This window comes from Dermochelys coriacea, chromosome 4 (assembly GCF_009764565.3).
Source record: "Dermochelys coriacea isolate rDerCor1 chromosome 4, rDerCor1.pri.v4, whole genome shotgun sequence".
NCBI classification, from domain to species: Eukaryota; Metazoa; Chordata; order Testudines; family Dermochelyidae; genus Dermochelys; species Dermochelys coriacea.
In genome coordinates, this window is record NC_050071.1 from 10,661,467 (window position 1) to 10,883,881 (window position 222,415).

Here is a 222,415-nt window from a genome sequence, read left to right on the forward strand (position 1 = left end):
TGGTGCACCACGTTTAACAATCGTGTACAGCGCTCAGACCTTGTCATTCATTTCCTGATATCAGGGCCTTGTGATATTCATTCTAGAGACGGTAGGCCAATGTCAGAGCTTCTTGCAGGACTCAGACCCCAGCCTCAGTCACATGTGAGGGTCCCAGATGCGCGTGGATTGGTCACCCTGCCATAAGCAAATCAGCACCCCAGGCTGTGGTATAAGTTATAATAATCATTGTTTTATTTTTTAAAAATTACAATAGAAAAGTACCTTTAAACATATTTCAAAAAAGCAGAGTAGACAATGTGGAAGTTTTTCTTTCCTCTATTTCCCAAAACAAATACAGAAAATCTGTTTTCTAAAGAACTAGTCTATTGGTTAGAATGCTTATACATTTCTGTTTAGATTTATTTCAACATTTGCCTTAGAATTTAATTTGTTCTCAAGTTCTCCTTGTCACTTTGTTTAAACAAAAGTAGAAGTGATGTTTTTCTGTCTTATGCTTTCAACTACCATTGTGGTCTTCGGACTGAAGAATTCTCAACATCTGCATTTCCACAAAGAACAATTGTGTTGTCATCATAAAAACACTGACATCACTACGTGTTCAGCACAATGTGAACAAAACTAGGGGGAAACTTGTGAGCACACTTTCACCACACTTGTCAACAATCAGGGCCTTGACCCAATCAGTGCAGTCTGCAGCAGAGCATTCCTTACGGGGGAGTGGGTGGAGAGAGAGAGTCGTCTGTAGGGGTAAGGAGTTGTCAATCCTTTTACAAGAAAACAAAGACTCATTTTTATATTCTATTCCTGTGCAGAGTGAAAAGCAATCAGGGAAAAGGAATGTACTGTTAAAATAAGCTTCTTGTTGCTGGTACAGTATTCTCAGTAAACATTACAAATATTGCTTCAAGACAATGACTGGAGTAAAGAACAGGGTTTAGCAGAAAATGCCAACGCTTCCCTTTTTGGCTTCATTTTTGCATTGAAAATACCAGTAAATTACATAGCAAGGAGCTGGACAGGCATCAACTATTCATTAAGGCCCAAATTCAACAAAGCACTTAAGTGTAACTGTAAGCATGTGTTTAAGTCCCATGAACTTCAACTAGACTTAAGCATGTTCTTGAGTGTGTTGCTGAATTGGGGTCAATTTTTCCCCATTACAGCAGTTTACATTGCCAATAAAAATTTCAAGCAGTTACTGGAACCAGCCCTTCCTGCCCCTGGAAAGATACCATGTGACAGAGCAAATGTAAGTGTACATGAAGAGAGCACAGGGAGAGCTCTCATTAATAACAGTCTCAACTTGCTCCATACATGGCTTTTCCCTGCACAGCTCTCTGCTAGACTAAAGCCTCACACTGCAAGCTGTAACTGTAGCCCGAAGGTAGACAAATTATACTAAGTTGTTTTCTGATTGTCCTGCCTGATAGAATATGGTACACTGGGGAATAAAACCCTAATACTGTAAATATACTCAGATCTGTAGTTTAGCACATTTTAACTTCGCCAAGGCTGAGCACAATACCTATAAACCTAACAATACAATTATTTAATTCTGACAAGATTTAAAAACGTCTTGAACATGCAGCTTACAAAAAAGAAAAATGAGAGAATCTTAATTGCACGCATTCAAAAGTCAAGCACAAAACTGGTGATCTAACCCGGTGTAAGATCATTATACGCATAATGTTTGGTATAAAAATACTTGCTCTCTTTTTGCTTTTATAGTTTGCTTTTTTATGTTTTTTGTTTGAAAATACTTTTCAAACTATACAGCAATGACTGTCCGACCGTGCTTTCACAAGTAACACTCTTCCTTACAATAATACAGTGTAAAAAAGGAAAACATTAGTTTGTATGCTTTTTTTTTCTTCTACGAGAGCAGATGTGTGATAGAGGCTGTGGCAAAGTCTTGAAGGAATCAAAACTTGTGTGAGGTTTTTCAAGCCTGCAACAATGGAGAGGAACAGGTGTTAGAAAGGCATTTGAGATCTTGGAATGGGGGAGATTAAAAGTAACTGGATTTGAAGGAAGCTTTAGATGCATTCGCATGCAGAAGTATGTGTCTGGAGAATTGTCAAACACATCTAATAAATGAGCTCTCTGGGCACCTACAACAGGGATAGTTTTTTTTAAATAAGGCATGGGTGTATGTGTGTATCTACAGGGGCTAGAAGGGTGGTGGAGAGGGAAATCATTACCACATAATAGACACATAGATTTTAAGTCCAGAAGGAGCCATCAGAACAATATAGTGGCCACATGGGGTCAGCCCAATGGTCCACCTAGCCCAGTATCCTGTCTTCCAATAGTGGCCAGGTGCTTCCAAGGGAATGAACAGAACAGGGCAATTACTGAGTGATTCATCCCCTGCCATCCAGAGCATGGGGTTGTGCCCCACACCATCTTATGGACCAATCCTCCATGAATTTATGTAATTCTTTTTTTTAACCCAGTTATACTTTTGGCTTTCACAACATCCCTTGGCAATGAGTTCCACAGGTTGGCTGTGAATTGTGTGAAGAAGTACTTCCTTTTGTTTGTTTTAAACTAGCTGTCTATTAAATTCATTGTGTGGCCCCTGGTTCTTGTTCCTTTCCTAATGGTTCCTCACATTATGTTAGCTTTTTTGACTGCCTCTGCAAATTGAGCAGATGTTTTCAGAGAACTAGCCAAAGTGACTCCAGTATCTCTTTCTTGAGTGATAACAGCTAGTTTAGACCCCATCATTCTATATGTATAGTTTAGATTATACTTTCCAATGTGCGTTATGTTGCAGTTATCCACATTGCATTTCATCTGGCGTTTTGTTGCCCAGTCACCCAGTTTTGTAAGATGCTTTTTTAACTGTTCGCAGTCCTGGCTTTGGACTTAAATATCTTGAGTAGTTTTATATCATCTGCAAATTTTGCCACCTCATTGTTTACCCCCTTTTCCAGATCATTTATGAGTATGTTGAACAGCACAGGTCCCAGTACAGATCCTTTTGGGATCCCACTCATTACCCCTCTCCACAGTGAGAACTGACCATTTCTTCCTACCCTTTTTTCCTGTCTTTTAACCAGTTACTGATCCATGAGAGGACCTTCCCTCTTATCCCATGACTCCTTATTTTGCTTAAGAGCCTTTGGTGAGGAACATTGGCAAAGGCTTTCTGAAAGTCCAAGTTCAATATATCCACTGGATCCCCCTTGTCCATGTGCTTGTTGGTCCCCTCAAAGAATTCTAATAGATTGGTGATGCATGATTTCCCTTTACAAAAGCTATATTGACTCTTCCCCAACAAACTGTTTTCATCTATGTGTCTGATAAGCCTGTTCTTTACTATAATTTCAACCAATTTGCTAGGTACTGAAGTTAGGCTTATGAGACTATTATTGCCAGGATCTTCTCCTGGAGCCTTTTTAAAAAACTGGCATTATGTTACATACCCTCCAGTTATCTGATACAGAGGCAGATTTAAGCGATAGGTTACATACCACACTTAGGAGTTCTGCAGTCTCACATTTGTGTTCCTTCAGAACTCGTGGGTGAACGCCATCCGGTGCTGGTGACCTATTACTGTTTAATGTATTGATTTGTTCCAAAACTTCCTCTACTGTCACCTTAGTGTGGGACAGTTTCTCAGAATTGTCACCTAAGCAGAATGGCTCAGGTGTGGGAATCTCCTTCACATCCTCTGCAGTATTCATTTAGCTTCTTAGCAATGGACTTGTCTTCCTTGAGTGCTTCTTTAGCACCTTGTTTGTCCAGTGGTCCCTTCTAGTTGTTTGGCAGGCTTCCTGCTCCTCATGTGCTTTAAAAAAATTGCTGGTAGTTTTTGTGTCTTTTGCTAGTTGCTCTTCAAATTCTTTTTTGCCCTGCCTAATTACACTTTTATACTTGATTTACCAGAGTTTCTGTTCCTGCTATTTTTCTCAAGATGCCTTTCTATTTTAAAGGATGCCTTTTTGCCTGTAACTGCCTCTTTTAGTCTATTGTTTAGCCAGGGTGGCATTTTTTTTGGTCCTCTCACTGGGTTTTTTAATTTGGGGTAGACATTTAGTGTGTGCCACTATTGTGGTATTTTAAAAAAGTTTCCATGCAGGTTGCAGGCATCTCACTCTTGTGACTGTTCCTTTTAATTTCCATTTAACTAGCTTTCTCATTTTTGTGTAGTTCCCCTTTTTGAAGTTAAATGCTGCTGCAATGGCCTTCTTTGGTATTTTCTCTCCTACAAAGATGTTAAACTTAATTACATTATGGTTACTAATAATAAGCGGTTCAGCCATATTCACCCTTCTGGGGGAGGTCTAGGTTGGATATTAGGAAAAACTTTTTCACTAGGAGAGTGGTGAAGCCCTGGAATGGGTTACCTAGGGAGGTGGTGGAATCTCCATCCTTAGAGGTTTTTAAGGTCAGGCTTGACAAAGCCCTGGCTGGGATGATTTAGTTGGGGATTGGTCCTGCTTTGAGTAGGGATTTGGACTAGATGACCTCCTGAAGTCCCTTCCAACCCTGATATTCTATGAGTCTATGATTCAACTCTTGGACCAGACCCTGTGTGCCACTTAGGACCAAATCAAGAACTGCCTCTCCCCTTTTGGGTTCCAAGACTAGCTGCTTCAAGACACAGTCATTACTGGTGTCTAGAAAATTTATTTCTGCATCCTGTCCTGCAGCGACACATACCCAGTCAATATGGGAATAGTTGAAATCACCCAGTGTTACTGAGTTTTCTATTTTTTTAGACTCTCTAATCTCCCTGATCATTTCAGATTCTGTCACCATCCTGGTCCAGTGGTCAGTAGTCTGTTCCTACTGCTGTATTCTTATTATTCAAACGTGGAATTTCTATCCATAGAGATTCCTTGGTACAGTTTAATCCATTTAAGATATTTACTATATTAGACACTATTCTTTCTTTCCCATATAGTACAACTCCCCCACCTGCATGACCTACTCTCATTGCTGAGTATTTTGTACTCTGGTATTACTCTGTTCCCACTGATTATCCTCATTACACCAAGTTTCTGTGATGCCTATAATAATAATAATAATTAATAATAATCTCATTTAGTACCAGGCACTCAAGTTCACCCATCTTAGTATATAGACTTCTAGCATGTATATACAAGCACTTATAAAATGTGTCACTGTTTAGTTGTCATGTGATGTGATTGAATAGGATTTCTGTTTCAAATGACTGCTTCTCTTCAGTGGCTTCTGGGACTTTATCAGCTTCTATCCTCTCTGCTTTACTAGGCTATAGAGAATCCCCATTAATAGATCCTCCCCTAAGGGATCTTTCTTTCTGAATTTTGTGCTCCTCTCCCCCAGGCCCTAGCTTAAAATGTCCTGTACCACTTTTTAAATTTTACATGCCAGCAGTTTGGTTCTATTTTGGTTTTGGTGATGCCCATCCTTCCTGTACAGCTGCAAAGTGCTTTGCATGGCAGACAGGTGACTGTCCAGCTCGGTACCCAGCATGTGGGCTAATGAATGTATTCTTCTCTATGTGCCCCTGCGACTGCATCTGTGCCATTTGCCTCACAGACGCAGGAGCAGGGTGAAGTGCCAGTCCCGTGATTCACTTAGCTGGACACTGCATCCTCACTGCAGGTCTGAGACAATAATTCTCCCACATTATGACTGTAAGCCCCACTGCAGCTTAGGGGGTGAAAAAGCTGATCCCGCTCATTTGCTGCCAGGAGAGTTTCATCCTGAAAGCAGTGTGCGGTTTAACGATTGCCTCTAACTTACCAGCACACTGTAGTTTTGCAGGAGGGCATGAGAAACCAGTAGCCACCTTCAAAGGCTCCATTAATACCCACAAGACTGATTGTAGCCACCATCACACACCTGATACCTGTGACAGAAAAAAGACAGGTACAGTCAGAAACTCCACAGGAACCATGTGTGTTTCTGAACTGACACTGAGGTCTGGAAATCCAAGAGGAGGAGCACCAAATAACAGAGAACTTGTTGCCATTCATGCAACACTGACTGTTTCCAAGTTGTCAGTAATGGAGGTGATAACAGCTGTTTCAGAAGAGCAAGGGGCTGGGTGCAGAGCCTCAGAAAAGGGTGAAGTTGCTGGAAGTGGCCTCATGCCTTCATGGGTGACCTGGGAGGTTGCTGTGATAGCAATGTCAGGCTATCATATCCTGCTGAAGAGGTTTGCGGGGGACTGAGGACTGTGCGTGAAAGTAGCTAGAACTACAATTCTCTTTGCTGTTTGTGCAGTTACAGCTGCATTACTTTTATGCTTCATAAACTCACTGTTCAGTTCCTAACTCTCCAGTGGATTTCCTTAACTGGTGGATTAAACACAGCAAACAGCTGCATTGGGGAAGGTTGGGAGATAGGAGGTAGGGGTGTCCATCTCCGTGTCTGGCCTTTGGATGCTACAGGCCTGGTTGGGATTACTGGAGATTGCTCATTCCAAAGTACAAGAGACAGGTGTTCAAAATAACACTGGCACATTGACTTTTTAACAAAAACTGACTAATGTAATAAAAAAAATCAAGTTTTAAGTAGAGCATCTTTAACGAGAATGTCCAGTGTTACAACCCTCATGATTTTCTGTCCCCTGCCACTATTTTTAAGAGTCTCTTCAGCAGGGAGTGTGGGTGGGCCTGACAGACACCCCAAATGTGCTCAGGCTTGCTCATAGATTTGCAGATTCCAAGGCTAGAAGGGCCATTGTGATCATCTAGTCTGACCTCCTGGAAAACATGGATCACAGAACGTCCTAGAGCAGATCCAAATAATTCCTAGAGCAGATCTGTTAGAAAAACATCCCATCTTCGTTTAAAATTGCCAGTGATGGAGAATCCACCACAACCTTAGTAAACTGTTAAAATGGTTAATTGCCCTTGCTATTAAAAATTTACACTTTATTTCCAGTCTAAATTTGTCTAGCTTCAACTTCCAGCCACTGGATCATGTTATATCTTTCTCTGATATACTTGAGGAGCCCATTATTAAATATTTGTTCCTCATGTAAATACTTATAGACTGTGATCAAGTCACCCCTTCATCTTCTCTTTGTTGAAATAAATATATTGAGCTCTGTGAATCAAGATATGTTTTCTGATCCTTTAATCATTCTTGCAACTCTTCTCTGACCCCTCTCCAATTTATCAACATCCTTCTTGAACTGTGGGCACCAGAATTTTACACAGTATCCAGCAGCGGTCAGACTAGTGCCAAATACAGAGGTAAAATAATCTCTCTACCTCTACTTGAGATTCCTTTGTATACGCATCCCAAGATCACATGAGCTTTTTTGGCCACAGTGTCACACTGAGAGCTGATGTTTAGCTGATTGTCCACTATGCTCCTCACGTCTTTGTACGAGTCCCTGCTCCCCAGCATAGAGTCCCCCATCCTGTAAGTATGGCCCCCATTCTTTGTTCCTAGATGTGCACATTTAGATTTAGCCATATAAAATGCATATTATTTGCTTGCACCCAGTTTACCAATCGATCTAGATTGTTCTGATTCCGTGACCTGTCCTCTTTGTTTTTAACCAATCCTACGATTTATGTGTTGATTTTATGTTTTCTTCCAGGTCATTGATAAAAATGTTAAAAAGTATAGGGCCAAGAACTGATCCCCGCAGCACCTCAGAAGAAACACACCCACTTGATGATGATTCACTGTTTACAATTACATTTTGAGGCCTATCAGCCAGGTTTTAATCCCTTTAATGTGAACCACATTAAGTTTATATTCTAGCTTTTTAATCAAAATGTCCTGCTGTATCAAGTGAAACACCTTATTTCTGTCTAAGAAGATTAATCAACACTATTACTTTAATCAAATTTGTAATCTCATCAAAAAAAGATATCAATCAGTTTGACAGGATCTATTTTCCTTAAATCCTTATTGATTGGTATTAATTTATATTACCCTCCTTTAATTCTTTATTAATGATAATAGTAATTATCACATGATTTGACTGTCTGTTTTTCCCAAATACAAAACTAAACAAATACAAAAATACAAAAATAAATAGAAATATTTATTGAACTTCTGCTTTTTATGCATTTTTATTGATAATTCTACTGTTTTGATCTAGTAATAGACTAGAATTCTTTTTGTTCCTAATATACTTAAAAACCTCCTCCTTATTGTCCTTAATTTGGCTGGCCATGATTCCTTTTTGTGTCCCTTTGCTTCCCTTATCATTTTTTTTTACAATTCCTAGTTTCTGCTTTATATTCATTACTATCAACGTCCCCTTCCTTCCATTGTTATGTATTTTTATTTTTTACAGCTGCCTTCACTTCCCCTCTAAACCAGGTCAGTTCTTTAACCAATATCATTTTCTTCCTCTACTGTGGGATTGTGACTTTTTGGGCATGTAGTCTGGGCTTGTCTCCGCATTTCCCCTTTCCCTTCCTTTCTGTGCACACGCAGGCCGGCCACTCCTGCAGTTTTAACTCTACTGCTGCGCAGTGTAGGGGAGTGATGCCAGCGTGCTAGTGCGTGAGACAGGAAGGGCAACTGGCCCTCAACACAACAGGGAAACGGTGGTTTAATCAACCACAGCAGCAACACGCTGCCCAAATTAGAGCATTAGAGGAGTTAGCACTAAACCCAGTGGACTCCCAGCATCACCAGTCCTGGGTTTACCAATCCCAACACTCTGACCCCAGGAGCAAATGATCACATACTAGATCTGCAACATACTAGACCAGTAACTAAAATGAGTCACTGGGCAGAACAAATCAAATGGAGCAGTAAGCCCAGCTGCCACAGATCCCTGCCCAGAACTGTCACAGTCCCAGGACCTTACCACAGTGACGGGCAAAGCTCAGGCATCCTCTCCCCAGAAACAGTCAGTGACCACACAATTGAGGTGCAAATCAGGAGGCACCCGGCGCAGTCTGAACCAGGGAGAAGCGACAGTGACCCTGTGTGACTGGGCACAGGGAAGTGGGATGTGCCTCTGTGTCCCAGTCACACAGTGTGGCACACAGCGACTTGGGCCATTCCACTTGTCTCTCGCTGTCTCGCTGCCGGGCTGCTCTTGGGGCAGTGCAGCAAGAAGCATGAGACAGACTGCACTAGGCCTGAAGAGCCCTGACTCTCGACTGGGCAGCCTGAACATTTACTGCTATTGCTCACTTTGAACTGTAAGTGTCGCCCCTGTACCTAGGGCATCTGCAGCCTTCCCCTTTTCTGCCAGCCCTAATAAACACCCTCTCCCCTAGCCATATGAGTGGTCGGTGGGATCCACCAGGGCTAGCGCCTACAAGGCCCAGCTGCAGAAGCACCTACAAGGCTGGCCTCTGAGTTGCAGTACACCCAGCATGCTACTGGCACCGTAGAGGTTTGGCGTGCCTGGCTCTGAGCAGCCCCAATAATGACAGCATGATTGAGCCCGTAATGCATTAAGCTGTCTCTGCTGCAGGGGGAACATTTCCCCGCCTCGCAGACTTTCAGGGATTCACACAGGGTCGCACAGAAAGTCTGGAAAAGAGCTGGGAGCAGAACTCTGATGGAGACAGAACCCCGTCCTGCCGAGAACCTCGCGGGGGGAGCCAGTCTCCTGCCCGAGTGCCGCCACCACTCTGTTCTGGATAGAAATGTGGGTGTCTCGTTTCAAACGGCAAGCTGCGCTGACCCCCACGTGCTGGGGGGTTCCTTACAGCGAGGTGCAGGGGCTGCTCTTTTCTGGGCCAGGTTGTGTTGCTGCAGCAGCCAGAGCGCTGCAAAGGACTTAATATGGAATTGTGTACATTTCCACTAGTGATGTTGGAGCAATCCTTATTTTGGAAAAAAAAGCTGCTCCCCAAACATTCAAAACAGATTCTTCATGCATCACTTTCTAATGCGCAGGCATGGAAATAGCCACTGGACATCATGTCCTTTCCTAAAAAGACAGTACCAAGATGTGGAGGCTTAAACGCAACAGCCATAAATTAAGGTATTGGCTAAGAGACATAGTCCTTTTCCAAGCGTGGCTATTTCCAGCAAGGCCGGTTTTGATCTGTTCTGGGGGCGTGTGTGGGATTGGTGGCTTGGAGTGGGGAGCACTCCCTCAAACAGTAAGCAACCCTCTTTCGCAGCACCTCCCCAGCCAGCTGTTCTGCAGTCTGTCCAGCTGGAGAGCTTTGATTTCTCACTGGTGGGAATTTTTCTTGTCGTCATCTTATAAGGTGTTAGTGTGGTGGGAGGCAGGGGAGTGGGACTCTGACCTGGTTACTATTAGCAAGTGGGTGAGACCGGGACAGAGGAACAGGCTCCTCCCGCTTGGCTCTTGTTTCTATGGGGTGGGTTGGGAGGGTTTTTTGGAAGGAGCAGATGGACGATGGGGCGGAGTAAACGGGTCTGGAGCAATTTGGTTAAAAAGCACCTCGCAGGATGCGCCGTTGGGATTTTGGCTGTCTGTCCGTCTGTCCCCACTATGGCTGTCTAGGCTGGCTGGCTTGTAAGTGCTTCGGGGCACAGACTGCTTCTTAGTCTGTGTTGTGCAGGGCCTGGCACAAAGGGAGGGGTGCGATGCTGTGTTGTGGTCACGCTGGGGTTGAGTCAGGAGGAAACTCTTGAGTCCATTGTATTGTAACTGCCTTGGATTGCTCCTGCCTTGTACGCTGCTGGGAGGGGAATGAAATCTACGTTCTCTTTCCCCAGGGTCTGGGGGATTAGCACCCAGGAACAAAAGGCCAACCTGAAATGGTGCTGACGGCTCTAAATACTGAACTGAATGGGCAAGAGGTGGCTTGTTGCCCATTGCAAGAGGGCTGTCTGCTCCTTTAATAGACCAAAGGGAGAGGGCTGGAGAGAGCTGACCCTGCCCTATCATGAAGCCCAGCAGACAGATGCTGGGAAGCAGCTGACACAGCTGACCAGCACCTCATGATTGGTCCACACTCTCAGCTGGCCAATATAAAGGGGGAAAACCAGGAGAGAGGAGCTGGTAACCACTGCAGGCAGACCAACCAAATCTGTGCAGCTGCCCTGCAGCGTCAGAGAGGGCCCCACCTGGTAGCTGCCAGAAGACCCCAGTCTGAAAACCCCCCCCCAACCAGATGGTTGTTTGTGTTGCTTTTTGCACACTTGTCTGTTTTGTTTGTGAAGACGATAAACAGAGCCCCGAAGACAGGGACAAAAAATGAACCTGGGCCTGTCTGATTGTCTGTTTCCAGCCGGTGACTAGAGCCACCAGGGTACGCATAATGGAGAATGCAGGCGTGGCTTTCCAGGGCCCCGGGAAAAGCACAGGTCTTGCCGCTTCTGTGAGATGGAAAGGAAAGCAGTGGCTGCCACAGTGCCTGACAGCCACAGGTGCAGCAGCAGCCATAGTTCCCGCAGAAGCATCAAGAGGATCATCAGCAATTCGTGCTCAGGACATTGGCTTGGGACCCCCACATTCTACAGGTTGGTGCAGGTTGCCAGTGTGGGAAGAGGAGCCCTCACACTAAGATGGGACCAGAGGGAGACCTGGAGTCCTTCCTAGAGACTTTTGAGCAGGTGGCTAAGGCCTACCGACCCCCAGTTTTGTATTGACTTCCACAAAGTAAATGAAGTTCTAAACTTGATGCGTATCATATGCTTAGGATTGATGAGATGCTAGATGAACTGGAGCGGGTCTAATATATAACACTGGCCCTTACTAGGGGTTATTGGCAAAGCCCCGGCACCCCAGAGCTGACTGCACTTGCCACACCTTATGACCTCTACCAATTCCAAACCCTTCCGTTTGGTCTCCATGGGGGCCCAGTGAAGTTTCCAAGACTTATAGATAAGCTTACTTCTACCTCGCTGGGTATATGCTGTGGCGAACCTGGATGATGAAGTGATTTATACAAGTATCTGGGCAGAACATCTCCAGTGGGTCAGAGCAGTGCTCTAGTCCTTCAGGGAAGTGGGCCTCACTGCCAACCCCATGAAATATTGGATTGGATGTGCAGATACAAAATACCTTAGATACCCTGGGGGAATGGGAGAATCAAGCTGCTGGTACATAAGGTAAAGGCTCTTATAGACCCGCCAATCCCTGCCACTAAGTGACAAGTAAAATCTTTTCTGGGGCTAGCTGGATACTATTGTCAATTTATACCACAGTCCCTTTAACGAACCTTCTGCACAACAAGGCACCACAGAAGGTTCCTTGGGCTCCTGCATGTGCAGATGCATTTGGGGATATCAAGTGAATCCTTTGGAGCACGCCAGTGCCACGTAGCCCAGACTTTACTAGGGACTTCATCCTGCAGACTGATACCTCTGAATGTGGGTTGGGGCTATCCTTGAGGATGGGGAACACCCCCATGTTACATCTGAGGAGAAAGTTCCTGCCCTGGGACCAAAACTATGCAGTGATTTGAAAAGGAGTGCCTGGTGATAGAGTGGACTATTGAGGCCCTGAGATACCATTTGCTTGGAGCAAATTTCATCCTTATCACGGACCATGCTATGTGCGAGAGAAACCCCGAGACGGACACAATGGTACCTAGCCCTGCAACTGTACACATTTACAGTGCACTACCAGTCCAGAGCCAGACACATGAATGCAGACATTTTTTCATGGGAAGGAGGCACTGCGGGCACCACTCTTGGAGGTTGGGTGGGGGTGGTGAGAAGGGCATGTAATAGCACAACCTGCCCCTTTAAGTCCTGGGGAGGGGAGGGGGGGGGGACAGGGAGCAGCTGACCCTGCCCCAGACAGAAGCCCAGCAGACAGGTGCAGAGAATCAGCTAATGCATCTGATCAGCACTGCATGATTAGTTCACGCTCTCTGCTGGACAATATAAAGGGGGGGAACCAGGAGAGAGGAGACGGTAACCAGAGTAAGAGGCCGCAGGCTAGTGCACAAGACCCTGTGGCACCCCTGTGTGGAGCCAGAGAGGACCCTATCTGGTAGCTGCCAGAGGACTAGTCTGAAACCCCTAGCCAAACTGTTGTTTGTGTTGCTTTTTGCACACTTTCCTTTCTGGTTTGCAAAGACAATAAGCAGAGCACTGAAGAAAGGGACAGAAATCTAACCTGGGCCTGGATGTTGGTTTCTTTCCAGCTGGTGGGGAGGAACACCAGTGCACACCCATATGTATGGGAGGCTGGGCAAAGGGGAGTCCAACTGAACAGGTTTGACAAGACCATGTGATCAGGATCTGAGCGCTTGTTGCCAGGGTACCAAGAGCACCTGGTGTCCTATAAAGAACAGAGACATGGGGGCCAGCCAGGCCCTGAACATGTGCCATTTGCAAGCAGAGAAGCAAGTTAAGGAGGGCACGACAGCCTCTGAGCTATCAGTACCTCCTTGGGGAACAAATATTTAACAGGCTCTTCAGTCTAGCAGAGAAAGGGATAACATGATCCAATGACTGGAAGTTGCAGCTAGACCAGTTCAGACTGGACACAAGGTGTAAGTGTGAGTAATTAGCCACAGGAACAATTTACCAGGGATCGTGGTGGATTCTCCATCAGTGACCATTTTAAAATCAGGATGGGATACTTTTCTGAAAGATCTGCCCTAGGAGTTATTGTGGGGAAGTTCTCTGGCTTGTGTTACACAGGAGGTCAGACTAGATGATCACAGTGGTCTCAGAATCTATGAATCCCTGGGGATGCAGGCTTTCTCCCTGCCAGCCAGTGCTTCCCGATTAGCTAATAGATGGAGCAGCACTTCGCCAACATCAGTCTGAGGCACGTCTGTATTTTTAGTCCAGGACACTTCTGTTTTCTCTAATCATTTTGGCTTTCTATAGAATCACTGACTGTAGGGTCAGAGTGGCCCATTGTGCTCATCTAGTCTGACCTACATAGCACAGGCCAGAGTCTGTCACCCCGTGACTCCTGCCTCAAGCCCATAACCTGTGGCTGAGCGAGAGTGGAACAATCCAGCACATCTTTTAGTAATGACAGGTTTCAGAGTAGCAGCCGTGTTAGTCTGTATTCGCAAAAAGAAAAGGAGTACTTGTGGCACCTTAGAGACTAAGGTACACAAGTACTCCTTATTTTTTAGTAAGTATCAGTTGCCGTGGTTAATATTATTACTGGTACAATTCTGCATCAGATTTCCAATTTGAAGCTTGCTGACTGCACCTTCAGCCATTGGTTGTGGCTGTGAGGCACAGGGCTCTCTCCGAGACGGTGCGCCGGGCTGGCAGCGGGGGCTGTACGAGGCGCCGGGCTCTCTCCGAGACGGTGCGCCGGGCTGGCAGCGGGGGCTGTACGAGGCGCCGGGCTCTCTCCGAGACGGTGCGCCGGGCTGGCAGCGGGGGCTGTACGAGGCGCCGGGCTCTCTTGGAGGTGCTGGGGTCTTTTCAAGGTGGAATGCCTGGCTGGTGCTAGGGTCTCTCTGAGGCAGTGCACCTTGCTGGTGCTGAGGTCTTTCTTAGGTGCTAGGGTCTCTCCAAAGCACTATGATCTCTCTGAGGCAGCATGCCTGGCTGGCACTCAGGACTCTCCAAGGCACTGGGGTCTCTCTGGGGTGGCACGCCTAGTTGGTGCTGGGGTCTTGCTGATGTGGAGGTCTTTCTTAGGTGCCAGGGTCTCTCAGATGGTACACCTGCCTGGCACTGGGGCCTCTCCAAAGCTGCAAGGTATCTCTAAGGCAGCAAATCTGGTTGTTGCTGGGATCTTTCCACGGTACCATGTGTCTCTATGAGGTTGCATACCTGGCTGGCACTGAGGTCTCTCCAAAGTGCCAGGGTCTCTCAGAGATGGCACACCTGACTGGCACTGGGGTTTCTCTGAGGTGCTGGGATATCTCTGAGGTGGCACACCTGGCTGAGACTGGGACCTCCCCAAGGCGCCAGGGTCTCTCTGAGGTGGCACACCTGGCTGATGCTGGGGTCTCTATGAGGCAGTGTATCTTGCTGGCACGGAGGTCTTTCTTAGGCACCTGGGTCTCTCTGAGGTGGCACCTGGCTGGCACTCAGGTCCCTCTGAGGCACTGGAGTCTCTTTGAGGTGGCACACCTGGCTGGTGCTGGGGTCTCTTCTATGTATTTGTTTATCTTAGTCTTAGGGTATGTCTACGCAGCCACTGTGAGGGTGTTTCCCAGTGTGGATGGACTGACTTGTGTTAACTCTGCTGGAGGTAGTGCACGAAAAATAGCAGTGTGGCTGGGGCATCACAGTTAGCAGCCTGGGTTAGCCTCCCGAGCACAATCCCACCTGACCCATGGGCACATACTCAGGGTGGCTAGCCCGAACTGTGACCTGTCGTTTTAAACGCACTGGCTTGAGCAGAGCTAGCTCATGTTGGTCTTCCTGTGCTGGGACGACTACTCCCAGCTGCCGTGAAAACATACCCTTAGGTTTAGAAATTAAAGCCAAGATTTTTCTAACGCGACTCGTGATTCTGGGGTTCAATTTGTGACAGCTTGTGGTGTTTGTTTTTCAGATGCCCGGGCACAAGTTTGCAGCACTGCCAGTCAGACCTAGCCTTGGAGATCAGGCCCTTCTGAGGGCTCTCAAGTTGGGCACTGAAAGGCACTAGCTGCTTGCAAAAATCTTGCCCTAAATGGCCCAAGCCTATCTGTGTCAGGATGACTTCCCTTTGCTGCTGCTCCCCTAAGCCTCAGAGCAGAGGTCTGCTCAGGTCTAATTTCTAAGCCTGATGTGAACCCAACCCAGACCCAAGCCCCAGCCTGAGAGGCTTGAATCATTTTCTGACCCGACACTTCCCCCTGAACCTGAGTGAGTGCCAGCACCACCTCCTGCCCATGCGGCTGGCATGGTGGTGGCTGCAGCTGCGTGCCCTGCTCCTGACAGCTGCTGCCCCGTGCTGACTCTGTGTGCTGTGGAGCGAGCTGTGCTGTGACTTGTTGGCACACTCACTGCACAGCATAGTGAGGTTGTGGCAGCCGGCAGGAGTGGGGCAAGCAGCCACCGCCCCATCAACACCCAGGCAGGACGAGGAGAGCCAACCTGAGCCCAAGAGGATCCAGTTGTTTTCCCACCTGCCCCAACGCAGGCCCAACACTCGTAGTCAGATCTTCCTGCTGGGTTCAGGTCAGACGGCACAGCTTGAGTGCACAGGGGCTAGGCTCTGGCCTGCTTGCACAGATCGGAGTGGGAGAGCAGGGCCTGAGAAGAGGCTTGGAGCCCAGTGATGGGGCCGAATGTGCTTGCCGCTAGTGAAGAGCTTTGGCTGAGTGGAGGATGTAGAGCCTAGCCCTGCCAACCTGGCCCCTTTGCTAGGCACTAATCTCTCACTGAGGACATGTAAAGGTGCTCAGTGGAACATTACATACAACATCAGAGCTAGCCAGATGTGGTAGCATTTGCTGATCTCCTTTAAGAAATGTATCCCCTGGGTTTTATTTGTGACAGTCACGTTTATTGAGCTTTACATGTAAAATGCACAGCTAGCGGGGAGTGTGAGGGAAAGGGGGAGGCTGTCTGGCCATAGACAGTATCACTGGGAGGGACAGTATGCCCAGACTCCAGGAGCTAGCAGTGGTGGGTGACCTCGGCGTGTGTATGGTGGGAAGCCTGCTGAACCCTTTTATCTGAGCTGCATGTCAAGAATCACAAGGAGCTTAGACTGATGTGCTGTGAAAGTGGGCAACGCCTGGGAACAGTCTGGTAGATGCATTAGGGCTTAGCGCTGCTACTGGCCTAGTGGTTTTACTTTTTGTTTTAATATCCACAGTTTATTTATCCACAAATGGCTGCAATATTTACAGACTGTATCTTCTCTAACTTCTCTTCCAACACTGATAGCATCAAAAGAGTACATTTGTAGAATAAAATAAATTCTCCCCTCTGCTGTGGTAATCTGTGCTCAGTAACTACATGTGTTTTTCATTTATGGACCCTGACCTGATCTGTTGCCAAGGGAGTTTTCATTAACTTTTAATAAGACATTTTTGTAGTATTTGGACGTGCATGTTATAAAGAGTAAGGAAGGATCTATGCATTTCAGGGAGAATGGAGCCTCCTTGCTTTCTTCTTTGTGGAGAATCTGTGCAAGCTGTATTCTGTATGCACTTTTGGATTCAGAGATTCTAAAGCCTGAAGGGGACGATTGTGATCATCTAGTCTGACCTCCCCATCTAACACAGGACAGAGAACCTCACACAGCGATCTCTGCATCCAGCCCATAACTTAGTTTGAGCCAGAGCATATATTTTAGAAAGAGAGAGTCCAGAGAGACAGATGTCAAGTGATGGAGAATCCACCCCATCCCTTGGTAGTTTGTTACAGCAGTTAATCACCATTCCTGTTAAACATTTGCACCTTATTTCCAGTCCGAACTGTCGAGCTTCAACTTCCAGCTGCTGGATCTCGCTCTGCCTTGGTCTGTAGGTTAGAGTCCGCTGTGCTCAGAAAGCCCCTCACTATACAGGGGCTTGCAGACTGTCATTGTCACTTCTCAATGTTCTCTTGAATGAACTAAAAAGCGTGAGCTACTTTAGTATTTCTCTGAAGGCAGGTTTTCCAAACTGCAAATCATCCCTGTAGCTCTTTTCTGAACCCTCTCCAATTGGTCAGCATCCTTTTTGCTGTGTGAGACATCAGCGTGGGACACAGTAACCAGTAAAAAGAAAAGGAGTACTTGTGGCACCTTGTGGAAATTTTTTCCACCGAATGCATCCGATGAAGTAAGCTGTAGCTCACGAAAGCTTATGCTCAAATAAATTTGTTAGTCTCTAAGGTGCCACAAGGACTCCTTTTCTTTTTGCGAATACAGACTAACGCGGCTGCTACTCTGAAACCCGTAACCAGTAATAGTCTCACTAATGTCATAAGCAGAAGTGATCCCACCTCTCTGTGTATGCACACAAGGATCTTCAGACATGTGGTGAATGTTGTCTACGTGTGACTTGAGGCCGTGCTTCTGGAAGATTTACTGAGTAGTTTAGTACCATTCTGAATGAGTCTGGGTTACAGCTTTGACTATATCCCTGCACAACATTCAGTGGCAGGGTGACTGAGCCATTCTTTCAGCTGAGAAAATATCCGCTTATTAGGGTTGTCTCTCTCTAAATGAAGTCTATCCCATGGTTTCTTAGCAGAGATGGTTTTGAGAGGGGGCGCAGACTACAGGCACTTTCAAGTCTAGTAAGAAGCAGTATTGCTGAGATGGTAATCAGCTGGACAACGAGAATGTGCTGAGGATTGGCACAGTCACTGTGAGGGCATCAGTCAGACCACAGCATGTCCCACCAGCGGGCACCAGGATACCCCAACGTGACGAAGCTGATAAAAGGCAGTTTCCTCGTGCCATTTACTCCCTGTGCACACTGGTGAGTAGCTAGAAGCTCCACAGGCACTGACAGACCTGCCGTCTGGAGCGGGGCAAGCTTGGTATCCTAGCAGTTTCAGACAGACTGCTCTGGCTTTTCACTGCCAGAGGTGCCATTGGCCAGTGCTGGGCCACTAGCAGGAGAATCTCCCCCACATACACCTGCAGGAGGGACCACCCACAAATATCAGCAATAGACAAGGGCAGCAGCACGAGAGGCACCCCCCATCGTGCCAGGGCCTGCCGTGGGCACAAGGACCCCACAACAAGAGAGACAACTCAGGCCAGAAGCACCGAGTGCTGCAAGACCCCTGCCCTGCACGCATACAGGCCTCTCTATGACCTCAGTTGTGGGCTCTCGCAGTGCTGAGGTAGACAGCTCTCAACAAGGAATGTGACGTGGCGACCCCGGCTTTGTGTGGCATATAGGGAATGTGGTGCCTACAATGAGCCACGTCCTCTGAATGAGGAACGCTTGGGGATGAGTGCACAAGCCGGAGCCATTGCACTGAGCCACCCAGACACTGTGTCATGTTCTCCAGCCTTCTCTGGCAGCCCTTGCTAGTCACCTCCGGGCCACACTCCGCGAAGCTGACAGCCAGTGTGAGACATACGATAACGTCATATCTCTTTGAAGGTGCATGCCCACTGCTGCCAGCTATGAGAGAGTGCTCCCAATACAGCCTTGCCAGCATGGCACTGTGGGGCACAGGGCCGAGGAGATGAGCAGTGGTGTCTTGGCATGATCCTGAATCCATGCTGACTCTCCAGCACAAACATGCTGGTGTGGCCAGAGTTGTGGGCAGTGTCTGCAATCCTCTCCCCTCCCTGCTCCAGGGGGCCCCAGTACAGCTGGGCCTGGATCAGCTTGTGCCAACAGGCCAGGCCCCAGCTCTGTGTGTCTGCTCTGCCACCACAGCCTGTGTCCTGACCCCGTGGGCTGCAGGGAGAGGTGCAAAGGGAGAGAGTGGAGAGAAAACAAGGGACAGGAGAGAGCATGGCCAGGCCAGACATAGGGAGAGGCAGGGTAAGTCTGCCAGGGGATGATAGAGGGGCTCTAGGCATGGAGCACAAGGGCTGTGGGGTCAGGGTACCCAGCCACCCAGCTATTGCCCTGGGGCTCTGACAAAGCCAGGCTGGGAATGACGGAGCTAAAACCTGCCTGTTGGGTTTGGTTTAGTTCAGCTGTAATCATCTGGGGCCCTGTTCTCCGGGGTGTGTAATAGAAACACAAAGCAACAGTGAACGAAAATGTTCGCCATCTCTGCCTGACGGAGGCTAAACCACTCACTCCAGCAGCAGAGCCCGCTAGCGCTCTGTTTGGCTAAACATGCACCCGAAGGAGAGAGATTCACAGTCAATGTTTAGAAAACACACACGTGTTCGTTGAGCATGCATGAGCGCTCTGAACGATCTGCTCTAGGGCACCCACAGGGAGGCGCCTCTGAGTGAAGGGTACAGCCTAGGCCATGCAGGTCGGACATGACCTGCAGCCTCCTCCTGGCCTTTCACGCTACAGAGCTAGGCATTTTCTCCCTGTCTGGCCCTTTGATGTGGTTCTGCTTCGTGGGCTCCCCGTGTCCCACAGAACAGAATGCTCGCCCTTTTGCCTTCTCTCTCTCTCTCTCTCTCACTCACACATACACCCCCCTCCCCCATCTTTCCATGTGTTGCACCCTCCTTGCAGCCAGCAGTGTCCCCTCCTGGCTCCGCTCCGGAGGGGCAGCCTCGTATCAAATGAATGGCATCACCACCACTCCAACAGCACTGTCCAGTGACTTCCTTCGAAGGCAGTTTCGGTGCCCTGGGCTCCGTCACTCACTCCTAATGCCATCTGCGGGCACTGAATCACTTTATCAGACAGTGGCAGCAAGGGAGAGGAACGAAGGGACTGGGGATGCATTAGGAGACACCGCCATTCGTCCCAGGCCTACAAACTCCGACCAAAGCCAGGGGCAGCGACGTGAATTCTGCAATGGCAGGACACCCCCTTCCTCGCCTGCCTGCAGTGACGGTTGGAAGGCGCCATTGCCTCCAGCTGATGCCGGGGAAGCAAAGCCCACGCCGAGCCGTACACTTACACAGTATTCAGCAGAACTGACGGGACTTCCAGCCCTGAGAAGCAGCCTCTGAGGGAGGGAGCCAGCGCATCTGAAAAGACAAGAGCGGCGGAAGTGAAACATGAGCTAGGGTGCATCACACGCCTTCAACTCCTGCACAAACCACATCCTGGGTCTCTGCGAAGAGGGGACAAGAGCTGGGCCCTGTTCTGGGCTCACTCTAAATGCCAGACAGGCCTGGCTCAAACCCCTGCTTCAAACACCACCCCCTCCTCAGTTCTGGGAGGTTCAGAGCTGCAGACCCAACATTATGTCGCCCATTAATTTCCACTTGTAACACTGTGGCGGTGCACAACGGATTCAACGGGAGGGCCAAGGCAGCACTCGTGGCCCCCTGCCAGAGCACACCTGTGGGGCTGGATTTGGGGCAGATCTGTGTCTGAGCTGCACACCCAAAGTTGGAGCTGTGGCTTAGAGTTGGGGTTCTCAGTTCTTGCCCCACCCCAACATGCTGTAACAGCTCCATGGCCCATCTGTGCCACAACAACTATTTTTTCTGCCTATAAAAGCCAGGGCCGGCATGAGGGGGTAGCAAGCCGAGCAATTGCCTGGCGCCCTACACCGCAGGGGGCCCTGTGATGCTAACTTGCTCAGGCTTTGGCTTCAGCCCCGGGTGGCGGGACGTGGGAGCCCTGCGCTTCCGCCCCAGGCGGTGGGGCTTCGGCTTTCTGCCCTGGGCCCCGGCAGGTCTAATGGCAGCCCAGCTTGGCGGACACCCTGAAACCTGCTCGCGCCCCCACAGTGGACTCCGGACCCTTGGTTGAGGACCACTGGCTTAGAGTTCATCTTCGTGCTCACTATCCTCTTCCTGCTGCCGCTGTGTGCCATGTGGTCTTCCCTGCAGAGACGGTATTGCCTGAAGGCAGCTCTGACCCAAACACCAAACTCAAGGAATCAAAACCCAAGCCAGGGATCGGGGGTGTGTGTGTGTGTGTGAGTTTAGTGTCCCATTCTCCCTTTCCTTCAGACATGTCTCTCTCCCTGCCGTGCCAGCAGATGAAAGGAGAATAGCAGTGCCTATGTTGGCTCTACATCTTCAGCGGACCCCTTTGCACCGGCTGATCCTCCTGGCGCCAGCCACACCAACTCTAGGTATGAATGAGCGCATAGCAGGAGGATCCTGCATTGATTTCCAGAGATGCTGCACCACGCTGTCTGAAAATGCTGTTCTGATCTGACACGTGACTCTGGAAATATGCTCTGTTTACAAGCAAAAAGGTGGCTCCTCTAAGTGCCCGCTCTGCAATCTCAACCTAAGCTCAGACAGAAGGCAGGGCCCAATTTTTCTCATGCATTATCATCAGTAGTCTACATTTTGCAGGCCAAAGCTGCCCTTGTTGACACTTGCCAGCCCCCTGGCATTGGGCAGGTTTGCAGAGCAGTAACTCGCTGGAGCTCCATGAACAGCGCCTTTCCTGCTGCACAAAGAGGCGCTCATTCGCTCTTGGCTGTTAGTTCTGCAGGGCAAGAGGGACTAAAAGCAGTGAACGTTTCTCTCAGTGGCTGGAGCTAGCAGCTGGGACCCTGGCTCTGCAGAGTGGGCAGATCTGCTGAGAAAGGAGGAGGTGACATTTTTACTCAGCTCAGAACTGCGTTCTAATGCACACACATGACAGCAAGCTTGAGGGCCTGTTAAGCAACAGAGAAGTTACTAAGATCGTAGCGTATCCGCCACTGCTGAAAGGATGGCTTCTCCTTCCTTCACTGCATCAGTAGATGGGTTTAGGAAAGCAATGATGCCTGCGTTCTGAGGGGATATAGCTTCTTTCCAGCGGCACATGTAATACCCAACACTATTAAAGTTACAGATGCAGAAGGAGGGAACGCACCCTGAGAACTCTGCTCTGGGGAAGGCACTCTGTCAGGGTTGGCCTGAAAAGTTGCTTTTCCTCTCACAAATATGGTGTGAAATGCAAGGTCTGCATTCGGGCCTGACTCTGCCGTGTGACTCCCCTTGACAGGGGAGGAGCTGCTCTGATGTCACTGGTCCTGCCGTTGTATAAGGTGCTAATCAGCATGGGGGTGGCAGAAGCAGGCCTTGAAACCCTTTCTTTCTGTCCTGCATGTGCTTCATTGTGTACCAGCTCTCTCTGTCCCAGGCCAGGGTGTATGGAACATGTCCAACCGCAACCATCAGAGTGAAATTGGGACCATTTTCACTTGGCCACTGAGCGGCCTTGTCCAGCTCTATGGAAACGTACCATTTCCCGCTGATGCCTTTTGTGCAGGCAGCACAAGTGCCTGAATGTGAGCAAGGCAGAAAGGGAAGGCAAGAAAAGAGCCCACTCCTACTGCCAATGGGGACGAGGCTCAGGAAGGGAAGAGTGGGGCAGGACTGGTGAGGGGAGAAGGGAGAAGGGGAGGAGTAAAAGCAAGAGACAAAATCCAAGTCTCCTTCCACATCTTGCACAATTTACCTCTATTTAAATGTTCCACAAGTCTGGGGCCGAATTCTAGAGGCCAAGGCTGATTTTTTTTTTTTTATACATCTTCACCCTCAAATTATGAAGCTTGAAACCAACCCCAGCTCTCCTGGCTCTGGGTTTCATTCCAGGTTAGTTGGGCCCTTTGACATGCAAAACTTGGAAGATTCTCATTGTATCCATTTGAAGTTGGGTGAAACCTGATGATTTTGACTAAATTTTGGGTTCATTTGAAGCCAGAACAAGTGGGAGTTTCATGGACCCTTGCACATGGAGATCATTGTTCGATGCATCCGTTATGATGTCATCAGCTTATTTCATTAATAACCAGTGAGGATACTTGTTAATAAGTCCTGAAATTTCAGACCTGAAAGCACAATTGTGCACGAATAATTTGTATGTGCAACTAGGCAGTTAGATGTCTAACTGATCATTTGGATATGCAATCGCAGTAATTACGTGGACAAATTATGTGCCACACTTTTGCACACTCATTTTTAAATATACCTTTTGATATTTCATTTTTCAGGTACTGCTGCTGCTCCCTTGGCACTCTCAGGGGGGAGGGAGCTGTTATCAGATTTTGGTTTGTATCCACAGCATGTCAGTGGAGCCAGAAGGGAAGGAGACATTGAGGGAAAACGAGACAGAAGCTGGTAACCAAATGCAGCATCTGACACTACCTCCCCTCTGCAGTGTTTGGTGGAGGGATGTAGAGATGTCAGGAGGCTGCTCTCCTCATGGGATGCATTGACTATTTCTGTATAGGTGAAAGCCATGGATCTTGCTGAGTAAGCTCTGAGCTTGTTCTCCTGATGAAGATGGCCTGGAAAAACTACTTTGGGTAAGAACTGTGGAGTATCCTAATGACCACTGGTCTGAAAAATAAGGAGGGAAAGTTTTTCTGCAAGACAAAGTATTTTATTCCTAATCCCTGTGGCTGGCAACTTTGATAGAGAGGAAAGTATCAGATTCATAGGTTATAAGGCCAGATGGGACAGACCATCATGACCATCTAGTCTGACCTCCTGCATGGCACAGACTAGAGCAGCGTTTTTCAAAGTTCAGGTCGTGACGGCATTTCAGGCACTGGGTCACTCTGGTCAGCACTGCCGACTGGAACGTTAAAAGTCCCGTCGGCGGTGCTGCCCAGCTAAGACAGGCTAGTGCTGTGGCCAGCAGTGGGTCTGGCCTCTAGGCGGGGGGCCATGGGGCTCTGCGCGCTGCCCCCACCCTGAGCACATTTGGCTGTATTGAAACTCATGTTGTTTTAAGTATGTTATGTCAATACAGTTACTTTTCTCAGCTGACCTTGTTATCTCATCCAATATCAATTTTGCTTCACAATACCCGTTTTCCATAAAACCATGTTGGTTATTAATTATGCTGCAAGCCTTTAATTATTTACTGATTGATGTCAGGCTAACTGGCCTGTAGTTACCTTTCTGAAATACTGGCACAACATTAGCTATTTTCCAGTCCCCTGGAACTTTCCCAGGGTTCTGAGGTTTGTTAAACATGAATAGCGATGTTTCAGAGATCATCTCAGCCAATACTTTTTAAACTAATCTATTGGATGCAAGCTACGTGGTCCCACTGACGTCAAAATATTTAACTCTAGCGGTTACTGTTTGTAGTTGCTTTTGTATGTAGCAGGGGGTGAGGCTCACGGGGCAGCAACTGCGTGTAGCAGCTGTCCAAAGGCCGGCGGGGCAGCATCTGCGCGTAGCCAGCAGACAGAGGTGTCTGTGTAGCAGGCGGATTGCTCTCCAGATGGTAGGCTGCTAACTGTGGATCAGAGAGATTGTGAAGCCCTTGATTTAAGGGACTAGCCGGATGTGGCCCACTGCGCAGACTAGTGTAGAGTCTGTCCCTGGTGCTGGAGATGTGAGAAGGAGCAAGAGCTCTTTTGCCGACAGTTCTGCCAGGCTGGGCTTATCCTGTAGCAGGCCCGGATGCCGTTGTGTTGACACGGGAACCAAATGAGCAGGATGTCCCGGTAGCAGGAACTGTGAAAGCCCTCATGCACAAAGCAGACAATGAGCATCACTGCTGGCTGGAAGAGCCTCGTCAGCAATACCCTTGGCTATTTGAAGTGCGACCCAGTCTGGACCCAAGGCACTGGGATCAGCCACACCTTAGCCCCTTGGCCACAGTCCAGGTCTGGATCCAGACTGCTGGTGTGGAGAAAGAGAGGAGGAGAACTGGTGCCATACTCAAGAGCCTGCCGCCTAAATCAACCCCACTGAGAGCAGAGCGGCTGAGAGAAGCTGCTTGCTGTGGCAGGCACAGTGCCCGGGCCCATGCCTGTATGGGTGGAGCCTGGAGGGCACCAAGAATTCTACCGGTGGCTGCTTCCGTGCCATGAATGTGCCTTGGAGCCCTCGCAGCCAGCCCCCAGGCCACAGGCCACAGGGCACAGTGGAGGAGATCAGCCCTGAATACAAGCACTGAAGAATTAATTCTACTTGCTTAAGTAAAACTACGTGAACAGAGACAATTGCCAACGCTTTGGCCTGCGTACGGGCCGCGCCTCGCCTGGTATCCCCCAGTCACTCCAGCACAGACACAGTATTGCCAAAATCATAAGTCAAATTCCTATAAATCATGATTGGCCCCCACACAGCAGGAGATTTTAAAACCATCAGCATCACCATACTTCTTAGTCCATCTTTTGACTGTTTAACTCCCCTCACCCTCTCCTCACCCCTAACATAGGGGAATTGCCAGCCGTTTCCTATTACTGCCTTCACTCCCCTCCCTCAGACCCAGCAGCACCACCTCCCTGACTCCCTCCCTCCCACTACCCCGGCACCCTCTCTCTGCTCTAGCATCATAAATGTAGGCAGGGCTTAGTGGCAGGGCCGCTCTGTGTCCTCAGCCCCGAGGCTCTCACACAGAGCTCTGCCAGCCTCAAAAAACCCGGGATCAGAGGCGGTTCTTGTGTCACAGCAACAGCTCTTCCTGCAGGTGCTGAAATCCTGTGACAGAATCCTACAATGCCTTTGCCAGTTGGCAGTCCTTCCCCTGGCTGCTACCCGTACCCAACACTCGCCCTGGGCTGTGGGCACTGCCACTGGATCCCCTCCATCTCCCACTCCATCACTGTCCTCTGCCTCTCCCTGCACCATACCGAAATAGCCCCAATTTGTAATAGAAATGCGTGGGGGGGGGGGAAATAAAAAGAAACACGTACCCCTTACTTATGGTTTGCTGCCTCTGAGTCCATGAATTCACTAGTCAAATAGCAGCGTTGGCGTTGCCTTCCTGGGATAGGTGTTAAGGGCGACGGGGGGGTTGGGGCTGGGAGGGGGGAGGAAGCGCATTGCTACCACTGTGGGTTGGGGCAGAGCTTAGGACAGCATATGATAGAATGGGGGGAAGAGTAAATGTGTGTAACTACTGTCAGTGTCAGGGTGCAGCAGGTGAAGATTGGTGCATCCTGTGGGTTGGATAAAGGTGCCCAGGGGGATCCAAAATGATTGAGAGCTGGTGTTTTCCAGAGAGGAAGAAAGGAAAGAATGAAGAGGGGAAGGAAGGGAGGCAGAAGACAGTCTGATTCACACGGCTGTGCCCAGGATTGGCAGCTCGCTCCGCTCCTGGAGCGGTGCTGTAGCATGGCTCCCGGCTACACCTCTGCACACTCACTTCCATGCACTCACCACACTCACTATGTTACCTGTCTGCTGTAACTCTTCATACTAATACAGGAAGCTAGAACAGGTCAGCTGGCTCTGCTTAAGACTGGGCTAGCCCAGCTCTGGGCAACCAGGAGCTACATCGCATGGCCACAGCGGGGCAGATGAGCCACCATGGAAACAGAAGATAATGCCATTCTCCCCATCTGTGGCTACCTACAACACATCCTGTCATCCCTGAAAGCCAGGGACCTTCAGCACCAGAGCCAGGGGCCTCTGGTGCATGAGCTAAAGAAGAACTTGGTTAGCTGGGAGAGTGCTGGGAGCTCTGAAATAATCCCTGGGTACAGCGGCTCCAGAGAATGGTCTCTCGCTCTAGGCTCATGTGTTAAAGGCTGATGCCAGACCTGGGTGAGTAGCTCTGTAGTTCCTAATACAGCTAGAACCCAGCTGTTCTTGCAGAGGTACCCGCTGGTGCTATATTGCTTTTTAAATGCACTGCAGTGTCATTGCACTGGCTAGGCCATTGTTTCTCTCTTACCTTGGCGGGCGAGATGTACCTAGAGATGCATCACAGAACTCCTAGCCCCCGGAGAGGGGGGTTAAGCAACCTCTGCACATCCTGAGCATGGGTTGCTCTGGGGCCTGGAGAGGCCCCTGGCATCACTCAGACAGCCCTGGGGGGGCCTGGCTAATTGTGGCAGTCTCCCCAGGCTGTGCTGTGGGCTGCAGCACTGCCGGGATGCCACACAGTGCTGTATGCCGGGGCCCTGCTCCTGGCATACCTTTTCTGCCCTCAGCATGCCCACTGCAGCAGGGCCTGTATGGGTTTCCCTGCAGTGGGGAAATCCTCTTCTCCCTGCCCCCCAGATTTGGGGCTGTTAGGGACCCTTTATGCCACTCTGGCCCTTTCAACCAGCATACGGGTGGGTGTGAGGCACTCACCCTGAAAGTGTGGCCAGGATCTGTGGTATAGGAAATAACCCATCCACAGCTCTAGTATCATGACAATCTCTTGCTTGGTACAATACAAATGAGGGAATTAACTGTCTGGGAGCATGGGCCGCGTTCGGCCCTCAGATGTGTACCGCACATCTCCTGACCTCACTAGAGACTGAAATCTGTCACTTCACTTCTATTCCTGTTTGCCTGAACTTTGCCACGGGCCAAGCCACACTCATTATCTGAGCTACCTTCTCAGTGACTCTTCAGAAATAGGAACATTTTTACCCCACATGTGTGAATTTAGTGAAAACTGTCCCATTCTTCTGCTATTAGCATCTCTCTCTGGAGGGCTCACAGCTGGCTTTTATGTTGCTAACCTATACCTTTGAAACTCCTCAGCTGGTAGCCACTAGGAAATCGTGTGGCTACCTGTGTTTTTAAAAATCTCTTGACCATTATCCCTGAAAACCTATAAGTCTGCAGTTGCATTTTCATTAAGCCAAATAGGAACTTATCTCTGGTATCTCTTCATATACCAGCTAAAGTTCTGGCACTTTCCGGTATATAATAATGATCGCTTATATTAATGTAAGTGCCTTTCATCTTTAAGAATTCCAAACGTTTGCACAAATTAAAATGCAGCCGCAGCGGGGCTGGAACATGGAAGATTTTTAACAGCACATGGCAACTCTATACAACAGTTAAAGATAGATGGAGGCAAAGGACTTCACACCTAAATTACACTCTGCAGAGCATGTTAAGTAGGGGGAATGCCTAATTACGCAAATTAAAATATGCCCAGAGACAACTGATAGTGGGACAAGGGCCATGAGATCAAATGGGAAGAAATGCCCCAGTGTCTCAGGCTCACGTCTTGTTGGAAAGACAATGCCTCCAGCCACAGCATGCCCTCTAGCACCAGGCTGGCTCACGACGGACAGAGGCAGCATCTGCATTCAGTCACTAGTGCCATGACCAGCAGCACGTAGGTGAGCGTAGTCAGGCTCCTATTCCAGCAATGGCTTGGCCTAGCCATGCTTATCTGGGAAGAGCTCACTCAATTACAGCCCAGAACACTTGTGTGGAGAGCATGCTGACTTAAATTCTGTACATTCATCTGTGCCAGATCTAATCCTGCTTCTGTTTGCTCCATTTCCCAGATCTCTGCAATAATAAAAGCGGTGAGCAAAATCATCAGATTTAGAGTGGCTGATAAAGTAGCAATAAAAATCTGTCGGACACATGGTTTATTACTCAAGTTAGACGTGACTAAGATGCACATTAAATGATTCTGTATCTTGCGTTTGCAATCTTGTTAGAGAAGGGAGGATCATACTGCTAAGTACATTTCCTTGTAATTCACCAACACAGTGAGCTTTCTGCATCTCAGATACATGGCAGGTGCTGCCTGTCAAATGCTATTTGATAAGACAAGTATATATCTGCAGTAATATTTATCAGCTTTCTTCCCGTAAATACCAGTAACTGAAAATCTAGCCTTTCACCCAACTCTGAAGTTGTTTTTTGAAGTAAAGCAGTTTGCCCAACCCTAATTGCAAGTACTGGTGGATTCAGCTCTCCTCCACAAAAGGTTCGTTTCCATCTCTATTATATGGCCTCCAGAGCTTAACTGTTGTGTTGTCTCCTAGCCAGAGCAGGGGACTGCAAACCAGGGTTTTACTGTGTGCCACAGCAATGCTGGGCTCTGAGTCATTGACCAAGCCGCTAACTCACTCTGACACGTCTTCCCGGTCTGCGAAAGGGGTAGAATACTAATCTACCTCATTGGGATTAATTAATGTTTAGAAAGTGCTTTCAGATCCCCAGGTGGCATACTACAAAGCTCTCAACTGCTCTCCCAATTAGCTTTAATTAGAAAGTTAAATAAGGTAATTAAAAGCTGGCTGAATATTCCTGAGACAGCTTTACCCATTGGCTAGATTCCACTGGCGAGCTCTACTTTAGGGCAGGATTCTGATCATTCAGACGCTGCGGATTGCACTGTGAACTGTTACTTGTAAATAAATGGACGGAGCCTGCTCTCATTGACCTCCAGGGGGGTTTTGCCTCAGTGAAACTGATGGGATTGGGCCAGAAGTCTTTAAAGGTACTGTGGAACTTATCTAGAAAACCCTTGTCTATTTGCAGCCACCTTCAGTGCATTTCTGAACAAAAGGCGATGAGCAAACCCCAGCTTCTCTAGTTGCCCAAGCTGAAAAAGAAGAAAACCTCTCACCAGTGGTTTTTGTAAGTCCACTTTCATTGTGGAAACACAATGATGTTATAAAATAACCCAAAGCTCCAGCCAGTGGGTGCCATGGCCCAACGTTTGCAGTATGGGTCAGACATGGCTGGGGGCCGTGGGCAAACATTCTTAGTGTAGCTCAGGCATCGCCTGGTGCTCTAGGCAAACACATTCTGAATGTGGGTCCAGAAGCAGCCAGGTGTCCCAGGCAAATATGTTCTCAGTATGGGTCAGATGTGACCTGGTGCCCTAGACAAATGGGTTCTCAGTAGGTCAGAGTTGGCCATTCATGCAGGAAAACTCCTGTCTGTGGCAAATCTGGAAACCTTTCACCTACTTGCTAACTCCTTTTCCCCCAAAGTAGGGCCAGCAATGTAAGTATTTTGTGCAGAGCTCTCTGGAGTCTCAGCTCCTCTCTGGCGTACTGCTTTTAAACTCTGATCTGGTCACTAGTGGCAAGCTGTTGGATTCCATGAGCCATGGATTGCCATTTGCACATTTTACCAAACCACCAGCTGACGTGGGCTGACTGGCAGCCTCCACTAAGAGAGGCCCCCTACACTGGAGTCGTGAAGGTGTTTCAGGGCAGAGACGCATTAGCATAGCTGGCCTCAGGGAATCCCCAGCCAGCACTAGGCAAATGCCAGTGCTGTTAGCCCTTCATTTTCATCGTTACAAAGTTAATGCACATCTTTTATGTGCATTAAAAATAAGTTATAATCCACTCCCCTTGAAAAGTCATTGGCACATATTACTAATAGTCCTCTACGTATATCTCACAGCAAATACTCTGAGCACTAACTGGCACTGTAACAATTTAATTTTCAGTTTGTTTGCCCGTCACTAGATCCCAACGCTGCTAGATCAGAATAGGGACCAAAACCTGCAAGCTTAGTACGAGCCGCAGAAGCACAAAAAAGCATCTGAACCTACCAGTTTCTGTGCTGCTTCAGTTTCATAACTTACGTGGCCCGGTTTCATTTATGGTTTTGTAAATGCAGCCACCTGTGGGGCTGAGCCCTTGAATGCTACTGTCACAGCTGAGTAATTACCCTCTGCAAACAGCTGTACAGTGGAAATGCTGGCTAGCTTGGCGGTGTTCACATCTGGTGCTTGGGGCAAGCCCAGCTAGTCCTAGACAAGTAGACATACCTAACATGAGAGAAGCCAGAAGCAATAGTTTGGCCCCAGGAATGGAACAGAAGGATGGAAGGCTATAGAAGGTAGAATGCATTGCATAGATTCATAGATAGAGTATAAGGCTAGCAGGGACCATTGTGATCATTTAGTCTGACCCCCAGCATAGCACAAGCCCTATGACCTCATCCAGGGATTCCTGCATCCAGCCCAGTTAGTGTGTGGTTAAACTAGAGTGGCTCTATTAGAAAGCAAAAAGAACAGGAGGACTTGTGGCACCTTAGAGACTAACAAATTTATTTGAGCATAAGATACACCCAATGTTCATTCTAATTAATGGAGAATCCGCCACATGCCAATGGTTAATTTTCCTTCATTCACCAAAGGATGTATACTCCCATTTCTACCTGAACCACCCAATGCTCCCTTCCATAACAAGCCTGGACTCTCACCGGGGTTGGAAAACACTACATGCCACCTCCTCCCTGCCCTAGCCATGCTCAGAGAGTGGAAGCATGAGGCCAGGTCTGAGACCTGGCCAGACACATGACTTTTATACCCACAGTGTAACAATTGGGTGTAATTCTGCCACATGTACTCCCAATAAGCAGGACATTATTCTGCCAGCATGTCCATGGAAATCAGTGGGGCTGGGCCCAGAGACGGGATTGCTCCATGTGAGTACGGGTGGCAGAACTGGGTAACGAGAGCTGTGCAGCTGAGATTTTGCTCCCATGTTTCCGGGAAGCTCTGATCCGGGTTCTGGTGGCCCAGTTGCAAGGCCTTTGTCTGCATCCCTGCTGGTTTGCTCTGGTTTGGTGAACCCCAGCAGACTGATCACCCCCAGGAGCCGCTGGTCAGCTAGACCATCTATCGGCCAGATGAGCACATACATCCAAGGGACACTCCCCACCAACCAAATCACATGTTGCCACCATGGCTCTTCCCCTGCACTAGTCCTTGGCTCATCACCCCCACTGAATCAGTCTCTCTTCTCACCCCATGCCATGCCGCAGATGGCAAGGCTATGGGCCGCTCAGCCCCCCTGAGCCTACAGCTTCTGCTGGGAGGAAGGGGGAGAGCATGGAACGAAGGATGGGGAGGGGAAGCATAAAACCCCAAAGAAAGGAATGTCTGAGACTAGAAAGGCCAGGAGGAGGAGCAAGTGCAGAGAAGAAGGGGATGAGGAAGAAATAAGGCAGGATTCTGAGCAGGGGGCTTTACAGGATCTGAGAGGAGCTGGGCCTGCAGCTGTGGGTAGATGCTACAGTGAAGGGGTTGGGGCTTGGGGAGCCACAGGGTGACACCTGCCATGTCCTGGGCCAGGGTCTGGCACCATGCTGCCCAGTGGGGACAAGAGGGGCGGGCGGACAGGGAAGGTTGTTGCTTGGGCGAGGAGGTTGACAAGCAGGTGTGGCCTGCCGCCCTTCTCTCTGCCCCCAGCCCTGGCATGGACAGCCTTCCTTGGGCCCATTTCTCCTAGCAACAGGGCTGCCTCCCACCAGCGCTAACTGGGCATTGCTTTCAGGAACGCCCTCGAGCGGACCGAGATGTTCAAGCATCGCCTGCCGCGCCGAGCTGTTCGGGAGCAGCCAGGCGTGCTCAGCCTGCTGGCAGGCCAAGTCCACAGTGAGTGCTCGTCATCCATATTTAATTATTCCTCTTGCTCGTTAATTTTTAACTACAGCACTCCTGCTATCAAGGGCCATTAGGGGTCCCAACTTCAGGGTTCAACAAGCAGAAAAGTGCTTGTGACAGAGCGTACATTACTTGGTGTTTCTGCCTTCCACTTTGCTGGGCTGGCTGGGTTGCATTAGCCAGCAGGCTGCTCCACCACTGGTTGTGAATAAAACATGGCCCTCCATTTGGAGTTCATTTTCCTTTTCATCCCTGTCACAGTCACTTTGCTTCAAGCTGAAGTTCATGAGCTCACTTGAGTTCCTCCGTTTCCATGAATTATCTGAATTGCTAGGGAACGTCCCTGCATTACCAGCTGGAAGTGCTGGTTGCAGCGGGTCTCTCTAAGGGTAGGCCTGGCGCGGGCAAGCCAGCTGCATGGATGTCCATTGCCAAGGGAGAGGAAACCCAGGGTCAAGTGTTTCTGCCCCTCCAGGGCCCAGGTCTGCTAAGTTACTGAGTCAGCAAGCGGTTGGGCAGCCCCAACTGGCAGCTTGTGCTTATGCTCAGCCCTGGCTTATGCCCCTGGATCCTGGGCAATTGGTCCAGTCCAGGCCCCTCTCTTGAGAATCTATGGGCTAAGTTTAGGCCACCCTTTCCAAAAGCAGTCCCTACCCATGATGGCAAACACTGGGAGCTGCTGGGTGTCGGGGTCTTTTGAAAAACTGGCCCATAACTAATCAACTCATGTATTTAGAGCCTTTCTCCCCAACTGCCATGCTTTAAGCACTGACCCTGGCCCTTCCTGGGCAGAGGAAACAAGGAAAGGTCTTGGGTTTTATACCGAGCCTGCAGCATTGCTACCCTACATGATAGCCTGGCATGGCTATTTGTCCGCCAGTCTGGCCCTTTAACGCACAGCGTGGGAAAAGAACTTTTACAGCCCAGAATAGAAACACTATTGGTTTGGTTCCTATTGGTCCCTTCAGGCCCTAAAATCTCTGAATCTAGCAGTGAGTTTTGTTCTCACTGTCTGGTGGCTTTTCATCCTGGACACCCCACTCAACACTTTCAGTCACAGACAGATCCGCAGCAGCAGCGTGAACGGGAATTCTCCCACGTTTACCCTTGAACTAGGTCAGCCTTTCTACATTTTCAGCCTCCCTCGCTAGTCGCTAGTTGGGCTCAGCTCCAGTGGAAATGCATTCAGCATTAATAGTGGAAGGAGGAAAATTACCCGCAGACTGGGGAGCAGATACAGTCAGGAGTGGATTTACTAGGCATTGCAGAAAATAGTTTGAGACCCGCTCTTCACTCATGCGAGTGGCTGACAGTGTAAAGGGAACAGCTCGAAGGGGCTGTGCTACCACAGTTGAGTGTGACAGTTCTAAAGGCGAGTGGCTGGCTCTAAAATGGCCTCTCTCGGCAGGCAGTGCTTGCTTGCGCACTTTCCAAAGGTGGCCGAGTCTGTCTAATTCCGGCGTCACTTGCCGATGAAGACGGAGGAACGATGTGCTCAGGTGCAGAAAAGAATCTGCAGTGACCAGAGCTAGCGATGAAATCTCAAAACTGAACTCACCGCGGGCCCAAACTGCATGGCAGCAAAGTGAACCCTGGCCTAGCTCAGCGGATCAACTTGCAGGTTGGCTTGGTCGTAGGGCACCTCAGTGGCCACAGCTTGCAGCCATGTAACACCCAGCTGTTTGGTTTGTATAGGCATTTCCTTGTGCTGCTACCTATCTCTGACGCTCATCTTGGGAGGTGCTGTTCATGGGATCATATGGATGAACAGCTCTTCCTTGGCTGCCTGGTGCTGCCTCAAGAGTTCTGCTCTCTGTGTTGTGTTGGGACATGGAGGAGAAGGGAATCACAAACAGCAGTAAGACTTGCCTCTCTCCTGCTGCTTATCTCAGTGTGAATGCTCCTGGGCTGCTGTGCATTCTGCCCTAGGAACATACACTGCTCCATAACATGTTGGACTAGAGTTTCTGTCTGTCCCTTGATGGAATGCACGCTGCTTTGGCTGTCTCTTGGGCTACGGATTGCTCATGGCGTAATGTCGTGGAAATCACGGGCGTCTCCTCCAGCTTAGCTACTCAGATACTCCATTCATGACTACATGCATTTGTATGTATGATCAGAAGAGCATCAAAGTGTCTGGATTGTTAATGCAGGAAAAGTCTCTCCAGACAAGCCAGGTGTACTGAGACAAGTGCAGTTGCTATCAAGGAGAGATAAAACGAGTCTCTGATGGAAGGAGCTCCCCACCTTTGGTAATACTGCGCTGCAGACTCAGCCCCTCAGGGGGGTAGAAACGTGATTTGCTTGGTGGTGGTTGCTACTTGCATGTAGCTGTCGTCACATGCGGCCAGCTCACAGAAGGGATTCACCTGGGCCCTGGCCTGCAGGAGTCAGCGTGGGAAGGCCTCAAGGACTAAGACTGCTGTCTCTAAGGTCTCTAAGGCAAATAATTGTTCAGGGCCTGATCAAAAGTGAGTTCTTCTGTTCTCTCTTCCATCGTATCATTTAAGAAGCTGGAACCCAGCTTATTCAACCCATAATGCCCAGGAGCCAGACTAAGCCCTTGCCTGCACCGTGCCTGGAGTCCTACCTTTCATTCGGCTGGGATCACCTGAACCCAGAAGGTTTCTGGGGCTGTTGCAAATCTTCATCTCCTTGCTCACACTAATCCCCCCTCCTTGGAGCATAGCTGGGCAGCAGCTGCAAAAATGTACCCCAAGCAGACCCTGGGCACTCCAGACCTAAGCTTCCCCTCACACTTTTGTCTGCAGCCTAGCAGACCTGCCAGGGATGACCAGCTAAGGAGCCTGAACTCCTCTTTCAGCAGTGGTGGTGGCTTCTGGCCTGAAAACACCGGTGCATGAGGTGGAGGGAGCATTATTAATTAGGCATCGTTCACCAGCAAACACCATCCCAGTAACCAACTGCAGCTGCAGTACGTTGATCTGTCCACGTTAGTGCGACCGACACGCAGCAGCAGTTGCTCTTGTAGCTCAGCACTGGAGCACCTACCTTGGGATCGGGAGCCCTGACATCTAGGCTACAGCACCAAACTCCTGACCTTACAGATTGCCAACTCCAAACACACCCAGCCACACAAACACACGCCATACTGATTGCCTTCCAGATAATTAGCTGCAAGTGCCAGTCTGGGCTGCACAGTACATATATCCAGAGGTACATATGTACGGGGTTCTTCAATACCTGGTAGATTCTAGAACTGCCTCCCGTGTCCTTTGTGTGAATGAAAGTGAAAGTATTAAGGAAGAGAGAGGTGTCTGGGATACATCAGGCAGTGTGCGCTATCATCTCGGTAAGTCTGTCCCCACCCGTCCCCGGAGGATGTGTCAGCTTGATTGAGGTGAGATCATTAATCTTCTGGAGGAGTGTCTGTTAGCCGGACAGGGGTTAGTTGTACAGTGTGCGCTGGGGGACCAGCTTCGAAAGGACCGGTGGTAGAGTGAGCAAAGTTGTGGCTGGTTGGTATAAATTACCTGGGCATGCAGTGAAGCGGGATAGGTGAAAGCAGGAGGAGGTAGAGCAGGTGCTAACTCCGCTGGGTACAGAGGGTACGGCGCCCACACTTCAGGGCTACTGGGATAAAGTGCAGGCACTGTGAGCTCATCTGCAAGAAAAGAATAAGGAGAGTTCATGATTACAAAACAGCAATGTTCAAAACAACCGCACAAGAGAGCTCGCTTCACATCAATCAGCTCCTCCGGCAACTGTTACCTAAGCTCAAAGGGAAAAGCCAAAAGACCAGGGGGAAAAACACTGCTCTGGAGGAGGGTCTCAGAGCCACTGTGATCAAAGCAGGACTGTGTGCTAACTCGACAGGGTAGCGGTGGGAGAGTAGGCGACTGGGATGACAGGATGACAGCTGGCAGAAGAGCCTCCCCATCGGACGGACTTGTCTCTGAACGGGCTACTGCATGGGGACCAGGGTTCCCGCAAGGGGGACCATTTACCTACCAGAACACTTAGCCCTTTCAAAACTGATGGGAGGTGTTTCGCTGCCACTGTGTCGCAAGGGGGGGAAGCTCCGAGTACTAATCACGGGGGAGTATTTTCCCTGGGTGGAGACTGTTAGCCACAGTTACAGGCTGAGCCACAGACCTGATTTTCTGGGCCAGGACACTGCACTGTTTGGTGATGCAAGGTAGCAAGCAGTAAAAGAGACACATAAGCATTGTAACCAAACAGAGTGAGAGCTGATTCTGTCCGGGGTGTGTGTGACAAAGGTAGTACAGTGATTGGAAAGCACCGCAGGCCAGATCGTTCCTCCAGGTGCAGGGAGAGAGGGCCTGGGTCATGCCTCCCGGCTCAGAGTCTGGGGCCACTGCACCCTCTACCACAGGCTGGGACACCACTCTGGCCTGCCCTAAGGTGCATCCAGCCTTGCCCCTTCCTGCCCCACGGCGTCCCTCCACTCCACCATGAGGCTCCTGCGGAGGTGGCACAGAACTAGTTCTGTGCATAGTGTGCAGGCCCCTTGAGCCAGGGGCATTCCTGCCCGCTGGGCCCTTTGTGCCAGCCTGACAGGGGAAAAGGGGCCACAGAGCAATGATGGATTGAGCCCCACTGGTCTAGAAGAACTCAAACCATTACAACCACTGGCATTTGCAGAGAGGCCAAGCATGAGTTCTGCTGGCTAGTGGGAAAGAGAAGCCGATGGTGTCGTCGCTTTGGGAGTTAGGAACATCAGCCTGGCTGCGGACACTGAGTACCCAAACTATGTCCTGATGGTCTGGTCAGAGCCATTTACCAGCTGCCAAAGATGCACAGCTGGGGCCTGATCACCAAGAGAAATCCTCTCCCCATTATGCCATATGGGGAAAAAGGAGAGGCGCAGAAGAAGGCAGATGGGGGACAAGGAGGAGGATGGCTGGGGAGAAATGGCAGCTAGTGGCCATCTAGCCATCTCTCTGTCTCATCCGTCAATGGGGTCTCTACATGCAACACTCTCAGTGGGAAGTGTCTACGGGGCACATGTTAGTGCAGCCAGGGAACAAAGGGCAGCAGAGCAGACCCAGATGGTTGGCAGTGTTGCTGTGGCAGAGTTACAAAGGGATCTCACTAAACTGGGTGACTGGGCAACAGAATGGCAGATGAAATTCAGTGTTGATAAAGGCAAAGGAATGTGCATTGGAAAACATAATCCCACTGAACATGCAAAATGATGGACTCAAAATGAGCTGTTACCGCTCAAGAAAGAGATCTTGGCGTTATTGTGGATAATTCTCTGAGAACATCTGTTCCATGTGCAGTGACAGTCAAATGTTAGGCGCCATTAGCAAAGGGATAGATAATAAAACAGAAAATAATAATAAAACAGCTGCATAAACCCATAGTACGCCCACACCTCGAATATTATGTACAGTTCTGGTCACCCTGTCTCCAAAAAGATATATTAGAATAGGAACAGGTACAGAGAAGGGACACAAAAATGATTGGGGGGAACAGCTTCCACATGAGAGATTAATAAGACTGGAACTCTTCAGTTTAGAAGAGAGGCAGCTAAGGGGAGAGACGATAGAGGTCTATACAAGCATGACTGGTGTGGAGAAAGTGATAAGGAAGTGCTATTTACTCCTGCTCACAACAGAAAAACCAGGAGTCACCCGATGCACTTAACAGGCAGCAGATTTAAAACAAACATAAGGCATGTACAGTCACACAATGCACACTCAACCTGTGGCACTTGTTGCCAGGGGATGTTGTGAAGGCCAAAACTATAATGAGGTTCAAAAAAGAACTAGATAAATTCATGGAGGATAGGAGGAAATGTCTATTAGCCAGGATGGGCAGAGACGCAACCCCATTCTCTGGATGGCCCTAAACCTCTGACTGCCAGAAGCTGGACTAGACAACAGCGGATAGATCACTTGATAAGTGCCCGGGTCAGTTCCATTCCCTCTGAAGCACCTGGCACTGGCCAGTCAGAAGACAGGACACTGGGCTAGATGGCCCATTGGTCTGACCCAGTCTGGCTGTTCTTATGTGCCTGTGAGAACCCTACGGGTCTGGGTAGGGCATTTCAGTGTTTGTGGTCCCAGATTGGATTGCATTTCTTTGTAAAAATGCATTCTTTTTTTCCCATATTTTTCCCTGTGGCTGGGCAGAGTTAAGGTGCCCTCACTGTGCGTTTCTTATCTTATCAAGTTCGGATTTCTTTTAAGTGTACTCTTAGCTGTGAATTACCTGGGTTTATAACACTTGCGTTGGGGGTAATTATAGAATCCCTGGAATTTTTTTACCCTTAAATTACTGATACATAATCTCAACATAACTCCATTTTAAGGTTGCTTTTTAGTGAGTTTCCTTCGTTCGGTAAAAATTATTTAAAATATCATATGCGAATACTACATGAGAGACCCAAAGAGCATGCTGCCATGTGATATTTCTAATTATCTGAAGATAGATAGACGCCCTTAAACCAGAGTTTAAATGTTAACTTCAAAGGACAGATTCACCAGTACACCAGATCAGCACAAAGAAGCTGGAGTGCACCAGTCACGTAGGGTGAGTTTATACTGCTTTGCATCACTGAAGCAGTCAAGGCACATGGGAGAATCCAGCCCTAATTTTCAACTGACCTATTGTTTCAAGGGCTGTGTTAGTGAGATGGCACCACGTGAAGGGGGCAGGGGCAGCCCAGTGCCTGAGTCCCATTGTTTGTGCTTTAAAGGGTCCCGCTTTGCTTGTGTCTCAGCGCACCGGGGAGCCAAGGCAGCAGTGCTATGAAAAACCTTTCAGGAACTGATATCTGGGCCAGCAGATAGCCACAGAAAAGCAGTTGGGCCAAATAATCTCCCAATGAAGCTTCTGGACATACGTCCAGTCTCCATCCTATCCCTGAGTCATTACAGACAACAGCGATGCTGAATGCAGATTAGCTGCAGAGGAAGAATGGTGACTGGTTGAGTCACCTGGGATGTCAAAATGGCCTCACAGAAGAGTTACCTGATAGTAACCTACCAGATAGTGCCTATCTGTAGCCTGTAGAAGAATAGTAATTAGAGACAACTACCATTAATGACTTAGCCAATTTTTTCCAATATAGCCTATGTGCAAGATCATCATTAACTTTACCTATACAGAGAGTCTGAAGACTATATGTGCTAGTCTGCTGTTAAGATCATTTGGGAAAAAGAAAAGTATGACAGATGCTAAATTTCTTTAAGGGCCCAGTTTTTAATTAATTTTAACTCACATTTGATCCTCCTCAGCTGCATGATTCTCACCAGCCCTAGACCCTTCCGAACATGGGGGTCTTGACTTTCCCCAGCCACAAGGACCTTGCCAGCCTAAGAACCTCCCCAGCCACAAGGGTCTCACCAACCTTAGGCCAGTCACAGGGGCCTTGTCAGCCTCAGACCTTCCCCAGATGCTTGAGCCTTGCCAGCCCTAAATCCTCCCAGCGACGGAGGCCTGGCCCCCCCTCGACCTTCCCCAGCCATGTGGATCTCGCCAACTCAAGACTGTCCCCAGCGGCAAGAACCTTGCCAGCCCTAGCCCCTCCTCAGCTACATGGGCCTCGCCAGCCCTACGGAGGTGATAAGCTTAGGGTTTTTCTTAGCACTCACAGGGTATTTCAGCTGAGATGTGGCATGGGCAGAGCCTGGGTCCCAAGCCCTCATTGTCCAGTGTGTGCTGGCCTGGCAGCTTCCATCACATTTTATGCTCTGCAGGAAGATGGATCTCTCCAAGGAGTCACAGGAGCTGTCTTCCTCCTGGTCCCATCCCAGACCATTTCCAACACAGGCTCTCTTGGGAGAGAAGCCCTAGGGAACTGCTGGCATGCAGTATTCAGACATAGCAGGTACTGTCAGGGATGAGAGGGCCAGATCCTCAGCTGGTGTAAATCAGACAACTAATTGACATCAGTGGAGCTATGGTGATTTACGCCCGCTGAGGTTCTGGGGGACAGTGTAGGAGCATGCTAGGAAGGCTCAATACAAGCCCCTTTAAGGCTGTTCTGCCCTGTTGCATATCTGACAGGAACACTAGCCTTGCAAAACTGCTGCAATGGCTAGATAATTCCCTTGTTTTAGAAGCTGCCTGTTTTAATTTACTGTTTTCCTAGGGTTAGTTGTGAGCCTTCAGGTTACTGATCTGTGTAGATGCCACAGGAACTACACAGCTGTGAATGATTTAACAGCATCATAAATTATTTGTGAGGTAACAACCATGGAAAAAGCTGCTTACCCAAAAAGATAAATAACAGTAGGGAAGCTGATCCCAGGTTTAAGCTTCTGATTAAATTGTGGGATTTATTACTCCCAGGGCTTGCATTACTTACACATATTGAACTTTATTGGAGGTTTATTTACAGCTAATGCTTAGGACCTGATTCATTCATAAGGTTTTTTCCATCAAAAGAAGCCTATTCAATTTTTCTGCCAGTGGCAGCCGATCAGAAACAGCAAGAAAGTGTGGTCCCACTCAGAACATGGTGCTGTTCACTTACTAGTGAATGCCCCCTGGTCAGAAACCATGATAATCTTTCAACATGAAAAAAAAAAAAAAAGCTTGAAAAAATTACTTCACTGTTAGCTGCTTTTTTGTGATACCAGTGCGGTTTAACATGCAGGAACTGATGCCTATAGTCCCAACATGCGATGCTGCCCACACTTTGTCCGGTTCCTGGATGGACGGAGCACTTTCCTCTCCAGAACTGTCAGTGTGGCACTTTTTTTGGATACCAATGGCAGAGTTTCACGGGCTTAGCAGCCACACTGGGACCAAGTTTTCCAAAGCGCTCAGCACCCAGAAGCTCCCATGGTGGTAGGCAGGGACAAATTCGCAGAAGAGCTCTGCATCTCGGGAGCCAAGCTCTTTGGAGAATCTGGCCCTGACTGTGGATGCTGAATACTTCTGAAAGTCTGGTCCTAAGTGCAAATAAAGACTTGATTGCTTGTGCTCCCCATCTGTCTGTATCCACCTGCTGCCTCTGGTCTTATACTTTGATTGTAAACTCCTTTTTGTTCTGTGTTGTACAGCACCTAGCCTGATCTGCGCCTGAAGCTTCTAGGTGCTACCACAAGGCCACTAAATAAGTGACACAACTGTATCATAAAAAGAAAAGGAGTACTTGTGGCACCTTAGAGACTAACAAATTTATTAGAGCATAAGCTTTCGTGAGCTACAGCTCACTTCATCGGATGCATTTGAAGTGAGCTGTAGCTCACGAAAGCTTATGCTCTAATAAATTTGTTAGTCTCTAAGGTGCCACAAGTACTCCTTTTCTTTTTGCGAATACAGACTAACACGGCTGCTACTCTGAAAACTGTATCATAGTGTCTACATACAAGGAGGCAGAGTGGACATTGTGCAGGCAGCCTTAATGTTGGCATTTCCAGATTCTCATGTGTTTCTTTTACTAGCCTTGTGTAGGGTGACCAGATGTCCCCATTTTATAGTGACAGTCCCAATTTTTGGGTCTTTTTCTTATAGAGGCTCCTATTACCCCCCACCCCTGTCCCGATTTTTCACATTTGCTGTCTGCTCACCCTAGCCTTGTGTAGGCTGCTCTACTGAACGTTTCCTACACGCACACATGTATATGCACACGTAGACTGAATTCCATCTAATTAGAAGGATACTGTTGGAGCGTATTCTGAGCAAGAGGGAGAAGAACATCTCGCATACCTGGGCTGAGTCAGAAACAACAAATCTGAACCATCAAAGGCAGAAAGTGATGAGAAATTCCAGTCTCGTTTCTTTAAATTAAAAAAATAACAAAAATGAACCACAAAATAGGATAAACAAACAAGTGTCTGAGTTCAGGGAGATGCACCGACACTTTGCAGCGAGCCGCCTGCTTCCCTGCATTTAACACCAGCACAGCCGGAACGGGATGATTACTTTTGGAAGCTCTGCTATTCAGCCAATGCTGATTTTCTGGGTGACAATACTCCCCTTGGTAGCACTTTACGCTTGCACACCCAAAGCAGCCCCCGCACTCAGCTCTCAGAAGAGAACATGCACAGTGAGCGGCTCACTTCCTCGGGTATCAGTACTGTGCGTTGGATGTGCATTTACAGCCTGGCAGTGAGGTCAGTGCAGCCCTCCCGAGGTGGGTGTTGCAGGGTAAGCTGTAGGAGCACTCTGTGGCTGGTAACGGCTTTGGTTGGCCTTTATTTCTGGGTGAGCCGAACATCCCTTTGAAAGACGAGCTGAAGAAAATCCTGATGGGTCAGGTCGTTGTCAGACTGATTGGCTTGACAATGGCATTATAGCAACCAACAAGGTTTGAAAATGCTGTAGAGAGAGCCCCTTTGTTCAAAGCCTTCTAGCTTTCCCCATGCCGCCACCCTGCTCTCCAACTCACCCCTCCCACCAGCTTGTGCTAGCTGAACAGTGGTGCGAGCAAGCTGCAGTCCAGAGCTGTTTCAACCTCATTCCTCCAATAGAAGTCATCGATACCCTGTGATCCTTCATCATCACCACTGCCAAGCCTTGCGCAGCTCCCTGTCTGACACTGTATGCAAATTAGTTGATGAGTTAATTTGCAAATACTTTGCATATTACAATAAACTTCAGCTTAATGTTTTTTGGAAGTTATGTGGATTTATTGTTGGTTAAAGGTATTGCTTTGCCAGCTCGGGTCTGTTTAACTAGAGGGCTGTTCCCCCACCTGCTGCCCTGCCAACCTTCCCAGCTCTGACCTGTTGGGGTGAAAGGGGCCATTCATCCTCCATGGCCCAGACAGTTCTTGGCCTCTCTCATAGCCTTCCTATGCTGAGCGCTGAGTTTGTGACGTGAGAGCTGGAATTGGGGCCCACCAGCCATCCATCAGATAGGAATGACTTTTAATCACTGCTGAGCTGGGCTGGTTTCAAACTGTGGAGCCACAGGTGAAAGGGTTTATTATTTGAGTAATTCAGTATGAAGGGTGAGCAGGAAATAAGGTAAGGGACCACTGACTGAATGGTGCAGATAAAAAGTGAGCGCCATCCATCCTGTGCACCGAATGACGTGGGGAAAAAACAGCGTGTGCTAATGTCATTACAGACAGTATCATAATGCATAAGTACTCAGGAACCGGGCTGAGGTTACCCGGGTTGCCTTGATTCAGGCACTTCCTAACTCTGGAGTGTCAACTTTGCAAACTTAATGGTCTTTTTTTGGATGCAACATATAGACAATGAACAAGCAGACAGTTCCTGCTGCTTGGGTTCCATCATACCACATGATAACTGCTATGAAAATGCCATTGACAAGTGGATAGCTACTGCCAGCAAAATGTTCACATGCCTGAATAAAAATGGTTTGACCCGTACATCAAAGGACATGACAGCTAAATCCAGGTTATTCCCCATTACCTTACGGTTGTGAAACATTGATACTGACAAAGTATGTGGAGCAAAAGCTGCAGACATTTGAACTGCATCATGTCCTAGTTGTAACAAGTCTAGATAGACTAAGAAAGGACAACACCACTAGAAGACTGAAAGTGCAGTGTGTGACTAGAGTCACCAAAAGATACCAATTACAATTGTTTGCCCATGTTGTTAGAATGACCCCTACCAACTGTCTTAAATTGTTCTCTATGGAAGAATGCATGGAGAGAGAGAGGCTGCAGGTATCCACAGAGACAGTGGGATAACTGTATCTAAAACCATCCAGGCAAGTCCCCAAGAGGCGCAATGGTGGTTCACAACAGACATGGATGGAATCTGCCCATAACCTCAACCCTACCCAAACCTGGCTTGAAGGCTATCTTCTTCTATATGTGGACTGCCTCTGGAGGAAGGCACAATGTGGTCTAAAGTCAAGAAATCCACTTTCCCGAGAGACGGGAGCTATGTTGGTGGGAGAAGCTCTTCCAACGACATAGCTCTGTCTACACGCAGGGTTAGGTCAGTGTAATATGTTGCTCAGGGCTGTGAATTTTTCACACCTATGAGTAATGTAGTTATAGCAATATAAGTCTGTAGTGTAGTGTATTCAATGGCAAAAAACGATATTAATGCAGAGTTCAGGTTGCTTGGTGGTAGGTCATTCCCTTGCAGAACTTATACTTAGTGTTCTGTAAAAATTCCACACCGGTGAGCGACCTAACCCTGAGTGCAGACAGCGCTGTGTCAATGGTCCTATGGCATCAGGACAGTTCTTGCCCGTCGGCTTAGCGCGTCTTCATTAAAGCGCTACAGCAGTGCAGCTGCACTGTTTTAAGGGCAGCCTTGCCCTGAGCTGAGCAAAATACAAACTTCTGGACACCAGGAAATGCAAAGGTAAGGTTGCCCTTCCTACCCTAACTCTGCCCTCTTTCCGCACTGCCCCACTACGCCCCGTTAACACAGACATCTTTACCCTGCCAGCCCCACAGCTCAATGGCCAGTTAGCAACTCTGGCAGTGCACATATCACTTTCCCCTCAGCAGTCAACGTACCTGTGCTGTGAGTTCCCAACCTGCACCCTATGTATCTTTGGAAACACCACAGCTGCCCGAAGATCAGGGAGTAGCCACTCTCCCCACTCCCACCCCAACTTCCCCAGGGGCTAGTAAAATATAAAAGGCCCCATACAACCAATCCAATGCTTGCCTACTACCCATCCACATTGCCCACCCCTTCACAGCCACAGCACCTCTCCCTGTCTGCCTCCCACAAAGTCCTCTGTCTCCAAGAATGTTGGTTGGACAGGCTGTTGACTGTTCTGCGGTGTCCACAGTCAATATACTGTATTGTAACAGAGACAACTTGCAGCAAGCAAACATGAATTATTTCATGTTTATTGCACAGATGAACAACTGACACCATTTTGGCTTATATCACAGCTACAGTTTGCTCTCTAGGTCTCAGCAAAAAACACTTAGCTGCTTTTCAGAAAAGTTTCTATGTTTTCAGGGCTTAGCTATCTGGAGCCCTGGCTCAAATGATATCAGATGTGGCTTGCTAACCTTACCCTGCACTCCCACAAGCTACAGCAAATTCCAAGAAAATCAGTGCAAGCGTGCACATTTTAGAGCATTGTCCTTTAAACAGGAAGGAGGGAAAGGGCTTCTCGCCACACCTATTGCAGCAGGAATGAGAACACCCCCATGGAGGCAAATACATCCTGAAACAAAAGCAGGAGACATGTGAACTACTCCATTCAGCTCAGTGGGTGTTCCCATCCCCCTTCTGAGTGTTTTAGAGCCTCTGCTATGCACAGGTCATGCCGGTTCTCAGCTCCACACCCAAAAGGGCAGGATTTCCCCAGATCCTGGCTCACGCGGAGAGTCCAACTCCTGGCATGCGTGGGGACAGTGAGAGGAGTCAGACACCTGCATGGGGCATATCCCAGCTCATACGAGGGAGCATGGATACCCCAAGAAGAGCAAGAGACCTCCCTCCAGATCTGGGCACCCACATGGGAGGGGCGGTTGAGGGGCTAACAGTTGCCCCTGCCCCATATTTTCCCCCGACCATTCACCCTCACATTTCTCTTCCCACTGTCCCGCCCACTGCACTTTCCCTAACCCTAAGCCTTCCTCACCTGAGCCCCAAACCCTATCTCCCCTCCCAAGCCCCCTCCTTTTGCTACAGCCCTGAACCCCTCTCCCTCTATTCCCCCCCCCCACACACACACACTCATCTGCCACCTAATTATACCTCCTCTACCAGGAACCATTCACACATCTAATCTCCCCCCCACCCTCCGAAAGACTCTGAATACATTCCTTCAAAACAAAATTGCCACCCATGACTCAGGTCCACATTACAGACCTACATCGGTAGAACTACATTGCTCCGGGGGGCGTGGATTTTTCACCCCCCTGCATAACGGAGTTATACTGACCTAACCCCCCATGTAGACAGCGCTATGTGAGAGGGGAAGCGGATTAATTATGCTGACGGGAGAGCGTGCTCCTGTGAGTGGAGGGCATCGCCATTAAAGTGCTACGGCAGCACGAATGCGGCGTTGTAAGTGTAGACCTGCCCTCACAGGTCTGTACACTTAAACCGCTGCAGCAGCACCCCTGTAGCACTGCAGGGTAGACACTACCTATGCTGATGAGGAGTTCTCCCATCGGCACAGGTAATCCACCTCCCCGCAAGGCGGTCGCTAGGTCAACGGAAGGATTCTTCCGGCCACCTAGTGCTGTCTACACGGGGACGTTTTCATACACCTGACCAACGCAGTTAAACTGACCTAATTTTCTAGTGTAAACCGGGCTACAAATTGTAGCAATCTCCAGCCACTTAATCCAAAACTCCTTTTGTCTAAGGTGTAGGTTTATGATGAATGTGTCCTTAGTTATGTTAACTGAAGGGTGAGTTCGCAGTCATCAAATGCAATACAAGCTGTGATGCATCCAGTCATTAGCACTGCCCAGTTTAACAGTGCCAGGCAGCAGAAGGAAACTTTTTTGGGGGGGGACCTATAACTCAGGAACCCCTAACTCAAATGACCCCAAATTTAGATGACTAACTCTGCAATCTACCCCCCCAAGGCATACTAAATTTCAAAGCAATATGAGTAACCAATTTGCATTTTAGAGCACTTACAAGCGTTGAGTTTTAAAGCCTGTAAAATGGCCGGAATGGAACACTCTCATCATTTTTCGGTAGTGGCGCACGCACAGTGTAAAAATGTCCGTTTTCTGACATGTTGTTCACCATTTCGGGCACACAAAAATGTAATAGATGCCAGGCACTACTGTGGGTAAAACGCAACAGACTGAGCCCATTTTTACCTGCATCGCAGCAATAGTTTGACCGTGAACGCTGGACAAGAAAAATCCCCAGCTAGAAATGTGTTTTTAAAAATGGGTGTTATTTCTGGGCTTATGTCTCTGGAATCCCTGGCTCAAATAACTCCAAATTTGGGTCACTAGCCCAATCCCATACCCACCTGATTTCAAAGGAATCCAACTAAGCATGTCGATTTTAGATGGTATAGAAAGACCGAGCTTTAAACAGATGTTTTGATGCCGCCTTAATTATAGAGGGGCTGGTGCACCAATATAATGTTGTACGGTAGTGTCTCTTTCACGCTGTAGATCTGTAGACTCCACAGCAGAGAGTTCACACTTCGCAGGGCTGCATCATGTGTACAGCTTTAAGAGAAGCCTGTGTTTTAATTGCCTTGATTCAGGCAAGTGAATATGTGAGAGCAGTTTGGCCTCGTTCCCTTACGCCAGGTAATGTGAAAACACACCAGGATTTCTAGCAGACAGTGAATACTGTGATTACTGCAAGTAGCATTATGCCATAATAGCAGCCCTGTCTATCTGGAATCCGAATCTCCATGAACAACTTTCTCCAATGAACAGTCTCGTTTATGCTTTGGATCCACGTGAACGGTGCTGAGCCAGTTGGCCTGTGGTTACCCTTCCGTACAAATGCACTGTGATAATCAAAGCGTGCCTGACTGCAACCTTCAGCCACTCCTCTAACGAGTAAAAAGCATATGTCTGTGTGTGTGTGTGGGGGGGGGGTGTGTGGATTGACGGGGCCAAGGCCTGACTGGTAGTTGGAAAAGAGACATGGGTGAGGTCACACTAAAGCAGGATCCAGGAAGCAGCTGCAGCGTGGAGGAAGCAGGTGGGCCAGTGAGCAGTAAGTCGGCAGCCAGCTGCCTAGGGGAAGCAAGAGCATACACGAGAGGGGGCACCTCTGGGGGATGTGGATCAGGATCCGCCGTTGGGAAACTCTGCACTACTACCAGAACAAATGTTCCCTGGATCCTTTAGGGCTGCAGTGTGTGAGCTGCTCTTTGGGATTGGCAGGAAAGCCACGTTGTTTCAATCAGAGTGACCGCCACCTTCTCTCTTCACCTCTCCACTTCTGCTGCCCTTTCCTTCCTGGGGGCTCTTAGGCACAGCTGCTCACCTGCATAAATATCTCGAGCTGCTAAAAAGGAAGCAGCTGACAATTTATGTCTCACCCCAAGGTGACTAGGTCCTCCGTAGACAGAGTGTAGCTCTTCATGTATGGAGGAACAGCCCCCCTCAGTTGGTGTACCAGAGAGCGCCTGCTTTAATGCATGTTTTTATCTCCTCCACGCTCCCCATTGGCAGCGTGACCTGATTTCATTTCCCCTACCACTTACAAGGCTGCTGTGTGCACTCACGGCCATTGCACTGGCATTTATAAAACGTCTCTTGCATTTTTCATGCACACCTCACTTATAAGAACGCTCCAGTTCTATGAACAACTCCCCAGTGTAGCAGCCTCGGCCTCGAGTTTTCAGGAGTCGTGGTTTTCATGTATTTAATTAGGGCTGGATTTTCCCACGCCCTAATGAAGCCACACAAGCCAGCCATGCCTGGTCACACTGCAGCTCAGGAGAGCATAGTCTGCTGTGGGCTCCATAACTCCACTGCCTGTGAGCAAGTGGGCAGGGAAATGCATGAGTGGGCGGATACATAGCTCTGCATCCCCTGTCACCACGTGCTAGCTGGCAGAACTTGCTGGGTGTGCCAGGGAAATAAAGTGTACCCCATGAAAGAATGAGGAATCTTTCTCCCTGTCCTCTAACTAGAGGGGTTCAGGGATAGAATTGCTCTATGGCCCAGGGGCTTTTTGGAGCCCCCCTGGGGCAGCGCAGCTACACTGAAAGCTCAGTCCAGCCCTTTAAGAACATAGGTCTTGGCTCATAAAGAAGTGATGAAAATTGATGCTGCCCAATATTTTAGGGGCGGCTTCTGGGTGCCCACAAACATCTTCCTCCTCGAGCCATGCCAGGGAGGGAGATCACAGAAAAGCGCCCCACTGACATGACCCAAGTGAGCTCTGGGCACCACCCCTGTGCTAGGATGTGGCTGCAGGGCTGTCGTTATCGTTGAGAAGAGTTTCCCAGGCACGCAGGGTGGCTAGGTGCCCGGCTGCCTTTGGATGTCACTGGGTGTTGGGTCCCATTGGTGCCTTTGATTCTCACAAGGCCTGGGAGAGAGCATGAAGAGAAGTGCTGACTGGGCCATCGAGCTGCCACTGGTGGTGGCGTAAAGGGCAGAGTCCACCTTGGGAGCAGGTTGGGTAGAACGGGGGACAGCTGTGGAGGGCTTTGTCAGGCAGGGCAGGAAGTGAGGTTTGATGTGGTGGAGGAGGGGAGCTAATGGAGGGATTCAAAAGGTATGATGTAGTCAGAAAGCAGGTTAGGCGACGGTGAGACAGCCAGAGAGGAGTCCAGCAGCAAGATGATCAGAGCTTGGACCGGAGTGTTGGCCAGGAGGGCAGGGGGGAAGGTCCAATCTCAGAGAGGCTGTGCCAGGAGAAGCAGCAGGACCTAGCATGGCCTGGCTGTGCTGGTCAAAGGAGGGGGCTGAGTCAGAGATAACGCTAAGGTTGTGGGTTATCTCTGGGTGCGGTTGATGCTACTGACATCAGGATCAGACAGGAAGTGTGACGGGAGGCTTCAAGGGAAGGATCCGGAGGTTGGTTTGACCATTTTAAGTTTCGGTGACGACTGTACACCCCAGAGGAGATGTCAGAGAGACAGGCCCAGGGTTTGGTTGGGATGGAAGGTCCCACACAGAGAGGCAGATCTGTGAGCTGTCGGCATAGAGCCGGTCATGCGAGCCATGGCTGAGGCTGAGATCACCCACAGAAAGGCATAGAGAGAAGAGGTGAGGGCTGAGGATGGGGCTCAGAGGGACCCCCGACAAGAGAGGAGGGGAGGATGAGGAGGAGGGCCCATCAAACCAGCCCCTGAATGAGCAACATGAGAGGCAGGAAGAGAACCAGAAAGTTGCTTATTTCTCTAAAACTGCTGTATGCCTAGAGGGTTTTGAGGGGTTCTCTGTATCTGAGCAGGCTATTAGAGAAGGTGGTAGTGGTGGGGGTATCAGACCTGCCAGGCTGTCCTGTGTAACCCACACACAATGAGCTAGCCAGGAAACATGAGAGATCGCCCAGGCTGGCACAGGCTATCAGAGATAGGTGATGGTGGGCTCTGGGACTTGACAAGGACAGGTTAGTAGAGATGGGGGTGGTATCAGACCAGCAGAGCTCTCCTGCATGTCTCACGCATTTTGACCTAGCCAGTAAACGTATGTGTGGGAGACACATACAAAACCGGATGTATGAAAAGCATGGGCTTAAAATAAAATCTTAGATAACTAGGAAAGCATGGTTTCTTTCACAGATAGATAGTGCTACCCCCCAGCCCCCCACCCCATCAGCATGACCTACTCAATCATTCTGATGTATTTTGATAACTGGCATTATCATGTCTCACTGATGATCATCATTCCACCAAGTTCTGATATCAATATATCCTCATTTAATACCGGGCACTCACAATCTTTAATGTACTTAATGCATAACTGCTTTGGTTAGGAGTATGCAGTGTTGTGGTAGCCGGGTCAGTCCCAGGATATTAGAGAGACAAAGTGGGTGAGGTAATATCTTTTATTGGACCAACTTCTGCTGGTGAGAGAGAGAAGCTTTCGTGCTTACACAGAGCTCTTCTTCAGGTCTGGGATTTGTGCTCGGAGTGTCACAGCTAAATACAGGCCCGGTCTACACTATGTGGCTATGTCGATGCAAGGCAGCTTATGTCCACCTAGCAGTGCATGTGTCTTCACTTAAATTTGGTTCCTGCCGACATAAGTGTCCCATTGTGCTGATTTAATAACACCACCCCCCTTGAGCAGTGCAGAGACAGAGTCAATGTAGTTAGGTCGACGCAGTATCAGGGTAGACACTGCTTTACTTACAGCGACTGTTGCTGGCCTCCACGAGCTGTCCCACAATGTCACAACCGTTGTGAACTCTGCTACCGAGGGAGAGGTCAGGTAGACAGGTAGTCCCTCCCCTTTAAAGCCCCACAAATTTTTGAAATTCCCTTTCCTGGTTTCCCTTCTTGGCGAGCGCACCTAGCAGCTCTCCATTACTAACTGACCCAACTGACCATGCCGGCTACGCGCTCCAGCCATGCTCCTGCCTGGAGTACAAAGGAGGTACTGGATCTCCTGGACTTGTGGGAAGAAGAGGCAGTGCAGGTGTAGAAACGTGGACATCTATGAGCAGATTGCTTGGGGCATACAAGAAAAGGGCGATAACAGGGACCAGCAGCAATGCCACATGGAAGCCAAGGAGCTGCAGCAAGCATACCAGAGGGCCAACAATTGATCCAGTGGAGAGCCACAGACCTGCCGATTTTACAAAGCTGCATGCCATCATCAGTGGAGACCCCATCCCCACCCCCAAGAGCACATGGATACCTCCAAGGAGCCTGAGTCACAAGCCCCTGCCATGAACAGCAAGGAAGAGAAGGTGGATGAGGAAGAGGAAGAGGAGTATGGGGGGCAGATGATCGGGGGATCCAGCTGTGCAGCGACCCAGGACCTGATGTTGACTCCACCCGCGGTCCAGCCTTTCCCAACAGTCGAGCACAGACAAGCATGATGCAGGAATGCTTTGAAATTACAGGAATAAAACCCCCAAAGTAGCAGGACACATCTGTTGATTTGCTCTTTTTTATTTCTGCTAGAAGAGGTAGTGGAACAACCAACAGAGGGAGAGTTTCTATCTGCTGCTCATTCCCCTGTAGACTTAGGAAGAGGGGGTCATGCAGAGCACTTTGTTTATGTGCACCAGGATGTCTTGTGAATCCTCTGTAAAGATCTCAGTGAAACTTTCATGGAAGTAGTCTGCAATCCTTTGCTGAAGGTTCCTGGGGAAGGGCTGCCTTATTTCTTCCACCACAGTCAGACATTTTCCCACACCACTCAGTGATTACTTCAGCCGGCACCATTGCAATACATAGGCTAGCAGCATACGGGCCCAGGGGGCATCAGGATGCCAGCAGCAGCTGTGCTGTCTCTGCCTCTGTTACCCTCAAGAGTGAGATATACCCCCACCTGTAGAAAATGGTGCCAGTATTCAGTGCCATTGCCCTACACTCCTATAATCATGCCAGCGAGCGAGTCCCTCCTCACCATACTCACCATGTCTGGCGCCATGCTCTATCACTCCCAAGCAGAAGTGAGAGCCTAGTGCTTTGGGGGATTAAGGGGAGTGAGTTCAGCCTCGTAAGTTTCGATTTCCATTGTGAATACACTGACAATGGAACCACTGGGTGTTGTATCTGCAGCGGCTGCCATTGTAGCGTATAGGGTCTCTCCTTCCACACCCACAGAACGCTTGAGCCAGATAAGGAGGAGAAAGAAGAGGACTTGTCATGACATGTTCAGTGAGAGCCTTCAAGCCAATGCTGCATGAGAGATTGAGCCCAGGGCCTGGAGGATCACCCTTGCAGACAGCTTGGACAAGGATAGAGTGGAGAGGAGAAAGGTGCAAGAAAAAGAGAGTGGCATGCAGCAAGAGGTGCTTGCGCTTCTCAGAGAGCAAACAGAGATGCTGCAAACTCTGGTAGAGCTGCAGCCCACAGAGAACGCTATATCCGGACCTCCCTATGCCCCGCTCAGCATTCCACATGGCAACAGGGGTCGGTGCACTACCCTTACCACTCCATCTGGGGGGCCATTAAAGAAAATAAACCCTTGACGTATACTGACTTGTGAAAGCCATGGTTGGTGTAAGTGTACGTGAAGTGGAGCGTTCTTTCCTCTTCATAAGCTCTGTTCCATTAATTTATTACATTTTAAATGGTTGTTTTAATTGCCTGAGTTCATGTTACAGAATAAAATTCTATATTTTGGAAATGATTAATCTTGGTTAGTTAACAACATATGTTGGCTGGTGCTGAGCACCCACCAGCAGCCCCCATCAGCTCCCTCCCAACCCCCCTGTGCTTCCTGCCCGCTGGCAGTCCCCGCAGATCAGCGCCTCCCCCTCCCTTCCCGCACCTTCCAGCTTTTTCGTGGCATTCAGGAGGCGAGGCTCGGGGGGGGGGGGGAGTGATGACACAGAACTGGGTGGGAAGAGGCGGGGTGGGGGTGGAGCAGGGGCCGGAAGAGGCAGGGCAGGGGTGGGGCCTTGGGGGAAGGGATGGAGTGGGGGCAGGGCCTGGGGCAGAGCTGGGGGTCAAGCACCCCCCGGCCCTTTGGAAAATTGGCACTGGTGGTTAACACACATTTCAAGGGACCATTCAAGGTGAAGTGGCCTGCTAACACCCCTCCAGTCACAGGGAGGAAAGGAAGGTAGGAGGGGGAGGAAGCAGCTGGAGAGAAGGTTGTTAGTGGCTTACAGGTTGTTGTAATAAGCCATAAATTCAGTATCTCTATTCCGTCCATGATTTTCAGTGTCTAGCAAAGTTATGAATAGGAGTGTGATTCGTTATCGATACTGTTATACCGGTGCAACCCCTTGTGCACTATCCTGGTACATCTCATTCCCTTCCCAAACTGGAATAAACTGTACTGGTATAAGTGCCTGTAATGCAGCAGCAGTGCACCCATGCTAGGGATTTTTGGTCACTTCAACTATACCCCTACAATTTAATGTTGCAAAACTTTCTTTCCTTGAGGGGGCTGAGGGGGGCCATACAGAAATTTACAGCCTCCCAAGGTCCTGCCCCTCTCAGTGACTTGCTCCTTTGGTAAGTACTGGCCCCACCTTCTCCTCTCCCCTCCCCCCCTCGAGGCCCCGGCCCCCCGGCCAGGTTGGAGGCCAGAAGCCGGAGCTGGCCAGTGACAGGCATTGGTTGCTCACAGCTGGTAAGAGTTGTCTGGGTGGGGGGACCCGGGGCCCTCAGGGAGCAGCGACTGCAGAGGGGAGGGCTCAGGAGCCCAGGTCAGAGCAGATCAGTCCAGTGGAGAGCCCCAGACCATCCACTTGTCCTGGGCCATGCACTCCAGCAAGTGGGGTCATGGGCCAGGGGCTGCTCTCGGGCCTCCCCAGCCTCCTACCACAAGCTTACTTCTCTGATGCTGCTGGAGCTGGGCACCCGGCCAGGAGCCGCCACTTTCTGCGCTCTGCCTTCAGAGCTGGGCAGCCGGAGAGCAGCAGCTGCTATGGGTTGGCTATGGGGTGTGTGTGGCTAAGGCAAATTTTGGGGTGACGATAGCCCCCACAAGCCCTCTTTCCCCCCCAGTGCTGCCCCTGGCTGCAGATCTCTGAGTACTGCAGCAGCCTGCAAAATATGAGTCATTTGTCTTAATTACCCAGGAATTGGAACAACTGGATGTAGATTTTATTAGCTTCCCTTGCTTCCCGCTTCCTGCCAGAATCCTTCAGCAGCTCCCCCAGCCTGGTGGGGGCTGCCTGCTGCCCATCCCCCCTCCCATCTTTGGCAATGGCCCTGAAATTTTCACTGCACCTTTGTCCCTTGTCTTGTTCCAAACTATTTTCCCGCTCCCACTCCAAGCCAAAACAGCAGAACCAGTCAACAGCAATAACACCCCCCACCCCCACCCCCAGAAACCAAGGAGGAGCAAAGCCTACCGGGGAAGCCTTTGAATGACACAGGAGATTAAGAGTTTACACTGTTGACTTTAAAGTAAGATAAACAGTGAAAACTTGGCAAGTGCTAACATAAACAACTCCCTCTCCCGCCACTCATTCCTAAGGCCAGAGCTCATTGCTAGGGAAAAGCACACGCCAAATAGGGCACTCTAACCTTTCCCAAAGGGGCTTTAGCTTGACTCAGAGCCGAGGGACTCCAGCTATACAGTGGGATGGAAGGAATACAGAATGGGCCGCACAGCACGGTCCAGCGTCAGTGGGAGCTGAAAATACTTGGAAAGTGTTGTCTCTTCTGGTGCTTTCTTCCCTTTCCATCAAAATCATAGAATGGGGAGAAAACAAAGGGTTGGGTGTTTCCACCATAGGATGAAAACGTTTCGGGTTAAACTGTGCCCTGTGCAGTGCCAGCATGAGGCCCAGGTGCCATCTAGGCCCCACTTATGTCCTCCCTGCAGGGCTTGCACTGCTTTCCGCACAGAGGGAAGTTCACTATAAATGAGCTACAAACGAACCTGTCTGTCCAGGTGAAAATGCCTTCCTTGCATCTGTGCTGGCAGTTACACTGTTCTTCACACTGATTCAGAACAGTAGCAGGTCATTTCCTACATTAGGGCTACATGAGAGGCACTGGGCTGTGTCTAACATCGACACAGTTTGGACCAATTGATTTTTGACTGGAGCCAGGATATAGGGCCTACAAGATGCTCTGTTGTAATCTCTTGCTAGCTCACACGTGACTGAGTCGATTATGATGAATTGCATCACTACTGGGACTTGTTCACACGATTTGTGGAAATGAAAATGAGTGATTACAATTCTGCACATGCTCTTGATAAAATGTGGATTAAAAACATGCATCAAAATGTCACTGAAACTTTTGTGAAAAAGGACAGATGGTTCTATTCTGAAATCTTACTGAAACCAGGTTTGGAACATGGAAATTCCTTGCCGAACTGCCTTTCCTTTTACCAGCCAGCTCTCCGGACAGCACCACTCACTGCTGCTGATGTTTGGTTACACTTGGACGCAGTTAGTGTTCCAACCTGTGGATTTTACATGGTGAAATGGGGCCCTTTCACGCTTACATGCTGTGGAGCAGGGGGCAGAAAAGGGAAAAGAATCTGCTCCAACTAATTCCCGGATGCAGGTGAGGTTCTCCAGACTGTGCTATACAGGTGCTCACATTCGATGGGCGTAATGATCCCTCCTGGCCTTTACATCTACGGCTATTCCAGGATCACTGCACCACTGCGTGCTGTTCACAACGCTGACTTTCATGTTAACCCCAACATTTATCTAACTCATTTCCCCCCCAAACGCTGGCTTTTAGAGCATCACAGGTGAAACGCCTCCTGCCATCGTTCTTTAGGCCTCGCTGAGTTGCACTCTTCAGGCCCAAACTAAAACCTGGGGTTCACATGTCCTTCAACTTTAGGGATAGAGAGTGAGGGAGACAGGAACTGAATCCAACCCCTGGCTGGGCAGAGCCTGAGCCCTGGATTCCAAACCTCACCCTTCCTGAATGTTTGCTCTTTACAAAAGGGTTGTTTGGGAGAGGAGAATGGGAAAATTTGAACGCTTTGGTTCCATCTGCTCAGCACACTGTATTCACCAGGGATTTGTAATGCCTTTTAAAAATTAGGTTTTATTCATTAATCTAGCAGCATAACACATTTTCTGTCCCCGTCCCTAAAGTAATTTGTAGGTATTTTTGTTGCACCAACAAAGTCCAATCAGCTGACAGATCCTTTGGGAAAAACCTAACGGGTTACATAAAAATCATTCCTGGGGGATTCACCTTTTGTTTTTCATTCAGTTGGTCTCTTCCTAATGTAGCCCCAACTCTGGGAACTTCTTCGTTGTTTCAAGCAAATTCCATTTGTTTTCCACATAAGCTGCTCCTTAAAATATGATCTACTTGAGAGGAGGGGATGAAGCTTATACTTGGATTTCTTTTTACATAATTTAATATTCCTTTTAGTGAATTTTAATTCCCTTTTAAAAGATTTTGCTTCACTGCACTTGTAAAAAGTAACCAAAGTACTTCGAGACAGTAGGAATTTGCAGTCATAGTAGGTTTAAAATTATTGCTTGCTTGATCGCAAAAATACTGCAGAGCTGGCAGTTGTCTCTAGTAAACAAGTTGCTGTTTTTTCAGAAAAAGTAAGTTTGTTAAACCCCTTTTCCCACTCTGAGTACCAGCTGCATGGAACTCTGGGGAAAATGCCCCCAAAAGTCTCATGCACATGCTATGAGGGTAAAATTACCGCAGAAGACAAGCACAAGACCTTGGCATAGTGGGCACTGTTAGATTGTTTATTATTTGCTCTGCACTAATAACAGGACTTCTATCCCCCAAACAGTGGTGGCTCTCAGCCCAGACGCTATGTCACCTCTGCGATTCTGTCCATGCAGTCTGAGGGACACACTTTCTTAGCCTGACTGTGTCTGCCCCTTGATCTTCCTTAACTGTTTTCCGCCTTCTCCTTTGTCTGTAACTGAGTTCAGCTGTCAGTGAAGAAGCCAAGAGACAGCGCTCCTCATTCTCTAGTGTCAGAGATTTCTGAGTCTGCAGAGAGCCTGGAACAGTAGCTCTGAGCTGTGAACTGTCCCATTCAACTTGATGAGTGTTAATTCAGATGCCACTACAAATGCGAATAGTGGTAACAATTTCCCTGATCATTGCAGCATGTGAGAAAGGAGACGGTCATGTTATGCAGCTATGCACAATCTATTTGGAGTGAGCGCTCATTCTGGGGCCAGAACTGGTTGGCCTGGGAGAAACCCTCATTTTTTTGTTTCCTCAATCAAGAAGAAGCCAGGCCCAAGGGCCACCTGTGTCCCTACAGTGGAGTGGCCAGGCCCAAGCATGTCACAGGACATCTGAGCCCCAGGAGGGGTGGCCTGACCCGAGGAGAACAGTGGACATCAGAGAGCACACATGATCGTAATTTGAACATCTGCACAATCTACTGACAGCAGCTTCTCATGCTGGCATCTAGAGAGGGTGGAACTTGGTTTGTGGGTGGACTTGGAAGAGTTCCATTTCCTGCTTCCCCCAATTTGACCCCTGGATTCATCTAACATAAAGAAAGAAGCAAAATACACAAACCCAACTGACTTCAGATATTGTTTGTGAAAAAAACCCAGAGGCCAGATCTTTCCATGGTAAAGGGGCAACGAGGGCGTCAGCTGTGGGTGTTTGGTTTTTGCTTTGCATGTCACCATTAACCACTTGCAAAGTGCATGAAAAATAATGTCATGGTGTCTACATTCAGTTTGCAATATTTGTATTTTGCTGAGGGAGTACGTGTGAATAACAGCCAGTGCAGAATCATGGAATCATAGAATTGTAGGGCTAGACGGAAACTTGAGAGGTGATCTAGTCCAGCCCCCTGCACCAAGGCAGAATCAAGTACATCTAAATAGTCCCTGACAGGTGTTTATCGAACCTGTTGTTAAAAACCTTCAATGAGGGGAATTCCACAACCTCCCTTGGAAGCCTGTTCCAACATTTAACTAGCCTTATAGTCAGAAAGTTTTTCCTAATATCTAACCTCAATCTGCCTTGCTGCAGATTATGCTTGTTACTTCTTCTCCTGCCTTCAGTGGACATGGCGACCAATTGATCACCATCCTCTTTATAGCAGCCCTTAGCATATTTGAAGACTGTTATCAGGTTCCCCTTCAGTCTCCTTTTCTCAAGATTAAACATGCCCAGTTTTTTAATCTTTCCTCACAAGTCAGGTTTTCTAACCCTTTTATCATTTTTGTTGCTCTCCTCTGGACTTTCTCCAGTTTGTCCACATCTTTCCTTAGGTGTGGCACCCTGAATTGGACACAACACTCCAGCCGAGGCCTCACCAGCACCGAGTAGAGTGGGACAATTACCTCCTGTGCTTTACATACAACATTCCTCTTTATATGCTTCAGAATGATATCAGCCTTTTTCACAACTGCATCACATTGTTGGCTCATATTCAATCTGTGATCCACTATAAACCCCAGATCCTTTTCAGCAGTACTATTGTCTCGCTAACTATTCCCTACTTTGTAATTGTGCATTTGATTCTTCCTTCCTAAGTTTAATACTTTGCACTTGTCTTTATTGAATTTCATCTTGTTGAATTCAGACCAATTCTCTTGGCCTCCAAAGTGCTAGCAACCCAGCTTGGTGTCATCTGCAAAGACTCTCCACTCCATTACTCAAGTCATTAATGAAAATGTTGAACCAGACCCCGGCCAGGTCCTACTAGATATGCACCCTCCAATTTGAGAGCAAACCATTGATAACTACTTGCTGAGTATGGTTTTTCAACCAGTTGTGCATCCGCCTTATAATAATTTCATCTGCACCACATTTCTCTATTAGGAGAGTGTCATGTGGGACTATCTCAAAAGACTTACTAAAATAAAGATATAGCACATCTACTGCTTCCACCCCTCCATAAACCAGTAAACCCTGTCAAAGAAGGTAATTAGGTTGGTCTGACATGATTTCCTCTTGACAAATCCATGCTGGCTATTCCTTATAACCCTATTATCCTCTAGATGTGTGAAATGATTGTTTAATAATTTGTTCCAGTATCTTTCCAGGTGCAAGGGAACTGTTGTCACCTTACTAAAACTCAGTGGGGGTGTTTTGGTTGGCTAGCTCCCAGTACCAAAGGAAAGGGGATGGGTCGATGGGAAATCAGGACCCTGAGACTGGCAGTCCCCAGGGGTAATGGGGAGAGGCCAGTGCTCCAGGTCAGCCTGATTGACAGTGCGGGCAGCTAATCAGGGAGTCAGGAGGCCAGGATGGGTCCTGTCCTCTGTGTGAGCTGGAATTGCCTGGGTCAGCCAGAGTGGGGCTGAGCTTGGGAGCAGAGCTGTGCCAGCCAGAGGGGCCAGAAAAGCAGCCCAGGAAACACGTCAGAGCTGTGAGCAGAGTCACAGAAGCAGCTCACAGAGCAGACCCTGTGCTGAGAGCAGGGCTGCAGCCTCTGACCAGAGACACAGCCCAGGGAGAGCAGATCCTGTGCTGGGAGCAGGGCTGCAGCCACAGAGCCAGAGGGGCCAGAGAAGCAGCCCAGGGGGCTGGAGGCAGAGCAGCAGCATCAGTGCTGAGGCAGAGTGGAGCAGGAGCTGGAGCTGGAGCCGGAGCTGGAGCAGTCTGGAGCCAGGTGTGGTGAGCAACTGGGGCAAGCTAAGGGGGGAACCTGGGCAAAGGGCCCAGCGCAGAGAGACACCCCCAGCTGAGGGTCCTTGCTGGCCAGACTGGGAAGGGGATCTTAACCCGACAGGGGGTTGACGCTGGGAAGAAGGATCCCACCACCCAAAGCCCGGAGATGTGTGGCCACCACCAGAGCAAGTGTCCAACCCACAGCATCCCTGCAGCACAGCCAGGGCCGGGGAAGGGGCCTGGGACCTACAAGGAACAGACTGTGAACTGCCCGGACATTGTAGAGACACGGTTTGTGATGTTCCCTGCCACAGAGTGGGATGATATGTTTCCTTTAACCTTTCCCATTTTCCCTTATTCTTTTTTAAATTAATTGTTGATTAAAAAAACTTGCATTTGCTTCAAATTGTATGTAATGATCAGTGGGTCAGGGAAGTGTCCAGTGCAGAGAGAGCATCCTGGAGTGGGGACACCCTAGCCCCTGTCCTAGGTGACCACAGCAGGGTTGGGGGTCGAGCCCCCCAGGAATCATGGGCCCAGCCTGGTTGGGGTTACAAGGACTCTGCCAGACAGGAGTGTGGAAGGGGAGTCCTCAAGGGCAGAGAGGCCTCTGGGTAAAGGAAGTGGGAGTGAGGACTCAGATCCTTTCACTAGCCCATCTCACCAAGGTCATGCAGAAGCCAGGAAAGTTCCCCACTATAACGGGAGCATTCTCCGCTTACACAGGTATCAAAGTTAGGCTGACTGGTTTATAAATCACTGGGTCTGCTTTGGCCCCCTTTTTAAAGACAGCTACAGTAAAAGCTGTTTTATCTGGCATGTTGGGGGAATGGGGGGTGCTGGTAAGTAAAAAATGCCAGTTAACTAAGAGGGAGGGAGTTTGGGTGCGGGAGGGGGTGCAGGGCACAGGCTCTGGGAGAGAGTTTGGGTGCAGGAGGGAGTGCGGGGTTGGGGGTTAGAGTGCGGGAGGGGGGTGCCGGATACAGGGGGCTTCACCTTGGGCGGCTCCACGCAAGCAGCAACCTGTCCCAGCTGCTCCTAGGCAGAGGTGCGGCAGGCAGCTCTGTGCGCTGCCTCCACCCGCAGGTGCCGCCCCCCACAGCTCCCATTGGCCACTGTTCCCAACCAATGGGAGCTGCGGAGCTAGCGCTCTGGATGGGGTGGGGGCAGCATGCGAAGCCGCTTGCTGCACCTCCACCTAGGAGCAGTCAGGACAGGTGGCCACTTGCGGGGAGCTGCCCAAGGTGAGCGCCCCCCAGATCCGGTACCCCCATGCCATGCCCCAACCCACTGCCCCGAGCCCCCTCCCGCACCCAAACTCCCTCCCAGAGCCTGCACCCCCACCCCAAACCCCTGCTGGCCCCATGCCAACCAGACTATAAACCAGAATTTCAATGAAGATCAGAAATACCCATTTATAGAGCTTTCCAATTGGTGAAGTGGCAGACTTGAATACATCTAACTTATCTAAATATTCTTTCACCTGTTCTTTCTTTATTCTACCTTCTGTTCCTTCCCCCTTGTTGTTAATATGAAGTGTGTTAAGTATCTGGACACAATTAACCTTTTTTTAGTGAAGACTGAAGCAAAATTGACATTAAACGCCTCAGCCTTTTTGATGTTGTCTGTTATTAGCTCTCCTTCCCCACTAAGTAGAGGACCTAGGCTTTTCTTTGTCTTTCTCTTGCTCCTAAACTATTGAAAGAACCTCTTCTCATTGCCTTTTTTGTCCTTTGCTAGCTATTACTCATTTTGCACTTTAGTCTTTCTGAATTTGCCCCTGCATACTTGTGCCATTCTTTTGTACTCATCCTTACAATTTGGCCATGTTTCCACTTTTTGTAGGATTCCTTTTTGATTTTCAGGCCAGAAAAGAACTCTTGATTGAGCCATATTGGCCTTTCACTATTCTTTCTATCTTTCCTTTGCATCGGGAGTGTTTGCTGTTGTGCCTTTAATGTTGTCCCTTTGAGAAACTGCGAGCTCTCCTGAATTTCTTTTTCCCTTGGATTTTTTTCCCATGGGACCTTACCTACCGGTTTTCTGAGTTTGTCAAAGTCTGCTTTTCTGAAATCCATTGTCCTCATTCTGCTGCTCTCACTCCTTCCTTTCCTTAGAATCATAAAATCTTCCATTTCCTGATCACTTTCACCCAAATTGCCTTCTACCTTCAGCTTTCTTACCAATTCCGCCGTTAGTCAGAATCAATTCTAAAAGGAAAAGGAGTACTTGTGGCACCTTAGCGACTAACAAATTTATTTGAGCATAAGCTTTCGTGAGCTACAGCTCACTTCATCGGATGCTCAAGAAAGCTTATGCTCAAATAAATTTGTTAGTCTCTAAGGTGCCACAAGTCCTCCTTTTCTTTTTTGCGAATACAGACTAACACGGCTGCTACTCTGAAACCTGTTCATTCTAAAAGGGTCCCCCTGGTTATTTGCTCCATTTTCTTCAACAAGAAGCTGTCCCTAAGATGTTCCAAGAACTTTCTGGACATTTTGTGGTTTGCTGAATGCCTTTTCCAACAGACGCCTGGGAAGTTAAAGTCCCCCATCACTACCACGTCTTGTGTTTTTGTTATTTCTGTTGTTTGTTCTAGGAATGCCTCATCTATCTCCTCCTCCTGACTGGGTGGTCTGAAGTAGACCCTCTACCATGATGTGGTAGGTATTTGTCTGTGGTGACTTGTATTGGCTGAGTTAGGATTTAATTTCGCTATTAAGGATGAAGATTTACAAATGAAAGAGAACTAATATTCCCTGGCAACCTTGACTGAGAATATCCAAACAGGGTGTTTTTAGCTTTGCTGTTCTTTCACAGTTGTATTTGCAGAGGAGAAATGGTTTGTTGAGATGCAGAACTTAATACAATGTGAACTCTAGCCTATTTACAGAAATTCAGACAATCTATATTTATGATGGTAACGTGTACAATTGTAAAAAGACATCCATCATCTAGAAACGATGCTATTTACACTATAGAGTTAGTCTCAGTGCAGCACGGTGATTAAGAAATACATTTATCGACATTTCTAGCTCCCTAATGGCACTATCCTCCCACTAACAAAATGGTGTGATAAGAATGTGCAGGGCCACCAAATAATGCCACTAAACCCAAATTATTTTTCATTCAGACTGTAACTGCAGGATAAACTGGTGTGTGATCCAGGCCTCTATCACAAAGGAGCCTCGCTGCAGAGTGACTGCAAGGTAGTTCACATGCCTGTTTCAGAGTTGAGAATTTGAGCACGTTCTGGGAGCTGTTTTGAACTCCCAACCCTCCAAATTAAAAAAAAACCCAGCTTGGCCCCGCTGTAACTGCAAGGCACCAGGGCAAATTGGAACAGGGCACCCAAACACAAGGAGCCCAGCTGAGCTCACGGGCATGCTCATCTGCATCAATGTGACTCCCTGGTGTGCCCCATCCAGGTGGCACAGAGGGCACATGCTGTCACCACATCAGAGCATGTGACACTCAATTTGCACAAGGCTACCTGACTGCACAAGATGCTGGGGAAAGCCACACTTACACGTGAAAAGCCAGCAGGAGTGAGGAAGGGACTGCCCCCATGAAGGGGTAGGGATGGAGTTACAATCCCCTCTGAAACATCCGCTGTTGGCTACTCTTGAAGACATGGTACCGAACTGGATGGTCTGTTCCAGTGCCCTGCTACCAGAATCAGAGCAGACGTGGTTTTCAACACAGATTCATAGATTCCAAGGCCAGAAGGAACCACTGTGATCATCTAGTCTGGTCTCCTGTATAGCACAGGCCGGAGAACTGCCCCAAAATAATTCCCAGGTCATATCTTTTAGAAAAATATCCCATCTTGATTTAAAAATTGTCAGTGATGGAGAATCCACCATTAACCTTGGTAAATTGTTCCAATAGCTAATTACTCTCACTGTTAAAATATTAGGTTTCAGAGTAGCAGCCGTGTTAGTCTGTATTCGCAAAAAGAAAAGGAGTACTTGTGGCACCTTAGAGACTAACAAATTTGTTAGTCTCTAAAGTGCCACAAGTACTCCTTTTCTTTTTGTTAAAATATTATCGTATTTCCAGTCTGAATTTGTTTGGCTCCAACTTCAAGCCATTGGATCATGCTATGCCTTTTTCTGAGCCTATTATTAAATACTTGTTCTCCATATAGGTACTTACAGACTATGATCAAGTCACCCCTTAACTTTCACTTTGTAAACAGATTGAGCTCCCTGAATCTATTGCTATAAGGCAGGTTTTCTAATCCTTTAATGATTTGCGTGGCCTTTCTTTCTTTTCTCCAATTTATCAATATCCTTCTTGAAGTGTGGACACCAGAGCTGGACACAGTATGCCAGCAACGGTCACACTGGTGCCAAATACAGAGGTAAAATAACCTCTCTACTCTTACTTGAGATTCTGCTGTTTCTGCATCTAAGGACTGCAATAGCCCTTTTGACCACAGCGTCACACTGGGAGCTCATGGTTCAGCTGATTATCCACCATGTCCCCCAAATCTTTGCCAGAGTTACTGTCAGGTTATAGAGTCCCCAATCCTGTGAATACGGCCTGCTCTCTTTGTTCTTAGATGTATACATTAACATTTACATCATCCAGTGTTCACTGTCATGTGTAAACATTCAATCTCTGCTTCCAGATGTGACTGTGCATCAGGGGTGTAGCTATGGGTGGCCTTAGGTGGGCCACGGCCCACCCACTTGGCATCCAAGCCCACCCCCCCACCATAGCTCTGCTCCTGCTCCAGCCGCAGCCCTGCCCAGATGTGGAGGACACCACACGCTGGGTGCACACCCCCCTGGCCCTACGGGAGGGGGTTGGGACAGCAGCGGGGCACTTGACAAGCCCGCCACGCATGCTGCAGCAGGAGGAGGGCAGCTGGCCCGCCCAGTGGCGGCGATCATTAAAAAACGTAGGCCTGCCACCTCGGGGAGCCGGGCCTGGCTTTGGTCAGTGTGACGGGGATGGGAGCCATGCGCGCTGGAGAGCGGCGTTTCCTCCCAGAGCTGAGTGTGCATGCAGGGCCCCGGGAGACTCCTGGCCAGAACATCCATTGCCCCCCACAAGGCCGGCTGCATTGGAGGGGGTGGGCGGAAGCGGGCCCCCCCGATGCCTCCTTTTCCCCCCGTGCCCCACTCCCATCATTGCCCGTCCACCCAAATGTCCCATGCTAGCTACACCACTGCTGTGCATGGAAGATCCAGAGAGTACCAGTATCAACTATATTGCCAGAAAATAATAGCACCAACAATAAAAGAGGCCACTCTGTTGTACCTGCTGCCTAAACAGCCTGCCAGAGGCAGAAAGTCACCTCCAGATCCTGGTCTACAAACAAAGGACTTGGTCATAGACAAAACCACCTCATCTTCCAGCAAGCACGAGGGAGGCGCACTTCGTTCACGTCTAACATTGCTTTGCAGAGACAGCAAACTAACGCAGTCGTTTCTCCTCTTTTGGGTTGTCTAAGTCACAGAGCGCCACAGGATCCAGCTTCTTGGCTGTCTCTACCCGCTGTTCAATTAAGAAGACCATAAAACCAAACACTTACATTGCTCCCTGGTAATGAACTGAGGTACAGTGCTGGGGAGAGGAGTGCTCGGGTTCGGGGTTCCCACTAGCTTGCTCTTGGCCATCTTGGTGTTTGCCTTGGCGAATTCTAGTCGCAGCGTTTGTGGAATTTCGGGGTCAAAGCGAATTCCCTTTGTGAAAGCAAGAGAACAGAGCGTGTCAATTATCTGTACAGCCAACATGGAAAACTACTGAATGAAATCAGCACTATGGGCGAGTGCCCCGAACACCAGGCGGAGAGGCCGCTGTGGCCCAGGTCGCCAGCACCTCAAGCGCATTGCTCGACAAGCCAAACAAAGCAAACTCAGATCACATTGGGATGGACACAGTTCTCCACACTTCTGACTCTGTGATCCCACAGTGAGATCCTTGCTGGCAGGCCCCAGCACCTGTGTAAGGCTCCAGGGGCCCACTAGGGTCTTGGTGCATGGATCTGATTGCAGGATAAGGGCCTCCACCACTTTGTACACAGAAAAACGTACCAAAATTCCAGTTTTAAAGCTGAATCCGATGACTTGCTTTTAAAGCAAATTCTTATTTTTATTGAATCGGCCGAGAAAACATGCACCAATAAGGGCTTTGTTTTCCTTAATTTGTTCACAAATAACAGAACTTGCCCTCATCTGGCTCATAGACCACTACGGAATTGGAACTGCAATCGCTGTGACCATAACGTAGTTCACACGGCAGACAACATCTCACATGCCCCAGCCTTCGAAGGCTGGAGCCCTCAGGCCGTGGGATGGCCAAACTCAGAGAGCATTATTCAGTTACATGGCAGTGTTCATGACACATGGTTGTGAGTTGATCTCTGGACTCCAGTTATCATTAACTCCACTGCAAAGTGATAATGGAGTCTCCCAGAGGCTTGGGGAAGAAAGGGCTGGATGGCCACACATGAGCTAGAGGGCAGCAATCCTAAAATCAGGGGAAGGGAGAGCAGCTGAAAGGCTCAGAGTCTACATGGAGGAAGGGATTGTTTGGGATTTGTATTTTCAGAAGGCTGGGGCGGGGGATGAGGAAACTTACAGGAATATTTTCTAAATTAAAAATAGGGAGAAATGTTCACATTTAACTCAGGCTGGGCTCCCAAGCTCCAGAATTAAACCCAATCAGGGTCCAAAAAGGCAAGGAGGAGGGGACAAATAAAGGAAAAGAGAAACACCTGCCCCACGGGACTGGCCAGTCTCAATAATGTCCTGGCTTTGAACTGTTACACTTCTTAGAGTCAGGGCAGATGGCTCGGGGAGCTGGAAATGACTTTCCCCTGAAGGCAGTGAAGAGCACAGCCCAAAACTGGAATTAGAACCACGCCAAAGTAGCTAAGAACTAGGTCTGGACTTGGGGGCTCAGGGCACATCTAGCTGAAATGTTCTTTAGAGACAATGATGGTGCACAGCTACAAAATGGCTCTGTTATATAGGACCCAATTGATGAGAAGCTTCTCTGAACCTCCAGCTAAACAGAAGTGAACATCTCATTAGAACAGGCTTGCTTGTGAGATCTCCAAAACTTCCTGCTTTTATGCATGGGCCAAAAATACCCACCACAACAGCCTTTCCACTGGAATTTTGGCACTTTCACTTCTAGGTCCACCCAGGAGATGAAGGAGGGGCTTGTGGTCAAGGCATGGGAGTGGGGCTCAGGAGATGTGTGTTCGGTTGGCAGTTCCCAGCTATGCCACAGAGGTGGTCTGATCCCAGGCAAGTCGCTTCCTGTAACGTTTTCAGAAGGAATGTACAGAGTGGAGACTTGTGATGAGACTTGGAGTCACTCTTACAAGTCACTGAGGCCCTTTGGGACCTTTTGCATATAGTGTCTCCACACCTCAGTTCCCATCTGTAAAAATGGGGAAAATGAGCCTCCCTTTCTCACCCATCTGACTTGTCTGTCTAGATGGTAAGTTCTTTGCTCAGGGACATGATACAGCCCCTTGCACAATGGGGCCCTACCCTTGGTAGAGAGCACTAAATATTACAATGAATAACTGAGGTGTAGAAAGAACGAGGAGTACCTGTGGCACCTTAGAGACTAACAAATTTATTTGAGCATAAGCTTTCGTGGGCTAAAACGACTTCATTGGATGCATGCAGTGGAAAATACAGTCGGAATATATATATATACACAGAGAACATGAAACAATGGGGGTTGCCATACACACTATAATGATCAATTAAGGTGAGCTAGTATCAGCAGGAGAAAAAAACCTTTTGTAGTGATAATCAAGATGAGGTGTAGAAGTATGTGGAACCAATCAACCACAATGGTAGTTTCGTTTAATTGCCAGCTTGCGTGTGGGGGAGGAATGAGGGGTTCTGGCCCTGCCCAGGCTGTCATGTCCATTGCTAGCAGTGACCAAAAGCTGTGACCTCCAACAGCTCTTTGATGTCCTGTGTCAGGAGAGCCGATCCTCTCTCCACTGCTCAACAGACGTGTCCACAGCCCAGGTCTCCCAGACAACTGGCATTAACTGGCTCTCATGTCATCACTGCAGAGAAACCGAGGACAGAGCAGGCTTGGAGGTGGAACTGCCCTGAGAGGGAGATGGAGGGGGAGAAAAGCTTCCACTGCTGGCCTGCCCTGGATAAATAAAACCCTATAGTCTCCAGAGCTACGATTCTGGCATCGTCTACAAGCACTGCAATTCTTCAGCAAGAGGACAGCGTGCAATCTGGAGGACATTTCAGTTGATTAGTGTTTATTCTTACTTTTACTGCTATTAGAGGGTAATGACCAGTATGTCCAGCAGGAGAGAGGGCAGGCAAAAGCCGCTCCTTAGACACTGTGACACAGGCACTGGGACGCTCATGACTCTCACAATGCTTGGTGTTTTTCTTACAGCCCCAGCCGCGGTGGTCAGGTTGTTAGTCGAGACTCGCCCCTTTCATGAAGAAAAGGGACTTTCTGGGGCAAGCTGGAGAGTGTGACACCCCCTCCCCCAATGCTCCCACATGAGAAAGCAAACAAAGAGAACTTCAACTTTAGTACTTTGTAAAATCGCATGGTTTTTAAGCCAGTCTCAGGATCGTTTGGCACCTTGCTCGTGAGTTTTGAACACTTGGGGTTGGCAATATTGCAGAGTAGGAGCTAGCTGATAAGGGCCAAATCTGGTTTCAAATCATGGCAGCAGATCTTCCACTGGTGTAAATGATCAGGACTCCATTGAAGAAGGATCTGCCTGGGGGTGTGTATGGTCTCCATTCCTATGCGGTCTCCAGTAGCAGACCTGTGCTTATGTGGGATAGAAACAGGTCCTTGTTTTGATGACCTGACTCCACCCGGCTGCGGTGGGGGCACGGTCTCATCAGAGCACTGCGGCCTCTCCAATCTGTAACTCGCAGGATCAGCGAGGACGTCTCAAAGCGCCTTCTCTTCTCAGACTGTCTGACAGACTGAGGAAGAAGGGGCTTTTCCACACAAACCCACACTTTTTTAATTGCCTTCCAAAGGAATCTGCCGCCCCCGCAAGTCCATGCGGCTTTGGCAGAGTGAGAAACTTTCAATAAAACGCCAAGTCGCAGCCCCACAGCAAAGCAAAGCTCTCTCTTTAGAGGAGAAAAGAACAAATGGGGGGTGGGGGGGAACAGTCAGCTGGGTGAGCGGCTAATTCTGCTACAGCTGGATGGAAAGATGCTCCTAGGGGTACAGAACTGTCATGACAACTAGCCAGCTGGGCCAGTACTGCATGCCAGTCCCAGGAAGGGCACGGGGAGAGCAGAAGGAGCAATACTGATGCAGTGATGGTGCAGTGCAGATGACAGCTGCTTTGCTTTAGCAAAACTCACAGGAGTAACCTCTAGGATTTGGCAGTCTTAGGGCGATGCTGACATTGGAGGCCCTCACCCAGAGAAGGTGTATGCACCGTGCGTCCCTATTATCTTCCAAACCAACCCAATTCTTCCTACTATGGAACTCTTGAACATCTGTCTCTGAAGTAGAATGGCAGCCCCAGGCTCTTCTTGCACATAAACTGCTGGGGAGTCACTACATCCACTACATTAGGAGTGGGGGGAGGGACACACATGGTAAAACTGGGGGCACACTAAGTTGCCAGAAGCTCGAGGCCCTACCCAAGTTTGCATAAATGAAACAATTTACATGTATGAAAGAGCAGCTGCTGAGACAACTCCTGCAAAACTCCATCTTGCTGCTACTGGCTGGGCTTCTCCGAACAAGACAGAGCACTGCATGCAGGACTTGTGTTTCTGTGGACCATTTCTTTATTAAAGGGGAAGGTGGCAAGGGCTCACATTGCAGAATCTATGGGTCACATTGCCTCTAGGCTGCTGCTGGGTCACCTCCTGCTATTGTCAACCATCGTTTTCATCTAAACACTCCACAGCAGGATATAATGGGCCTCACCTTCAAAAAGTTAGATATGAAATTGTGCATGCAAATCACCTTGTTGTTTGTGTGAATAGTCAGCTATGCAGCTGGTTGGCGACATCCACACACGAACAAACGTGCCATAATGGTGAGCATCCACACAGATTACACATAAAATCTTTGTGTGCACAATGGTGCATCTAAATTATGGCGGAAGTCAATCCAGATCTTACTAAAGCTGGGACTGACCGTCACACAGAGAAAGTGCCAAACTAAATTCCCCAGGACACTGAGCCATTTAGCAAAAACACCATCAGATTTTTCATTCCAAATTAAAGTTCCAACATCCTTTAAAGCCTGCAAAGTTTAAATGACCTAATTTGTTTGGCAGCAAATTCTGAGTCCATAGGCTTAAAGCAAGTCACATTCCTCTAACATCTTTAGCATCAGCACCATATTTGGCAGTCAGTATCCCGCTGCACTGAGCCTTTATCCTCAGGGATTAGCAGAGCCAAAAATATTTTAAATTTAAAAAGACGACAAGGAAAAATAGGAAAAGAAATTAGAGAACGGACTGTTTGCTGTTATCCCTGCCTGATGAGATTACTCAGGGGGCTCAATGATTTCACCCAGAATGGCATTGTAATGAGATTAACTCTGTACAGACAGCGGGGAGCTGGGCTTGTTGAAAAAATCAACTTTTTTTCATGGGAAAAAGCAGACTGTAAATGAGTAATTTGCAACTGTGAGGTCAGAAAATGGCTTCCTTCTGGGCAAGGCCACTGCTTCTTGAGTCCCGAGGGGACTAGGGACTGCAATCATCAGGTCCAGATTGTCATAACGAGATCTGTGCGAAACTTTTGTCACAAAGCACAAAACGAAGCAAAACTCCCCTGTTCTAAAGTTTCACTACAAGGTTTAAGGAAAGAGTCACGTAAGTGCACAAACCTGGACCCATTTTGGTTTGGTTCTGATGCAAATCCACATGAAACTCAGCTGCTTCATCTGGTTTGGGTTTGAGTTTTTGGGCCTTGTTGTCAAACCTGGAATTTAAAGGGTTAGACTCTGGGTGCAGACCCAAATGAATCAAAGTAGAGGCAAAAGCAAACTCTGCAAAGGGGAGCTGCTGAGTTTTCGATCAAGTTCAAATCACATGAAATCAAGGGGGTAGGGTTCCTAACAATTGGTGTCATACTGGAGTGTGAGGGAAAGGCAGGCAGCTGATTGCAGGGGACCGGAGACCACACTGAGCCTGGCTGTAAAAGGGCAGAGCTGTGCTTAGGCCAGTGGGCTGAATCACAGCCCAGTTTTAGAGGGACTCTGTCCGCATGCCTTTGCCCCTCTCCCTGCCAGGGAGAATGGCCAGTACAGTTTAAAGAACAGGAGGACTTGTGGCACCTTAGAGACTAACAAATTTATTTGAGCATAAGCTTTCGTAAGCTTTCGTGGGCTACAGCCCACTTCATCGGATGCATAGAATGGAACATATAGTAAGAAGATACATATATACATACAGAGAAGGTGGAAGTTGCCATACAAACTGTAAGAGGCTAATTAATTAAGATGAGCTATTATCAGCAGGAGAAAAAAACTTTTGTAGTGATAATCAAGATGGCCCATTTAGACAGTTGACAAGAAGGTGTGAGGATACTTAACATGGGGAAATAGATTCAATATGTGTAATGACCCAGACACTCCCAGTCTCTATTCAAACCCAAGTTAATGGTATCTAGTTTGCATATTAATTCAAGCTCAGCAGTTTCTTGCTGGAGTCTGTTTTTGAAGCTTTTCTGTTGCAAAATTGCCATCCTTAAATCTTTTACTGTAGCCCACAAATACTTATGCTCTAATAAATGTGTTAGTCTCTAAGGTGCCACAAGTACTCCTGTTCTTTTTGTGGATACAGACTAACACGGCTGCTACTCTGAAACCTTTCAGAGTAGCAGCCGTGTGTATCTGTAGGAGTTTTTCAAAAAAACTCGTACAGATACAGACAGACATCATCTTCCTCTCCAAATGCAAACAGATGGACATCATACCAAAAGGACTGAAGGTAAAAAATCCATTACAATCTACATACCACACAGACTATGCTGACAGCTTGTGTCACACACTCTGAAACCTGTAACAATACAGTTTAGGCACACTGTGGTGTTGAGGTTGGGTTTTCCATTTGGGATGGCATTTCAATGGGTTTATTCAGGGATTTTTCACATCATTCAGAGAGCTATAATCTGTGGAGGTGCAAGGTGAGCTATAACCCATGGGACAGTGCAGACTTTGCAAAAAGACAGCACTGGAACTCAGATTATTTACCTGAAATGTATGTGTAGTGTACCCAGCGAATCAATTTATGGCCCATCCCATTCTATGCAGGAACAAGGGGCCTCATGACTGACTGGAAAGATATCAAATTAACATGGCCCACATTAAAGGGATTAAAAACTATCTAACGAACAGGTCTCAAAATGTGATTGTAAACAGAGAATCGTTACCAAGTGGGTGTGTTTCCAGTGGGGTCCTGCAGGGATTGGTTCTTGGCCCTACGCTATTCAACATTTTTATCAGTGACCTGGAAGAAAACATAAAATCATCACTGATCAAGTTTGCAGGTGACACAAAAAATTGGGGGAGTGGTAAATAATGAAAAGAACAGGTCACTGGTTTGCTTGGTAAACTGGGCACATGCAAACAATATGTGATTTAATATGGCTAAACGTCAATAGGAACAAAGAATGAAGGCCGTCCTTACATGATGGGGGACTCTATCCTGGGAAGCAGTGACTCTGACAAAGATTTGGGGGAGGTAGCGGATAATCAGCTGAACGCTAACTCCTGACGTGATGCTGTGGCCAAAAGGGCGAATGCGATCCTGGGATGCATAAACAGGGGACTCTTGAATAGGAGCAGAGAGGTTATTTTACGTCTGTATTTGGCATTGATGCGACTGCTGCTGGATACTATGTGACCCCCTTGGTGGTTAGCGAGCACGGCTAGACTCAGTACTGAGCATCTTGGAACCACTGGACCCATAGGTCCTCATGTTGGATGTAAGCCTGTTTTACTGCTCCCCCATCTTCCCCCCGGTGCTTTGCTCCATCCCTCTGTAAATACATATTTCCCTTTCTATTTTCACTGTACTGTTCTGGTGGGGGTGTGGGGGAGTGTTTACTCCAGGGGGGTTGGAACAGGTGCCCCTGGTGGGGTAGAGGGGGAGTTTCCCTGCTTCGTTCCTGCACATGTCTTTTCTTGGCCAGAGCCACCCTCAGAGCAGACTCATCTTGGCCACAAGTGTGCTTTAGTTACACCTGTGTCCAGCTCTGACACCCACAATTCAAGAAGGATGTTGATAAATTGGAGAGGGGTCAGAGAGGAGCCACGAGAAAGATTGAAGGATTAGAAAACAGCAAGAGATTCACGGAGTTCCATCTACTTAGCTTCACAAAGGGAAGGTTAAGGGGGAGACTTGGTTTCAGTCTATAAGTATCTACATGGGGAAAATATTTACTAATGGGCTCTTCTTCAGTCTAGCAGAGAAAGGTCTAACATGATCCAAAGGCTGGAAGTAGAAGCTAGACAAGTTCAGACTGGAAATCCAGCATAAATGTTTATGGTGAGAGTAATTAACCTTTGGAACAACTTACCAAAGATCGAGGTGGATTCTCCAGCACTGACCATTTATAAATCGAGATGGGATGTGTTTCTAACAGATCTGCTCTAGGAACTATTTTGCTGAAGTTTTCTGGTCTGTGTTATACCCAGGGTCAGACTAGATGATTGCAATGGTTCCTTCTGGCCTCGGCATGTTTAGAGCAAATAAAAGGGATAGTGGTGGCTGCATAGAATGCACTGCTATAGGATCCAGCAGCCAATCCTGGTGTTGGATTTTAAAAGGGGCTAGATAAATCCTTCCCCACTTATAACATTTGTATGTATGTTAAAGGCTGAGGCAGGCAAACCCTGCTGGTTTGGGTGTCTGCTGAGCCTTGCCTGTACCGCATCTGTTGTACAAATGCTCTGAAACCTGTCAATGCATTATGGGTTACCGAGGTGTTTGCTCCTTCCTTTGAAGCATCAGGCATAGGCCACTGATAGACAAGATTAGGGTGCATAGCCAGCCTTTTAAAGTGAAAGGCCAGGATCTCTGGGAAGGGAAATGTAAAGAGTAATTTTGGTGATGTGGGGAAAGAGGTGCATGAAGGGAATTGTTTTGTTAGCTGCCCAGCACCCCCAGCACTGCCTGGGGTCAGTGTCCCTGGCTCCCCAGGGATCTGGTTCTGTGTGCTGGGACCCGGCTGGTTCAGATCCCACAGGGATGGGTGTGGCTAGACTAGAGAGATGGGGTGGCAGAGGCACCTTATGAGTCACTGGATGCTTTGCAGGAGATGGGACGGGGTGGAACCATGTGACAGTTCTTACCGGGCATGAGCAGTGATGGTGAGCAGGTTATAACACATACACTCGGCCAATCAGCTATCCACTCCACCGACCCAGCTGGCTGGAGACTCTGTCAGGTGGCAGAGGCGGCTGGGTAAGTGCCAGTGATGTCCAGGACAGGACAGACCAACGATCCCATTTGCTAGGACAGAGGAGTTGAGACTCTGGTAGGGTGACCAGATCACAAGAGTAAAATATCGGTACACAATGTGGGGGGGAGGAGAGGGGAGCCCCCACCGCAACCATGGGGGAGGGAGGTGCACAGCCCGAGGAAGCTGCAAGGGGAGCACACGGCCCTGGCTACAGTCCCAGCTGCAAGTTGGGGGTGCATGCCCCCAGTCCCAAACACATGCCATGGGTCGGGGCTGCATGGCCCCGGCTCCAGCCCCTGCTGCATGCTGTGGGTTGGGTGCCCCATGGCCCCAGCTCCAGCCCCAGCCACAAGTCGGGGGCGCATGGCCCTGGCCCCCATTGCAAGGGGGGTCTCAGAGCTGGGGCAGTGAATTGGGGCACAGGAATGGGGGTTCAAGGTGCTGTCTCTGGGAGGGAGTTTGGGTGCAGGAGGAGGTTCAGGGCTGGGGCAGAGGCTTGGAGTGTGGGGAGGGGATTCTGGGTGGCTCCCTGGATGTAGCAACATTTCCCTCTGGATCCTAGGCGGAGGCGCGGCTAGGCAGCCCTGTGCATTGCCTCACTGGCAGGCGCCGTCTCCACAGCTCCCATTGGTCAGGAGCTGCAGAGCTGGTGCTCAAGGCGGGGGTAGCATGCAGAGCCCCCTGGCAGTCCCTGTGCATAGGACCCAGAAGGAGATGTCGCCACTTCCGGGGAGCTGTGCGGAGAAGGCCAGGTAGGGAGCCTGCCAGCCCCACACCAACTGGAGGCCTGGCAACCCTACAATATTGGGAGAAATGGCACCGAATTGTACGTCGGTCGGGACGCAGGACAGAGAGTTCAATATCGGGACATCTGGTCACCCTAGATTGTGGCAGACATGGCATCTCACCCTCTCCCTGTCAGGCTGTAATGCATGGTACCAAAGCAAATGGTGGAAGGAGACAAAACTTCACGTTTCAGGGTTGAAGCCAATCTCTGATATGTCGGAGTTTGGATAAGACCCTCACGAAAGAGCAGACCACTCACCACACCACACCACCCCCCACCTGCCCACTGCAGGGTTTTTTGCACCTTCCTCGGAAGTATCTGGTGCTACCACTGTCTAAGGATACTGGGCTAGATGGGGTCTCAAGTGTGATCCCGAGTGGCAATTCCCACCGCCCTATGTTCTCTTTCAGTGAAAGAGCCCCGGAGCGCTGGATGGGATGGGACACTTACCGGAATAATCTCCCGTCCCCACTTTCTGCTGCAATGTTACAAAGTTACCCAGTTACAAACACCCCAAAGCACGGAACGGCTAACCCTGCATTCCAAGGGGGTTTTGCTTACCTACGAGGACAAGCCTTGGCATCGTCTACTTTTACCTCATCTCATATGGCACAGTGCCCGTGAAGGCCGGCAGGAAGTGCAGAGCTCCACTGACATTTTTCACACATTTTTTCATACCTCTAAAGCTCTCCCACAGCTTTAACCCCTGTTCTGCCAATAGAAGAAGTGTGTGAAATGAGCCCCTCGCTCACTAATGCACAAGACTAATCCTAATTGAGATGACGCTTTAAGTAGTTTAAGAGGAGAAGGGTCTATGAGATGGTTGGATAATTTTATGACCAATAATATTTGTACTTAAACATGCTAAGGTGGGAGCCATCTAATCTCATGCTTCAGGGCAAATGCATGAATCTCATGTTTCAGGGCATCATTTTATACTATGCATCAGGGCATCGGCTGATCACTATAAGGGTCAGGAAGGAAACTCTACCCCCAGCTCCCTTTATCCAGCACTGTAAGTATGTGCAAATATGGCTTTCGGAGGCTAGAACTCTTTCAGTGTGAGAGAGAAGACTGTTTTCTGAATATCTTCTCTACATATAGAAAGGGACCACGGTCACCAGAAACACTTTGAGAGAAAAGAAAACAGAGATTAAAAAAAAGCCCCAGGGGTGAGCTGTCGAGCTAACAGTTTAGGCTGCCAAGTCTCATTCATCTCCAGGACTTTTAGGGCAGTTCTAAAAGCTTCCCTCTCTCCCGAAGAAGGACTTGATGTTTGCTTCAGGGAGATCAGCCTCCCTCAGCCTGTCCCAGCCTGAGAGACAGAAGTGGTTTATGAATCCCATTGCATTTTTAAAAAGGCAAGCCACCACTTTCAGAGACAAGCCACAGAAATACACAGTCTGAATAACAGCAGCAGTGCACGCTCTCCTGGGGTCCAGAACCCGGCTCCCATTTCCTGAGACCCACTAGCCTCTCCCTGACACACTGCTGTGTTCAGGGGCTGGGCGCAGCTCAGCCTCCACCAAGAGGTATGCAAACAGGCTTCCGGCTTCCCATGAGCCCTTGCAACCATTCTCAAATCTTTCTGTAGAAACTCAAGACCTTTTCTCCATAGCCCCAGATATCTACCCCCAGGAGAGAGTGGGTCTTACACTCTGCTGGGTAGAAGTTAATCTTTCAGCAGCCGGTGAAACAAAGCAGTGAAGCCTCTCTGAGAAAAAGAGCGGAAGAGGGTTAAAAAGGAAACGCCCCAGTGTCTAGCTGAGGTGGGAGCTGGGATGATGGTGGGCTTGCTGTGTGATGCTCAGAGAGGACAAAGGTTATGGTGGAAGCCTTGGGGGAATAATAGAGTGAGGCAGTAGACACCAGTCTCCACCAAGAGGCCTTCCTTGCCTTTCATTATTCAAGCTTGCAACAGGGAGGGCATCCTCCTGGCTCCCCAGCTGCTCCTGGATATTGTGGATCTTGCCTGAGCTCTCCTGGCCTTTCCTGCACTCAGCTAATGCAGAGCAGGGCATGCTTAGTGTGTGGCTCACAGGGCGTGTGTTACCTGTGCTCCACCACCGCACTGGCCTCGGGGCTTGTTTCAAGGCACTGCCTGAGTTGAGCCTGTTGGGCTCTGGGGTTCTGGCTAACCTGCCACCTCTTCCTCTCCGAGCAGGACATGGGACCATCTGTCTCGTGAGAGACATTCCCAGCACTGCCAAATATCATCCTCCTGTTGTAAATCTCACGATACAGTACGACCCAGGGACATCTAAACCCTTCGGCTAACTGAGCACTCAGGTAACCGAAAGTGCTAGTTTGAGCTGTAGTTTTACTGGGATAGAAATACAGGGAACGAAGGGAATAATTCTTATGTTTGTTAAATACTTTGTACTTTATTAAAGAGTAAAAGAATCAAATTACTGAGTTTATTAAAACACAAATGTTGTATTAAAACCACTGCGGGCATACTTTCTTTTGGAAGTATTTATCTTTTAAAATAAACAAATGAATGACAGTCTGTAATTTGTGAGCATTTCTTTAGGTCTCTGTAACTGTAGGTGACCTCTCAGAATCTCTATAACAGTAGTTCTCAACCAACGGTCCAGGACGCCCTGGGGGGCCATGAGGTTTCAGGGGATCCGCCAAGCAGGGCCAGTACACTCACTGGGGCCCAGGGCAGAAAGCCAATGCCCCATCACATGAGGCTGAAGCCCGGGGCCCTGAGCCCCACCACATAGGGCTGAAGACGAAGCCTGAGCAACTTAGCTTCATGGGGGCCCCTGTGTCATGGGGCCCCAGGCAACTGCCTTGCTTGCTACCCCTTAACGCCGGCCCTGGCTTTTATATGCAGAAAACCAGTTGTTGTGGTACAGGTGGGCCATGGAGATTTTATAGCATATTGGGGTGGGCCTCAGCAAGAAAAAGGTTGAGAACCCCTGCTCTATACAACTAGAAACCCATTGATTAGTATGCCAAGAGACTAACTGGGAAGTTATTAGTGGTGATTAACTTACATAAGGCTACATGGGGGATGCACTGTAGATACGGATAACTAGGATTTGGGGATAAAGGGAATTTGGGTAACAAAATTATACCATATTTGGTGTTATTTTTAAAGCTCCTGCTCCTGAAGTCAGGTGATTCGGTGAGAATCTCAGTTTCTATTTGTAAAAAGGTACGTTTTCAGCCCTCATAGATGCAGAGAAAAACTAGAAAATCTGACCACCTAAAGGCTCAAATGCCAGAAGGTCAATAAAAAGAACTTCATATCGATTCTTTTTAAAAATCTCATTTTTTAAAGTCAATCTCATAATTTTGGGGCGGGTCTGACTCAGGATTTTGGAACCACACACAGTATCCAGATGAGTCCATACCACTGATTTCTATCATGGCATTATAATATTATCTGTATTATTCTCCTTCCCATCCAAACATCTTGTTTGCTCTTTTGACTGCAGCTGCTCATTGAGCAGAGGTCTCCATTGACCGGTCTCCCCTTCCCTGAGTTGATATAGTTAATTGAGACCCCTGTAAGATCTCTGAGCAACACAGCACCTTTCCCCGCACTATGCTTTACTTTGCATGTATCAGCAGTGAGCTGCATCTCCCATCATGATGCCCTCACTCCCTAAGCATGATTCAATCCCTCTCAAGTTCCCCACACTCCTCTCTGAACTCAACTAACCACAACGACTGAGGGTGATAGGGCGTGAAGGGCGGTGACTGTGAACCACAATTCATGGACAAGAGGTTTGTGTAAACCTCTAAAGCCAAAGCTACTGTGTTCTGCACCTGGGACTGAAATCCCTTTAGAAATGGTGACCTTAGCTAGAGAAGGGCGGGGGGGGGGGGGTTTCTTTGTTTGGTCTGTATGTTTTTGGGGTGTGAAAAGTTTATAAGCCTTTTAGAAAGTTCAAGTGTTGGTTTATACCCCTGATGCTGGGTTTCCTCTCCTGGAGAGATGCCCACGTACCTCCCGTTAGCACAGCGGGGTAGCACAATCTCTGCAGAGGAGAAAGGACCCATTTTGAAGCACTTAGAGGAGAGGAAGGTGATCAGGAACAGTCAGCATGGATTCACCAAGGGCAAGTCATGCCTGACCAACCTGATTGCCTTCTATGATGAGATACCTGGCTCTGTGGATATGGGGAAAGCGGTGGACGTGATATTCCTTGACTTTAGCAAAGCTTTTGATATGGTCTCCCACAGTATTCTTGCCACAAGTTATGGATTAGATAAATGGACTATAAGGTGGATAGAAAGCTGGCTAGATCGTCGGGCTCAACGGGTAGTGATCAACAGCTTGATGTCTAGTTGGCAGCCGGGTATCAAGCAGAGTGCCCCAGTCCTGGGGCTGGTTTTGTTCAACATCTTCATTAATGATCTGAATGATGGGATTAGTTGCACCCTCAGCAAGCTCGTAGATGACACTAAGCTGGGGGGAGAGGTAGATATGCTGGAGGGTAGGGATAGGGTCCAGAGTGACCTAGACAAATTGGAGGATTGGGCCAAAAGAAATCTGATGAGGCTCAACAAGGACAAGTGCAGAGTCCTGCACTTAGGAAGGAAGAATCCCATGCACCGCTACAGGCTGGGAACCGACTGGCTAAGCAGCAGTTCTGTAGAAAAGGACCTGGGGATTACAGTGGACGAGAAGTTGGATATGAGCCAACAGCGTGCTCTTGTTGCCAAGAAGGCTAACAGCATTTTGGGCTGCATTAGTAGGAGCATTGCCAGCAGATCAAGGGACGTGATCGTTCCCCTCTATTCGGCACTGATGAGGCCACATCTGGAGTATTGCGTCCAATTTTGGGCCCCCTACTACAGAAAGGATGTGGACAAATTGGACAGAGTCCAGCAGAGGGCAACGAAAATGATCAGGGGGCTGGGGCACATGACTTATGAGGAGAGGCTGAGGGAACTGGGCTTATTTAGTCTGCAGAAGAGAAGAGTGAGGGGGGATTTGATAGCAGCCTTCAACTACCTGAAGGGGGGTTCCCCAGAGGATGGAGCTTGGTTGTTCTCATAGGTGGCAGATGACAGAACAAGGAGCAATGGTCTCAAGTTGCAGTGGGGGAGGTTTAGGTTGGATATTAGGAAAAACTATTTCACTAAGAGAGTGGTGAAGCACTGGAATGGGTTACCTAGAGAGGTGGTGGAATCTCCATCCTTAGAGGTTTTTTAAGGTCAGGCTTGACAAAGCCCTGGCTGGGATGATATAGTTGGGGGTTGGTCCTGCTTTGAGCAGGGGGTTGGACTAGATGACCTCCTGAGGTCCCTTCCAACCCTGATCTTCTATGATTCTGTAGCCCTTAGGCAGTTCAGCTGCTCATCTCAGAGGAGCCAGTAAAATGCCAACTGTCCCTCTAGGCTATCCCTATAGGTGGAGATCCAGATAATGTCCAAACTAGATCAGCGTCACCTTTGCGTAACCTAAATGTGCTTATGGGCCTCTGCCTTCTCCCCCCTCTCCCGCCCGCCACATTCTGGGGCTCACTCACCCTGTGCCCTCAGAACCACACACACCCAGTCATGGTAGCACCACACACTCTGGCAGGCATCGTCACCCAAATAAAAGGCGCCTGGAAAACTGCCGCGATCGCAGCGTTTAGCCCTGGGCCGATCCAGAGAGAAGATTCAGAAAGTACAAGGCTTGATCCTTGAGCTTTGGCCCCATCTCCTATCCGAGGCTGTGACCTGGCTCTCCCCATCTAGGCGAGAATGGGGACATCCCAGCCCAAGCCAGCATCATTTCTATGCTACCGCACTGCTCCTCCACCGCGCTGTGTGCGGAGACTCAGTGGGCAGGGCTCAGACTTGCTGCCTGTACCGCCGGACATGTGACACAGCTGCCCAGATGCGTCAGCCAGCTACATGCTCCTCTGCTAAGCAGCAGGAATTGCCTGGTATTCAGCGTTTGGGGGACGCTCACCTACACCTGGAGAGTGCTCTGCCCCTCGGGCCAGCTCCTTCCACTCAGGCCGGCACAGCATATGCTGCATGTGCAGCCATTCACACCTTTCCACGGCCTCCTGGGAAAATCACAGGCCGTGCCCTCTGCATGTTCCTCTTCATCGTGAGGGAGATGGAGGATCAGGATGCGGCAAAACAAACTGTTATAACCATACAGCTAAGGGTAGCCTAGAATTCCTCCTTACCTGCAAGGGGTTAAGAAGCTCAAATAACTTGGTTGGCACCTGACCAAAAGGAGAAGTGGGGAAAGAAGATACTTTCAAATCTGGGGGAGGCTTTGTTGTGTATGTCCTCTTCGGAAGCAGAGAAGCATCAGGTCAGAAAACTCCTTCTCCTATAAACCATCCTAAAAGTCTCTCATATTACAAAAATTGGAAGTAAAAGCCAGGCAAGGCGTGTTAAATTATCTTCTGTTCTGCTTGTGAATTTTTCCTTTGCTGGAGAGAGGTTTATTCCTGTTTTCTGTAACTTTGAAACTAAGCCTAGAGGAAGTTCTGCTGTGTTTTTGAATCTTTTGTTACCCTGTAAAGTTATTTTCCATCCTGATTTTACAGAGGTGATTTTTACCTTTTTAAAATAAAAAAATAAAAAAATTAAATCCTTCTTTTAAGAACCTGACTGATTTCTCTATTGTCCTAAGACCCAGGGGTTTGGGTTTGTGATCACTTTGTAACCAATTGGTTAGGATATTATTCTCAAGCGTCCCCAGGAAAGGGGGTGTAAGAGCTTGGGGGGATATTTTGGGGGAATAGGAACTCCAATTGGTCCTTTCCCTGATTCTTTGTTAAATCACTTGGTGGTGGTAGAGTACCCTCCAAGGGCAAAGAATTTGTGCCTTGGGGAAGTTTTAACCTAAGCTGGTAGAAATAAGCTTAGGGGGTCTTTCATACAGGTCTCCACATCTGTACCCAAGAGATCAGAGTGGGGAGGGAACCCTGACACAAAACAAACAAACAAACATCCTCCCTCCTAATCCTCCTGACATGACCCACTGAGGGCCAGATCCAGCCCGGCTTAAGGTGGTTACAATTTCCACCCCCATCCGCTTTAACTCTCCTCAGTCTCCACTGACATCTGTCTTCCTTTCCGGTGTCACAGCTGACTGCAGTGCCGCACTGGATGACTAGCAACTTCCAGAGGTAAATAACAACCCCATACAATGCAGCAGCAATGCCTTAATGCACAACAAGATGGCTTGTCCAAACAGACCCTGGGACAGGGCAAGGGACTGAGAGCAAGGTCCCAGGGGTACCTTTGGTCACCACCCCGTACAACGACACTCATCATGCTCCCAGGCTAAAAAGGGCTAGGCTGAGCTAGCCACAGGGGAAGAGACCTCAAGAAACTCCTAGGCAGGTGGCACTCCTTCCTCTGAGTCTACGCTGACCCAACCCCTCAATGGTGGGTCAAAGTACCTCTCGGCCTCCCTGGCAGCCATACCAAAATCACTGGGCAGACTGCAACCCTTCCGGTGACAGCCTTCAGGGAAGAAAATAAAGTGCTTGGTACCACACTTTCCAATTTCTCAGAGAGGGAAGAATAAATCCATCTACTCCTGCAGGGTCCTGTAGATGTGAAACAACACTTCCTGGCCAGTGATATCAAAGGGTGCTCCTAGAGATAACCGGTTCATCGGGGCCTGTTGCTAGGGAGGGATTGTCAGCCATAGGTAATACATCACTGGTCCAAAATTAGGTCTAAAAGCTGCCTGGCAAAGGGGATGGCTATCTGGGGTCAAGATGAAATGGCAGTTCCTCCAGCAGCACCTACTCAATAACCCCCACCCCCAAACGGGAGGTCAGAGGCTGGAGAGCTGGCTAATGTCAAGCGAGGGGCCCGAGACAGGGCTCCCTGTTGTCTATGGGTGGCAGACATTCCTGAAGGGAAACTTTCACCACCCCCTAAATAATGTTCCCCCCAAACACTCTTCACACTGTTCTCTTCTCTAGCCAGGAAGAGCAGGATCCAGCTCACAAGTGATGGGGAGCGCACACAAGATCTCACAGAGCAAAAGAAGATGCAATTTGGCTGAAGAAGACTGTATTTATAGCTGTCTGCCTAGCACTTTGAGGGTTTGACAAAATTAGATTTATCTTTTCAGCAAAGCAGGTGCGCAATTATTGTTTATATAGACTGATATACGTGCACACACAGTATCCCAGGCCAGTGGCTCTTAACTTTTCCAGACTACTGTACCCCTTTAGGAGTCTGATTTGTCTTGCGTCCCCCAAGTTTCCCCTCACATCAAAACTACTTGCTTACAAAATCAGACATAAAAATACAAACATGTGACACTGCACTATTACTGACCCATTGCTGACTTTCTCATTGTTACCATAGAATTATCAAATACAACAATTGCAATGTAAATATTGTATTGACATGTCAGTATGTCGTATAGAGGGCAGAATAAAAAAGTCGTTGTCTGGATGAAATTTTAGTTTGTACTGATTTCAATGGTGCTTTGTATGTAGCCCGTAGTAAAACTAGGCAAATATCTAGTGAGTTGACGTATCTCCAGAAAACCTCTGTGTACCTCTGGTTGAGAACCACTGGTCTAGGCAGAGCTAGGAGTGATGCCCATAGCTAAGATTACCCAACACTTCCCATTATAACTCCCTTTTTAAAGCTTTTACAATTTCCCACAACACAGTCAGGGAGTTGGATAGGAGCTGCGGTGTGTGTATCTCTGAGACATGGTGTTGGATAGGAGCAATGTGGGTGGAGGAGGAGACAGGGTGTTAGAGCTGGCAGTTGGAGAAGGGGGTAGGAGGCAGGAGCTGGAGGTTGGAGGTGGCAGGAGGGGTTGGGAGGCGGGAGCTGGAGGTGGCAGGAGCTGGTGGGAGCTGGCAGTGGGAGGGGGCAGGAAGGGGTGGGAGGTAGGAGCTGGCTTTGGTCGGATTGGAGTAGAGAGGATAGGGGATAGGAGGAGGAGGTTGGAGGGGTTGGGAGGGGGCGGGAGGGGGTGGGAGGCAGGAGCTGGCGGTGGGAAGGGGTAGGAGGGGGTGGGAGGTAGGAGCTGGCACTGGTCGGATAGGAGCAGAGAGGGTAGGGGATAGGAGTGGGAGGTTGGAGGGGTCAGGTGCTGAAGAAGGGGGAGGTTGCATAGGCATTTTATAACTTGGGAGTTTTTGACTTTGCACCTTCCTCTGGAGTCAGCCTCCCATTTGGGACGCACTTGTGGGTACGCTGTCTATTGACCATGTGCTCACAGTATGGGCCAGATCTGCACCCACATGAGTTTACAGTCAGTGAAGCTGAGGAGAACTGGGGGCAACATCAGCCTTCCTGCTCGCCTGATCCTGGGCTAGTGGGAGCCAAAAAAGCACCGGGTGCAGCTCCCCTGGGCCATGCCCTTCACAGGCAGGGGAGGAGCAGGTGCTTCGAGCTAGCTTTAAACCGGTTGGGGATTTCCCTCTATCAGGGCGCTCCTCGCTGCCCCAGAGCTGCCTTCCAGCACAAACACCTGGACGGGGCTGCGTGTCTGGCCTAGCTATTAAAAATCCCTGACAAAATCAGGTTGACATGAAGTGCACGATAGGACAAGTAGTAATGGGGTTAATCTTTAGAAAGGGCAAGTTAGGTTTGATACTAGGGAACTCTTTCTAACTACAAGGCTAGTTAAGCTCTAGAACAGGCTTCCAAGGGAGATTGTGGAAGCCCATCATTGGAGTCTTTAAATCATGGACAAACACCTGTCAGGGATGTTCTGGGTTTACTTGGTCCCACCTCAGGGTAGGGGGCTGAACTAGATGACTCGAGGTCCCTTCCAGCCCGACATTACTACGATTCTAATTAAAGTAAATTACATTACAGGGATGTTGTAATTATCCCCAAACTAAGGGTTCTGAACCCCGGAAATTTGCAGAGAAAGTTAAACTTAAAACACATTCAAACATGTGGCGGTAAGAAATGCAGCCAAACAACATTTACTTTGCCCTGTGGTGGTTTATGGTCATTTTTTGCCACTGTACTGTTGGAAATAGAGAGTTGTGCTAAGAGGCGAATGCAAGCAGTGGCCATCTTTGCTAAGGCAGCCTGTGCCCTCAGCCCCACTTTGATGCTAGCCCTTTTGAAAGAGGGAAGATCATTGTGGAATTCTCACTTTATCCATCAGCCTCTGTTGAAGAAGAAACTTTCAACTTTGAAGAATAGTAGCAAAAAAGACCAAGAATCCTAAAAATAATCCTATAAATATAGGCCATGCACCAGATTTCACTGAGTTTGAATAGTCTGTGTTATTCTGTTACTAAAACCATTAAGAACAAAAATAGGTTTGACAGACTTTTCTTAACGGAGTCATTTAAAATTCATTTTTAACGGATTATCTAATTACAGCTTTCATAGCTTCATAGAGTCCAAGGCCAGAAGGGACCATTGTGATCATCTAGTCTGACCGCCTGTAAAGCACAGGCCAGAGAACTTCCCAAAATAACTCCTAGAGCAGATCTTTTAGAAAAACAACCCATCTTGATTTAAAACTTGCTAGTGATGGAGAATCCACCATGATCCTTGGTAAATTGTTATGATAGTTAATTATCCTCACTGTCAAAAATGTACACCTTGTTTCCACTCCGAATTGGTCTAGCTTCAACTTCCAGCCTTTGAATCGTGTTATCCCTTTCTCTGCTAGATTGAAGAGCCTATTAGTAACTACTTGTTCCCCAAGCAGAGTTGTACCGTGCAAGAGAATGAAAACCAATAATAAACAGCTCCAGAGCCATCTAAAGAAGAAGAAAACAAGGGAAGAATAAATGGGACATCTGAGCATTGAGGACGGGGTGGAGATTAAAGATTATCTAGGTATGGCCCAACTCCTAAACAAATACTTTGCCTCAGTTTTAAATAAGGGTAATGAGGTGCTATGGGGTAGTGGCAGGGTGGCTAATGGAAATGAGGATGTGGAGGTAGAAATTACCATGTCCGTGGTGGAAGTCAAATTCAAACATCTTAATGCAGAGGTACCCAATCTGCGGAGAGCCACCCAGCTCCACTCCTGGCTCCGGCTGCAGGTCTGTGCCTGGGGATCCAGCTGTCAGCCCCACTCCCAGGGGTCCCCTCCCAGCCCCAGCTATGGCCTCAGCCTCCTGACTTCTGTCCGCATCCCTCCCTCCCAGAGCCATGGCCCCGCTCCTGGCCCTGGCTCCGGGGGGAGCGCAGACAAGGGTAAGAGGGGGCATGAGGTAAAACGTTTGGGGACCAATGTCTTAATGGGACTAAATCAGGGGGCCCAGATAATCTCCATCCAAGAATATTAAAGGAACTGGCACATGAAATTGCAAGACCAATAGCAAGGATTTTTAATGAATCTAAACTTGGGTGTCTTACTCTATGACTGGAGAATCGCTGATATAATTCCTATTTTTAAGAAAGAAAAAAAAGTGATTTGGGAAACTACAGGCCTGTTCATTTGACCTCAATCGTATGCAAGATCTTGGAACAAATTTTGAAAAAGAAAGTAGTTAAGAACAGAGGTGAACGGTAATTGGGATAAAATACAACATGGGTTTACAAAAGGTAGATCATGCCGGACCAACCTGATCTTCTTTGAGGAGATAACCGATTTTTCAGACAAAGGAAATGCAGTAGATATAATCTGCTTGGATGTCAGTAAGGCATTTGATATAGTTCCATATGAGAAATTATTAGTTAAATTGGAGAAGATGGGGATTAATGAGAGAATTGAATAGTAGATAAGGAACTTAAAGGGGAGACTACAACCTGTCATACTGAAAGGTGAACTGTCAAGCTAGAGGGAGGTTACTAGCAGACTTTGTCAGGGTTCAGACTTGGGACCAATCTTATTTAACACTTTTATTACTGATCTTAGCACAAAAAGTGGGAGTGAGCTAATAAAATTTGCAGATGACACAAAGTTGGGAGGTATTGCCAATATGGAGGAGGACCAGAGTATTATACAAGAAGATCTGGACAACCTTACAAACAGGAGTAATAGAAATGGGCTGAAATTTAATAGTGCAAAATCATGCATTTGGGGACTAACAAGAAGAATTTTTGCTATAAGCTGGGGCTGTATCAGCTGGAAGGCACAGAGCAGGAGAAAGACCTGGGTGTATTGGTTGTTCACAGAATGACTAAGAGCTGCCAATGTGAAGCAGCCATGCAAAAGGCTAATGTGATCCTAGCATGCATCAGGCAAGGTATTTCCAGTGGAGAAGGGAAGTGTTAAAACCAGTATACAAGGCACTGGTGAGACCTCATCTGTGTGCAGTTCTGGACTCCCATGTTTAAGAAAGATGAATTCAAACTGGAACAGGTGCACAGAAGGGCTACTAGGGTGATCAAAGAAATGGAAAACCTACCCTATGAGAGGAGACTCAATGAGCTTGGCTTGTTTAGCCTAACCAAAGAAAGCTATGGGGAGATATGACTGCTCTCTATAAATACATCAGAGGGATAAATACCAGGGAGGGAGAGGAGTTATTTAAGTTAAGGGCCAATGTGGACACAAGAACAAAGGGATATAAACTGGCCATCAACAAGTTTAGGCTTGAAATTAGGCAAAGGTTTCTAACCATCAGGGTGAAATTCCAGAACAGCCTTCCAAGGGGAGCTGTGGGAACAAAAAGCATAACTGGCTTCAAAACTGAGCTTGATTCGTTTATGGAGGGGATGATATGATGACACTGCCTACAATGGCATGTGGCCCATCTATGACTTCTAGCAGCAAATATCTCCAATGGCCAGTGGTGGGACACTAGATGGGGAGGGCTCTGAGCTACTACAGAGAATTCTTTCCCAAGTATCTAGCAGCTGGGTCTTGCCCACATGCTCAGGGTCTAACTGATCACCATATTTGGGGTCAGGAAGGAATTTCCCCCTGGGTCAGATTGGAAGAGACCCCTGGGGATTTTTCACCTTCCTCTGCAGCATGGGGCACGGGTCACTTGCAGGCTTAAACTAGTGCAACCAGCGGATTCTCTGTAACTTGAAGTCTTTAAATCATGATTTGAGGACTTCAGTAACTCAGCCAGAGGCTAGGGGTCTATCACAGGAGTGGGTGGGTGAGGTTTTGTGGCCTACAATGTGCAGGAGGTTAGACTAGATGATCATGATGGTCCCTTCTGACCTTAAAGTCTATGAGTCTAGATACTTCTTAACCTTTTCTTTATGAAGCTCAATAGATTGAACTCCTCGAGTCTATCACTATAAGGCATATTTTCTAATCCTTTAAAAAGTCTCATGGCTGTTCTCTGGCCCCTCTTCAATTTATCAACATCCTTCTTCAGTTGTGGGCACCAGAACTGGACACAGTATTCCAGCAGTGGTCACACCAGTTCCAAATATAGTGGTAAAATAACCTCTCTACTCCTACTCGAGATTCCCCTGTTTATACAGCCCAGAACTGCATTAGCTCTTTTGGCCACAGCATCACACTGGGAGCTCATGTTCAGCTGATTATCCAGCCCCACCTCCAATCTTTCTCAAAGTCACTGCTTCTCAGGATACAGTCCCCTATCCTATAAGTATGGCCTACATTCAGGATCTGTCCCCTATACTGTGTTTGCAGGTATATTAACTATGCAAAATGTTCTCATTTGGATTCACACACTGGCTGTTTTATGTGAGTACCTGCGTCAGTCACGTGCATCGACTTCAGAGATGACTGTTAGCTTTCAATAGACCATACCGGTTGGAATGAGTCAGGGGACAAGGCTGAACAATGTTAATGTTAACACAGGTTCCTTGTGAATAAAGCCAGGTATATACAGAGTCCAAAAGCATTTCAGAGAGGAGTTATGTGCAGATCAGATATATAAAAGGCAGCAAAGTATAGCGTTGACGTGATAAGACTACTGTATGCTACTGTCATCAGCTGCACTGATCTATTATCCACCGCCCTGAAACATCACCCCAGTTCTGAATAGATTGAATGCCTCTGTTTATTTCAGGTGGATTTTCCGGAAGTGCTCAGCATTGGCCTAACTCTGCTGCTGCCCTGGAAATTCATATGGCATGTACTGCCTGCCACAAGCCTACAGCAATCTTTCTTTGACTGTCAGTTTCCCAGATACAGTAGCCATTCCCCAGCTAATATCTCTGGTGTTCGTTCCCTGTCCATCCGCGTGTGACTGTACAAGTATTTATACTGAAGCTCATCTTGTTGCATATGCTGCACTGTTCTAATCCCTCCCAGGCACTTCAGACTTTTCTCTCACGTTGGTTACTTTTCCAGTTTTGGGTTCATCCGGGAACTGATTACAGGTAAAGCGTATACCCTCCTTTGGGCAGTTCATGGATATATTAAATGACATGACCCTCTGGTATCCCACTAGGAGCAGTTTAGGACCCCAGTCCCCAAATGATTGCTTGTTCAAGTGACGCTATCTTCAATCTGTTTATCATGTGGCCTGGCATTGAAGGAGATTGGCTTTGGTGATCCTTACTCTATCCATGGTCTTCCTGTTCTCTACTGCAGATCCTGCAATCTGATTGCGAGGAGCAAACCATACACCTGAATGAAGCCTCTGAGGTCAGAGAGGTGCAGCATGGTGTAGGGCCCTGGCCCTCCCCTCCAGACTACAGGTTCAGGAATGCTTGCTCAGTATTAATAGCAAAGGCAGCAGACTTGCTTGCCATGGCCTATTTGATACACCTGTTCATCGCTGCTGAAAAGACACCTTTTCCCCAATGATAAACCCCTCCATTGGAGCAGAGTGAGCCCAAGACCAAGTGCTTTGGAAATCCCTGCTCTCTTGCATGCAGAAAAAAAATATACATCACAATGCTGTGTCTTCTATAACCTTAGATACCCAGTAGTGTAAGATCCCCCACCCCCCACTCTTTTCTCCTTACCCTAACTTCCCTGTCCGTGTCCAGCATGTGTCTCCATTGCCTTGGACTCTGTATGGAATAAATCTGAAAGCTTGCAGCAGCTCTGTCCTTCTCTGGGCACCTCACAAACTTCAGCTCCAAGTGTACTCAGGATGATGGAGCTCAGTGCACATTTAAATTACTTGCACAAGTATCCTCAGCCATTCTGCTGAGCACACCAGGTGCTGAAGGGTTCTCCCAGTGGTGAGTTGGAGCCGGTTGTTAAATTTAGAAGCCCTTTTAGAACCAGTTGTTCCGCGAGAGAGAACCAATTCTAAAAGGGTTTCTAAATTTAATCAGCCAAAAGTGGCACCTTAGGCTCTGACTCTGTGGGTGCTCTGGGGCTGGAGCCCCCACAGGGAAAATCTGATGGGTGCAGAGCCCCCCCCGGCAGCTCCCTGCCCCGCGCCTGGCCCTAGCTCACCTCCGCTCTGCCCCTGAATGCGCCGCCCCACTCTGCTTCTACGCCCCTCCGGCTTCCTGCCAATCAGCTGTTGGCACGGGAAGCCGGGGAGGGCTGAGAAGCAGGCAGCAGCTTCCCGCTCAGGCCCAGGGAGGTGGAGGCGGAGCAGAGGGGAGCTGGGGCCAGGCGCGGAGCTGCCGGGTGGGTGCTCTGCAGCCACCAAATTTTCCCTGTGGGGGCTCCAGCCCCAGAGCACCCACAGAGTCGGAGCTTAAGGCACCACTTTTGATGTGATCGGTGGGGGGAGCAGCTGCTCCCCCTAGCTACGCTCCCCCACCCCTGGGAGCCAGAGGGACCTGCCGGATGCTTCCCGGGAGCTACCCCAGGTAAGCCCCGCCAGGACTCCCAACCTCACCCCGGCAGGTCCCTCTGGCTCTTAGGGGTGGGGTGGACACCCTCCTGCCTGGTTCTGGGGGCAGTCAGGGGACAAAGGAGGGGGGTAGATGAGGCAGGGGTCCTGGGGGGCATCAAGGAATGTGGGGGGTTGGATTGGGCAGGAGTGGGCCACGAACCCCTCGTGGGGTAAGGAGGGAACTGGTTGTTAAGATTTTGGCAACTCATGACTGGGTTCTCCCCTCTCCCACGCACGGAGCCCAGCCCCCTTCATTCAGCCCCCCACCAACCTCACAAGGTGTGTGTGCCAGACCAATGGCACCATGACACCCTCACAAGCTGCACACTGCTTAGGCCAGGCTGCTACCTACACACCTCCAGACTGCAGGAGCCATTAGTTCAGCCCCGACCCTAGCACGAGTCAGCTCATGGCAAAGCTGGCTTAGCCGAGCACACACACAGCATGCTGGGCTTGAGGTGAGCACTGAGGATGCTCCCCAGGGACTCAGTCGCACAGAGCGATGCGAATAACCGACCACGTGAATAACCGACTTTTCAGTTCAGGGGCCAAACTGAAAAGAAAAACAAAAAAGTTTCCGGAGAACCCAAATTGAAATCTTTTTTTATTACATTTGTTCGAACCAAAATGAAACGTCTCGTTTTGGGAGGAATTTTTAACCTTTTTTTAAAAAATAAAATACAATTGCAGTAAAATTCAAAACAAATGGGGCATCTTGAATCAAAAAACCTAAATGTTTCTTTAGAAAATGTAAAAATAGTTTGGGAGGGGGAGAGGGAAGGGAATGGGGTCTATATAAGAAAAAAAGACCCAAAAAATTGGGACATCTGGTCACCCTAGAAGGGAAGGTGGTTTGAAACAGTTTGACAAATATAACCTCAATTCAGTAAATGTTTTGGTTGACCTGAATCTTCATTTTTTGGCCAAAAATGCATAGAAGATTTCCAAGCATGGAAAACTTCAGCTCCCAGAATGAAAGCTTCAGAAAGTTAGAGCAAATGACACTGGGGTGGAATGAAAACAGCTACTCTGCTGTAATCACGGTTTAGATCCACTGTTTTCTATTAATGTTTTGAAAATAGTGTAGGCTCTGGGAGGGAGTTTGGGTGCAGGAGGGGATTCTGGGCTGGGGCGGGGATTGGGGTGTGGGAGGGGTCCCGGTGGTGCTTACTGTGGCTCCCAGGAAGCAGCCACCAGGTCCCTGCAGCCCCTAGATGCATGGGCACCAGGGAGGCTCTTCACGCTGCCCCTGCGCCCACAAGTGCCGCCCCTGCAGCTCCCATTGGTCACGGTTCCTGGACAATGGGAGCTGCGGAGCCGGCCCTTGGGGTGGGGGCAGCTTGTGGAGCCTCCCTGGCCACCCACGCATGTAGGAGCTGTAGGGACCTAGCGGCTGATTCCAGGAGCCACGCAGAGCTAGGGCAGGCAGGGAGCCTGCCTTAGCCCTGGGCCCCAGGTGCGCTGCCGACCGGACTTTTAACAGCCCAGTCGGTGGTGCGGACCAGAGCCTCCGGGGTCCCTTTTCGATTGGAACGCCTGGTCACCCTAAACCAGGCAAAGATTTAACAGATTAACTCCAGATTACAAACACGATCTCATATGACAGCACTGTGCCTCTCTCTTCCCTGCCAGCCAAAACCCACAGCTGGGACTGTGTCAGCCAGGTCTAAAACAAAGCCTAACACAGCATTTCACTTTGAATTTCCCTCCTCCACAACACTCTTCACGTAGGGGGGAGAAAGGAGCACTTGTAACACAAATGTGCAGCTGTCTACACAAGTATTCCAGGGTAACCTTCATTCGGTCCCCTTGTGCATGTGCATTATGGTGCAGTCTTGTCTAACGCCACAGAGGAAGTCTGTGATGCTCAGAGCCAGAAATAGAACCCAACTCCCTTAGACCCCACTCCGTGCCTTAAGTAGAAGAAAATATTGTCCCTCTTCTTACAACGTTTTGCCTCATTCACTCCCAATCCTAGGCACTAAATGAAGCAGGGATCTTGCAGTACAAATTCTATGCTTGTGTAATTACAGATAGTATTACCATGCATATGCACTACAGTACTGATAAAGGTTGCTCAGGCAATCTGAATTCCCTAACATTGAGTGCTTGATCTTGCAGTTTTAATGTAGTCTTTGGGTATGTGATTGCCTAGGTTTTTTGGCACCATATTGACCCATGCGCCCCCCACCCCCACGAATTACCAGCAGGACTGGAAGCCAGGACCTTTAGATCCATAGCACAAACCACTACCACTTGAGATAAAGGATGAACTTGTAGGAACCGTGAGCTGTTTTCTTCTACATAGACCAACCACTAGAAGGGGACACAAGGCAGTCAGTACCTTGTACAACTATTTTCTATACAGCATAGAATACATAAAACTTTGGCACCAGGATGCCACAGTTTTGTTCCTGGTTCTGGAGGCATGTGTGGTACAGGAGGTCACAAAGACAGCATAGCCAAGCACATAGATCTGGCACATTCATTCTGAAAGGCAGTACGTCTGCATGGATGAGACATGAGTCTGCTCTATTATAGGCATTCCTAGCTGTGCTAGTAGTGACCTTGTGCAAACACTCAGTTACCCCCTCTGTAAAATGAGGGGGAATATTTACCCAGCTTGGAATACGGGGAGCGAGGTCTTGCGCTATCATGAGGGCTATGAAGTGCACAAATTATTAACCTCAATCAGGAGGAGATCTGCTGGGCATGGGGAGCGGGTGCTGCTGCTATGTCTGTGTGGCCCTTTAGTTCAGAGCCTAGTACACAGAAGGCTGTGTGGGGCTCAGTGCAGTTGGCATGCTTGGAGATCCTTGCATCAAGCCTTCAAAAACCTCAGCTAAACATGTGCAAATGGCTGTTTTCAGAGTCTTATAATCTGACCAGGTCTGGAGAGAGTGACACAGGAGCAAGAGTGCAAAAGGCACGTTCCTGACCCCAGGACTATCCCGTGACAAATGTCAAGCTCCTGCTACGAAGCATGTTGTTTTCAGAAACACCCACATTCTCAGAACTGGCTGAATCATTTTTGCAGGGACTTAACAAAAAAGAATTCATCAGGGTCAGAGAGCAAACGAAAATAATTTCAAACCGAACTAAAAATAAAGTATGATGGAAAATGTTAGGCAACATTAAGTTCAGATATCACAACTAGCCCCACCCGTAAGAAACCGCATGTGGGGTCAAATCCTCAGCTGGCAGAAATTGGCTTCAATGGAGCTGCTCTGATTTATAGCAGCCGAGGATCCGATTTGGTATGCCTCAGTAGTAGCATTGCTACGTCTCTCAGGTGAGCTCCTTGAGTCAGCAGACAAAGCGTACTCCTGAGAACTCTGCAGAGTACAAATTCAACTCACAGGGCTTAGTTTTGATTGTAGCCTTTGTTTGCAAGAGCTGGACCTTGATCATACTGTGAGATTCCTGGAGTAAATCTGATTCATCTCTCTGAAGTAGGGTGCTCGGACTTTGAGGTCCTGGTTTCAAGGGTCTCCTTGCAAGTTGCCCCCTGATTTGCAGAAAACTGAGAAGATTGCAGAAGCCCTTGTCTTTCTGAAAAGAGACTGATCGAGCGTATGCCAATAAAGTGAGAAAAGTGGCCAGCAAAGGGAGGCTAGTATAAAAATGGGAAAGAGATGGACACTCAAGAAGTTGTGAGGAATGTCCAGTTAACAGCTGATAAACAGCAGAGCAGGAAACACTTGGGAAAAATGGGATATTTACAAACCAGCAGGTGCAGAAGATATACATCCCACGGGGAAGGCATTTAGAGAACTACTGGCAATCATTTCAGGAAAGTCCTGGAGAACGGGGGGGAAGTAGAAAAGGATGGAGAAAAAAAATGTTGATCTTCTCCAGCACCCAAAACCCATGTAAATCAGTAAATCTAACTAACATAAAAGAATATAAATCTGTAACCCTTCACACCAGAGGAAAATGAAAGCATGGGCAATAAGCAGTATGTTTATGAAGAGCAACCTGTGTACAGTCAATCTTTGCTATTTTGGATACAGATATAAAATGGAAGAAGAGAATGCAATTAATATCTGCACTCTGCTAGATGTTGGCTACAGCATCTCTGTGCATTGTACAGGAGGAATTCCATGTTTTGTATGCACAACTCAGGAGCAGCTTTCAGAGGGTTTAGCCACTAGTCTGCTATCAAGGTGATATCTCACCCCATGTATGTATAGAAGGTATGCACAGCTGCCGTTCATTCCCTTGCCCATGCTTCCCCCCAGCCCTCCTCCACACACAGCCAAAGGGAACTGTTGCTTATAGCATCAGGTACTTACATTCAGCGCATTCTTAGCAGCTTCTGCTTCTGAGCGACTGTCAAAGCTGACAAACCCTACAGGCTGAGGGGAAAAGAGAAGAGGAGAGGGTCAGGGGATGACTCAGAGAATGAGCAGCACCCTCACTTCACAGATACAGGGACCCTGCTCACTACCACCCACCAAGGGTACTTGGGACCTGTTGTCCCCAACAGCCATCTCCCTGTTTCAGAGCTTAGGGGAGCCGAGAGCCACTCTGCAGATCTCCAAGGGCCATGTCTGCTCAATGGGCTTCACTTTGGCCACCTCTGCTATAAAAATCACTGCCTCTGCTGCCTTTCTCCCCTTCCAGTGGAAGGTCTAAGTGTGCAATGGCTGGGATGAGTGTTGGGAGACATGCGGTGCACTGGGTACCCATAGGCCTACTACAGCATAACTGAAACAGCATTGGCTTCAACTATGTTCTTAAAGTGGAGCCTTCAGGGACCCTCCATCCTTCATCTAACTCTAGTGTGGACAGACACATACTGGATGGGGACTCCCGACCCCTTAGGCAAGGCCTAGAAGGGCTGTGCTGTGACTGAGCAGGAAACCTGTGTACGGGGGCGACCACAGGACTCCTGCTCTCTTCCAGGTGCTTGGGGGAGAAGATGTGTCTTGAGTCTTCAGGTTACTCCTGCATCCTTTCTCCCCTCCATTTTCCCTCTGAGTAATCCCAGAGGAGCTGTGGCAGAGAACTATGTTCTCTGCCCAGAGGATGCCGTTGCTGGGGCTGCTGCTACATGTAGGGGGAAAGAGCTGAAGAACGGGCTGAGCCACACTGGGCCGGACGCCAGGCTGAGCGCCCAGTGGCTCTCCCTGCACTAGGCCGGGCTGAGCGGCTCTCCCTGCGCTGGGCCGGACGCCAGGCCCAGCGCCAAGCGGCTCTCTCTGTGCTGGGCCGGGCCAAGCGGCTCTCCCCGTGCCAGGCTGGATGCCAGGCTGAGCACCGAGTGGCTCTCCCTGCGCCGGACTGGGCTGAGCGGCTTTCCCTGTGCCAGTCTGGGCTGAGCGGCTCTCCCTATGCTGGGCCGGATGCCAGGCTGAGTGCCGAGTGGCTTTCCATGTGCCAGTCCGGCTGAGCGGCTCTCCCTATGCTGGGCCAGATGCCAAGCCCAGCGCCAAGCGGCTCTCCCCACGCCGGGCCAGGTTGAGCAGCTCTCCCTATGCTGGGCCGGATGCCAGGCTGAGCGCCGAGTGGCTCTCCATGCGCTGGGCCGGGTGCCGGGCTGAGCAAAACTCTCCCCACACCAGGCAGTCTTCCCCACATGAAAGGAAAAAAATCCCTTAACCGTGAGGCTCAACTTGAGCTCTTTTCTAGAAGGCTTGATTCCAACTAGGAATGCTAATAAAAGTACAGGTACTGACTGCCCGGAGCTCCTCACCCCAGCTGGCCTGCACACCTTCCATTACAGGGTAAAGACACTGCAATGAAACAGGACGGGGCTGCTTGTCATGCCACTCCTGAGTGTTTTCAATTTGATTCACAGTTCTGCTTGTCCACAGAAAGCGCAGACTCAGCTGCATCTTCACAGAGAGCTCACAGGTCTGGGGCCCTAACACTGTGCTACCTTCGCAGTACACACCCCATTGGGGGCACTTCATTACCTTGCTGGTCATTCCTAGATTACCTCCCCCTCCCCACCGCCCCCCAAGAATACAGGCTTCTGCTCCTTGCATTGAGCACAGCCAGCAGCTAGCCTGCAGGGAGGGTGGGGGCAAGGGAACATTCTGCGCCTGGGTGTGCGGTGAGGCTACTAGGTGTGTTTCTGATCAGTTTACAGCTAGTGATTGTGATACTGAGCACTGGTCAGGCTTTTACCTGTTTAGAGGTGAGTTTTATAAGAGAGCCTTCATAACCCTGCAAGAAGAGAGAAAAACATTGTTTAGTCAAAGCACTCACCGGGTCATGGCGAACAGTCAGCACTTGGAGCCAAGATGGCAAAAAGTGTAGAGTTCTGAGTTGTTTTTCACCATTTTACAGGGCATGGCTACTGGCAGAGTGCCACTAGCGGTGCCAGCCTAGAACAGAGCCATATGGAAGCAGAGGCCACAGCAAGGCCTGCTGGGAAGGGAAGTTATACAGAGGCAGCTTTCTGTACCCTCAGCCAGGGAGAGGCCAGGGGAATGGGCAGAGAAAGCCAGAGGCTGGGAGAGGCGCTCTGGATCTCACCATGGAGGCCTAGGAGGACAGTTCCGGTGCGGTGCCCGCAGAACCCTGAAGAAAGGTCCTTGGAGTGGGGCGGAGAAGTGGGCATACTATGGGGACAGATCAGACAGCTAATAATCCTTCCCAGGATCGGAGCTCCCACGGTAGGGAGGGTGTGAGCTCCCCAACAGCTGTGCGGGACACGGCACAGAGAACACCCCTTTGCTGGGCATACAGCAGGAGTCAGGCACTAGCCCATGCTACAGCCCTTGGTGTTGCCAAAGGCAGTGCAAAGGGGCTGTACAGCTCCCCAAAACAAGGATTCCTCTGGCTCTGTCTGCTTCACTCCCCCTGGCCTAGGGGATGTGTTGGGGGCTGCCTGGAGGAGGGGGTTGTGACAGAATGTACCCCTGAGTTCACACCCTACAGGTGATCGTAATCATCTTTGTACAAAGTATGCCTTGTGAAATATCTGAAAACTCATAATTTGCTCGCCTATATTGTCTTGGTAAAATGTGTAGCAACATTATATGTGAAGTTATAAGATTCCACTGTATTGTGTTAACACGTGTTCCAACTGAGGCTGGCAAATAGGGTTTGCCTCCAGACCGGAGGCTACAGCAGCAAAGCCTAGTAAAGGACACCCCAGATCACAGAGCAGAGGTGACACAGCCAGTGGTGGATTAGCCACTGGGCCAACGGGGCCTGTGCCCAGGATCCCTGGCCAACTGGGAGCCCCCAGAAAAATGGGCACCTCTGTGCCCTGACCTGCTCCGTCCACCCGGCCTTCCTGTCGGGGTATGGGTTCAGGGTAGAGGCTTGTCCTACTCTGCCCTCCTGGTGCTCCTGCTGGGGAGTGGGTCAGGGCACAGGGGCTTGCCCCACTCTGCCTGGGGGCTCCTGCCAGGGAGAGGGGTTGGGGCACAGGAGCTTGCCCCACTCCACCAGGTGTTCCTGCTGGGGAACAGGGGCGGGGCGTGGGTGCTTGCCCAGCTCCGCCCATGGCAGGAGCACCAGGTGGGTGGAGCTGGGCAAGCCCCCATGCCCCAACCCTGCTCCCCGGCACGAGCACTGGGCAGGCAGAGCAGGGAAAGCCCCCTCGCTCCAGCCCCATTTCCCCTGCAGGAGCGTGGGAGGGGACAGATGACTGCAGATGAAAAGTGTGGGAAGGGGCCCCCCACTTGCTCTGGCCCAGGGCCCCACAAAATCATAATCCACCTCTGGACAGAGCTACTCATTAGTCTGGATTGTCCCCTTGTATGTCACAGGGGTGTTGCTTTAAATTATTGCAGGGGCTGAACTGGTGTATAGCCACCTTTGTCCGCCACCTCAGGGCCTGTGCCAAGCACAGCTTCGCCAAGCCCAAAGAGCCTAAGCTATAAGATAGAAGTGCTTACAACTCTTCTAATTGCACAAGCTGGGGCCAACTTCCTGTGCCCAATTATTCCTTATACCTGGAAATGCTCATTTTGTATAGTTCTAATTTAAGACCAAAGTTAAATAAGAAACAGAAAGCTTGTTAGGATTATCCCAGCGTCTGGAATTCCACAGTATTCCATAGTATTGCTGTGTGGATATTTGAAGTGTGATCCTCAAGTGGATAATAGGGTCCCGTATTTTAAAAGAGACAATATCCCAGATTCAGTTCTTCTGGGGTTAGGAGACTCTGTGAATCTGGAGAGGGTTAAAGGTGACATGGTCATGCAGTTAAATGTAAATCAGTGCAGCATTTGGACTGCCCATGTAATCTAGCAGACTGAAATAGCTTCTCAATCTTCTGCCAGGAAAAAAATACTGCAACATCGTCTGTCATCATGTCTATGGGCAATGAATGAAATGATCAATGAAGCAGCCTTTTTTGGGGAAATGGATGATGAAACAGGCAAAACATGAGCTGATAAATTCCATAGCACTGCGGAGCGACAGAGCAGCTCTCATTGTGCCTCCTAACAGAGCTCAGCTCTTCGGGGAGCATTCGGATACGCCCCAGCTCTGCTAAAGACTGACTCATACTTCGTCATTTATTTACATTTCACCACTTTCTTTTCCTGCATTCCCAAGGGATTTGATTGTATGCACTCATTATATGCAATGGTTCATCAAATAGATTCTGGTGAGATTCTCAAGAGCCCCTGAATGAGTTAGGAGCACAAGTTCCACTGCAAGTCAGTGGGTCTTGCACACCCAGCACCCTGAGGTGCTTTCGAAAATCCAACTCTGTGTGAATAAGTTTTCACCTGTCACCTCCCCTACAGTGTACATCTGGTCCCTGAGCAGAGGAATGCAGCTGTTAGAATCAGGGACCCAGTGAAAGTACTCAGGATTATAAAGCCAAAAGAGGCTATTTCTGTGAACATTCCTGCCAATCAACGTGTTTGCTGGCATAGCTGCGAAAGGGGAGCACAGAGGAAGGGCAAACACAGCTGAAGCTCGTTTGTTTAAAAATTCAGTCCAGTGTTTGCAGACATTGTTTTGTGGAATTCCCCCAGCTCAGCAAAGCATATGAGTTTGGATGGGGCTACTAGGTTCCACAGTCTGGCAAAGTATTTTAATATTAGCATTGTTATTAATTAGGGGCATTAAAGTAACACCCAAGAGCCCTACTCCTGGACCAGGACCCCGTTGCACTAGGTGCTGCACAAACACATTAATGGACTTTCCTCAGCTTCACAATGAAGCTTCAGCCGTTTTGTCTAAAGCCATATGCAATTCTGAATATTGAGTTTAAAATGTCAGTAAACAACAAGAGAGAGGTTTTTAACACTGTATGGGCTATTTTCTAGTTTAATAAGTCGCAAACAGGAAACACTAACTCAGAATTTGGGATTCAGGAGAAACTGTGTCCATGGGCTCCAATATACAAGGTGTGTCCTCCACATTACTTCAAGGAATTTAAGACTCCAGGAGTCTCCCACTTAGAGTGACCAGATGTCACGATTTTAATAGGGACAGTCCCAATTTTTGGAGCTTTTTCTTACATAGGCACTTATTACTCCCCACCCCCGTCCCGATTTTTCACACTTGCAGTCTGGTCACCCTACTCCCACTTAACAAAATTCCCTCAGGCAGTGGAAAGTGAACGAAGGGCAATTCAAACAGGGATTCACTGGTTATACCATCAGTACAGGAAATGCTGTAAATAACGCACACAATTAGTGTGCATTAAAAGATAGAGGGTCTGTCACAAATCTGTCCTTTGCAGAGTACCCCCTTTAGGAGCTGAGTGGTAGCCCTCATCTACATTCATGGGGGTAATGTTGTACCCCACAAACATACATTTTGTGATAAATCATGAACTAGTGACCCTCCACCTATGCTGTTTTAGGACGTTATCACCTAGGCACGTGTACACAATTCAGAAAAAAGCAAGTTAACATGAGAGTTTTTTTTCCTGTATCAAAAAAGGGGGTACAAAGGTACCCCAAATGTGTTGCACTGTTATTCTCTATTTTTAGTAGTTCTATGTACACATTTGCTTCTAGTGAGAGCATCTTATATTTTAACGGCAGCGACAATGGTTGCTGTATACAGACATCCTAATATAGAAGGTACACAGGGAGGTTAGTCCCTTCAAATCCAGGCTTGTCAGGTATCTTCCACACAGAGCAGACTGATGCTGGCTCCCTTTTCATAATACTCTTCAGGGGATTTTCTGCCTAGGTATTGTGCTCTGAACAATCCAGACTCAGGAGACTCTTGAGTTGCACGATTCAAGATTACAAACACATCAGCTCAGTATTCTGCTTCTGACCTTATCAAAATGATTTGCAATTCTGAAAGCAAGTTACTGTATGATGACAATGTATTATATGATAGTGACTTTGTGCCAGATCACGTTGAGAGTTGCTCAAAAAAAAAAAGGAAGACCTTGTTTCCATTGATTGAAGACAAATTTGATGAACAGACAATGAGGAGCTTGTGGGTCAGCCCTGGTATAAGACTGAAAGAAATATAGATGGGGATAATTTCTTCAGCTAGCTGAATACTGGTGGAGCTCTACTCAACAAAAATGTGACCTGAGTTAGAACAATCTGATGGAACAAGCCAGACTATAACCAATAAGATGCATCCACATGACAGCACAGAATAACGGTCGTTAGGATTTGGGTTTGCTGAGCCACTCAGCCTGGTTTCCAAGGTTCCAAAGAAGGGCAAGTTGATAATAATGCTGTCGACAATGCATCATGACTAGGTTGTAGAAGGAGACCAAAAAAAGAAATAGTTCTCCCACATAATTCTCTGCTACACTGACACTAAAAGTGGTGCTGCTAACATGGACCATCTTGCAAGAATGCACTCCTGCAGGCACAAGATAAATAAGTGGTCAATGGTTCTTTTCTTCAAAATGCTTGATGTTGTTGGCATTGCAAATTTCATTGTTTGGATCAGTGACCATCTTATTTGGCACCACACTTGACTAAGACAAAGACGACGCCTTGTTTCTTATTAGTTTAGGAGACCAACTTGTAGATGCACTTATAAAAAGAGAAGAATCTTCTATACCTATCATCTCACCATGCCCATCAAAGCAGCACTCGTCCCCTGGCTACCATTGAAAACCAGCCACCACTGGAGCATTTGGCAAACTGGCTGCCATACTTGCCCAAGGACTGCTGACCAGAAGAAGTGCAAACGATGTGGAGAACACAATGACTTTGCATGCACTGACCACTCCACATCAATGCTGGTGTGTGAAAACTGCATATAGGCTTATGCTGAATGGGACTCCTGCTAGTTCTTTCAATTTGCTCGTGAAATAAAGTGTTTTCACCTAAAACACTGAAGGATCGTTCTTGGTTTCTGAATGCCTTTGGGGTACAAATTTCCCCATGACACCATTGATGTAACTTTTATCTCAACACTGGATGAAGGTTTAATAACGATGGAAAGGAAGAGAAAGAAAACCTGAAGGCAGCTTCCATCAGGATACTAGCTTCTCTTAATCCCAAGGGCCTTGGTACCATCACAGTCCACCCCAGAGTCCACTGGGTCCCCAATGCAAGTCAGTCCCTTTCCCCCCCTCTTATCCCAGGGGATTCTTGTCCTACTTTGACAAGGCACCACACTTTGACAAGGCACACACTGCTGGCTGCCAGCCTTCTGTCTGGTTGCTGGGGCGCTCAACAGCCAGTTGCCCCCATCCCAGTGTGGTTCCATCCTTTTAACTCCTCCTCCAGCTCTGGCTTGGTTGCAGGTGTGGAGGGCTGGGACTTTCCAGCCTGAAGCAGCTCCTTAACTCCCTCCCATGCTGGTGCAGGGTTTGATACCCCTTCACAGGGATCAGTGCAGGCACGAGGTACAGCTCAGACGAAGTCAGTAGCTGCTCCTTCTTATACAAACCACGCATAGAAGGCAAGGATGGGCAGCGGATGGGACCTTCTCACAATTTGGCAGGTTAGTTTCTAAACTCCTCCAACTAGAGTGAGATGGAGTGTTTCCCTATGGGGTCAGGGTAGGTAGACTGAGGGGACTTGGGGTGAATAAGGGTAGTGAAGGTCATTGACTGGCAGCTGGACAGAGGGTAGGTGGGGAAAGGAGTTGTTATAGACCTGGCATGGAAATAGATTTCTCATTGCATGAAACTTGGCAAGATTTCAAAATGTTCCCCCCTTTTGCATGGGGATGAAACAGAGCCTGAACCCAGAGTGGCCAATAGCCCCTGTTCTGGGCGCTTCCCTGAAATGTGGCAAACCCTGGTTCAAATCCCTGCTCTTCCTGATTGGAAGCAGGGACTTGAATCAGGGTCGCCCATATACTAGCCAAGTAGCCTGACCACCGGGCTATTCAAGGGTGGGCTTCTTGACCTCTCCTACTGGAGCTATTATACAACATGGTATTGATATTTCATATTCATTGGGCAGAGAGAGAGAGAGAGAGAGACACACTGACTACAGGCTGATGGTCAGGCTGCTCACCTGGAATGTGAGAAACATGGAGAATTGACTCTCCGTCTACCACATGAGCACCCTAATCAGCCTATGGAGCCAATCACTGTCTTGCTTTCTCTGGCCCAATGACAATTTAATTATGCCTCCAGCAGGGGAGATTGGAGAGACCTGCCCCAAAACGGCCAACAGCCTGGTGGCCAGCTCACTCACCTGGCATGAGGGAGAATGGCAGAGTAGGGACTTACCCAGTATCTCTTACATCCCAGATGAATGCCACTGGGTTACTGGCTGTTCTGGGGGCTCTTTCACACAGACCAGAAATTCCATCCTGTACCTGAGAAACTTCATGAGCAAAGTTTTATAAACCTGGTACATTCCTGCTAAAAGTTTTAGTTTCAAGAAATAGGCATCTCTGACTAAAAAACATTCTGACAAAAAAATTCCTGGCCAGTTCTGGTTGTTACATCCAACATTATACTGGGGCTTTGACAAATTGCTTGATAGCTCTCCGTCTGTCTTGTCTTTTAAACTGTGGGGTTTTGGGGGCAGAGATTGTTCTGTTCTGTCCAGAGCTCAGCACAATGGAGCCACCACCTTGGCTAGGCCTATAGGGCTACTGCAATATAAAGAAATCAGCATGGATTTTACAGGGAAGCTGCTCAGGTGCCATGGTGATGGGCCACAGGATAAGCCCTGCCCTAGATACTTTTAGCCTACATGTTTCTGTGCTTCATGTTATGTCAAAAGCTTGTCTCTTTCATCAACATAAATTGATCCAATAAAAGATCAACTGTAACAATGTGGCATCCACCTCTCACGAGCGCCCCTTCTGGTCAGTGCATTTGCAATCTTTAAATAGTCCCAGCCCTGGCAATTGGGTCAGGTCATATCTCCAGGGCTTCCTCCCTGGAAGCAATGTTTTTTGCCTCTCTGGAACCTTCGGATCCCAACTGGGCCATTGAATAGTTCAGATCCCCTTCTGGGAGTTGTATCATTGTCTAATCGTGGGCTACTTCCCCAGTGGCCTATGAGGAGACCCAGGCCTGCCCTCTACTCTGGGTCCCAGCCCAGGGACCCTAAGTATAGCAGCCACGCACCATTGTGTACCTATAAATAAATTAAAAAAACCCACAAACCACAACCTACTTTCAGTTCCCTGGGCCACTTCCCCTCAGCCCCAGTCCTCACCAATGCTTCACCCTTACCACAGGGCAAGGGTACGTTCAGGCCTAGCAGCCAGCCAGGAGCTTGGGCTCAGTCCCAAGGTCCCTGCCAGCACTGAGCTGTCCATGGTGCTGCAGTTCCTTTTGGCCAGCCAGGAGCACCACCTGCCTTCCTCTGGCTCCAGCAAGGAACTGAGTACGGTCTGCACTGCAGCTTCTTTTTATATTGCCCTCCTGGGTCCTGATTGGCTGCCCTCTGCAGCCACTCTAGGCTGCTTGGAGGACTCCTCTACTGCTCCTTTCCTGGAACTGGTGTGGCAAGACCCTGAGGCTTTCAGCAGGGAGCCTCTGGGCCTACTGCACCCCATCACACTCACCCTTAATATTATCTATTTACTTTCAGTTTGACCTTCCTGGACCATCTTAAATAATTCCTCTCTCACTGGTATTTACACCTTACAAGTATGAATACAAACTATATAGAGTTAGCTTTTATCTTTTATTTTAATCAGTCTCTCTAGACCCTTAGTCATTTATTTACTGCCTGAATTATTCCTGCTTCCTGGCATATTTAGTATCATGATACCTAGCACCAAATATAGTAGAGAAATCTTACACCCATAGCTTGCCTTTATGTTAGTACAGTATGATGAGCTCCAAACACCACTCAATTATGCTACACCACATGCATTCCAAGTTCAAATATATGTTGCCCACTTCTATCTCAGGCCAAGATTTAAAAACCCCAGAAATCTAAAGTTAGCCAGACTTTCTAAAGTTCTGAGCAGTGTCCACTGATGTCAATAGTGGGTGCTAGATGCTCAGCATGCCTGAAAATCAGGTTCCTTAGTTAGATGTCTGAACATCGATTTAGGAGCCCGACCTTTGAAATTCTTGGCCAGGCTGTGTTTCATCTGAAAAGCAGAGGATGAACTCTCGTTTTAAGTGTAAAGTAGAGTCTGGTTTGAACTAGGCATCACTGCCACTAATTACCCCATAATAGGCATTTCTGTGGCTCCAAAGAGCTCGGTATCTGAGCGCATCATAACATTCATGGATTTAGGCTCTCAACATTCCTGTGACATGAGGGAACGATACCCCCATTTTACAGGTGGGGAAATGAGGCACACATTAATGAAGGGCTGATTGTCAGATGTGCTGAGCATCCCCAACTCAAGTCAATGGGATTTGCAGCTCCACAGAACATCAGGCCCCAATCACTGATCCAATGGCGCACAGAGTCCATGGCAAGACCTCGACTGAACCCAGACCTCCTGAGCCCCATCCCACAAGCCCACCTTTGGCCAATTGGTAGTTGTCTAATGAACATGTTAACTGAGACCAAATCTATTCCTGACCCCTGGCTCACACCTTGAGACACCTCTCGCCACTCTATACTCAGCCATTCGTTGGTGTTACTCACATCTCTAGCACCCCCTTTTGACACCAACTATATAATGATGTGGTCACGTTAGTGGAGAAGTGTGTCAGATACAGCAATATGCTCCTCTGAGGAGTACATGTGTTTTCAGATCCCAGCGCTCCTGAAGGGCAGACAAACAGTACCTTGAAGGGTCTGAAGAGCAGGTAGAGCTCCCGCGGTTTGATGTCCAGGGGAAGACCGCTCACAAAGAGAGTCCGGACCTAGAAATCAACAAAGACAAACATGCAATTGAGATACGCATCCAAAATCTACTGCAGGCTTTGAAATAATCCAGACAATCCATACGAAGAACCTAATTAAAGATCGCTTCAGGTGTAAACACAGATGCCTCCTATAGCCTGGTGGGAAAGGAGAGAAATGCACTATTAAAGATTCTTTTGACCTTTTTCTGAAGAGTTTTAACACTCACACAGTTTGCAGGAGCTCTTTGAAATTTGGCAGGGGACTGTTCCTTGGGTCATGGAGGTGCCTTTTGCTGGCCCCGGGAAATTCTGTCCAGATGTGGCTGTTACAAGTGGTTGACTATGGCCATTGCCTGTCTGAGGTTCACACGGTCTAGCTTGTTTTTGGCAGCACATGAAAATCACTCAGCATTATGAAGATTCCTGGCTGGCGACTCCATAGTTAAGGCTGAGTTTTAAATTGGGCTTGAAATGGGTCATGAATTCCTGGTTTCCCCTAAAAGTAGGTGGCCAATTGGTGTTAAATGCCACACCGGATTAGATTTTTATGGTCCTTTCATTTTCTATACAGTTTGTTTGGTTCTTCTATATAGATTTCAATGGGAAATCTTTGAGCAGCACAGATATTGCTTTAAACACATTGTTTCTCCACACAGCACTTTGCAGAGAAGTGGGTCCTGAGTAGATCTTGCGCAACAGCTATTTAAAAAACAGAATTTGGATTGATGGTCACTTTTAACTATGATTCATGCTAGAACTGAAAATGTATGTACTGTGCACCTAACCCTGATTGAGCACAGCTGGGCACACAGAAATTTGATTGACTGACTGGGGCCAGGCGCATACAAAACCTTCTCCATCAGGAGCTACACTTTTCTTTCAGACTTTATCCTACAATGGAGAAGTTTTCACCTGCAGCTGCTGATGGATAAAATCTTTTCCGCCAGCAGCGGCACTTCTCTCCCACTCCCCTAGAGGTGTAGCCCCCCCCCCCGTCCAACCCCTCTCCAATTCAAGCATTAAAAAAAAACCTAGGAAGTTAATAGACAAAAAATCTGCACCCTTAACTCTGCCCATAGAGATACCAGCTTTTGATCAGACCTCTTCACTGCCATTCTGTAACACCCCTTTGCCAGGCTACCATCTCCCAGCAGAATCAGCTACTACACCAACCCACCCACAACCCTGTAACGTAATCTGGGAATGGGGTGTGCATGACGAATGGACAACGGGAGGCAGAATCATGGCGACAGGACGTCTGTGGTGGAGGGTATTTGTGGTAATGGTAAGATATGTGCTTGTACTATTATGTTTATGTTCTGTATTACAGAGAGAGTCTGTACTGTTGGATTTCCTCGCTTTTGTGTATTTCAGGCAGGTTTGCTGGGTGTGTGATCTCTCCAACTGGTTCACGATGGCATTTCCTGTGTATTCAGTCCATGCATTGCCCCGTTCAGTGTTCCACACACAGCAGGCAACGGTCAGGCAGGACACAAACCCGGATCCTCCTCTTCCAAGGCAGCTGCTTTCCCCCATCACAGCGCTCACTGGCCATGGGGAAGTGCACTGTGCTGGGGACAATGGCCGTATTCCCAAAGGAATTCGGGCACCTCAGAATGCAGACAGCTGCCGAGTGGGACTTTCAATGGCACCTAAGCAGATTAAGGCACCTAACTCATGTGCTTTTGGAAACCCTACTGCTGCTGCTGTTGATCCTGTTCCCTGCACAACCCTCAGTGCTGGGCAAGGCCTCCTGGGCTACCCAACCTGGGACGAGAAACCCACTCGCTCATATGGCAGATCCAAGTCTCAGCCTGTTAACCACACTGCACTCGGCAAGAGTGGGAAGTGCTCTTGCAGGGAACATGGAAGGGTGCTTGCCAAGCCCTAAGGCTACACATGGGGTGTCTTCAAAGGGCTTGGTTCTCTTCTTCTGCTCCAGCAGCTTTCCCCTAAGGTGCTCAGCCACTATGGGGGTGAGGTCGGTATAAGAATCGCTATGGAATGGAATAAAATAAAATAGGGGTACACCCTGGCTGGGATCTGGATCCAACTGGCCAGCTAAGAATGCCCCAGTATCGGGAATTCTCAGTGGATGCAATGCTGGCATAGCTGGCTCCTGTACCAACTTCCCCTGCCAGCACCAGCATATGAGTGGCATGCTCCTGTGTTGCACCAATCTGTAACCCAGTACAGTTCCTTGGGGGCCACAGCTGGCTGTCACAAGTGAAAACAGCCTTTAGGCTGCTATCACTTATGCCCGGACCCAGGATCCTGCACCAAGCAACTCTTGGCATAGAAGAGAGTCTGAGCTATAGAATAATTCCTGAATGTGAACTGGAGCACACGGACAACACCAAGATGCCCCTTCTGAAACGCTGTCATTCAAAAGTAGGGCCCTACCAAATTCATGGTCCATTTTGGTCAATTTCACAGTCATAGGATTTTAAAAATTGTTGATTTCATGATTTCCGCTATTTAAATCTGAAATGTCATGGTGTTGTCATTGTAGGGGTCCTGACCCAAAAAGCAGTTGTGTGGGGTGGGGAGGTTGCAAGGTTATTGTGGGGGGGTGGGTTGCGGTACGGCTACCCTTACTTCTGTGCTGCTGCTGGCAGCGGCGCTGCCTTCAGAGCTGGGCAGCGGGAGAGTGGCAGCGGCTGGCCAGGATCCCAGCTCTGAAGGCAGAGCCTCCGCTAGCAGCAGTGCAGAAATAAGGATGGTATTGTATGGTATTACCAACTTTACTTCTGAGCTGCTGCCTGCAGACCTAGGCCCTCAGTCAGTAGCTGCCACTGTCCGGCTGCCCAGCTCTGAAGGCAGCCTCACAGAAGTACGGGTGGCATGGTACGGTATCGCCAGTCTTACCTCTGTGCTGCTGCTGGCAGGGCACCACCTTCAGAGCTGGGCATCTGGCCAAGAGTCACCACTCTCTGGCCGCCCAGCTGTGAAGCCAGTGCAGAAGTAATGGTGGCAATACCGCAACCCCCCTGCAACTCCCTTTTGGGTCACGACCCCCAATTTGAGAAACACTGGTTTCCCCTGTGAAATCTGTATAGTATAGGGTAAAAGCACACAAAAGATCAGATTTCATGGGGGGAGACCAGATTTCACTGTCTGTGATGCGCTTTTCATGGCCGTGAATTTGGTAGGGTCCTATTCATAAGCTAGCTGCACCGTAGCTACTGTGAGTCATTCATTGAAAACTCCGTACTGCTAAAAAATCATCTTCTGAAGAGGTGCTACTCTACAGAGTGCAGACTTCCATTTCAGGATAGCTTCTTCCCACGCTGTCTGCAAAACAAGATGTGCCGGAGAATCTACAAGAACCACCACTGTTCTGAAAACAATGTCCACTGGCTCTTTGAAGCTTAGCCCCTGAACAAGTTAATTTTAGTTCACATCCACAGTGTCCACACAAGGGAGACACAGAGCAGCACTTTGGTGCACACTGCTATTCACATCTCCATAGTCCAAACTGCGGGACAGTGTAGACATGCCCTGAGAAAGGCAAACCAAAACCACTTCGTGCTCCAAGAATGTGGAAGGGATCACAGTCAGTTTCAATGTTTTGAATGCGAATGGTTTAAAAACCTCACTTCTCTGATAGAGCAGCACCCTTTAAATTGCACGTCCTGATTTACTACAATTTCCTTTTAAAAATATTCCCAGGGTTTTTCTGCACCACTGTTTATGCTTAAAGAGGCCTGAGAGAAGGGACACAGCCTTAGCCAGGGTGCCCCCTCGTAAAGATGAGGGCAGCTCGAATGAATCTTGCTTCCAGAATACACTATTAATTAGGAAATTAGAACCTACCCAATGAACACATCGGAAGTCTTCAGCTCCCATCAACACAGCAAGTCAGACCGTTAGTAGATCATATTACTCTAAAATAATGCCCTGACAGTGATCTGCCTAAGTCACCACTTCTGTGGACAGGACCACACCATGTTATAACCTCATTACCATCCTGGAGAGATTAGGTGCACGTGATCTCCCTGGCAGTGAAATTGGGTAAATAAGCCCTGAAAGCCCACTTTTTGTTCTCACAATGGGATGTGATAGTCGCCAAATCCTCTCCTTAGCCTGACTGACAATCAGGCTATGTCTACACTTAAACCACTGCAGCTGCACATTGTAAGCACTTCAGTATAGACACTACCTATGCTGATGGGAGGTAATGCACCTCCCTGAAAGGTGGCACCTAGGTGGATGGAAGAATTCCTCCATCGACCTAGCACTGTCTACTCTGGGAGTTGGGTTGGCATCACTACATTTCTCAGGGATGTAATTACTATGCAGGTGTAAGTTCCCAGTGTAGTCCAGCCCTTGGCAAATGTGGTACGGTCCTTGTCCTTAATTCAAGGTACATCCTGACATTTAATCATGGAAAGATGCATTTTCAGCTATACGTTTCTTTCTTCTCTAGGTGGGGAATCTCATCATAATCTGCTTCCTTACTGAGGAGTAACTTGCATCTTCCTTGAAGTCATATCTCAAATGTCTGTGTGAAACACTCCTCTCTGAGGCTAGTTTGAAAGACATGAATGCTTGTTCAGAACACCAACTCTTCCCCAACCCTGAATTCACTCACTCCCCCTGCAGCACTCCAAAGAGATTTGCTATCAGTGCCTTTCCTTCAGGCCAGGAACACACTCAAATACACGCTCAGAGGATGGAAAAGCCAATAGGGACAGTCAGAAGAGGGGGAATTGCACTTGAGATGCCCACCTTTTAAAGGGGAACCTTTGGTCTTTACATTCTCCTGGTCAAACAGGACAGGGCTATACTGCAACAGACTTCCCTGCCAGTCAGGGAACAGGTAGGCCACTGGCTTGGGGACAGATTGGGGCTTCTATTCTTAGGTCTCCCAGGTCAGCTCTATTGTAGTCAATGGGCCAGATCCCCAGCTGATGTAAATCAGTTGCAGCTCCACCAGGATAAATGAGGCAGATCCACAGCTGGTGTAAAACAGGTCATCTGCACTGGAGTCAGTGGGCCAGATTCACCGCTGGTGTAAATTGACATAGCTCCACTGGAGTCAATAGGTCAAATCCACAAATGATGTCAATCAGCCAGAGTTCCACTGACACCTGGGCTGATTTACTCCAGCGGAGGGTCTGGTCCATGAGTCACAGTCCATATACTGATCTGCAGGCTATTACAATGTTGCTCCCAAGAGATCTTTCAGCCCTTACTCCTCCTTGACCATAGGCCACAGCCCACAAGTCTGCCTATAGAAACACATCTGCATTACCACTCAGCCGCTGGCATGTCGCGGCGGAAGCTGGAACAGGAATGTGACAAACTCACCTAGCTGTTTGCCAGCACTTAAAATAGCCCCATGTTTACATTTCCACAGGGAGGCTGGTAGCCTTACCGAGAATATCTTGGAGAGAGATGGTGAGACTGGGTGGGGAGACTGACTCAGAGGCCTTGCCGCTGGGACTGGGAAAGAGTGTCAGAGGGTGAGCGGCCTTGAAATGCACACGCACCCCACCAGTCTGTTGTCAGTTTCACCAGCTCCCCTGGACAGAGGCTCCTTCATGCAGCAACTCTGCAGGGGTCACAGAGAAAGGATCCCCAGACATGCCCTGGAACAGGGAAGTTTCCAGTTTCCAGGGACACATGGCTGCTGTGCACAAGAGGAGGATCGGAGTTCATCTCAGCTGTGTGACCCATGGCAGCTTGCCAAAGAGTTTTATCCAGCCTAAAAAGTACCGCAAAAGTTTTTAGATCCCTGTGTTATTGCTCGATGAAGGGAAGGGTCAGCACTGAGGCAAGCTGACCTCAACACAAGGAAACTGTTGCTCTCTCTGCAAGCGTATTGTGTGGAAACAGGATTCAGGCTTCTCCATTCATGTGCAAGCCAAATATCAGCAAACTCAGCCCCCAGGAAAAATCTTACTCCACCCCACATCTGAATCTGAGGTGGACTATCTATAAATTGTGGAGGGAACAGGGAATGATGAAGGAACATACAAGTTATCTAACAAAGATGTGGCTTTTTAATCAATTTCCAGCCAGGGGAATAGGTGAGCATGTTCTGTTCTCTGCTACTTCTAGATATGAAAGGTCACAGTGATGCCCGCTCCTCATCGGCTTCTCCAGCAATTTAGCTCCACACCACTGTGAAATTGATTGGCCTCTCCCATGCTTGTCCACCCAGTAAACACCAAATCTCAGTTAGTATTACCTTGACGATTGAAACTTGGGGGTAAGGAACTGATACCATCCCAGCCTGTCAAGCCTAGGTGTCTGTCTGACTGGGTACAAACGTCAGTGTGCCCTGACAGACAACAGGAAAGCTAGACAGGTAAAGAGGCTAGGGAGGGATCTCTTTCTCTGAGCACCTTGCCATATTTAATGTGTTTATCCCAGAGATAGGCAAACTACGGCCAGCGGGTCACATCTGGCCCCTGGGACCGTCCTGCCCGGCCCTTGAGCTCCCGACCGGGAAGGCCAGCCCCTGGCCCCTCCCTTGCCCTGCAGACTCAGCTCACCGTGCTGCCGGTGCTCTGAGCAGTGGGGCTGCGAGCTCCTGTCAGGCAGTGCATGGGCATGGCTGGCTCCGGCTGGGCCGCGTGGCTGCCAGTCCTGATGCTCTGAGCGGCACGGTAAGTGGGTGGGGAGCGGGAGGGTTGGACAAGGGGCAGGAGGTTCCGGGGGCCAGTCAGGGGACAGGGGATGGAGAACAGGGGGGGGATTGGATAGGCATGGGAGTCCCGGGGGGCCTGTCAGGGGGCAGAGGTGTGGATATGGGGCGGGGAAGTCAGGGGACAAGAGGGGGAGTTGGATAGAGGGTGGGGTCCCAGGGGGGCAGTTAGGAATGGAGGGTCCTGGGAGGGGTCGGTCAGGGGACAAAGAGTAGGGGGAGTTGGATGGGTCGGGAGTTCTGAGGGGGGCAGTAAGTGGGAGGGGCAGATAGGGGGCGAGGGCCAGGCTGTTTGGGGAGGCACAGCCTTCCATCCCTGGTTTATCCTCACACACCCGGCAGGCAGGGCTGACCTGTTATCTCCATGGCATAGATGGGATCTGAGGCACAGAGGGAGGAAGGCCCAGATCCACAAAGGCTCCCAACTCTCACTGATTTCAGTGGAAGTCAGGAGCCTACAGACCTTAGTGGAAGCGGGCCAAGGTGACACAGGGAGTCAGCAGGGGGCTGCACTGGCGTGAAGGCTATCTAGGGTGGAGGAGAGGAATGTCTGCTTTTAGCAAAACGCTCAGCCAGCCCAGCCCCCATCCCAGCTCGTGTGCTCAGATGCCCATAAAACTGCCAAGTCAGGACAATTTCTCCTCTTTACATTTGCTTCTTCCCATGCAGATAACCGATATCTATCAAAATCTCTGGCTAGTTCTGGAGTGTGAGCAGACCTGGTTTGTGTGACAAATAACCCCTGGCTGACCTACAGGCAGACAGCTATTAAACGATGAAGGGTATCCTGGTCTGGCTATACAACACTGGCCTGGTGCCTACAGCTCTTGTGTTAACGGTGGGGATAATGCTTGGGGTAGCTCATTTAATATCTGGCAGTGAGACATAACAGTGCACAATCCAGGTCTATTAGCCCATCGAGGAAAGACCTGAGAGCCCAGAGCAAGTCCAATAGCTGTGGTGAAACCTGGAAGAGACAAGCCTGGCACAGGACAGAGAAGCATGGCTGCTGCCCTCTGTGCCAACATGACAGACACAGGGAATCTTTCTGTCTGTGCTTTATGGCATTCTCCATTTTTTAGTCCATTAATGGGCTTTTATCAGTCATAAAACTGCCTTTAATCAGGAAGCTTCATAAAAGCGCACACAGAAGATGCCACAGCAAGACCAGGCTGATGCAAACGGAGGTCTTTTCTTCTTTTCAATATATATATATATATATATATTATAGCTTTTGTACACAAGGGGGATGATTCTCAAAACCAGGTGCCTACATTTCTGTTTAGGTACCTAAATCATATGGCCTCACTTTTCAAAGCACTGAGCTCCCAATTGCTCGACTCGGGGTAAAATGCAGGTTTCTAGCCCACAAATTGTTTTTGTGGCTCTTGTCTGAACAGTCTCCAAGTTTTCACTGTCTGCATCAGAGGGTAGACCCCAAAACTGGACCCAGACTCCAGTAATGGTCTAACCAACCACTGTATGCTATGGTAATGCCACCTCATTTCTTTTGCTTTTATGTCAGTCATCTCCCTTCCAGATGTGCCAAGCTCCTACTGAAACCAATGGGAACTGCTGGTTTCTCAGTTCTTTTCACAATCAGGCACTGACTTCAAAGTTAGACTCTTATTTTGGAACCTCTCGGCCTCCAGTTGCAGTTTGAGCCAGGAAATGCCCAAGTTAAGGTTGCTCACACTTCTTCACACCCAAGACACTGACTTTGGGCTTGTCCACACAGAGACTTGGTGCATGGCAAGCCCAGGTGTGCATCTTCAGCACCTCCAGCCTGCCACACACTCCCTGTCCGCGTGGAGCCTGCTGCCACTTACTCACAGTTCCCAGGCGTGCACAGACTTACTGCTGCTTGAAATGTGAATACAGCCATGTGCACCACTGTTGGCACGCACTAGCAGGGTCCACATGGATGCTTAGTGCGCTGCAGAGTTACACCCCAGCTTGCCACACCCGAAGTCTCCATGCATACTCTCCCAGACAGTGCGCCAGTAGCTGGAAAGAGCAGGGCATGGCCACAGGTGACCAGCAGCAGTCACGAGGAAGGAGGACGCCCTACCTCATTCACAACAGAAACTAGCGGGCATGACGGAGTGAGCATTAAAATGCATGAGGAATGAGCCAGGCGAGGAGAAGCAAGGGGGGGGGGGGAAAAAGGGCAGAGTTAAGCTGATCTTGGCTTTTACGGTATCCAACTAATGTACAAAGAGAGCAAAGCACTGAGAGGTTTATGAGTCCAAGCCATCCCCCTGAAATGCCCCTCGGAGCAACCACAGGTTCTCAAGCCTAGGCTGCGTGGAGAATGGAAACATCACATCTAGTGTGGACAAGCCACAAGGGGAATTCTGCCCCCTCGGAAGCGGATGGGAGCTTTGCCAGTTATATCACGGTGGTCCAGATCCCATCCAGGATGTCCAGGGCCAATGTTGGATTTTGGAGGGATGCCTTCAGGTGACATGGTAGAGTCACCAACCGCACTTCACCTATGATCTCAACCAGGTCTGGGGTGAACACCCAGGATCCAAACCCAGTCAGTCCCCACTTGCCCACTGCAACACTTCCTGCAGGGCCTTGAGCATATTTGTTGTCTTGTGAAATTATCTCCAGTGCAGTGGGGAACCATCCATACCCTGGGACCTATCGCTGAGGGAAACTCATTCCTTCCACAGACAGGCCTCGCCGGATTCTTTTTTTAATCACTCCTACCTCGGTGACCCCAAAATGAAGTCATCAGGAACTAAGTCAAAGGAGCAAGATTGAGTCCTTTGTCCCCTGACATTATGCTGCTCAGGAATGCTGGGCTTCACCTCACACCCTATTAGTCCTCATTGGCTCGGCTGGGCCCGGCCTGCTCCTCCATCCTTTGATGTCGAATGGTTTCAACTTGCAGCGCACAAACAAGAGAGACTCCAGTTAATATTAGACCCAGATCTTCCCTGCAATCAGCAGCCAGAGTTACTGACCCCCGACGACCCCTTCCCCTTGTAATTACAATTGTACTGCCAGCCAGAGCCCAAAGCACTTCACCCCGTCCTCCAGCTCTGTAATATGTAAGCTAGCTCTGTCATTAATAACCTAACTCGGAGACATCGGCTCCGCTCAGAGATTTGTCCTGATGCTTTATAACAAGGTCATTTAGGCCTAACCGCCCCCCAGCCCAAGGTACTGATGCTACAGTTTATCTCACGCTGTGCATTACACGGGTTACAGAATAACTGATACAGAGCCGAGCAACAGGAAAAGAACAGCTGTATTGGGTCTGACCAAAGGTCCATCTAGCCCGGTATCCTCTCTTCCAACAGTGGTCAATGCCAGGTGCCCCAGAGGGAATGAACAGAACAGGTCATCATCAAGTGATCCACCCCATCACCCATTCCCAGCTTCTGGCAAACAGAGACTAGGAACACCATCCCTGCCCATCCTGGCTAATAGCCATTGATAGACCTATCCTCCAAGAACTTATCTAGTTCCTTTTTGAACCCTGTTATAGTCTTGGCCTTCACAACATCCTCTGGCAAAGAGTTCCACAGGTTCACTGTGTGTTGTGTGAAGAAATACTTCCTTTTGTTTGTTTTAAACCTGCTGCCTGTTAATTTCACTGGGTGACCCCTGGTTCTTGTGTTATGAGAAGAAGTAAACACTTCCTTATCTACTTTCTCCACATGACTCATGATTTTATTGACCTCTATCATGCCCCCCCTTAGTCATCCCAGTCTTATTAAGCTCCCTCACAGATGCCACAAACACAGGAGACCCAGCCCCTTAGGGAATCGTCACTGGGCCAGACAGCCCCCAGTGCTGGAGCCGAGCCGAGCCCAGAGGCGTGTAGCCACTCGGCACCTCCCCTATCTCTGGCCTTTCGCACCTGAAGCAGGGCGGCCTTTGCCAGGGAAGTCCCTAATACTGAAGGAATTCCTTGGCAGGCAGGTTCAGGGCCCCTCTCTGTGAGTATAAAGGGGCCTTATGATGAGCATGAGCTGGGCCATTCTCAGTGCGGGAGCGAAGGCGATGGAAACCTGGCGTGGAGCCCCAGCACCACAGACAATTGAGGCTTTCCTGACTGGTGTAGGCTACGCTCCTGCCTCGGATGTTAGGGCCAGATTCTGCCACCCTCCCTTACTCTGAGCAGCACCTTTCTCAGACAGGGGGCAGAACTGGGCCCTTCCTGGGCCTCTCTTCTGGATCCCCGCCCCAACTCTGTGGGCGCTCGAACTGGGGTTGAGAGCAGCCTGAACAGCATGCCCAGGGCTGGAGGACAGTGGCACGAGCAGCCTGAGAGGGGGATGTTAGTCTGATAACTGGCAGCACTGTCCAAGAGGGGAGACGTGTGGTTCTAGACACCACGCCGCCGGCTTTTCCACTACAGCTACCAACTCTGCTGGCTATTGACACACGCATCCAGTAACCTCATCACCTCACTCTGCTACTTCCCTTCCAAAGAGACCCCTGCTTTGTGTCCTCTTTGCAGTGGGAACCGGAGAGCGGGGATGCCCTCCTGGGGCAGGGCTGGGCTGGCCCATGCCCACACAGAAAGTATTTGGGCAAGGAATGCAGCAGCTTTGGGCGGCAGTACAGGAAACGTTCGAGTGAGTGTTGGCAGCCCCTTGAAGAAGGAAGAGTTCCAAAGTAGTGTGTGGGTTGAGAGTCGACAATGAAATTAATTTGAATTTTATCTTTGTTGCAAGCTTATTTTCATTTCTTATTCCTTCCTTTCTGGATAACTATCCAGCGTATTGGGACAGAAGATTAATGGCTTCAATAAAATGCAACAAGACGTTCAGTTTGTTCCAGGAAATCAAGAAAAACAAAACTAAGCAGTACAGAAAACATTTCTGGCCCTCCAACCTGACATCACTTACACAGCCGTTCAGTCGTTCCAGAATAATTAGGGAGGCCTCATTAAACAGCTCCATCATTATTGGGCAGTTGAGATTTTCGGTTAAGCAGAGTTTAAAACCATTTATTGTTATTCACATGTTTATCAAATGAATTTGCACCACTTAGGCTCAGGGTACAGATTTTGCTCCCTTTGAAGTTGCAAGCAAGTGCAGTCTGTATTTAGGAGTATGAAGGAGTTGAAATGACTCCTTTGGGGAACGTTACACCTTCTGCTGGATGTCCCTTTCTACCCTGCTAATCTGCAAATGGTTTTAACACTTGAAACTTGGTGTGGCTGTAGCCGTAAATAAAGTGCATACAGAGGCTAGGTAAAGACACCGAATGCACAACAGTAAGCCCCAAACATTTAAAGTCAGGTGGCAGGCCCCAAATCATGAGATTGTTAACCCAATCATGAGATTTAAAAATAACAAACGTTGATTCTTTGTAGCTGCTTTCGGGCTTCTGAGTGTTTAGGGAGCAGCATTTGAGTCACGTTTTCAAGCTTTTCTCACAAGGCCTGGCAGAAATTTTTCTCTGAAATGAAAGTTGAGATTCTCACCAAATCCCAAGGCTCTAGAAGCTGGGGTTTGAGCAATGCACCCAAAATCACAAGACTTGCAATAAAAATCACACAGCAAGGCTATTAGCCTTCTTGTCACCAGTCTATTCATGCCAAGGAAGCAAATAGATACAAAACTGTCTAGCAACTGTTGCTATCTCCAATTAAACAAATTGTCCCACCCCCTCCAGGAGCCAGTGCAAGCTTTTTTCCCCTGCTGCTGGGCCCTGCCTGGGAGCTGAGTGGCACTAGGGAAGAGAGGGCAACTGTGCCAGCAGAAGGATCCTACAGGGATCCAGGAAGTGGGTGGGCAGAAGCCCACCCACTACAAAAGGACCCCCCCCCCCACTTCCAGCCTAAGTATGGGATCCACAGGACCTGGAAGCCAAGTGATTTTGGATAGTAGGCAGGGAGAAAAATCCCTGGGAAGCTCCTTTCCATTGGCCATGGGGATGGTGGCCAGATGCTCCAGCTTCCGTGTCTGCAGCTTATCCCCAGCAACACCAACCCCATGTGTGCAAATCCCCTCCCAGCACCAGGGGACTTTAGGAAACAGTCAGGTAAGGTCTGGGGGATTTGCCATCTGGTGCTAGAGCCTCAGTTTCCCTGCTTTGATTCATCACCAGGAGAGCCAGAAACTTACTATTTTTAAACGGAAGCTAAGAATCTAATGTACTCACATGACTCCAGGACCTGGGGCTTTAGGAAAATGCCCCCTGGCACAGGACTAGTGAGAATCATAGAATATCAGGGTTGGAAGGGACCTCAGGAGGTCATCTAGTCCAACCCCCTGCTCAAAGCAGGACCAATCTCCAATTTTTGCGCCAGATCCCTAAATGGCCCCCTCAAGGATTGAACTCACAACCCTAGGTTTAGCAAGCCAATGCTCAAACCACTGAGCTATCCCTCCCCCCAACTTGTCGGCACTTCTTCCCACAGGCACTGCAAGGTGGAGAGCGGGCAGGGGAAGCAGCAGTGTCTGCTTGGGCCATTGGAAAACTGCACCCCAAAGCCACATGTTCAGGCTCCCCAGAGTGCCCTGTGGTGACTGCTGCTCGGCCTGAAAGCTGGAGCTGAGAGCTGCTGGCTGCGAGATCATGAGCAGCATTTTAAAACACTGCAAAATCCAGGAGATGAGAAACGGGCAGTGAATGGGCACCCCAGGCCCCAATTCCTCTGTGCTATGTAAATGAGGGATCCAGGCTAGCTTGGCCTGTCACAGATCAGGGCCTGCAGCAGAGCCAGTCTCTGGCCAGCCCAACAAGCACGGCTGGCCTTAGCAGGCGGCCTGATTACGGCACTGCCCAACTGGTGGGAAGAGTCAGCAAACTGGCTCTTAAGCCCAGCAGCAGCTCGGTGGCTGTTCAAAGCATTTGCCCATGGTTCCTGTGCCTGCTTGTTCCCAGCCCTGCCCCTGCCTTGGACCCAGCCTGCCTCACTCTGACCCTCAGCTCAGATTCCTCACTTCTGACTTTGGCTCTGGCAGCTGGCCTCTGCCCTGATTCCTGGCCACTGACTCCTGCTCTGACCACTAGGCACAGCTGCCCATGTCCTGCTCTCTGACACACGCAAAGGGCAATGCCAAAGCCGGCAGGCCCTTGGGTAGCACAGCACTGCCTCTGTTATCACAGAAGGATGCCCATATGGTAACGTGGCCCTGGCTTCTGGCTGCTAAACAGGGAGTTCCTGGGCCAGATATTCAGAAAGGCCCGGCCCCCACATTCTGCCACCAACTTCCCCAAAAGCTCAGCTGGCACCTACCTAGAGCGGCTGTTTGTCAGAAGTGTGGGCAGCCGGGGTCTCTTGTTGAGAAGAAAGGGGGATTCCCCCCTCCCATAGCACTGAGTGCCCTAGTTGCTGCCAAGGTCTGTCGACACTCTGGCCTGGCCTGCCTACAGCAAGTCCAGACAAGCAAGACATTGGTGGCTCTCAAGATCTTTACAGAAGTTCGTCAGGGGACATCTGGACAAAGCCCCGGGAAAGATGGCTAGCTCGCCAAGAAGCTGGCGTGCTGTAATCTCATCTATAATCTCCCTGGCCTGGGGCCAGAAATGTCATGGGAGATGTCAAAATCACCATAAAAGGAGAAAGAGCCAATCCCAATGTGTCTGTCAGCATTTACGTGGGATATTAATCTGCAAAGGTCATATACATGCCTGTAGCGCAGTTTAACCTGACTTTCATTCACTTGCCACAAGAGCCATAGCTTTATCTGCATTTATACACGACCGATCCCCAGCGCTGAATGCAGGTTCATGCATGTGTCCAAAGCAGCAGCTGTAATGACCTGCATATACATCGGAATGAGCATGATGCACGCAGGCTCTCGGGCTGAAAAGCGGACGGCCTGGTTCAGGGCAAAGCCGTCCCAGCCATAGCAGACGGGTATCTGTCGCGGAGGGACTTCGGACTCAATGCGCCCGTGCCCCCTCCAAAGACGCTGCCCCTGGAGGCGGCTCACACAGGACTAAAAGGCAGCAGCCCTCTCCTGCAGTGACTCCTGAAGGGGGAAGGATAATCTGCACAAAGGGGCATGGGGAGGGCTGTTTCCGTGTCTGAGCATGTACATCTGGCTCCATGCCCTGCCCACTATGTGTTGTCAGGGGCTGGAGGAGAAAGAGCTTTATCTCGTGTGCTGAGAGGCCAGGGATACATGCAAGGGCCGCACAGCAAGTGAGCCAGCAGACTGGACTTTGCATGCCTGGACCCTAGTGCCCCAGCCTCATGAACCGCAGCCCTCTTTCTCCAGGTCCGCTCCCCATGCTGGGTGAAGGGGCACAGCACCTGGGCAACATTTGGACTCCCCCAGCTGAATGGAATAAAACAAGCCAGTAGGCATTTGAAATGCCATGTAGCATTCCAGTGACCTGGGCAAGGCCAGACTGCCTGGGAGCTGCCCTTGTTAGAATTACTGGTGCCCCAGTCACGGCCCATCCTAGGAGCCACGGTGTCAGGAAGTGGATGGGAGTGGAGAACATTCTGCTCCTTTTGGCCGCTATTAGAAATCGGAGTTGGACAGTTGTTAAAAGGTAAATTTGTAAAAAAAAAAATTCCCCCCCCAAAATATTTAAAAAGCAGCATATCTTGTACAAGAACTTTGACTCCCCCCGCCCCAACCCACTTTCTAATTGGCCCTGAATTCTTTCATTCCTCATCTACCCAGGAGATAGTGATCTATCAAACAGGAAGCAGCTGGCCTATTTCTCTCTTTTTTTAAAAAAAGAAAATAATAATACAAACCAGCACTTATTCACTCATCCTGGGTGCTTTGTTTTCGTGATTTTGTCTTCTTTGCAATGATGTAAAGTGGCTAAAATATCTTCTATCACACCAGAGTTTTCTTTTAAAGTCACATTTACCAATGAACCCCTTGCTGTAAAGCGAGGATTGCCAACTCCAGACATTCAAAAATCACGAGCCTGCCCTCAAAAACTTAAGGGATTGGCTAAAATATCACAACATGTTTTTATAAAAATAATGCATTTGGATTCTTTTTCTTCTCTCTGGTGCTTGGATGTTTAAGCCAGGCTCAGGTCAGATTTTCAAGCTTTTCTCTGCATCCACAAGGGCTAGAAGCTTTTTTTTTTTTTTTTTTTTTAAGTGGAAGCTGAGATTTTCACATAATCCCAGGACTCCGGGAGCCAGGACTTCAGGAAAATCACCACATATTATGAGACATACAAATGGGCAATGCTGAAAACAGTATGAAAAAAATACAGCTGGGACCTGACACCCCAAAATGACATTCTGGTCACTCTTTCTTCACTCCAGTCCACGCTTCAGCTCAGTGCTTCTGCTAGTTAAAAGCACAATGGACAGGTAGCACTCTAGGATCAGACTCTACCAGGCCTACTCATGCGAGTAGAACCTCACTCTTATTCATGGAGTACCTGTAGGAGAATCAGGCCCAAATCCGAGGGAGTGGCACACAAAAATAACCAAAATTCCCCCAGAAAATCCAACTGATGCTTGGTTCTCTCCTGCAGTTGTGGCACTGGAGAAAACAGAATGGGTTTTCACCCAAAAACGATCAAATATTAAGACTCTATCATCCTAAGAAAGAATCCCAGAGACTCAAAGAAATCCTGAAATTCAGATCCTCTGCAGCTCAACATAGATTTTATAATTTTGACTTACAACTTGTTTGAAAGAAAAAGTTCTGAGAAGTCCTTTAAAATTAGGCCTCAGAAAACCATGGCATCTCTTTAATAATGCCTTGTTTTCTTTGAGAGTTCAAATTCAGGTCAGCCAAGTTTTAAACTACAAAATTATACTGCAGTGTTAGTCAAGGAGGGGAGATGGGGGAGTGCCGGTTAGGAGTGATCTTTAAAGGATCTCTTATCTGGTGTCTATACCAAAAAGAACCTCTCTTCTGAGCCCATCAGATCAACAGCATTTGGGGCAGGAGGGGACAGGTATTTCTATGGCCTAATTTAATCAAAGCACCACATTTCCCTTCTGCAGACTCCCACATAGCCTGCACATACAGACATGAAGGTTAGATTTTGGGCTTGTCTGGCTTTGCTCAGGCTTCCATGGTGCAGAAGATTAGGAAAGTTTAACAGAACCTGCAGACATGACCACCCACATCTAATCCTCTCCATCAAGAAGCTACAAGAGGAAGAGCCCCTAGGGTGACCAGATGTCCTGATTTTATAGGGACTGTCCCGATATTTGGAGCTTTTTTTTTTTAAAATATGGGCTCCTATTATCCCTCACCCCCGTCCCGATTTTTCACACTTGATATCCGGTCACCCCAAGAGCCCCAGAGGAGCAGCGCTGGAAGTGAGACAACAGTTGTCAGTGCACTATATTTCACTCTCGCTCAGTTCCCATTGCATGCGTCTGGGACCTTCAAACTCTGGGGCAAGCCGGAGAAACTCTTGTGGAATTTGCCCATGTTCCCTAAATCCAGCAGGCGGTAACTGTAAGGTACGTGACCATGTGCAGCGAATCACCTGTTACTGCTACTAAAATGAACTACCTTTCCACAAAGTCTTAAAGAAATGTCACGATTAGTAACATCTCGACAGAGTGCAAACATTTTCTCAGAAACAGTTGCAACTTTATGGGTCTGCTTCTCCGCTTCCTTCCCCTGGAGTAGAGGCTTAAGCTGTATGGCGTGGCTGTGAAATGCGACCAGATTGGAGTGGCAGTGACCTATCCCCGCTTCGTACTGCGGGGAGTAAGCAATGGCACTTGGGACCTGGCGTGGCAGATGGGGTCTGTGCATTTGGTTTGAAGTGTCTTCAACTGAAATCAGACCTAACTGGTGAGGTTAGTGAAATGTGAAAATTAGACTTGTTTTGATTTCAGCAATAAAAAGACACCTGGCCAAGCCAGTAGATGACCAGATGTGTATCAGCAATGTAAGGCAGCATAGCAATACATGACGGTGGTGGAGAAGTAAGGAGAACACCCTTTCTGATCTAAAAGGGAAATACTCAGATCATCTAGCCCACAAATTGTATGGAAGATTTACATACAGACCACAGGAAATTTGTTCTTTATTGCATTGTTAAATTACACAGCACTCTCCTGCATGGATTCAATCAGCAATTAGTGTAGGTCCTACATAAAAAATACTCCGTAAACCTGCTATGTTAAGGTACCAATAGGAGTGGGGAGTTGGCACCTATAAAAATGATAGAGACGATACACAAATGTAGTTTCTCCACAATAATTCTTGACACACTGTGCAGATGGTTTTGTTAAACATTGAAAAAGACAAAGATTTTACATGGAAATTAGGATGGTTTTGCCTTATCTGCAGAGAGCATCCAGGGGTCTCACAGTCCATAGGAAAGGAGTGAAAAAAGCTCCAGAGATAAATCTTTTTTAAAAGCCTGATAAAATAAATGACTCAAGTCTGACAGCCCCTGTCCTCAGAGCGGTGTTAATTTACCCTGGGAACCTCTCACAGGCCAGAAAGAGAGTGACCAATCATGGCTCCCTCCCCAGACAGCGGCTGAGCCCCAGAAATAAAGCAGGACCACAGAAACCACAGCTGACAGAGCACAGGCTTGCAATGGCATTAACTAGGGGGAAATTCTACAATTCATAGTTCTTTTCAGGAACCTGAAGAAGGGATTGCTAAGGGGCCTAATGCAAGAAGAACAGAGGGGTGGATCATCCTGTCGCAGCATTTCAAACCAACAGCAGATGCTGCGCTGTTACTGTAACAGTGGAAGAGCAAAAACTGCAAGAATCAAAAACCAGGCAACACTCTGGGTTTTCACAGATTCATCGATTCCAAGAAGAGATCTTTATGCCCATCTAGGCTGACCTCCTGCATAACAACCTTCCCCAGTGATTCCTGCACCCAGCTGTGGCAAGATGGCCAATTTTAGTCTGGTGGGTCCTGTGCTTTTCTTGGTGGGGAGCCAAGATGCCACCCTTTGCCCCTGCTCTTGGGTGCTAAGGGCCCCGCTACTAGCCCAGGAAGGTGGTAGAGGAGGGAAGCGGGGAAGGGGTCTGGGTTTGCTCCTCGCTCTGAGTCCCAGCTCCTCTCAATCCCTATGGGTTTCTTACCCTTGGTCCTTAGATGCTGGGGGGAAGGGTCTCCCTGACTTCAATTCTCAGGTCTTCCAAATCTCTCAACACACCTCCAAACTCCAGTCATCCTCATCTGTCTGCCTGATGCAGGGGGGTTTATTAGGTTCCTCACAGGGCCTTAATTGACTGCAGGTGCTCCAATTAACCTGCAGCCACCTTCTCTAGTCTACAGGAAACCACGCCGTAATTAGCCTTGAGCTTATATACTTCCCCTCTAGCACTCTCCCACTGCTCCCTGGCTTTTCTATATCACACAGCCTGTAACTTGTGGTGGAGCTAGAGTCACCTGCATGGACTCCTTGGCAAGATAAGTGCTTTAGCAGGGTTGGAGTGATGACCATAAATATCAGCTCCCATTGCAAATGTATAAGCAGAGGGAATTGGTGTCTTAAGCTTATCACAAGGTGGAGGAAAAGTACAGAAACCCAACTGCCTGATGATGCCTCTGAGTTTGTATGCTTGGTTATGGTGATGCCATGTAGCCGACTAAACATACCATGGCAGCTGCAGGCCTTGCTCCACAGGCATAAGCAAAATGAGCGTGCCGCTATTATACCTGCCATATGTAAAATGTACTACTTGGAGCCCCTGGGAAAGCATCACGCAGCCGTGTGTGTTGTGGTTACATGGTCAGTGAGCATTTGCATGTAGACTACACGCCGTGGGATTTGCATCAAGGTGCAGTTAATCCTGGAGGCCTAGTTGCCAACTTGAATAAAAATTCTTCACTCCTTAGATGACTGAAAATGAAACAATCTCTGAGTGTGTCTGGCTAGAACTGAAAGACCAGGAACTGTAACTGGCAGAGAGAGGAGGTGAGCAAAGACTTTGGATTATTCACCCCAGCAAAGTATGGCCAACGGTGTTGTTTCCATTTGTGAATCCCAGGCCTCGCTGTGAGGCGTGCACACACACACACACAGCTGCCTCTGCAGCAACCTCTAGCTACAAACTAGTAGCAGGAGTTGGTGCAGTGGCTAAGAGGTGACACTTTTTTTTCAGCCCCACTTCTAGGGACACAAAAAGGCAACTTGAGATTTTGAAATATGGAAAATTCTTAAACTTCCTAAAACTCAATTGACTTTACTGATTCAATTCAAAATCAGCCAGAGCCTCTTCTCTGGCCTTAGGTCAAATTTTATGGAGCCTGGCGGCAAACTTGGGACAGTGGGTTGATATGGGGCCTAGAAGAGAACTGCAAACTCAACTCCTGCGCTGCCCTGTCCTCGTCCAACCCACAAGGAGGCTCCAGCCATGCTTTAAACCAGGTCAGGCTAATGCATTGTAACCCGAGCTTGACCAGCCGGAATGGTGGAGGGCAAAATGTTTTAAACTGAGTTTGCAAACTATGGTCACTCCAATAGAATATTGCTTTCAAACGCTGCCTAAGCCTGGCTGGGTCACTCCCATGCTGTGCTTGCACCGAGGCAGCTGGCGCTAACCCCTTAGGCCCCAGTTGTGCCATGCAATCAGCTAGTGCCACCCCCATGCCAGTAGATTGCAGCGCAGGACTGGGGCCCGGACCCAGATCCTCCAGGCTTCTCTCTACACTTCACTCCTACCCTGGCTACCCCAGTACCCTACTGCATCTCTGGCTGAGACAAAGTCATCCTGGACCCGACTGCAGACTACATTGCACCTGGGATGTTCTGGGTGTTAAACAGCAGCAACAAAATATTTGCATTCATATTCTCTACTTCCTTCTTAGCACAGCCTCGTACCTTATTAGCTCTTCAGAAAGCCTCTTGTGTGCATGGTCCCTTCTCCAAGAGGCCGAGATCTCTTGCTGCTCATTCAGCAATTGTCAGTGTAAAATGTTTCCTTCCCATATGCGGGACGGACCTTGTATTTTTCTGCACAGAATTTCATCTACGATGCATCACCCAGTTCCTGAATTCAGCTAGGTCCTCCTGGCCCTCCCCACAATACCCGCCCCACCAGTTCTTCTCCTAGCTCTGACTGCTCTGGGAAAGTCCCACAAGTCTCTGGCCTCCCCCTTCACACCATTTCTCTGGGTGTTCTTGCCCTTCCAATACCCTCTGGACACTGATGCCTTTCCAGACCTGGCCCATCTCCCTCTACCTATTCCCTGGCCTCAGCTGTCTCTTTGACGTCTCCTCCCAGATGCCTCGCTGCAGGGGGGCGGGAACAATTTGTATAATGGGGGTGCTGAGAGTCATTGAACCAAACTGTAAACTCTGTATATAATGGAAACCCCTTCAAGCCAGGGGGTGCGGCAGCACCCCATGCAACCCTAGTGCCAGCACCTATGCCTCACTTAACTTCAACGGCCATAACGGAATGGATCACCCCTGCCAGCCGTCTCCACCCTCCTGTCCATTCGATAGTCTCTTCTACCCGTCGTATCTGTGAACCTATGAAAAATGCCACCGTCTCACTCAGATGTGCTCTCTGTGTGCTCGGACACAGGGCTGCTGACCTTGATCACCAGCACCACGGTTTTATTGCCGTTTTACTCCTGCAACCCCTGCAGAGTCAACACAGCTCAGAGAGAGGGAGTAGATTCTGTTCTCACACCGCCCCAGGATTGCTGACTATGTCACTGCTGGGCTAGACCCTGCCCTGATTGCATGTGCAGGGAAATAACCGAGAGCGGGCGCAATGCGCCCAAAGTATCATGACTGCTGGGGGTGATATGAGAGCCAGAAAGAGCCCAGCCTGGCTCTCCGAGCACAGATACTGCCTCGCTGGGAGGTAGAACACGCACCTTTTGCCTTGTAACCTGAGCGTGTTTGATCTAGTGTCACTGAGAGTCTATAGGCTGAAATTCCAAGGTGCCATTTTACAGAACTGCACGTTGGGGGCCACTTGAAAGGGACACCTCAGCTAAACACCTTCTGAAAGTCACCCATTGCAGCCACCAGTCCATTAACCCCTTCAACCAGCTCTCAATGAGGTCAAGGGGCAGGATTTACTCTCCTGTTTATCCGTCACATTATACTCCTCTAGGAGCTTTATACCATCTTCATTGCTGTTTTCAGTGATTTCCTGGGCAGCCCTTCTCTGGCCCTGACGTGGACTCTGGAGTAACTGAAAGAGAGACAGCCGGGAGTGAAGGATGGGATCAGAGGCACCGGCAGACTGGATCAGACCCGGGGGCTGGACATTTACTGACACAAGTTCAAACCCATATAACTGACCACACAGGGTTTGGCACAAATAAAATTCAAGTTTTTAATGAATTTCAGGTAAACTGGAGCAACTTCAGTACAGGCGAGTCGTCATTAAACAACATGCCCAAGGTTCCACTTGGGTCAGAGTAACAGTCGTGGGGGATAGCGATGTAACAGTGAAAGCTCAACTAGAGAGTTCAGTCTGTACCGAGGGATGGATCCCACGACAGATTCCCTGGCTGCAAAATGGGGGAATCTTCAATGTTCTGTTTGGAAATGCCTTGCTGTTTTGAAGTTTGTTTTATTGTAATGAATTATAATGCAATATAAAATAAGAAAAACACTCAAAACATTTTGATTTTTTCATGTTTCCATTGACCAAAAACAATTCCGCCCCCCTCCCCCCCAGAATTTTCATTCCATGGGAAATTTCACAATGTTTTATTTTCATTCCCTTTTGGAATAAATGCCAATTTCCGAATGTTGGAATTTCCCATGGAACAGAATTTCTGCGTGTCGCTAGCTCTCGCCATTACTCTGCACTGTATGTTTCCATGTGTTTGACACTACAGGACCTGACATTACTGACATTCAAAGTGTTCGTGTCTTTGTTTCTATCTCTGTCCCCAGCTTTGCCTCATTTCTCTGTATTGATCTCAGCCCGGTGGGGAAGGCTGGCTGCTCCCAGGTGACCTCAGAGACCAGTTTGCACACATAGACCTCAGACATGAGATTCCTCCCTATTTCTTTCACATGCTGAGGCTGGTTCTCTCCTGCTCCGCACCTTGTTTGGTCACTTATACCCGTATGTGAGTGCAAAGGCAGTGAAAAATGCTACCACATCAGAACAGAAGCTTTTGCCAGCCCTGTGCACAGGCATCTGTGGGACACAAGAGACACAGGCAGTGGGGAAATCAGGCCCCCCCTATGCACACCCTCATCAGGGTTCCCACAGCACATGCTATGTAGCTAGATGGTGATGACAACAGACCATGGCAAATGCAGCCAGAAGGCCCTTGTGATCAGTGGTTTCCATAGCAGTTGACACCTGATTGACCCCATCACTTGGAAAGCCTCTCCTCCCATCTCCCCTGCATTTCCCAACACTGGGAACAATCTGTCACCTGCAAACAGCTCCAGAGACATTGGGATGCAATAAACTTGTTTGTCTAGCCCAGCTCAGGTCACATTATGCGACCCTGCCACCTCAAGAGGACTCCAGACACAAGGGATTTACAGATAAAAGACAGCCAAGGCTGCCTGGCTGGGTATAACACGCTCCCAAGCAAACTTTAACTTCAAAGGGTGAAAGGTGAGTGGCAAGACAGTGAGTATGAGTCACTTGCAAGGCACTTAATTAGCTACTCCTAACTAAACTAATACTTAAACCAAACCTTCCAATCACCACACTTCAGCAGAGCTAACTTTAATTTTCTACTAGTGGTTTAACAGGTTGACTGCCCACTGCCCAGGAATAATCACTTAAAAGTCAGAAGATTGGAATCCTGGTTACAGAATAAAATGACGGCAGTGGAATATTTTACCAGAACTGCCCTATAGTCATACGGCCTGACGTTCGTATTTGTCAACACCAAACCAATTTTGCAACGGGATTACTTTGCTTCCAGTTACTCTACAGCTCCTGCTGACGGTGAACTAAGCCGAAGCTTCCTTGGAGAAATGATTTTTGGAATATAGTCAAAGGGTGACAATAGAGGTCGCGTCATTAAAAGTTTCTGCAATTCTAAGGGCTGCATAATCACACATACAATGTGTGTATGGGGTGGGATAGCTCAGTGGTTTGAGCATTGGCCTGCTAAACCCAGGATTGTGAGTTCAATCCTTGAGGGGACCATTTAGGGATCTGGGGAAAAAATTGGGGATTGGTCCTGCTTTGAGCAGGGGGTTGGACTAGATGACCTCCTGAGGTCCCTTCCAAGCCTGATATTCTATGATTCTATGTCTCCTCCCACCTGCATCATCTAGCTCCCTATGGAAAGGCCATTTCTGAGTGACTGATGATCCAAAGTCTCAGGTTAATTTATTAGCCCTGACTGGCCATCCTTCCTCACAATGAGTAGCACTCTACTGTGTGAGTAGTCCCTTGGCAATCAATGCGGCATAAGGTAGGGAAAATCTGGCCTGCATGTCCGATAGGGAGGGAGGCACATTGCACTCAGTGGATTTCTATAGCTCACAAGAGGCTGGGATAAATATAAGAAAAGGAAAATGTAAGTGAAAATCAAGAAGCAGTTCCTGATAGTGAGATCTGGGACCTACATCCTGCCCCCACAGTTCACCTGCCTGTGGGATTCTCTGTCTTTGCTAGTCGCCGGCAACGCAACTGAAACTGACATCTGGTCTCAGTGAGCACTGGATAAGTCTGAAGTGTCTCTAAGCACCAGGCTGTTTAGTGCTGGTTGCCGTTACAAGCCACAGTGCTAGCAGAAGAACAATATTCCTCAAGGAAAGGATTTTAAAGGGGTGAATGTGTGCGGCGGCGGAGATGGGAAAGAAAGTGGGAGAGGAGCTGTGACAGAAGAGACAGAAAACCATCATTTAAGACCTCAAAAGCTGCTGGATCCAAAATGTGCTGGCAGGCTTCTCTCCTGTTGGCACTGAACTGTGTTCCTGAAATTGACTTGTAAAACACGCCTGTCCTTTAGGAAAGTGGAATTTCACAACATCCCCAGCGCGGGACGAAGGTACGCCCAGCGCTCTCCACCGGCCTGGGACATTCCATCCCCCGGGATTAGTCCTTACATAAATACTCTCTCCATTAACGGACTTGCTCTCCTTTTGGTTTAGATTACCAGGGTCTGTTTAAGCATGTTGCAAACCCTCAGATTCACTGACATAAACAAGACTGTCTTCGCTGGGGCCCAACTGGGATTTGCAGCTTGGGGTTGCGCATGCCTTGTTGCTGGCCTCAAGACTCATCCCTGTCACGCAGGGCCTGATGCTCACCTGTGTTTAGAACCAAGTTGAAAGCCACATGGCCCTGGGGGGGCAGCAAAAAGGGGGGGAGGAACGTTTCTGCCCCGGCATGAGGCAGTGCAGGAGAGCAGGAGCAGTGCTTCTGTAGGCAGCAGGGCTTGGGGCTTTGCCACATTGCTCCCCCTGTTCCCACCAAGCACAGCTGCGTGAGCTGATGCAGGATGCAGCCCTGCTCCCCAAGGGCACCTGCCTGCCGGCTCCCTGGCGGTCATTGAGCCATTTGAGGGAGACATTTGCTGACTGCCGTGACGGGAGGGGCTGACTGTTCTAGTGGCACTGCCAGGGGGAAGGGACATGACCACAATGAACAGCAGCCATCCAAGTCCTGCAAAAGGCAAGCAGAGGGCAAGAGACATTTTATCCTCGGCTGGGCTGAGTGCTCAGCTGGTGTCATCCACTCAGGGCACACCATGATACAGACCCAGCTGGGGAGAGCGAGACGGGGGCCCCCCCTCCTCCCAGAGAGGCAGGCCTTGCAGCACAGGGCCCCTCCTCCCTGCCAGGAGGGACAGTAGGGGCTTTCCCTACCCTTCAGAGAGGCAGGGGTGACAGCTGGTGTGCCCCCAGTACTTCCCCCAACAGGGTGTCTCTGCTTGGGAGGGGCATTTGGGCCCACTGCGCTGTTGCTCCTCCTACAGCACACAGCCCCCTGCTTGGCTGGCAGGTCGCCCAGAGCAGAGGGGCTTGGAATTAACACCCCAGCAAGACGCATGGAGCAGCTCCCCACCCCTCCCCAGAGTGATGGGCTCAGGCTCTCTGCAGAGTCAGGCACATTTTAAAGCTTTTCTTCACAGCTGAGAGCTAGACACACTTTTCTTTTATAATGCAAGCTGAGGTTCTCATGCAATCCTGTGACTCCAGGGGGGCTGAACCCTAGGTGTGAGTCTATACTGTCTGGGCCTTCATCCAGCCCTGCCTACAAGAGCTCAGCATGAACCCTATCAGCACTGCACAATAACGCAAACAGAAGACTTGTCATGAAATCCCAGAGACCCTGGCAAACCGCAGCAGGGGAGAGGCAGAGGGGAGAGAAGTGGCGGGTAAAGTGAGGGACAAGGATGAAGGGTGGGGAGCTAGGCCAGAGCAGGAACGCGTAAATGAGCACAAGAAAGCAAGAGGCCAAGCGCTCAGGCAGGAGATCACTATAGAGGTGAAGGGGGAGCCCAGGGCAAGGACAAGGGCAGACAACTGAGGCAGCATTACCACCGGGTTATTTTATGTCTCTGAGTATTCTCTAGGGCACTTACGCAGTAAAGGAAGCTGGGTATCTGGGAAACAGCCTAAAAGCCAGACAGTTTCTAAGAGGGGAAGGACGGCTCAGGGGATGGGGCACTAGCTGGAGATTCAAAGACCTGCGTTCAGTCCCAGCTCTGCCACAGACTCCCTGCATGCCCTTGGCCAAGTCACTCAGCCTCAGTTCCCATGTGCACAATGGCAGGAACAGCCCTGTCCTACCTTCCAGGGTGCAAGGGTAAGTACATGAAAGCTGGGGAGGGGTTCAGATGGCACAGGGATGGGCTCCGTGGACGTACATTATTAAAATCGTGCAATATTTTCAGCTGCCTCCCGACTTAGGATTCCTGAGCAGCAATCGCTGGCCTCCTGCAGGACACCTCCACGTGCATTCAAGGGCCAACACACGCTCTCTAATCCTGGGGTGAGTGTGGGGGTCCCCCATTCCTGTCTGGAACCCTGCAGGCCTGTGGCTGTAGGGAGAGCAGCCAGGCCTGACAAACCCCTCAGCCAGACTTGGGGAAAGTGAGCTATGGCCACCTAGAGCTCAGCCACCTTAGAGTTGGCAGGTGTCCGGTTTTCGACCAGAAGGCCCGGTCAAAAAGGAACCCTGGTGGCCCTGGTCGGTGGTGCTGCAGGACTAAGGCAGGCTAGTTCCTACCTGTCCTGTCAATGTGCTGTACCCTGGAAGCAGCCAGCAAGTCCAGCTCCTAGGCGGGGGCGCAGACACAGGGCTCCATGCGCTGCCCCCGCCGTGAGCACCGGCTCCGCACTCCCATTGGCCGAGAACTGGGAGCCTGCCTTAGCCCCACTGTGCCGCTGACCAGGAGCTGCCCGAGAGCACCCCACCCGCTGCCCGAGCCCTGAGCCTCCCCAAACCCAGAGCCCCCTCCTGTACCCCAAGCTCCTCATCCCTGGCCTCACCCCAGAACCTGCACCCCCAGCCAGAGCCCAACCCCCCCCCCGGATCCGAACCCCCTACCCCAGCCCTGATCCTCCTCCCGCCCTCCGAACTTCTTGATTCCAGCCCGGAGCACTCTCCTGAACCCCAAATCCCTCATCCCCAGACCCACCCCAGAGCCCACACATGCAGCTGGAGCCCTCACCCCCCAATCCAACACTCCAACCCCCTGCCACAGCCCAGAGCCCCCTCCCACACTCCAAACCTCTCATTTCTGGCCCATTCCAGAACCCGCACCCCAGCCCGTACCTTCTCCCACACCCCAATCCCCTGCCTCTGCCCAAAGCCCCCTCCCATACTCTGAACCCCTTGGCTCCACCCCCCCAGCCCAGAGCCCCCTTCTGCACCCCAAACCCCTCATCTCTGGCCCCACCCTGGAGCCTGCATTCCCTCCCACCCACCCCCCATGCCCTGAGCGAGCCCGGTGAAAATGAGCAAATGAGCAAGAGCAAGCGAGCAAGAGCAAGCATCAGGGTGGGGGGGGATGGAGTGAGCTGATCAAGGGATGGCATAGAAATGGCCCCTTCTCACTCAGCAGGGCTGCCTCCCGCTGTGAATTCCCGCTCAGAGCTGCCGGTCCCGCTCTTTACTGACGTGAACTCCGCAGAACCAACTCCAGGGCTGCTCCCTGGGAAAGCCCTGCACCCCGGCCCCTCTCGCTCCTCAGCCACAGCCTTGTGAATCAACAGCCAGGTGCCGAGCCCAGCACTGCGCCCGCAGGTAGTGCAAAACCTCTAAACAGCCAGTTAGTGGGGCAGCAGGGGATGGAGCGCAAGAACCTCTGTCCTTGTGGTCCCTGGGTCCAGTGGAGCTCTCGTCCACCTGCTCCGCACCCTGAACGTAGAATGCAGAGATTCCAGCAGGAGTCCTCCCAGCTCCTGCCCACGACGGATCAGGGATTTGGGTCTGAGCATCTGGCTGCAAGGAGGCAGTTGCTGGGGTTTCCACTCCACTCCACTACCAAATAAGGCATCTGCCAAGTTACATGCCATTCTCAGGCTACAGTTCGACAGTCTCATTTACAAAAGCCAAAAGATCTTCTGAGTGCCACATTCCCTACCAACCGCCTGGCGGTCTCAGCCTCAGACACACGGCCCTCCCGAAGAGCCAGTGTCACTAAGTGCTATTGAGGTGTAGGAAACAGAGCTAGCACCTCCCATCAGCGAACACAGTCCCTTGCTATTAGCAAAGACTTGTCAGGCAAGGCCTCTCGCAGCGCTCCCCATGCATCTACCGTGTTACAGCACGTGCCGGGAGAGGCTTGCTGAGCCCCTAATGACCTCGCCGTCCCAGGAAGGCTGCTGGAGGATCGTACAGGATTGCACGTGCCAGTCCTGCAGCTGATCACGTGGGCCGACCCAGGCCCTCACTCACACCAGAGGCCAAGCAGTTGAGCACTGGGGGAAGGGCTGAGGGCTATGCAGATCTGATTGCAGGGACAGGGCTGACGGTGCGCCAGGTCCCACGGCACTGGCTCTGGAGATGGGGATTTAGGTGTTGTCTGGGACACGCTGCCTGGATGGAACCCCACAGATGGTAGCCATGAGGAACACAGCCCTTTTACTAACAGCTGGGGGCAATTTGCCGTACCCAGCAGTCCAGTCCTCCTAACCTGGGGAACAAGCGCGAGGCTCCGTGGGGCTCAGCAGGAGGGGGCTCAGGCCCATGGGGTATGAGCAGGCTAGCTCCGTGGGGATACAAAGCCAAAGAAAAGGGTCTGGGTTCCTGTCTGTGTGGTGCTCAGGTCCCTGCCCTTGGGGGTATAGCAAGGTGAAGGGGTTTGCTTCTACAAACCCAAAAGCACTTCTTCATCTAGCTGTGGTGGCACCCACTCATTATCTGCCTGGTTTGCATGGTATGAAAACAGCTGAGGGAAGGGTTTGGCCAAACCAGCCCCATGCCGGGCAGGTCAAGGCCTGTGCTGGAAGCCAGCACACAGATGCAGATGGCTCCCAAAAGGGGAGATGTGTATGTTACAGGGTGATACCAGCATAGCTGAAATACGGTGCAAAGGCCACTCCCTGGCCCTCAAAGGTATAAAGACAACCAATTTCCAAGCCTGGAGCCTAGAGTACACTAGAGAAACCCAGCCTGCTCACCACCATCCTCCACACACCCAGCAGAACAACCGCCCTTCTCCTGATTGTCCCAAAATGGGCCCTGGCCGGAAGGAGGCTCCCTGTCGTGTCAGAGAGACCCACCTCTGTCTCCCCACATTGACCCTACAAACGCCACACATGTATATCAGCAGGCAGATTCTGCCAAAAATTGTGTGTTTAAAAACAAACAGTGGCAAGGCAAGGGTGCAGCCAGCCCCAGCTGGCTCTCCCATGCGGACATGAAGCTGTTTGACACAGTGTTCATCCCAGGATAGCTGTGCTGGGGAGGAGGTGAGTTTGTACAAGTCATTGTACTGGGACCACCCCTAGTGTGGGTGCAGTTAGATGGATATAAAGGTGTCTATACCACTATAGCCTGTTCCTCTTCCCAAATGGGGCTAGCTGTACTGGTGTAAGTACCTTTATGCCGGTATAACCACATCCACACTAGGAGGGTGGAATGACATTAGCAATCCTGGGCTTGTTAAGACACACTGTGTAGACAAGTCAAGAGACAGGCAAAGGCCATGGGCAGAAGCATGTTTCCGACTTGTGATTGCTTGACTGATGGCTAAACTGATGCGGCCGACCCCGCATGCCCCTTCCAGCCAGCCCGGGCGCTTACCCGCCAGTGCCTCTCACAGCCACATCTCCCATGGCAGAGCCTGGCTTTTAGGAGGATGCTGGGTAATCAAGTCACATGGCTTATCATCTCCATGGCAGTCCATTGGGAGTGCCGGGAATTGATGCCATGGGAGGGAGGCTGTGCCCCTGCAGAAGATCATGCTAACATTCGAGGGGATGTCACAGACTGGGGGGGAGGGGAAGGAAGAGTCACAGAATAGAGAGAGTGTCACAAAGCAGGGTGATGGGGGGAGGGAGAAAACATGGGTGACCCATGCTGTAAAACGAAGCTTTGATTTTATGGAAATTTGCCACATCTCCCCCTTCATTATGCCAAGATCTGATGTGCCAGCCCCCACAGATGGAGTGAGTGACCATCTCACCAACGCTGCTCCAGTCACACCTATCCTGCAGATGGAGAAAGATCTGGGGGGATGTTCACTGAAATCTTCTCTGTGAGGGACACTGCTGCTGACTTTCACCATTTTATTGTGTCTCATGACATTTAGTGTTCTCTTTAAAGCCCCAGCTCCTGGAGTCAGGTGATTCCCTTTCATTGTAAAAGGAAGCTTCTAGCCCTCCTGGTTAGAGAGAGCAGCTTGAAAATGTGACCTGGCTGCAATCTGAAGGCTCACAGACCAGAGAGCAAAGGAAAATACCCTAACATTTATTATGTCTGACAATCCAATGAGTCCGGGGGGGGTTGAACCCTGAGGTTGGAGGCTTGGAGTTGGTGATACTGGAACTATGACTGAATTTCACTGACTGAAGTGCTTTGTGACCAAAGGAAGGAAGCCTACGGTACTAACCACGGCAAGGCCCAGCTAGCTGTTCTCACTGTCAGCGGCAAAATCTCGAGCCTCCATATCAGAAAAGAATCCAGCGCTATTAACTCCCCCTGCCCCAAGTCACGTTAGTATCAGAGTTATAGAGATTTATCTGGAGCATTCCACTCTTGGTATGGTGCTCCAAACGCTCCCGGTCACGGGCTCTTTCTACAACGTGGTCTGCACGCTCCATAGCACACCGGCACCATTCCAAACACAACGACTTCCCCCTCAGTCTTCTGCCGGACATGACTCTATTTCATTTTCTATCCAGCCAAGTCTTGGGTCTGCTCTGCCTCCTACTCAATGTTTTGTTTGTTGACTTTACTGGAAGCAGGGTTAAGCTCTCAGTGAGTAAAAAACAATCTATATCCCACTTAAATACAATGAAAGCCAGGTATAGTGACAACCTGCCAGAGTGACCGTCTATGCCGAGAAGATACACAATGGAGTGATGCAATCAAGAGAAAAGTACTTTGTCACAGCCTTACAAAGTTCCACTTGCCTGCTCAGCTGGGAAGAGCACTGGTTTTATGGACAAAAATAAATATTTATTTGTTATCATTATTATCCATGCAAAGGGCGGGCAAGTAGTTTTAGTACCTGGTACATTTTCAAGCCAGTTTTACAATCCATGTCAGAAATAATGCATTTGCCCATTTAACGGACGTTTGTATTCTGTGGTGAGTTCCAACTGAAAACAGAAAAGGTTTAGGTCTGAAATTACCCTCCCAAGGTTTGGCAAGTTTGATGCATACACTGAATTTGAATATAAATTATGATAGTCAGGTACCCACTGAAAAACACAAATCATTTAAGAATGCTGCCGTTATCATGTTAGATTGACCTGATACCTTGATGCCAATCTGGGATAGTATCTGATATATATTTGATAATGGGCTCTTCTGTCTAGCAAAGAAAGGTACAACATGAGCCAATGGCTGGAAGTTGAACCTTATCAAATTCAGACTGAAAACTAAGCATACATTTTTAAGGGTAAGAGTTTTAACCTTTGGAACAATTTACCATGGTGGATTCTCCATCATGGACAATTTTCAAATCAAGATGGGATGTTTTTCTAAAAGATCTGCTCTAGGAATTATTTTGGGGCAGTTCTCTGGCCTTTGCTATGCAGAAGGTCAGACTAGATGATCACAGTGGCCTTGGAATCTACGAATCTGTCCAATAAGATATTCCTCTGCTAACAGGTTTGGAGGAGCTCATATTTGGCTGTTATCACACTCAGAATAGCTAGATCAGCGGTTCTCAAACTGTGGGTCGCGACCCCATTTTAATGGGGTCGCCAGGGCTGGCATTAGACTTGCTGGGGCCTGGGGCCAAAGCCCAAGCCCAAAGCCAAAGCCCTCAGGCTTTAGCCCTGGGTGGCAGGATTCAAGTTACAGGCCTCCACACCTGGGACTGAGCCCTTGGGCTTGAGCTTTGTCTCCCCCGCCCCGCCCCCCAGCTTCTGGGGCAGCCAGGCTTGAGTGGGCTCAGGCTTTGGACCTGTGTAGTAATATTTGTTGTCAGAAGAGGGGCGCGGTGCAATGAAGTTTGAGAACCCCTGACCTAGATTATCCTGACTTCCACTCACAGGTAAAACCCAAAAGCTTATTAAACATCTAGAAAATATTCTTTTTAGTGACATGCAAACGGTCTGAACTTCACCTTCCATCAGTCTAGGAGCAGTTTGTGAATCTCCACATTATACGATTGAGTTTAATATTTAAGTATTTAGCAAAGATTATATCTGAACCAGACACAAATAGCATGTGGAGGCAGTGGGGGGGGGAGGTAAGGGGGGGTTGCACATGCATGCTTACAGACATCTATGCCATTAACTCAGTGAGCCAGTCCCAAAATAAACCTAGGTATTTTCCTTTAAGTGGGTGAGCCCAACCCAGGGACAGGAGCCCCCCTCCCAAGCATGATAACAAAGTACCTACTTCAATACCTTGCAGAAAGCCGCAGCCCTCCAGACAGGCAAACCTTCTCTATGATCCCCCCCTGCAGAGCTGGGGGAAGTACCACTCAGTGCAGGCAGCCCAGAGCTGAGATTTAAATCACTCCAAATATCTATACTCCTATTAGGTGACCAGATAGCAAGTGTGAAAAATTGGGACAGAGGCGGGGTAATAGGCACCCCTACAAGACAAAGCCCCCAAGATCAGGAATGTCCCCATAAAATCAGGACATCTGGTCACCCTAACTCCTATGTGCTATAAAATACCACTCGCCCTGTGGGTGGCCCTGCAGAATACATTGATGGGCACTTGTTCAGGAAAACCTAGCAGTTTGCGGGACAGGAGAGTTACTTCATTATCTGAAAAAAAGAAAAGGAGGACTTGTGGCACCTTAGAGCCTAACAAATTTATTTGAGCATAAGCTTTCCTGAGCATTTTCCACTGCATGCAGCCGATGAAGTGAGCTGTAGCTCACGAAAGCTTATGCTCAAATACATTTGTTAGGCTCTAAGGTGCCACAAGTCCTCCTTTTCTTTTTTGCGAATACAGACTAACACGGCTGCTACTCTGAAACCATTCATTATCTGAAACTCCTATAAACACACCATTCCACTTCTTTCACTGTGTCTGTATATGAACTGTACATAGACTGAATATGTACCAAATGGTGGTGAGAAAAGAGACAGGAGAGATTTGACTGGCCAACAGGTATCCCATCTGACACAGATCTCTCTGGGTCACTGCACTACACCATCCCCAAGGTAAGAAGTCACAGAAGTGTGTTCTGTTGACTGGGAGCTACCGATTACCTGCTCGCAACTCCCTCTGTGGGTCTGCGGTAGGCAAGCCGCAAAGATGAACATTTTTTTCTTAATCACAGGTTTCAGAGTAGCAGCCGTGTTAGTCTGTATTCGCAAAAAGAAAAGGAGTACTTGTGGCACCTTAGAGACTAACAAATTTATTAGAGCATAAGCTTTCGTGAGCTACAGCTCACTTCATCGGATGCATTTGGTGGAAAATACAGAGCGGAGATTTATATACACACACAGAGAACATGAAACAATGGGTTTTATCATACACACTGTAAGGAGAAAGAAAAGGAGTACTTGTGGCACCTTAGAGACTAACAAATTTATTAGAGCATAAGCTTTCGTGAGCTACAGCTCACTTCATCGATGCATCCGATGAAGTGAGCTGTAGCTCACGAAAGCTTATGCTCTAATAAATTTGTTAGTCTCTAAGGTGCCACAAGTACATTTTTTTCTTAACTGGACAAAGGTAGGTAGATGCCACAAGAGCCTGCCCTGGAGAAGCGTCTTTCACACCAGGAGAAGAGTAGGATCCCCAGGGGGACAGATGTCTTTTTTCCAGTCCGTTTGCCAAAAAGGACAGTTTTTAAAGAGCAGGAGGAAAGCATTACAACGGAGCAGTACCAGCAGATGGGATGGTTTGCTGGGCTTAAAAATGAGGTAGGGCCCATGGGTCTGACCTGGCTGGCCCTTCCAATACAGACTAAACCAAGCGAAGCGGAGTCTTACTAAAAGGCGTGGAAAGTGTCCAAGCACTAGGTGCCAGGTGTTCTTTGGGAGACGCCTCCCCTCTCGGGCGTGCAAGCCGAGCCCCCCGGCCTGGTGCCGCCGCGCTCCAGACTTGCCTGCAGACCCGTGCAACCCACCGCCCCGGCAACGCTCAACGGCCCGGTGACTGCCCTGGCTCACCCCGCCATAGGGCACTTTACGGCATGAGCATATTAACTCTCCTCCCGCCCCCGCTGCCAACCGGGTGCTGCCTGGGATCGCCCAGCCATGCGGGGACAGGGGAGCGCCAGCCGGGCACGCAGCCCCAGCAGGGCCCGGGGGCAGAGCAGGGGGGCTCGGCCGGGCACGCAGCCCCCAGCAGGGCCCGGGGGCAGAGCAGGGGGGCTCGGCCGGGCACGCAGCCCCCAGCAGGGCCCGGGGGCAGAGCAGGGGGGCGAACCCCTCGCGGTGCCTTCCGCGGGGGCCGGGGGCTCTGGCTGGAGCCCAGCGCAGCGCTCCGCGGGGCGACGGGAACAGGGGGCTCCATGGCCCTGCGAGTCCCGGCAGCTGCCCCGGGCCGGGCGGCGGCGAGTGCGGTGAAAGCACGGTCCGGCCTCCGGAGGAGACTCTGGGGCCCGGGCTCTGTCCCCGCAGGGGCGAGGGGCGGTGCCCGGCCGGCGCGGAGCGAACACCTGAGCGACCCCCGCTGCAGTGCCCGGGCTGGGCGGCCCTGGGGCCCGGGACAGACCGGTCAGGGGGAGAGCGAGATCGGGCACTAGGGTCCTCAGACCTGGCCGCTCCCTTCGGGAACCCCCTTGCCCCTGCCCCGCTCCCCTCCGGGCCGCTCCTCTCCCGTGCCCGGCTCCTCCCGGCATCTCTACCCCGCTCCCCTCCGGGCCGCTCCTCTCCCGTGCCCGGCTCCTCCCGGCATCTCTACCCCGCTCCCCTCCGGGCCGCTCCTCTCCCGTGCCCGGCTCCTCCCGGCATCTCTACCCCGCTCCCCTCCGGGCCGCTCCTCTCCCGTGCCCGGCTCCTCCCGACCTCTCTACCCCGCTCCCCTCCGGGCCGCCCCGCTCACCCCGGCGCCGCTCCCCCCTGCCCCGCTCCTCTCCAAGCTCCACTCCGCTCCGTCCGGGCCGCCCCGGTCCCCTCCGGGCTCCGCTCCCCTCTACCGCGCTCCTCTTCGGGGTCCCCGACCCCCTCTGCCCCGACCCCTCCTTACCCTCCTGCCCGCTCCCCTTCGGCTCCTCCTACCCCGCTTCCCCTCCGCCCCCCTACCGCCCTGTCCTGCTCCCCCCGGGTCCCACTTCCCCCTTTGCCCCGCTTCCCTCCGGGTCCCCGGCCCCGCGCTGGGACCCCGGCCGGTACCTCCTCCTCGGGCAGGCTGGGCTCGGCCGGGCTGCTCTCCTTGTCGGCAGGGAGGCTGTTCATGGTGCCGTCCCGGGGCGCACGGAGCCGGCTGCGGAGAGGCTGGTCCCTGCCGCTGGCAGCAGCATCAGGGGCTGGCGGCGCTGCACTGAGCCCCCGGCAGCCCGGCCCGGCAGGGAACTGCGGCAAGGGGGGAGGGACGGGGGCGGGGGAGCCCGTGCTGCCGCCACTGGCCCAGGGGTGCCCGGTCCGTGCGCCCTACGCGCTCCGGGCAGCTCCCTCCCGGGCACCCCGGGGGTGGGGGGATCGGGGCGGGCAGGGCAGGGCAGGGCAGGGCTGGCTGGGGAAGTTGGGCGGCATGAGGGTCAGAGAGGGACGGGGAGCTGGGCTGGGTGCGGGGCACAGAGGGGGAAAAACCCTAAACTCCCTGTCCCCAACCCATGGTCCCAGCACTAGCTCCCTCCCCCGAGCACCCTGTGATGTTCAGGAGCCATCAATGATCAGGGCGCAGCCCTAGCTGTGGGTTCACCGTTTTCAGGCTTCCCAGAAAGCCAAGGGCTAGAAACTTGGCTTTTACCATGAAGGCTGAGCTTGTCCTTTACCTGACTGGGTTCTGGCAGGGAGGGGTTCCCATGGCTGTGGGCTTGCGGGGGGTCACAGACCAGCCACGCCAACCAGCTGTACTTCTGCTGGGACACTTTGTACCTCCTTTTTGTTAGCACCTGCTTCTCCCGCTCCCCCTCACATGGGACTGGGCGGGGGGGCACAGAGCACTGGGGCTGGAAGTTTTTGTTGTTTTTGCCACTAATTCAGACCCTAATCCTGCTCAGCTTTTGGTATCAACAGCCAAACTGGCATCACCCCCCTGAGGCCCTGGCAATGCAAACTCCTGGGGCTGCCACCACCCCTTTATTTTTTAAGGGGTCTCCTTCTAACAGACACAGTCTAGTCAACCACCAGTTGCTGGGCAGGATGCGGGAATCCCTGAGTGAGATTCTGGGGCCTGCAAAATGCAGGTCAGACTATATGATCAGAGTCGTTCCTTTTGGCCTTACCGCCCCGGGAATCTCTGAAATCAGCGCTGGAAAAGGCAACAGCCCAGGAGGGCTCCCTTCAGTAGCGGGTAGCCAGAGAACTTGTGGGGATTTGTGGATTACATTAAGGAGGAACATTACATTGAGCCAACTTTGTGTTTGCTCTGGGTTTCTCCAAATACACTGAGAGCAGAAGAGGAGTAAGAGAGCATACTCTGGAATCAGCCTCACTCACCAAGGGTGCTTTCAGACTGGCAGCTTTTTGCATTTCATGGTGCCAGCTTAGGCTCAGATAGAGCCACACCGAGCCCCACTGAAGCAGGGCACTCCCCTGGCAGCTGGCTCCACTCGGGCAGGTCCCGTTGCAAGATCTAGCTGTAGTCACACACTTCTCCCACCCCCCGGACCTTGCACACTGCCTACTGCAGGCCCTCCTGCCCTCCTCTCACCCCACTGAGTGCAGCCTGAGTCCAGAGAAGAGTGGCTATGCTGCAGGCAGGGCAGAGGAGAGACTGGACTTTCCCTCCACAAACCAAATCCCCAACACTGAGTGCAAGCAAGAGATTCCCCTCAATTGTCAGGGCCCAGAAGAGGTACCTTATTGAAACGAGCCTGCCCCTGTGCGGGGGGGGGGGGAGAGATGTCACACCATGCAATCCCCTATCACTGGGGCGGGAAAGGATAGGAATAACAAAGGGACCCACGGGCTCCGCCCCTACGTACAGCATGTGCCCCAGTCCCTGGAGGGTTCCTACCCACTCTGACAGACCTTTCTCCTCCCCCCACCCCAGGGCCCAGCTTTCCTGGCACACTGGCAGTACTGGCACAGCTCACCAGGCCCCCACAGCCCCATTGTGCTGAACAAAGCATACACAGGGAAGCACACTGTCAGTGTCCATAGGCCAGAGCCCCTTGCAGGAGATGCTTGGAGGAGGGTCCAAAATGAAGCATCTTCCCTGACCGGTGGGAGTTGCTTCATTCCCTTGGAGGTAACCGTTGTGTGTGGCCTGCACTGGGCCCCCGCTAACATGCTGCTCCATGTTAACATTCAGATTATGTGTACACACTGCTGGGACCACCTCTATTATTACTACCCTGAACAAATGGATGAATGAAGAATTTGCATCTCATCCAAAATATTTTCCCAGGCCTAGTTGAATTTCAGGCCAAAGCACGTGGCAGGGTGCTGCTGTACTGAAGTGGGAAGTTTCTGTAACATTGTCATGAATGATACTCTTGACCATAACTTACTTGACCAGGAGTTGCAACCCAGTGGGTACAGAAGGGTTAAGCAGCTGCAGTGGGGCAGAGCAGGAGACAGGAGGTGTGTGTCTCACCTAACTGTATGGGCAGAGATGGGATGAATGAGTGGATTGTTAGAGCACTGGCTGAAAGGACCCCTATCAATGTAGGATCTGCAAAGACAATGGGAATACCATGGCCAGGACATTTGCACCTAGCAACCAACCAAGATGAAGGAGGTTTTCCCCCCACCTCTCTGCAGGGAAGCAGAGCAAAGGCCCTGAGCTGGAGAACAAAGGGGGCAGCTGGCTGGGTTAAGAGCTGGCCTTTGGACAGACACAGCAGCTCTCACCTGGGACCCAGAGACAAAGGGACAGAGATGGTTCCTGTAGCAGCATGGCTCAAGGGTGCTGGCTTGGCCAGTACGGACTATGCTGTACCTTTGCTTCCCCGTGCTAGCCTAAGGACAACCCGATGCTGTGTTCCACCTGGCTAATACACCCAGCTCTGTTTTGGAAAGGCTACCTGGGGTTATTGCAAATGCTTCATAGATTCCATGGCCAGAAGGGATCATTATGATCATCTAGTACAGAGATTTTCAACCTTTTTTTCAGGTGACCCAATCGAAGAAAAATTGTTGATGACCCAACGGAGCTGGGGATAAGGGGTTTGGGAGGGGCGAGGGTTGTGGGGTGGGGCCAGCAATGGGAGTGCGGAGCCGGTGCTTGGGGTGGGGGCAGCGCGTGGTGTCGGAACAGGTAGGGACTAGCCTGCCTTAGCTGGGCAGCACCACTGATGGGACTTTTAATGGCCCAGTTGGTGGTGCTGACCAGAGCCAGCGCGACCCAGTTCCTTCTATTCCGTGACCCAGTTCTGAGTTTTGACCCACGGTTGAAAACCACTGATCTAGTCTGACCTTCTGTCTGCATCAGGCCAGAGACCTTCCGTACTTGCTGAGATGCAATGATCCCTGAAGTGGTGAAAGGAGTCTCTCTCAGTTGGACTCACTGAGCAGATCTCATGGGGAGCCACAGGAAAGATGGAGCCCGGAAGCTGTCTAAGAAGTTCTGAGGCCACATGGCCTAACCTCAAGGAAGTGTTGGACCTCTAGGGGGTCTGGCACAACAAGGGGCTGTTGTCTGTTTAAAAGCTGGAGTGTAGCTCTGAGACAGCTGCACGAGTGAGACACAAGCCCATGAATGATGTCATAATGGTCTTCCTCTCCAAGGATCTCCCTATCTTAAAGTAGGGGTCACTGACAGGCCAGCCCCCAGGAAGCCGTCATAATCTGCTCGCTCTGTGCATGGCCAGGAAGGCTGCTGCTTGATTTTTGTTTTTTGCCATTTTTGATAATAGCTAGTGGTCAGTTCCCAAATTAAGCCACTTGGATGTTTCCATTTTAACTTTAAACACAGCACAAGCAACCTGCCACTTTATGGACCTACCAGCTGCAAACATGCTTGTCGGGGGTTTTGCTCATCAGAACTAGTGGCCCTGCATCATTCTCTGACATTCCACATTTGGGAATTTACATGGGAAAAGCACCTTCAAGAAGCAGCGGGTGAAGCAGATGTGACCTAATAAAAGCAGAGAGGAGTGAGCTTAGTAGCATGGTGGGTGGTTACAGAAGATAACTCACAAGTCACTTGCAAAATAGATGCCCTGGGCCATGCCTTACCCTGCTCGAAACCACACACGTTTGTAGCTCTCTGCACATCACAAGAGGAAAAAAGCAAGAGCAGTTGGCCTTGCAGCTGGTGATGCCTGAGTCGGGGAAGCATCCAGCTCCCCTCCCTGGGCTGGCTCTGCAGTATGGACAGGAGCTCAAAGCAAGAAAAACTCATTTTCTGCACTGAAGTGAGCACAAGGGACCCCTTGGGAGCAGGTCACTCACTGAGTAACAGCAGCTGTTTTCACCTCGAGATGTTCCAGAGGAACGTTGTGACACTGCAGTGAAGATCCCAGCATTGTGTGGTACATGCAGGTTGATGAACAACACATGTACTGGCAATGGCAAGATGTAGGATGCTTCATGCTCTTAATGCACAATCTCACTGTGGGGCCATCGTTAAGGATACAGGGAAGGCAAAAGACATCTGCAGTTGTTTTGCAGTGAGCTGCTCTGTATGTTAAACATGTCCTGCCTTCACATGGCTTAACACAACCCATAGCTGGATCAGTCCCACACGGCTTCCTAGTGAATTTAGAAAGCTTCTCCCGCATCGTTCACTGGCTGAGCAGAACTCCTCTCCCCAGGAACTTTGTCTGCAGACTGGCCTTGAGTGACAACTCACCGAGAGCCACCTGAGCCAGCCCCAGTGACAGACACCAAGTGCAGCGCTGTACAGTGTTCCTGGAGCAGCAGGGACCACCTTCTCTTGGGCTGGGGCTACTACAGTCAGACAGGCCTCTCCCTGTATGTATCACAAAGGTGAAGGTCCAGAGCTAGCAGGGGCAGTGATCTGCCCCATTGTCTGCATCAATAGTACACATTCAGCGAAAGGGCCAGGCTTCTTGTTTGTCAGACACCACTCCCTGTCTCCAGGCTCTTTCACAAACTTTCCAGCCTTAGATTCCTATGGTGCAGCCCTCCCCTGGCTGCCCTCTCCTTGGCAGGGAACCAATCCTGTACTCGGGCTGCCCAGGACCCTTAGAACAGCCCCCCCCTGCACCTAATGGAATCCCTCCCTGCCTGTTAAAATCTCCTCGCCAGCCTCAGGCCTATACCAACCCAGTCACTCTCCACTGCAGTCCCTGCAATTAGCCCACGGCAACCCCTTGTTCCCTCCCACCCCCATCCCTAGGTTCTGCTGGATGTCCTAACCCCCAGAGATGACCTGAATTGCACTTTGAACTCAGCCTCCAGTCTAGTGCCATCTCTGGGCATGTGGAAACAGCACATTGACAGCGCAGCTGAGCCCTTTCCTGGACATAGTATCCATCCCCTGGCAGGGGGCCCAGCCTGAGCAGCAAGGGCCAGGCGAGTGCTCAGCAGACAGCCAGGACAAGCTGGTGAGCAGGGCACTGGCCTGTGATTTCCAAGATGTGGGTTCAAAGTCTTTGCTGTGTCACAGGCTTCCCATCCAGCCCTGGGCAGATGTGTGTGGGCCTGAATGGGGCTAAGATCACCTCCCCCCAGCACAGAGGTGCACCCACACTGTGGTGATGGGGCCTTGTCTACACCTCAACTAGCCTGTTGTGCCAGCTGATTCGGGTGCACTGGCTCAGGGGCTATTTAACTGGCTCAGGCTGGGACTCTCCCACCTTGCAAGGTCCTAGCACCCGGCCTCCCGCCCAAGCATCTACCCCTGCAATTAAACAGCCCTTTGTGCTGCTAGCAGGGGCCAGCTGTGGATTTTTAATTGCAGTGTAGACATACCCTAAGAGAGTGGATGGCTTCTTATATGGGTGTCATGCACGTGGAAGCAGCTTTAGCCAATCCTGCGTTTTAACAGCGTGTTCAGCTAATGCTGTTTTCTTGAGAGGGGCCTATAATCTCTCCCTTCCCCCACCCCACCTCCTCCTCTGCCATTTGCAGTGACCCAGACCATGGCCCGTAGCGGACGGCTGAGATGGGCTTGGTTTAAATGAAGCTAGCAGTCCAATGCTCCCAATAAACCGTGGGCAGCCGCTGTCTCTGAGCCCTGGGAGCAGGTGATGATAGGTGCTTTGTATGAGCAATCAAGGCCAGAATGCCTGGAATCTGGGCTGGGCAGACAGAGGAGGGGAGGGGAGAGGAGAACTCTCTCTGCATTGACTTTGGACTATGTTTGAGAAATCGAGCCCTGTGCTGGTTTGTAAGGCTGAAACCTGCCTGCTGGGGCGCTGAGTGGTAGAAGATCCGTGGGGAAAGGGCTGAGGGGTGATGCAGATGGGAAAGGGGCTGCACAGACCATGCCCCACCTTGAAGCCACCTCGGCGGCCCCTGCAGCGATGCAGGGTGAACAGGGATGCAAATGGCTCACCCATGGCAGTGCAGGACTGGCTTGGGGTTCAAGCACTAACACAGGCAGGGGTTCTGCTCCCATCTCTGCCCCAGACTCAGGGCTGCTAGGTGAGTCACCCAGGGCTAGATTTTCAAAGGTGTTTTGGTGCCTAAAGCTGCAGCTAGGCGGGGGGGGGCAGATTTCCAGAAGCAGCCAAGCAGGTTAGATGCCCAACTCTCAGGAATCCTAGGATGAGGAGGAACGGGTGTAAATACCTTTGCCTTAACTAGGAAGCATAGCTGAGGGCAGCACCTACCCAGCTTACTCCTGTCCCCTGAGCCCAACCAAACCACAGCTTCTTGCGCAGTCCAGACCAGGCTAAAGAGTCCCCTTGCAATGCCCCATGCACTTCCTGCCAGCTCTCCACCCACCCTATGATCTCTCCCTGGGGCTCAGCGGGGCACTGCTCAAAGGGGGCAAAATAGAAATCCCCTGAGCTTGTAGACTTTCTTGCTGTTAGGAGAGGGAGAGAGGAAAGGCTCCTTTACTCTCATCAAATGCCATGTGGCTTCCTAGCAGCCATGGCATAGCGTGAGAGAACAGCTCCCTTCAATGGGTGGCCACACTGGAGGGATCGTGAGGACAATAGGTGGGAAAATGGGGGGCAGAGGGATTTCTATGGGAAATTTCAACTTTCTGGCAAAACATCAACCCCCAAAATATTTGGATTCAAAATGGAGTCACTAGGAGGGGAGTGTGTGTCATAGGAGCCCCTGGTGCATCATGGGAGAGGTAGTTTGGCCAGAGAGCTTGGCCCACAGAGAATGCTGGGGAGTAATGTACCTGATCAGCAACACCCTTTAGGCACCGTTTTGAATGGACATAGGCCAGTGTTCAGCCATGCAGTGTCTAGGACCTGTTGGAAAGCAGATCTTCCCCAGGAAACAGTTCATTATGTTGAAAACCCAATTTCATCTTTAACGTTGAAGATAAGCTTTGACAGAACATTTTTGGCCAAACTTAGAGAATTGTGGCTGTGGGTCAGGATTGAGGAGCACTGACAGAGAGGGGCTGAGTGCTCGCGGGCTGAGGAACATCAGTAACATTGATGGGCTTCAGCGTTGGGCTGAGGAGCTGGTAGGGGTCTGAGAGTCAGGGTTGAGGAGCATCAACTGCAATAGGGCTGTTGGCTGCCATCTGCTAGAACTGGCTGTCTTGCCTCCTGGCTTTTTTGCTTTGCTAGCGGCCTCGCCTCCCCGAGAGGCCAGTAGCCATGCTGTGGGTGGGGTAGCTCACAGCCCAAGGGAAGGCAGATGCGGGAATCAGGCAGGAAATTGGGTAGACATCTCCACCAGTGCTGGCACTGAAGTGATGCCAGCACAGGCAGGTCTGCTGGAGAGAAGACTCCTGGGGCCTAGGTCAGTTGAGGTAGCTTAGTGCTTATACTAGGGCCCCATGGGGAGTGCTGGGAACAGCTGTGTAACAGTGCCTTGTGCTATGCTCACAGGAGCTCCCTACCCCCGGTCTTCATTTCACAACCTGTGGTGCCAGCACACCAGGAGCAGAGACTTCACTTGTGAATCTGAACTTCCCAGCTGTGAGAAGTGCTCTACTGTTGTGGGTCCCCCCTGCATAAGAACGGTGCCCCCAAGGATGCCAGCAGGAATAGCCATCCCCAGGCAAACCCTCATGATCAATCAGGGAGGGAGCAGAGAGCAGTGTAGCCAGCACTATGCCTGCTTATAAAACTCCTCCAGGCCCAGTGCGACCCGGCACTACTGCTCTTTCCATTCTGTGCCCCAATGGGGCATAACTGGGGGTTGTCATTGGGACATCTCACCCAGGAAAGTTATTCCAGTATAGGGCAGGGGGTAAATTTGAACTGCGATAGCTAGACTGGTGTAACACCCTGGGTAGGCACTCTGCCCCAGTCAACACTAGAAAGCTTTGCAGGTGGAGTTCTCCCTCCTAGTGGGATGCCATGAATATAGGCAATACAGCATCTGCTGGTATAGCTTATACTGGTTCCCCAAACAAGATAAGGAATACTGGGGGGGGGGGGGGAAGTGCTTTTGCCAGGATAACTGTGTCTACATTAGGGTTATTGTTGGCATAAGATGTTGTTAAAAAGTGACATTGCTACACTGACAAGATACTAGTGTAGCCCTGGCATATAGGCGATTGCTTCCACTATCCATACACCACACTCCTCTCCAGTAAATTCCTTAATTAATAAAAAATAGGTCTGATGATTAATCAGTTAACTCACATGATTAACTAAAAAAATTCATTGCGATTAATCACACTGTTCAACATTAAATAATTCAGATTTTTTCTACATTTTCAAATATATTGATTTCTATTACCACAGGGAATAGAAAGTGTACAGTGCTCACTTTATATTTTTATTACAAATATTTGAATAGTAAAAATGATTCTATTTATTTTGGGTATTTTTCAATTCATCTCTCATACAAGTACTGTAGTGCAATCTCTTTATTGTGAAAGTGTAACTTACAAATGTAGATTTTTTTTGTTACATAACTGCACTCAAAACCAAAACAACGTAAAAAACTTTAGAGCCTACAAGTCCACTTAGTCCTACTTCTTGTTTAGCCAATCACTAAGACAAACAAATAGGATTACATTTATGGGAAATACTGCTGCCTGCTTATTTACAATGTCATGTGATTAATTTTTTTTAACTGCTTGACAGCCCTAACAATGACAACAAAAACAAGATCACAAGTCTGCGAGTTTGCTACAGCTGATGGGCTGGCCAGGAAGAGAAAGCAACACCTAGCCTGTGTTGTCCTTCATGAGGCTGGTTGGCTTACCCCCAGCAGGAGTGCTTTCACTCTCCCTCTTTCTGCCACCTCCTCCAGTCACCAAAAAAACCTACACCCAGCTTTACCAGTTTCTAGCTTTACTATAAAAGCTAACAATGTTAGCAACCATTAGGAAAGGGATAGATAAGAAAAAATATCCTAATGCCACTCTATAAATCAAAGGTACGCCCACACCTAGAATACTGAGTGCAGTTCCGAACACCCCATCTCAAAAAAGATGTATTAGAATTGGAAAAGATACAGAGAAGGGCAACAAAAAAAGATTAAGGGTACAGAACAGCTTTCCTAGGAGGAGAGTTTAACAAGACTGGGACTGCTCAGCTCAGCAAAGAGACTACAGGGGAGGGGATATGACGGAGGCCTATAAAATCATGAAAGGTGCGGAGAAAGTGAATAAGGAAGTGTTATTTACCCGTCACATAACACAAGAACCAGGGATCACCAAGTGAAATTAATAGGCAGCAGGTTTAAAACAAACAAAAAGGAAGTATTTCTTCACACAACGCACAGTCAACCTGTGGAACTCATTGCCAGGGGATGTTGTGAAAGCCAAGACTATAAACAGGCTTCAAAAAAAGAATTAGATAAGTTCATGGAGGGTAGGTCCCTCAAGGTCCATTAGCCAGGATGGGCAGGGATGCAACCCCCATTCTCTGGGTGGCCCTAGCCTCAGACTGCCAGAGCTGGGAGTGGACAACAGGGGATGGATCGTGGGATAATTGCTCTGTTCTGTTCATTCCCTCTGAAGCACCTGGCATTGGCCACTGTCGGAAGACAGGATACTGGGCTAGATGGCCCATTGGCCATACTGGGTCAGACCATTCTTATGTTCCCTGAGCTTTTATCTGGGAACAGTTGATCAAGGGGCCTCTTCATTAACTCTCCTTCTACCTCTACCAAATATGCCACTGGTTCCAGTATCTGCTTTGCCACACCTTTTCACCACTTCATCCCTCCCGTGATTTCACAGCAACACTGGCTGCCCTAGGAAGAAAAATCTGGGAGGTTTATGCTGTGGGGATTTTCCCTGTCTGCTATCTCTCATTGAGTGCTCTCAGTAAGTCTGGTCTACATAAATCAGCTCTAGTACATAATGGACATCTTGAAAACAGCTTCATTGGACTTGTCTGCATTGTAGACTGTGGAGTAGACCTATCTTTGTATTTTAAATTTCAGTTCCCCCACTCTGTCTGGCATATGGTGCATCCCGCTCCAGTCCAGGTTCAGCTTGTATAGCCATTTTCTGCCCATCAGTGGGCCTCCATTTCCTTCCCTTCCAATTAACTCTAACCAATACCTTTACAAGTTACAATGGCAGGGAGCCTGCCTACCCGTCCTATCTGCCCCTTGGGTAATTCTGTAAAAGCACATGAGTATCTCATTCTCACCGCAAGCAAAGTTCTCTTGTAACCCCCTCAGAAATCACCTGGCCACTCCTCCGTCCATTCCCATTGTAACCATCACAGCATTGCCCATTACCTTAACGTAACTAGGGGGGTGGGGGTGAGAGGCCCGTTGCAGTTCTGGGACATCTCCAGCATCTTCTCATCCAGGGACAGCCGGCCTCTGAGCTCGACTCCTCCAGTCACAGAACTAGTTCAGTGGCTCCTGCTCATAGGCATTGATGGCTTCCTCTTAGTGATTCCTTTGCTATGCTAAAAGAAAAGGAGTACTTGTGGCACCTTAGAGACTAACAAATTTATTAGAGCATAAGCTTTCGTGAGCTACAGCTCACCTCACGAAAGCTTATGCTCTAATAAATTTGTTAGTCTCTAAGGTGCCACAAGTACTCCTTTTCTTTTTGCGAATACAGACTAACACGGCTGCTACTCTGAAACCTTTGCTATGCTGCGGGTCACTATGCAAGCCCAAGCAGAGTGTCCCCTCTTACCGCACTTGATGCGCTGCAGCTTATTAAAGACATGTTGCTCCTGCCAGGGTGATGTCCCCAAACTGCATAAATAGGGGTCCCTCCGTTTTGTTTGGCTGACCATCAGCTTCTTCATCTCTCCCCCCCCCACTGTGGGGGTTCTTCCCAGGCCTGGCACAATGGGACCAGGTGTCAGGGATCCACAGGATCCATGCTACACCCCAGCTTTTAAACAGGTCCTTGGAGGAACCCTTCAGCATGCCAGACCCCCAAGGGGCCCCACCTCTTCCTTAAGGGTTGGCCATGCAGCCTCAGAGCCTTCAAATCTGAGCCTCTGGGCTCCAGCTCTCCTGCCTCACACTGAGAGCTCTGCCCAGCAAGGCCCCAGCTGAGACAGGCTCCTGGTCTGAGACTTTCACACTCTTCAGGGACCTCAGCACATATTTCAGTGATCCCAGACAGCCTTTCCAAAACAGAGCAGGGTGTATTAGCCAGTAGGAACACAGCATCAGAAGTCCTTAGGCTAGCACAGAGTCATAAAGGGTTAGTCATAGTCCATTCTGGTTAAGCCAGTGCTCCCTCCTGCCAAGCTGCTGTGGTCTCCATTTTTGGCTCTCTCCCAGTCTCTCTCTTTCAGGCCCAAGTGAGAGCCCCCTCTCTCCAAAGGCCAGTTCTTACCCTAAGCCCCCTGACACTTCCCAGGCCATTGTCTTCCTGCAGAGTCATGCGGAGTTCACGTGCTCCACCTGCTGGAGGTTCCCACTATCCGATGTTAATTGTTCAGTCCTTGGGGGCCTCCCATTGTCTTGATCCTCCATTGAGATGGTCTGGTTTCAACCAGTCCTTTAATGACCCATTCATACCACCCCAGACAGTCACATGAGAACTCTTCATGTCTCCTTACCCCTTCTTCACCCACTGGGTAACAATGCAAAGTATACGAAGAAACTGAGGCACACTTAATCACAAAAATATTACTGAAAATTTCCACTTGGTAAACGTTGGCATAAAGTTTTCTTTATGGATCCAAATGGAGCAGTCTCCACAGCTTCCTCTAGTAGAAGTCCCTTTTTATACACAGCACTCAAACCGTCCAAAAAGAAATTGATCTCCGAGAGCCTATTTCAGAAAATTACCAAAACAAGTAGCAAATTGTGTTTTTTTCCTCTCTTGCCAAAAATGCAGAGATACTTTTCTGCTTCGATTTGGTTTCTTAGATGGAATGTTTGGTTAAAAAAAGTGATGGTGGGCACATGATGTTTCTGTAAAAAGAACTGGTGTACTTGTGGCACCTTAGAGACTAACAAATTTAATGTTTCTTTAGAATCTCTGTTCAGTCTTGATACTCCAGCTCACCAGGTTATTGTGGAAGACATAAAGTTAAGCATGGTAAACGTGGTTTTTCTCACCAGCGTTAAACAAAGGGCTGTTTTCCTATCAATATTCGCATAAAATCACTGCTCTAGTCTGTGTATATGTTGCAAAAAATCTTCATTAAATTGGAAACTGCCCTTATTGCCAGGGACAGCCATTTTATCTTCACTCTCTCCTTTATTTTTATAATCACATCCTTGTTGCCAGCTTTTCTCTGGTACAGTCGTGGCACACACAGAGAAATTAGATAAAAAACACAAATACCCTGCTGAAAGGTTGAATTACAAGTCAGAACAACATTAGCACCTGAAAAACATACACAGAGAAAACAGGCTGCTTCCTATGACAGCGAGGCACAACTCACCCCACCTGGCTTTAAGGGTTCTTTCCAGATTGATTGCTGCAAGCAGGCCCAGAAAACACCCCCTATTCTCCCTGCAGTGATAGCTTCCAATCCAACAGTCCTCAATGCACCCCAGCGAGCAGCTGGCTCTCTGCCTCTGTGCTGAGCTCCAAGTCTGCTGAGCAGCCAGCTCAGTCCCTGCACTCTGGCCTGTCCCCTGCCTGATCCATGAACAGGTTCCCTGAAAGAGTGAGTAAAAACCAAGTTCTTTAAATATGCTGGTCAGAACCCTGTAGACCAGTTCGGGGGGAGTCAAGTGCTCATAATGGAATTAACAGCATGCATCTGCCCTAGAGCAGGGACTTTGTGACCTCATGGAAACAAAAGGAGAACATTCTTCTCTGCTCAGAAAAATGATGTCTTTTCTGCCATATGCTCGTTGTCCCGACGTATGCACGCCAGTCAGGGGCTGGAGCCTCAGCCTGGTCACAGAGCTCACTCCAATCCCTTGGTAGGCTGCTGCTAGTCCAGGTAAGAGCTGGCCTGAGTTCAGCCCTTGACCTCTCTCTGCTCACTGCCCTCCATAGCCTTGGGATTCTCCCAGAAGCCTTTGCTTGGCTGGTGGCTCTCATCAGGACTCACATGGCCTGGGCCTTCATTGGGATTAGAGCCACGTGGGAAGTTCCAGGAGGTCTCTGGCCCAGGTCCTGATGGGTTTGAGGATGGCAAGCAGCTATGCAGGGGTTGTGCAGACAGCAGAGTGGGTTAATGGGAGAGCGCTAACAGCAAAAGGGGCAAGAGATGTGGGGAAGGGGGTGGAGGGGTGAGAGACAACACCTTGGCTACACTACCCTCAAACATCAACTCCCTCACTGGAGACCTTAGGAGACCAGCAGCCCAGCAATGGCGGGGCAGATCTGGTGGAGATGAATGCGACTGTCCTGTGAGCACATCCCACTCCCACTCCCCCTCCCCCCCCCGCCAGCCCTGGGAGGATCCTGGCTCTCTACTTCCCTTAACGGAGGGAGTTCAGAGGTGGTTGCCCATCCTCAGCAGGATCAGAACGGCAGCAGGGAGCTGCTCACACCAAGACGGCCCCAGAGCCAGAGAAATGCGGATTGTGCGAGGCAGATGGAGATAAGGGAGATGAAAGGCAGCTGTTGCCGTCACCCTGGAGGGGCTTTCCCCAGTGTGCACACTGTGGGCATGTGTTAGGGTCAGAACAGGCACATTCCGCAGAGGCCACTGTCTGCAGAAGCGGCTCCGCGCGTAGCTTTGGGCAGGACCCCTGGCCTGGCCTTTCACCGCCCTCACTTGGAGCAGTTTTGGGAGGATCAGATCCAGGGTGGTGGGAAAGAAGAGGAGCAAACATCAGGATTTGTCGTCCTTCTGCAGGGAAAAATCCAGCCTCTGAAATGAGCCCACTCCCAGCCCCCCCCCCCACCTTGATGAACTGACCCCTACAAGCAAAGCCAACCACTGCAGCTGGAACTGTGACCCGAGATCTTCCCCCCACAGCCTCTGAGCAAAACGAGGCAATAACCCAAAGGCCTCACCAGGAGCACTGCACTGCTGATATCATTGGAAACAATGGCCTAAGAAACCAAATGATCCAACAGCCTGTTCCAGCACTCCTGCCCCTGCCTGACAGGATAGGCATGAGCACCAACATTATCAAAACTAGGAGCTTTCAGCACCATTGCCAACCAGAGTGGTAAAGCCAGGAGTCAGACCAACAAAACCTCAGGAGATGGGCTTAAAAATATATATAATCATGGTTTTTTGGTTGTTTTGTTTTTTAAATTAATACATTTGGGGATCCTATACTTCCCCATCTAGCTCCCGAGCCTGAAGATTGCACGCAGGTCACAACATTTTCAAGCTTTTCTCTGCAACCAGGAGAGGGGCTAGAAACATGCACTTTAAAAAAAAAAAAAAAAAAAACACAAACAATGAAAGCTAAGATTCCCTTAAACACCAGACTCCAGGAACTGGGGCTTTAAATAAAGCACCAAACATTATGAGGCTTGCTTTAAGATTGCGAGAGTCAGCAGCCTGTTAAAGTTAAGCCATTACAGACTCCTTCACAAAGACTGAAGGGCCAGATTTTTAACAAGATTAAGGAACTAAAAATGCAGATAGGCACCTGGAAGTGGGAGTTAAAAGTGCCCAGGTGCCTTAGGAGCTTTTGAAAACCCCACTAGGTACTTATCTGCATCTTTAGATACCTAAACACTTTTCAAAAACTGGCCCTAAGGGCCTCATTTATAGGGTCCTGATTTTGAGGTTTTTGGAAGTCCCTTCTGGCCCAAAAATATGAATTGGGAAATGCTGCTGTATACCTTATAGGTGAGTAATTCTTTCGTGTTATGCCTCCATTCCCCTATGGTCTGGGCTCCCCAGCCAGACAACATCTCCCATAATGCATCATATCCCAAATCCAAGAGGTGAGGCTGTAGTGCATTATGGGAGATGTAGTCTCCTGGCCTTTGGAGGAGACTGAAAGCATGAAGAGCCAGAACTACAATTCCCGTGAGGCACTAGAGAAGCATTTCACAATTGAAATTTTTCCAGTTTTGACTGAAATATTTTAGTTTCCAGTCACTTTTTTGGGTATTCACATGTCTGCTGAAAAATCAAAAAACTTTATGAAGAACAAAAAAATATCTTTTTGACTACATAAAAGCATTCACTCACCACAGCAGCGCCTCCTCATGGCCAGGTGCGGCACAGGGGCTGTCTGTCCTCCCCCGGCGGTCGCTCCCTCACTGCGGTGGTCTTCCTTCCCACAACCCAGCCCTCTGGCCGGGTCACAGTTTAGCCCACCCCTTTCACAGTAACAGAGAGTCTAACCCAGCTATAGTCCAATGACTTTACAGCAAGGCTTCCATCTGTCTCTGGGATCCATGGTCCATGCACCCCTCGCCTCAGCCCTTCCTCTGTGGCTGGTAGGGGAACCCAGGGCCACCCTCTACTCTGGGTTCCAGTCCAGACACCCTGTAGCTAGCAATAAAAGTCCACTCCCTCAGACTCCTTACTGTAACCATAGACCATTTCCTACCTCCTCTATTCCCCAAAGAGTGACCACAGTCACCCTGTCTACTACAAACTTACTGGCTAGCTGCATAATCGCTACCCAGCTGGGCTTTCTCCTCAATTAAGCCTGGCTGTCTCTACCTCTATCTCCTTCACAGGTGCTGTCAGGTATGTTAATTGGCCTCCCAGACCCACATTAACCCCTTCAGGGGCTGTGTGGGGTGCAGTGACGCACCATCGCAGACCAGTTCTTGTTTAAAGCAGTGCACAGACATTCTTTGTAGAGCTAAGGCAGCTGAGCCCAAATGACTTCACACCTCCATCCAATTGGCCACACTTTTCTCCTGCTTTGCAGAGCGAGTGCAAAAGGCTGCTAGATTAGCACTTTTTTGCACACCTTTCTGCACAGCCCTAATTCTCGCATTGGCTCAACAAGCTGGGATGGCACATTGACAGACATGACAATGCCCTGCAATCTCCGGGAAAAACCCTATTGAATTAAATTGCATGTCTTTGGAGTCCATTGCGTTCAATGACTGGCCTATGTACCCTGGTGGGCCAGGAATTGTATGCATTTCCATGGGGAAGGGCAACTGCGTTTCCTCCAGGAACTGAGAATGGTGTTCACGTAAATTCACCCAGGCTGGGACACCTGCAGACAAGTCCCACCCTCTGGAGAGGTTGGCCTCGACTGGTTCACACTGGATTTTTCAGGGACAAACAGACAAAGAAAGGATTTTCGGATCTACAGCCTCGTTTCATGGGTGGCAGCTGAAGCTTCCCCAAAGGGAGGCAAGTTCCTTCTCCTGCCTCTTCTGGCCCGAGCCCCGTCCACACTCCACCCCTGTTCCGCCCAGGCCCCACCCCTGCCCTGCCCCCTCCCTGCTTGGCCCCTCCCGCAGCAGCTCAATGCGTCCCTCCCCACCCGCCGCGCCACCCACCCCGCCTGCCGCTCCCCGCGTCCCTCCCCACCCGCCGCGCCACCCACCCCGCCTGCCGCTCCCCGCGTCCCTCCCCACCCGCCGCGCCACCCACCCCGCCTGCCGCTCCCCGCGTCCCTCCCCACCCGCCATGAGACCCACCCCGCCTGCCGCTCCCCGCGTCCCTCCCCACCCGCCGCGCCACCCACCCCGCCTGCCGCTCCCCGCGTCCCTCCCCACCCGCCGCGCCACCCACCCCGCCTGCCGCTCCCCGCGTCCCTCCCCACCCACCCCGCCTGCCGCTCCCCGCGTCCCTCCCACCCGCCGCGCCACCCACCCCGCCTGCCGCTCCCCGCGTCCCTCCCCACCCACCCCGCCTGCCGCTCCCCGCGTCCCTCCCCACCCGCCGCGCCACCCACCCGCCTGCCGCTCCCCGCGTCCCTCCCCACCCACCCGCCTGCCGCTCCCCGCGTCCCTCCCCACCCCGCCGCGCCACCCACCCCGCCTGCCGCTCCCCGCGTCCCTCCCCACCCACCCCGCCTGCCGCTCCCCGCGTCCCTCCCCACCCGCCGCCCACCCACCCCGCCTGCCGCTCCCCGCGTCCCCTCCCCACCCCCCCCCGCCTGCCGCTCCCCGCGCCCCTCCCCACCCGCCGCGCCACCCACCCCGCCTGCCGCTCCCCGCGTCCCTCCCCCCCCGCCGCGCCACCCACCCCGCCTGCCGCTCCCCGCGTCCCTCCCCACCCCACCCCGCCTGCCGCTCCCCGCGCCCCTCCCCCCCCGCCGCGCCACCCACCCCGCCTGCCGCTCCCCGCGTCCCTCCCCACCCGCCGCGCCACCCACCCCGCCTGCCGCTCCCCGCGTCCCTCCCCACCCACCCCGCCTGCCGCTCCCCGCGTCCCTCCCCACCCGCCGCGCCACCCACCCCGCCTGCCGCTCCCCGCGTCCCTCCCCACCCACCCCGCCTGCCGCTCCCCGCGTCCCTCCCCACCCGCCGCGCCACCCACCCCGCCTGCCGCTCCCCGCGTCCCTCCCCACCCGCCGCGCCACCCACCCCGCCTGCCGCTCCCCGCGTCCCTCCCCACCCGCCCCGCCACCCACCCCGCCTGCCGCTCCCCGCGTCCCTCCCCACCCGCCGCGCCACGCACCCCGCCTGCCGCTCCCCGCGTCCCTCCCCACCCGCCGCGCCACCCACCCCGCCTGCCGCTCCCCACGCCCCACCTCACCCCCCCTGCTTGCCCACCACTTGCCTCCGCACCCACTGCTCACCACCATCCCTCCCCACCCCTTTACCCCTCCGGCGGGTGGGGGGGCGTGAGGAGGAGGGACGTGGGGAGAGGTGGGGAGCTCGGGGCGGTGGGAGGAGAAAGATTCACCAAGCAGCAGCAGCAGCAGGCGCTGGGGGCCTCGGGGAAGGAGCGGAGCAGGGAGGGGAAGAGGTGGGGTCACCATGGCCCAGGTATCCGGTGGCGGGTCCGCAGCAGCCGTGGCCGATTACGCCTGCCACCCCTGGGTTTAAACTGACTCTGGGCCTTCTTCCCGATCCAGCGATCAGACAGGACCCCTGGTCCCTGAGGGGGCCCCATCCTTAGGGAAGGGTTGGAAGGACTGTTCATGGGGCGGAGCGGCCAAGCAGGCCTGCTTAGGCAGTCTGTCTTTTGCTGGGGGGGTCAGCGAGCTGTGCAGCCTGGAGATACCCCAGTCAGCGTGAGCGGGGGGCATCATAGGCCAGGGGAGGCTGTGCCTCCCCATACCGCCTGGCATGGCCCCGCCCATGCTCTGCCCCCCCAGGAGGGAGTTCCCCCCCCCCGTGGCCCGGGCTGGGGCCGGACGGCCTGCCACCTGGGACTTGGGGAGGCTGGGGCTGGCTGGGGCTCGCCCCGCGCTCCGGGGCTGGGGTGGGGGGGGGGGCCGGCGGCTGTGGTGGGGGTGCTCTGGCAGGGGGAGGGGTGAAAGGGGAGAGGGAGGGGCAGAAGGGACTGGCCTCCCCCAACGGCCAGTTCACCTGCCCCCCTGCCAATCAGGAGGGAGAAAGACATGATCTGCCCCCAAGAAGTGACAGCGGAGAGCCTGGAGCCTAGAGGGGGCCACAGAGGGGGAATACAGGTGCAATTGCCCTGAACTGTGACAGGAAGCTTGCGTGGGATGAAATGCCACGAGAAACTCCCCAAGATCTGAAATCACACATCCTGAATACATGGACCTGACATTGTACTTCCCTAGATTTTCTCTGTCTGTCTAGGTATTAATTAATGATGGACCCATAACCGGGGTACCTAGCACTTGGGGAGAGAAGAGCTTTGTTTGTACTCAAACTCCTGAAGTAACTGCTGCTGCTGCAGTGTGGCACAGATCTCTTATAGGAATCAAAGGGACTCCATCAACTCATAGGCACTGACTTCTGCTCCGACTGCTGGGTGCTCGACCCCCCTCTGCCCCTGGCCCTGCCCCCACTCCACCCCTTCCACAAAGCCCACCCCCTCCCACCCCTACTCCGCCCCCTCCCTGCCCCTATTCCAACTCCTTCCCCAAATCCCCGCCCCGGCCTCGCCTCCTTCCCTGAGCGTGCCACATTCCCGCTCCTCCCTCTCCCTCCCAGCACACCGCCAAATGGCTGGGCGGGAAGCGCTGGGAGGTAGGCGGAGAAGCGGGGACATGGAGTGCTTGGAGGGGGAGGAGGAGGTGGGGCGGGGGGAGCTTGGCTGCCAGTGGGTGCAGAGCACCCACTAATTTTCCCCCATGGGTGCTCCAGCACTGGAGCACCCATGGAGTCAGCACCTATGCATCAGCTTGAAAAACGAGGTTAAAAAAGAGTTTCTGCTCAGCATGCAGTAAAAGTTAAAAACCCACAGAAAACTAAGATGCAGGAATGGGATGGGTAAAAACTATAATGCCACTGTATAATGCAATGGTGTACTTTCACCTGGATCCTGCATTCAGTTCTGGCCCTCCTTTTCCAGAGGGTTAGAGCTTGAAGGCGGCTGGGGGGGACACACACAAATGAAAATTAATAGGGAACAGGAGAGCTGGATCCAAAGAGAATGAAAATGCTCCCAGATTGATACGGCATGGATGGTAGAGGCAAAGAACCAAGAAACAGTGAAAATGTGACAAGGAAAAGAGAGAAAAAAAAACCCCCACAGTGTTCCCTCCAACTCCCAGCCCAACTATCTGCACATGCCAAACAACAAGGAGCCGGAAAGGCCATGCCAGAAGCCTCCTATTAGAAATAAGTGCTGTCCACAACTCAGCTCAAACTGCACCTCTCTCCTGGGTTCAGAATAAACCCAAGTGCTGCGTTTCCCGTAGATGAAAAAAGTCCTAAATCAACTCGCAAGCCTTATGATTCCAGAGGCCCCACAGACAAACTTGGACTGGGTGCTACATTTGAAACCCAAACTCCTCAGTAGGAGAGGGTCCCGTGTATTCGTACGGTCGTCTCTTTTAAGTCCGAGCAGTTAGCCAATATCCAGGGCCTTGCTGAGTTGCTTTCATTGGGGAAGAAATGGATGATACAAGTCAGTGGTTTCTCTGGTGCAATCTTGTTTATTTATGGAGAATGTCCACAGAGTCTTTTTTCCCTGAACAGAATAGAGGCAAACAATAACAGGAGGCACAATGCTTTACAGAAATTATAACAGGAAGGGGCCAAATCTCCAAATGCAGTAAATCACCCCCTGTCCACTGGAGTCAATGGGCCACAACCCCTTCTTCTTCTTATGTGGCATCTCCATCACTGGAGGTTTGCAACCATGGTAGCCCGATCTGCATGATTCCCTGCTCTCTTTGTGGGTGAATAGCCCTTTTGATCCAGCCAGGAAACCACATCATCCCTCTAAGATCTTTTTTTTCTGCCTCGTGTTCTTCTGTCATCACCTTTCCTTTCCAGTGCCCATAAATATGCACTGCCCGCTGATCCTCTTAAAATGTGCCCTATGAATTGAATCTTACTTTTCATGAGAGATGACTAGTGCTTGCTGAGTCCAATCATCTCCAGCACTTTTTTGGTTGTTAGGCAAATCTATCCATGATACAGAAGAATTCTTCTTGAACGCTATAATTCAAAGGACTGTAATTTCTTTATTATCAATTGTTTGAATGTCCATGTTTTACAGCTGTAATTTGACACAGGCCAAATGTAAGTTTCTAAGAGTTAGAATTTAGTCTTCATATTTATGTTCCTTCTCATCAGATGTTTATTCTTCCGGAATGTCTCTTTCACTTATGCTATCCTGGTGATGACTTCAGTATCCGGTCTTCAATCTTCTGTAATGATGCTTCCCAAGTAGCGATAATTTCTCACTTGCTGTGTAGCTGTGTCATTCACCGGAATCTCCCATATTTTCCCAGGATCCTTACATACCACCATATTTTTTTCTTGTCCACATTCCACGCTAGCCCATATTCTTTGCCATATTCATATATAATCTCCACTAATTTCATCAGACCTTCTGAATCAGCTACCAGCACTGTGTCATCTGCATTGTGAATGTTATTCACCCATTTTCCATTCATCTTCATATCTTCTTTTGTTTCTTCAACTCATTTCATCAAACATTCACTATAAATATTTAGTTTAAATTTTCATTTTCTTATCTCCCATTATAATCACCTTGTGTAGTGGGGTGAGCACCCGCTCCAGCCCTGAAGGGGTTGGAAAAGCCCTGCAGAGGGCTGGGGCTGGGGAAGGGAGACCCTGGCTGATTGGGGGAAATGGCGGCAGCTGGGGGCCATGCCCCAATTAGGGCTCAGCTGGCTCTATAAAGGCTTTGAGGCAGAGGTTCCAGGACAGTCTCCCTTTGCCTGGAGAGGGAGGAGGGCTTAGCTGCAAGGTGCTAAGCAGGACATCTAGATTGGAGCAGGGTGAGGGATGGGCTAGAGGAGCTGGGAACTCTGGTCTGGAAAGGCCTATTAGGTATGGGGGTTCCAGGGGCAGCCACGGGTAGGCAGAGGCAACAGGTCCAAACCCCCTCCCCTGCGATGAGTGGCTTATACTGCAGTCTGCCCCAGGGAGTGGGGGCTAGTTGGTGACTGGCAGTAGCTTAAGATTGAGATGGAGATGGTGGGTGGGAGTTTCCCTGGGAGGGGGAGACCCAGAATGGTGAGGGTACTGCCAGGGGGCAGAACCCAAGACAAGGGTACTATGGTCTGGGAGGGACATGGGGGGGGGCCAGGGGTGGTGAGACACTGGCCTGAAGGAGGTGCTCTGGAGGCTGGATGCTAATTCCCAGAGATGACCAGCAGGAGGTGCTGCTGGGTGAATCTGTGCCTTGTGATTCCAGTATAATTGTTTTCTTACTCAGCATTTGTGTTCATTAGTCCCTACAGATCTCAATACACTGAGCAATTTGCAGTGGTAGATTCTGTCAAATGCTTTTCTGTAAGTCAATGAAACCCAAGTATGTTCTTTCTAATATGAGCTTCAAATTCATAATGACAGGTTTCAGAGTAGCAGCTGTGTTAGTCTGTATTTGCAAAAAGAAAAGGAGGACTTGTGGCACCTTAGAGACTAACAAATTTATTAGAGCATAAGCTTTCGTGAGCTACAGCTCACTTCATCAGATGCATTAATTCATAATGGTGTTCATCATGCCCTTTCCACCTTTGAAGCCATAGTGTTGTTTATTTATCAGTCTTTCCTTGTCTGCAGTCATTACAATCCGCAGCATTGTTCTTTTCTGGGGTTTGGATGTACAGTGAGACTGTAAGGTCTTCTGGCAATTCTACGGTGTCTGGCCACATCAAAGATGGTCCTCTGTTTAGTCATGAGGAATGCTTGCATGTGGTCATGCCTAGAAAGGCAGAGAGCCATGAATCTCTCGTTCTCCTAATTAACTAGCAATATCCTTGTGGCTACTAGTGCAGTTCTCTTCTTCCCTTCATTCAGGCTCTGAAGAGTGTTGCTCTTCCTACCTGTAGAACTGGAGAGTCCCTCTTTAGACCACCAGGCTGTTGTTAGCAGTGAACAATTTTTGTAAGGTGCCTTGGAACAACTAGTTTTGAAGGATAATACTTCTAGTGAAGGAGGGGGTGCGTCCGTCTCTGCTGACCTCCACCAGGACCGGCTCTACGCACCAGCAAACCAAACACGTGCTTGGGGGTGACACGATTCCAGGGGCAGCATTCTGGGTTGTTTTTTTTGTTTTGTTTTTTTGGCAGTTGCACTCTCAGAGGGTGTTTTGTTTTGCTTGGAGTGCAAAAAACCTAGAGCCGGCCCTGACCTCCACTCCACACTCTCTACCCTAGATGAGTCTAGCATTGTGTGCTGAGAAACCTCAGCTGCTGAATTACTAATTTGAGCAAATTGCTGCAGAGAAGCTTGTTGCAGAGGTTTTCCATGAACTTGTATGAAATATTAGCTCACAGTCAGAAGGCATAAATCACTTCTGACTGGGACCCCGATGTAGGTAATTTATTAATCAGTTTCACTTTTGAAATCATGCTGCTAAGTATATAGGAGATATTATTTGAGGAGAGTGGAATCTATGAGGATTTGCATTGTTCACTCAGCTTTTCATAGTTTTTACCTTATTTTCAACTGTAATGCCTTTCTGACTGTCTAAACGTAAGGCATGTTTGGTTATAATCCAGTTAGATGATGGCTCTATTGTATCTTTAATACTATCCAGTGTTTTTGTTCTATGTACTGACTTTATTCAGTGGAATATCTATATGGTTTGGGGGCCTCCAGCCTGGAAGGGGGAAATTACTGCATCTGCCACTGCTTTGGGATGTAACAATATGTTCCATTTTAAACATTTTGGTTCCATAATGCCTCTAATTTAATCCTCCAAATAGACAACACCAAGACAAACTCCTTATCTGAATCTAAACTCAGTATAGCCATTGTCATAAATATAAAGGGAAGGGTAACCACCTTTCTGTATACAGTGCTATAAAATCCCTCCTGGCCAGAGGCAAAACCCTTTCACCTGTAAAGGGTTAAGAAGCTAAGATAACCTCGCTGGGACCTGACCGAAATGACCAATGAGGAGACAAGATACTTTCAAAGCTGGTGGGGGGGGGGGGGGGAACAAAGGGTCTGTCTATCTGTGTGATGCTTTTGCTGGGAACAGATCAGGAATGCTCTTCATAACTTTTTAAATTAGTAAGTAATCTAGCTTGAAATGCGTTGGATTTCCTTTTGCTTAATGGCTGGTAAAATAGCTGTACTGAATGGAATGTATAGTCCTGTTTGTGTCCTTTTTGTAACTTGAGGTTTTGCCTAGAGGGATTCTCTGTTTTGAATCTGATTACCCTGTAAGGTATTTACCATCCTGATTTTACAGAGGTGATTCTTTTACTTTTTCCTTTCTTAAAATTCTTCTTTTGAGAACCTGATTTCTTTTTCATTGTTCTTAAGATCCAAGGGTTTGGGTCTGTGTTCACCTATGCAAATTGGTGAGGATTTTTATCAAGCCTTCCCCAGGAAAGGGGGAGTAGGGCTTGGGGGGGATATTGGGGGGGGGGGGGGGAAGACGTCTCCAAGTGGACTCTTTCCCTGTTCTTTGTTTAACACGTTTGGTGGTGGCAGCACAGGGTTCAAGGACAAGGCAAGGTTTGTACCTTGGGGAAGTTTCTTACCTAAGCTGGTAAGAATAAGTTTAGAGGGTCTTTCATGCAGGTCCCCACATCTGTACCCTACAGTTCAGAGTGGGGAAAGAACCTTGACAGCAATAATCTTGGGTTTGCATTACCATAGTCTTACTTTCTGTCCCACAGGAAACTGTGATTGCTCAAAATGTGTCGTTGTTCCAAATTGGGATGAAACGTCAAAATATCGAATCTTTTGGGGGAATGAAAAGTTCTGAAAAAAGTTGATTTGGAAATGTTGAAATCTTGAGTTTCGGGTCAGTTTGATAGTAATCTGCACATTGTAATCAGGGGCCTTTCATTGCTTTAACAATTCCCTAACAAGGTCTTCGCAGCGTGTCTTGACATGGCAAGTCCTAGCTCCTCGGGCAGGGGGATTGCCAAGACTAACAGGAAAGTGCACTCAAGTTAAAAGAGATCTAGGGGCAATTTTTTAGAGAAAACAATAGGAAGAATGGAAAATTGGAAGAGCTGGCCCTACTTGGCACAGGGCCTTTATCCCTCATTGTAAAGCCCCCTTTTCTGGGCTGCAATCCTGAAATAATTGTGCAGCTGTTAGCCTGACCCTACTCCTCAACTGCTCGGGCTAGGATGCCCACAGCTCAGGTCTTCAACCCAGAGCCCCTATGATGGGTAAGGCCCCTGAGGGGCAGAGCAGGTGGGTCCTCCTATGGGATGGTCCCCAGCAGTTGCTTGCAGGGAGGCTGCTGGCTCTGAGGTGGCTGCAGTTAGAAGCACAGATGCATTGGGAGTGCTCAGGAGCTGTGTTAAGCCTGGTTAGGGGTGCAGTCAAAAGCTCCTTGAAACTGATGTGTGATCCCTTCACTTAAGATAACTGTGAGGCAGCTAAGGGGCCATATCCAAGAGAAGACCTAATAGTCAGCCAAGGAATCTTGGATTGTGTGGGCAGAGGGGATTTTGCTGAGCATTGGAGGTGTGTGTGTGTGAGAGAGAGAGAGAGAGAGAGAGAGAGAACATCACTCATCATGACACAGCCAGCCACAGGACTCAACAGCAGCTGACAGCATGGTGGCTGACCCTGGGGAGAGGTTCTTGGGCCAGGAGTGCAGGCTGCAAAGAGCACGCTTGGTGCTCTGAGCAAATGAAGCTGTTTCCTGCTACTTTATTTCATTCCTTCTGCATTCAGAGATGCAGGGATTCGTGCATTCTTTAAGTCAACAAACAGCTTCAAAGAAATACCTGGCTGTCACCAATATCTATTCCAACTGGAACATCCCCAGGGCCCCAGTCAATGACTAGCATGGGTCTAAAGGGTGCTAGGCTATAGAATAGCCACAAGGCAAGTGCTTGCTCTGATCTTTTAGAGTGACTCCCCATTCTCAGCCCTGCTTCCAACACATAGGAATAGAACTGCAGAATCAGCAGGTAGAGCTGGAAGAGGCGGAGGGCATTTGATTAAACACTCGTGCCTGGCCCGGGTTGGTTGACTGGTGCTGGGGCTGTGAAACTCAGTTGTGTAGCCATTTGGGCCCAGGCTGGAGCCCAAGCTCTGGGATCCCACAAGGGCAGAGGGTTCTAGCCCGGGCTCCAGTCTGAATGTCTACACAGCATTTTCAGCCCTGCAGTATGAGCCCCATGAGCCAAAGTCAGCTGAGCCAGGCCAGCTGTGGTCACACTGCTGGTCTTCTAGTCATAGATTCATAGATACTAAGGTCAGAAGGGACCATTCTGATCATCTAGTCCGACCTCCTGCACAGCGCAGGCCACAATCTCACCCACCCACTCCCATGAAAAACCTCACCCATGTCTGAGCTATTGAAGTCCTTAAATCATGGTTCAAAGACTTCAAGGAGCAGAGAACCCTCCCTCAAGTCAACCATGCCCCATGCTACAGAGGAAGGCAAAAAACCTTCAGGGCCTCTCCAATCTGCCCTGGAGGAAAATTCCTTCCCGACCCCAAATATGGCAATCAGCTAAACCCTGAGCATATGGGCAAGATTCACCAGCCAGATACTACAGAATTCCAGGGTTTATGCAGTCCAGGCAGGATCTGCCCTTACAAGACATCTGCTAGTGCTTCTCCTTTGAAAGTCCTGGCAACGGGGCTCCCACTTTGCCCCCTGGGAAATGGATTGACTCTGCCCCAGCCTGATACAGCCATGCTGCCAGGGCAAACCTTTGCTTTGGCCTTGTTCCAGGGCAGGGCTGGGCCCCTGGTATATTTAATGCTAGTAAATGCCTGATCATGTGGGGAGCTGAGCACCCTCCACTGATTCCTCTTCTCAGGATCAGGCCCCAGGTGCGTGATTAAAACCAAGCATGTAGCCAGATCCACGCATCCCAGCTCCCAAGTCACTGACCCCATTTGCCATGACAGTGCATGTGCACCCTCCGGCATGTAACCAGCCACAGGTCAGCAGGCACTTTTCTGCCCCCCTCCCCTCGCCCCACGACAGGCCTCACAGACAGAAACCAGGCAGGGCTGCTTTTAAAAAGCACTGGCTCTGAAGTGACACTGTTATGGTTACCCTGGCCTCAGAATCTGCCAGTAAATAAACAAGGTGGGAAGATGCCCAAGTTGCTGTAGCAGCACGGTTCAAAGAAGCTTCTCAGCCTAGAAATCCCAGTCTCTCTTGTTCTTCCTCCTGGTTATTAACCAACCACATGAAGACAAAAATCTGGAAAGCGGGTCCCCAAAGCCCAACTGGTGCCCTTAGATGCCGTTAGAAATCCCAGCAAATTGCCAGGCCTCCTGTGGCTCTAGACATCACCTATATTTGTCACTCATTCCATGGCCCTGAGTACACTGGGGCTCACACCCCCACAACACCGTTACATAGGTGCTCAGTTAGGGAGTGACAGACTCACTAGGGAGGCCTAGCCTGTACCCAGAGCTGTATATCAAAGCACTAACCAACAATGGCCAAATGTCATGGTACACCTGGGGAAACTGAGGCAAGCCAAAAAAGGGACTTGCTCCAAACCACAGAGTGAGATTCATATCCAGCAGTGCTGGTTTCTCTTCTGCTTAAAACACTGTCATCCTCAATCTCTGGCTAGCATGGGTTTTTGCTAGCATGGTTGTTTGGGGGGGGGGAATCCCTTACCGTGCTGACATTTGAACGCTACTCCCAGAATGCTAGTTATATTAGGTCATGGTTAGTGCTGCTAAATCAGCCCTGGATCGGAGAGAATAGTGACGATGAAATGCATCTGATGAAGTGAGCTGTAGCTCACGAAAGCTTATGCTCTAATAAATTTGTTAGTCTCTAAGGTGCTACAAGTACTCCATTTCTTTTTGCGAATACAGACTAACACGGCTGCTACTCTGAAACCTGATGTATGCACTGTAATTGTAGCTGTAGAGAGACAAGGTGGGTGAGATATCATCTTGCAGTGGCTCTCAACCAGAGGTCTGGGGCTCCCTGGGGGGCTGCAAGTAGGTTTCAGGGGGTCCACCAAGCAGGGCCAGTGTTAGACTCGCCGGGGCCCAGGGCAGAAAGCCTAAGCCCTGAAGCAGAAGCTTAAACAACTTAGCTTCACGGGGCCCCTGTGGCCCCAGGCAATTGCCATGCTTGCTACCCCTTAACACTGGCCCTGGCTTTTATATGGAGATAAACAGTTGTTGTGGCACAGGTGGGCTGTGGAGTTTTTATAGCATGTTGTGGGGTGGACGGAGCCTCAGAAAGAAAAAGATTGAGAAACCCTGTTTTATTGGACCAACTTCTGTTGGTGAGAGAGACAAGCTGCACAGAGCTCTCCTTAAGGTCTGGGAAAGATACTTCCAGCGTCACAGCAAAATGCAAGGTGGAACAGATTGTTCAGCATAAGCAGCTAGCGCATATTGTAAGGGACCATTCAAGGTAGAGTGGCCTGTTAACACCTCTGCAGTCATCGGACAAAAGGAGGGGGTTACAGATTGTTGTAATCAGCCACAAATCCAGTGTGAACTGGACCACTGCCAGGGGTGTATGTTTGTAAGATAAATAGCTGAAAAATTAAACACTTCACGAAAGCTATTCTGAGGCATGGACACAGAGACCTTGGTTTTGGAGTTTGATCCTTACAATTTAGCCTTCTTTTGAAGCTCTGCAAGAACATAAACCAATGAGCAAGGAAAGAAATGCAACCCAGGGAAGTGCATCCTAATCAGTCCTCACCTGGTCATTTTATTTACAGGTTCAAAATAGCTCCATTTACTGGAGGTCACCCAGAAGAAGCAATCTCCCTGCAGTACATTTGCCATGAGACCCTGGTACAGTTCCTAGACCAGCCTTAGTGCTTGCAGGAAACTGACCCAGTGTAGTCCCCTTGTGCAGTACGCCCCCACGCAATCCTGTCTGGTTACTCACCGCATTTAGCATGTCAGACAGTAATTCCTTTGTAACACACTGTCATTGAAAAGATGGACACAAACGTGCTGTAGATACCAGTTACATCAATAGCAGGTGTCGGAGCCAAGCACTTCTCCATTGACTGTGCCCATCACCAGTGCTCTCAGGGATGTGTACCCATTTGCACAGGATGAAAGGATGAGCAACGCCCCCAAGTACATGTACTTGCTTTGTTACTCAGCCAACAAAGACAAAGCAGACAGCACAGGAAGGGCAAGATTGACTCTAAAAATCTGGGTCCCCTGAGGAAGCAGGAAAGCAGCCGCTCCCCAAGCACAGAGACAGCTTTGACGTGAGGCCTATTAGCCCCAGATAGTTTCTCTGTCATAGTCACAAAGGGCAGCTGTGCCTAAAAAGGGACTAAAACGGTGGTTCCAGGCTCATTGTCCCTCAGTGAATTTCAACTCCAATATGCTCAGAAGCTGCATCGCTTCCTGCAGAGAACTTTTCCCTCTGCGCCCCCCCCCCCCCCCCCCCCCCCCAGGATCTGGAACAGTCTACCTGTCCCCCTCTGCCTCCTTGCAAATCTCACCTAGAAGCCTGGTTTAGCCTCTGCTTCTTACTCCCTTCTGCTTGGCAGCCTCTGTAACTCTGTTATGTATTTTCTAGAACATACCATTCTTTAACTATTTATTTCTATTTACTTCTGTAATTTATTAAACCTGTAGAGCCCTTTAGGACATGTTACTATCCAACTGCTATAAATGGTTGTTATTACAAGCATAGCAGTGACAGCTGATAACTGGTCTGTCCTCAGAAAATGATTTATAATTTAATTAAATAACTCCACTTATAAATAAGCCTTTCTTACAGTATTGTACAATAATACAGTAAGAAGGGGAGCGGCAACAAACCCTTTATAAAAATTTCCTTGGCAGTTTTTTAAAAGAATTCAAGAACCTCCCAGGTTTGCAGCAGGACTTAGAAATTTGGCAGGGGACTGGTCCGGGAGTCAGGGAGGTGCCTTTTGCTGGTCCAGGAAAATCTGTTCAGATGTGACCAAGTTATAAAAGGTCAAAAATGACCATTTCCCACCTGTGTTTTGCTCAGCAGTTTGCTGGAGGCAGGCTGTTAATCCCTGACCAGTCTATCTGGACTGTGCCTGTGGCCAAGCCTCTAGCTTCAGCATGCCACACAGAGAACCAATGGCGCAGCTTCTTATTAACATCTTTGGCCTAGAGGAAGGCACGCTGGGCTAGGAGCAAAGACGTCATGAGTTCTAAACGCATATCTTCCGCTAACTGGTGTTAAAATATCTGGGCCTGCCCTAAACCTTATTGCTGAACAAAGTCCCATAGCAAACATAGAGGTTACACAAACGGGGAATAGAACCCAGTGCATGACACTGGTGTAACCACTCAGCAACGCTGCCTCAAAAAAAAAAAAAAAAGCAGCAGTCAAATGTCTGAGTTGGGTTATGCTGCCTGTAAAATGTTCCTATGCTCATGTACCCTGCTGTTGCAGTGTGTTAATCATCCCCCCTCCAATCGCTAATCCACAGACGATAACAGTCTACTCTGGTGCTCAGTAAGGTGAACGGTTAGTGTATGTGGTAGAGGTCAGTGCTGCGAGGCTGAGTTCAGGAATTTAACCCTGCCGCTGACAGGAAAGGGGGGTGTCACGGTTGCACGTAACAGAATTTGTTTTTTTTCCCTTAAGCAATGTTAGAAGAACATCAGTAAGGTTGCAAAGTCAAGCACTCCAAAGTTAGGCAATGCCAGCTTTACAGTTGCCTGTGCAACCTGAATTCAGCTCCCTGGTGCATATGCATTAGGAACCTGTCTTTAATCACATGAGCACACGCCCCTGCCTCGTTCAGTGCACGGGATGGCCCTGGCGCTAGGGATGCATCGGGTTATGTACTGAAGGCAGCTGTTGTCTGGGGGCTCCTGCCTGGTTTGTTGCAGAACTTGGTGTGTACTCTTGTGTGTACTATTAGCACTGAGATTGGGCGGGTGGGGGCCAGCCCCAAAATGAAGGCCTGTCCTCTCAGCGAAGGGGGCAGAACCACTGAGCGCAGGCTACCACTGATTTCTGGGGGCAACAAAAGAGAGGCTCAGGAGTGGGGTCAAAGTTGAATAACAATGAAGCCGGAGAGGTGGCACCAAGCAGCGAGCCCCAGACTGCGCCTGCTGCTCAAAGGCGTCTAGGGCGTCCCTGGAGGCTGTCTAGAGTAACTTGGCTCAGAGGCGTAACTGTACAAGGGACAGGAAATAGGCCCCCGCCCCCCCAGTGGCAGAGCACCCCCGGTCCAGTTTCCTCCTTCTGCAGTGATGGAGGGCCGTCTTGGCCAGCACCAGGATAGGGTGACCAGATGTCCCAATAAAATCAGGAGTGTCCCGATATTTAACTTTGTCCCGCATCCCAACCGATGTACGATTGGGATGCTATTTGTCCTGATATTTTAGGATTGCCAGGCAGCCAGTTGATGTGGGGCTGGCAGGCTCCCTACCCAGCTCTGCACAACTCCCCAGAAGTGATGACATCTCCCTCTGGCTCCTAGGCACAGGGTTGGCCAGGTGGCTCTGCGTGCTGCCCCCGCCTTGAGCGCCAGCTCCGCAGCTCCCACTGGCCAGGAACCGTGGCCAACGGGACCTGTGGGGGTGGTGCCTGCAGGTGAGGCAGCCCACACGGCCGCCTAGCCGCGGCTCCGTCTAGGACCCAGAGGAAGATGTCTCACTTCTGGGGAGCCACCTGAGGTAATCTTCCCCCCCCGGAGCCCACACCCTGCACCCCCTCCTGCACCCTAGCCTGAGTCCCCTCCCGCACCCAAACTCCTTCCTAGAGTCAGCACTCTAAACCACCTCCCATGCCCCAAACCCTGCCCCAGCCCTGAGACCCCCCACCCTTGCAGTGGGAGCCAGGACCGTGTGCCCTTGACCCGCGGCGGAGGGCTGGAGCCAGGGCCATGCATGTCCGACTTGCAGCAGGGGCTGGAGCCCCCGACCTGCGGCTTGCATTGGTGGCCAGTGTTGGGAGCTCGTGAACCATGCCGCCTACGTGTCCATTCTCATGGCTCTGGGAAGAAGCTGCTAATGAATATCCCCGGTTGGCCGTGGGACCAGAGCGGAGTACAGACTGGCCCACGGGGTTCTTTGCCCTCCTCAGCTGGCAGCAGGTCCCGCCACCTGGTATTGGGGCAGGACAGAAGGGCGAGGAAGTGGAGGATGTGAATCTCAAGCATGTAAACACATTTCCTGGACACGATCCGTAGGCAAACCGGCTGGATATCATACAGATGGCTCAGGTGGCACGCCAGGGTGGCCGGCGATGCTCGTGGGGCAGGGGCCAGACAACAAGGTCTGGAGGGTTGGAAGGTGTGTAGTGAATGAGGCAGGGGGTTGCAGGAAGAGAAAGGACAGTCTCATGGCTAAGGCAGCTGAATGCTGCCCTGGAGAACTGGTTTCTGTCCCTGCCTCTGCCACAGAGTGCCTGCGTGATGCTGGGCAAGTCACTTGCACCAAACACGTCACAGGAGGTTGCTCACTGGGCGTCCCTCATTTTCTGTTCCTCATAGTGAGACGTGCCAGAGCTACGATTTACAGAACTGCTGAGCACTCACAGCTCTAACTCGGGTCAGTGGGAGCTCTGGATGCTCACAGCTCCTTCCCCCACCCAGTCAGATTGACCCCACAGCCCTTCCGCCCCAGAGCCTGATCCCATAGATCCCTGAAGCCAGCCTGAGTCTGCAGCTCCTCCTCTTCTCCCCAGCCTGACCCCCTAGCTCCATGTGCTACACAGCCACTCCCCTCCCCCACCGCCTGACCCCACAACCCTCCCTTCATCACAGTCCCCCATCCCCCGGCAGCCAGCGGGCTCGCCCCAGCCCCTCCTGACCCCACCGCCACTACTCACTGCCTATCTCTGCTCTCCCTACCTGGTATTTATTTCCAACAGGCAGAGGCTGCTCACTGCCAGGATGGGGTATTAGGTTTCACCTTCCTGGCCCCCCATACTCCTTCCCTCCTCCATTTCCCAGCTGCACCCCCCTCCTGTCTTTTTTCCTTCTTCAGCGTCAGCCCCGCTCCCCCCACCCCTTTGTTCCCCCCACTCATCTCACAGCCCTTTTGCAACACACAAACTTTGAAGACCCCACCAGCAGCAAGACATGCGCTAGAACGTCCAAGCAAACCCCAGCCCCACGGTGAACTGTCCCTTCCCCGTTATCCCTCCAGCAGTGTCTGGAGGGAGAGGGGAGGTGAAATGCCCCTTTGGGTGTATGTTTGTATAGGGTTACGATAGCTGGGGTTTGGGGAACCGGTGAGGAAAACACATCAGATCCACGACACTTCTACTTGTCCCAGAGACCCAATTTAGACAAAAAGCACATCAGACGTTTGGGCGGGGGGGCGGAATCTTCTCTGCCTGGTTTGCAGACAACTGTCAGAGTGATCTGAAACACACCAGGGCTCTGACAGGGGGCTGGGGAAAGTCAAGATTACTAATGGTAGGACAGAAAGTAATAGCAAAAAATAACTGGCTGGCAGGAAAGCCGGGCTAATGAGAACACTCTAGATACATTCCATCGGAGGGGAACCAAAAAATGTAATCAACGTCTGCACTCCGATTAGTTATGGCCAAATAAGTCAGGCGGTGTCCTGGGCCTAAGTGCTGCTATAGGGAGAGGAGACAGCCCAAGGTTTTTACAGCCCTCTTGCTTCTCCTCAGTGGGGGAAAAAACAGGATGTTTCTTGGAAAGAGCCTGAAGCTCTCCTTGCAGGAGGAATCGCAGGGCTACGTTGAAACTGCCCGGCCTAAGGATTGCAGGACCAAGGAGACGCTGACTTGCTCTTCAAAGGGCTGGGACCGATCGGCAGTTAAACCTCCACAGTACTTTGACTCCAGCTGTGCTAGTGGTTAGTTCCTGGTTACACACTAGCCATTGGGCAGGTCCAGGATGGTTAGGACAAGTGCATGGCGGTGAACATGGGTCATGTTGTCTTGCGGGAGGTGCTCACCCACACCACAAATACAGCATAACTTCCCCCAGTTGACGGGGATAAAAGAGGTTCTATTGTCCTGTGTAAGCCTTGCTGCTTCAACATGAATCTTAAACACGCCAGGGTCCCGTCTTCACCATGCCTGAGGGCTGTGCGCTGACCGGAGGTACAAAGGCAAAACCAAATGATTCTCAGGCCAATGTTATCTGCCCCTTCTCGGAGGTAGTTAATCCCCTAGAATATGAGGCCAGATTCTGCTTCCCTATCCTTCTCCTGCAATGTAAAGGGGCCAGAACAACTCCTTGGGGAATTTCCCCAGCACTGAGGCAGTGTCGGATCAGCACACAGCACCCTACACGGTTACCACGGTTTTTGGTTCTCTCTGGGTGTGTGCCGGGATATGAAGACAGATGGATCTGGGGTTCTGGGAGTGCGGCGATGGCACTCAGTGCTTCGGCTGCACAGAAGCCGATAGGCAGCGATGGAGGGCTGCGGTAAAGGAGAGCTGGACAGTGCATGCTGTGGGCCATGCCGACCCCTGAAGCAGCCATGACTCTGGGAAGTGCAAAGCTGGCCTAAAGCCACCTTAGCTCACCTGTCCTGGGCTGAGCCTTCTGGCCATGGCTCCTGCGAGGTCAGCAGAGAACCTGGCCCATGGGTTCTACAATAAGGGTACAAGGAATATCGGTGCATTCCGAGAACGCCAGGGGCGCATGCCCCTCCACAGAGCCGTGGCGATGGAAAAGGCCTTGGGTTCCCCCCTCGAGCCCGTCTCCTGGCCAGTGCAGGGGCTAGTGCAGACTAGCTGGCCTGGTTTACAGTGTCGGGTTAACCCACTGGGCCTGTCTGATGTCAGAGCACGCCAGCTCTCACAGCAGAGTGGTCTCTGCTTACTCTCCATTCGTCCGAGCACTCCTTACTGTTGGGATGCGGGGCCAGAGGTCACCCTGACCATTCACTGACCATCTTCACTGTGGACCTGGGCAGGTCTTGGCAGCATCTGATGGGCGACACGTGCCGCGTTGGAGAGAGAAACTAACCCCACGCCTGGGGGGGCTGAGTGTTGGCGGTTTTGAGGGGGCAGATTTGGACACCTCTCTCTAGGGGGAATGTTCCTGAGGTGGTTTTGTGGGTAGAACTCAGAGAGAACAGGGCCCTGGACAAGCCCAGAGCTGACTGTCTGACCAGGCCAACAGCTGCAGGGGCATGGCACCGCTACCACCCCAGCAGGGAGGGTTTGGGAGACTAGAGGCCAGGTTTGCAGGGCGACTGATGCTTCACCCGGCAGCCACAGCAGAGCTGTGATCAAGCCTGGGAGATGAAGTCCCACAGGAAGCGCTGTCCACTGAAGACCAGATTGGCAGCATCCCCCCATGACTTCTAATTGGCCCAGGAGCACTAAGTAGCCACGGAAGCAGTCCCAGGACACTGTCTGTGCAACCCGGCAGTACCTGGCCTGCTGCTACACCACACCCCACTCTGGCACCCTTCTCTGGCTCTGACCCCGGGCTCAACCCCCAACTCCAGGCTCTGGCTCTGACCCTGACCCTAGGCCTGGGCCTGATTCCTGGCTTCCTGCTCCAAACACTAGACCTAATTCCTGGTCCTATCCACGAGGCCAGGCCACCCACATCCCAGTCGTGACCTGTTGCACAGACTACCTCAGACCCCTCTCTGGATAACGGCCCAATAGTAGAATGGAGGGGGCAGGCCTCCTACCGCCTAGCACACCCCAGGGGTGCCAGGTTGTGTATTAATTGACCGAGCTGATACACTTCCTCCCCTGTGACCACTCGCCTTCAGCTCAGACGACTGCTCAGCTCCTAATGGTGCGCGTCATTTACCTCCATGGACTTCCTGGCCGCATCACTTCGGATTGAGGACCACTGTTCATCCTGCACTTCTGGCTCAAGACCCTCCGGTTACTAGATGTCCATGCCTATGCCTCCTCAGCATATCACCCCTAGATGGATGGCCAGAGAAGGTGAATCAAGTATCAGAGCGCTATCTATGATGTTTCATTAACTCTCACCAAGATGACTGGTCCACCCTCCTGCCCTCCTTTGAATTTGTGTACAATACCAACCATGCCTCTATTGGGCAGAGCCCCCTTTTTTTTTTTTTTTGCCAACTACAGGTTCCACCCTCAGTTTCACCCCATGCTACCAATGGCATCTCAAAACCCAGCAGCAGCCGAGTGGGTTCAGCAGATTCCTTACATTCAGGAAGAGTTGAGGGGTCACCTCAAAGATGCTAAGGCGGCTGGAGACAGAAGGGGCTGACCTTCCCAGCAGACCAAAAGGTTTGGATATCTGCCAAAATCTCCACACAAACAGGCCATCTCACAACCTAGATCATGAGTTCCTTGCACCTTACCGAAACTGCAAAAAAATCAATCTCATTACTTTCAAGCTCACTTGTGTAGATCTCTCAGGATGCTTCCCATCTTTCACCTTTCCCTCTTAAGGCCCTACACAGAAAACCTGTTCCCCGACGGGATGTAGCTACCACTCCCACAGAAAATATGTAGTCCGTGCATATTGGATTCCAGATTGAAAGAGAGAGGTTGTGGTACCTCGTGAATTGGGAAGGCTAACACACCGAAGAGCAGGCCTTGGAACTCCTAATAATGTCCATGCCCCAAACTGGTAGAGAGTTTTCACAGGAACCATCCAGCCAAGACTGGCCCAGTGATGCTCATGAGGAGTGGGGGGTGAAGTGAGGATCATGGGGGCTACAACCCAGGTCTGCAGAGTCCAAGCAACCACCACTTCCACACCACCATCCGGCAGCCATAGCAGAGCTTTGATCAATGCACTATAAACCCTGGGAGACTAAACACCACAGGAAGTGCTGCCCACAGAAGACCTAAATGGCGGCATCCCTATGACCTCTGATTAGCCCAGGAGTACTATTTAAAGGAGGAGGGAGCTCCCGGAAGCTGTCTGTTTACTGCTTAAATGCACATTAAAGCAAACACATACTCCTTTGTTCAAGACAGGCCTATTTGACCAGTTGGAAGCTCTAAGAGTTTTGAACATGCACCCCTAACATCATACAGGGGAATCTTATACCTTCACATACAATGTAGTCGCACACATTTTACCAGGACAATACTGACCAGCAAATGATGAGTTTTCAAACGATACCTTACAAGGTGTTCCTTGTACAAAGATTATTACAATAGTGTGTAGGGTGTGAACACAGGGGTGCGTTCTGTCACTGTCATCAACTGCCCTGTAACCCTGTGTGCCTTAAAACGCTCTGCTGCTGGAGCTCCTTCGACTGGATGCTCTGAGCCAGCAGACAAGCTTACACTGAGTGTGTGAGATCAGCTGCGCTAGACCAGCGGCTCTGACTCCAGCAGCCTGCCGGTTACACCCCAGCCACACTCTGGCTTCCACCAGCCTTGGTTACACCTGGCAAGATCACCCCAACACCCCCAGTCCTGAATTTTCCCCAAACCATGTGCTCTGCAATGTCCAGCCCTCTCCTGGGCCATTCAGAGCAATAATGTTTGTTTGCTCCTATACTGAGACAAACTGCCCAGATGATCACTGTAACTGGCGTTGACAATCACTTCCATTCCAGCACAGCAGTGGGCTGGTTCACATTAAAAGTAAAAGAAGTTTATTAACAAAAGGAGATAGGATTTTAAGTGAGCTCAAGTACAAAGGACAGAGTTAGAAGTGGTTGCAAGCAACTCAAGGTGAAAAACGCTTTCTAAAGGTTAAGACTGAACAACACACCAGTCTTGGTTCAAGGTAAGACTTTTATCACACTTACCTTCCAGTGAGATGGCTGACCACTTCCTTGGTCAGGATCCCCCACAAAGTCCAAAGTGCTCGGTTCCTTTGTTTTCTTAGACCCGCTGGGGTTCTCTGCCCCTCTCCTTTAGAGTCCAGTGACCCTTTGAAATGAATTCCACTGAAGGATACCCCCTCCATCATAAAGTTCATTCCAACTGTGAGGAAGGAGCCGTGGAGTCTAGTGGTGAAGGAGGCTCCCTGCTGGTTTCTTCCCCCACTGGTGTTTGCTAAAATGCAAATTGATCTGTTCCTGCAGTTTCCTCCCCCTGCTGTGATGCTGAGTCATTATCTCCTCCCCTTAGCTTGATGGTTTTGTTTACCTTTTATGTAAATTGCATACCCATGGCCTCTGAATGTATCTTGGAAGTACTTTCAAGGTGGCAGAACCACACTCCTTTGTCTGTCAGACACACTTTAAGAACGTAATTCCCTATAGGTTTGAAATTTTGAATTTGTCCTCCGTCCCCACACCGCGCAATAATACTAATGATCTGTATGTTAATAGCTTTCCATGTATAGCTCGCACACCACCACCTAGGTACAGGTTATGACATTAGTGAGTTGGGGTACACTGACCTGGTGAACAGCTAGGACTCACTACCAGATACCCATGAGCGCCTTGTCCTCTTGCACTGAGATGCTGTTAGGGTGACAGAGTGGTTGGTGTGTGGCCCAACCCCTCTCCTATCGTGGCTCTCCTCCCTCCCGACTTCATGGTTCTGCTGCCCCTCCCCACCAAGCAGCTCATTCAGTGGTTTTTGCAGTTCAGCTTTGTTGTTTGGAACATAGGAAATGCAGTGATGCCCCCTGCAGGGGCCTGTAGATGTGGGGTGGGGCAGCAGCATAGTGGGGTGCCCAGCTGCATATCCCACTCTGCCCAGAACCCAAGGCCAGAGTGAGAGGGGAGGGATAGGACTCAGCAAAGGCCAGAGCTAGTTGGTGGGTATGTGGCTTGGGGGCACTGAGAAGCACCCAGCCCTGTCAGAGTGGGTGGGGTGTTCTGCAGGGAATGAGTTCTCTGGGAGAATGCAGGAAGTTGGTACCACAAGAGCCAGCCAAGCGGGTGCTGGGAGCTGACAGGATGAAGGTACACTGGCTGCGGGAGGCAGGAGGCACAGGAAAGGCCAGGCCGGAGCTCTCCATAGGAACCATGGGGGCAGGAGGTGCCTGTAGGATGTGGGTGCCCCTTCAGGACCTGAGAGTCTTTGCAGAATTCGGTGGTGGGTCGGTGAGCAAAAGGCCACATTGGGGCAGGTTGCCCAGCACTCTGTGCCTTTTGGGAGGCTGTGGGAGTTGGGTGCAGTGCAGGTATTAATCTTGGAAGCTTTAACTGGCTTCGGACCTGGCTCTCCTCTCCCCATGCCTGGCTGCCATGGCTAGGCCCCACTATGTAAAGGAGAAGGGGCTCACCAGGAAGGTACCACACCTCAGTCATTCCCTCACCCTGCTCTGTACCAGTTCGACAGGCTGCCGGGTTGTGACATTTAAGGACAAAGCCACTGCCCTCTGAGGAGCGATGCCCAGGAAAGGGCAGGGTGTGTGATGTATGCTGCAGGTTCCATGGGGAGTCTAGCACTTGTGGGGGAAGGGGGCTGTTTTATTTTTTTATTTTTATTTTTTTTTTAACTGACTGGGATTTTTAACCACCCGCCAGAGGTCTAGAGTTCAAGAGAAATGCCTCCTTTTAGGAGCCCCAGTCGGCCAACAAGGCCCTGGTGAGGGGTAAAGCATCATGGACTCCAGACTCTCTCTCCTGTTGTTGTTCTCCTCAGCACAGCTCCCTGGATCATTTATTCTCATGCCTTGTGCAAGGGGAAGCACTTTGGGCTGGATGTTGTCTATGAAAGGGCTAATCAATGACGGTCTTCAAGAGACCACTGACTGGGGTAACGAGACCTGGATTCATTGATCTCGAGACAGTCTGCAGGTGAGATGTGAGCAACAGCTCATGGGAGAACAATACAGATCCTGTATGTCTGTGTAATAAAGTGAGCTCAGGGCAAGAAAGCCAGGGGCACAAGGCATTGCTAGCTCCTGCACCTGGAGCCAACAGCACCCTCACCCCATGACAATGGGATGCACTAGCGAGGAGAAGAGAGGGGGAGGCGGTGTCCTGCTGAGGGAACATGAAGGGCTGTGGCATTGGGACCATCTCTGTGTTAGGCCAATTCCACAAAACCCTTGGCTGCTGGGTCAGCCTCAAGAACTGCCCAGGGGTCCACTTGCCTGGCACAGCTGGGATATGAGAAAGGGGTTTCTCAAAGGCCCCAGGTCAGCCCAGCCCTCCGCCCCATGGCGGCCAGGAGTGAATGCTGTTCTGCTGCTGATTAGCAGAGGGGCAAACTGCTGACGAGTTGGCCCATTTGAAGTGTCCTGACACTGACTTTGGGTCTCCACCCACCATCTGCCTTCCTCCCCCTGTGCTTTAATGGCACTTGGGAAGCTTAGCAAGCCCCACTGAATCCTGAGCGGGTTTGCTGAGAGGGGTCCACACTGGAATGCTGTACTGGTATAACAGGGTGCGATTCTTTACCTATGGAGTTATAGGAGTACAGCTCCTAGTATGGATGCTCCTATACTGGTATAAAAGAGCCTTCTCTCAGCGTAGGTTATCCCCCTTCCTGTCTGAGAATAGCTACGCTGGTATAAGCATCTTTATCCTAGTATGATTGTCTGGGTCAGGAGAGTTTTGCCATCTTAACTACAGTATAATTATAGGTGTAATTAAAGCAGCAAAACTTTTTAGAGTAGACAGAAAGCAGCCTTCGAAGCTAAGGGAAAGAGACAGGTGAGATAGCCTCTGTAACATGGGGCAAAGAGACAAAAAGTGAAGGAAACAGAGTAGTCCCAGTTCTGGGGCCTGAGAAGTCGTCGGTCAGTGGCATGGGAAAGCACACCTTGCCTGCTGTCCAAACCCAGTCATGCCAGTGAGCTCTACTGCATGTGTTCCTGAACCACTGCAGTGATGGAAAGACCGCCCGGGCCACACCCTTCCCTGGGCCAGGGAACCTTCCCACCCAGGTTCTCTAAAGGTAACTTTTAGAAAGAGCAGAGGCAACCCAAGTGCTTCCTACTCGCTGGCACACAGCCCTCACTCAGAAGTGTTGATAATCTGCAGAGTTTTAGCAAAGTGTGCCACGTTACAATGGGAAAGGGCAGCTAATCCGTCTGTCACTGCTCCACACACAGGAAACTCTTCCAGCCTGGAAACAAGCAGAGCCCCCCTCCCCTAAGTCACTTTGTCTACCCTTAACCCAGATATCCCAATCTGACACAATCTCACAGTACATTCACAATTCTGTTCGAGTTATGAAAGCGATCGGCTGCTCATCCTGGCCAACAAGGTCCCGTGGGGCCAAGGGCTGACCCTGTGGATCTGCCGCAGGCAGCTTGAGGGCTCCCCTCCTTTTGTTAAAAGTCCATCCCTAAATCTGCACTTGGAACCCTGCAGGGCTACAGTAACTACATGCAAAGGACATTTATCCTGAAATGTGCTGAGAGATCAGCCACCCACCGAGAACTGCTCGGAGCCCACCCCCTCTTCCCAACAGCCACTTGCAGACGCTTGATAAGCCAGAAAGACAACAGAAGGATGGGGACAGCTCTCCCAAGAGCTTTCAGCTTTACACCGCTGCGCTAGGCCCACCTTCAGCTCCAGGAGCAGCAGCTTAGGAGGAAGAGAGTACTGAAATGTCTGTGAGCATGTCTCCCCTAGCAGCTGGCCCAGATAGGGGATGGGTGCTGAGGGTGCATCTTGATATCAAGAGGTTGAGCGCTGTGCTTGGGGATGGACTGTTCTATTAGAACAAAAAGCCAATGACCACAATGGAACCAGGAGGTGGAACAATAAAACACAAAATATTTTCTCTCCATTGCAGCAGCTCAGCATTAGATTAAGGCTTCAGCTCATTCTCTATAAGGTGGTTTCCAGGAAGCCCTGGGAGCAAGCACCAGGAAGCCCCTGACTCTACTGACATGAACACACTGGCAAACCTGCTGCCCTCACATATAAGAAAAAACAGGCAATTTTCCTAAGCACATTCTTCTCCAGAAACTTTTGCCAAAACAACCACCTCCTGCGGTAAACCTGTAAAAGGGACTTGGGGTTTTGCAGGAGGGGGAGGTTGCTTAACCCATCCCCAAAATGTCATTGTTAAGGTGGCACTCCCTAAAGCATTCAGGTTGATAATTTCAGAACTGATTTAGGGTCTCAGACCCTCAAATTCCATTAGAATGAATGCCCAGCTCCCCTGGGCAGCTCTCCAATATTTTTAATAAAGATGACTTTTCACCAAGAAAATGAATTCTGGGTTGAAGGACTGGTAAATGTCTGCAGGTCTCGGCTAAGGTTGTTCCAGGCTTTGGGTACTTTTCAATATTCACTCCTGAGGTCCTTCCTCTGAAAACTCTTTGCTTTCATTGTTCTACAACCTCCTGTGAGTGCTCACACACAGGACAGGGCTCCTTTCGTTTTAGAAACATGGTCAGAACAACACATTGATTATCGAATACACCATTTCCTGAACTAACTGCTTTCCAGGGTGATAAAACACAGTTTAACACAAAGGTATTAAATCTTCAATCAGAAAGGATCTGTGATGGGGTTTTGTTTCAGAAAGACTGAAAACTGAATGAGCAATGTTTTTGAAAGTTCTGAAATCTAAAACAAACAACAGAAACCTTTCAAAAATTACCTTTTGCCAGCCATTGCCCCCCTCCCCCCACTAGAACAGAAGAGGTCTCGAGGCTCTGCCAGGCCATAAGAGTCAGGGCAGCATCAAGATAAATAAATGGAGGAGCTGCCTCCACTGACTTCTCTTAACTGTGCATTATCTGAAGAGAACACTAATGCTCATACATAGTGCTATGCATCCACAAACACTAGGCAAGCTAAGTGCCTTTCCCACCCCCACCCCAACCCCCACCGGGCAATGTCAGAGCTGAGATAAGAGTACAGGAGTTAATCTATTTAGACTATAAACTTTACTTAGATTATAAACCGAGGGCCCCTGGAGGTGCTAACATAACACCAGTAAATAAGAACCGGCATTATTGGCTCTCCCTGCTAGGCCAGGATGCCTCTCGTCATTTTGACATTAATATCGGCTGAAAGTCTTCAAGATGAAATAGGACCATGAAAATCACAAAGTTGGGAAGGTAACATCTTTATTAATCGCATAAAATAAGCTGTGAAATATTTTTTAATCATCCGCCACTTTTGTGTCCTTTTGAAAGACAATTTTTGTCCTACATCACAAGAGTAACTGGTGACAACATTATCCAGAAGGAATTGTGTATAATATTATAACCAAGGCAACCGCCAATCAGACTTCAGATCCAGATATTTTACTAAATATAAATAGTAAAAAACAACAAACAAACCGTTTTCTCCAGATGGAATGCATGAGGAAAGATCAGCTACATGTGTGTATGGAGTGCTAGAAATGGAGGAGAAATTCCCAAATCAACTCCTTTTGCAGATGAGGGCATGGTACCTTGGGGGGAAACTCTCAGCTCTTTGCAGGAGTAGATGTCATCTTCATGGTCTTCTTTAGATGGTGATAATTTGGCAGGATTTTCATCAGGAAATCCAGCTGCAGTGTTTGTGGCTACAAGGAACAACATATAATTAGACAAGCACTGGCAAGGGGTAAGAAACAAAGGCATGTTAAACACAGTGGAGTTGGCTCTGTAAGTCACCTAATTTAGACCCCAATCCTGCCCCAAGATCTGTATGGGCAGACTCCACAGATGGCACAGCACTCCACCTCGATGCAGTGCAGAGCCAACTGTAGGACTGGCACCAATCTGCATAAAGCCAAGGCACCTGGACACTCACATGCTTTAGAGCGCTCCCAGGCCAAGGCACTTGGATTAGTATAATAGCACTGCAAGTTATGGAGACAAAAAGATGGACGGTTAAACAGGCATGTAACGGGGCATATGCACAGAAGCCTAACCTGAGTGCACAAGGCACATGTTTACACTCTATTGGGCAGCTAGGGGGAGATACACTCCAGATATTTCCTAGGTGACAGGCCTTCAAAGTCTGATATACTGCAAACCAACTGCATGGAAGGAAATTAAATTGAAGCTCCCAGGGAAGGACCAGAGTATAGTTGGTTAAAAAGCCATCAAAACTAAATGTGCTTCCGGAAGAGCAGAATGGTGAACCTCAAAGGGGACCACTATGCAAGGTTGCTAAGGATGGCCATTCTTTGGAGTGACGCACTGTTTTCCTGCTGGAAGAAAGCTCTGCAAATCTGGCTCCCAGCCTTTGCTTCCCCCTCCTGGATCACATGTTTAGCAGGTCTTCTCTCCCCTGGAGTAGTGTGCCTGGTTCAGATGAATGGAAATGAATCGCTATGGAGCGGGGCTCACTGAGGAGCGGCAGACTGCATGCCCTGGCAGTACAGCATACCCACCTGTGGCCGCTCGGTCTGCACTCGGCGAAGGCACTTTGCGTCATAGATCACGGTGTTCTCCGGGATCACTTCATGTGTGTTGATGTTGCAGCAGGCCCCGATGACGCAGCCACTGGTCAGAATCACATTCCGACCAACAACGGCTGCAAAACAGAGAAAAAAACCTTGCCGTGGCTGGAAAGGGGAGGCAGAGACAATCAAAGCACCCAGAGTGCTGCGATCCAGGACGGGCAATATTCACACACATTCAAATTGCCATCCTGGTCTCAAACACTCCTTTCGCTTGCCCAGCCCTCTCTATCCTGACTTCTACCAGCCTTCATGCCTGCTCCAATAGACCTGCCTCCCACCCTATTCCCTTCACGTAACTACACACTGCTTTCACTTCCATGCCCTGGTCTCTCGAGGCAACTCAGCCACTTCCTTTTCCGATTGTGCAGTAAAACCTTCCCTGCGCGGCGACCTTGTCACAGATTCTCTACACAACATGCAAAGCAAATCTATTGTATATCAGTTCAGTCTCACAGGGAGGAAGCTGTATTCAGTTACTGAGTGTGCACACAGCTGCTCTGGAGTGAGCCAATAATCCTGTGAGGTGCACTCACTGCAGCACCTAAGAGGGGGAATGCCGCACAGCTGGCTTCATGCCATCTGTGAGCCCCTCCCCAATCCTGGGCAGAGCCAGGGTGTGTTCTGGCTCCCAGCACAACTTAATCTTAATATCACTCCCACTTCTCCCTCGGTTACCAATCTCCGTTTCATAGCGGTGTAATTATCAGGAGACGTGCATGCAGGCTGTTCAAGCAACAGAAATTTAGCTTTTATAGACTAACATCCAAAAGTCAAAGTCATTAGAAAATGCACTTGAAACTCTTTTGATCCCAATTCAGTAGCTCTGCAGCAGGAACGGACGTCACTGCCTGCATTCAGTCCCTCTTCACCACTTCTAAGGCCAATTAAACGTTGCTTTCAAATTGCTGGGCTCTGTGCTTTCAAATGGGAATGCTGCTAATTGACTGGAATCACAAGTGTTAGAGATGGCATAAGCCATTCAATAATGTAATCCACCCCCCTTCAAGGGTAGGGGATAGTCCACTGGGAAAAAAGGTGTGGTGTTAACACCAACATGTTACAATTCTAGTGCAGACAAAGGCAGTTGTAGTTTTAACACATGCTGCTTGGTCAGCTTCCTCATCAGGGTTTACACTGACCAGCTACCATGTTAAAAACCACCTCTTTTCCCCTTTCCCTCCTGCTGTACACATGGCCTGAGAGAAGATACAACAGATGATGATGATGCAATGCTGCACTAGATCTTATGCAATAAGCAAGTACATAAACCCCCTGGCTTTAACAGAACACAACATAATGTAACAGGCATCAAACCTGCCAAAGAAGTGTCTGATGATTTCAGCATTAAGACACAACTAGTAACACTTACCTTTTGATTCAATTACGTTGTTATCTCCCATTTTCATTGCTTGTGAACCTACAAGTTATAGTTAAAGAAAATATGTAATTCTAAGGCCGTGTCTCAAATGCCCAACAACAAATACCCACATAACCCCTCCTTCAAAAACAAACCCACAACCCAGTAAGGAAGGTGCTCATGGACCTATGCGTGTGTGTCCTGCACTGATTTTCATTGCTTAGGCAGGACACTGAAGCTATGGCTATTGTATACCAACAAGACACACACAAAGGCCTATAGTTTGACAACGTGTGGGAAATTACTACTGCCTAATATTTCACCTTTTTCTTTTTAGTCACATTGAATCCAGAAAGATCTTGTGCTTCCTGTGTCCTGAAAGCTATAAAGCCCCCATGTTATTTCATATAAAGATGGGTATTTTCAAATGACTAACTTGAGTTTCAAATTCAGACCACAAGAGTCGCCCTCTTCTGACTGAACACAAACTGTCTCCAGATCCTTCAACGCTGGTGTAAAAATAGATATGTAAGGACTGACACAGAATACAAACAAAACCCCTGGAACACAAGTCAGAGATAGGCAGATCATCATGAGATGCTACATGAGCTAATGGACTGAGGAAGGAACTTCAAAGCCCCAAATTCTAATCCTTGTTCTCCCATTGACTTGTTGTGTTACCTTGGGCAAGTCACTTAACTTTTCTGTGTCCTTTTTCCCCTCCTCTGTAAAAGGGGAATAAAAGTTCACTACCTCACAAGACCGGAATGACAGCTAGTTAACGTTTGTACAGTGCTTTGAAAATATAGAATACTAACGTGTTCAAGTTTGCGTTTTACATCACTGCTTAGCAAGGATACAACAGCCAACTTCAAAAACATTATAGGTGCCAATGACCATTGGTTTTGCTTCCACCTCTTCCGTGTCTGGTGAAGTATTTTCAGGATATCTACAAGAGGATTGAAGAATACATTTAGAACTTGACCTTCAAAGGGTAGAGTCTCCTTAGAGATCAAGTGAAAGGAAAAAAAGCGTCCTTTCCTAAAATCTCTACAGCATTTTAGATTATTAAATCCTACACATTTAAACAATCTCATTTAATTTTAAACTTTTAAAGGTTGCTGGTTTACTTGTGCATTTCTCTCAGCCTGGACAATGAAGAGAGACTAGTCAGTTTCTAGATTCTCATGCAGTCACTGAATCCTGCTTAAGATACAAACAGAGCAGAGGAAGGAGAGATGGAAAAACTGGAACTTTAAATAACCATGGAAACATTTCTAACGAGCTTCCAAAGTTTTGTAAAATGTTGTCTTGACCTCAAGCCTGCTGTAAGGGTTGAGACGAACCTCAAATTCAACACAGCAAGTTCAAAGTCAGTTTTTGAATCTCAGTAATGATGAAATATTGAGAACACAGAGAAGGATGAAGAGCACTGTTTCCTAATTCATAACATCCTTATACTGCCTCTCAGAGAGGCCATTTCAGAGGGAAACAGAAAGCAGGCAATAGTAACTTATGGAGCCCAGCTTGGCTGTGTGACTGCATCTCCACCATACTGCTATGAAGGCAAAAGCTGCTATGAAGGCAAAAGCTGCTATGAAGGCAAAAGGCCCTACCTACACTCTAGACCAGAGGTGGGCGAACTCCGGCCCGCGGGACCGTCCTGCCCAGCCCTTGAGCTCCCAGCCGGGGAGGCTAGCCCCCAGCCTCTCCCCTGATGGTCATCCCCCCCACACATCTCCACCCCGAGCGTCAGCTCACCGCCGCCAACACTCTGGGTGGTGGGATTGCAAGCTCCTGCCGGGCAGCACAGTGGGGTGGCTGGCTCCGGCCGGGTGGTGCGGCTGCCAGACCTGCTGCTCTGAGCGGCACAGTAAGGGGGCAGGGAGGTTGGATAAGGGCCAGGGGATCCCGGGGGACAGGGAGTGGTTGGATGGGGCAGAGGTTGTGGGGGAGGGTGGTTGGTCAGGGGACGGGGGGGTTGGATAGGCATGGGAGTCCTGGGGGGCCTGTCAGGGGACAGGGGTGTGGATAGGAATCGGGGCAATCAGAGGACAGGGAGCAGGGGGCGCTGGATGGGTTGGAGGTTCTGAGGGGGACAGTCAGGGGGCAAGAAGTGGGAGGGGGAAGATGGGGGTGGGGACCAGGCTGTTTGGGGAGGCACAGCCTTCCCTACCCAGCCCTCCATACAGTTTTGGAACCCCGATGTGGCCTTCATGCCAAAAAGTTTGCCCTCCCCTGCTCTAGACAAATCTCAAGAAACGTGCTGCAACATTTTAAGCTAGCTATTTCAAAAGGGTTGCCAGTCTGGTTTCTGCGGCATCTCTCCCATTTTTATCATGAAGCTGAGGGAAGAATTTTGCAGGCAAATTTTTTTTTCTAGACAAAGTGACAAATGTGTTTTACAAGCACAAATGGGAATAATTTGGGTTTCTAGCACAGTGATGAAGGTTCCTCTCCCTCTCAGGCTGCGTAAACATGACCTTGTGGTTGAGGAGGGGGGCAGACCAGGGTGTGCAATGATAGCAGTACTGGGTTGAGAGAGTTTTAGGCCAAATGTTGCACTGAAACCTGGGCCAGCTCTCTCCTGTCCCCAAAGATTATAACCGGTTCCAGACAGCTAATACCATGCAGCTGTGGCAAGCATCCCAACTTTTGGTAAATGAATTAGAGTGACACCTCAGGAAACTCCAGTCCTCTGCTTAGCCCAGAAGAGGTACAACACAGGGAGCCAAAGCTGAGGCTTCCCACTCACTGCCCCAATCTGGAGGGACAAATTCTAGGGCTAAGAGATAATCTATCTTCTATGTTCTTTCAGTCCCGAGCCCCCTGCTGAGACTGCCAGTGATGGTATTAAACATAGATATTTGTGCCTTCAACAGCATTGTAAAGATTCTTACTAACCCAGGGCCATCCCTAGCCATTCTGGTGCTCTACACAGAGCCCCCATGAAGGGGCTGTGTGCGTGGGGCCTGGCTCCAGGCCTCCGCAGGTGGGGGGCAGGAGCAGGCTTGGGGGGCAGGGAGGAAACCACCCCCCCAGGACGAATTGGTGGAGTGGAGCGGGTTGGGGCTGGGGCTCCCTGCCGCCCGGTGAGTGCAGGGCAGGCCCAGCCCAACCCCGCACTCACGGGGCGGTGGGTAGTGGAATGACCCGGCCCCAGTCCACTCCACTCTGCTCCCCAGCTCGGGGGGCAGGGTGGAAAGCCGCCCCCCAGCACTCACCGGAGGCACAGCTAGGAGCCGGCGGTGCGAAGGGGGCTGGGGCCGGGTCACTCCTCCACCTACCACCACCCGGTGAGAGCGGGGCAGGTGACCCCTACTGCAATCCTCAGAGGAAGGGCTGGAGTGGGGGCGGAGGCTTTGGGGATGGGCTGGAGTGGAGGCAGGGCTAGGGCAGAGCAGGGGTGGGAAGAAGTGGGGCAGGGGTGGAGGAGGGGTTGGGGCCATGGGGACGAAGGAGCAGGGGCTCGAGCAGCACGCAGCTACATAGGGCACCAGCCCAAATTTCCTGGTGCCCTACACAGCTGCATACTTTGCGTATGGGTAGGGATGGCCTTGTACTAACCCATTTATGATCAATGTCTGCTCTTCTATGAGATTGCCTTCACCAATCACGATTGGTCCTGCTTCTGCAATGATTCGTGCTTTAGGGTGAATCACTGTCCTAGGTCCTGTAGAAACAAAATAAGCTCGTTACTATCAGTTGTTTAGATTCTACTATTACTAAAATCAGAGAGAAGGCCCCAAGCAGGGAAATCATTTGAAGAGGTGTCATATGTGCTTCAACATCACAAAAATTCCAGAAATAAAAGGAAAGGGACATGGAAATGACTACCCGAAACATAGGAAAAATACATTATAACTCAACTGAGAGGCAGGATGGGCTTGTGGCTAAGGCACTGGCCTGGGACCAGATCCGCCAGTCTCCCTGTATGTCTTTGGACTTGGCGAATGAGTATCATTGTTCAAGAATGTCAGAATTCAAAACAAAATCTCAATGTTAGAAACAGTTCAGGCTGTGCTTCTCAAATAAGAATGCCAAGCAATCTTAGCCCCGCTCCTATACCTATGGCCTGAATAAATATGCTCACACCACTATCTCCATCCACAACAGTTTCATTTTATCAGTGACCCCTGGAAAGCTAGACTACTACAACCTGAACTGGGTATTGGGTGAGCTCCGTGAAACTCTTTATGGACAGACAAATACAAGATTCCTCCCTCAGCCCAAGTTTCTGATTGGCAAAAAGCATGCTGAAGGCAATAACTGCTCACTCTGTATTAGAGGCCTAATCCTGCCAAGCAACATACATAGAGAACTGAACCCTACAATTCCAGTGGCCATTACACACAGAGATGGCATGTCTCCATATACAGGAGTCATGTGCCCAGTTCAGAAATTAGAGAATGTGAGAAAATCGAAGACCAGGCCCTGCTCGCCGTTCTCACATGCACAGGAATCTGCCTGCAGAGAAGCTGAGTGGATTGGGGGTTTAGGACTAGGGATGTATATACCTGAATCAAATGAGAAAAGCAATGTTCTGTGATGCAAATTTTTGAGACTCTGCAAGAAGAAGTGTTAGGTTGACATCTTGACAGGGCCAGAGTTCAGGGTTCAAGTTCTTGTTTGACAGTGCAAGTTTAATTCAGCATTCCTTGGGTTTCCAATTTAAAACACAACAGAACCCCACTAATTCTTGAAAGGCAGACTTCGTGCAGATATGTGCATGCATCCTGAACTTTCAGTAAACAAAGGTTTACTTATACTATGCAAACTGTGGTACCATAACATAAAGAACAAAAAAGAAAATTTAACTCTCATTCCTGCAAATGCTTACATGAGTAACTTTATTCATGTGAATAGTCCCATGGATTTCAATAGGGCTGTGTGTAAATTATGCAGGTGTGTATGAAAGTGGAGCCACAGTTTGAAACCTACCACTTTTCTTCTAAATTGCCCTCTAGTCTAAACCAGTGGTTCCCAAACTTTAACAACCTGTGAACCCATTTCACTAACATGTCAAGTCTCGCGAACCCCCTCCTAAAAATGAATATTTCCAGGGATTTTCTCCTTTACCTGAATATAAATTATAAAAGCAGTGATCTTGGAAATATAAAATTTGTTTTTATGACATGCTTATTACACACTATTTATTATTTATCATTACAGTATTTTTATTACATTATGAAAACAGCAACACTCTTCCAAGATCTGTTTCGTAGCTTGTATCACTTTGAATAAGCATGTTGTAAGAAGACAAGGCTCCTAGGTTTCATCAAGGAGTATCAGAGGTGAAACAGCATGAAGGGAGTTAAGAAGCCAACTCAAAGAGTTCCTCCTACACAAGCACTCAGGTCTTTAGCAGTCCAGGCAAACAACGCACGTTTAACAAAGCTTAAACTTGTTCTTCGTAATAATTTTTAAAACAATACTAGCTGCCTATTTAATTTTAAAAACATCAAAAAATATCCACCTCCCTTTCCATTTCTTATAAGGAGTCTTGAAGTTTAAATCTCCTCACTGTGATAGATATGCTTCCTTTGATCTGCTTAGCTCTTGGAAGTCCAGGGGCTCCGTGCTGCCTCGGGTCCTTATGGACAGCTCTGTCTGCCATTAGGGAATTTTTTCCCGAGAATCATCTTTAACGGTTCACGAACCCCAGTTTGGGAACCACTGGTCTAAAGTGATATATATATATTCATGAATTTTGTAAAGGTCTGAGCAGCTCAGACTCGGAGGGCACTGCAAGGGGGTGCTCTGTGGCAGAATGTCTAATGCATTTCACAGTGAGTCAGATTGCATGTGCCACTCCCGAGGTCTTCACTGTGTCAAAGGAAATATTGATAGCAGTGACACCAAGACAGAATTTATTCCACTAGTCTTCACTTTTGGCTAGATTTCCACCATAGAGGCCTAAACATTCCACAGACAACTTACTGGGAAAACACATGGTCTTCTGTCACTAAATCCTAGGTAGTTACTGACTACCAGAGATGGGGGAATTCATACACTACCTTCTGTTTTCAGAAGTACTGGTTCAAATTCAATAGGACAGTGCTTCTGGGGAAGAACAAGACAAAAGCAGCAGCACGGTATTCTCTCTTACCGATAGTTACATCTCCCCTGATCTCACTTTCCACACAGACGACAGCTCCAGGAGCAATCTTCACACTGCAACCAAAAAATCAATATTAAAAGAAATAAACATAATGCTTTTTAAGGCCAAGAAAAAAACCTAAGAAAAGTGGGTAGATTTGTTCTAAAGGATTCCATCCATCTTGCACCTCTACTCTCAACATTTTCACTGAGTTCCACAGTTCAGAAGATCATACACACATTTAAAGGGACACATGAGCGTCCCAATTTACAACTGTATAAACCAATGAGAAAAATCCTCTGGGCTCTAAATGTGAATTTTTAAAATCTCCCACTCTGCCAAGAAACTGAAAGATAAAAAATAGCCACTCTTTCTAAATTCATAAACATTCTGTTTTGCATTTCCTTTGATTTCTGCAGCACTAACTAAACAGAGATGAGCCAAAAATCTGAGTCACGTGATTACAGGGAACATTTTGTTCACACATGAAGAAAGGAGACACTGGACTGCATTGAGATGGCATGGGAAACAGCAATAGTATTTAATATTGATCAGATTCAGGTCTTGAGGTTATGTGATAATGCAGCAGTGCAGCACGCACAGATAGGTTAGGACTGGAAAGAAAGTGAACAAGATGAAGTGAGCTGTGGCTCACGAAAGCTTATGCTCAAATAAATTTGTTAGTCTCTAAGGTGCCACAAGTACTCCTTTTCTTTTTTTAAGACAAGAATGGATCTGAAACAAGTTCACATCTGTTGGCAGGACTGTGGACAGCCAAACAAAAGTATACGTACACAGTATGTCAGGCCATGCAGTGCTTATCTCTGGGGCTCCCCATCCCAATTTCTACCAAGATGGAGAATCTATATATACAGTGGGGGGTGGGGGGGAAAAGAGGTTCAGGTGCTGTCTAACCTGTGAAATTTTAGAAAACCCCATGGAATTTCCTACAGGATGGATGTCTAAGGACACTTATCAGTGTAGCAGCCGTTGTTGGTCTGTATTCGCAAAAAGAAAAGCAGTACTTTTTTTCGTGAGCTGTAGCTCACGAAAGCTTATGCTCAAATAAATTTGTTAGTCTCTAAGGTGCCACAAGTACTCCTTTTCTTTTTAAGGACACTTAAAGAGAGATTTTATATAATAGCTGGATTATTCTCTTTTCCCCACACCCTAATATGGGAGAGATAGTGGGGTGCAGGAGTCTAGTTCCTCCCCCTTTTCTTGGCAGGGGAAAGGAACTGCGGGGTGGGACAGATCTTTAGAGAAAGAGAAGCAAACGGGGTGCCCCCTGGCTAGGGCGCTTCTTCCTCCATCAGCAGGAAGGCCTTGAAGCCCCCCCGAGTTTCTTCAACCCAACACCACCTCTCGTTGACCAGCTTGCGCTTCAGACACCCCAACTCACGGGGCCTGCGCTCCCCTTTACTGAGAAATTTTCCAAAAAAAAAACCATTGGCAACATCTGTCAGGGCAAGGCAGGTTTCCCAGTCCTCGGGGTCTTCTCTGGACCCGCCTGAAGGGAGGAGCATCTTCCTTGAATTAGGGACACGAGGAAGCCCTCTCCAGCTTTCCCACTGCACCCTCCCTTTCAGGAGCCTGACCGCTCCTGCGTCCCCCCGAGTTCCACCTCCCCGAAAAACTCCCGGCTCACAAAACCAGCACGCAGCCGCGGACCCCCACGCTGCACCGACCTTGCCCGAAGCCCGAGCCGGCGGCCCAGGCCTGTAACTTAGCTGGCGGGGCCCCCGTGGCGTGGGGGCCGGGGGATGGCCCCGCTCAGGCCGGCCCCGCTCGCCGCCCCCCCGGCTAAGGCCGGCCCCGCTCGCCCCCCCCGGCTAAGGCCGGCCCCGCTCGCCCCCCCCGGCTAAGGCCGGCCCCCCCCAAGCCGGCCCCGCTCGCCCCCCCCCGCTAAGGCCGGCCCCCCCCAGCCGGCCCCGCTCGCCCCCCCCCCGCTAAGGCCGGCCCCCCCCAGCCGGCCCCGCTCGCCCCCCCCCCGCTAAGGCCGGCCCCCCCCAGCCGGCCCCGCTCGCCCCCCCCCCGCTAAGGCCGGCCCCCCCCAGCCGGCCCCGCTCGCCCCCCCCCCGCTAAGGAGGCCCCCCCCAAGCCGGCCCCGCTCGCCCCCCCCCGCTAAGGCCGGCCCCCCCCAGCCGGCCCCGCTCGCCCCCCCCGCTAAGGCCGGCCCCCCCAGCCGGCCCCGCTCGCCCCCCCCGGCTAAGGCCGGCCCCCCCCAAGCCGGCCCCGCTCGCCCCCCCCCCGCTACGGCCGGCCCCCCCCCAGCCGGCCCCGCTCGCCCCCCCCCGCTAAGGCCGGCCCCCCCCAAGCCGGCCCCGCTCGCCCCCCCCCGCTAAGGAGGCCCCCCCCAAGCCGGCCCCGCTCGCCCCCCCCCGCTAAGGCCGGCCCCCCCCAGCCGGCCCCGCTCGCCCCCCCCGCTAAGGCCGGCCCCCCCAGCCGGCCCCGCTCGCCCCCCCCCGCTAAGGCCGGCCCCCCCCAAGCCGGCCCCGCTCGCCCCCCCCCCGCTAAGGCCGGCCCCCCCCAAGCCGGCCCCGCTCGCCCCCCCCCGCTAAGGCCGGCCCCCCCCAAGCCGGCCCCGCTCGCCCCCCCCCCGCTAAGGCCGGCCCCCCCCAAGCCGGCCCCGCTCGCCCCCCCCCGCTAAGGCCGGCCCCCCCCCAGCCGGCCCCGCTCGCCCCCCCCCCGCTAAGGCCGGCCCCCCCCAAGCCGGCCCCGCTCGCCCCCCCCCCCCGCTAAGGCCGGCCCCCCCCCAAGCCGGCCCCCCCCGGCTAAGGCCGGCCGCTCGCCCCGGCTAAGGCCGGCCCCGCTCGCCGCCCACCCCCCCGCTAAGGCCGGCCCCGCTCGTGTGACCCCCCCCATCCGTCCCCTCACGCCCCGGGTGACAGAGGCGGAAAACCCGCGGGGCAGCTGCCGCCCCGCCCGGAGACCCGCGCGGGCCTGGGGGAGACCCAGGGCTGCAGCCGCGGGGGGGGGGGGGGGAGGAGCCAAGCCCGGACCGCCCGGGACCCGGCAGCCCGCCTCACCCGCTCTGCGTCCTCTCCGCCATCTTCCCCGATCGGCCAGCGACTGCTCGGCCTGCGCTCCGGGCGGGCGGGGGGGGCGCTCAGCGTCAGCGCTCGATTGGCCTCCCTGGCCGGGAGAGGGGCGGGGCCGGGGCGGCGCAGGTGACCGCGCTGCTCACTCGCCCCCGCCCCTCGGCGGCGTGGCCGTGCGGGCGGGGCCAGGCGGGCGAGGTGGGGGGGCTGGCCGCAGGACGGGGGGCTGGGGTCAGCCGGGACGAGGTGGGGGGGCTGGCCGCAGGACCGGGGGCTGGGGTCAGTCTGGACGAGGTGGGGGGGCTGGCCGCAGGACCGGGGGCTGGGGTCAGCCGGGACGAGGTGGGGGGGCTGGCCGCAGGACGGGGGGCTGGGGTCAGTCTGGACGAGGTGGGGGGGCTGGCCGCAGGACCGGGGGCTGGGGTCAGCCGGGCGAGGTGGGGGGGCTGGCCGCAGGACCGGGGGCTGGGGTCAGCCGGGCGAGGTGGGGGGGCTGGCCGCAGGACCGGGGGCTGGGGTCAGCCGGGCGAGGTGGGGGGGCTGGCCGCAGGACCGGGGGCTGGGGTCAGTCTGGACGAGGTGGGGGGGCTGGCCGCAGGACCGGGGGCTGGGGTCAGCCGGGACGAGGTGGGGGGGCTGGCCGCAGGACCGGGGGCTGGGGTCAGCCGGGACGAGGTGGGGGGCTGGCCGCAGGACCGGGGGCTGGGGTCAGCCGGGCGAGGTGGGGGGGGCTGGCCGCAGGACCGGGGGCTGGGGTCAGCCAGGACGAGGTGGGGGGGCTGGCCGCAGGACCGGGGGCTGGGGTCAGCCGGGCGAGGTGGGGGGGCTGGCCGCAGGACGGGGGGCTGGGGTCAGTCTGGACGAGGTGGGGGGGCTGGCCGCAGGACGGGGGGCTGGGGTCAGCCGGGACGAGGTGGGGGGGCTGGCCGCAGGACCGGGGGCTGGGGTCAGCCGGGCGAGGTGGGGGGGCTGGCCGCAGGACGGGGGGCTGGGGTCAGTCTGGACGAGGTGGGGGGGCTGGCCGCAGGACCGGGGGCTGGGGTCAGCCGGGACGAGGTGGGGGGGCTGGCCGCAGGACCGGGGGCTGGGGTCAGCCGGGACGAGGTGGGGGGGCTGGCCGCAGGACCGGGGGCTGGGGTCAGCCGGGACGAGGTGGGGGGGGCTGGCCCCAGGACCGGGGGCTGGAGTCAATCAGGACGAGGCTGTCAGGCACCTGGCCGCAAGCCGCCCGCCCCAGGGAGACAGACTTGGGCAAGCAGGCTAAAAATAGCGGGGAGGGCGCAGCTTGGGCTCTCGAGCCCTCTGGGTCTGAGCTCGCTGGCTAGCCCAGCCTGCGCTGCAGCCCCAACGTCCACACCCCAATTTTTAGCATGCTAGCTCAGGCCTTGTGAGCGGGAGCCTGTCCCCCTGGGCTGGGGGCCCAATCCTAGCCCCCATGTAAACATGGCCTCCGGGGTTGCAATGCTGAGCATAGAAACACGTGACTCTCAGCGTGCTGCTGCCCGGCCGACTCCTGAGGCCGAAGTGAGGTGCTCAGTTCCCTGTACAGTGCAGGGCGAGAGAAAGGGATTCCTAAAGGCCAGGACACTAACTGGGAAGCAGCCTAAACTGGTCATTAGGACATGCCGAGGGGTGGGGCCTAAACCCTGCCTCTCAAAGGGAGTTGGTGCTATATTGGCCCAGATTCACAGCTGTGAACCCTCTCCTGGAGTTAGGGGTCTGTCAGATCAGCCCTTTCTCAACCCCCCCAAAAGGGAGGTGGTGTCCTCTCTTATAACCAACAGCTCAGTGGTTAGTGCACTCACGTGGAATGTCAGGAAGACGGGGTAAGTCCCTGCTCTGCCATTCTCTTGCATGCCAGGTGGGTGTCATAACCACCAGGCAATTAGGTATTATGGGCCAGGACTCCCTAAATCTCTCGAGTGAGCTGTAGCTCACGAAAGCTTATGCTCAAATAAATTTATTAGTCTCTGAGGTGCCACAAGTACTCCTTTTCTTTTTGCTAAATCTCTCCTATTGATCATAGAATCATAGAAATATAGGGCTGGAAGGGACCTTGAGAAGTCATCAAGTCCAGCTGCCTGTGCTGAGGTAGGACCACGTAAACCCAGATTGTCTCTGAGAGGTGTTTGTTCAAACTGTTCTTAAAACCCTCCAGTGATGGGGATTCCACAACCTCCCTTGGAAGCATTTCTAACTACTCTTAGAGTTAGGAAGTTTTTCCTAACATCTAACCTAAATCTCCTTCACTGCATATTAAGCCCATTATGTCTTGTTCTACCTTCAGTCAACACGGAGAATAATTGACGGCTTCCTCTTTATAACAGCCCTTCACGTAGTTGAAAACTGTTTTCAGTTCCCCTTCGGTCGTCTTTTCTCAAGACTAAACAGGCCCGGCTTTTTTAACCTTTCCACATAGGTCAGGTTTTCTAAACCTTTTATCATTTTTGTTGTTCTCCTTTGGACTCTCTCCAATTTGTCCACCTACTTCCTAAAGTGTGGCACCCAGAATTGGACAAGGAACTCCAGCTGAGGCCTCACTAGTGCCAACACGAGTGGGACAATCACCTCCCGTGTCTGACATTTCTGTTAATACACCAGAGAATGATATAGCCTTTTCAACAACTGCATCACATTGTTGACTCATTCATGTGTGATCCACTAGATGCCCTAGATCATCCTTTTGAACAGTACTACCACCTAGCCAGTTATTCTCCATTTTGTAGTTGTGAATTTCATTTTTCCTTCTTAAGTACTTTGCACTTGTCTTTATTTAATTTTATCTTGTTGATTTCAGATCAATTCTCTAATTTGTCAGTTGTTTTGAATTCTAAACCTGTCCTCCAAAATGCTTGCAACCTCTTCCAGCTTTGTGTTATCAGTGTATTTTATCCCACTAGATCCATCCTCCTAGTTTGACAGTAAACCATTGATAATTGTTCTTTGAGTAGGGTCTTTCACCAGTTACGCACTCATGTGATATTGTTAATAAACCGTACTTCCTCGATAGGAACATTTAGAAACTGAGGCATTTGTAAATCCTCCCTTTCATCTGAGTCTTCTTTTGGAATCATCTTTTGTGGCAGCCTAGACAAAACACTGGCATTCACATTAATTCTGCACAGTCGGTTGTTCTGATAGTGAAGTTATAATTTGCCAGACAGGAAGCCCACTGTTGCTCCAATGCTCCTAGTTTGCTGGTTTACAAATATGTCAATGGGTTGTTATCTGTAAAGACTGTAAATGAGGCTGCTATAAGATAATGCTGAAACTTTTCTGTTACTCCCTGACGAACACTAGGAATTCCAATTTGAATGAATTGTATTTCCTGTCTTTTTTTTTTTTTAAGATCTCTTTAAGCCCTGACTTGCATAAGCAATGCAAGCTCAAAGGATGCAATCAAAAAGAAATCTCAAGGCATAAAACACAAATGTCAAGCAAATGGGCCAGAGGACCTCTACCGAGCTTACATTGCCGATAAGCTAGGTGGTTCCCTAATCTTAGCTTTTGAAAGATGTCCTGTGTAGATGCCAGACGGTGCCACAACTGTAAAAGCATTCCATGTTTTAATATATCAATTATGTAAAGCAAACATTCTAAACCAGGGTTTCACTAATGGTAAGGAAGCTGTCTGTCTTGTAGAATAAAGTAGATTTTTCAGATGAAGTTGAAACGTACAAATGATCCTAAATAAATCAAGTCTAAGGGAGAAAAAAAAAAAACCTCACTCCCTGCCATCTTGCTCCTGAACAAGAATAGCTCCCAGTCCTTTGTTGCTGGCATCAATGTACACTCTAAAAGGTAGTTCATAATCTGGATATACCAGGATAGGTGGTTGCACTAGAAAAAATTTCAGTTCTTCAAATGTTGCTTAACACTATGCATTTCATTTTACCTGGGCAGCTTTAGAAATTTTCCTACCTCCAGTGCTTCTTAGCAGTTCATTCAGTGGCAGAGCAACTTTAGCAAAGTGATTAAGAAATCAGAAATAACTGACAAATCCCAAAAATGTCTTGTACTGTAGCAAGTACTGGCCACTCCACCACCACTTTCAGTTTCTCTGGATCAGTAGCCACCCTGCAGAAGACACAACATGTCCCAAATAGGTCAAATACTACATGCAAGTATTGCAAATGTTCTTCAAGGGATTTTGAATATACAGTGTCGTCTAGATACAATAAAATGGTGTCAAAGTTCTCTGAGCCCAGGCAACGCTTTACCAATCTCTGAAATGTCCCTGGAGCATTACATAACCCAAATAACATTCTTGTAAATTCATAAAGTACCACGGGTGTTACAAAGGCAGTTTTTTCTTGGTCTTCTGGCACCATGGGAATTTGACAGTACTCACTTGCTATATCGATAGTAGGAAAGAAACTTGCTGACATTAATACCATTAAGGAATCTTCAGTTTTAGGTAAGGGTTAGAGATTTTATGGGTGACTTGGTTCACTTTTCAAGAATCTACACAAAAGCGCAGTTTCGTGTCTTTTGTCTTAACCAGCACAGTGGACACAGCCCATAGACTGTGACCCTCTTTTGTTACATTAGCTTCCAACACCTCTTTTTATCCTTTCCTACAGCAGCTGATCCAAAGCGGGCGCAATTGCTCACAATTGTTCCCTAACTGGAGGATGTACTGCAGTGGGTATGATGTGCAGTATCTGGGTGGCATACCCGAAATCCAAAGGATGTTGTGAGAAAGCTTTTTCATGTTTCTTAATCAACTGTACAACTTCTCCACAGATGCTGAAGGCATTTCCAAGTCTATTTTCTTGGTCCAGGCTTATGGATCTATCCCACCATCCTGAATGACTGTCTGCAGGTGTCCCACTTCCCCAATCTCTTCCTCAGGTGTTTTCCCAACCTATGCACGTCAGATGCCTGACCACATCCCAGGCAAATGCCTTAATCCCCGCACAACTGGGCATAATCAATAGCAGATCAGGCAGTTAGGTGCCTAAATCCTGTTGTGGAGTTAACCCTGGGAATGTGACATCACCCTTCCCTGACACCACCTGCCATTGTCTATGCCTGGCATGACTCTCAATCACCCTTCTGGTTCCTCTCCTCCAATGGACCGCTGCTGGGCCCTGTGCAGCACCGCGGATCCAGGGAGTGCGTGTTGCTGCGGCTGGGCAGCCGGGGAAAAGCACTGTGATCAGCCCGAGGAACTGCGTAGTGCTCAAAGGGGCATGCGGCGGTGACACCTTAACTCTACGTTGCCTGGTTTGCCGAGGTCTGTGTTTTGTTTGCTCTTGGCATGCTCACTTCTGTGTGTGTGTGTGTGTGTGAGGGGGTGTCTTTCCTCTGCATGCCCTGGTTTGCCAGCCTTTGAGTGGGGTAATAAACTGTCCTGCTGTGGGAGGAGCACAGGGCAGTGCTGAGTAATAGTTATCTTTCCTTCATGGGGACAAAGTGATCTGTAGGTGAATGTGTAACCACTGTTAAACTGACCCTTAACTTACTGCATACGTGGGGGGACCAGAGAGCAAGTGTGAAAAATCAGGACACTGTTTTCAGGGTAGGGGGTACAGTTGCCTATATAAGACAAAGCCCCTAATATTGGGACGTCTGGTCACCCTATATATATATATATGTGTGTGTGTGTGTGTGTGTGCACCTGGGGTTAGTGTTGGTGCAGGGTCCAGCTTTCAGAAATGCCTGACGGTTGCCCTGAAATTCTCAGTCCCGCAGTTGTGTTACCATGGCAGGGATGAGAGCACCAGCACGTGTATTGCACTGGAATGGCCTTTGGGGACCTCGCAGATGGGAAGGCTCCTGCTCCATATTCTCATTTCTCACCTGTGGCTGCCAACAGCTTTCTGCCATTCCCGCATGCTGTGAATTCCCCATAGAAATAAAGGCCTGGCCTAGCCGAGGGAAGCTGGGAACAGCCAGCTCCGCTGGCATGTTCCCTCACTCCCTTCGAAGGCATAGTCATTGCTGCCACTTGGACCTGAGGGATTCTGATGAAGCAGGACATCCAATATCCTTCTGTTACATGCAACATAGCCAGCTGGCTAAATGCGTGTCCAGGCCTCAAACGTTCCCGGGAGCGAGGGACTCTCAGGACAGCACTCATCGGGAGCAGAACTGTCTGCACCATGGCTACTGGGTGTGTGGCTCTTGCCTGCACATGTTGGATCTCTCTGCTATACATTTAGGCCAATATTTTAAAGCCTAATGTTATACACCTACATATTGAAGGTAAACTGGCCAGGGACACAGACAAGGCTGCTATCAATGACCCTGAGATCATGGGAAGGGAAAACCTGAGCGTGAAACATCTCAGGGTGTGTGCAAGGAGCTGCTCTGTCTCTGTATTGCTCCTGAACTCCTCCTGCAGCCATGGCAGCAGGCCTAGCTCATTTGCTGTCTTTCTACTGGCTCCTCCATGCCCTTCCAACAGCTTGAATGTGACACCATCCAGCTGCAGGAGCAGGGGTATCAGAACACAGAGACCAAGCAAACGCAACTGCCCTGCTTTAGTCGTTGGATAATTGCTGAAGTCATTTCGCCCCTCATCAAGGTGTTCCAATAGCTTGGTATTTAAGCTACATGTTGGAAAAGAACGCTCTCTTATCTCTGCGTGTAATGCTTCCTGTGATCGAAAAGCAGGAGGTTGCTCAGGAGCTTAGCAGCCCAAATATGAAGCAGCATGTTTTCCATTTGAACACAAGTCCTGGGGTGTCGGCACTTAGCAGAAATAGCATTTACGAAAACAAAGAGAATATTTTCCTTTTCTTCTCCTTGTATGTATCACGGTGTGCCAGGCCCCCCCAGTTCAGATAATCTCGTTTCCTTAGCACGTTGGCTTTGCTCTCTGACAGACACATTTACACTGCTTATCTGGGGTTTGGCTTTCACCCCACCTTCCTGCCCCATATAAAGAGAAGGGGAAAAGATACAAGTTTCAGTTCTTCATCTAGGTGCCCCAGGAACTGAAGACCATTGCAGAATTAACTCTCTTGAAAAGCAGGCTTTCAATGGATTGGGAAAATCCGCTTGCTCTTCACCCTCTAGCTTTCTACCAGCTGGTTGCATTTCCATTTGCTGTTTCCTTTCACTATCTCTGCACCTCTGGGTCTCTCTCGCTAAATGCCAGGTATGCTTTCATGTTTGCTTTAATTCCATGCTTGTGAGCTTTGGTGGTGAATTCTAGTCTAAGTGCAGGTTTCACAGGTGAGGCAATTTTGCTAACCTCTTTCCTAGGGAAGGAGGATGGGTACAGCAAGGGTCTGGGAATCAAAACTCTCTGTATCTACTCATGACTGCCACTGATTCACACTGTGACCTTATCAAAACTTCTCTGTGCCTTGGTTTCACCCCATGTAATTAATGATTGTAAAGTATGTTGAGATACGTAGATGAACTGCCCTAGAGAATCACAAAATATCTTTATTTGCGCAAAGATCTGCAAGCTACAGTAGATCTGGCTTGAAGATGCAGCAATTATATGAATCCAAATCACAAGTCATGTTCCAAGGAATCAGTGACGAACTTGTGACCCTCAGGTGGGATTTTCAAAGGCACCTAAGTGACTCAGAAGCACAAGTCTCCCTGACTGGCAGAGGGGCTAGTGTTCCTGTTAGGTGATTTATAAAACCCCACCTCCACAGTTGGGCATGTAGGCAGCAGTCACGGGTTATAATCTGAGGAAAGAATGGGGAGAGGAGATCAATGCACCAAGTTCACTCAGGTCTTCTGGAGTTAATGGGGCCTGCAGGTCAGTCAAGCGATACAATGAACCAAACAGAAAGCCAGCAGCTGGATACAACGGCATTTGTATGCAACTATACGACGATACAAGGCCTACATTTTCAGAGATGCCAACTGCCCCCTCTCCCACCAGCACGTGATGGCGCTGCAGGTCATCAGCACCTTCAGAAATCAAGTCACTTTGGGTTGGATGCCCAGGTTGGACAGTTTGGGCCAAAGGCCAGCCTGGAGAACACATACAAAGTTCAAATCAGAGGACTTCACTGGAGCCCTTACTGTGTATCCACCATGGACTACAGTCCTCTGGAAAGCTGCCTGGCTGACTAAAAGGGCAAACTCACAAGTGGCACCTGTCTCATTGGGAGGTTGAGAGAGTTCCCACGGGCCCAAAGGGTTAGCTCACAGAACGATGGCATCCTCCACCCTGTCAGTCACAGCAGCAATCAGGTTAGATGCATATCTAGGCTGTACAGATACTCGGCCTCTAAAGGGTGGAGGGATAGGAAAAAACAGGCAGCTAAAGCAGAGAAAAGCGTAAGACGATGCTCATGGGTGGTGAGTCCCTGGAGAACAGAGAGCTGGCAATGCTCAGCGCCTTCATGCTTGTGAAGATCAGCAGCATGGTGCTGCGTTAGGGTTAGGAAACTAATCTGGAGCAGGAAATATTGTACCAAATTCCCATGCCCCTTGGGGCTCTGGGGGGGGGGCACAGCTTCATGGACCCTCATGGTTTCCCTCTGCCCCTGGGGGAGTGCCAAGCTCTGCCAGGAAGAACTGAGCACAGCAATGTGGGGAATGTCCCGCCTGCTGCCCAGGAGACATTGGCAGGGGTTTAGAGAAGAGTGTGTGGCCCAGGGGGGTGGTGTCAAACACAGCCGCACTGATGTGGGGAACTTAGCCTCTGTCGACCCAGAGACAACGTGGTGGCAGGGCTGGCTAAAGAGCAGGGCTATGCTAGTGAGTTTGTAAAGATTTAGAGACAAAATGTACTTAACCCTGAGAATCACCAGCGATTGCTGGCATGGAAGAGCCTCCCAGGAGGGAACCCAGCAGGGCTTGGGTGGAGGCAAGGGAGAGTGCCTGGAGAAAACGCAGCACTTGGCCAGGTCTGCTTTGGGATTGGTGTGGGGGAATGAGTCTGGAAATGAAGCAAGAGGAAGGCAGTGCCGCGAGCTGTCTGGTCCTCAGGCACCCTCTGTTAGACCACTGAAGGAGCACTGATGAGGAAGGGGGAAGGGCAGCGGGAGGGGCAATCCATACAAAGGCAAGAAGCTACAGGAGAGGGCGAAACCAGACCAGGAGAGAATCTCACCCACCTCACCTGCAGACTGTCGGCCCTTAGTGCTGGGCAATGCCAAATCCACTGAACCTCCACGGCTTCAGAAAGCCTTTGCAAACATTTCTGATTTCTTCTAGGTACGTCTTGCTCCTGGTGGGAGGCTGCCTTCTAGCGTGTGCCGCCATGGGATGGTATGCCCTGCTGCTCTTCATCCCCACCTTCTGTTCCGTGGCCATTTTCCACTCAGTCGGCCCACTGCAGGTCCCCACATGGGCATTTGTGCTCCAGATGTCCTGGCAGACTTTCTGCCACCTGGCCCTGCACTACAGGGAACATTATTTGCAAGGAGCCCCATGCATCAGGTATCAGGTAGCAATGCACAAACCCACCTGTTTCCTCAAATGACACAGCCTGGGCCAGATTTTGCATCAAGACTTGTCCAGATTTTTCTGGGCTGTATGGGTGTAACAGAGCAGAATCGGTGTGATCCCTAGGGGCAGTCATACTCCCGAGGACAGTCCATGTGCCTTAACACCATGCACTCCCTTCTCACATGAAATGCTATAGCAAGCTGTCCCGTTATTTCACAAAGCTTGTCGTTCCTATGTGTGCTTCACCATTCTAGGGGGATGATTCCCGCCACCGTTTAACAGCCTGATTTTTGCCTTTTCTGTCTCATGCTCAGCAACTCCCAGTCATTAAGGGCTAAAATCAGGTGGCCCCAACTTCTTCATATACCTTTCCAGATGTGAAATGTTCATGACCTTTCCAGTATTCGCTTGCCAGGCCGGGCGCTCAGCATCACCCCAGGGCAGCACTGACAGTGATGGAATCATTCTGCTCCCATCCCTGTCCTGACTCAGCTGTCCCACTTGGGCACCCCATGCTATGACTGCGCCCCGGGTCCAATCGGCTCTTCCTGGCAAGATGCAGGGACGGTGCCATGCACGTTCAGGGGAACATAGGGAAGCGGAGCAGGCCCACTGCAAATAACCAGGCAGTCGCTAAGCTCATTGAGGCTTAAAGGTCCGGGTGTGTGGTGTGGGTATTGAGGTTGGTGTCACATGTGTTGGTGCCACTGTGGCTGGCAGCAACAACAGGTTTTTGCAGAAATGCAGCAGGGTTGGCTCAGCCATCTGTACAGCTGCCTAAGGCAGGAAAATGGGAGAGGCAGGCCAGTGGTTAGTGGCGGCTTATTAAGTCGTGTTTGCAGTACAGAGAGGGAGGCCAAGGCAGAGCTCCGCCCGCTATGACCTGATGTTTATATAGGCAGGGTCCAGCCCCATGCAGCCAGAATGCTCCTCAATCCAAGCCAGCACAGAAGGGGCTGATGCTGCAGCTGCCCCCTTGCAGTGGCGGAGCCGGGACACGCCAGAACCGTGTGGCACTTTCGCAAGGCCATGCCACGTTGAGGAAGCCATGTTGCTCTCAAAATGGCACCCTCCACACAGCGCGACCTTGCACGCAGCACAGTGGGTGTGTTCCGGGAGCAGCGCTGTGTGTCCATTCAGGGCAACACCAACCCTGGCGCGCCGTGCGGGACTCCTATCACAGCCATGCTGCTTGCTGTCTCCCCCCCCTTGCAGGTTGACAATCGCCCTCTCGTCTCTCATGCTGCAGACCCAGAAGGTCACATCGCTGGCTCTGGATATCCACGAAGGGAAGGTGATGATGGGATCTGAATGGGGGGATGGGAGGGAGCCACTGCTGCAGGCACTGCCTCTGTGCAGTTACCTGCTCTTTTTCCCTGCCCTGCTGGGAGGCCCGCTATGCTCCTTTAGGAGCTTTCAGGTCCAGATCCAGGGCTCAGGCACTTCACATCCGACACGTCCCTTGAGGGCTGCAGGCCAGAAATGCCTTCGTGCCCTGGCTCTGCACCTGCTGAGAATGGCTGTGAGGAGCTACAGAGCCCCACTGGCCTGCCTGACGGACTGCACCGGCTTTGGCTGTGTGTACGTCATGTGGCTTTCTGCCCTGCTCTTCAAACTGGCGTATTACTCCCAGTGGGTGCTCGACGAGGCTCTCCTCAGCGCAGCGGGCTTTGGGCTGGAGCTTGGCCACACCCCAGGTGCAGAGAGTGTCTGCGGCGACCTCTCTGATGCAGACATATGGACCTTGGAGACCACCAACAGAATAGCCCTCTTCACCAGGACCTGGAACAAGAGCACTTCCCGGTGGCTAAGGAGACTCATCTTCCAGCGCAGCCCCACCCAGCCCCTGTTGGCCACCTTTGCCTTCTCGGCCTGGTGGCACGGGCTCCACCCAGGGCAAGTGTTTGGCTTCTTATGCTGGGCAGCGATGGTGGAGGCTGATTACCGGATTCACCCTTTTCTCCGTTCACTTGCAAAGTCCTGGCACACCAAACTGCTGTATAAGGCCCTGACTTGGGTCCAGACCCAGCTAATTATTGCGTACATAACGGCTGCGGTGGAGATGAGGAACTTCTCTGCACTCTGGCTGCTGGGTGCCTCCTACAACAGCTTCTTCCCTCTCCTGTACGGTGTTTCACTGCTGTGGCTGGTCGTGAGATCCAGAGAAAAATGAGTCTGACCCACACTCTTCTCCCCCCGCCCCTCCATGCTATTCACCCCACCCTTTTCAGCAAGAGATTCCAGTGTGGAGAAGTCCACATTCTGTCCTGGGCGTTAGCCATGAGTTCACTGGGGCTGCCCCTCAGGGTCCAAACCCCAAACCCCACTTTGCCTCCAGCATTTATAATGGCGTTAAATATATAAACAAGTGTTTTTAATTTATAAGGGGTTTGCTATGTGAAAGGGGTCACCAGTAAAAACGTTTGAGAACCATTGATCTATGCAAGCACAGGCTGTTCCTGAAGTCTTGTCCCTCAGCTCATCACTAGATGTCAGGGGAGAGCTCATTCAGCCCCCGCTTACATTTAGATAAACAAAAGCTTTCTACTGCCACATATCTGGTGTTACACATACTGCATGATGTACAATAAAGCCCTTCTGGGGCAAGTGAAGGCTGTTGATAAGAAACTCATGAACCATCAGATCCCATCTTCAGACTCCTCTGGCCATGATGCCAGGGACGAGCTAGATCTGTCCCCCCACCACCACCCTCCTGTACCTCAGTAACTCCCCATTCCTGACACTCGCTCACCCCACCTCAGTCCCCATTACACATGTGCTCGTATGCATTCCAGCCCCAGCCCTACACCTGCGTGCGTGTTTTTGACGGGAGCTAGAGGACTCCTTAGCTGTCTGGCTCAGGTGGCTCCAAGTCCCTGCTTGTCATGCTAGAGTTAAGGCCTAAATTAACAAGCATAAGCAGCAATTTTGGGGCCCCAACTTGACTCACTTTAAAGGGCCTGCGTTTCAGGAAGTGCTGAGCCCCCACCCTCTGAAAACTATATCCCCAAAACCTGAGGTACCCAAACCATCAGTCACTTGGTCACTTAGACATAGAGAACTCATAGTGCTAGTCCTGCCATTGGCCTGTTTGCCTGGTGACAATCCTGCTGTTTGTTTGGTTACCTCACGCTGGTCCTCCCATTGGGGTGTTTGCCTGGTGCTAGTCCTGCTGTTGGCCCGGTTGACCCATGCTGGTCCCGACATTGCCCTGTTTGCCCAGTGTTGGTCCTGCCATCAGCCCATTCATCCCTGGTGCTGGTCCTGTCATTGGCCTGTTTGCCAGGCATGGGTCCTGCCATCGGCCCCATCACCTCATGCTGGTCCTGCCGTCAGCCAAGTCATCCCATGCTGGTCCTGCTGTTGGCCTAATAGACTCATGCCAGTTCTACTGTCACTCCTTCCTCACAAGGTTTTAGCCCCATGTCTCTAGGTGGTACCCCTCTGCTATGGTTGCTGATCTGGGACCAACGGGGAGCAATCTACTCTAACCCCACAACTGCCCGGCCTCACAGGACCACATGGGTAGTGTTTGGGCCTTCTCCCCAGCAGTTGCCCAAGGAGCCCGCCCTGGCTCCCTCCGTCTCCAGAGGGAGCCACAACGAGCTGCCTCAGCAACCTACTGCCCTTTGGCAGGTTTCCCTGGCTTCTCTCATCAGGGGCCGCTGCTGGCCCCCTCCAGTGCCTGCAAGCCCCCCGCCCCCCGCCCCCACTGCTGCTCCTGACAGCTCTCCCCACGCTGTGCCCCTCCCAACACTCAAGCGGCTACAGCAGGCTGCAGCACCCCTCTGGTTTGGCTGCCGCGACCCTACACACCCGGCCTCGACGGTACCGGTGTGCATCTGTGTCACACCGCTCAGCCACGAGGTGGGGCCGTGTGTAACCAACCTTATTTAAAGCTCACCTCAGCCATAGCCGGCAGAGCATGAAAGGGTCTGACGACGCCTGGTGTGTATAAGCGAGCTCTGTTACCAGGCCATAGCTGCTACAGAAGCACGTGACATCACCGTTGCTTGGTTTGGGCCCTGGGGCAAACCCCCCTACCTCTGGGCAGGCCAGGTGCGGGCGCTGTGTGTGCCCCTTAGCAAAGGGGCCAGCTAACTAAAGGCACAGATGGGCTTTGGCCCCGGATAGCCCAGCAGATGGCAGCATGTGCCTGTTTGCAGACTCGTCCCAGCGCTGCGGAAAGCCACAGGCTCTGCGCAGGGGAAGTTAGAGCCCAAGCAGTCAGGCCCCTTGCAAGTGACGTGTGGGGCAGCCAGGGAGAGGAAAGCCACCCCTCAACGCATGGCCAGGGGTCAGGGATAATGCACACCTCTCCTCCCGCAAATGGCTGCCAGTCTAGGGGCTGGTTTCAGAGTAGCAGCCGTGTTAGTCTGTATTCGCAAAAAGAAAAGGAGTACTTGTGGCACCTTAGAGACTAACACATTTATTTGAGCATAAGCTTTCGTGAGCTACAGCTCACTTCATCGGATGCATTTGGTGGAAAATACAGAGCGGAGATTTATATACACACACAGAGAACATGAAACAATGGGTTTTATCATAGAATATCAGGGTTGGAAGGGACCCCAGAAGGTCATCTAGTCCAACCCCCTGCTCAAAGCAGGACCAAGTCCCAGTTAAATCATCCCAGCTAGGGCTTTGTCAAGCCTGACCTTAAAAACCTCTAAGGAAGGAGATTCTACCACCTCCCTAGGTAACGCATTCCAGTGTTTCACCACCCTCTTAGTGAAAAAGTTTTTCCTAATATCCAATCTAAACCTCCCCCATTGCAACTTGAGACCATTACTCCTCGTTCTGTCATCTGCTACCATTGAGAACAGTCTAGAGCCATCCTCTTTGAAACCCCCTTTCAGGTAGTTGAAAGCAGCTATCAAATCCCCCCTCATTCTTCTCTTCTGCAGACTAAACAATCCCAGCTCCCTCAGCCTCTCCTCATAAGTCATGTGCTCTAGACCCCTAATCATTTTCGTTGCCCTTCGTTGTACTCTTTCCAATTTATCCACATCCTTCCTGTAGTGTGGGGCCCAAAACTGGACACAGTACTCCAGATGAGGCCTCACCAGTGTCGAATAGAGGGGAACGATCACGTCCCTCGATCTGCTCGCTATGCCCCTACTTATACAACCCAAAATGCCATTGGCCTTCTTGGCAACAAGGGCACACTGCTGACTCATATCCAGCTTCTCGTCCACTGTCACCCCTAGGTCCTTTTCCGCAGAACTGCTGCCGAGCCATTCGGTCCCTAGTCTGTAGCGGTGCATTGGATTCTTCCATCCTAAGTGCAGGACCCTGCATTTATCCTTATTGAACCTCATTAGATTTCTTTTGGCCCAATCCTCCAATTTGTCTAGGTCCTTCTGTATCCTATCCCTCCCCTCCAGCGTATCTACCACTCCTCCCAGTTTAGTATCATCCGCAAATTTGCTGAGAGTGCAATCCACACCATCCTCCAGATCATTTATGAAGATATTGAACAAAACGGGCCCCAGGACCGACCCCTGGGGCACTCCACTTGACACCGGCTGCCAACTAGACATGGAGCCATTGATCACTACCCGTTGAGCCCGACAATCTAGCCAGCTTTCTACCCACCTTATAGTGCATTCATCCAGCCCATACTTCCTTAACTTGCTGACAAGAATGCTGTGGGAGACCGTGTCAAAAGCTTTGCTAAAGTCAAGAAACAATACATCCACTGCTTTCCCTTCATCCACAGAACCAGTAATCTCATACACACTGTAAGGAGAAAGAAAAGGAGTACTTGTGGCACCTTAGAGACTAACAAATTTATTAGAGCATAAGCTTTCGTGAGCTACAGCTCACTTCATTGGATGCTCACGAAAGCTTATGCTCTAATAAATTTGTTAGTCTCTAAGGTGCCACAAGTACTTCTTTTCTTTTTGCGAATACAGACGAACACGGCTGCTACTCTGAAAACTGTAAGGAGAGTGATCACTTAAGATGAACCATCACCAGCAGCAGGGGGGTGGGGGGGGGAAACCTTTCATGGTGACAAGCAAGGTAGGCTATTTCCAGCAGTTAACAAGAACATCTGAGGAACAGTGGGGGGTGGAGTGGGGGGGAGAAATAACATGGAGAAATCGTTTTACTTTGTGTAATGACTCATCCATTCCCAGTCTCTATTCAAGCCTAAATTAATAGTATCCAGTTTGCAAATTAATTCCAATTCAGCAGTCTCTCGTTGGAGTCTGTTTTTGAAGCTTTTTTGTTGAAGGATAGCCACCCTCAGGTCTGAAATCGAGTGACCAGAGAGATTGAAGTGTTCTCCAATTGGTTTTTGAATGTTATAATTCTTGATGTCTGATTTGTGTCCATTTATTCTTTTATGTAGAGACTGTCCAGTTTGGCCAATGTACATGGCAGAGGGGCATTGCTGGCATATGATGGCATATATCACATTGGTAGATGCACAGGTGAATGAGCCTCTGAGCTGTATTGTTGACCATAGCCCCTCTGCCCTGGCTCTCTGGGGCCACATAAATATGACTGCCCAGTGCCGAGAGTGGTTTCCTGCACCAGCCTGTATGGGGCTGGGCAGAACCAGTCCAAGGGGCGAGCAATATCCCTGTGTGGGGCTGGACAGGACCACTCCACCCTGCCATGGGCTGCCAGTCTGGTGTTTACCTGTTCCTGCCATCTGATCCTGCCCTCCTGGCTCTTGGTGACTGCCACCAGGTTCCTGCCCTCCGGACTGGGTCTCAATGCTGATCTCCTGGTGCTCCAACCTGGCCTGGTTCGAACGGCTGAGGCTGCTCTGAGGAAACTCCAACAGGGGCAGGATATGGCGACCACCTATGTGGCACACTTCCACTATCTCACAGCAGACACCGAACTCAACGAGGTGGAGCAGCTTGATCAGTTTTGGTGGAGTCCGTGGGAAGAAATAAAAGATGAGCCGGCCCATATAGAGTTAAATGCCTTTGTGGATCTCATGGTTTGTGCAGAGAACCAGCTGTGTGGAAGAAGAGAATTAGAAGGGGGCTCCCTGCAACCCCCCTCTGCACGTGTTGCTCCCTCAACACGTGCACTTCCCCCGAACCGATGCAGGTAGCTACATCCCGTTGTGCTCCGATTTTAGAGTGTCGGTCCCCTCTATTTCTGTCAGTCCCAAGCAAGTCCCAAGGGGTCTGGGAAGAGGCACCCCATACAGGCTAAGGGGGGGGGCAGACCTGGGCAGAAAGGAGTTTTCTCCCACCTCAGTCCTAACTGGCACACAGCCTGTGCCCCATCAAGAGGCATTTTAAGATTCCTGCCCCGATTTGACTGTGCAGTGCCCATGAGAGATGCTGATGCAGTTAGTGATTCAGAGCAGGACCCTCCTGTCTGCCGGCAGCTCTGCAGGAGGGGCAGTGTTACTGTTTATTAATCATGCGGGGCCCCATTGTGCTAGGTGCTGTATTATGCCAGAGACAGTCCCTGCCCCCAAGAGCTCACAGAGAGCTGAGGGGCATTGGCTGTCCTGGGGAATCAGAAACTTCATATGGGGAGAGGCTCTGGTGGAGGCTGGCAAGCCAGGGGGACAGCTGCAAAGTTCCCTGCCTAACGTGATGATCTGTCAGAAGATGTGCAAGGGGAGCCTCAGGGCATGTCCCGGCTTCCTGAGAGTGGTCCTGGGCAGGTGCCATGTGGTCCGCAGGCCTGGGCAGAACTCTGCCAAGCACTGGTGTGAACCGCACTGACTGCCTTCCCCCTAGCCATGGCAGGAGGGCGTGCCAGCCAGGCTCCCTCTGCTCCACGCTCAGCGACAGCTTGGACTTTGGCCAGGAGCTTACGACTCACATTTCTAGCTTTTGTATCTCAGCCAAATGTTCCCCATGGAGCTCCTTTCCCAACAATCACCCACCCACGTTTCATTACCTTGTGGTCTGGCTTGGTGAGCAAACACCTATGCAGCTCTCACCCTACCCCACCTAACCAGCTCTCAGCACCAGCAAGCATCAAGAGAACCCCCCCTCCCGCCCCCAGGCACGGAATCTTGTGCAATGTTTGCCCGGGGGACGAGCGCCTGCACAGCTGGAGCATGGGGACTGATGGACGTGCCTTTCAGTGCACACCCAAAAGTGTGCCCTTGGGTACTAGGCACTCAGGCCAGTGCAAAGCGAGAGCAAAGCGGGGCAGGGGGGACACGACCAAGTGAGAGGGGGGCGGGAGGCCTTGGGATCCTGCTGATTAAAGTCTAGGCAGCTGAGACAGACTGCGTCTTTCTGTGTACAATTTAGTGTGTGGTAAGTGGTCGGGTTACAGTCTGAGCGAACATCACACCCTTTATTCTAGTCCAGACAAGGCTTAGCACGTGCTGCAGCAAAGCAAAGAGTTGCTGAAGGTGTTTGTTAGATCCCAAGGCAGGGCTCAAACAGGGGGTATTGTAGGGGTGCATCTGCCCTAGGCAAAAAGTGCTTATTTACCAGGTGAGTGACCACGTGCCAGCTAACGCATGGTAACCCCTGCCTGCCCTGCCCCCTTTCCGAGTGCAGACAAGGCCTTGGGGCAGAAACAGATGGCAATGAGGAGAGAACTGTGAACCCCAAGGGACCTCCTAGCAGAAAGGCTTTCTAGACAAAGGTTTAAGAGTAGCAGCCGTGTTAGTCTGTATTCGCAAAAAGAAAAGGAGTACTTGTGGCACCTTAGAGACTAACAAATTTATTTGAGCATAAGCTTTCGTGAGCTACAGCTCACTTCATCGGATGCATTGGTGTACGTGACACATGACCAAAAGGACCAAACCAAGACAGCACAACAGAACCTGCCTATTGCTGGGTCACATCACTAATAAGTTGTTCATAGTAATGGGTATAGAAGCACTTGAAGCTTTGCTGTCTGTGCTATTTATGCCACACATCAGTGGTCTGACAGAGGGCATTGTTCAGTGACTTCCTTCCCTTGGTCCTTCCCTGGACTCACTTCTGGCCAGGCAGTTCACTCCATCGATCCGATAAACAAAGTGCAAGGCCAGGGCTGCCAAGCGTGAACAATGTGGTGGGAAGAAGAGACCCTGCCCATTTCTGTTACTCAGTCTGGCCACGAGACAGGACAGCCTTTCAGGCCCAGCAGATGAAGGGCGAGTGCCTCTTTAAAGCCACCCTTTTAGCTGCAAGTCATGGGTCATAAGAACATAGGACTTGCCAGACTGGAGCAGATCCTCTGACCACCTAATCCACTGTCCTGCCTCTGGCAATGACTCGTGTCAGTTCAGGGCAACTGCTCCTGGTGTTCCCCGGCAGCGGTTCGGTAAGGGCACCCACTCTTGGCTTTCCACTCCCCAGCTGGTGCCTCCCTTCAGTGGAGACATGCGTCTCTGTCTCCCTTCTGATCGGGCTATTTCCAGGCTGGACACTTCCCTTGTCTTCACTGTGTCATTCCCAGCACAGGTTTCAGAGTAGCAGCCGTGTTAGTCTGTATTCGCAAAAAGAAAAGGAGTACTTGTGGCACCTTAGAGACTAACAAATTTATTAGAGCATAAGCTTTCGTGAGCTACAGCTCACTTCATCGGATGCATTTGGTGGAAAAAACAGAGGAGAGATTTATATACACACACACAGAGAACATGAAACAATGGGTTTATCATACACACTGTAAGGAGAGTGATCACTTAAGATAAGCCATCACCCACAGCAGGGGGGGAAAGGAGGAAAACCTTCCATGGTGACAAGCAGGTAGGCTAATTCCAGCACAGACAGGTTGCTCTGCTTCTCTTCAGAGATAGGTCACAATGTTATTGCTCCAAAGATAAAGTTACAACACTGCTTTTTCTAAGGGACCCTACTTTAGTCAAAGTACAAAGCATTACAAAGAAAACATATTAAACAATAAAAGAGCCTACCCACATGTTAATAAGCTCACTAGAGTTCATCCCATCTCTCACATTGGCTCTGGCAAGTGCAGTTTTAATTCCCTGCCTTAGGGCACCCATCTGGTTACAAGTTCAGAGCTTCAACTCATCAGAACAGTCATAGTGAGGCAGACCAATGATCCGTCTAGCCCAATAGCCAGTCTTTGACTGTGGTCAGTACCAGATGCTCCAGAGAGAATGAACAGAACAGGGAAATTGTTGTGTGATCCATCCCCTGTCATCCAGTCCCTGCTCCTGGCAGTCAGAGATTTAGGGACACCCAGAGCATGGGTTTGCATCCCTGACCATCTTGACTAATAGCCATTGATGGACCTATCCTCCATGAACTTCTCTAAGTCTTTTTTGAACCCAGTTATAGTTTTGGCCTTCACAACATCCCCTGGTAACGAGTTCCACAGGTTGACCATGCGTTGTCGTACTTCCTTACATTTGTTTTAAACCTGCTGCCTATTAATTTCATTAGGTGACCCCTGGTTCTTGTGTTATGTGAAGGCATAAACAACACGTCCTTATTCACGTTCTCCACCCCAGGCATGATTTTCTAGACCTCTCTCAGATCCTCCCTCAGGTGTCTCTTTTCCAACCGGAATAGTCCCACTCTTCTTAATCTCTCCTCACATGAAACCTGTTCCAGCCCCCTCATTATTTTATTACCGTTCTCTGCACCTTTTCCAACCCTAATATGTCTTTTGTGAGATGGGGCGACCAGAACTGCATGCAATATTCCAGGAGTGGGCGAGCCATGGATTTATATAGTATCATTATGATATTTTCTGTCTTATTATCTATCCATTTCCTAATGGCTCCTCACACTGTTAGCTTTTTTGATTGGGGGTGAGGTTTTTTCAGCCCCCCAGAAGCAAGCACTGAATGAAACACTCCTCCCAAGCACCCCCATTTCCCTCTGGGGCCCAAGAGTGCAGTCAGACAGCCCTACATGTAGCTCAGAACAAACCCACTCATAATGTGTTCAGATTCCTTTTTTTTTTTTAAACAGTTCAGGGGTCTTTGAAGTGTAGTTTCCAGACACATGCAGTTAGTAGGCAGAGGGTCTCTTTTTCTCTTGCCCCAGAGTGCATCTTCAAAAATTGGCTTCAGAGGGAGAGAATTTGCATTCCCCTCACCTCGAGGTATTTCCTAAGGAAATCCATCTCACACCTATTGTTCCAAAAAGACCTTTGAACTTCCTCATGCCTTTCAGATATTCCCTTAATCTTGTTTTCCTGCTAAAGAAGTTCCATACAATCCCTCAATGTACTTAAACATTTGCATTTGTAATATAATGAATGCCAAGGGTGTTAACCCTAATTCCGTAAGGTTTAACTTAATTCAGTAAAGTTAATCTTCATTCCATAAGGTTTGTTCAGGACATTACATGATAGGGTCAGTCTGACAACTGACCCCAGATTCTTCAGCGGAAGAGCCCTAAAATGCATCACTTTCTGTCTCTGAGAATCAAAGATCAGCTTAAATCCCGAAGCAGGAGATTTAATCTCTCTTCTGGAATGTAGCATCCCCTCTCCACTAGGTTAGCTCCTTTAATGCCAATCTGCTTATGGGTTTGATGGACAGGCTTGGGTTCTTCTGGATCCTGCCACCCACTAAGCAGGGTGTAACTTCTTTATATTCTTTCTATATGAATTTATTTGGCAGTGCCTCCATCCCCTCACTCCTTCCTGGCAAGGTCACCAGGGCAGCTTGGAAAATTCTAACCACAGGATAACCCCCACTTACTTTTCAGATAGTGCGAGACTCCCAAGAAATAACCCAAACACACACAGTAATTGTGATAACTATAACATAACAGGGTAAAACACTATTCTCAGGGTGACAGGTGCCTACGCAGATAATACACGCGACCCGATACAGCAAACTTAGAATTAGCGTCCCATTGGTATACTTGTAGGGGCCCTTGATGACCTGTGACCACGATATCTTCTGTGTAGTAGTTAGCAACTTGGCTGACTGGGTTCAGTACAGCCCAAAAAACTCACACTTGGGATAAGGGGGTCAGTCCCTCTGCAGGTTTAGTAGGCAGCAGGTAATACAATCCCCAAATCCTTACCCCCTGGCTTGAAGTCACAGTTCGGGGCGTAAGGGGTCTCCCAAACAATTCCCTGACTGGCTAACTAAAAGATGGCACATTTACAATTCTGTGATGGATCCACTGGTTTAGAGATGGCTCTGGACTCCTCAGTCACCGCAGAGGGCTGATTATCGCTGCTGGCAGGCGTCCTTTTCATTCAGGAGTCAGGCTGCTTCTGGGCCAGGATTTCCCATCACCACCAAGGGGTGCAGGGCACAAGGTGCAGATTCCAGAACTCGACTAAACTCCCAACTTTAGTCTCCACCCCCAGCAGCCCTGGACTAGCCCCCAGAGCAGAGCTGGCCATATGGTGACTCCTCTCACCTGGAGAGTGGGGGGCGGGGGGTTAATTCAGCCTGCCAGGGGAAAGTTTTCCCAGCGGGAAAGGCTCAGGGATCTTGCTCTCAGGTCCCCAGAGGCCAGTTTGCAGGAGGACGCTGCATGCAGGCCTGGCTCCAGAATCACTTTTCCCACCTTCCTGACTGCCCAGGGAAGGGCATCTCACTCCCTGTTGGCCACTGAGCAGACCAAGTCTGCCTTTGGCTTCGCCTCCTTACCAGGGACAGCGTCACCTCCCCGAGCTACCATCACACAGAGCCCCAGGGACCTTGCTCAGTTACAGGAATATTCGTCCAGGACCAGAAACATTGCAGGAACATTGGGATTATTGTCCCTTTTCATGCGCTAGGGTCTCGTAACAAGGAATATCAAATGCTCTTTTGAATTGCAAATTTGGCTCCAGCCACACACCTACTCCTAAAAATAAAGGCCAAGATTTTTTTTTAAAAAAAGGAGCCGAAAAGACCTGATTTTCAGTAGTGCTGAGCACCCATCAGCGCCCATCGGCCTCCCCTCCCCGAGCTGCATGGAAGAGAGGGAGGACGTCCAAGCCAGCCACGATGAATGGAGCAGATGCTGCCACCCTGCGCGTAGCATGGAGCCGGCTGCACAGATTCCATTGTTCCACACCTTCCCCTTGGAGCAGATTGGACCGATAGGTGTTGAAGCATTTCCTTCTTTCCGGTCACGGCTAGTTTACGAATGCCTCTCTGAATTGACAGGATGTGCACTCATTGCTGAGTAATGCTCTTGGCCGGGCCCTGCAAGTTTATTTTTGCTGCTGCAAACGGTTCTTGGGAGAGTTTATTCACTGCTGTGCTGGCACACGCAGCTCTGCTGAACGAGCCCGCCAGAGAACCACGTGCGGAAAGGGGGCCAGCAAAGCCAGCTAGGGCGGATTTCTGTTAGCTTGGGGTCACCCTTTGTCTGTATGTAGATTTAAGATATTTGAAAGATCAAATGCTTTTCAAATCAATCAATGCCACCTTTTCTAGCTCAACCAGATGTTACTGGCTTAATGCAGGAATCATGGGGGTTAGGTTCTCTCATCTCCTCCAAGCAACCACTGACTGCAACACTCCTCCAAGCACCCCCATTTCCCTAAGTGTCACCAACACCCCTGCTTAGCCTCCGAGGAAATCAGCTGGCACAACAGGCTTCAGACTCTGGGCACTCCCGCTTGGGCTGCTCCTGCTGCAGGGCACAAACCCATTACTCCATGGTGCCAGGGAGGAAGGGCCAGCCCCTAGATCCCAATGGCAGGCCCCTTATAGCTTTGTTCACCTTCCTCTGAAGGGCTTGGAGGGGGACCTTGGGGGAGTTGAGTGAACAATGGCATCTCCTCCCCTTCCATAGCACCCAGGGAGTTAGATGCTCAGATGGAGTGGAAAGCTCTTGTTCAGACCCCTTAGGACACAGCCAGAGAAAGCCTAGTAGGGGCAACCGGACGATGTTTGGCTTTGGAGAGGGGGTGAATGTGTGTGATTTCCTGGGAGTGGAAGCAGCTTTTGCTAGCGAGGACGGCAGCTACCAACCTACCCGTTGCCCTGGGGCAGCAGGGGGGGCAATTTGCACAGGCATTTCCCTAGCTGGAACTGGGCTGCAGGGAGGCCCGAAGGTCTGATCCTGGTCTCGTTCTCAGCAGTCTGGTACTGGTTCAGTTCCTCTGCCTGGCCTGGAGTTCCTCCTGATCTAAAGCAGCGTCAGCAAGATCACGAGCGCACCCAGACCAAGCTGCGGGGTTTAGCTGTTCTATTTATACTATAAAGCAATTCTTCCCTCTCAATGAAATTCCCCTGCTGCTTCCTAGAGAACAACGCGCTGCTCTGTGACATCAATCATTATGTCCAGGGCTCGCAAGGAGACCCTGGGGGCTGCCTGGGTGTGTACAGCTGAGGGGACGATGCTACAGTGATGGAGCCATGTACACGGTCACAAAAAGAGGCAGCATGTGGTATAAATCATCAAACTGTACAAAGCTGGCACTTCTCCTTTAAATACATCCTTAGAAGGGAGATAGGGAGCTGGCCTGTCTGCGTTTGTGTTAGAGAGAGTTTGTTTTAGCATTCCCTTACCCAACACCTCACCAGCTCCATTCATCTAATTTCCTTCCCCTGCTGAAGCCTGGCATGTCAATTGTGAGTTCTCCAAGGAAAGTGCCATCGCATTTGCTACATGTCTGTACAGCACCTAGCACCATGCATCCCTGATCCACGGCTGGCTCCCTAGGCACCACCGTAATACAAATACCACATTTCGAGCTGGTAATAAACATCTCCAGTGAACCAGAAAGTACCAGAGGTGGGTGGGAAAGTTAAGAGTTTTGTTAAAATTCACATTTGTGCCAAGTGACCCCCACGGCCTGATTGCCCGGAGCTTTCAGCACTGAAATCTGGGCATATTTCATTGGCACACGAGGCTTGAGTGCAGCAAGCATGGCCATTAACTGTTATTCTTAACTGCCACCTTGTGCCTCGATCTTGCAGCTCATTGGGGAGCATATGCGAGATCGCCCTCGGCTCTGAAACGCCTGCAGCACTCAGGCAGAGCACAACACGGAGCGGAAGCTTTCCTGCCGAATTTCCTTGCTGTTCACGATTTCAGACAGACTCCCAGTTAAACAGAACTTTAATAACTGCTATGTTTTCAGTCAAAGTGTCGCCAATTTAACAGGGCGGTTTCACAAGTCTCATTTGAAGGGATTTCGCAACAGCAGCAGAAATTTTGGAGGAAACCAAAAGATTATTTTGCATTGTTCTTTCATAACACAGGAGGTGCTACAGATCTGTGGCGAAAGATGGGAGCAACCTGATGCACAGATGAAAAAGCAACTCTTTAAAAATAAATAAATAAATAAAGGTTAGCAGTTGATGCAGAGCGGGTAAAAAGGTGTTGCCCAGCTATAAAAAAGTGTCAAATATCCCCGCACTAACGCTTCTTGTTTAAAAGCCCTGAAGAAAAGTTGCTTGGTTTGGATACAAATGAGGGCAGGCAGGAAGCACATGGGAATTTCCTTAGAATTGTTGCCTGTGACACAATGTGGTCAAAGAGTTCCAGGCCAGAACAGATGATCTGGCCATCCTGTCTGACCTCCCGCATAGCATAGGACACCAACGCCAACCAGCGCCCGCACGCTAAACCCAACAATGGAGGGCAAGGTATCACAGCCCCCAGCTGACAGGAACTAGGATGGGTGATAGGCAGAGAACAGGAAGGACTGAGGTGCCCAGTGCCGGAGGCCCATGCAATGGCAGGGAAATGAGTAATTCAGTGAGGGGCTCCAGACAATCCTGGCAAGCGAGCTGTACCCACATGCAGCAGAGGAGGGTGAAAAGCTGAACTGATTTCTCTCCCAGCCCTCTCTCCGAAGTAAAAAGTCGGACACTGGACTGTGGCATCTCTTTGTGTGCTAGATTCTGCTGCCCACTGCAATCAGTGGGGCTGCTCACCCATTATTCACCCATTTTACAGATGGCAGAATCTTGTGCTGAAGGAGTAATGACTAAGGGGGCCAAATCCTGCCCTGCCCTACAACTCTGCTATCCCACTGAGGCTGTAAAGGAGGGTAGGGGACAACCCCCTGGTTTTATGAAAATCAGTCACCCAAGTCCTGGCATAGAAACACACTGATTTCGAGCTGCCTCGATTCTTCATTAAAACAAAATACCACGTGTCGAGCCCCCTGGACAGCAAGCCCATGGCATGTGCAGCAGGGTTAAGCTGCAGCCCATCCTGTCTGAATGCACCGCACGCAACCCAACCCCGAGGTCCCTGTGCTGGTCAGGAGTGTAAGCGTATGGGAACGAGGAGACGGGCACAAGACACTGCCCAAAGGACAAAGTGAAAATGTAGAGGGAGCGGCTAACAGACAGGAGAAGCTCTGTGTTCCTATCCACGTCTACACATGGAAACGGAGCTCAGACAGAGCTTTGCTGTTAATGCCCTGCAGGAGTCTGCTCGCTCCTTCCTTCCTTTGCAACGCACATGTCAATTGTCCCTTGTTCCCTCACATACATTCAATCGTGTGTGCGTCCAATGCAGGTGTACAGTGCCTAGCACAAAGCGACCCCGCTCCCAGATCGGGGCCTCTAGTTGCAACCACAAAACAAAAACAGAAATAATACTCAGCTCTTTCCAAAGGCATCTCAGCCACAGGTCTCCGCAAGCAGGTATCATTCTCCCCACTGTACAAGGCAGAGCTGGAGGCGGAGAGAGCAGTGACTTGCTGAAGGCCCCAGAGTCGTCCATGGCAGAGCTGGGAACAGATGCCAGTTCACAGAGTCATAGAACCAGGGTTAGAAGGGACCGCAAGGGCCATCTAGTCTAACCCAGTGCCAAGACCCAGGATTTGTTGTGTCTAAACCAGCCAAGACAGGTGGCTACCCAGCCTCTTCTAGAAAACCTCCAGTGAAGGAGCTTCCACGATCTCCCATGGCAATCTGTTCCATTGTCCTACTGGATGCCCTGCACCACACAGTTCTCCAAATAAAAGTTCTCCAGCTTTCCAGCCAGGGAATATTAGGAACTGAGCCCCATCCACCCACACAGGCATTTCCAATTAGTATTATTTAGTATGCTAATTGCAGCAGCCCCTCGAGACCCCAAATCAGGGCGCCACTGTACTAAGCACAGTAAGCCAATAACACAAAGAGAGCTTCTACCCCAGAGACAAACAGAGGGCGGTGGAAGGAGAAGGTTATAGTGGAGACAGGCATATAAGCATTAGTCACAAGGGTGAGTCTACAGTGGCTGGTGCTGCAGCTCTGGGACATGTCACTATAGCTAGCCAAGCCCATTCAAACGGTTTTTAAACTCAGGCTAGTGAAAACAGAGCCATAGGAAAGGAATATTCTGTCTAGGACCCCACTTTCCCAAGCCACTGGAGGTGGAGTTCCAGTCTCATTAACTTTAAAAGGCTAACTGGCACGGAGCGAGAGCCCCCTTGCAGCCTGAGAGTTAATACACACTAACGACCCATCGCCAGATGTTTCCCACTCTCACGAGAAGGATTAAAAAGCCGCATGCTGCCTTGGCTTGGTTCTGGTATCAGATGGAGCCGAGCTAATCTGGGATTTTGGTTACTCTTCGGAACGTGTAGTCATGTCCCAAAGAGTGTCCGCACCAGACTTCTGATGGGACTCCCTCATCACTGCCCCCAATGAACCTGACCTGGTGGTGGTAACACTGGGAAATTCTGGGCACGCCCCTCCTTCCCTGGGGTTTGCAAAGATTAGCCTATGTATGACAAATCTCTGCTTGCTGTAAGCTGGTTACAGAAATGGGGTCCTGAAAAGGTTAGC

The 222,415-nt window shown here is 50.1% G+C and overlaps 3 protein-coding genes across 9 annotated transcripts; 1 reads left to right on the plus strand and 2 right to left on the minus strand.

The window, feature by feature from the left end:
* Positions 1-212: 212 nt before the first annotated feature.
* On the minus strand, positions 213-141,474 carry RBPMS (RNA binding protein, mRNA processing factor). 7 transcript variants are annotated; one of them, XM_038398442.2, is made up of 9 exons: positions 133,537-133,830; positions 105,711-105,788; positions 96,767-96,805; positions 94,927-94,989; positions 65,356-65,506; positions 35,837-35,967; positions 20,278-20,347; positions 5,746-5,851; positions 213-1,951 (listed from the first exon to the last, which is right to left on the minus strand). In XM_038398442.2, the coding sequence occupies exons 1-7, from the start codon at positions 133,774-133,776 to the stop codon at positions 20,285-20,287; spliced, it is 765 nt and encodes a 254-aa protein (XP_038254370.2). In that variant the 5' UTR covers positions 133,777-133,830; the 3' UTR covers positions 213-1,951; positions 5,746-5,851; positions 20,278-20,284. The 7 variants fall into 7 exon arrangements, with proteins under 7 accessions (XP_038254370.2, XP_043368988.1, XP_043368990.1 ...); XM_043513053.1 differs by lacking the exon at positions 133,537-133,830 and adding an exon at positions 106,556-106,664; XM_043513055.1 differs by lacking the exons at positions 35,837-35,967; positions 133,537-133,830 and adding an exon at positions 141,157-141,474.
* A 42,121-nt stretch (positions 141,475-183,595) lies between these two features.
* Positions 183,596-195,600, minus strand: DCTN6 (dynactin subunit 6). The gene is made up of 7 exons (XM_038399238.2): positions 195,430-195,600; positions 192,410-192,474; positions 189,868-189,973; positions 187,161-187,249; positions 186,313-186,360; positions 184,872-185,014; positions 183,596-184,055 (listed from the first exon to the last, which is right to left on the minus strand). Exons 1-7 carry the CDS (start codon positions 195,450-195,452, stop codon positions 183,957-183,959), a joined length of 573 nt encoding a protein of 190 aa, XP_038255166.1. The 5' UTR covers positions 195,453-195,600; the 3' UTR covers positions 183,596-183,956.
* A 6,520-nt stretch (positions 195,601-202,120) lies between these two features.
* Positions 202,121-207,065, plus strand: MBOAT4 (membrane bound O-acyltransferase domain containing 4). Its single transcript, XM_043513231.1, has 3 exons — positions 202,121-202,582; positions 204,580-204,804; positions 206,029-207,065. Exons 1-3 carry the CDS (start codon positions 202,431-202,433, stop codon positions 206,984-206,986), a joined length of 1,335 nt encoding a protein of 444 aa, XP_043369166.1. The 5' UTR covers positions 202,121-202,430; the 3' UTR covers positions 206,987-207,065.
* Positions 207,066-222,415: the final 15,350 nt, after the last annotated feature.

Bases quoted from the DNA above. Each gene is read 5' to 3' on its own strand.
- RBPMS (XM_038398442.2), bottom strand. From the start codon at position 133,776: ATGAGACTGTCGAACTGTAGCCTGAGAATGGCATGTAACTTGGCAGAT. The intron at 105,789-133,536 runs GTTCTTGCGCTC...GTTGATTTCTAG, and splicing joins CAGGGACCACAAGGACAGAG to GTCCGGACTCTCTTTGTGAG. The intron at 35,968-65,355 runs GTAAGTGTTTGG...CTTTTCTTGCAG, and splicing joins GTTCATTACCAGGGAGCAAT to ATGAGCTCACAGTGCCTGCA.
- DCTN6 (XM_038399238.2), bottom strand. From the start codon at position 195,452: ATGGCGGAGAGGACGCAGAGCGG. The intron at 187,250-189,867 runs GTTAGTACAAGG...ATCCTCTTGTAG, and splicing joins CAGACATTGATCATAAATGG to ATATCCTGAAAATACTTCAC. The intron at 185,015-186,312 runs GTAAGTGTTACT...TCTGTTTTGCAG, and splicing joins CAACGTAATTGAATCAAAAG to CCGTTGTTGGTCGGAATGTG.
- MBOAT4 (XM_043513231.1), top strand. From the start codon at position 202,431: ATGGATTGGGAAAATCCGCTTGCTCTTCACCCTCTAGCTTTCTACCAG. The intron at 202,583-204,579 runs GTGAGCTTTGGT...GATTTCTTCTAG, and splicing joins TTTGCTTTAATTCCATGCTT to GTACGTCTTGCTCCTGGTGG. The intron at 204,805-206,028 runs GTATCAGGTAGC...CCCCCCTTGCAG, and splicing joins CAAGGAGCCCCATGCATCAG to GTTGACAATCGCCCTCTCGT.